This window comes from Caretta caretta, chromosome 2 (genome assembly GCF_965140235.1).
Source record: "Caretta caretta isolate rCarCar2 chromosome 2, rCarCar1.hap1, whole genome shotgun sequence".
Classification (NCBI taxonomy): domain Eukaryota; kingdom Metazoa; phylum Chordata; order Testudines; family Cheloniidae; genus Caretta; species Caretta caretta.
In genome coordinates, this window is record NC_134207.1 from 179,115,380 (window position 1) to 179,403,737 (window position 288,358).

General features: G+C 42.1%; 2 protein-coding genes, 2 long non-coding RNA genes and 2 gene segments (V, D, J or C); 3 read left to right on the forward strand and 3 right to left on the reverse strand.

The window, feature by feature from the left end:
• Positions 1-25,001: 25,001 nt before the first annotated feature.
• Positions 25,002-37,952, reverse strand: LOC142071144 (uncharacterized). Its single transcript, XR_012667146.1, has 4 exons — positions 37,709-37,952; positions 25,941-26,032; positions 25,281-25,447; positions 25,002-25,188 (listed from the first exon to the last, which is right to left on the reverse strand). It is a non-coding gene; the product is annotated as an uncharacterized LOC142071144 (long non-coding RNA).
• Positions 37,953-49,586: 11,634 nt separating this feature from the next.
• On the reverse strand, positions 49,587-60,947 carry LOC142071146 (uncharacterized). Its single transcript, XR_012667148.1, has 3 exons — positions 60,648-60,947; positions 49,963-50,305; positions 49,587-49,833 (listed from the first exon to the last, which is right to left on the reverse strand). It is a non-coding gene; the product is annotated as an uncharacterized LOC142071146 (long non-coding RNA).
• A 19,671-nt stretch (positions 60,948-80,618) lies between these two features.
• On the forward strand, positions 80,619-147,536 carry LOC142068397 (uncharacterized). The gene is made up of 10 exons (XM_075124743.1): positions 80,619-80,725; positions 80,844-81,316; positions 106,821-106,995; positions 123,866-124,171; positions 125,340-125,411; positions 126,624-126,765; positions 139,200-139,495; positions 142,832-143,137; positions 144,306-144,377; positions 145,591-147,536. The coding sequence occupies exons 1-10, from the start codon at positions 80,683-80,685 to the stop codon at positions 145,731-145,733; spliced, it is 2,028 nt and encodes a 675-aa protein (XP_074980844.1). The 5' UTR covers positions 80,619-80,682; the 3' UTR covers positions 145,734-147,536.
• A 5,005-nt stretch (positions 147,537-152,541) lies between these two features.
• Positions 152,542-167,219, forward strand: LOC125631032 (Ig lambda chain C region-like). The segment is given in 3 exon segments: positions 152,542-153,404; positions 164,722-165,027; positions 166,518-167,219. Coding segments are annotated over 3 exon segments (519 nt in total).
• A 17,163-nt stretch (positions 167,220-184,382) lies between these two features.
• LOC142071145 (Ig lambda chain C region-like) lies at positions 184,383-200,252 on the forward strand. The segment is given in 4 exon segments: positions 184,383-184,460; positions 196,846-197,151; positions 198,678-198,731; positions 199,566-200,252. Coding segments are annotated over 4 exon segments (519 nt in total).
• A 3,395-nt stretch (positions 200,253-203,647) lies between these two features.
• On the reverse strand, positions 203,648-243,027 carry STARD3NL (STARD3 N-terminal like). 7 transcript variants are annotated; one of them, XM_075125612.1, is made up of 10 exons: positions 242,905-243,023; positions 232,531-232,733; positions 224,567-224,864; positions 219,997-220,074; positions 217,245-217,322; positions 215,990-216,043; positions 215,788-215,905; positions 211,031-211,129; positions 205,322-205,393; positions 203,648-204,168 (listed from the first exon to the last, which is right to left on the reverse strand). In XM_075125612.1, the coding sequence occupies exons 3-9, from the start codon at positions 224,789-224,791 to the stop codon at positions 205,341-205,343; spliced, it is 705 nt and encodes a 234-aa protein (XP_074981713.1). In that variant the 5' UTR covers positions 224,792-224,864; positions 232,531-232,733; positions 242,905-243,023; the 3' UTR covers positions 203,648-204,168; positions 205,322-205,340. The 7 variants fall into 7 exon arrangements, with proteins under 7 accessions (XP_074981713.1, XP_074981714.1, XP_048695132.1 ...); XM_075125613.1 differs by lacking the exon at positions 242,905-243,023 and adding an exon at positions 242,402-242,783; XM_048839175.2 differs by lacking the exon at positions 232,531-232,733 and having other exon boundaries at positions 242,905-243,022.
• Positions 243,028-288,358: the final 45,331 nt, after the last annotated feature.

Genomic DNA, 288,358 nt, shown 5'->3' on the forward strand with positions numbered 1-288,358 from the left:
ATATGCAGCCAACAAAACGCATTGCATGTTAACTAAATGAGTCACTTCCTGTCCCCAAATGTACCTCTCCTTCCACCCTAGCACAACTGTCACATTTCTCATAGATGAAGATCCAAGCAAAACCTGTAAAATGTTGCTGCTCCACGTTGTTATTCTGGCTTTGGTTTTGTCTTGTAAGTTTCTTTGTTTACCCTTTTCTACACAGTTGTACATTACTGAGTCACAACTCACCATGCTCCAGATTCATGTTAATTTCTGGATTTGTTTTCTTGCCCTCCTTCTAGATGGATGTGCACAAATACGTCTGAGACAAGCTCGGTTGTCCGTTACCAGGGCAGAAAATAAAACTTCACATATAGACTGTGAGGCTTCTGGCATTCAGAACTTCGGGAGTGCTGTTATACACTGGTATCGACAGAGACCTGGTGAAGCTCCAGAGCGGATTCTGTACATCTCATCTGAAAAACCTGTCTTTGACAAAGACACCAATAAAAAGAAGTTTGATTGTGAAAACAAGCCTGACCAGCCCATCTCTACCCTAGTGGTAAATGCAATAACTCCTAATGACAGAGCTATTTATTATTGCGCTTATTGGGATGGCACAGTGTTAGGAAGCCATAGACAGCCTGTACAAAAACCTCACTCTGTATTCTGAGCCACAGACTTTCAAAAGTGTATAAAAATTACAGCTGCCTCCTGGCTTCAGCTCAGAGGCAAGATTAAGGAGTAGACACTCCTTCCTGTTTTCTCTCAGCTAGATATAAGACCAACACATATAGCTGATGTTTTTAAGTATGATAGGTATTGATTTAAAAGCGTGTAGTAAAAGCAAACTTTTATAGGTACAATGCAGCATGTGACTGACCACGTCCTGCAGATAATTATAGTACAAGTCAGATATCTAGTTCCTCCTCCTTTTCTGGTTAATAATCTGTGGAAAGTCATTCCTATCAAATCCATCCTTGAATGTAGTTTTATATGCTTGCTACCATTTGTTGGGCCTCTTACCAATGTTGGTTTCAACACGATTACTGGCAGGGACAACCTTTGGAGGATGTTAGTTTGCTGGAGTCCCCTGATTAGAAGAGAAAGAAAATTTTCCAGGCCTTTGGCGGAAGATCAGTTTATCAACAAGAAGACATTTTGTCCATGGCGGCCTGAACAGCACATCAGATGAACGGAGAGAGCTAAGCTACAGAGCTGGAAGATTTCCCTGCCAGTAATATCACTCACTGTCTTGATTTTCTCCTCTATGAAAAATTCTTTAGCATCACTAGCCAGAAGTGGGAAAAAATTCTAACAAACATTATCAGGATTCTGAACTAAGATGCAGAAACCTGATAACGATGAAACTGCCTCCATGTTCCCACCCCCCAGACTTTGTGCCATGCACGGACAACATAAGTATGCCATTGTCACTAAGGGACTTTCATGTGGTACAGCCACTGGGATTTATAATGCAGTCTTCATGCCACAGTGCTCTAATACTAGGATTGGAATAACTGTATTATAGTAACTATAGAAAGAGAAGAACATGTACTTAAGCTTCCTAAACCTGTAGTCTGAGATCTGATTCCCTCCCACCATCAGTGCAACAGTTGCTAGAATAAATCAAGAGTTGCACATTTAAATTTTTCTCCCTGCTTGGAATCCCTTGGATCACACATGGTGGGGAGGTTGGAGGAAGGGGAACCAGGGAACTGGCATGGCTTCCATCTGCAATAGAAGCTAAGGCCATCCTATAGCACATCAATATCCTCTATAACAATAGTTTCACTGCTTGTAATCCAGAAATCTCTCCCATTTATGCTGTAATTTCCCCCCATAGTGACAACAAAGGTGGAAGCAGTGGCCACTCCCCAGCTGCAGCTCTGGCTCCACTGGTGTTTCCTCTCCAGCGCATTCCCTGGGCCCAAACAGATCCTCAGAACATGGATGTAGGACATTCCCCAGCCCCGCTAGCCACAGAGACTGGTTCAGGGTCTAGTCCAGGTCCTGGCTCTGTTCCTGCTCCTCTGCCACCAGAGAATCCTGTGGTGCTGTCCTCATGCCCTCTGCACCAGTCTAGAACTCACATTGTTCCAGCTCAAAAAGCCTGTCATGCAAGAAGGGAGGGATCCATACTCAGGGTGGTGGCGAGCACTGTTAGTAGACAAATGAGCTTCTTGGAGGAAAGCTATTGTGCCTTTGGGGTTTTATAAGAGTGTGTAATGATTTGAGAGTGGGTTTGAGTTGGTTAGGATAATACTGAGAGATGAAAGTAATTCATTGTACATTAACCACCCTATCCAGGAGGGACAGATTCCCTTATCAGCGCTAAACCTACCTGCACAATCCCCTCCCTAGCAACCCTGGTCAATTCTTTACCCCGTCTCCAGAACTCCCCTCCAAACACCCCACAAAAAGTTTACATTGGTGCTTCAGCCCAGAGGCACGGGGAGTACAGTGACCCTTTAGATCAGAGGTTCCTGAAGGTGGCGCACAATACAGTCCAAGGTGGTCCACTGGCAGGAGTGGAGATTGGGGCGCAGGTACGGGTGTTGCCCCCCAAACTGCATCTTTCCGTTCCCCTTCCAACCCTGGCCCTTCAATGCAGCTCCAGGTCTCACAGCCCCGCCCATTTGTCCTACCTGCTAGAATCTGTGTGGAGAGTGTGTGTCGCGGGGAGGGTCTGGAAGAGAGGGATATTTTGGGGAGGAGGGTGCTGAGGTCAGGGGAGCAGCGGAGGCACAACTGGAAGGTTTCCTCCTCCTTTCCTCAACATCTGGTTGCAGACAGACAATGGGGGTGAGGGTGGCAACTTGCTAAGTTTGCAGTGGGGAGTATCCAGGACCTCCCCCTGTGCACTGTGCTGTCCCCTCCATCTTAGTGGCCAGGAGTGGGGTATGGGTGTGCTGTTTTTCGGGGGGGCGGGGGGTCAGAGGCCCCCTCCCCAGGGCACTGACCTGTCCTATTCTCCCCTCCCATCTCTGCTGTCCGTGATAGGAGCCACATTCCCCCCATTGCAGGCTGTGCACAGTGCCCTCCCCAGTCATCCATCCCTCACCAGGGTGGAGCATGAAGCTGCAAGGGGGAGCGTCCTCAGGCTGTCCCCAGCAGCTGGGCTTGCTCAGCCGTTTTGCCAACTTAGGCTCCCCTGCCAAACCCAGAGTTCCCCTGCCCCATTCCCCGCAAACCTGGGGTTCCTCACCACACACCCCAACTGCCCATCCACAAGGTGGCTGCCCCACCCCTTCCGTAACATCCTTAACTCTTCAAATGCCACAACCCAGCTTATCCCACCCACTCCATCTCACCATGAGCCATCTGTCAGTGCCTTCCCTCTTCGACCAAACTGGTCTCTGTGTCGCTCACCTCACCCCTCTACTCCAGGCCCAGGCTGGGGGTTCTCTGGGGTTGAACCCCTGCTCTGACTGGGGTAACAGGTTCAGTCTCCTTTCTCTGCCTCCCATCTCTTCACAGCTGGATCGAGCACTCTCCTGCCTGCTGCAGGAGAACTGTGCCCTGCGGGCTGAGGTGGTAGTCCCAGAGCCAAGGGGAATGTGCTGCGCCTGCCACCAATGATGGACAACACCAAGGAACCTCAGCAACCCCACCTCCCAGTCAGTTCTTTTGGCCTTGGCTCTTCAAGGGAAGGGATGCTGGGCATAAATGGGGTACACTGCCTTTTGGGAGGACGGGTGGCATCTGCCCTCAGGCTGCAGGGTGGATAGGCCAGGATTCATAGGGGAGAGGAAAGATGGCTCCCTGTGGGTACATAGAATTTATATACATGTAATAATTAAAGTTAATACTGTTCCTCAAGAAGTGTTAATAGTGGGCCACCCTGCCCATTGCTGCGGCACACATCAGACACAGGGAAAAAGGTTTGGGAAGCCCAATGTTAGAAGACCTGTCTGTACACTGCTTCTTGTGTGGTACTGATGGCTCAATACAGGCTCAGATGGAGCCTCAGCTGAACCTTTTGAGGGACATGAGGTCTCCTTAGAGTGGGATTTATTGGGCCATCTACCCCTCTTCTCTTTCTCCTTCCGGAGAGCCTAGGGTTTCCAAGCCTCTGAAGCTGCTGCTGCCATGGGGGCAGGCTGGGATGTTGAGGCTGGTGTCTGGGGCTGGGGGAAGCAGACTCCACTGGGGCTAGCAAACACTCCATTAGAAGGAGCATCAATCTAGCCGCTGCCTTTCTCCAACCTGCCTTTAAATCCCATACAGACCTTACACTTAGATAGGACATTGGTGTCTCCGAGGCAGCAAAGACAGCTTGAATGCCCATCACTACAGGGAGGAGAGCTCTGGTAGGGCTTAAAGCCTGTGCTGTTATAACCCAGTGAGTGTTAGTGGACATGAGGGGCACACACCCCACCCCTCTAAATACAACTGGTCAGCAGCATTTAAAATAAGCCAGTCTCTCCTGAGTTTGTCAAGAAGCCAACATTTTAAATCACTGAACGAGAAGAACAAGTGAGAAACACACACACACATACACACAGTGGAAGGTTTTCTGTGATTAAAGGGGATGCAGCTCCAATGAATGCAAATTCTACAAAGCTGAAGTCATTTTGGAAGACAATAATACTGTAGGTTTGGATTCTCACCATGAGAAATCCTGGTGAAACAAAGTTCCCAAGCAGTTCTAACAGCACCAATGAAAGGGTTAACAGGTAGAAGCGCACACAGTTTCAGTCCATCCACAAACACCAAGAACTAGCGATTCAGAGAACTACAGAGGGCTTTGGAGGCCATGGAAAGTGGAACCTTCAGAGGCTGGAGAGAGCCGAATTGCCCAGGTGGAAATTAATAATTCTGTCACAGAGGAGTGAGGCTCTGGGGGCTGATGAGGTAGTTAGAGCTGAGGCACCAGCTCTGCTCCTCACCACCCCGGAAATGCATTGAGTTTGCCTGAAAATAGTAATAATGCCAAAGACCTGCTGTTCCTTCAAAGCAGAGCTGTGAACCCCGAATAATACGACAGCCTTGCCTTGGCTTCACAGCTCACAGGAGCATTGACTGCAAAAGATGATGATCAGCAGCTCCACACACAGGAGGACCCACTCCATCACTTCGTACCATTCTGGTGGCATAGCTGGCTCTGAGGATTCCCCTTGTGTAAGAACTACCCCGGGTGGCAAAGCACCAGCATGGCAGGTCTGCGCTGCAACCACCACCTCCCCCTCCACTTTGGCTGATGGGGAAACTCCCGGGAGAAGGTAGGCATGGCAGGAGCACCCTGGGCCCAGCAATTCCCAGCAGCTGGAAGACCACTGGGGAGCCATGGAACAGTGGGCCAAATTCTGCTCAACATTACATCATGTTCTTGAACATGTGCTGTGATGAAGGGCAGAGTCTGGCCTAGAGAATATCAGCTACAGGAATATCACTTTTGGATGTATAGTAGAATCACCAGCTCATTAGAATTATGCCAAATTCTGACACCAGTTACAGACAGGCAATGCCAGAGCCAGCCATGGTCTCGCACTTCTGTAAATGCAATCAGCATATGGCTGATAGTGGTCTGTGCATATTTCACAATAGGATCTCCTCTATCCTGGTACAGCACTTTCCCAGCACTAGAATTACAAACTTCATTCTTCGTGTGCTTTCCTGGCATGAACTGGGAACTAAAAATCACCTCATCTATGTGTTGTTGTTTTTTAAAATCACTGAAGAAAGAGCGATTGATACAAAAAAACATCAAAGAAGATTGTCAGCTACAGTTTGAGAAACCACCATTCTTCATATTTCAGTACTAGCCTATTCAAACGGATTCCCTAGAGTTTTACTCCTTTCTCGCCACAAGGGGGTACCAGAAGCCTGAATTTGTATTTAGCTAACCTGAGCTGCTATTTTGTTCAGTCTTCAAGCAGGAATTGGGTGCAATATTTATTATCATGGAAGAAGGGGTCATCTATGCAGATAGACAGAGCAAATTAAGAGAAATGATAGAAGTGAAATCAGTGTTGCACTTACAGTAATTGGCTTTTGAGACCTGCCGGCAAAAATAAAGGAGATTATTCAATACACAGCATCACACGTAATAGCAAACCACCTTGGGAAACACATATGCATATTAAAACATATACCAGAAATCAAACCATACTCGCTCCCCTTATCTATACTGCAATGAATAGCTACCGGCATACAATAAAAATCTAATCCTTCCAAGCCTATCTATATTGTAATGCAGCTGTCTCAGGGGTGAAATGTAATGAGCCTACACAACAGCTTGGAGAGGAAGCGAGGATTACACCATCTCGAACTGAAACTCCAGGGGGAAGTTTAGGTGAGAGGAACGGAAGTACTCAAATTGGAAGTTGACAAGGATACTGGGGCCCACATCTTCCAGGTTTATGGGTGTCTAACACAAATTTAAATTAATGGGAGTTAGGCACAGAAATACTTTCAGCATTGGGCATAGGCTCCTACTCTTACAAAAGGGTCCATGGGATCTTTAATGATGGGAAGTTAATATGACCTTTGTCTTACATTTCATTAAAAAAAAAAAAGGAAGCATGTGAGCAGGCAGTGATCTTCCCAAGAAGGGATGAGTTTGTGTTTTATTTCCAATGACAGCACCTCCTGCCTGTTGCGATGGAGGGATCTGGTGTGGAGTTTTTGAGAGTCAGTCATGGTTTGGCCCTTCCCCAGTTTTACTGACTAAGAATTCTTTTAACATTAACTATTTACAGTGTGTATGCTTCAACTAATCAAGACGTGTGACTGTGTAGTTCTCTAGAACACAGTGAAGAGAAGGCAGTGAGGAGTTTGGTCTTGGTTAGTGGCTCACACACTGGGCTGACACGTGTCCCCTCTCACACTCTTAAATAAATTAGAAACTCTTGATACAGTGAGAACAACAGCACCTCATCTCTTCTGCTCAGGACTGGGAAGTCTGCTCCCACCTTTTTCTTTCAGTATTTGAGAATTTGTCACTGAAGACTGAGCAGCATTGACTTCTTGTGCTTTTATTTCTCCTCAGGAGCAGAGCAATTTCAGGAGACATGGTGGGGTGTCTGGAAATTCTCTTTGCTTGCCTCTTGCCACGTAAGTTCGTTTAACTCAGTTCTGTTTATCATTTATGGTTATTTATGCAGCATTGTGGGCTTGGATCCCCAGAGTTACAACAGTTTTATTCCAGGACAACTCTAGTGAGAGCAGTGGAGTAAGACTGGAGTCTCAGCACCCCTGAATGTGTATGAGCTTTACAGACAATCCACACTCCAGGGGGCCCAGTTATCAACTCCCCTACCCCTTGTGTAGTCACTGACATCTGTGCCTGGGAGAGAAAAAACCCTGAGATCAGAATTGTCCTCTCACTCACACCCATGTCAGAAATTACACACTTCACCCTCACCATGCACACTTCCAAATGAACATACAAGGTGAAAGGCAGCAGAGAAGCAACTCCCGCGTCCCTTCAGTCTAAGCAGCATGGGCTCTGCATAGGACAGGCATTACTGCTCCATGTAGAGGGATTATTTCTAGCAGCCATTTCCTCATTGCTCCTTATCCTCCTTTTGTCTTCCAGCTGTGCTGAGGGCCATTCACCTGGAGCAGGTACCAATCTCCATCACAAAGGAGCCTCATATGGGTAGCACTGCTGAATTCACCTGCAAATTGTCTGGCATATCGACCTCTACCTATATCCACTGGTACCGAGCCCCAACTGGAGGGGCTCCACAGAGGCTGCTCTACCTTTCTTACTCCAAGCCTGACCCTAGCTGGGACGCCGGCTTCTCCAGCAAGAAACTCACCGCTCATTTTCAAGACCGTAGCTTCTGCAAACTGTTGGTGCACAAGCTGGAAAAGGCAGACAACGGCCACTATTACTGTGCCGCATGGGATTATACACAGTGCCACAAACCTCCTGCAGCCCTGCACAAAAAACCCCCCAAACACCAAAACCACACATACCACAGCCTGGGGGGCTGGGCTCAACTCTCACGTTACTGCTGCAGGAGAGCTCATCGAGACCCACCTCAACCCACTCTATACATTGGTTTTGTGTGATTAGAAAGTTGGCAACCCTAACACCATTTTCCTGCCCCTTCTGAGGCCCGGCCCCCGCTCACTCCATCTCCTCTCCCTTCATGGTTCGCTGTCCCCCACCCTCACTCACTGGGGCAGGAGTACAGGCTCTGGGATACAGGCTTGGGGTACAGGCTCTGGGAGGGGGTCAGAGATGAGAAGTTTCAGGTGCAGGAGGGGGCTCAGGCCTGGGGCAGGGGTGCAGGAGAGGGTTCGGGGTTTAGGCTCCAGACGGGTGGCGCTTACCTCAGGCAGCTCCGGGTCAGCAGTGCAGTGGGGCTAAGGCAGGCTCCCTGCCTACCTTGATTCAGCATGGCGCTTGGAAGGGGCCGGCATGTCCAGCTCCTAGGTGGAGGGGAGATGCTGGTCAATGGGAGCTGAGGAGCTGGTGCTCAGGGCAGAGGCAGCGCATAGAGCCCCCGTGGCCGTCCCTGCACCTAGGGGCCTCAGGGAGATGCTGGCTGCTGCTGGGAGCCATGTGGGGACAGGGCAGGCAGGGACTCTGCCTTAGCCCTGCTGTGCTGCTGACTGGACTTTTAATGGCCCGGTCAGCAATGCTGACTGAAGCCACTGGGGTCCCTTTTCAATCGGTGTTCCAGTTGAAAAGCGGACACCAGGCAACCCTATCTATGGGGCAGACAGCCTCTCAAACTCATACCGTAGCCAATACAGCAGACTGACTCCTGCCCCAGCTCCACCCACCCATGCTGATGCCCAATCATCCCACTTTCTTCGTGAGTGGCACTGGGCCCAGTTCCCCCGCATCTGCCTAGCAATACCGGCTCCATCCCTAAAGGCAGAACAAGCAATTGTTCTGTGAGGAAATTTTAACAATGACTGGAGCACTAACCAGGGTGCAGGAGTTTTTGCTACCTCACTGTTTAACCCTATTCAACCCAGGTCTAAATCATGCAGTGTAAAAACACCTCATCCACTGTGCTCTCTCCCTCCTACCGCTGTCACCATTCCCGGATCTGCAACGTTGCTGGCCCAAGTGAACAATGGTAGACAAAGGTACAGAAAGATGCTGAATGAACCCCCTCAGTGTGATGCTCTTATCTCCCGCTAGTGATGGTTGGGCAACAGAAAGAGACTGAATAGCCTGCTACAGCCTTGGCTAACACTGCTGGCTCTTTGAGCTTATGCTTTCAATCTCTGCTTTGGACAACCCACTCAGGGACTAATACTAACACAGACAAGTTTCAGAGGGACAGCCGTGTTAGTCTGTATGAGCAAAAACAATGAGGAGTTTCTAAGGTGCCACAAGGACTAAGAGTTTTATTTGAGCATGGAGTGGAAACTACAGTAGACAGGTATATATACACAGTACATGAAAAGATGGGAGTTGCCCTACCCAGTGGGGGGGGGGGGCAGTGCTAATGCGACAATTCAATTAAAGAGGAAGTGGGCTATTCTCAACAGTGGAATACCAAGGGAGGAAAAATCACTTTTGTAGTGGTAATGAGGGCAATGTAATTAGGATGGCACATTTCAAACAGTTGATAAGAACCTGTGAGTAACAGTGGGGAAAATTAGTTTCTGTAGTGACCCATCCCTTCCAGTCTTTATCCAGGCCTAATTTTATGGTGTCCAGTTTGCAAATTAAATCCAGTTCTGCAGTTTCTCATTGGAGTCTGTTTTTTGAAGTTTTTTTGTTGAAGAATTGCCACTTTTAAGTCTGTTATTGAGTGTCCAGGGAGACTGAAGTGTTCTCCTACTGATTTTTGAATGTTATAATTCTTGACATCTGATTTGTGTCCATTTATTCTTTTGCGTAGAGATTGTCCGGTTTGGCCAATGTACATGGCAGAGGGGCATTGCTGGCACACAATGGCATATATCACATTGGTAGATGTGCAGGTGAATGAGCCCCTGATGGTGTGGCTGATGTGGTTAGGCCCTATGATGGTGTCCCTTGAATCGATATGCAGACAGAGTTGACAACGGGGTTTGTTGCAGGGATAGGGTTCTGGGTTAGTGTTTTTGTTGTGTGGTGTGTAGCTGCTGGTGAGTATTTGCTTCAGGTTGGGAGGCTACGGCCTTAGAAACAGTTTTGCCCCAGTTTCACACTCAGCAATGGTAGGAGCCCGAGTATACACAGGATGCAGGAATTCTGTGGCCATGGCTGCAGGGATCGGGGGTAGACAACAAAACGTAACAGAACTAACTTTACTGTACATTATACACACCCAGAGAAGCCCTCAATGCAAGAGAAGCAGTACAATTCCTGACAACTTTCAAGCTCTTCAAACCAAACAAGGAAAGGGCATTCATATTTCCAGGAAGTCATGGGGAGTTTCCTTGTCAGTTACCAAATGACTAATGAGCAGGTTGGCTGCACATCCATTTTATGTTACATTGGTAATTCACTGATCTTACTCTATTCTCGGTATCGTAGCTATTTTTGATCTAATCTATTTAAGCAGCTAACTGTTTGTCTGAGTAAGGCATTCCTAAAATGTCCATCACCATGGTATCTGAGCACTGACCACAGTCATGTGAACTTTGACAGCACTAAGAGGACATCAAAGTGGGCTCTGCTTTTTGCATCTCCCAGTTTCTATGAAGCTTTATTTGCTTTTCCTTCTCTGCATATGTATCTGTTGAACACCCAAGTGCTTGCAGTTGTTTCTTTTAATTGCAGCAGGACATTTTTTATCTAGTTACATTTTTTAAATGCAAATACAGTAATATTATTTCTATTGAGGTAGCACCCAAACTGATGGAGACCTCTTTGTGCTCAGAACTGTATAATCATGTGATGAAAATACTCCCTGCTCTAAGAGTTTTACAAATGATGTATTCAGGTTTATTTGATTCCATATGAAGGATGGAGGGAGAGGGATATAACTTTCTTATTCAATGGTAAATTGTTTGGGGGCAGGAACCACGCCTTTTTGCACATTTGAACAACACCTAGGACAGTGGGACCCTAATCCTAATTAGGACCTTTGGTTTCCACTATAATAGCAAAATTGTTATTTTCATGATTTAGGGCCTACGGGCCCCAAGTGAAAGAGAGGGGTCCCACTCTGCTATATGCTGTAGACCACAGAAAGAGCCTCAAAAAGGTTATAGTCTAAATAGATAAGACATTCAAAGAAAAGATAGTTCTCATTTTACAGATGGAGGACAGGAGATTATAGGCCAGATTTTAAAGAAGAGCTGAGCACTTCTCCCTCCAGCACAAATTGACAGAAGCAGTGGATACTCTGCACCTCTGAAATTCAGGCTCTTGGTAACTTGCCTATGGTCATGCATGGCATTTGTGGCATTGCTGTGAATTGAGTTCAGACCTCCCAAGTCCTAGTTCAGTGCCTTAACCACAAAGCATTAATGGTGGGAAAGTGCACTACAATTTGCTAAGTGTATGTTTCTGTCCATGGAAGGAGAATGCACTAAGGCCGAAATTGTCAGAGGTATTTAGTCTCCTAACTTCCATTGAAATCATCCTAACTCCTGAATTAGGATCTGGACCCAAGAACCTAAAATGCATCCGATGAAGTGAGCTGCAGCTCACGAAAGCTTACGCTCAAATAAATTTGTTAGTCTCTAAGGTGCCACAAGTACTCCTTTTCTTTTTGCGAATACAGACTAACACGGCTGCTACTCTGAAACCTAAAATGGTTAGTGGCTCTCTCACAAACTCTCCATCCTGCTCCCACCCCCACCCCAACAGGAAACCAGATGGTACAGTAAGAACAGCATCAATATCCTCATTTCTTGCTTTCTTCAGTCAGGACTGGGTAACAGTATTTTTCTTTTGACAAAATTGAGCACCATTAACTTTCCTTCCTGAAAAGGTACATCAAGTTAAGGAGACATGGTGGGATGTCTGCAAGCCCTTGTTGCTTGCTTCTTCCCTGGTAAGTTTACTGGACACATTAACTGTAGTGAGTGATTTTATTCTGTATTTATTGTTAACAAAAAAAACCCAACATGGGCCTGAATCTCAACTCCAGTGTAATAACTTGATGTTAGTACAGTACCAATAAAGCCAATGGCATTGCACTGAAATAAAACTGGTGTACTGAAATGGAGAAATCAGGATCCGTAATCCTGGATGGTTCCTCACAGATAAAGGGTCTGATTCTTCACTGCCCTGTACCTCGTGTAATTGTTCACACCATCTTTGCCCAGGTGTAAACAGAAATTGATCATTCACTCACACTAGAGATAGGCTTTACCCATTTTGCCGTCACATTTACAGAGACATAAATGGCTATACAAGGTGCAAGGCAATGGATAATTAAGCCCATGTACCTTCCTCAAGAACTTTCAGGTTGCAAGGCCATGTACGTGTTACTGCTCTCGGAAGAGGGAAATGTGTCTATTTGCTGTCTCCTCATGGTTGCTTTCTCTCTTTTTGACTTCTAGTTGTTCTGTGGGCCATTCACCTGGAGCAGGAACAGATCTCGGTCACAAAGCAGCCACTTCAAGGCAATTCTGCCAAATTCACTTGCAAGGTGTTTGGTGGATCGGACTCTACCTACATCCACTGGTACCGAGCCCCAGCTGGAGAGGCCCCACACAGGCTGCTGTACCTCACTCTCTCTGGGTCAGAGTTAAAGCGAGAGGCAGTCTTCTCCAGTAAGAAGTTCTCAGCCTATGGGAGACAAAGCATCTCTAACTTGTTGGTGCACAAGCTGGAAGAGACAGACAGCGGCCGCTATTACTGTGCCACATGGGGTTTTACACAGTGCCACAAGCTTCCTGCAACCCTGCCCAAAAACCACCACAGCTCTGTGTGTGGCGCTCAACTCTCGTGTTACTGTTGCAGCAGAGCAGGCTGAGCCCTGCCCCTGGCCCAGGCATACCAGCCTACACAACAGGCATAGCCTCAGTCCCACAAACCATGGCCAGTGTGAACTCCCATTCGGCCAGCCCAAGTTGTGTAGGGATTTTCCTGAGCCAGGGAAGTGGGAGTTTGCGCCTCCCACTATGTAAAGCTGACATCCAGTGACTGCCTGCCAGTGCTTGCTCCATCTCTAAAGGCAGAACAAGTGATTGAGCAGTCACTACCCATTTGACTTCACAAAGTAATGGGTGACCAGAGACACTGGGGAGGGGGAGAATGGGGGAGAATGGGGTGGGGACAATAAATAACTGGGGAGAGACTTGGGGGGGGGGACAGGGTAAAGTGAATAGGGAATGTGAGGGGAAGACATTTTCTTGGTTGGAACAAACAGCAGTTTGCATCTCCACTGGGAATTTTCAGCACATCTCCACGGCTGGAGCTGTAGTGTACACAGAATACAGGAGTTTTCTACTCAGTTTCAGTGGCCAAACATAAAATAACTAACTTGGCTCCTCTGAGTGCACATGTGTGCCATGATCAAGGAGTTATGACAAGAATAGCCAAAATTTATAGCCTACAAGCTCTTCATTGTAAATATGAGAAGGGCACAGGAAATCCTGGGGGGCTTCCTTCCCATAGAAAACGGCCCAATCCTCATATTCATCTGCACTGCACTCGGTGCAAGACTGAGCTTGGTGACAAAGGTGGCTGGATGCCATCTCTGTGCCCGCATAGTGCTGGGGTCAGCTAGTGGCTAGTTTTGCTCCCACTACACCTTAGCGCATTTAGTTGTGCCCTGCAAGGAATGGCCCTAAGGAGCCATTGTGGGAGTTAGGGATCACAGTAATGCAGTACCTCCCTCTAGCCTTGTCCATTACAGCAGAGTGGAAATGGAATACCTTATCCTAGGTTCCAGGAATTCCAGCCGCTCCTGAGAATGGATAGGTTTTTGGCTCACACTTATGTCCTCTGATAGCTCATTTCACCATCAATCACCTTTGACTGAGAACTTTTTATCATCATTACAAATGAGCAAATGAAACTGGTTATTGTAGTGTTGATCGATGTGTGGGGCTCCTGTTAATATCATTGAATTATGTATGGTACTCACTCACATATAATTTAGAGAGTCATACATGTGCCTGTCACTTATAGACACTGTTCAGGATTTCCAATATAGATTAATATCCATTCAAGTTCTTGGTATGTATGTTAAGTAAACCATTTGGTCCACAACAAATCATAAACATAGAACATTTACAGAAGTGTGGTACTTACATATTTATTTCCAAAAAATTCATTTGCATGTAGTTAAGGTTCATAAAATCATAGAGGTTTGAAATGGAAAAGACCTATTACAGCATCCAGTCCATCTTCCTGCCAATGCAGAGCTATTCCCTACCAAGTGTTTTCTAGTGTTTTGTCGAGTCTAGTTTTAAAGGTCTCCAGAATGGGGCTTCCATCATCTCCTTTGACAGATGATTCCATGCCTGATAGAATATCAAGAAACTTAATGACCCCGATTTCAAAGTTTTCCCTATTTTCTCTGTCCTCACGGGTGTCTCCAACTCAACCCAGTTTTGAATTGTATGCAAGTTTTGTAAGTGTATTATTCACACCATCCTCTGCATCAGTAAGGAAGATGTTTGACATTTCTTTTTTCTTGCATTAAAGATTGATTAAAGCACTTTGAAATCCCCAAAGGAAAGGTGCTCTATCCTGCAAGATACTGAGCTATTTCCAAAAGGTAGTGGGTGATCTCATCATCATCATCTGTAGACATTAATGAGAGTTGAGAGACCTCAGCACTTCCAGCATTACTTAGTGCTTTACAGGATAAGCTCTGTATGAGCCGAGTGTTCAGTTTATTTTTAATAGTTCTTAGACTTAGGTACAGAATTCAATCAAGTCATAATAAGATTTCATACTTGAGTTGGGTGACTGTTTTCCTTCTAGTCTCTTGATCACTGTACCAACAATTATATAATGTATATTTTCAAAAGTTATGACCCAGTCATCAATGCAAAGTTATCCCACTGTGTTCCTCAACAACAACAAAAAACAGAATTTTCAAAACGACTGTAGCAAGATCTGGAACACGGACCTAGGCATTAGGAGCTGAGATTTCTCAAGTCTATCTTTTTCAGAATGTGCTCCTTTCTGTAACATGGAGCAAATGGTGAAGGGAGAAAATGATACAGTGGCACAAAATTTTTAACTGAATTAATATTGAACCATTAACAGCTTATTTTGTGAAGCTACAAGATGTCTTGAGAATAAAAAGTTTATCCTGCAAATTCCACCCCCCTGCCTTCCCTCCCTCCCATACCACAAACATCCTTTTAACAAAACAGGATGTGTTGCTTTTCAGGGGCTTCATCATCAAGACAGGAAACCAACAAATTACTGTTTAGACATCTAGCAGGTTTGGATTTCAATTATTTCACCACTATTGTAATGTGCTTTTTTGTAAACACCACCACCACACAAAAACAAAAAAACCCCAAGTACACTCAGAAGAATCTTTCCCCACATTTTAGTATGAGGAATGGGATTTTCATTTTACTGTTGGGATTTAAAGCCATAAGGCCCTGGCCTTGTGAGTTCCTGTTGCCTGTAATGGGAGATGAAGGTGCTCAGCACCTTACAGGACAGGCCTTTTCAAGTTTCATCCAGAGCCCAGTGAAATCAGTGCAAGAACTCCCAGCCATTTCAATGAGCTTTGGAACATACTCAACACTCACCCTTTTGCTGTGGAACTACTGAACTAGACCTTCTGTACAGGGGCTCTCTTCAGATGCCAAGAAGAGGGATGATGTTGATTCTTTGGAGGCAAGGAGTGTTTGATCAGGAATATTGTATATTTACAGCAGTCATTACAGTGTTTCCAACCTAGAACTGCATGTTTCTATATAAGTGATAAAAATCTATAGGGTTCTCTGTTTTTTTTTTTTTTTTACCAAAAGGCCATTTAACAGGATATAAATGTGTTTGAAAGTAAGAATACAGCAAATGAATTACTCTAATTGAATGTTCTTGTTTCGATATAACTGAGCTAGAGGAAGATGGAGCATTATCGGACTAGCTGAGGAGTTGATTCTGAAAACCACCATCTATCCTGAATAAACCCACTTCAGTCAATGAGACTATTAATGTGAGTCAACTTACTCAAAACCTTCCTCTCCCTTGTACATCCCCATAAGAGTCAGAGGTAAGTTAACCCTTAATTAACAAGGCATGGCTCAGATAATTCTCATCATCAGCAAGAATTCTACCGGGAGGCTCTCAGTCTCATTTAAACGTCCGCACTCATCCACATCCAGTACAGCCCTCTTTGTGAGATCATTCCTGGTCTCATGATTAGAAAATCGCTGCCTGTGTACAAACTATGATTTTTAAATCCTTGGAATTCAGACCAAGTTTCTCTGGATGATCAAGTTCAGGCTCCTAAATTCCTTTAGGGATCTGGCCCTAACTCTCTTTCCCCAGCTAGGTCTGTTCAAAGAAAGGTTATAAGAAGTTTGTGTTGATGGAAAAAAGTATATTCCACTCCCCACCCACCCACACCAAAAACAGAGACAGAACCGGTAGCACTCCATCTATATACTTAATCACTATGCTTTTGAAATATGGTATATTTTTTGCTATGTTTCTTTGGATAGTGTTCAAAGTATATTTAAAATGTTCCAGATTTTAAGGAGTTCTCAGAACAGTTTATTGTAAAGTTTAATGGGTTAATTCAGCCCTTTGTAGAGGGGCAAGGACAAGGCTTATACAGCACTTACTTCTCACTATAACCCTCAAAATAGGACTTAAGTGGGGTTAAAATTGTGTAAGGACCTTGTTCTGGCTCTCTGCACAGAGATGAAGGTCACCCAATAAAAGTTACATACTCTTGTGAAGTGGGGTGGAATAGACACTAACAGATACCCAAACGGAAACTCGTAGACAGGGTGTATATAGCAACAGAATTCACAAACAGCGTATGAAACCCCTTATGAAACAACGGGAATCTACTGATGTAGGTGAAAACAAAGAGTTAATCATTGAAGCATCTCTGACTTTGGATGAGGCAAAAGTCAAATTAAAGTGCAAGGACAATGTGTTTATTTAAGTGATTACTGATTTGTTTTCCTTAACAACAATCCTATCAGATCTATAAACTTGAGGGGATTCCGAGTTAAGATAAGATGAAAAATTCCTGAGTAAATTCTCCCTAGGAATTGGGGCTTATTCCAAAGATCATTGAAATCAATTGAAGAACTTCCCATTGACTTCAATGGACTTGAACATCAGACTCTTGGTGATCTATTTTCATCACTGCTTGAAAAAGTTCTATTAGTTGCCTTTTTCATGCTGAAAGCATTATTCCTTGATCAAATCTGCTAATGTTTATGGTGTTTTTTAAGGGAGTGCAGAGAACCTCAATACCTGCAACTATTGTTATAATAATCTGATACTCTTGTTCAAAAGTTCTAAACAAGGCAGCAGTCAGAAGAGTTGCTAGATAGGAACATCTCCTAACCTTCCCTCATGCTATCACAAAACTTTTGAACTTTTATGTAAGGCAAATGCATATCTGTATTGCCTTGAAATGCAGGGGGGGGGGGCAGGGATAGCTCAGTGGTTTGAGCATTGGCCTGCTAAACCCAGGGTTATGAGTTCAATCCTTGAGGGGGCCATTTTGGGATCTGGGGCAAAAAAAAATTGGGGATTGTGCCTGCTTTGAGCAGGGGGTTGGACTAGATGAGCTGCTGAGGTCCCTTCCAACTCTGATAGTCTATGAGTATGAGCTCATCTGTCACTTCCTCTACTCAAGTGATCCCTCCCTTTTTCTGAGACCAGAATTCATATTCCTTTCTTTCTCAGTAGCAGGCTCATCATAACTTAGTGAGAATGTTACTACTGCAAGTTTATCTTGTTGCTTCAGTAGTTTGGTCTTGTAAGTTGCTTTTTACACTCTAGGCTTCTCCATGCAGGCACCTTACTGAGCAATAATCGGAGATCCTCCATGTTCCTTCAATTTCAGATTAAATGGCATTTGTCTCTTTTCTCTGCAGACGGAGAGGCCCAAGTACTGGTACAATCTCAACTATCCATCACCAGGGCAGAAAATAAAACTGCACGAATTGACTGCCATGTTTCTGGCATAACCTTTAATAGTGCTTTTATACACTGGTATCGGCAGAGACCTGATGCAGCTCTGGAACGGATTCTCTATCTTTCATCAGGAAAGCCCGTCTTTGACCAGGATTCTGAGAAGGGAAAGTTTGAGGCAGAGAAGCAGCTCTCCAAGTCGATCTGTGTCCTGACAGTAAAGAAAATAAGTAAGAGTGACGCGGCTACCTATTACTGTGCCGCTTGGGATCACACAGTATTACTAAACCATTCACATTCTGTACAAAAACCTACATTGTATTCTCAACAACAGCCTTTCGAATGCAAGAAACCACAGTTACCTCCTCATCCTGCTTCTCATGATGGAAGCAGATGCAGAAACACCTTACTGGGTTCTGCAACAAGAGATAAAAGCAACACAACTGTTGCTTGCACAAGTTTTGCAAACAGTAAGATCCCACCCGTCTCTGCCAAACAAGAAGACCAAGTAATTGCACAGGACAACTAAATAGTCAGGGCAGCAACATTTTCAGTTGCTCTCTTGGGGGGTGACTAAGGTTTGATACGGGTGCACAGTTACCAGTTTGCATAAGGGAGCTGACATGATAATTGAATTAGGTCAAGATTGGACATTGCTTGAAACAGGAAGGACAGGAGAGTCAGTCCAGATTGTTCAATCCAATATGCAGATCTAATGAAAAATCTCATGGTTACTGACAGTATATATACTCCTGGTCCATAAACTCATTTTAATACTGCCTATATATTCCAGTAATCTTGGTGCAGTTAGTTACTCCAGTGCACTGGAAACTAGACTGCTAAATGTAAAATTTGTTGCAATACTGCTAGAGGAAATAGCTTGAATCTTTTTCCTGTTTCTAATTAGCATAACCCTTCTGCTCGTCGGAGCTGGCAGCAACAAGGGCCGGTTGCTAGGGGTTCTGTTTCAATTACACAATGTAAAACCAGCTCGAGCCCCCACCCAGTGACCTGGGACAATTACATACCACCCCTCTGGGCGCCTCTAAGAGGCAATACTTCCCCTCCTGCAAGTACAGAGTCTGAGTGTACCAAAAAGAAAAACAAAAAAACCCACCATCTTTTAATAAAGGAGGGAAACAATGCGGCATTATGTTGGGGAAACACCACAACTAGGGTTCAAAAACACGAATCATGAACCAGAAGACCCACCCCCAAGCAGATTGAGCTGTGTCCTTTCCCTTTGGTTGTTGAGTCCAGCTACCCAAAAGTCACCCAAAAACCCAAAAGTACAGCGCAGCCCCAGAGTTCAAAAGTTCATCTGCAGAGTTTACCTCCCAGTCTGGGTGGAAAAGGGGGAGAAGTATGGGGGCACCTTACGTGCTCCGCTGCTTGTGTTGGCGGACGACTGCCCTGCCTTTCCGCAGGGGTCTGCTGCAGCCTTCACCGCAAGCCGCTCCACTCCGCTAGCCATCACGCGAGCCGCTCCGCTCTGCCAACCGTCCTGAGAGCCGCTCCACCAGACATCCCAAGAGCCTCTCATCTCCAGCAGACATCCCACTAGCTGCTCACCAATATATCTTCAGGCCCCCCCGCACACACTACTTAAGAGCACTCAGTGATTTCAGCTCTTAGTAATTTTAGCTCTTTAGTGATTTCAGCTCTTAGTAGGGGAGCCTCAGTGCTGGTGCAACATTAGCCCAAAGTGAATTCCGCTCAGCAGCCTGTAACCAGACTCCTAATAGAATGAAAATTAGCTCTGATACTACACAGTGGAGAGAGGAGGGGGTAAAATTGGCATTTAGGGCCCTCGGAAGGGGCCCACACCACCAGGTACACATACCTGTCCCCAGCCTCTCTCAGCTCACTTTGTTCTAGAACCTATGTCCCTTGCCTAGCGAGTGCTACTTAGTTGTGGGCAAGTCCCTCTGTCATAAAATGCCAGGTACAGTTCTACTGTCTTTGATTCACATAACCAGGATAACACCACTTCATTACTCCTGCCCCAATAACAAAGAGACTGGGGATCCCACAGCAGCCAAAGTGACCATTTTGGCAAGCAGTCCCATCATGCTCATGCAAACAAGATCAGCCCTTAAAGTCCTTTTCCACAATTCATCACCAGATGTCAGAGTAGAGCTCAACCTGACTGCTTCCATTAGCATATTACCTATGAAGAGCTTGCTAGTCCAGCAGATGCCAGTTCATAAAACCACAAAATTCGATTCTAAAGAACAGTTTTATATTTAGTCTGCGATATCAGTTTGTTAGATGCGATGTACTGTAAAAGTTACACTCTCCTGGAGCAGATATTTCTATCTAGCCATACATGTGAATGCACCTTACGAGAAAATAGATGATCAAAGTCCTGGCCCCACAGAGCTGATACCCTAAACTGAGAGGAGTTACTAGAGAAATGTGGATTAATGCTTGGATGGATAATGAAGGAAGGAAAACAAGGACTGCAGTGATGTGACATCCCTACAAAAAATAAAAAAGCACCAAGAGGAATTAGGTTTTGAAAGCCCATGAGAAGAGTGCATTTTGACAGAAATTTGAAGAAGGGGAAGATGGTGAAAACATGACAGACTGGATCAGGGTATAATGGTATAAATGTAAACTAATAGTGCCATAGTGTAGAACGTTAAAAGCAATTGTCATATGCTCTAATGAATTGGAGGCTCTGTGTGCGCGTGCGCACACCCACACTACCCTCCAGTGGATGGTTCCAGATTTGCTCAGTCATGTGACATAGGCCCTATACAGCTAAACAAATTCCTTTGTGGGGGATCATGCTGTTTTATTCTGTGTTTAATAGAGAAATGAATTGTCTGTTCACAAAAATGGCTTTTGAAATATACAGACCACCACTTTCTTGGTGGCCCTTTGATCACTAAATGAGAGCTGAACAGAGTTCTTCTCTACTTAAAGTAGAATTCTCTGCAGTGGATTAGTCCTCACTGCAAGACAATAAAAAGTTAATATTGAAAAAAGAAAGAGGTTCTTGTAAATTAATTGCACAAGACACCTTCAAATTAAATTGGCCCTTTTTCAGAGCTGGGATGAAACCAAGTGTCCGTGAACAAGGCCATCTATTTCAGTCAAGGGCATTCGCACACAGATGTATTAGCACTGTTACGAGTAGTGAGATGTAAAATGGCCAAGTTTCACAATTAAGTAGGAGAAAAACTAAAGCATTTAAGACTGAAAAATACACTACAGCTCAATTCTGCCAGATGCTCAGCGTCTCTGGAAACTTTGTGAACACCATCAACTTTCACTGGTATCCATAAAAAGAAAAGGAGTACTTGTGGCACCTTAGAGACTAACCAATTTATTTGAGCATGAGCTTTCGTGAGCCACAGCTCACTTCATCAGATGTGTACCGTGGAAACTGCAGCAGACTTTATATACACACAGAGAATATGAAACAATACCTCCTCCCACCCCACTGTCCTGCTAGTAATAGCTTCTCTAAAGTGATCAGCAGGTGGGCCATTTCCAGCACAAATCCAGGTTTTCTCACCCTCCACCCCCCCACACAAATTCACTCTCCTGCTGGTGCTAGCCCATCCAAAGTGACAACTCTTTACATAATCAAGTCGGGCTATTTCCTGCATAGATCCAGGTTTTCTCACTTCCCCCCCACCCCCAAACACACACAAACTCACTCTCCTGCTGGTAATAGCTCATCTAAACTGACCACTCTCCAAGTTTAAATCCAAGTTAAACCAGAATATCTGGGGGGGGGGTAGGAAAAAACAAGAGGAAACAGGCTACCTTGCATAATGACTTAGCCACTCCCAGTCTCTATTTAAGCCTAAATTAATAGTATCCAATTTGCAAATGAATTCCAATTCAGCAGTTTCTCGCTGGAGTCTGGATTTGAAGTTTTTTTGTTTTAAGATAGCGACCTTCATGTCTGTGATTGCGTGACCAGAGAGATTGAAGTGTTCTCCGACTGGTTTATGAATGTTATAATTCTTGACATCTGATTTGTGTCCATTTATTCTTTTACGTAGAGACTGTCCAGTTTGACCAATGTACATGGCAGAGGGGCATTGCTGGCACATGATGGCATATATCACATTGGTGGATGTGCAGGTGAACGAGCCTCTGATAGTGTGGCTGATGTTATTAGGCCCTGTGATGGTGTCCCCTGAATAGATATGTGGGCACAATTGGCAACGGGCTTTGTTGCAAGGATAAGTTCCTGGGTTAGTGGTTCTGTTGTGTGGTATGTGGTTGTTGGTGAGTATTTGCTTCAGGTTGCGGGGCTGTCTGTAGGCAAGGACTGGCCTGTCTCCCAAGACTTGTGAGAGTGTTGGGTCATCCTTTAGGATAGGTTGTAGATCCTTAATAATGCGTTGGAGGGGTTTTAGTTGGGGGCTGAAGGTGACCGCTAGTGGCGTTCTGTTATTTTCTTTGTTAGGCCTGTCCTGTAGTAGGTAACTTCTGGGAACTCTTCTGGCTCTATCAATCTGTTTCTTTACTTCTGCAGGTGGGTATTGTAGTTGTAAGAAAGCTTGACAGAGATCTTGTAGGTGTTTGTCTCTGTCTGAGGGGTTGGAGCAAATGCGGTTGTATCGCAGAGCTTGGCTGTAGACGATGGATCGTGTGGTGTGGTCAGGGTGAAAGCTGGAGGCATGCAGGTAGGAATAGCGGTCAGTAGGTTTCCGGTATAGGGTGGTGTTTATGTGGCCATTGTTTATTAGCACTGTAGTGTCCAGGAAGTGGATCTCTTGTGTGGACTGGACCAGGCTGAGGTTGGTGGTGGGATGGAAATTGTTGAAATCATGGTGAAATTCCTCAAGGGCTTCTTTTCCATGGGTCCAGATGATGAAGATGTCATCAATATAGCGCAAGTAGAGTAGGGGCTTTAGGGGACGAGAGCTGAGGAAGCGTTGTTCTAAATCAGCCATAAAAATGTTGGCATACTGTGGGGCCATGCGGGTACCCATAGCAGTGCCGCTGATCTGAAGGTATACATTGTCCCCAAATGTGAAATAGTTATGGGTAAGGACAAAGTCACAAAGTTCAGCCACCAGGTTAGCCGTGACATTATCGGGGATAGTTTTTATGGCTGATTTAGAACAACGCTTCCTCAGCTCTCGTCCCCTAAAGCCCCTACTCTACTTGCGCTATATTGATGACATCTTCATCATCTGGACCCATGGAAAAGAAGCCCTTGAGGAATTCCACCATGATTTCAACAATTTCCATCCCACCACCAACCTCAGCCTGGTCCAGTCCACACAAGAGATCCACTTCCTGGACACTACAGTGCTAATAAACAATGGCCACATAAACACCACCCTATACCGGAAACCTACTGACCGCTATTCCTACCTGCATGCCTCCAGCTTTCACCCTGACCACACCACACGATCCATCGTCTACAGCCAAGCTCTGCGATACAACCGCATTTGCTCCAACCCCTCAGACAGAGACAAACACCTACAAGATCTCTGTCAAGCTTTCTTACAACTACAATACCCACCTGCAGAAGTAAAGAAACAGATTGATAGAGCCAGAAGAGTTCCCAGAAGTTACCTACTACAGGACAGGCCTAACAAAGAAAATAACAGAACGCCACTAGCGGTCACCTTCAGCCCCCAACTAAAACCCCTCCAACGCATTATTAAGGATCTACAACCTATCCTAAAGGATGACCCAACACTCTCACAAGTCTTGGGAGACAGGCCAGTCCTTGCCTACAGACAGCCCCGCAACCTGAAGCAAATACTCACCAACAACCACATACCACACAACAGAACCACTAACCCAGGAACTTATCCTTGCAACAAAGTCCTTTGCCAATTGTGCCCACATATCTATTCAGGGGACACCATCACAGGGCCTAATAACATCAGCCACACTATCAGAGGCTCGTTCACCTGCACATCCACCAATGTGATATATGCCATCATGTGCCAGCAATGCCCCTCTGCCATGTACATTGGTCAAACTGGACAGTCTCTACGTAAAAGAATAAATGGACACAAATCAGATGTCAAGAATTATAACATTCATAAACCAGTCGGAGAACACTTCAATCTCTCTGGTCACGCAATCACAGACATGAAGGTCGCTATCTTAAAACAAAAAAACTTCAAATCCAGACTCCAGCGAGAAACTGCTGAATTGGAATTCATTTGCAAATTGGATACTATTAATTTAGGCTTAAATAGAGACTGGGAGTGGCTAAGTCATTATGCAAGGTAGCCTGTTTCCTCTTGTTTTTTCCTACCCCCCCCCCCAGATATTTTGGTTTAACTTGGATTTAAACTTGGAGAGTGGTCAGTTTAGATGAGCTATTACCAGCAGGAGAGTGAGTTTGTGTGTGTTTGGGGGTGGGGGGGAAGTGAGAAAACCTGGATCTATGCAGGAAATAGCCCGACTTGATTATGTAAAGAGTTGTCACTTTGGATGGGCTAGCACCAGCAGGAGAGTGAATTTGTGTGGGGGGGTGGAGGGTGAGAAAACCTGGATTTGTGCTGGAAATGGCCCACCTGCTGATCACTTTAGATAAGCTATTACCAGCAGGACAGTGGGGTGGGAGGAGGTATTGTTTCATATTCTCTGTGTGTATATAAAGTTTGCTGCAGTTTCCACGGTACACATCTGATGAAGTGAGCTGTGGCTCACGAAAGCTCATGCTCAAATAAATTGGTTAGTCTCTAAGGTGCCACAAGTACTCCTTTTCTTTTTGCGAATACAGACTAACACGGCTGTTCCTCTGAAACTGGTATCCATGCGATCTGAGGGCACTGACTCATTCTCTCTATCAGGAAAGGCTCAGCAGCTTCTCTGAGCAAGCGATAAGTGAATGACAGAAAGACAACTACAGTTTTAACTGCACGGTCAGCAGCACTTCTCTTCCCCCGTCTTGTCCACCACCTGCCTATTACATTTTCCAACAAATTCATTCGTGCTTTCTTCCATACTGTCATGTACTCATGGAACAGGCCCCTTGTCTCACATGGAATATCACTACCTTCTCCTCTGCAAGATTTCTATTCCACAGGATGTACAAGAAATCTGCTAACACATAATGACTGACTTTAGGGGTGAGCGAGGAGAAAACAAAAACCAGTGTATTTGTGCATAAACAATGACATGGTAAAAATAAAAATAAAGGTGTTTTGACGTTTCCCTTTCCCACAAGCTTGAGAGGTCACTCCTTCTTTTAGGCTGTCAGCAGCGTGAGGCAGGACTCTTTGTTTTCACCCCGGGGCCCAGGTCCGGTATAGTATCTCAGGATGCTACTGGAATATAAGTAATAAACAGTAATAATAATCAACACTGATCCTGAAACACACCCAAGGGATCTGAGGTTAGTGCTAGGGTTGACGCTCACCCAATGTCAAAGTTGTCATACTGAGCAGCAGTAACTAACTCAGCTTTCAATAAATCTTCTACAGCCAGTACCACTTAACTGGAGGTTACCTAAATGAGGCACTTCCTCTCCCCATCTACACGTCTCTCTCCATTCAAGACCGTCGTTTACATTCCTTGGCTGGAGTTCTAACAAGAGTAGCAAGAATGTTGCTGTTAGAGACTTTTGTTCTCGCTATGCTTTGTTCCTGTAAGTGTGTTGCTCACACTTAGGGTGACAAGATAGCAAGTGTGAAAAATTGGGACAGGGGATTGGGGATGTGCGACAAGTTTCAATTGGTCCACTGAGCCGCTGGGGGGCGGTGGGGAGCTACTGCCTCACTGGCAGGCCTTGGTCACACCTTTCTGTCACTGGGGAATTAGCGTAGGGAGGTGCACCAGCCAGAGTCACTGGCATGCCCCTCAGGCAGGGAGAGCGCCGGTAAGAGTCAGTGGTGTTGTCAGGATTCTGCTACCTGAGGCGGGTTGGCCAGGGTAGGGGAACGCAAGCCCACCCAACTCCACTGCGTTCCAGCCCAGGGCCCTAACAGTGACAGGAGGGGAGAGTCCCGTCATTGGGTCAGCGGGGAGCCATCCGCAACACGCTGACCAAATGGATACACTGCACTGTGCAACTTCCTACCCGTTCTCTCGAGCGGGTCCCTCAGGTCCCTCCAGCTACTCAGGGTATTTAGCTGTTGGCAGCTCCAGCTCCCGCTCCGTGTCAGGCTGAGTCTAGAGAAGCAGAACACTTGGGGTGAAAAATCTGGCTCTAGAGAAGGAAATGGGGCCAGGCTCTCACCCCATAACTGCCTGACACTACAGTCTCCCAATCCAGACGTCATTCATCTGCTGAAACAGGAAATAAGTGAAAGTAAAACAGGAGCATTGGACCCAGTGTGCAGGTGCAACAATGTACCTCCTTATATCTCCCCAGGAACTGGGGCTCATCCTGCATAGTGTCCTCCCCAGGTACGGAGCCTCACGTTACTGACCAGAGATTCCAGTTGCGGATCTCAATGGCCATTGCGTCAAGCCCTAAGTGTCTTTCCATTGACTTCAATGGGCTTTGGATCAGACCACAAGTCACCTAATGGCACTGCAAACCAGCCTGGCCACTTTACATTTTGATATTACTCCGATGAAAACAGGAGTAAGTTTATTTTGGTTGCTTTTCTGCTGTTTAATTAGCCCTGAACCACAAAGAGCTTATTGTTCACTTTATAAAAACCACAGAGTTCTGTTCTGAAGGACCAGCCTATCTTTAGTCTCTGAAGCCAGTTCAACAGAAAACACATGGTGTGACAGCAGGCCACACTCTGCTTGAACTGATATTATCCTGTGGAATTTCAATCTTAGCATGAATGTTCAGGGAACGTCACAGAATAAGAGTCCCTGCCCCAGGGATTTTATAGTCTAAGGAGGGTTACTAGAGCAATGTGGATAAAGGGAGTCAGGTTCTTCAGAACCTATGGGGAAAGCGTGTGATCGCAGATGATACTGGAAAGAAGGGCAGATGTGGAAGCATCACTTATTGAATGATTCTAGAAAGACAGGAACACTAATGGAGCTACAATATAGAAAAAAAGACATCATGGATTTGATTAGCTCTGATCACAAGGAAACAAAGAAGTGTTTAAGAAAACATGAGGTTACTCGTAAATTAATTCAACAGAAACATCAGTGTAGAGTTGGCCCTTTTTCAGAAGTAGGACAAAATTGACTGCAAATGTACAATTGCACATCCATCCTATATCAGCAGAGGGCATTAGCTCACAGACATAATAGCCACTGTCAGTACATCACTATTTATAGAACAGAGGGATAGTCTCACACTGAAGTAGGAAGTGATTTTCCACTACTTCACATCCGGGAAACTCAGTGAGAGAAGGATCCTGGGAAGTGCTTAATATCTTCAGAAGCGTTCCGAGTGGTGTACCAACGACAGCACCCCTCAGGGCAGCACCTCCCATCTTCAACAGGGAAAGAAAATAACCCTCAAGAAAATTAGTCTTCACTGTGACATCAACATGGCTCTGCCAGTCCCTTCATCTTTATATTAGTTACAGTCATAGTTAGGAACCCCAGTCACAGATCTGGTCCACACTGCACAAGGCACTGTACAAACAAGCAACAAAGTTTGCATCCCTGCCCACAAACATCTTGGTGCTTTTTTCCCCACCACTTATGTGTGGAATGCCCCCTCCCCCAAATCCCTAAACCACTAGCCTCATCTCCTTCGAATCCCTCTCAAGACCCACTCCTGCTGAGACTCCTACAAGAAATCTGCTGGCAAATAATAACTCTGGTTGGGGAGGGTGGGCGATATGGTATATTTAAACATGAAGTACCAAATATTCTCTGCTAGTGCAAATATCCTTTTAGACTGAAGATCTTTGGGACAGTCACTCCATATATTGCTATGTACAGTAACTCACACAATGTGGACACCAAATGGACAGAGGCCTCTTGGAACCACTGTAATATAATGAAAAGACCAATCCTTCATTACACAGACTTCTATGATGCAACCCACACTGGTCTAAAGACAGTGGAAGCGTTTGCTTCATGCCGGATACTTTTATCAAAGAGCATTAACTTGGGAGGAGTTTCAGCCATAACTCTACTAATCTTAAATTAGCATATGCAGCCAGCAAAACCTCATCCCCTGTTAACTAAATAAGTCACTTCCTGTCCTCAAATGCACCTCTCTGTCCATCCCAACACAACAGTCATATTTCTCATAGATGCAGATCAAAGCAAAACCTGTAAAATGTTGCTGCTCCACATCGTTATTCTGGCTTTGGTTTTGTCTTGTACGTTTCCTTTTCCACCCTTTTCTACACAATTGTACATTACTGAGTCACAACTCACCATGCTCCAGATTCATTCTATGTTAATTTCTGGTTTTCTTTTCTTGCTCTCTTTCTAGACGGATGTGCCCAAATACATCTGAGACAAGCTCAGTTGTCCATTATCAGGGCAGAAAATAAAACTGCACGTATCGTCTGTGAGGCTTCTGGCACTGAGAACTTCGGGAGTGCTGTTATACACTGGTATCGACACATACCTGGAGAAGCTCTGGAGCAGATACTCTACTTTAAGACACAAGCTGAGAAATCAAGTTTTGACAAGAACAAGTTTAGGGTTGACAAGACAACTGAAAAGTCCACCTGTATCTTAACAGTAGGCAAACTAACCTACAATGACATGGCTACCTATTACTGTGCCTACTGGCATTGCACAGTGTTAGAAAGCCATAGACAGCCTGTACAAAAACCTCACTCTGTATTCTGCGCCATGGACTTTCAAAAGTGTACACTCCCCCCCCCCCCCCCAACACACACACACACACAGTTGCCTTCTTAATCTTAAGCAGTGGATGTATTGTTTCTTGACTTTAGCAAAGCTTTTGACACGGTCTCCCACAGTATTCTTGTCAGCAAGTTAAGGAAGTATGGGCTGGATGAATGCACTACAAGGTGGGTAGAAAGCTGGCTAGATTGTCGGGCTCAACGGGTAGTGATCAATGGCTCCATATCTAGTTGGCAGCCGGTATCAAGTGGAGTACCCCAAGGGTCGGTCCTGGGGCCGGTTTTGTTCAATATCTTCATAAATGATCTGGAGGATGGTGTGGATTGCACTCTCAGCAAATTTGCGGATGATACTAAACTGGGAGGAGTGGTAGATACGCTGGAGGGGAGGGATAGGATACAGAAAGACCTAGACAAATTGGAGGATTGGGCCAAAAGAAATCTGATGAGGTTCAATAAGGATAAGTGCAGGGTCCTGCACTTAGGACGGAAGAACCCAATGCACAGCTACAGACTAGGGACCGAATGGCTAGGCAGCAGTTCTGCGGAAAAGGACCTAGGGGTGACAGTGGACGAGAAGCTGGATATGAGTCAGCAGTGTGCCCTTGTTGCCAAGAAGGCCAATGGCATTTTGGGATGTATAAGTAGGGGCATAGCGAGCAGATCGAGGGACGTGATCGTTCCCCTCTATTCGACATTGGTGAGGCCTCATCTGGAGTACTGTGTCCAGTTTTGGGCCCCACACTTCAAGAAGGATGTGGATAAATTGGAGAGAGTCCAGCGAAGGGCAACAAAAATGATTAGGGGACTGGAACACATGAGTTATGAGGAGAGGCTGAGGGAGCTGGGATTGTTTAGCCTGCAGAAGAGAAGAATGAGGGGGGATTTGATAGCTGCTTTCAACTACCTGAAAGGGGGTTCCAAAGAGGATGGCTCTAGACTGTTCTCAATGGTAGCAGATGACAGAACGAGGAGTAATGGTCTCAAGTTGCAGTGGGGGAGGTTTAGATTGGATATTAGGAAAAACTTTTTCACTAAGAGGGTGGTGAAACACTGGAATGCGTTACCTAGGGAGGTGGTAGAATCTCCTTCCTTAGAGGTTTTTAAGGTCAGGCTTGACAAAGCCCTGGCTGGGATGATTTAACTGGGAATTGGTCCTGCTTTGAGCAGGGGGTTGGACTAGATGACCTTCTGGGGTCCCTTCCAACCCTGATATTCTATGATTCTATGATCTTAATCATCTGAGAGCACGAGTAGATACCCATTTCCTCTGAGCTAGATACAAGACCATCACATACAACTGATGTTTTTAAGTATGGCAGGTATAGATTTAAAAAGGGGGTAATAAAAGCTAACTTTTATAGGTACAGCATAGCATGTCATTGACACACCCTCCAGATACTTATACTATAAGTCAGATATCCACTTCCTCCTTCATTTCTGGTTAATCATCTTTAGAAAGCCATTCCCATCAACTCCCTCCCTGAATGTTCTATACACTTGCTACCATTTTTTGCACTCGATACAGGGGTCGGCACACACAGACCCAGGGGCTGTTAGCAATATTGGTTTTAACACTATCACAGGCAGGGACAACCTTTGGAGGATGTTGGTTTGCTGAAGATCCCTGACTAGATGAGAAAACAACTTTTCCAGGCCTGTGATAGACAGCCATTTATCAAGACAATGACATTGCCCCTACTGACTGAACAGCAAGTCAATGAATGGAGAGGGCTAGTAAGCTAACGGAGTGGTCATAGGTGCTGGAACTAGGGATGCTGTTACACCTCCTGGCTTGAAGTGATTTCCATTATATGCAGGTTTTACAGTTTGGTTCAATGGCTCTCAGCACCCTGACTATATACAAATTATCAGACGGATAGCCGTCTTAGTTTGCATCCACAAAAACAACAAGGAGTCTGGTGGCACCTTAAAGACTAACAGGTTTATTTGGGCATAAGCTTTCATGGGTAAAAAATCCACTTTTCAGATGCATGGAGTGAAAATTACAGATACAGGCATAAATAAATATTGGCACACAAAGAGAAGGGAGTTACTTTACAAGGGGAGAATCAATGTAGAAGGCCAATTCAGTCAGGGTAGATGTGGTCCACTCCTAATAACTGATGAGGAGGTGTCAATATCAAGAGAGGGAAAATTGCTTTTGTAGTGAGCCAGCCACTCCTCGTCCCTATTCAAGCCCAAATTGATGGTGTTAAGTTGGCAAATAATTGTAGTTCTGCAGTTTCTCTTCGAAATCGTTTTTTTAAGTTTTTTTGTTGAAGAATGACTACTTTTAAATCTGTTATTGAGTGTCCAGGGAGATTGAAGTGTTCTCCTGCTGGCTTTTGTATATTACCATTCCTAATGTCTGATGTGTGTCCATTCATCCTTTTCTGTGGAGACTGTCTGGTTTGGACCATGTACATGGCAGAGGGGCATTGCTGGCACATGATGGCATATATCACATTAGTAGATGTGCAGGTGAATGAGCCTCTGATGGTGTGGCTGGGTCCTTTGAGGGTGTCACTAGAGTAGATACGAGGGCAGAGTAGGCAACGAGGTTTGCTACAGGGATTGGTTCCTGGGTTAGTGTTTCTTTGGTGTGGTGTGTAGTTGCTGGTGAGTATTTGCTTGAGGTTGGGGGGCTGTCTGTAAGAGAGGATTGGCCTTCCTCCCAAAGTCTGTGAGAGTGAGGGATCATTTTCCAGTATAGGTTGTAGATTGTTGATGATGCACTGGAGAGGTTTTAGCTGGGGGCTGTACTGTGATGGCCAGTGGTGTTCTGTTATTTTCCTTGTTGGGCCTGTCCTGTAGTAGGGGACTTCTGGGTACCCGTCTCGCTCAGCCAATCTGTTTCCTCAATTCCCCAGGTGGCTATTGTAGTTTTAAGAATGCCTGAAGGAGATCTTGTAGGTGTTTGTCTCTATCTGAGGGATTGGAGCAAATGCGGTTGTAACTTAGGGCTTGGCTGTAGACAATGGATCGTGCGATGTGTCCTGGATGGAAGTTGGAGGCATGTAGGTAAGTATAGCGGTCAGTAGGTTTCCCGTATAGGGTGGTTTTTATGTGACCATCACTTATTTGCACTGTAGTGTCCAGGAAGTGGATTTCTTGCGTGGACTGGTCCAGGCTGAAGTTGATGGTGGGGTGGAAATTGTTGAAATCCAGGTGGAATTTTTCAAGGGCCTCCTTCCCGTGGGTCCATATGATGAAGATCTTATCAATGTAGCATAAGTAGAGGAGGGGTGCTAGGGGACGAGAGCTGAGGAAGCGTTGTTCTAAGTCAGCCACAAAAATGTTGGCATACTGTGGGACCATGTGGGTACCCATAGCAGTGCCGCCGACTTGAAAGTATAAATTGTCCCCAAATCTGAAATGGTTGTGGGTGAGGACAAAGTCACAAAGCTCAGCCACCAGGTGTACCGTGGCCTCATCAGGGATACTGTTCCTGACAGCTTCTAGTCCATCCTCGTGTGGAATATTGGTGTAAAGAGCTTCTACATCCATGGTGGCCAGGATGGTGTTTTCAGGAAGATCACCAATGCATTGTAGGTTTCAGAGTAACAGCCGTGTTAGTCTGTATTCGCAAAAAGAAAAGGAGTACTTGTGGCACCTTAGAGACTAACCAATTTATTTGAGCATGAGCTTTCGTGAGCTACAGCTCACTTCATCGGATGCATACCGTGGAAACTGCAGCAGACTTTATATACACACAGAGAATATGAAACAATACCTCCTCCCACCCTACTGTCCTGCTGGTAATAGCTTATCTATTAATAGCTGGTAATAGCTTAATAGCAGGAGAGTGAATTTGTGTGTGGGGGGGTGGAGGGTGAGAAAACCTGGATTTGTGCTGGAAATGGCCCAACCTGATGATCACTTTAGATAAGCTATTACCAGCAGGACAGTGGGGTGGGAGGAGGTATTGTTTCATATTCTCTGTGTGTATATAAAGTCTGCTGCAGTTTCCACGGTATGCATCCGATGAAGTGAGCTGTAGTTCACGAAAGCTCATGCTCAAATAAATTGGTTAGTCTCTAAGGTGCCACAAGTACTCCTTTTCTTTTTGCGATGCATTGTAGTTTCCTCAGGAAGTCAGTGGTGACTCAAAGATACTAGGAGTGCTGGTAGCGTAGGGTCTGAGGAGAAAGTCCAAATAGCCAGATAATCCTGCTGTAAGAGTGCCAATGCCTGAGATGATGGGGCATCCAGGATTTCCAGGTTTATGGATCTTGGGTAGCAGATAGAATACCCCGGTCGGGGCTCCAGGGGTGTGTCTGTGTAGATTTGTTCCCATGCTGTAGCAGGGAGTTTCTTGCGCAGATGGTTAGTTTCTTTTGGTACTCCTCATTGGGATCAGAGGATAGTGGTCTGTAGAATGTGGTGTTGGAGAGTTGCCTGGCAGCCTCCTGTTCATAATCAGACCTGTTCATGATGACTACAGCACCTCCTTTGTCAGGCCCCTTGATTATAATGTCAGTTGTTTCTGAGGTTGTGGATGGCGTGGTGTTCTGTACAGCTGAGGTTATGGGGCAAGTGATGCTGTTTGTTCACAATTCTGCCTGTGTACTTCTGTGGAAGTACTCGATGAAGTCCAGTTGGTCATTTCAACCATCAGGAGGAGTCCATGCAGAATTCTTTTTCTTGTAGTGTTGGGAGGAGGGTTCCTGTAGGTCAGTGCTCTGTTCAGTGGTGTGTTGAAAATATTCCTTGAGTCGGAGACTGCGAAAGTTGGCTTCCAGATCACCGCAGAACTGTATCATGTGCATGGGGGTGGTGGGGCAGAAAGAGAGTCCCCGAGATAGGACAGACTCTGCCGCCGGGCTAAGTGTGTGGTTGGATAGATTAACAATATTGTTGGGTGAGTTAAGAGTACCACTGTTGTAGCCCCCTGTGGCATGCAGGAGTTTAGATAGTTTACTGTCCTTTTTCCTCTATAGAGAAGTAAAGTGGGCATTGTAAATGGCTTGTCTTGTTTTTGTAAAGTCCAGCCAAGTGGAAGTTTGTGTGGAAGGTTGGTTTTGTATGAGAGTCTCCAGTTTTGAGAGCTCATTCTTGATATTCTCCTGTTTGCTGTATACGATGCTGATCAGGTGCTTCCTCAGTTTCTTTATGGTGAGAGATTGTGCCACACACTCTCATTCAGTGTAGTATGTCCCTGACTGTCTTGATGCTTAAGAATTTTATTATAGAGGAGAAAAATCACTAACCAGGAGTGGGGAAAAATTCAGACAAATATTACCAGGCTTCTGAACTAGGGTGCAGAAACTTGCAGACAATGGAACTGCCTCTGCCCCGTCCCCAACCCTCGAAACATTTTGCCACACATGCACAACACCACCACGCCATTGTCACCAGGAGACGTTTTCACACGGTACAGCAACTGGGATTTATTATAATGCAGTCTTCCTGCCATAGTGCTGTATTACTAGTATTGGAATAACAGTGTGACAGCTATAGAAAGAAGAATATGTGGAAATATGTACTTAAGCTTGCTAAACCGGTATGGGATGCCCTCCCACCATCAATGCAACAGTTGCTTGACCAAATCAAGAGTTGCACATTTAAATTCCCTTCACCTCCCACTTGGATCACACAGGGTGGGGAGTTTGGAGAAAGGGGAACCAGGGAACTGGCATTCATTCCACCCGCAACTGAAGCTAAGGCCACCCAATAGCACATAAATATCCTCCATAACAATAGTTTTATTGGTTGTAATCCAGAAATCTCTCCCACTTCTCCTGCAATTCCCCCCCCTCCCCCCATAGTGACAACAAAGGTGGCAGCAATGGCCACTTTTCAGCTGCAGCTCTGGCTCCACTGGTGTTTCCTCTCCAGCGCATTCCCTGGGCCCAAACAGATCTTCAGAACATGGATGTAGGACTTTCCCCAGCCCAGCTGGCCACAGAGTCTCTTCCGGGTCTAGTCCAGGTCCTGGCTCTGTTCCTGCTCCTCTGCCACCAGAGAACCCTGTGGTGCTGTCCTCATCCCCTCTGCACCAGTCTAGAACTCACACTGTCCCAGCTCAAAAAGCCTGTCATGCAAGAAGGGAGGGATCCATACTCAGGGTGGTGGTGAACTCCCAGTTAATCTCCTCAGAGTAAGGGCAGGTAGATTAGGCCACTGCCGGACTTTTGCTTACATCCTTTGCCTTGTGATAGGCACCCTGAAGGTTTTTGATTCACTCCCAACATTGGAGAGCCATCTGCTGGATCCCCTCCTCTGCCAGCCTCTTGCAGATGCTCTCGCACAGATGCTGGTTTCAGGTGCACCTCCCAAAATCATGTTCTTTGCCGTGCTCACACCAGAGAGCAACAAGCCCTGATGCTTTGACCAGCGAGGACATGCCAGGACAGCATCTTCTCAAGCTGTTCGACTGAGCTGAGCAGGGCAGAGGTGGAGCAGGCTGGATGAAACAAGGGGTTAAATGATGACTGGGTATAAAAGCCAGTCAAGGTGAATGGGAAGTTAGTACTATAGGTAGAAGGCCAGAAAATACAGCCCCGGGGAATTGTGGGATGGCATTAGAGGACTATCAAACCTGAGCTCCACAACCTGGGATTCAGCTGCATCCCCACTGCAAAGTGGGCAGCTTTGGTCCTACCTTAGAGCAAAATCCAGGCTGTAAATCTACACTTCCAGCCAGGCAAGCAAGCCCAGATTCAAAAGACATAAAGCCTGGGAATAAGGGTTTTGTGTGAGGAGGAAAGAGGGGTTTTAGCTAAAACCAGGGTAAGAGCCAAGGTAAATCTAGAGTGACAACACACCCTGAAAGACATAAATCTGCTGGCAGCCACAGGAACCTTTCTATAGCAGCGTTCCCGTACTTGCTTCCACCAATAGAACTGACCCGGGGTAAAAACTGTGAGAAATTTGAGGGGAAAAGGTGTAATGTAGACAGCAGAGCCGAGTGGAAATTCCATTCCATCATTTAATGAAAAGAAAGAAATCCATGACCACTGAAATTGTCACGATGCTACTCACTGTGGCCTTGGCACTCCCTGGCAGCAGCAGGGATACATTTCAGATCCTTCTACTCCCAAAGCACAGCCCCCTCCACTTGGCTGAAAAAGAGTTTTCTTTAGCTGCGAGCAGGACTGGGTTTATGGAACGTAGCTGAGCATTTGGGGTACCATCCATGTTCTTTGCACATATACACTAATCAGGGTATCACAGTATCTATCAAGGGCTTTTAAGAACATTTGGAGGAATACAGAGAAGGAAAATCCTGACTCTCATACCACAGTCTGGTGGCCCAGTAGCACCAGTCAATAATTTGTGCAAGTGCAATCAAGCAGAATTAAAGGTCAAGTGGATCCAGAGATGACACTTTCCAAAACAGAAACTGCTACCCAGTCCCGTGCAGTTTTTTTGTAACTCATTAGCAGATAAAGGAGTTTCTTGGAGGAAAGCTATTGTGCATTTGGAGTTTTATAAGAGACGGTGTCAGGATTTGAGGGTTTGAGTTGATTAGAAGAATAATGAGAGATTAAAGTAATTCATTGTATATTAGCTACCCTACCCAGGAGGGACAGGTTCCCTTACCAGCTCCAACCTATCCCCACAGTCCCCTCCACTACCAACCCTGATCAGTTCTATAATCAGTCTCCAGAACCCCTTTCCCAACACCTCTTTGTGAGGTAGGGAAAGAAGTTCATGTTGGTTTTTCAGCTACAAAGGCTGAAAAGAGAACAGTGAGTCTTCAGATGATCTCTGGCCACTGTATTACAATAATTTACACATTCTCCAAAGTGCAATGTATACAGATGTCTTAACATTGATAAAAATTAAATATGCTGTCAAAGGCTAACTCACCATCAAAATGCCCCCATGTGGCTGGCAAAGTTGTCTCCTCTGGTCCCCCCGCCAACAGCCACCTCAGCCCTGCTGTGGTCTACTCCTTGTACCTCAGCCCTCCATCAGGTCACATTCAGTCCCACCCCTTCCAGAGTTACAGAGAGTCACACAAAACAGTCCAATGACCTTATGACAGATCTTCGGCCCAACTTGGGACTCAGTAACCCTTATACCCCTCATTTGAGGGGCCTTTTATGCCACCCTTCTTTGGCAGCCAGTAGGGGAACATAGGCAGGCCTGCCTTCAATCTGGGTTTCAATAGTGTACAAGAACCCTGTAGCAAGCAGCGAGAGACAGCCTACTCCTCCCAGCTAGCATTCATCCTTAATTCACCAACCCAGTCCTACCTAGCTGAGCATAATTCTAAGTTAGGCCTGGCCCACCCTCCAGATGCAACTGGATGCACTAATTGCTGTCTGGCAGGGGCCCAGGTTAACTCTTTCTTTGCCAGGGTGTGGTACACACTCCATCACATATGCTATTTAATATCTCAAAGGGATGTGCTTATATTATATCTTTAAAATGAAACCTTGTGGCAACATTTTACCTACACCAGCAAAAATACATACCAGTAATTAAGCGTACAAATGGCCTTTTTTGGAAGACAGGATAAGGTCAGTTATTAATGTACACGAGCACGTGTCATATCTCAGTAGTGGGCACCAATAGCACACAACTGAACTGACAATGGCCGGTGTGCAGCCCAGTGACTATGTGTACACCTGAGAGAAGATGCAGACTCAGATTTGTAATGGGAGGGAGCGTGCTCCTGCCCAGCCAGCATGGACATCGGTGCTGGCCCACGTGAGCCACTGAGCACAGATTCAGGCACTGCTAGGAGCAATGAAGCGTGCTCATAACCACATTACATGCTCTCCTCATATGCCTGTGCCCAGGGGCATGCACAAGTGGGGGCAAGCAGGGGCACAGCCCCCCCCCCCTCAGTAGTCATCTAAAAAAATGTGCATTGCTGCTTTAGCTCCAGCCCCAGCCGCTACTCCAGCCCTGGCAGCTGACCACTGTTCACTGCCCCAGCTCCAGGCCGTGACCTGGCCCCTGCTACTGTCCCCGACCCCCGGATACTGTTCCAACGTGCCCATCCAAAAGCGGTCAAATTTAAATTCCTGTGCATGCCCCTGCTTCCTCTGCCTGTAAAACAAACCAAAATCAAGCCCCTGACAGATGGAAATCAGATGGGATTCTATTCAAACAACTACACAAGTTTTACCATACTTACCTTCACTTCTGCTTTAGTATATGTGGCTGCATTATCGGGAGGACACAATCCTTGATTTGCAAACATTTTTACCCCTCCAGTTGGTTTATGAAAACAGATGAGACTTCAGCCCCCTCCCCCCTCCTGGGATTTTAGCTTCTGACCACCTGACTACATACATAGTTTGACTCTTCTGAAAACTTAGCCCCACATATCTGCAGCCAGGAGAGCTATCATTGGATACGGCTTAAACAACCCATTTCCTCTCCCCAGCTGCAACTCTCTCTGTCTCTCCATCTGAGGGGCTTTTTCATAGTCCTCCGTTTCAAGTTCAACCCAACCAGTGAGAATGTTACTGCTGCAGGTTCTTATTGTGACTTTGACATGGTCTTGTAAGTAATATTTCCATTCTGTTCTTTTCCACATGTACACATTCCTTCAGCTACCAGACACGTTCCAAATTCCTTTGACTTCAGGTTTATAATATCATTTCTCCTTTTTTCTTTTTAGGTGGATATTCACAAATAACTCTGATACAAACTCCATTGTCTGTCACCAGAGCAGAAACCAGAAGTGCATATATGTGGTGTAAAATTTCTGGCAAAGGTTTTAATTTTAACACTGCTTATATACACTGGTATCGACAGAGCCCAGGGGCAGCTCCAAAGAGGATTCTGTATATTAGATCAGGATCAGTTTCTATGGATGAAGGCTTTGATAGAGAAAAATTTAAAGCTGGTAATGATGTTTCTGGGTCCACCTCTAATCTCAGAGTAAACCAACTAACCCAAGAGGATGCTGCAACCTATTATTGTGCCACGTGGGATCACACAGTACTAGAAAGCCATAGACAACCCATACAAAAACCCACTCTACATTCTGAGCCACAGCCTTTCAAGTGTATGAAGCCTGACACATCCCTTATCCTTCCTCTCAACTTGGAACCAACAGCAGAAACTCCTGACTTGTTTCTGCAATATGACAGGAAGAACAACAGCACAGAACTGCAGTTTTGAACTATATTTTGTTACAAATCACTGCCACACTGGCCAACGTTGTTTTGAGATACAGTTTATTCCCCCCAAAAAAATGCAATTTCAGTTTGACCGAAACTATTTGCAAATTTGGGTTGAAAGTACAAATAGTTTCACTGAAAAAAAATGTTTTTAAAGTTGAAATTTCATTTCAACATTTTCAGAATGAAACATTTTGACTTTTCATTTTGAAACATTTTGTTTTGAAATTTAGTCAGATTTACTTTAAAAAAAAAAATCCCAAAACACAAAAAAAAAAATCACACCACCACCCCAAAAAGGTAAAACCCTCCCAAAAATAAAACATAATGAAACACAAACAAACAAAAAATGCTGTGGCAAGAACAAAATGTTTCATTCAATCAGAAATGAAAATATTTCAGTTTTTCATTTTGGGGAGAAAAATGAAAATAGGTTTTATTTTGGGTTGAACCAAAACAAATTTTGGAGGGGATTTTTCAGATACTTACACACTTGTTTAACTTTGAGCACCTGGATAGTCGACCATCCCTAGAGAGCAGACAGTCACCTATGGCAGCAAAATATTGCATATGTATAGCTGTTTGTGCAAATGAGTGTTGGCTGGTAGAACGGCATATTTCTTTATAAAAGCCCTAGACTGAGGCTAAGCTCTCTGATGGCTAGTCTATACCAGAAGCACTACATCAGTGCAGATGCTCCAAAGCACCTGCGCCGCCAGAGTGCATCTGGTGAAGACGCTCTGTGCCGATGGGAGAGAGCTCTTCTGTTGGCTTAAATTACTCCATTTCTGGGAGAGGTGAAAGAGATGTTGGCGGTAGAGCATCTCCTGCTGACATAGCGCTGGTGTGGACAATGGGGGTGAGGGTGGCATGTTGCTATTTTGCAGTGGAGAGTATCCAGGACCTTCCTCTGTGCACTGAGCTGTCACCTCCATCTCGGTGGCCAGCAGTGGGGTGTGGATGTGCTGTTTTGCGGGGGGGGGGCGGGAGTCAGAGGACCTCCCTTCCCAGGGCACTGATCTGTCCTATTCTCCCCTCCCATCTCTGTTGTCTGTGATAGGAGCCACATTCCCCCCATTGCAGGATGCACATGGTACCCTCCCCAGTCATCCATCCCTCACCAGGGTGGAGCATGAAGCTGCCAGTGGGAGCGTCCTCAGGCTGTCCCCAGCAGCTGGGCTTGCTCAGCCGTTTTGCCAACTTAGGCTCCCCTGCCAAACCCAGAGTTCTCCTGCCCCTTTCTGCCCAAACCTAGAGTTCCCCACCACACACCCCAACTGCCCATCCACAAGGTGGCTGCCCCACCCCTTCCGTAACATCCTTAACTCTTCACACGCCACAACCCAGCTTATCCCACCCACTCCATCTCACCATGAGCCGTCTGTCAGTGCCTTCCCTCTTCAACCAAACTGGTCTCTGTGTCGCTCACCTCACCCCTCTACTCCAGGCCCAGGCTGGGGGTTCTCTGGGGCTGAACTCCTGCTCTGACTGGGGTAACAGGTTCAGTCTCCTTTCTCTGCCTCCCATCTCTTCACAGCTGGATCGAGCACTCTCCTGCCTGCTGCAGGAGAACTGTGCCCTGCGGGCTGAGGTGGTAGTCCCAGAGCCAAGGGGAATGTGCTGCGCCTGCCACCAGTGATGGACAACACCAAGGGACCTCAGCCACCCCACCTCCCAACCAGTGCTTTTGGCCTTGGCTCTTCAAGGGATGGGACAGAAACCCCCTGTTAACTGTTCTTCCCTCTGGACTCTCTCGCTTGTTGACCTTGTAATCTTTAAATTGGCATCTGGCTTTGCATGCAACTAGGCTTGCATTGTGAGAAATACAATGCACAATACACACCTGACCAGACAAAGAGAGAGAAGTATCCCCTATCCCCTGACCGTACAGAATCTGGTGACCTGCTTTTAAACTTCAAGGCTTTAATTTCCAGTATAGATACAGGACTTCTTAACCATTACCCGCACATTCATTTCATGGTGATTAAGCTGACCAGGGCATTACTGGCTAGTAGAGCCCCCACATGCCACCCTTTGGTGCACTGTTATGTAGACATCACACCCAGGGGATTCCTATAACCCCCTGTGCCCTCTGCCAGTTGGCATCAAGAGGTTACTGGGTCACAGCAGGATGTCACCAAGAGTTGTTTAAAGTATCTGGCCTGATATTCAAAGCCCTGCATGGGATTTGCTCTGCCTACTTCAGAACTTGCCTCTCTTTGTGGAAAAGTGCCCTGTCAGGATAGCTACATTCCACCAGGACAAGAGGAGGCTTGTACGAGAGAGACAGAGAAAGACATTTCACAGGAGCTGGACCTAGACTACAGGACTCACTACTGCAAGAGTGAAGGATGACCAGAGGTCTTACTGTGTTTAGAACTAATTAAAAAAAAACCCTTTTAGCTTCCCTTTCCCACATTAAACACTCCCAACCTCTCTCACTTCCACACACCACACCCCAAAACCATCCACCAACACACCAGAGATCGGGGAGTCACAGGAGCAGTTCCACTCCTCCCCCATAGCTTCACTGCTTCCCCAGTGTCTGAGTAAGAAGAGGATTCCTTGACCCTCACACTGCCACAGCACAGAACCCAGCTATTTACACCATGCAGTTTGAGAAGGGTTTGGCTTTTCACTGGTTAAGTTTATCAAAAGCTCAAGAACCAAATCAATTATATTTAAAAAAACACCAGTATCTGTTTTGATTGCTCTAAGCAAGTATTGCTGGATAATCCAATCAATCAAGAATAACAATAAGTTGTTGCTTAATAAATAAAGCCACATTGTTGCATGGAATAGGAAAAAAACAACAACAAACAGACCCGTGTGATTAGGAGAACTGAATACAACTAAAGTTATGTTTGTCAGTCAGGCATTAACAAGATTATAACCAGCACCATTCACTGTGCAAGCTCTGCTATGCTCTCTGCTGGCCACATGGGCAACTAGTTTAGCTGCTTATGGGAGTCAAAGTGATTGGAATGGACTTGATGCAAATAAGCAAGCAGCAGTGTATTACACAAAACGAACACCCCTTAGTCTGTGTTCTTGCAAAATATAAAGTTTTGCTTTAGTTACATGGAACACTGAATTTTAAAAATCAAATTTCATTTGAAATGAAGCAGCAGAGACAGGAATTGTAGGCCGTAGCAAATTCTCAACCCAGGTTAAAATGAATACAGTAAAGCTCCTCTGGGTATTTGGACTCTGTCTTCCCAAATGTACTGATCTTGAATAATTACCCATATGCAGAGCCCATGGAAACACACCGTGGATTCTTGTTGTGTGCACCAGTTGGTCAGCAGCATTTAAAATAAGCCTGTTTCTTTTCAGTTTGCCAAGAAGCCAACATTTTAAATCACTGAAAGGGAAGAACGAGTGTGAAACACACACACACACAGGAAGGTTTTCTGTGATTAAAGGGGATGCAGTTCCAATGAATGCAAATTCTACAAAGCTGAAGTCATTTTGGAAGACAATAATACTGTAGGTTTGGATTCTCACCATGAGAAATCCTGGTGAAACAAAGTTCCCAAGCAGTTCTAACAGCACCAATGAAAGGGTTAACAGGTAGAAGTGCACACAGTTTCAGTCCATCCACAAACACCAAGAACTAGCGATTCAGAGAACTACAGAGGGCTTTGGAGGCCATGGAAAGTGGAACCTTCAGAGGCTGGAGAGAGCCGAATTGCCCAGGTGGAAATTAATAATTCTGTCACAGAGGAGTGAGGCTCTGGGGGCTGATGAGGTAGTTAGAGCTGAGGCACCAGCTCTGCTCATCACCACCCCGGAAATGCATTGAGTTTGCCTGAAAATAGTAATAATGCCAAAGACCTGCTGTTCCTTCAAAGCAGAGCTGTGAACCCCGAATAATACGACAGCCTTGCCTTGGCTTCACAGCTCACAGGAGCATTGACTGCAAAAGATGATGATCAGCAGCTCCACACACAGGAGGACCCACTCCATCACTTCGTACCATTCTGGTGGCATAGCTGGCTCTGAGGATTCCCCTTGTGTAAGAACTACCCCGGGTGGCAAAGCACCAGCATGGCAGGTCTGCGCTGCAACCACCACCTCCCCCTCCACTTTGGCTGATGGGGAAACTCCCGGGAGAAGGTAGGCATGGCAGGAGCACCCTGGGCCCAGCAATTCCCAGCAGCTGGAAGACCACTGGGGAGCCATGGAACAGTGGGCCAAATTCTGCTCAACATTACATCATGTTCTTGAACATGTGCTGTGATGAAGGGCAGAGTCTGGCCTAGAGAATATCAGCTACAGGAATATCACTTTTGGATGTATAGTAGAATCACCAGCTCATTAGAATTATGCCAAATTCTGACACCAGTCACAGACAGGCAATGCCAGAGCCAGCCATGGTCTCGCATTTCTATAAATACAATCAGCATTTGGCCTCTAGCGGTCTGTGCATATTTCAGAATAGGATCTCCTCTGTCCTGGTACAGCACTTTCCTACCACTGGAATTACAAACTTCATTCTTTGTGTGCTTTTCTGGCATCAACTGTTCACTAAAAATCGCCTCATCTATATGGGTTTAAAAAAAAAAATCATTGAAGAAAGAGTGATTGATACAATGTAACATCACAGAAAATTGTCAGCTACAGTTACCGAAACCACCTTTCTTCACATTTCAGTACTAGCCTATTAAAACTGATCCCTAGAGTTTTACTCCTTTATCACCACGAGGGGGTCCCAGAAGCTTGAATTTGTATCGAGCTAATCTGACCCGTTATTTTGCTCAGTATTCAAGCAGGAATTGCGTGCAATATTTATCATCTTGGAGGAAGGGGTAATCTGTGCAGATACACAAAGCAAATTAAGTGAAATGATAGAAGCAAACCCAGTGTTGCATGTACAGTAATTGGCTATTGAGACCTGCAGGCAAATATAAAGTAGATTACCAGGGGTGAAAGTAAGGCGGTACAGGCCAGTACTGCGTACCAGTAAAAAGTGGCCCCTTGTACCCGGCCCGTACCGCTGACTTTAAAGCGCTTTACAGGACCCTGCTGAAAGGGCTGCTCCTTTTGCACGTCCTCATCGGCGGTCCTGCAGTGCTTTTATGTCCCTGCCCCCCATGGGCCACCAGCACGGGTGGGGGCAAAAGGAGCAGCTACCCCGGGCCCTTTAAATCACAGCTGGAGCCTTGGGCGGCGTGGGCGGGCTGGCTGGCTGGGGGAGGCTGACTCCCCACAACCCCATCCCTTCTGCCTGAGGCCCTGCCCCTTTCGGAGCGGGGGGAAGGAAACGTGTCCCCTGCCCCCCTCCCCGTACTGGTAAGAGAGAAATTTTTCTTTCAACCCTGTATATTACTCAGTGCACAGTATCACACAATTATAGCAAACCACCTTAGGAAACATATACATATTAAAGCATACACCAAAAATCAAACCATACTTTCTCCCCTTAGCAATTCTGTAATGAATAGCTACCAGCATTCAGCTGATTTGGTTTAAAAGAGGAATAGTCAGGGTAAAAATAAAATAAAATAAAACCAACACACACACACAACCCCACCCTGCTATTTTTAACTGTTTCAAATAAATACCTCAAATCATCATTTTATAATAATGAAAGAAATTTTTAAATCCACTGCCTGATTCACTCTGATGCAACTACTTCTGCAATGCAAAGCAGCCATAATAAACCCACTTTATGCTCCCAGTCTTCTTAGATTTACCTTTTCCGTTTGTTTCCACTTGGACAAGGACTACAAATTATTCAGTTTCACTTTTTGGTTTTTACGTCCTGGCCCAAAGTTGCAATGTTTGAGTTGCAAGCGCTGCAAAAGAATATTCATTTTGGGGGATTAAAAACAATATGAAAGAAACTCAGTGAGGACATCTTCATCGGGACTTCCTCACACACAATATACACACGTGCAAGCACACACACCGTGAAATCAACATGAACCTCCATTACCAATAACAATCGAATCCTTCCAAACCTATAAATCTATATTGTAATGCAGCTGTCTCAGGGGTGAAATGTAATGAGCCTACAAAACAGCTTGGAGAGGAAGTGAGGATTACACCATCTTGAACTGAAACTCCAAGGGGAAGTTTAGGTGAGTGGAATGGAAGTACTCAAATTGGACTTTCACAAGGACACTAGAGCCAACATCTTCCAGGTTTATGGGTGTCTAACGTAAATTGAAATCAATAGGAGTTAGGCACAGAAATACTTTCAGCATTGGGCATAGGCTCATATTCTTACAAAAGATTCCAAGGGATCTTTAATGATGGGAAGTTAACATGACCTTTGTCTTACATTTCACTGAAACAAAAAAAGGAATAGGGGAAGCATGTGAGCAGGCAGTGACGTTCCCAAGAAGGGATGAGTTTGTGTTTTATTTCCAATGACAGCACCCCCTGCCTGTTGCAATGGAGGGATCTGGTGTGGAGTTTTTGAGAGTTAGTCATGGTTTGGCCCTTCCCCAGTTTAACTGACTAAGAATTATTTTAACATTAACTAGTTGAAGCATACAAACTTTAAAGAATCAAGACGTATGACTGCGTAGTTCTCCCGTACAGGGTGAAGAGAATGCAGTGAGCAGTGTGTTTTTGGTTCGTGGCTCACACACTGGGCTGACATGTGTCCCCTCTCATACTCTTAAATAAATTGAAAACTCTTTGACACAGTGAGAATGACAGCACCTCATCTCTTCTGCTCAGGACTGGGCAGCCTGCTCCCATCTTTTTCTTTCAGCATTTGAGTATTTGTCACTGAAGACTGAGCAGCGTTGACTTCTTGTGCTTTTATTTCTCCTCAGGAGCCAGAGCAATTTCAGGAGACATGGTGGGATTTCTGGAAATTCTCTTTGCTTGCCTCTTGTCATGTAAGTTCGTTGAACTCAGTTCTGTTTATTATTTATGGTTATTTATGCAGCATTGTGGGCTTGGATCCCCAGAGTTACAACAGTTTTATTCCAGGGCAACTCTAGTGAAAGCTATGGAGTAAGACTGGAGACTCAGCACCCCTGAGTGTGTATGGAGCTTTACAGATAATCCACACACCAGGGGTGCAGTTCTCCACTCCCCTGCACCTTGTGCAGTCATGGACACCTGTGCCTGAGAGAGAAAAAACCATGAGATCAGAATTGTCCTCTCACTCACATCCATGGCAGAAATGACACACTTCACCCTCACCATTCTAAATGAACATACAAGGTGAAAGGCAGCAGAGAAGCAACCTCCGCGTCCCTTCAGTCTAAGCAGCATTGACTCTGTATAGGACAGACATTGCTGCTACATGTAGAGGGATTATTTCTAGCAGCCATTTCCTCATTGCTCCTTATCCTCCTTTTGTCTTCCAGCTGTGCTGTGGGCCATTCACCTGGAGCAGGTACCAATCTCCATCACAAAGGAGCCTCATATGGGTAGCACTGCTGAATTCACCTGCAAATTATCTGGCATATCGACCTCTACCTATATCCACTGGTACCGAGCCCCAACTGGAGAGGCTCCACAGAGGCTGCTCTACCTTTCTTACTCCAAGCCTGACCCTAGCTAGGTGGTCGGCTTCTCCAGTGGGAAACTAGACGCCTATTTTCAAGGCCATAGCTTCTGCAAACTGCTGGTGCAGAAGCTGGAAAAGGCAGAGAGTGGCCACTATTACTGTGCCGCATGGGATTTAACACACAAACCTCCAGCAGCTCTGCATAAAAAACTCCCCCAAAACCACACACACCACAGCCTGGGGGGCTGGGCTCAACTCTCACGTTACTGCTGCAGCAGAGCTCACCGAGCCCCACCCTCAGCCCACTCTATAGATTGGTTTTGTGTGATTAGAAAAAGTTGGCAACCCTAACACCATTTTCCTGCCCCTTCTGAGGCCCCCCCCTGCTCACTCCATCTCCTTTCTCTTCATGGTTCGCTGTCCCCCACCCTCACTCACTTTCATCTCTCTGGGGGTGCAGGCTCTGGGTTGGGGCCAGGGATGAGGAGTTTGGGGTGCAGGAGGGGGCTCAGGCCTGGAGCCGGAGTACAGAAGAGGGTTCGGGATTTAGGCTCCAGCTGGGTGATCCTTACCTCAGGCGGCTCTGGATCAGCAGTGCAGCAGGGCTAAAGCAGGCTCCCTGCCTACCTTGGCTCAGCATGGCGCTTGGAAGAGGCCAGCATGTCCATCTCCTAGGCGGACGGGGACTCCTGGCCAATGGGAGCTACTGAGCTGGCGCCTACGGGCCACAGGGAGATGCTGGCCGCTGCTGGGAGCCACGTGGGGGCAAGGCAGGCAAGGAGCCTGCCTTAGCCCTGCTGTGCCTCTGACCAGACTTTTAGCAGCCCAGTCAGCAATGCTGGCCGAAGCCACTGGGTTCCCTTTTTGATTGGGTGTTCCAGTCGAAAACCGGACACCAGGCAAACCTATCTATAGGGCAGACAGCCTCTCAAACACATACCATAGCCAATACAGCAGACTGACTCCTGCCCCAGATCCATCCACCCATGCTGATACCCCTTTATCCCAGGAAGTGGGAGTAGGAGCTTTCCTAGTGAGTGGCACTGGGCCAACTTCCCCAGCGTCTACCTAGCAATAACGGCTCCATCTCTAAAGGCAGAACAAATAATTGTCTTGTGGTGTGACTATTTCACAAGTGACTTGAGAATGATGGGGTGGGGGGGAAGAGAGAATAAGGGACAACAGAGTGGGGAGTAGAAAAGATGGCAGAGGATTGGGGGTAGGTGAACGGGGAAGAGAATTTCTAGTTTGTTCACATGAGCAAGTCACTTAATTCACATCCACTGTGAATTTTTGCAATGACTGGAGCACTAACCAGGGTGCAGGAGTATTTGCTACCTCACTGTTTAACCCTATTCAAACCAGGTCTAAATCATGCAGTGTAAAAACACTGCATTGACTGTGCTCTCTCCCTCCTACTGCTGTCACCATCCCTGGATCTGCAACTTGCTGGCCAAGTGAACAATGGTAGACAAAGGTACGGAGATGTGCTGATTGAACCCCCTCAGTGTGATGCTCTTATCTCCCGCTAGCCATGGTTGGGCAACAGAAAGAGACTGAATAGCCTGCTACAGCCTTGGCTAACATTGCTGGCTCTTTGAGCTCATGCTTTCAGTCCCTGATTCTGACAACCCACTCAGGGACATGACATTAACACAGACAAGACTTTAGAACCAGTTTTGCCTCTGTTCCACACTCAGCAATGGTGGGAGCCCTAGAATACACAGGATGCAGGAATTCTGTCGCCATAGCAGTAGGGGTCGAGGGTAGACAAGGAAACATAACAGAACTAACTTTACTGCATATTATACACAAACAGAGAAGCACTCAGTGGATTAATGCAAGAGAAGTAGTACAGTTCCTGACAACTTTCAAGCTCTTCAAACCAAACAAGGAAAGGGCATTGACATTTCCAGGAAGACATGGGGAACTTCCTTGCCAGTTACCAAATCCCTAGTGAGCAGGCTGGCTGCACATCCATTTTATGTTACATTGGTAATTCAGTGATCTTACTCTATTCTCTATATTGTAGCTATTTTTGATCTAATCTATTTAAGTAGCTAACTGTTTGAGTAAGGCATTCCTAAAATGTCCATTACCATGGTATCTGAGCACTGAACACAGTAGTGCAGTCACTGACAGCACTAAGAGGACATCAAAGTGGGGTCTGCTTTTTGCATCTCCCAGATTCTATGAAGCTTTATTTGCTTCTCTTTCTTTGCATATGTATCTGTTGAACACCCAAGTGCTTGCAGTTGTTTCTTTTAATTGCAACAGGAAAATTTTTATCCAGTTACATTTTTCAAATGCAAATACAGTAATATTATTTCTATTGAGTTAGCACCCAAACTGATGGAGACCTCTTTTGTGCTAGGAACTGTATAATCATGTGATGAAAATATTCCCTGCTCTAAGAGTTTTACAAATGATGTATTCAGGTTTATTTGATTCTATATGAAGGATGGAGGGAGAGGGATATGACTTTCTTATTCGATGGTAAATTGTTTGGGGCAGGAGCCATGCCTTTTTGCACATCTGAACACCACCTAGGACAGTGGGACCCTAATCCTAATTAGGACCTTTGGTTTCCACTATAATAGTAAAATTGTTATTTTCATGATTTAGGGTCTATGGGCCCCAACTGAAAGAGAGGGGTCCCACTGTGCTAAATGCTCTAGACCACAGTGAAAGATGGTTCCTGCCTCAAAGAGGTTATAGTCTAAATAGACAAGACATAAAAAGAAACAATAGTTCTCATTTCACAGATGGAGAACAGGAGATTATGGGCCAAATTTTCAAGAAGAGCTGAGCACTTCTCCCTCCAGCAGAACTCGACAGAAGCAGTGGGTACTCTGCACCTCTGAAAATCAGGCTCTTAGTAACTTGCCTATGGTCATGCACAGCGTTTGTGGCATTGCTGTGAACAGAGTTCAGACCTCCCGAGTCCTAGTTTAGTGTCTTAACACAGGGCATTAATGGTGGGAGAGTGCACTACAATTCGCTACGTGGATCTCTCCTTCCATGGGAGCAGAATGCACTAAGGCCAAAATTCTCAGAAGTATTTAGTCTCCTAACTTCCACTGAAATCATCCTAATCACTGAATTAGGATCTGGACCTAAGAGCCTAAAATGGTTAGTGGCTCTCTCTCACATACTCTCCCTATTCCCCCCATTCCCAAACCAATAGGAAACCAGCCAGTACAGGAAGAACAGTAGCAATATCCTCATTTCTTGCTTTCTTCAGTCAGGACTGGGTAACAGTATTTTTCTTTTGACAAAATTGAGCACCATTAAACTTCAATAACTTTCCTTCCTGAAAAGGTACAGCAAGTTAAGGAGAGATGGTGGGATGTCTACAAGCCCTCGTTGCTTGCTTCTTCCCTGGTAAGTTTACTGGACACATTAACTGTAGTTAGTGATTTTATTCTGTATTTACTGTTCACAAAAAAAACCCCAACATGGGCCTGAATCTTGAGTCCAATGTAAGCGCTTGATGCTGGTGCATTCCAGTGAAGCCAATGGCATTGCACTGAAATAAAACTGGTGTACTGAAATGGGGAAATCAGGATCCATAATCCTGGATGGTTCCTCACAGATAAAGGGTCTGATTCTTCACTGCCCTGTACCTCGTGTAATTGTTCACGCCACCTTTGCCTAGGTGTAAACAGAAATTGATCGTTCACTCACATTAGAAATAGAGGCTTTACCCATTTCCCCCTCACATTTACAGAGACATAAATGGCTATACAAGCTGCAAGGCAATGGATAATCAAACCCATGTACCTTCCTCAAGAACTTGCAGGTTGCAAGACGATGTACACGTTACTGCTCTCTGAAGAGGGAAATGTGACTAGGTGCTGTCTCCTTATGGCTGCTTTCTCTCTTTCTGCCTTCCAGCTGTTTTGTGGGCCATTTATCTGGAGCAGGAGCTGATCTCTGTCACAAAGCAGCCACTTCAAGGCAGCTCTGCCAAATTCACTTGCAAGGTGTTTGGTGGATCAAACCCTACCTACATCCACTGGTACCGAGCCGCAGCTGGAGAGGCCTCACAGAGGCTGCTGTACCTCACTCTCTCTGGGTCGGCGTTAAAGCGAGAGGCAGTCTTCTCCAGTAAGAAGTTCTCAGCCTATGGGAGACAAAGCATCTATAATTTGTTGGTGCACAAGATGAGAGAAACAGATAGTGGCCATTACTGTGCCACATGGAATTTTACACAGTGCCACAAGCTTCCTGCAACCCTGCACAAAAACCACCACAGCTCTGTGTGTGGGACTCAACTCTCATATTACTCCTGCAGCAGAGCAGGCTGAGCCCTGCCCCCACCCTGGCACACCTGTCTACACAACAGGCATAGCCTCAGTCCCACAAACCATGGCCAGTGTGAACTCCCATTCGGCCAACCCAAGTTGTGTAGGGATTTTCCTGAGCCAGGGAAGTGGGAGTTTACCTAGTGGGTGGCACAAAACTGACATCCAGTGACTGCCTACCAGTGCTGGCTCCAGCTCTAAAGGCAGAACAAATTATTGAGCAGTCACTACCCGTTTGACTTCACAAAGCAATGGGTGACCAGAGTCACTGGGGAGTGAGCTAATGGGGGAGAATGGGGTGGGGATAATCAATAACTGGGGAAAGGTGAGGGGCGGGGGTGTAAAAGTGAATAGGGAAGGTGAGGGGAAGACATTTTCTAGGAGGGAACAAACAGCAGTTTGCATCTCCACTGGGAATTTTCAGCATATCTCCATGGCTGGAGCTGTAGTGTACACAGAATACAGGAGTTTGCTACTCAGTTTCAGTGGCCAAATATAAAATAAACTAACTTGGCACCTTTGAGTGCACATGTGCCACACTGAAGGAGCTAAGACAAGAACAGTAGCAAAATATATAGCTTACAAGCTCTTCATTTTAAATATGAGACGAGCACAGGAAATCCTGGGGGGCTTCCTTTCCATGGAAAACGGCCCAATCCTCATATTTGTCTGCACTCGATGCAAGACTGAGCTTGGTGACAAAAGTGGCTGGATGCCATCTCTGTGCTTTGACCGAGAACTTTTAATCATCATTACAAATGAGCAAAGGAAACTGGTTATTGTAGTGTTATTCGACACGTGGGGCTCCTGTTAATATCAATGGATTATATATGGTACTCACTCACATATAATTTAGAGAGTAATACATATGCATGTCACTTACAGACACCATTCAGGATATCCAATATAGATTAATATCCATCCAAGTTCTTGGCATCTATGTTAAGGAAACCATTTGGTCCACAACAAATCATGAACATGGGACATTTACAGAAGTGTGGTCCTTACATATATATTTCCAAAGAATTCATTTACATGTATTTAAGGTTCATAAAATCAGAGAGGTTTGAAATGGAAAAGACCTATTACAGCATCCAGTCCATCTTCTTGCAACGGCAGAACTATTCCCCACAAAAGTATTTTCTAGTATTTTGTCTAGTCTAGTTTTAAAGGTTTCCAAAATGGGACTTCCATCATCTCCTTTGACAGATGATTCTATGCCTGACTGAGATCAATGTCAGTAAGTTTTCTTGATATTCTAAGTTTTCCATATTTTCTCTGTCCTCACTGGTGTCTGCAACTCAACCCAGTTTTTAATCATATGCACGTTTTCTAAGTGTATTGTTCACGCCATCCTCTGCATCAATAAGGAAGATGTTTGGCATTTCTTTTTTCCTGCATTAAAGACTGATTAAAGTATTTTGAAATCTCCAAAGGAAAGGTGCTCTATCCTGCAAGATACTGAGCTATTTCCAAAAGGTAGTGGGTGCTCTCATCATTATCTGTAGGCACTAATGAGAGGTGAGACCTCAGCACTTCCATCATTATTTAATGCTTTATAGAATAAGCTCTGTATGAGCAAAGTGTGCAGTTTATTTTTAGTAGTTCTCAGACTTATGTACAGAATTCAATCAAGTCATAATAAGATTTCATACTGGAGTTGGGTGACTGTTTTCCTTCTAGTCTCTTAACCACTATACCAGCAATTATGTAATGTATATTTTAAAAAGTTATGACCCAGTCCTCAATGCAATGTTATCGCATTGTGTTCCTCAAAAAAAACAAAAAAAAACAAAAAAAAAAACCAGAATTTTCAAAGGGCTGTAGCAAGATCTTGAACATGGACCTGGGCATTAGCAGCTGAGATTTCTCAAGGGTACCATTTTCAGAAAGTGCTGCTTTCTGTAACATGGAGCAAATGGTGAAGGGAGAAAATGACACAAAATTTTTAACTGAATTAATATTGAACCATTAACAGCTTATTTTGTGAAGCTACAAGATGTCTTGAGAATAAAAAGTTCATACAGCAAATTTCCCCTGGTCCCTCCCTCCCCATACCACAAACATCCTTTTAACAAAACAGGATGTGTTGCTTTTCAGATGCTTCATCAAGACAAGAACCAACAAATTGCTGTTTAAACATCTAGCAGGTTTGGATTCCAATTGCTTCACCATTATTGCAATGAGGTTTTTTGTGGTTTTTGTTGTTGTTGTTTACAAACAAACCCAACTACACTCAGAAGAATCTTTTCCCACATTTTAGTATTAGGAATGGGATTTTCATTTTACTGTTGGTGGGATGTAAAGCCATAAGGCCCTGGATTTATGAGTTCCTGTAATGGGAGATGAAGGTCCTCAGCACCTTGCAAGATAGGCCTTTTCAAGTTTCATCTAGAGTCCAGTGAAGTCAGTGGAAGAACTCCCAGCCACTTCAATGAGCTATGGATCAGGCCCCCAGACATCCACAACACACTCCCTGGAGACTTTCACTCACCCTTTTGCAGTGGAACTACAAGTTCTGTAAAGGGGCTCTCTTCAGATGTCAAGAAGAGGGCTGATGTTGATTTTTCAGAGGCAAGATTGTTTGGTCGGAAATATTGTATATTTACAGCAGTCATTACAGCGTTTCCATCCTAGAACTGCATGTTTCTATAGAAACTAAATGGTAAAAATAAAATTGGAGAACCCTGTAGATTTCTATCACAAGGGCCATTTAACAGAGTATAAATGTGCATGAAAATAAGTGCACAGCAAATGAATTACTCTAATTGAATTTTCTTGTTTCAATATAACAGAGCCAGAGGAAGATGGGGCATTATCAAGACTACCTGAGGAGTCAATTTTGAAAACAACCATCTCTCCTGAATAAACCCACTTCAGTCAATGAGACTATTAATGTGAGTCAACTTACTCAAAACCTTCCTCTCCCTTGTGCATCCCCATAAGTCAGTGGGGAGTTAGCCCTTAATTAACAAGGCACGGCTCAGACAATTCTCATCACCCTCAAGAATTCCACAGGGAGGCTTTCAGTCTCATTTAAACGTCCACTCTCATCCTCATCCAGTACAGCCCTCTTTGTGAGATCATTCCTGGTCTCCTGATTAGGAAAATGGCTGCCTGGGTACAGACTATGATTTTTAAATCCTTGGAATTCAGGCCAAGTTTCTCCAGGTGACCAAGTTCAAGCTCCTAAATACCTTTAAGGATCTGACCCTAATTCCCTTTCCCCTGCTAGGTCTGGTCAAAGAAAGTTAAGAAGTTTGTGCTGATTGAAAAAAAAGCACCAGGGACAGTGCTGGTAGCACTCCATCAGTATACTTAATAACTATGTTTTTGAAATATGGTATATTTCTTGCTATGTTTCTTTGGATAGCATGTAAAGTATATTCACAATGTTATAGATTCAGTGCTTTGTAGAGGGGCAAGGACAAGGTTTATACTGCACTTACTTCTCACTTAAACCCTCAAAACAGGACTTTAGTGGGGTTAAAACTGTGTAAGGACCTTGTTCTGGCTCTCTGCACAGAGATAAAGGTCACCCAATAAAAGTTACATACTCTTGTGGAGTTGGGGGAATAGACACCAACAGATACCCAAACGGAAACTCGCAGACAGGGTGTATATAGCAACAGAATTCACAAACAGCATATGAAACCCCTTATGAAACAACGGGAATCTACTGATGTAGGTGAAAACAAAGAGTTAATCATTGAAGCATCTCTAATTTGACTTTTGCCTCATCCAAACTCAAAGTGCAAGAACAATGTGTTTATTTAAGAGATTACTGATTTCTTTTCCTTGACAACAATTCTATCAGATCTATAAACTTGAGGGGACTCCGAGTTAGATAAGGTGAAAAATTCCTGAGTAAATGCTCCCTAGGAATTGGGGCTTATTCCAAAGGTCATGGAAATCAACTGAAGAACTTCCCATTGACTTCAATGGACTTGGCATCAACACTTAGTGATCTATTTTCATCACTGCTTGAAAAAGCTAGATTAGTTGCCTTTTTCATGCTGAGAGCATTATTCCGTAATCAAATCTGCTGATGTTTAAGTTTAAAAAAGGGGACGGGGGGAGGGGCAGAGAACCTCAGTACCTGTAACCATTGCTACAAAAATCTGATACTCTTGTTCAAAAGTTCTAAACAAGGCAGCAGTCAGAAGAGTTGCTAGATAGCATGAGGGAAGGTTAGGAGATGTTCATATATGGAACTTTTATATAAGGCAAATGCAAATCTGTATTGCCTTGAAATAGCTCACCAGTCACTTCCTCTACTCAAGTGATCCCTCCCTTTTTCTGAGATCAGAATTCATATTCCTTTCTTTCTCAGTAGCAGGCTCATCATAACTTAGTGAGAATGTTACTACTGCAAGTTTATCTTGTTGCTTCAGTAGTTTGGTCTTGTAAGTTGCTTTTTACACTCTAGGCTTCTCCATGCAGGCACCTTACTGAGCAATGACTGGAGATCCTCCATGTTCCTTCAATTTCAGATTAAATGGCATTTGTCTCTTTTCTCTGCAGACGGAGAGGCCCAAGTCCTGGTACAATCTCAACTATCCATCACCAGGGCAGAAGATAGAACTGCACGAATTAACTGTCATGTTTCTGGCATAACCCTTAGTACTGCTTATATACACTGGTATCGACAGAGACCTGATGCAGCTCTGGAACGAATTCTCTATCTTTCATCAGGAAAACCCGTCTTTGACCAGGATTCTGGTAAGGGAAAGTTTGAGGCAGAGAAGCAGCTCTCCAAGTCGACCTGCACCCTGACAGTAAACAAAATAAGCAAGAGTGACATGGCTACTTATTACTGTGCAGCTTGGGATCACACAGCATCAAAAAAACATTCACATTCTGTACAAAAACCTACTTTGTATTCTCAACAACAGCCTTTCGAATGCAAGAAACCACAGTTACCTCCTCATCCTGCTTCTCATGATGGAAGCAGACGCAGAAACACCTTACTGGGTTCCGCAACAAGAGATAAAAGCAACACAACTGTTGCTTGCACAAGTTTTGCAAACAGTAAGATCCCACCTGTCTCTGCCAAATGACAGGACCAAGTAGTTGCACAGGGCAGCTAAATAGTCAGGGCAGCAACGTTTTCAGTTGCTCTCTTGGGGAGTGACTAAGGTTTGATACAGTTACCAGTTTGCATAAGGGAGCTGGCACGACAATTGAATTAGGTCGAGATTGGGCATTCCTTGAAACAGGAAGGACAGGAGAGTCAGTCTGGGTGTTCAATCCAATATGCAGATCTAATGAAAAATCTCCTGGTTACTGACATTATGGAGGGTTAGTTAGCCTATCACCTGGTCCATAAACTCATTTTGATACTGCCTATATATTCCAGTAATCTTTGTGCAGTTAGTTACTCAAGTGCACTGGAAACTAGACTGCTACTGTAAAATATGTTGCAACACTGCTAGAGGAAATAGCTTGAATCTTTTTCCTGTTTCTAATTAGCATTTTACCAGTGAAAAGCTTGTTAGTCCAGCAGATGCCTGCTCATAAAACCACAAAGGTCAGATCTAAAGACTGGTTTCATATTTAGTCTACGATACCAGTTTGTTCGATGAGATGTAATAGAAATATCTGCTTCAGGAGAGTGTATCTTTTATATCTAGCCATACACATGAATGTACCTTACGAGCAAATAAATGATCAAAGTCCCTGCCCCATGGAGCTGATTCCTCTAGTACTCCTCTCAGTTTAGGGTTTGTGGATAAATGCTTGGAGGGATAATGAAGGAAGGAAAACAAGGACTGCAGTGATGTGACATCCCCTTTAAAAAAAAAAACTGGTTACTTCTTTTCTACCTTCTGCCATACAGTCAAGCACACACACACACACACACACACCCCACAAAGAGGAATTATGTTTTGAAGGCCCACAGGATGAGTGCATTTTTGACAGAAATTTCACATAGGCCCTATACAGATAAACAAATTCCTTTGTGGGGAATCATTTCTCTATTAAACACAGAATAAAACAGCATGAATTGTCTGTTTACAAAAATGGCTCTTGAAATATCCAGAATATCAACTTCTTGGTGGCCCTTCGATCACTAAATGAGAGCTGAACAGAAACTAAGCGTCCATGAACAAGGCCATCTATTTCAGTCAAGGGCATTAGCACACAGATATATTAGCACTGTTATGAGTAGTGAGATGTAAAATGGCCAAGTATCACAATTAAGTAGGAGAAAACCTGAAGAATTAAAGACTGAAAAATATGCTACAGCTGAATTCTGCCAGATGCTCAGTGTCCCCAGAAACATTGTGAACACCATCAACTTCCACTGGTATCCATGCGATCCGAGGGCACTGACTCATTCTCTCCATCAGGAAAGGCTCAGCAGCTTCCCTGGGCAAGTGATAAGTGAATGACAGAAAGACAACTACAGTTTTAACTGCACTGTCAGCAGCTCTTCTCTTCCCCGTCTTGTCCACCACCTGCCTATTAAATTTTCCAACAAATTCATTTGTGCTTTCTTCCATACTATCACATACTCATGGAACAGGGCCCTCGTCTCATATGGAACATCTCTACCTTCTCCTCTGCAAGATTTCTATTCCACAGGATGTACAAGAAATCTGCTAACACACAGTGACTGAAGCTTTAGGGGTGAGAGAGGAGAAAACAAAAAACAGTGTATTTGTGCATAAACAATGACATGGTAAAAAAATATATATGTAGAAAAAATAAAGGGTTTTTGACGTTTCCCTTTCCTACAAGCTGGAGAGGTCATTCCTTTTTTCAGACTGTCAGCAGTGCGAGGCAGGACTTTGCCTCTTTGTTTTCCCCCTGGGGCCCAGTTCCAGTATCTCAGGTTGCTACAGTAATATAAGTAATAAACGACAGTAAAATATTCATGAACACTGATCCTGAAACACACCCAAGGAATCTATTTGACGCCCGTGCTTGGGTTGTCACTCACCCAGGGTGAAAGTTGTCATACTAAGCAGCAGTAACTATCTCAGCTTGCAATAAATCTTCTTCAGCCAGTACCACTTAACTGGAGATTACCTAAATGAGTCACTTCCTCTCCCCGTCTACATCTCTCTCTCCATTCAAGACCGTCATTTACATTCCCTGGCTGGAGTTCTAACAAGAGCAGGAAGAATGTTGCTGTTAGAGACTTTTGTTCTGGTTACGGTTTGCTCCTGTAAGTGTGTTGCTCGCACTTTGGGTGACAAGATAGCAAGTGTGAAAAATTGGGACGGGGGGTGGGGTTAAGGCACCTATATAAGACAAAGCCCTGAATATAAGGACTGTCCCTATAAAAATTAGGAAATCTGGTCACCCTACTCACACTGCTCTCCGCGTACATTGGTACATGACAGCAGCTGCTGGAGAGAGTCTTCACATTATTTCAGTTTTATTCTTATATTTTATCTGTGTTTCTCCATAGATGGCTCCTCGCAAGTGCGTCTGACCCAACCTCAGCTGTCCATCACTAGGGAAGGAAATAAAACCTTATGAATTGACTGTCATGTTTCTCTATCTGAGGATTTTGGCAAGGCTCCTATACACTGGTATAGACAGAGACCCGGTGCAGCTCCAGAACGGATTCTGTTCATCTCAACGCAGTCTGAATTTGACAGAGTCTCAGATAAAGGAAAGTTTAATGCTGAAAAGAAGATTGACCAGTCTACCTGTACCCTGACCATAAACAAAATAACCTCCAGTGACATTGCTACTTACTATTGTGCCTCTTGGGATCGCACAGTGTTAAAAAACATTAGACAGCCTGTACAAAAACCCACTCTGCATTCTGAGCCACAGCCTTTTGCATGTATGAGGCCACTGTCACCTCTCTTAAAATTCCTCTCAGCCTGGAGCCAGCTGCAGAAACTCTTCATTGGCTTCTGCAACTAGATATGAACAGCAACTGCTGATTTACTGCGTATTTTCCACATAAATCACTAAGAACAGGTCAGGTCTAGCAGAACACGAGGTCGCCTTGGGCACAAAGGGGAGTTAGGCACCCAATCTCGTTACAAGTCAATGGGAGTTGTGTGTTTAGCTGCCCCTTGCCCTGTTAAAAAAAAATGAGAAGGAAATGGGGCCAGGCTCTCACCCCATAACTGCCTGACACTGCAGTCTCCCAATCCAGACGTCATTCATCTGCTGAAACAGGAAGCAAGTGAAAGTAAAACAGGAGCGTTGGACCCAGTATGCAGGTGCAATAATGTACCTCCTCCTAACTCCCCAGTAACTGGGGCTCATCCTGCATAGTGTCCTCCCCAGGTACAGAGCCACTTTTTAGTGTCTAGAGATTCCAGCTGTGGATCTCAGTGGCCATTGGGTCAAGCCCTAAGTGTCTTTCCCTTGACCTCAATGGGCTTTGGATCAGACCACAAGTCACCTAATGGCACTGCAAACCAGCCTGGCCAATTTACATTTTGATATTACTCCGATGGAAACAGGAGTAAGTTTATTTTGGTTGCTTTTCTGCTGTTTAATTAGCCCTGAACCACAAAGAGCTTTTGGTTCACGTTATAAAAACCACAGAGTTCTGTTCTGAAGGACCAGCCTATCTTTACTCTCTGAAGTCAGTTCAGCAGAAAACACATGGTGTGACAGCAGGCCACACTCTGCTTGAACTGATATTATGCTGTAGAATTTCAATCTTCGCATGAACGTTCAGGGAACTTTACAGAATAAGAGTCCCTGTCCCAGGGATTTTATAGTCTAAGGAGGGTTACTAGAGCAATGGGGATAAATGGAGTCAGGTTCTCCAGAACCCCTGGGGAAAGAGTGTAATTGCAGATGATACTTGAAAGAAGGGCAGAAGTGGAAGCATCGCTTATTGAATGATGCTAGAAAGACACAAGAACACTAATGGAGCTACAATATAGAAAAGACATCATGGATCGGATTAGCTCTCATCACAAGGAAACAAAGAAGTGTTTAAGAAAACATGAGGTTACTCGTAAATTAATTTGACAAAAACATCATTGTAGAGTTGGCCCTTTTTCAGAAGTAGGACAAAATAGACTGCAAATGTACAATTGCACATCCATCCTATATCAGTAGAGGGCATTAGCACACTGATATAATATCCATTGTACACCACTCCATTTATCGAGCAGAGGGATAGTCTCAAACTGAAGTAGGAAGCGATATTCCACTACTTCACATCTGGGAAACTCAGCGAGAGCAGGATCCTGGGAAGTGCTTAATATCTTCAGAAGAGTTCTGAGTGCTGTACCGGCAACAGCACCCCTCAGGGCAGCACCTCCCATCTTCAACAGGGAAAGAAAATAACCCCCAAGAAAATTAGTCTTCACTGTGCCATCAACATGACTCTGCCAGTCCCGTCATCTTTGTATTAGTTACAGTCACAGCTAGGAACCCCAGTCACAGATCTGGTCCACACTGCACAGGGCACTGTAGAAACAAACAAGCAAAGTTTGCATCCCGGCCCACAAACATCTTGGTGTTTTCTTCCAGCACTTATGTGTGAAATGCCCCCTCCAACCACACAAATCCCTAAACCACTAGCCTCTTCTCCTTCAAATCCCCCTCAAAACCCACTCCTGCTGCACCTCCTACAAGAAATCTGCTGGCAAATAACTACTCTGGTTGGAGGGCAGGGGGATATGGTATATTTAAATATGAAGTACCAAAAATTCTCTGCTGGTGCAAATACACTTCTAGACTGAAGATCTTTGGGACCGTCACTCTATATATTGCTATGTTTAGTACCTCACACAATGGGGACACCACCCGGACAGAGGCCTCTGGAAAACACTGCAATATAAATAATTCAAAGACCAATCCTTCATTACCCAGACTTCCATGATGCAATCTACACTGGTCTAACGATAGCGGAAAAGTTTGCTTTATGCCAGATAATCCTCTTTGATAAAAGTAACTTTGGATGAGTTTCAGCCATAACTCTACCTTATCTTAAATTAGCATATGCAGCCAGCAAAACCTCATCCCGTTTTAACTAAATGAGTCACATCCTGTCCCCAAAGGCACCACTCTGTCCATCCCAACAGTCACATTTCTCATAGATGCAGGACCAAGCAAAACCTGTAAAATGTTACTACTTCAGGTTGTTATTCTGGCTTCGATTTTGTCTTGTAAGTTTCTTTTTTATCCTTTTTCTACATAGTTGTACTTTACTGAGTCACAACTCACCATGCTCCAGATTCATTCTATGTTAATTTCAGGTTTTCTTTTCTTGTCCTCTTTCTAGACGGATGTGCACAAATACATCTGAAACAAGCTCAGTTGTCCGTTACCAGGGGAAAAGGTAAAACTGCAAGTATAGACTGTGAGGCTTCCGGCATTCAGAACTTCGGGAATGCTATTATACACTGGTATCGACAAAGACCTGGAGAAGCTCCAGAGTGGATACTCTACTTTAAGACACAAGCTGAGAAATCAAGTTTTGACAAGAACAAGTTTAGGGTTGACAAGACAACTGAAAAGTGCACCCTAAGGGTAGACAGACTAACCGACAATGACATGGGTACCTATTACTGTGCCTACTGGGATATCACAGTGTTAGAAAGCCATAGACAGGCTGTGCAAAAACCTCACTCTGTATTGAGCCACAGACTTTCAAAAGTGTACACCCCCCGCTTCACACACAGTTGCCTTCTTAATCTTAATCATCTGAAAGCACGAGTAGATACTCATTTCCTCTGAGCTAGATACAAGACCATCACATACAACTGATGTTTTTAAGTATGGCAGGTATAGATTTAGAAAGGGTGTAATAAAAGCTAACTTTTATAGGTACAGCATAGCATCTCATTGACCACATGCTGGAGATACTTATAGTATAAGTCAGATATCCAATTCCTCCTTCATTTCTGGTTAATCATCTTTAGAAAGCCATTCCCATCAACTCCCTCCCTGAATGTTCTATATGCTTGCTACCATTTCTGGGGCTCGATACGGGGTCGGGACACGCAGACCATGGGGCTGTTAGCAATATTGATTTTAACACTATCACAGGCAGGGACAACCTTTGGAGGATTCAGAGGAACAGCCGTGTTAGTCTGTATTCGCAAAAAGAAAAGGAGTACTTGTGGCACCTTAGAGACTAACCAATTTATTTGAGCATGAGCTTTCGTGAGCTACAGCTCACTTCATCAGATGTTTTGGAGGATGTTGTTCTGCTGAAGATCCCTGGTTGGAAGAGAAAGCAACTTTTCCAGGCCTGTGATAGACAGCCATTTATCAAGACAACGACAACAACATTTTGCCCCCTACTGACTGAACAGCAAATCAATGAATGGAGAGGGCTAGTAAGCTACCGGAGTGGTCATAGGTGCTGGAACTAGGGATGCCGCTGCACCATCTGGCTTGAAGTGGTTTCCATTATATGCAGGCTTTACAGTTTGGTTCAATGGCTCTTAGCACCCTGACTATCTACAAATTATCAGAGGGGTAGCAGTGTTAGTCTGTATCCACAAAAACAACGAGGAGTCCGGTGGCACCTTAAAGACTAACAGGTTTATTTGGGCATAAGCTTTCATGGGTAAAAAACCCACTTCTTCAAATGCATGGAATGAAAATTACAGATACAGGCATAAATATACATTGGCATCTGAAGAGAAGGGAGTTACCTTTCAAGTGGAGAATCCGTGCAGAAGGCCAATTCAGTCAGGGTGGATGTGGTCCACTCCCAATAATGGATGAGGAGGCGACAATACCAAGAGAGGGAAAATTGCTTTTGTAGTGAGCCAGCCAGTCCCGGTCCCTATTCGAGCCCAAATTGATGGTGTTAAGTTTGCAAATGAATTGTAACTGAGCAGTTTCTCTTTGGAGTGTTTTTGAAGGTTTTTTTGTGGAAGAATGGCTACTTTTAAATCTGTTATTGAGTCCAGGGAGATGGAAGTGTTCTCCTGGCTTTTGTATGTTACCATTCCTAATGTGTGTCCATTTTTCCTTTTATGTAGAGGTTGTCCAGTTTGGAGCACGTACATAGCAGAGGGGCATTGCTGGCACATGATGGCATATATCACATTAGCAGATGTGCAGGTGAATGAGCCTCTGATGGTGTGGCTGGGTCCTATGAGGCTGTCGCTAGAGTAGATACGAGGACAGAGTAGGCAACGAGGTTTGTTGATTCTTGGGTTAGTATTTCTGTGGTGTGGTTTGTAGTTGCTGGTGAGTATTTGTTTCAGGTTGGGGGGCTGTCTGAAAGCAAGGATTGGCCTACCTCTCAAGGGTCTGAGAGAGACTGAGGGATAGTTTTCCAGGGGTCTGAGAGAGACTGAGGGATAGTTTTCCAGAATAGGTTGTAGAAACTTGCGGACAATGGAACTGCCTCCACCCCCTCCCCAAGCTCCTAGACATTGTGCCGTGCATGCACACCACCAAGATGCCATTGTCACCAGGAGACTTGGTCACATGGTACAGCCACTGGGATTTATTATAATGCAGTCTTCCTGCCATAGCGCTGTAATATTAGTATTGGAATAACTGTACTACAGTGTGACAGCTATAGAAAGAAGAATGTGGGAAGATGTATTTAAACTTGCTAAGCTGGTAGTCCCAGATCAGATTCCCTCCCACCATCAATGCAACAGTCCCTCGATCTGCTGGCATGCCCCTACTTATACAGTCCAAAATGTCACTGACCTTCTTGGCAACAAGGACAGACTGTTGACTTATATCCAGCTTCTCATCCACTGTACCCCTTAGGTCCTTTTCTGCAGAACCGCTGCCGAGTCATTCGGTCCCTAGTCTGTAGTGGTGCATGGGATTCTTCCGTCCTAAGTGCAGGACTCTGCACTTGTCCTTGTTGAACCTCATCGGATTTCTTTTGGCCCAATCCTCTCATTTGTCTTGGTCCCTCTGTATCCTATCCCTACCCTCCAGCGTATCTACCTCTCCTCCCAATTTAGTGTCATCTGCAAACTTGCTGAGGGTGCAATCCACACCATCCTCCAGATCTTGACAAAGCCCTGGCTGGGATGATTTAGTTGGGGACTGGTCCTGCTCTGGGCAGGGGACTGGACTAGATGACCTCCAGAGGTCCCTTCCAACTCTGATATTCTATGATTCTATGATCATTAATGAAGATATTGAACAAAACTGGCCCCAGGACCGACACTTGGGGCACTCCACTTGATACCGGCTGCCAACTAGACATGGAGTCATTGATCACTACCCATTGAGCCCAACAATCTAGCCAGCTTTCTACCCACCTTATCGTCCATTCATCCATCCCATACTACTTTAACTTGCTGGCAAGAATACTGTGGGAGACCGTATCAAAAGCTTTTCTAAAGTCAAGGATTAACACGCCCACTGCTTTCCCCTCATCCACAGAACCAGTTGTCTCGTCATAGAAGGCAATTAGATTAGTTAGGCATGACTTGCCCTTAGTGAATCCATGCTGACTGTTCCTCTCCTCTAAGTGCTTCAGAATTGATTCCTTGAGGACCTGCTCCATGATTTTTCCAGGGACTGAGGTGAGGCTGACTGGACTGTAGCTCCCCGGATCCTCTTTCTTCCCTTTTTTAAAGATAGACACTACATTAGCCTTTTTCCAGTCGTCCGGGACCTCCTCCAATCGCCATGAGTTTTCAAAGATAATAGCCATTGGCTGTAAATCTACACTCCCAGCCAGGCAAGAAAGCCCAGGTTCAAAACACACACAAGCCTGGGCATAAGGATTTTGTGAGAGGAGGAGAGATGGGTTTTGGCTAAAACCAGGGTAAGAGCCAACGTAAATCTAGAGTGACAACACACCCTGAAAGACATAAATCTGCTGGCAGCCACAGGCACCTTTCTACAGCAGCATTCCCGTACTTGCTTCCACCAGTACAACTGACCCAGGGGTAGAAACTGAGAGAAATTTTAGGGAAAAAAAGTCTAGTGTAGACAGATGAGGCTAATTGACATTTGGAAAATGTCCCAGGCAGAGCCATGTGGAAGTTCCATTCCATCATTTAATGAAAAGAAAGAAATCCATGACCACTGAAATTGTCGCGATGCTACTCACTGTGGCCTTGGCACTCCCTGGCAGCAGCAGGGATACATTTCAGATCCTTCTATCCCAAAGCACAGTCCCCTCCACTTGGGCTGAGGAAGAGTTTTCTTTAGCTGCTAGCAGGAGTGGGTTTATGCCACATAGCTGAGCATTTGGGGTACCATCCTTGTTTTTTGCACATATACACTAATCAGGGTATCACAGTATCTATCAAGGGCTTTTAAGAACATTTGGAGGAATACAGAGAAGGAAAATCCTGACTCTCATACCACAGCCTGGTGGCCCAGTAGCACCAGTCAATAATTTGTGCAAGTGCAATCAAGCAGAATTAAAGGTCAAGTGGATCCAGAGATGACACTTTCCAAAACAGAAACTGCTACCCAGTCCCATGCAGTTTTTTGTAACTCATTAGCAGATAAAAAGAGTTTCTTGGAGGAAAGCTATTGTGCATTTGGAGTTTTATAAGAGAGGGTGTCAGGATTTGAGGGTTTGAGTTGATTAGAAGAATAATGAGAGATAAAAGTAATTCATTGTATATTAGCTCCCTACTCAGGAGGGACAGGTTCCCTTACCAGCTCCAACCTATCCCCACAGTCCTCTCCACTACAAACCCTGATCAGTTCTATAATCAGTCTCCAGAACCCCTTTCCCAACACCTCTTTGTGGGGTAGGGAAAGAAGTTCATGTTGGCATTTCAGCTACAAAGGCTGAAAAGAGAACAGTGAATCTTCAGATGATCTCTGGCCACTATATTACAATAATTTATACATTCTCCAAAGTGCAATGTATACCTATGTCTGAATATTAATAATAATTAAATATGCTGTCAAAGGGTAACTCACCATCAAAATGCCCCCATGTGGCTGGCAAAGTCGTCTCCTCTGGTGCCCCCTCCAGCCCTGCTGGGGTCTACTCCTTGTGCCTCAGCCCTCCACCAGGTCACATTCAGTCCCACTCTCTCTCGCCCCAAGCAGCAAAAAAGGTGCAGAGGGGAAACCTGCCAAATACGCTGCCGCCGGAGAGAACAGGAACATTGGAGGGAGCTGCCGCTGAATTGCCGCCGGGGCTGCTGCTGGAGTGCTGCCCCAAGAACAGCCGGAGTGCAGCCCCTTCAGCAGCACTGCCCCAGGCACCAGCTTGCTTAGCTGGTGCCTAGAGCTGGCCCTGTTCTCTATAACCCAGGAAGGGGTAACACAAAACAGTCCAATGACCTTATGACAGATCTTCAGCCCAACTTGGGGGCTCAGTAACCCTTATACCCCTCATCTCAGGGGGCTTTTATGCCACCTTCCTTGGCAGCCAGTAGAGGACTATGGGCAAACAGGCCTTTTTTGGAAGACAGGAAAAGGTCAGTTATTAATGTACACGAGCACGTGTTATATCTCAGTAGAGGGCACCAATAGCACACAACTGAACTGACAATGGCCGGTGTGCAGCCCAGTGACTATATGTACAACTGAGAGAAGACGCAGACTCAGATTTGTAATGGAGGGAGCGTGCTCCTGCCCAGCCAGCATGGACATCAGTGCTGGCCCACGTGAGCAACTGATCACAGATTCAGGCACTGCTAGGAGCAATGAAGCGTGCTCATAACCACATTACATGGTCTCCTAATATGCCTGTGCCCAGGGGCATGCACAAGTTGGGGCAAGCAGGGGCACCTGCCCCCACCCCCAGTATTCCGATAAAAAATTTTGCATTTCTGCTTTAGCTCCAGCCTCAGCCCTGGCTACTACTCCAGCCCTGGTGACTGACCACTGTTCTCTGCCCCTGACCTGGCCTCTGCTTCAGTCCCCAGCCCCCGCGCAAATAGCTGATTCACGGGAAGCTGGGGGGTGTGGGGGAAGCAGAGCAGGGCGGCGCATTCAGGGGCGGAGGTGAGCTGGGGCCAGGCGGGGAGCTGCCGGAGCACTGCCGGAGTTGGTGCCTATGGCACCACTTTTGATGTGATCAGTGGGGCGGGGGGAAGCACGTGCTCCCCCCCAGCTACAATACCCCACTCCAAGGAGCCAGAGAGACCTGCCAGATGCTTCTTGGGAGCTGCCCCAGGTAAGCACCGCTGGGACTCCCCACCTCGCCCCTTGGCAGGTCCCGCTGGCTCTTAGGGACAGGGTGGGCACCCACTACGGTGGCCCACGAGACCCTCCTGCCCAGTCCGGGGGGGTATCAAGGAACGCGGGGGGTTGGATAGGGCAGGAGTCCCAGGGGGTGGGGGTGGGCCATGACCCCCTCATGAGGTGAGGGGGGAAACCGGTTGTTAAGATTTTGGAAGCTCATCACTGGATAAAGGGTCTGATTCTTCACTGCCCTGTACCTTGTGTAATTGTTCACACCATCTTTGCCCAGGTGTAAAGTGAACTTGATCGTCCACTCACACAAGAGATAGAGGCTTTATCCATTTCCCCCTCACATTTACAGAGACATAAATGGCTATACAAGGTGCAAGGCAATGGATAATTAAGCCCATGTACCTTCCAGGTTGCAAGGCCATGTACATGTTACTGCTCTCTGAAGAGGGAAATGTGTCTAGGTGCTGTCTCCTCATGGTTGCTTTCTCTTTTTGCCTTCCAGCTGTTCTGTGGGCCCTTCACCTGGAGAGCGAGCAGATCTCTCTCAGAAAGCAGCCACTTCAAGGCAGCTCTGCCAAATTCACTTGCAAGGTGTTTGGTGGATCGGACTCTACCTACATCCACTGGTACCGAGCCCCAGCTGGAGAGGCCCCACACAGGCTGCTGTACCTCACTCTCTCTGGGTCAGAGTTAAAGCGAGAGGCAGCCTTCCCCAAGGAGAAATTCTCAGCCTATGGGACAAAAAACATCTCTAACTTGTTGGTGCACAAGCTGGAAGAGACAGACAGCGGCCGCTATTACTGTGCCACATGGGGTTTTACACAGTGCCACAAGCTTCCTGCAACCCTGCCCAAAAACCACCACAGCTCTGTGTGTGGGGCTCAACTCTCATGTTACTGCTGCAGCAGAGCAGGCTGAGCCCTGCCCCTGGCCCAGGCACACCAGCCTACACAACAGGCCGAGCCTCAGTCCCATAAACCACGGCCAGCGTGAACTCCCGTTCGGCCAGCCCAAGTTGTGTAGGGATTTGCCTGAGCCAGGGAAGTGGGAGTTTACCTAGTGGGTGGCACAAAGCTGACATCCAGTGACTGCCTACCAGTGCTGGCTCCAGCTCTAAAGGCAGAGCAAGTGATTGAACAGTCATTACCCATTTGACTTCACAAAGCAATGGGTGACCAGAGACACTGTGAAGTGAGCGAATGAGGGAGAATGGGGTGGGGATAATCAATAACTGGGGACAGGTGAGGGGCGGGAGTGTAAAAGTGAATAGGGAATGTGAGGGGTAGACATTTTTTAGGAGGGAACAAACAGCAGTTTGCATCTCCACTGGGAATTTTCAGCACATCTCCACGGCTGGAGCTGTAGTGTACACAGAATACAGGAGTTTGCTACTCAGTTTCAGTGGCCCAACATAAAATAACTATTGGTTCCGAGTGCACATGTGCTACACTTGAGGAGCTAAGACAAGAACAGTAGCAAAATATATAGCTTACAAGCTCTTCATTCTAAATGTGAGAAGGGCACAGGAAATCCTGGGGGGCTTCGTCCCATGGAAAAGGGCCAGATCCTCACATTCATCTGCACTGCACTCGGTGCAAGACTGAGCTTGGTGACAAAGGTGGCTGGATGCCATCTCTGTGCTGCCATAGTGCTGGGGTCAGCTAGTGGCTAGTTTTGCTCCCACTACACCTTAGCGCATTTAGTTGTGCCCTGCAAGGAATGGCCATTGTGGGAGTTAGGGATCACAGTAATGCAGTACCTCCCTCTAGCCATGTCCATTACAGCAGAGTGGAAATGGAATACCTTATCCTAGGTTCCAGGAATTCCAGCTGCTCCTGAGAATGGATAGGTTTTTGGCTCACACTTATGTCCTCTGATAGCTCATTTCACCATCAATCACCTTTGACTGAGAACTTTTTATCATCATTACAAATGAGCAAATGAAACTGGTTATTGTAGTGTTGATCGATGTGTGGGGCTCCTGTTAATATCATTGAATTATGTATGGTACTCACTCACATATGTATTACTCTCTAAATTATATGTATGTCACTTACAGACACCGTTCAGGATATCCAATATAGATTAATATCCATTCAAGTTCTTGGCACGTATGTTACGGAAACCATTTGGTCCACAACAAATCATGAACATGGGACATTTACAGGAGTGTGGTACTTACATATTTATTTCTAAAGAATTCATTTACATGTATTTAAGGTTCATAAAATCAGAGAGGTTTGAAATGGAAGACCTATTACAGCATCCAGTCCATCTTCCTGCCAAGGCAGAACTATTCCCTACAAAGTATTTTCTAGTGTTTTGTCTAGTCTAGTTTTAAAGGTCTCCAAAATGGGGCTTCCATCTCCTCCTTTGAGAGATGATTCCATGCCTGATTGAGATCAATGTCAGTAAGTTTTCCTGATATTCTGAAAGCTTTTCATATTTTCTCGGTCCTCACTGGTGTCTGCAACTCAACCCAATTTTTAATCCTATGCAAGTTTTGTAAGTGTATTCTTCACGCCATCCTCTGCATCAGTAAGGAAGATGTTTGGCATTTCTTTTTTCCTGTATTAAAGATTGATTAAAGCACTTTCTAATCTCCAAATGAAAGGTGCTCTGTAGCATTCATGCAGAGTTCATGCACTTGGCAACATGCAGGGCACACCCGGAGTGTTGTGTAGGAGCAGTGCACACACGGCTCCTCTCAAGGGCATGAACCTTAGAATCTCGCCCAAATAACAAACCATGGGAAGCCTTCCAGGACTGGGCTCAAGGCCCAAGAGCAAAAAATGCGGTAAATAAAAATATTATACAAAGCCAGTGTATTCCTTTTATTTATTAAAATATGTAATGCGCAAAATAAATAAAGCTAACAGGCAGACCAGCCCGTCGGCAAACCAGCCTGCTTGCTTGCTTAAAGCTTGTCCTGTCTTGTATTTAAACCGTAACAGTGCTCTATCCTGCAAGATACTGAGCTATTTCCAAAAGGTAGTGGGTGCTCTCATCATCATCTGTAGGCACTAATGAGAGGTGAGACCTCACCACTTCCAGGGTCACTTGCACTTTAAGAGAATAAGCTCTGTATGAGCAAAGTGTTCAGTTTATTTTCAGTAGTTCTCAGACTTATGTATGGAATTCAATCAAGTCATAATAAGATTTTATACTTGAGTTGGGAGACTCTTTTCCTTCTAGTCCCTTGATCATTGTACCGGCAATTATTATGTATATTTTAAAAAGTTATGACCCAGTCCTCAATGCAAAGTTATCCCACTGTGTTCCCCCCAAAAATCCCAGAATTTTCAAAGGGCTGTAGCAAGGTCTGGAACATTGACCTAGGCATTAGCAGCTGAGATTTCTTAAGTCTACCTTTTTGAGAAAGTGCTCCTTTCTGTAACATGGAGCAAATGGTGAAGGGAGAAAATGATACAGTGACACAAAATTTTACTGAATTAATATGGAATTTCCTCCTGCGTCCCCATACCACAAACATCCTTTTAACAAAACAGGATGCGTCAGTTTTCAGCTACTTCATCATTAAGACAGGAAACCAACAAATTACTGTTTAAATATCTAGCAGGTTTGGATTCCAATTACTTCACCATTATTGTAATGAGATTTTTGGTAAACAAAAAACACCCCAAGTACACTCAGAAGAATCTTTCCCCACATTTTAGTACTAGGAATGGGATTTTCATTTGACTTTTGGTGGGATTTAAAGCCATAATGCCCTGGCCTTGTGAGTTCCTGTAATGGGAGATGCAGGTGCTCAGCACCTTACAGGACAGGCCTTTTCAAGTTTCATCCAGAGTCCAGTGAAGTCAGTAGAAGAACTCCCAGCCACTTCAATGACCTTTGGATCAGGCCCCCAGATATCAACAACATACCCCCTGGAGACCGTCACTCACCCTTCAGTGGAACTACTGAACTAGACCTTCTGTAAAGGGGCTCTCTTCAGATGTCAAGAAGAGGGATGATGTTGATTCTTCAGAGGCAAGATTGTTTGATCAGGAATATTGTATATTTACAGCAGTCATTACAGCGTTTCCATCCTAGAACTGTATGCTTCCATATAAACTAAACGGTAAAATTAAAACCAGAGAACCCTATAGATTTTTTTTTATCACAAACACCATTTAACAGGATATAAATGTGTATGAAAATAAGAACACAGCAAATGAATTACTCTAATTGAATTTTCTTGTTTCCATATAACTGAGCTAGTGGAAGATGGAGGATTATGAGACTACCTGAGGAGTCAATTTTGAAAACAACCATCTATCCTGAATAAACCGAGTTGAATCAATGAGACTATTAATGTGAGTCAACTTACTCAAAACCTTCCTCTCCCTTGTACATCCCCATAAGAGTCAGAGGTAAGTCAGCCCTTAATTAATGAGGCACGGCTCAGACAATTCTCATCATCAAGAATTCCAGTGGGAGGCTTTCAGTCTCATTTAAACGTCCGCACTCATCCACATCCAGTACAACCCTCTTTGTGAGATTATTCCTGGTCTCATGATTAGAAAATGGCTGCTTGTGTACAAACTGATTTTTAAATCCTTGGAATTCAGAACAAGTTTCTCTGGATGACCAAGTTCAGGCTCCTAAATTCCTTTAGCGATCTGGCCCTAACTCCCTTTCACCAGCTAGATCTGTTCAAAGAAAGGTTATAAGAGGTAGCACTCCATCTATATACTTTGTCACTCTGCTTTTGAAATACCGTATATTTGTTGCTACGTTTCTTTGGATAGGGTGGAAAGTATAGTCGTATAAATGTAAATTAGTAGTGCTATAGTGTAGAACGTTAAAAGCAATTGTCATATGCTCTAATGAATTGGAGGCTCTGTGTGTGTTGCACACACCCACACTACTCTCCAGTGGATGGTTCCAGATTTGCTCAGTCATGTGACATAGGCCCTATACAGCTAAACAAATTCCTTTGTGGGGGATCATGCTGTTTTATTCTGTGTTTAATAGAGAAATGAATTGTCTGTTCACAAAAATGGCTTTTGAAATATACAGATCACCACTTTCTTGGTGGCCCTTTGATCACTAAATGAGAGCTGAACAGAGTTCTTCTCTACTTAAAGTAGAATTCTCTGCAGTGGATTAGTCCTCACTGCAAGACAATAAAAATTAATATTGAATAAAAGAAAGAAGTTGCTTGTAAATCAATTGTGCGACACCTTCAGGTATAAATTGGCCCTTTTTCAGAGCTGGGATGAAATGAAGTCTCCATGGACAAGGCCATCTATTTCAGTCGAGGGCATTCGCACACAGATGTATTAGCACTGTTATGAGTAGTGAGATGTAAAATGGCCAAGTATCACAATTAAGTAGGAGAAAAACTGAAGAATTAAAGACTGAAAAATATGCTACAGCTGAATTCTGCCAGATGCTCAGTGTCTCCAGAAAAGTCGTGAACACCATCAAATTCCACTGGTATCCATGCGATCTGAGGGCACTGACTCAGTCTCTTCATCAGGAAAGGCTCAGCAGCTTCCCTGGGCAAGTGATAAGTGGATGACAGAAAGACAACTACAGTTTTAACTGCATGGTCAGCAGCTCTTCTCTTCCTCCCCCCCCCCCCCCCGCCTAGTACATTTTCCAACAAATTCATTTGTGCTTTCTTCCATACTGCCACATACTCATGGAAAAGGGCCCTCATCTCATCGAGAACATTGCTACCTTCTCCTCTGCAAGATTTCTATTCCACAGGATGTACAAGAAATCTGCTAACACACAATGACTGAGCTTTAGGGGTGAGCGAGGAGAAAACAAAAGCCAGTGTATTTGTGCATAAACAATGACATGGAAAAACTAAAAATAAAAGGTATTTTGACGTTTCCCTTTCCCACAAGCTTGAGAGGTCACTCGTATTTTTAGGCTGTCAGCAGTGTGAGGCAGGACTTTGCCTCTTTGTTTTCACCCGGGGGCCCAGATCCAGCACAGTATCTCAGGTTGCTAAAGTAATAAACGACAGTAATAATATTCATGAACACTGATCCTGAAACACACCCAAGGAATCTATTTGACGCCAGTGCTAGGGTTGACCCTCACTCAAGGTCAAAGTTGTCATACTGAGCAGCAGTAACTCTACCTCACCTTGCAATAAATCGTCTACAGCCAGTACCGCTTAACTGAGGTTACCTAAATGAGTCACTTCCTCTCCCCGTCTACATCTCTCTCTCCATTCAAGACCGTCATTTACATTCCCTGGCTGGAGTTCTAACAAGAGCAGGAAGAATGTTGCTGTTAGAGACGTTTGCTCCTGTAAGTGTGTTACTTGCACTTAGGGTGACAAGATAGCAAGTGTGAAAAATTGGGACGGGGGAGGGGTTAAGGCACCTATATAAGGCAAAGCCCTGAATATAAGGACTGTCCCTATAAAAATATCAGGAAATCTGGTCACCCTACTCACACTGCTCTCCGCGTACATTGGTACCTGACAGCAGCTGCTGGAGAGTCTTTACATTATTTCAGTTTTATTTTTATATATTATATTTGTTTCTCCATAGATGGCTCCTCGGAAGTGCGTCTGACCCAACCTCAGCTGTCCATCACTAGGAAAGGAAATAAAACCTTATGAATTGACTGTCATGTTTCTCTATCTGAGGATTTTGGCAAGGCTCCTATACACTGATGTAGGCAGAGACCTGATGCAGTTCCAGAGCTGATTCTTTTCATCTCAGTGCTATCTGTCTCAGATGGAGAAAGGAAAGTTTAATGCTGAAAAGAAGTTTGGTCAGTGTACACTTAGAGTGACCATAAACAAAATAACCTCCAGTGACATTGCAACTTACTACTGGGACCACACAGTGTTAGAAAACTGTAGACAGCCTGTACATAAACCCACTCTGCATTCTGAGCTATAGCCTTCATTGGCTTCTGCAGCTAGATATGAACAGCAACTGCTGATTTTGTGCATATTTTCCAAATACATCACTAAGAACAGGTCAGCTCTAGAAGAGCAGGAGGTCACCTAGGGCACAAAGGGGAGTTAGGCACCCAATCTCGTTACAAGTCAATGGGAGTTGTGTGTTTAGCTGCCCCTTGCCCTGTAAAAAAAAAAAAAATCTTCCCGCTGAATATTAGGTGAAGCTGACAGTCAGTAGTTGTCTGTGGGGGTTACCATGGGCTGACTGGGTGGAGACTTGTCATCAGTCTAGAGAAGCAGAACACTTGGGGAGAAAAATCTGGCTCTAGAGAAGGAAATGGGGCCAGGCTCTCACCCCATAACTGCCTGACACTACAGTCTCCCAATCCAGACATCATTCATCTGCTGAAACAGGAAGCAAGTGAAAGTAAAACAGGAGCGTTGAACCCAGTGTGCAGGTGCAATAATGTACTTCCTCATAACTCCCCAGTAACTGGGGCTCATCCTGCATAGTGTCCTCCCCAGGTACAGAGCCTCTTTTTAGTGTCTAGAGATTCCAGTTGTGAATCTCAGTGGCCATTGGGTCAAGCCCTAAGTGTCTTTCCCTTGACCTCAATGGGCTTTGGATCAGACCACAAGTCACCTAATGGCACTGCAAACCAGCCAGGCCACTTTACATTTTGATATTACTCCGATGGAAACAGGAGTCAGTTTATTTTGGTTGCTTTTCTCCTTTTAATTAGCCCTGAACCACAAAGACCTTATTGTTCACTTTATAAAAACCACAGAGTTCTGTTCTGAAGGACCAGCCTATCTTTAGTCTCTGAAGCCAGTTCAGCAGAAAACACGTGGTGTGACAGCAGGCCACACTCTGCTTGAACTGATATTATCCTGTGGAATTTCAATCTTCGCATGAACGTTCAGGGAACTTTACAGAATAAGAGTCCCTGCCCCAGGGATTTTATAGTCTAAGGAAGGTTACTAGAGCAATGGGGATAAATGGAGCAGGTTCTTCAGAACCCCTGGGGAAAGTGTGTGATTGCAGATGATACTTGAAAGAAGGGCAGAAGTGGAAGCATCGCTTATTGAATGATGCTAGAAAGACACAAGAACACTAATGGAGCTACAATATAGAAAGGACATCATGGATCGGATTAGCTCTCATCACAAGGACACAAAGAAGTGTTTAAGAAAACATGAGGTTACTCGTAAATTAATTTGACAAAAACATCAGTGTAGAGTTGGCCCTTTTTCAGAACTAGGACAAAATAGACTGCAAATGTACAATTGCACATCCATCCTATATCAATAGGGGGCATTAGCACACAGATATAATAGCCACTGTCTGTACATCACTCTATTTATAAAGCAGAGGGATAGTCTCACACTGAAGTAGGAAGTGATATTCCACATCTGGGAAACTCAGCGAGAGCAGGATCCTGGGAAGTGCTTAATATCTTCAGAAGGGTTCTGAGTGCTGTACCGGCAACAGCACAACCCTCAGGGCAGCACCTCCCATCTTCAACAGGGAAAGAAAATAACCCCCAAGAAAATTAGTCTTCACTGTGCCATCAACATGGCTCTCTGCCTGTCCCTTCATCTTTGTATTAGTTATAATCATAGCTAGGAATCCCAATCACAGATCTGGTCCACACTGCAGGGCACTGTACAAACAAGCAACAAAGTTTGCATCCCGGGCCACAAACATCTTGGTGCTTTTTTCCACCACTTTTGTGTGGAATGCCCCCGCCCCCAAATCCCTAAACCACTAGCCTCATCTCCTTTGAATCCCTCTCAAGACCCACTCCTGCTGCGACTCCTACAAGAAATCTGCTGGCAAATGACAACTCTGGTTGGGGAGGGCAGGGGGATATGGTATATTTAAATATGAAGTACCAAATATTCTCTGCTGGTGCAAATACACTTCTAGACTGAAGATCTTTGGGACCGTCACTCTATATATTGCTATGTTTAGTACCTCACACAATGGGGACACCATCCAGACAGAGGCCTCTGGAAAACACTGTAATATAAATAATTCAAAGACCAATCCTTTATTACCCAGATTTCCATGATGCAATTTACACTGGTCTAATGATCGCAGAAGAGTTTGCTTTATGCCAGATAATCCTCTTTGATAAAAGTAACTTTGGATGAGTTTCAGCCATAACTCTACTTATCTTAAATTAGCATATGCAGCCAGCAAAACCTCATCCCCTGTTAACTAAATGAGTCACTTCCTGTCCCCAAAGGCACCACTCTGTCCATCCCAACAGTCACATTTCTCATAGATGCAGGACCAAGCAAAACCTGTAAAATGTTACTACTTCAGGTTGTTATTCTGGCTTCAATTTTGTCTTGTAAGTTTCTTTTTTATCCTTTTTCTACACAGTTGTACATTGCTGAGTCACAACTCACCATGTTCCAGATTCATTCTATGTTAATTTCTGGTTTTCTTTTCTTGCCCTCTTTCTAGACGGATGCGCCCAAATACATCTGAGACAAGCTCAGTTGTCCGTTACCAGGGGAAAAGGTAAAACTGCACGTATAGACTGTGAGGCTTCTGGCATTCAGGAGTTTGGGAATGCTTATATACACTGGTATCGACAAAGACCTGGAGAAGCTCCAGAGCGGATTCTGTACATCTCATCTGGAAAACCTGTCTTTGACAAAGACTCCGATAAGAACAAGTTTAATTGTGAAAAGAAGTCTGACCAACCCATCTCTACCCTAACTGTAAATGAAATAGCTCCTAACGATGGAGCTACCTATTATTGTGCCTATTGGGATCGCACAGTGTTAGAAAGCCATAAACAGCCTGTACAAAAACCCACTCTGAGCCAAGTGTATGAAACTAGACACAGCCCTTATCCTATCTCTCAACTTGGACCCTGATTGGAAGAGAAAGCAGCTTTACCAAGCCTGTGATAGAAGGCCATTTATCAAGATGAGGACATTTTTCCCCCTGCTGACTGAACAGCAAATCAATGAGTGGAGAGGGCTAGTAAGCTACTGGAGTGGTCATAAGTGCTGGAACTAGGGATGCTGCTGCACCCCCTGACTTGAAGTGGTTTCCGTTATATGCAGGCTTTACAGTTTGGTTAAATGGCTCTCAGCACCCTGACTATATACAAATTGTTCCAGCACCCCCAGGGTGATTTCTGGATGTTCGCCCTGTCCAGGAATATCCCTGACTGTCTTTAAGCCTAAGAATTTTTTAATAGAGGAGAAAAATCATGAACTAGGAGTGGGGAAAAAATTCAGACAAACATTACCAGGCTTCTGAACTAGGGTGCAGAAACTTGCAGACAATGGAACTGCCTCCACACATCCCCCGACGCCCCAGACATTGTGCCACGCATGCACAACACCACAATGCCATTGTCACCAGGAGACGTTGTCACATGGTACAGCCACTGGGCTATATTCTAATGCAGTCTTCCTGCCATAGCGCTGTAATACTAGTATTGGAATAACTGCACTTCAGTGTGACAGCTTTTGAAAGAAGAATATGTGGAAACATGTACTTAAGCTTGCTAAGCCTGTCGTCCCAGATCAGATTCCCTCCCACCATCAATGCAACAGGTGCTAGAATAAATCAACAGTTGTACATTTAGATTCCACCCCCCAGTTGGATCACACATGGTGGGGAGGTTGAAGGAAGGGGGACGAGGGAACCGGCATGGCTTCCACCCGCAACTGAAGCTAAGGCCACCCTATAGCACATCAATATCCTCCATAACAATAGTTTTATTGGTTGTAATCCAGAAATCTCTCCCACTTCTGCTGGGATTTTCCCCCATAGTGACAACAAAGGTGGCAGCAATGGCCACTTCCCAGCAGCAGCTCTGGCTCCACTGGTGCTTCCTGTCCAGCGCATTCCCTGGGCCCACACACATCCTCAGAGCATAGACCTAGGACTTTCCCAGCCCCGATAGCCACAAAGTCTGTTCCAGGGTCTAGTCCAGGTTCTTTCCTGCTCCTCTGCCACCAGAGTACCCTGTGGTGCTGTCCTCATCCCCTCTGCACCAGTCTAGAACTCACACTCTCCCAGCTCAAAAAGCCTGTCATGCAAGAAGGGAGGGATCCATACTCAGGGTGGTGGTGAACACACAGTTAATCTCCTCAGAGTAAGGGCAGGTAGATGGGCCACGGATTCACTCCCAACATTGGAGAGCCATCTGCTGGATCCCCTCCTCTGCCAGCCTCTTGCAGATGCTCTCGCACAGATGCTGGTTTCAGGTGCACCTCCCAAAATCATGTTCTTTGCCGTGCTCACACCAGAGAGCAACGAGAACCCTGATGCTTTGACCACGTAGGACCTGCTGGGACAGGATCTTCTCAAGCTGTTCGACTGAGGTGAGCAGGGCAGAGGTAGAGCAGGCTGGATTAAACGAAGGGTTAAATGCTGACCGGGTATAAAAGCCAGTTGAGGTGAATGGGAAGTTAGTACCGTAGGTAGAAGGCCAGAAAATACAGCCCCAGGGAATTGTGGGATGGCATTAAAGGACTATCAAAACCTGAGCTCCACAACCTAGGATTCAGCTGCACCTCCACTGCAAAGTGGGCAGCTTTGGTCTTACCTTAGAGCAAAACCCAGGCTGTAAATATACACTCCCAGCCAGACAAGCAAGCCCAGGTTCAAAACACACACAAGCCTGGGCATAAGGGTTTTGTGTGAGGAGGAGAGAGGGGTTTTGGCTAAAACCAGTGTAAGAGCCAAGGTGAATCTAGAGTGACAACACACCCTGAAAGACATAAATCTGCTGGCAGCCACAGGCACCTTTCTACAGCAGCATTCCCATACTTGCTTCTACCAGTGGAACGGACCCAGGGTAGAAACTGAGAGAAATTTTAGGGAAAAAAAGTCTAGTGTAGACAGATGAGGCTAATTGACATTTGGAAAATGTCCCGGTCAGAGCCGAGTGGAAGTTCCATTCCATCATTTAATGAAAAGAAAGAAATCCATGACCACTGAAATTGTCACTATGCTACTCACTGTGGCCTTGGCACTCCCTGGCAGCAGCAGGGATACATTTCAGATCTTTCTATCCCAAAGCACAGCCCCCTCCACTTGGGCTGAGGAAGAGTTTTCTTTAGCTGCTAGCAGGACTGGGTTTATGCCACATAGATGAGCATTTGGGGTATCATCCTTGTTCTTTGCACATATACACTAATCAGGGTATCACAGTATCTATCAAGGGCTTTTAAGAACATTTGGAGGAACACAGAGAAGGAAAATCCTGACTTTCATACCACAGTCTTGTGGCCCAGTAGCACCAGTCAATAATTTGTGCAAGTGCAATCAAGCAGAATTAAAGGTCAAGCGGATCCAGAGAGGACACTTTCCAAAACAGGCTGTTTAAATAGACAAACTGCTACCCAGTCCCTGTACAGTTTTTTTTTGTAACTCATTAGCAGATAAAGGAGTTTCTTGGAGGAAAGCTATTGTGCATTTAGAGTTTTATAAGAGAGGGTGTAAGGATTTGAGGGGGGGGTTGAGTTGGTTAGGAGAATACTAAGAGATGAAAGTAATTCATTGTACATTAGCCATCCTGCCCAGGAAGGACAGGTTCCCTTACCAGCTCCAAACCTATCCCCACAGTCCCCTCAACTACCAACTCTGATCAGTTCTCTGCTCAGTCTCCAGAACCCCCTTCCCAACACCTCTTTGTAGGCTAGGGTACCTCCTGCCAACAGCCACTCGAGCCCTGCTATGGTCTACTCCTTGTGCTTCAGCCCTCCACCAGGTCACATTCACTTCCACCTCTTCCAGAGTTACAGAGAGTCACACAAAACAGTCCAATGACCTTATGACAGATCTTCAGCCCAACTTGGGGCTCAGTAACCCTTATCTCACCTTCCTTGGCAGCCAGTAGGGGAACATGGGCAATCAGGCAGGCCTTCCCTCTACTCTGGGTTTCAATACAAGAACCCTGTAGCAAGCAGCTATAGACAGCCTACTCCTCCCAGCTAGCATTCATCCTTAATTCACCAACCCAGTCCTACCTAGCTGAGCATAATTCTAAGTTAGGCCTGGCCCACCCTCCAGATGCAACTGGGTGCACTAATTGCTGTCTGGTAGGGGCCCAGGTTAACTCTTTCTTTGCCAGTGTGCGGTACACACTCCATCACATATGCTATTTAATATCTCATAGGGATGTGCTTATATTATATCTTTAAAATGAAACCTTGTGGCAACATTTTACCTACACATTTGAAGCAAAATTACATACTAGTAATTAAGTGTACAAATGGCCTTTTTTGGAAGACAGGATAAGGTCAGTTATTAATGTACACGAGCACGTGTCATATCTCAGTAGTGGGCACCAATAGCACACAACTGAACTGACAATGGCCGGTGTGCAGCCCAGTGACTATGTGTACACCTGAGAGAAGACGCAGACTCAGATTTGTAATGGGAGGGAGCGTGCTCCTGCCCAGCCACCATGGACATCGGTGCTGGCCCACGTGAGCCACTGAGCACAGATTCAGGCACTGCTAGGAGCAATGAAGCGTGCTCATAACCACATTACATGCTCTCCTCATATGCCTGTGCCCAGGGGCATGCACAAGTGGGGGCAAGCAGGGGCACAGCCTCCCCCCTCCCTCCACCAGTAGTCATCTAAAACAATACGTATTTCTGTTCTAGCTCCAGCCCCAGCCCTGGCCGCTTCTCCAGCCCTGGCGGCCGACCACTGTTCACTGCCCCAGTCCTGGCCATGCACTGCTCCAGCCCCAGCCCTGGACACTGACCCAGCCCCTGCTACTGTCCCCAACCCCCGGATACTGTTCCAACGTGCCCATCCAAAAGGTCAAATTTAAATTCCTGTGCATGCCCCTGCTTCCTCTGCCTGTAAAACAAACAAAAAAAAACCCCCCTGACAGATGGAAATCAGATGGGATTCTATGCAAACAACTGCACAAGTTTTACCATACTTGCCTTCACTTCTGCTTTAGAATGTGTGGCTGCATTATCTGGAGGACACAATCCTTGATTTGCAAACATTTTTACCCCTCCAGCTGGTTTATGAAAACAGATGAGACTTCAGCCCCCTCCCCCATCCTGGGATTTTAGCTTCTGACCACCTGACTACATACATAGTTTGACTCTTCTGAAAACTTAGCCCCATACATTTGCAGCCAGGAGAGCTATCATTGGATATGGCTTAAACAACCCATTTCCTCTCCCCAGCTGCACCTCTCTCCCTGCCTCTCCATCTGAAGGGTTATTTCATAGTCTCTGTTTCAAGTTCAACCCAGCCAGTGAGAATGTTACTGCTGCAGGTTCTTATTGTGACTTTGACATGGTCTTGTAAGTCATTTTTCCATTCTGTTCTTTCCCACATGTACACATTCCTTCAGCTACCAGACACGTTCCAAATTCCTTCGGCTTCAGGTTTATAGTATCATTTCTCCTTTTTTCTTTCTAGATGGATATTCGCAAATAACTCTGCTACAAACTCCATTGTCTTTCACCAGAACGGTATCTAAAAGTGCACGTATGAGCTGTAAAACTTCTGGTTTTAATTTTAACAGTGCTTATATACACTGGTATCGTCAGAACCCTGGGGCAGCTCCAAAGAGGATTCTGTATATTGGATCAGGATCAGTTAGTATGGATGAAGGCTTTGATAGCAAAAAGTTTGAAGCTAGAAATGATGTGTCTGGGTCCACCTCTAATCTCAGAGTACACCAACTAACCGAAGAGGATGCTGCTACCTATTATTGTGCAGTCTGGGATCACACAGTACTAGAAAGCCATAGACAACCCATACAAAAACCCACTCTGCATTCTGAGCCACAGCCTTTCAAGAGTATGAAGCCAGACACATTTAATAAAAATGACTTTATTGAGGTGGATGAAGTGATAAGAGAGACACACTGGCAGGGCTTGGATTTCAAGGTGTGTGGTATAGACAAATATTTTAATTAAAGGTGGCACACTTTAATTATAGATGTCTGCAAGTTAAGCTTGCCTGAATCTTCGCATTAAAAGACACTCTTTTCAGTTGCTTTTATCTTTACCAAACTTAAACTGTTCTGACTCAAACTTTCCATGCCAGTTTTCTGCTTAAGGCTGATTTAAAAAAAAAAAACTTTTAGCAACTGTGATCCAGCCTATGTGAATGTATAACTATGGTTGCACATTTAAAATAGAAATAGTCAGCAAGAGGAGAAGGAAAGAAGATCATCCTTCTATTCACTGTTCCTGGGGCCTAGAAGTGGGGAGACTTTGGCCAGTCCTTACAACCTAACCCAGATTCCGCAGGTAGTCTGTAGCCTTTCATGGCTATTTTATATTGTTATTTATCACTCATCCTTGCAGTGTCTGAGTGGTGACACATTAAGGCGATCCCAGTTGCTATGAGCCAGGATTACCCAAGTTGCTACAAAAGAATGACATTAAACAGCTTCCCTTCCTCATGGTTCTTGAGTGACAAATCCTTCTTAGCCACTGACTAGAAGAGTAGCCTGTGGATGCCTCTCGACAGCATATGCCCATATATAGGAATAAGTTTCCAATCCTATTTCCTTAGGGTAAAGATGAGGAAGGGTCATTCCAGTTGCTCAAATGCTTTTCAGCATCTAGTCAGAGCAGTTTGAAATGGTGCTTTTGTGAATGAGGCAAACTGGATCACATTAAAGTTCCTGCAGATATCAGGTTAAATTTTCAAAAGTACTTAAAATGAATCAGGAGTCCAACAATCATGAAATTTAATGGGATTGGATTCCTAATTTGTTTAGGTGCTTTTGAATTTTTTACCTATTATTTGCTCTCTTTTTGTTGATGATAAACTAGCTCACCCATACTAGCTCTACACAGATAAATGTCAGGAGCTAGAACGCTAGATGTCATTGCCAAAGATTTCTATATCTCAGTTCAAAAGGGAGACCAGGCTGCATGAAACACAGTCCACTCTGACTTTACCTTTTCTTTTGTCACTTATTGAGATCAGCAACATAGCCTACAGAGTCTTCATAGGATTTGGGGAACTTACTTCTTCCTAGAGAATAAATTCTTCTTGAGAGACTGCATCATCCATTCTTTCTGACCTCTGTTGCTCTTTCAGTCTTAGGAAGGTGTGTGTCTGCATTGTGGGAGAAGAAGGATGGTCTTATGGTTAAAGTACAAGATAAGGCCTCAGGAGATCTGGATTTGATGCCTGGCTCTTTCACACACTTCTTGTGTGACCAAGTCACTTAACCTCCCTGGGTTTCAGTTTCCCCTGCTGTGAATAATACCTACCTCACATAGGCATTGAAGCTTAATGCATTAAAGCTCATTGAAATTCTTGGATGGAAAGTGCTACAAGAGTGCAAGCTATTATGTGTGATGACTACAATATGGCTAAACTCTGTTTTGCTTTCTCCCTATCGGCAAGACCAATCATATTATAACAACTAGAACGTACGATTGTGAGTTGGTAGATTTGCCTGGTAGAGGGGCAACAATGGACTTATGTTGTGAAACCTGCCGCTGTTGTGCTAATATCAGTACAACCCGGCCAATGACAGCACAGCAGCAGTGCTAGTGCCGGCATTTTTATGCTGGTGTCACTTAACCCTGCTCAGAGCACGTCTGAAGACCTGGTGACAAAATGGCGGTGAACACCATCGTTCTCACTACACCAGTTCTCCCAGTGCTGACCTGTGAAGATTCACCAGCACTACTGCAATGCTGGGAGCGATCCCAAAACAGTCTTGGGTAGACAACCCCTTTGACACAACCACCTGTACATTTTTGAGGGCCCTCTCTATGTGTGTTCCTTTTCAATTTTTCATACACAGTCAGTAATTTCCCAGAATTATTCTTCAGGGGAATGGGGGGTGCCTGTGAGACACAGAAAGAGAGAGAGAGAGAGAACAAATATTCTCATTCATTTCCTTACACTTGCTAAATCATCTTCCAAGTGGGTTTCCTCAGATCTCTGTTCTGTTTTAAAGTGTCTGTGTATGCAGAGGAAAATATTTTTTTCCCTCCCCAGCAGCCATGTAAAAAGATACCAGTAAATGGGTAATACAGAATCCAGTAGACGGCACCAATAGCACACAACTGAACTGACAATGACGGGTGTGCAGCCCAGTGACTATGTGTACACCTGAGAGAAGACGCAGACTCAGATTTATAATGGGAGGGAGCGTGCACCTGCCCAGCCAGCATGGACATCAGTGCTGGCCCATGTGAGCAACTGAGCACAGATTTAGGCACCTCTAGCAGCAATGAAGCGTGCTAATAACCACTTTACATGCTCTCCTAATATGCCTGTGCCCAGAAGCATGCACAAGTGGGGGCAAGCAGGGGCACAGCCCCCCCCCCCCAGTATTCATCTAAAAAAATACATTTCTGCTCTAGCTCCAGCCCCAGCCCTGGCCGCTACTCCAGCCCTGGCGGCCGACCACTGTTCATTGCCCCAGTCCTGGCCATGCACTGCTCCAGCCCCAGCCCTGGACACTGACCCAGCCCCTGCTCCTGTCCCCGACCCCCGGACACTGTTCCAACGTGCCCATCCAAAAGGTCAAATTTAAATTCCTGTGCATGCCCCTGCTTCCTCTGCCTGTAAAACAAACCAAAAAAAAAACCCCTGACAGATGGAAATCAGATGGGATTCTATGCAAACAACTACACAAGTTTTACCATACTTGCCTTCACTTCTGCTTTAGAATGTGTGGCTGCATTATCTGGAGGACACAATCCTTGATTTGCAAACATTTTTACCCCTCCAGCTGGTTTATGAAAACAGATGAGACTTCAGCCCCCTCCCCGATCCTGGGATTTTAGCTTCTGACCACCTGACTACATACATAGTTTGACTCTTCTGAAAACTTAGCCCCACACATTTGCAGCCAGGAGAGCTATCATTGGATATGGCTTAAACAACCCATTTCCTCTCCCCAGCTGCACCTCTCTCCAACTGAGGGGTTATTTCATAGTCGTCTGTTTCAAGTTCAACCCAGCCAGTGAGAATGTTACTGCTGCAGGTTCTTATTGTGACTTCGACATGGTCTTGTAAGTCATTTTTCCATTCTGTTCTTTCCCACATGTACACATTCCTTCAGCTACCAAACACTTTCCAAATTCCTTCGGCTTCAGGTTTATAGTATCATTTCTCCTTTTTTCTTTCTAGATGGATATTCGCAAATAACTCTGCTACAAACTCCATTGTCTTTCACCAGAACGGTATCTAAAAGTGCACGTATGAGCTGTAAAATTTCTAGTTTTGATTTTAACAGTAATTATATACACTGGTATCGACAGAACCCTGGGGCAGCTCCAAAGAGGATTCTGTATATTGGATCAGGATCAGCTTTTATGGAAGAAGGCTTTGATAGCAAAAAGTTTGAAGCTAGAAATGATGTTTCTGGGTCCACCTCTAATCTCAGAGTACACCAACTAACCCCAGATGATGCTGCAACCTATTATTGTGCCGCCTGGGATCGCACAGTACTAGAAAGCCATAGACAACCCATACAAAAACCCACTCTGCATTCTGGGCCACAACCTTTCAAGAGTATGAAGCCAGACACATTTAATAAAAATGACTTTATTGAGGTGGATGAAGTGATAAGAGAGACACACTGGCAGGGCTTGGATTTCAAGGTGTGTGGTATGGACAAACATTTTAATTAAAGGTGGCACACTTTAATTATAGATGTCTGCAAGTTAAGCTTGCCTGAATCTTCGCATTAAAAGACACTCTTTTCAGTTGCTTTTATCTTTACCAAACTTAAACTGTTCTGACTCAAACTTTCCATGCCAGTTTTCTGCTTAAGGCTGATTTAAAAAAAAAAAACTTTTAGCAACTGTGATCCAGCCTATGTGAATGTATAACTATGGTTGCACATTTAAAATAGAAATAGTCAGCAAGAGGAGAAGGAAAGAAGATCATCCTTCTATTCACTGTTCTTGGGGCCTAGAAGTGGGGAGACTTTGGCCAGTCCTTACAACCTAACCCAGATTCCGCAGGTAGTCTGTAGCCTTTTATGGCTATTTTATATTGTTATTTATCACTCATCCCTGCAGTGTCTGAGTGGTGACACATTAAGGCGATCCCAGTTGCTATGAGCCAGGATTACCCAAGTTGCTACAAAAGAATGACATTAAACAGCTTCCCTTCCTCATGGTTCTTGAGTGACAAATCCTTCTTAGCCACTGACTAGAAGAGTAGCCTGTGGATGCCTCTCGACAGCATATGCCCATATATAGGAATAAGTTTCCAATCCTATTTCCTTAGGGTAAAGATGAGGAAGGGTCATTCCAGTTGCTCAAATGCTTTTCAGCATCTAGTCAGAGCAGTTTGAAATGGTGCTTTTGTGAATGAGGCAAACTGGATCACATTAAAGTTCCTGCAGATATCAGGTTAAATTTTCAAAAGTACTTAAAATGAATCAGGAGTCCAACAATCATGAAATTTAATGGGATTGGATTCCTAATTTGTTTAGGTGCTTTTGAATTTTTTACCTATTATTTGCTCTCTTTTTGTTGATGATAAACTAGCTCACCCATACTAGCTCTACACAGATAAATGTCAGGAGCTAGAACGCTAGATGTCATTGCCAAAGATTTCTATATCTCAGTTCAAAAGGGAGACCAGGCTGCATGAAACACAGTCCACTCTGACTTTACCTTTTCTTTTGTCACTTATTGAGATCAGCAACATAGCCTACAGAGTCTTCATAGGATTTGGGGAACTTACTTCTTCCTAGAGAATAAATTCTTCTTGAGAGACTGCATCATCCATTCTTTCTGACCTCTGTTGCTCTTTCAGTCTTAGGAAGGTGTGTGTCTGCATTGTGGGAGAAGAAGGATGGTCTTATGGTTAAAGTACAAGATAAGGCCTCAGGAGATCTGGATTTGATGCCTGGCTCTTTCACACACTTCTTGTGTGACCAAGTCACTTAACCTCCCTGGGTTTCAGTTTCCCCTGCTGTGAATAATACCTACCTCACATAGGCATTGAAGCTTAATGCATTAAAGCTCATTGAAATTCTTGGATGGAAAGTGCTACAAGAGTGCAAGCTATTATGTGTGATGACTACAATATGGCTAAACTCTGTTTTGCTTTCTCCCTATCGGCAAGACCAATCATATTATAACAACTAGAACGTACGATTGTGAGTTGGTAGATTTGCCTGGTAGAGGGGCAACAATGGACTTATGTTGTGAAACCTGCCGCTGTTGTGCTAATATCAGTACAACCCGGCCAATGACAGCACAGCAGCAGTGCTAGTGCCGGCATTTTTATGCTGGTGTCACTTAACCCTGCTCAGAGCACGTCTGAAGACCTGGTGACAAAATGGCGGTGAACACCATCGTTCTCACTACACCAGTTCTCCCAGTGCTGACCTGTGAAGATTCACCAGCACTACTGTGAAGGGTTCATGTTTAGCTATTCCACCTGGAAGCAGGCAGGGCACACCCTGACTGTTTTGTAGAAGCAATGCACACATTGCTCTATCCAAGGACAAGGGCTAGATATGAACCATGAGAACTTGATTGTTGGGACAGCGACTGTGGGAAGCTTTCTTAGCCTGGGCTCAAGGCCTGAGAACCAGGATTGTAGTAGATAAAGGATGGTAAATAAGTATATTAATCAACGTCATACATTCCTTTGTGTATCTTTTTGCGGTAGCAGTGTGTAATGCTTAGGGGGGAGAAATATAAGAAAAGGAGAAGGTGGAAGGCGGGGGGCAGAACAGCCCATCTCAGCTGACCAGCCTGCTTGCTTGCATAAAGCTGTGTTCTGTCTCATCATTGAACTGCCACACTACTGCAATGCTGGGAGAGATCCCAAAAAAGTCTTGGGTAGACAACCCCTTTGACACAACCACCTGTACATTTTTGAGGGCCCTCTCTATATGTGTTCCTTTTCAATTTTTCATACACAGTCAGTGATTTCCCAGAATTATTCTTCAGGGGAATGGGGGAGGGTGCCTGTGAGACACAGAAAGAGAGAGAGAGAGAGAACAAATATTCTCGTTCGTTGCCTTACACTTGCTAAATCATCTTCCAGGTGGGTTTCCTCAGATCTCTGTTCTGTTTTAAAGTGTCTGTGTATGCAGAGGAAAATATTTTTTCCCTCCCCAGCAGCCATGTAAAAAGATACCAGTAAATAGGTAATACAGAATTCAGAATAACATACAGTTGGGTAGCAAAATATATATCTAGGATATAGGTTCCCAGCAGCAGTTCATGGAACACTTTGTGCTGGTCTGTAGAGGGCTGGCAGATCACATAATGCTGGTTCCTCCTCATTACCATCTATCAAATTTCAGTAATACACCTAAGAATGAAATTCTCTCCAGGTATCATTTTTCCATGTAAGCAGTTGCTACAGAGATGTGATGTGATTGCAATGGGAGAAGTAGGAGGTGGTCAATGCTATTGGGAAAGGGAGAGGAGTTGTAATCCAAGAGACAATCTCTCTTTTCATCTGTGGACCACACAATGAAAATGTTTGAGAACCGCCTGATCCAAGGGTTATTTAAACCATTATCAAACAGAAGCTGTCATCTAGTTTCCATTTTAAGGAATGAGGATTCATTTAAGGAATGAGGATTCATTTGCAAGAACATGCAAATAGAATCACTGTGGAGAGAATTTATGTATCAGCTTTATGATGTCACAAAAATGTGAAATTATTAAAACTCTCCAAGCAGTCAAGAAACCAGGAATAGTTCATTAGAATTATTTTCCCAGATGCCTGGTTATTTGAGCAAGGACACAGCAGCATAAGTAAAGAACCACAGCTTCTTGTAAAACAAAAAGTCAACATGATACTTCAAGTGGGATCAAGTACTTTGGCACAGGAACCAAACTAGTTGTTTCTGGTAAGAATTTTTATTCTTGATTGTTTTTCTTTTGGTAAATAGAATCAAAGGACAAAAAAAATTGTACCGAATAAATTAATATAAGACAAGGAATTTGCACCTAAGCCATGTCTTGCTCTTGATCAGAATGTGGAACTCCCAAGGACACCAATGGATTGACTGAGGGGAGTATTTGATCATAATGAGTAAATTGAATACAAGAGTAAATGTCTGGAATATTTACTTAATAGCCGTTAAGAATTGGGAAGGAGGGAAATGGAGAGCTTTAAATTTAAAATATTGGGCAAGTTCATCTCTCGTGCAACTCCATTGAAAGAGTCCAAATGCCAGCAAGTGTATAATTCACAGTACAGGTTTCAGTTTAGCAGCTGTGAGATTATTAAAAAGTTTGTTATTGTTAGGACAATATCAGTGTTTGATGACTAAAGAAGGAAAATTGTCTGAGATGAAACAGTGTTCAGGCTCTCAGTAAGTGGTTTTATGCAAGTAATTTTCCCTTTTATGTATAAAAAGTAAAGTGAAGCACAGAGGTAGTGATTTTCCGCAGGTCACACAGGGAGAGCCAGAAACAAAGACAAATCTCCTCAGTTCCATTCTGTTGCTTTAACCACAAGACCATCCTTCCTATCCAGGCACATTGGAGATCATAGGACTAAATCCTGCTCATCCACTGAAATGAATGGAATTGCATGGTGACCACAAATTCACCCCAATCAATTTGCCATGGAGTGATGTATGTCAAGGAGCAGAAAACATTTTTGGTAGAAAAAACAACAGGAATTCACAAAGTGCAAAAACTCAGTTTAATACTCACATAACATCCTGGCCTATAGCAAGTCTTGTTAAGATTGTGCACTTTGTATTTAAAATATGAACTTCAGAACTCGAATTCAGTGAAATTCATACCTTCATGATTCATTAGTTTTTGTAAAAAATTTCAGTGATGTGAGTATGGAATAAAGAACTTTGGCTCTGGCATCAAACTGTTTGTTTCAAGTAAGTTTCTCAAGATGTTTTCAAAGCATACATTTACTCTGGGCATTTACTATGCTTGTTATCCAGGACAAAATCAAGCTATTCATAAATATACTGAAGTCAAAGGCAAAAATTCCAATTGACTTCACTGGGGTCAGGATTTCACCCATACTAGTCTCTCTAAATCAGAAAGAACCAAAGACTGTGAGATGATTATGCAAAACTATTCATAGAATCATAGAATCATAGAATATCAGGGTTGGAAGGGACCCCAGAAGGTCATCTAGTCCAACCCCCTGCTCAAAGCAGGACCAATTCCCAGTTAAATCATCCCAGCCAGGGCTTTGTCAAGCCTGACCTTAAAAACCTCTAAGGAAGGAGATTCTACCACCTCCCTAGGTAACGCATTCCAGTGTTTCACCACCCTCTTAGTGAAAAAGTTTTTCCTAATATCCAATCTAAACCTCCCCCACTGCAACTTGAGACCATTATTCCTCGTTCTGTCATCTGCTACCATTGAGAACAGTCTAGAGCCATCCTCTTTGGAACCCCCTTTCAGGTAGTTGAAAGCAGCTATCAAATCCCCCCTCATTCTTCTCTTCTGCAGGCTAAACAATCCCAGCTCCCTCATCCTCTCCTCATAAGTCATGTGTTCCAGACCCCTAATCATTTTTGTTGCCCTTCGCTGGACTCTCTCCAATTTATCCACATCCTTCTTGAAGTGTGGGGCCCAAAACTGGACACAGTACTCCAAATGAGGCCTCACCAATGTCGAATAGAGGGGAACGATCATGTCCCTCGATCTGCTCGCTATGCCCCTACTTATACATCCCAAAATGCCATTGGCCTTCTTGGCAACAAGGGCACACTGCTGACTCATATCCAGCTTCTCGTCCACTGTCACCCCTAGGTCCTTTTCCGCAGAACTGCTGCCTAGCCATTCGGTCCCTAGTCTGTAGCTGTGCATTGGGTTCTTCCGTCCTAAGTGCAGGACCCTGCACTTATCCTTATTGAACCTCATCAGATTTCTTTTGGCCCAATCCTCCAATTTGTCTAGGTCCTTCTGTATCCTATCCCTCCCCTCCAGCGTATCTACCACTCCTCCCAGTTTAGTATCATCCGCAAATTTGCTGAGAGTGCAATCCACACCATCCTCCAGATCATTTATGAAGATATTGAACAACACCGGCCCCAGGACCGACCCTTGGGGCACTCCACTTGATACCGGCTGCCAACTAGACATGGAGCCATTGATCACTACCCGTTGAGCCTGACAATCTAGCCAGCTTTCTACCCACCTTATAGTGCATTCATCCAGCCCATACTTCCTTAACTTGCTGACAAGAATACTGTGGGAGACCGTGTCAAAAGCTTTGCTAAAGTCAAGAAACAATACATCCACTGCTTTCCCTTCATCCACAGAACCAGTAATCTCATCATAAAAGGCGATTAGATTAGTCAGGCATGACCTTCCCTTGGTGAATCCATGCTGACTGTTCCTGATCACTTTCCTCTCATGCAAGTGCTTCAGGATTGATTCTTTGAGGACCTGCTCCATGATTTTTCCAGGGACTGAGGTGAGGCTGACTGGCCTGTAGTTCCCAGGATCCTCCTTCTTCCCTTTTTTAAAGATTGGCACTACATTAGCCTTTTTCCAGTCATCCGGGACTTCCCCCGTTCGCCACAAGTTTTCAAAGATAATGGCCAATGGCTCTGCAATCACAGCCGCCAATTCCTTCAGCACTCTCGGATGCAACTCGTCCGGCCCCATGGACTTGTGCACGTCCAGCTTTTCTAAATAGTCCCTAACCACCTCTATCTCCACAGAGGGCTGGCCATCTCTTCCCCATTTTGCGATGCCCAGCGCAGCAGTCTGGGAGCTGACCTTGTTAGTGAAAACAGAGGCAAAAAAAGCATTGAGTACATTAGCTTTTTCCACATCCTCTGTCACTAGGTTGCCTCCCTCATTCAGTAAGGGGCCCACACTTTCCTTGGCTTTCTTCTTGTTGCCAACATACCTGAAGAAACCCTTCTTGTTACTCTTGACATCTCTGGCTAGCTGCAGCTCCAGGTGCGATTTGGCCCTCCTGATATCATTCCTACATGCCCGAGCAATATTTTTATACTCTTCCCTGGTCATATGTCCAACCTTCCACTTCTTGTAAGCTTCTTTTTTATGTTTAAGATCCGCTAGGATTTCACTATTAAGCCAAGCTGGTCGCCTGCCATATTTACTATTCTTTCGACTCATCGGGATGGTTTGTCCCTGTAACCTCAACAGGGATTCCTTGAAATACAGCCAGCTCTCCTGGACTCCTTTCCCCTTCAAGTTAGTCCCCCAGGGGATCCTGGCCATCCGTTCCCTGAGGGAGTCGAAGTCTGCTTTCCTGAAGTCCAGGGTCCGTATCCTGCTGCTTACCTTTCTTCCCTGCATCAGGATCCTGAACTCAACCAACTCATGGTCACTGCCTCCCAGATTCCCATCCACTTTTGCTTCCCCCACTAATTCTACCCGGTTTGTGAGCAGCAGGTCAAGAAAAGCGCCCCCCCTAGTTGGCTCCTCTAGCACTTGCGCCAGGAAATTGTCCCCTACGCTTTCCAAAAACTTCCTGGATTGTCTATGCACCGCTGTATTGCTCTCCCAGCAGATATCAGGAAAATTAAAGTCACCCATGAGAATCAGGGCATGCGATCTAGTAGCTTCCGTGAGCTGCCGGAAGAAAGCCTCATCTACCTCATCCCCCTGGTCCGGTGGTCTATAGCAGACTCCCACCACTACATCACTCCTGTTGCTCACACTTCTAAACTTAATCCAGAGACACTCAGGTTTTTCTGCAGTTTCGTACCAGAGCTCTGAGCAGTCATACTGCTCCCTTACATACAGTGCTACTCCCCCACCTTTTCTGCCCTGCCTGTCCTTCCTGAACAGTTTATAACCATCCATGACAGTACTCCAGTTATGTGAGTTATCCCACCAAGTCTCTGTTATTCCGATCACGTCATAGTTCCTTGACATCACCAGGACCTCCAGTTCTCCCTGCTTGTTTCCAAGGCTTTGTGCATTTGTATATAAGCACTTGAGATAACCTGTTGATCGCCCCTCATTCCCAGTATGAGGCAGGAGCCCTCCCCTCACAGACATTCCTGCCTGTGCTTCCTCCCGGTATCCCGCTGTCCCACTTACCTCAGGGCTTTGGTCTCCTTCCCCCGGTGAACCTAGTTTAAAGCCCTCCTCACTAGGTTCAGAAGTAGAACTAAGCCTATTGTTAGCAGTAAATGTGAAATGTAGAATTTATGTTCTTTATATAATATAGTATATTTAGCACCCAGTCCTATGAGGTTTTGAGGTACTTCAAAGTTCATTAATTCAAATGGGAGTTGAGGACATTCAGCACTTGCAGAATGTGGCCCTTAGATAGCATTAAGGAGTACATTTATAGTAACAATACATTTATGCAATTGTGTTTTCTTTCCTAATAAAGACTCCAGTTCAGTAAGGCCTTAAGCATGTTTCTATTCCTATTCAGCAAAGAATTTGAGTATGTGTTTAACTTTATGGCCAAAATGCAGTAAAATCTTCTTGATTCCATACAGTAATGGGGAATAAAGAGCTTTGCTTATTTTTTACATAAAGACCAGGTACGTGATAGAGGGAGACAGATATTTTAAAAGATATTTTCAATTGTTCAAATATTTTAGTCATGTTTGGATTTAAGGAGGTTCAGAGTATTCTGTGTCTTCAAGCATATTCTTCTCTCTCGATCCTGCTAAATCATCCTTGCTGAGTGCCTAATCCCGGTGTTGTACAAATATTGCTGAACAGAAAAAGGTTTCTGTTGATAATATTCCTGATTACACCACATGGCAGGAATTAGCCAGAAATTTCCCCATGAATATACCCATTTTAAAGGCTATATTCTACCCTCAATCTATTGTTATCATTGGGAGATGCGGAATGATGGTAGTGTACAGGCTTAATTTTATAAACTCAGCCAGTGAACCACAAACTAAAATGTAATTTGTTCCTTTCCACAAAATATTCAACACCCTTAATCTAAGCCATTTTATCAATGGCATTTATGTGCCCAATGCCCATTGAAATTCAATGATAGTTCGACACCAAAATGCCTTTTGTGCCTTTGTCAGTCTCCCCCACAGTTTTCACATTATTTTACGGGTACTCTCCTTATTTACTATTTTATTGTAATGTCTGAAAGTAATTTATATAGCAAATCAGATTTATTTTAAAGCAACACCTACTTGTTCATCAACAAAAAGATACCCGCTCTGTATAGATTTTTGCAAAGGATTTGCTCACTGTGATACTTAGTACTACCAGTGGTATTCTCATCAAAGTATTTGGCTCCGGTACCAAGCTCATTGTAACAGGTAAGTTATGTGGTAATTACGGTAATGCAAAAATAAAGAGGCTTATTGTGATCATAGAAAAGCTTTTTATCACAATTAAGGTCAACAATTGTAAGCTAGATCTTGTGAAGTACAGAGCACTTACAGTGAGGTGCTGAACACCATCCATTCCTGTAGACTTCAGTGCAAGTTAGGGTTGTTAGCGCCTCATAGGATCTGATCCCAAATACATCAACTTTTCAACCCAGAGCAAACCTGCAATTTTTACTGATAGATGTAAAGTAGATTTTTTTCAAGTTAATGAATATTTCTAAAGATCAACTGTTTAATGACATTTTTCAGAGGATGTGCCACCATAAGCATGCAGGTCCTTGGCACAGTTGCAAAAATTTGTCTTAGCTTTGATATTACTCTAATTCTTTAACTAAAATTCATAAAGATGCATAAAATTAAACAACTGTGAAATAAGTAACAATGTCATACTTCTCAATTAAAACAAAAGAAGCAATCTCTGAAGTAGTCAGTATCTTCATAGCTGAATTCTTTCAGCTATATCAGTTTTCATAGTAACAGCCGTGTTATTCTGTATTCGCAAAAAGAAAAGGATTACTTGTGGCACCTTAGAGACTAACCAATTTATTTGAGCATAAGCTTTCGTGAGCTACAGCTCACTTCATCGGATGCATACTGTGGAAAGTATAGAAGATCTTTTTATACACACAAAGCATGAAAAAATAGGTGTTTACCACTACAAAAGGTTTTCTCTCCCCCCACCCCACTCTCCTGCTGGTAATAGCTTATCTAAAGTGATCACTCTCCTTACAATGTGTATGATAATCAAGTTGGGCCATTTCCAGCACAAATCCAGGTTTTCTCCCCCCCCCCCCCCCAAACACACAAACCCAATCTCCTGTTGGTAATAGCTTATCTAAAGTGACCACTCTCCTTACAATGTGTATGATAATCAAGGTGGGCCATTTCCAGCACAAATCCAGGGTTTAACAAGAACATCTGGGGGGGGGCGGGTTAGGAAAAAACAAGGGGAAATAGGTTACCTTGCATAATGACTTAGCCACTCCCAGTCTCTATTCAAGCCTAAGTTAATTGTATCCAATTTGCAAATGAATTCCAATTCAATAGTCTCTCGCTGGAGTCTGGTTTTGAAGTTTTTTTGTTGTAATATCGCAACTTTCATGTCTGTAATCGCGTGACCAGAGAGATTGAAGTGTTCTCCGACTGGTTTATGAATGTTATAATTCTTGACATCTGATTTGTGTCCATTTAATCTTTTACGTAGAGACTGTCCAGTTTGACCAATGTACATGGCAGAGGGGCATTGCTGGCACATGATGGCATATATCACATTGGTGGATGTGCAGGTGAACGAGCCTCTGATAGTGTGGCTGATGTTATTAGGCCCTGTGATGGTGTCCCTTGAATAGATATGTGGGCACACTTGGCAATGGGCTTTGTTGCAAGGATAGGTTCCTGGGTTAGTGGTTCTGTTGTGTGGTATGTGGTTGCTGGTGAGTATTTGCTTCAGGTTGGGGGGCTGTCTGTAGGAAAGGACTGGCCTGTCTCCCAAGATTTGTGAGAGCATTGGGTCATCCTTCAGGATAGGTTGTAGATCCTTAATAATGCGTTGGAGGGGTTTTAGTTGGGGGCTGAAGGTGACGGCTAGTGGCGTTCTGTTATTTTCTTTGTTAGGCCTGTCCTGTAGTAGGTGACTTCTGGGAACTCTTCTGGCTCTATCAATCTGTTTCTTCACTTCCGCAGGTGGGAATTGTAGTTGTAAGAATGCTTGATAGAGATCTTGTAGGTGTTTGTCTCTGTCTGAGGGGCTGGAGAAAATGCGGTTGTATCGCAGAGCTTGGCTGTAGACAATGGATCGTGTGGTGTGGTCAGGGTGAAAGCTGGAGGCATGTAGGTTAGGAATAGCAGTCAGTAGGTTTCCGGTATAGGGTGATGTTTATGTGACCATCATTTATTAGCACTGTAGTGTCCAGGAAGTGGATCTCTTGTGTGGACTGGACCAGGCTGATGTTGATGGTGGGATGGAAATCGTTGAAATCATGGTGGAATTCCTCAAGAGCTTCTTTTCCATGGGTCCAGATGATGAAGATGTCATCAATATAGCGCAAGTAGAGTAGGGGCGTTAGGGGACAAGAGCTGAGGAAGCATTGTTCTAAGTCAGCCATAAAAATGTTGGCATGCTGTGGGGCCATGCGGGTACCCATAGCAGTGCCGCTGATTTGAAAGTATACATTGTCCCCACAGCAAGAGAGTGGGGTGGGGGGAGAGAAAACCTTTTGTAGTGGTAAACACCCATTTTTTCATGCTTTGTGTGTATAAAAAGATCTTCTATACTTTCCACAGTATGCATCCGATGAAGTGAGCTGTAGCTCACGAAAGCTTACGCTCAAATAAATTGGTTAGTCTCTAAGGTGCCACAAGTACTCCTTTTCTTTTAGCTATATCAGTGTAAGTGAAATAATTCGGCCCGAGAGATTGTCGTCTTGTGTGAAGTACCTTGGCATTGGAGGCAAACAAGTGGTTGCATGTATTCCTAATAGTGTTTAACAATATATACTTAGGGCCTGAGTCTTCTTTGCCCTGCTCTTGTTATCATAATTAATTCTAAACATATCAGATCAGGATCAGTGTGTTGCTGTAAGTGAATATTCTGTGGTATTAACAACAGTTACAATTTACTCAGCATTACAGTTTACAATTGACAAGTTTCCTGTACTCTTTGCATATGCAAGACTCCCATAGATTTACCAGATATTTTGACTGTGTAAAGAATGGAGAAGCAAGTCTATGATATGTGTAGGCTATTTATTACAGCATGAAGACCCTGAGATTGCTCACTTGATTTATTAAGTATTAAAACTAAAGGATACAATAAAATGTTTTAGTAATAAAATATCTTCTCAAAGAGAAATATCAAATATTGGATAAGTAAGTTTCTCCTAAAAAAAACAACAACACACCTAAGATCATGGAGAAATTCAGATCTTGTAAGAAGTACTTCCATGCTGGAAACCATTAGAAATTAAGATCTGATCTTCCCAGAAATCTGTCTTATCCTGAGCCCATTGAAGCCAAGAGAAAGAATCCCATAGACCTGAATGGGTTTTAGTTCTGGACTAAAGTGAAGCCACATGTTTAAAACTGATTTTGCTCATGTATCAACATATCCATTTCTGCACACACACTTGCTGATTATTTATGTACACAATTCAGAATTTATTTTGGATAGACACTCATTCCATCTTGCATTCCATGTACATATACAATAATCCCCAATCTGGACATGTGCTTGCAAAAGTCAGCATGTAAATGTGACTCCAATTTTTAAAAAAACAGGCTCTTAACAGCTAAGAGAAATGCCAGATATAATCATTATTTTTTGCAAATCACAACATCACTGGGCAGGAAGCTCTGCAAAAGTCTCTTAAATACATACGAGACTTGAGTGAGTAAATCATTTGGTAAACCTACTGTAATGTAAACATACTGTTCAGCCCAATCCTGCATTCCTGGCTGTTTTCAGTGCATATGGAATGCAAGATTGAGCCCCAAATGTTGAACCAATTAGTGCTGGAGCATGAGGATCTGAATTTTAAAGAACAGAAAAATCAATCCTCTTTATTTGGTGACAATCTCCAAAATGAGGGAAAGTTCTTTAATGAAGGGATTTTTCTTGGTTAGGATTTCTTCCATCTCAGCTGTCTTTATTTGCTTCGAAACTCAAAATATTTTAAATACATTTTGACACAACCCCAGTTACAGGGTTATTGTTTGGTTCCGTTCCAAATAGTTTCAGAAAAATCTAGACTAGCCAGACAGTACAAAAATAAGATGGAACCATTTTAGCAGAAGACCCTTCACAAGCTTTGACATCAGTGGGACTACTCACAATGCATAAAGTTAAGCATATGTGTAAGACTTGGAGGGATCAGGGCCTTAGTATTTATTAATCTATTTTCGTCTCAGTTGACTAAAGACAATGGCTGACATTATCAAAGGAGCCTGAATTTGAAAGGGATTTGGGCACCTAAATCCCTTCTTGCTCCTTTAAAAATTCCAACTAATATATTTTGTGGAGTATAGGCTAACTAAATGGCCTCTAATTTTTCACCTCTAATTAAGTGTTGGAACAAATGGAGAATGCACAAGATACATGGTGCCCATTTGGGGACCTTCGACACAACTGAAATATCGACAACCTTCCGTTTCTTCTTTGTGATGCACATTTGTAATATGAGAACATTGTCTCTTTCTGCAGAGAATACTTCTTTGGCAGTTAGCTGGGTTGGGAACCTTATTCTCTGGGTTGTATCCCACAATAAGAAACAGGAGACAGAGATTAGCTGCGGTAAAAGTGTTTTAACCTGCTCATTTCTTGCAATAACACATACATTCAATATACTGTTAAAAAAATGTATCACTTGCAGTCAGCCGTGTGAAACGAGTGGATGGATAATGATTTTGGTGTAGAATTCTTTTTCAACCCGATTTAGAATTTATTATTTCATGCACGTACAGAAACTCAGTAATAAAATGAGGATATTTTCATCCTTTCTAATTCAAACTTTTAATAAAAAAGAGCGTGGTTGTGTTTTATCCAACTCTATAGCATGTGATAATTTTTAAAAATTGCATAAAGTGAAAAAAAATATGTTTAGATCAGCTCTTTTTCTAGAGTGACAACATTAATACTGTGGCAGAATTATTTAAAAATAATTCAGCAGATTCAGCAGAAGTTCACTAATTGGCACTTTGCTCATCAGTTTCGGGATTTGGACACAACAGGCAACATTCCCTCTATTCCTCAGCAAAGATTTGATCGCTGAGTTCTGTTGAGAGCTCCATTGTTAATAATGCTTCAGAATCAAGATTTTCAGAAGTGGTTGACTATAGTGAGGCTCCTAAATACTTAATTGGGTATTTAAGTGGCGTGATTATCAGAAGTGCTGAGTGATACATGTTAATATATTTTCTGTAATTTCTCAAAATGGCTTTCAGAAAATTTCCCCCTGAAGGTATATTAACTGCGTTCTCCGAGCCCACGCTCCAGCTCAAGCCCAAATGTCTACACTGCAATTTTAGCCCTTCAGCCCCAGCCCTGCAAGTCTGAGTCAGGAGACCTGGACCAGCCGGGGTCTTTGATTGCAGTGTAGACATACCCTTCCTCACATTATCATTGTGTTTTTTAATCTCAAAGTTTTGGTTAACTAAAGGAGAGATTTTCAAAGTAGGTCTTTACCTACCATATGTGCCTTTAAAAAACTCCCCTAGTTTATTAAATGCTCACTGGTTAGGTAAGAGAATTGAGAGTGGATTGGATGGTAAGGTTACCTTCACTTTGATTTCCTTGATATTTATTGATTACACTGCCAGGAAATGCACCTTTATTTACATTAGTGAAGTGCTTTTCTATGGGATAGCATCAGAGTTTAAACTGATTATTCTCAAGACTGAGACAGCATCTGTGTAACCCAGCAATTAAAGATAAACAATTTTGGAAAATTTGAGCCAAATCCATTTGGCTGATTTTGAATTTTGAGAGTGTGCCAAAACAAAACACCGTATCTTAGCTCTCTTAAAAAAGTTAAAATATTGTGTCCATACTCCATTTCTGAGTATTCCTGGAATTGTTTTGAAATGAACCAGAATGTAAACCTGTACTTAGGATCGATTCAAAAAGTACAAGACTCTGCCCCCTGCATCCCCGCACCTCTGGGGCACACCACCCAGGGTGAGGCAGAGGGTCCAGGGCTCCCCAGAGCCGCCTGGGCTCCCTGGTGGCTCTTATTACTGCCCAGCTCCTGGTTAAAGTACAGGATTGGGCCTCAGGAGATCTGGATTCAATGCCTGGCTCTCTTTTACACGCTTCCTGCATGACCAAGTCACTTGTGCTCTCTGGGTTTCAGTTTCTCCTGCTGTGAATAATACCTGCCTCACATAGACATTGAAGCTTAATGCATTAAAGTCCATCGACATTCTTGGATGGAAAGTACACCAGTGCAAGTTATTATGCATGATGATTAGACCATGGCTAAAATTCAGTTTTCCTCTCTCCATACCAGCAGGACCAAATCATGTTACAACTACCATGTTATATAATGCGTGACCATGACTTGGTATATTTGCTAGGTGGAGGGGCAACAATGGATGTATTTTGTGAAACCTCCCGCTGTTGCACTAACGTCAGTAGAGCCCCACCAAGGACACCAAGTGCAGCAGTGTTCGTGCTGGTGTTTTTATGATGGTGTCACTTAACCCTGCTCAGAGCAGGTCTATAAGACATGGTGGTATCAGGCCAGTGAAGGCTATTGCCCTCACTACACCAGTTCTCCCACGGATCACCAGGGAAGATTCACCAGCACGATTGCAATGCTGGGAGATATTCCCAATAAACTCTTGGCTAGTAGACAAGCCCTTTGACACAACCACTTGTACATTTGAGAGGAACCTCTCACTGTATGTTCCTTTTCTATTTTTCATACCCACTGTCAGTTATTTCCCAGAATTATTCTGCAAGTGAGTGAGGTGGGGGTGGCCGTGTCTGTGTCTGTGAGAGAGATCAAATACTCTGGTTAGTTCCCTTCCAATTGCTAGATTGTCATCCACACCTTTTGTCTGAAATGAGGTGGGCTCTCTCAGATGTTATCTCTGTTCTGTTTTAAAATGTCTGTGTATGCAGAGGAAAAAATTTTTCCCCTCCCCAGCAGCCATGTGAAAAGATACCAGTAAAGTGGTAACACAGAAACTACAATAATCCCAACATACAGAAAAATAGGTATCTAGGGTTCAGGCTCCCAGCTGCAGTCTATGGAGCTCTTTGTGCTGGTCTGTAGAGAGCGGACTGATCACAAAATGCTGGTTCCTCCTCATAACCATCTATTAAATTTCAGTAATACAGCTAGGAATGAAATTCTTTCCAGGTATCATTTTTCCATGTAAGCAATTGCTACAGAGATGTGATGTGATTGCGACAGGAGAAGGAAGAAGTGGTCAGTGCTATTGGGAACGGGAAAGGGGTTGTAGTCCATGAGACAATTTCTCCTTTAAGATGTGGACCACACAATGAAAATGTTTGAGAACCACCTGATCCAACAGTCTATTTACAACATTAAAATGAAATAGGAGCCATCATCTAGTTGCCAAAGAGTGAGGATTCGTTAACGGAAAAGTTGCAAGGACATGCAAATAGAATCACTAGGAAGAGAATTTATGTATCAGCTTTACGGTGGCACAGAAATGTGAAATTAGTTAAATTCTCCAAGCAGTCAAGAAACCAGGAATACTTCATCAGAAGTATTTTCCCAGCTACTGGTCAGAGTGCTGGTTATTTGAGCAAGGACACAGCAGCATAAGTAAAGTACCACAGCTTCTTGTAAAAAGAAAAGTCAACGTGATACTTCAGCCTGGATCAAGTACTTTGGCACGGGAACCAAGCTAGTTGTTTCCAGTAAGTATTTTTATTCTTGATTGATTCTATTTACCAAAAGAAAAACAAAGGACAGAAAAATTGTACTGAATAATTGCATATAAGCCAAGGAATTTGAACATAAAACATGTATTATTCTTGATCTGAAGGTGGAATTGCCAAGGACTCCAATGGATTGAATGAGGGGAGTTTGGGTTCTAATGAGTAAAGTGAGTACAAGGGTAAAAGGCTGGAATATTTACTGAATAGCTGTTAAGAATCAGGAAGGAGGGAAATGGAGAGCCTTAAATTTAAAATATTGGGCCAAATTAATCTCTCGTGTACTCCATTGAAAGAGTCCAAATGCCAGCAAGTGTAAAATTCACAGCACAGGTTTCAATTCAGCAGGTATGAGTGAGTTATTGTTTGTGCTATATCAGTGTACCTTGATTAATGAAGGAAAATTGCAGTAGTCTTCAGGTTCTCAGTAAGTGGTTTTACAGAAAGTATCTTTTCCCTTTTGTGTATAATGTTCTTTATCGGATTAAAGCTACCGAAACAGTCCAATCAATACTATAAGTGCTAGTTAATCTTGAGTATGTAACAGTATTTATAATACATTGTCTAGAAAATGTCATTTTCTAAACTATATATTAAGATCATGTTAAAACGTAAAGTGAAGCACAGAGGTTGTGATTTGCCCATTGTCACATAGGGAGAGCAGGAAACAAAGGCAAATCTCCTGAGTCCCACTTCAGTGCTTTAACCCCAAGACCATCCTTCCCATCCACATTTGAGATTGGAGGACTAAATCCTGCTCATCCACTAAAATTAATGGAACTGCTTGCTTACCAGCAATTCACTCCACTCAATTTGCCATGCACTGATGTATGTGAAGGAGCAAAAAACATTTTTGGTAGCAAAAAGGAACAGGAATTCTCAAAGTGTATAAACTCAGTTGAATACTCTCACAATTAAGTGGCCAATAGCAAGTCTTCTACAGACTGTGAACTTGTATTTAAAATATGAACTGTAGCATGAATAGTAAAGTACTTTGGCTTGGGCACCAAACTGGTGGTTTCAAGTAAGTTTCTCAAGACATTTTCAAAGCATACATTTACTCTGGGCATTTACTATCCTTGTTATCCAGGACAAAAAGCAAGCTAATGATAAATATATAAGGTAAAATCTTGATTCCAATGCAGCCAAAGGCAAAACTCCAATTGACTTCAATGGGGTCAGAATTTCACCCATGATAGTCTCTCTAATTGAGAAAGAACCAGTTACACTTGTGTAATCAATGAGAATAATGTAAATTATTTGGAGATCTTGTTTAGCATTGTAACACTGAGATGATTATGTAAAATATTCAGAAGTGGAACCACTTATTGTTAGCAGTAAATGTGAAATGTAGAACTTATGTTTTTTTATACAATGCCGTATATTTAGCACCCCGTCACATGAGTTGTTGAGCTTCTTCAATGCTCATTCATTTAAATAAGAATTGAGGATGATCAGCACTTGGAGGATCTGGCTCTTAGCTAGCATGAAAGGGTATATTTATAGTAACAATCATGCAAACGTCTTTTCTTTTCTAAAAAAGGCTCCACTTCAGGAAGGCACTTAAGCACGTGTCCATTCCTATTCAGCAAGGCATTTAAGCATGTGCTTAACTTTAAGGCCAAATCAAGGGCAAAATGCAGTAAGTCTTCTTGTCTCCATAAAGTAATGAGAAATAAAGATTTGCTTATTTTTTACATAAACGTAAGGTGTATCTATAATAGACGTAATCCTTTTAATAAACTACGATAATTGATCCAATAACATGATTCTCAAATTTGTTTTTAAAGATGATTTCCAATTATTAAAATGGATTAGCCATGTTTGGATTTAAGGGGATTGAGAGAATTCTATGTCTTTAATTAAGCTTATTCTTCCCTCTAGATACTGCTAAATGGTCCTTGCTGGGTGCTTAGTCCCTGAGACAAACAAATATTTCTGTAAAGCAAATGTTTTCTGTTGGGCAATATTTCTAATTACACCAAATGGCAGAAATTAACCAAAATTATTCTTCTGAATATACACAATTTAAGAGTTATATTCTTCCCTCAATCTATCATTATCATTAAGAACACTATCATGGAACGATGGCAGCATGCAGGCTTAATTTTATAATCTCAGCTTGTGGACCCTAATTTAAAAAGTCATTTGTTCCTTTACAAAAAATTATTAGAAAGAGCTAATCTAAACTATATTGAATCAGATTAATTTTAGGGACAGAATTTCAATGGCATGCAGGTGCCCAGGAATGATAGTTAGATGTCTAAGTGTCTCTTGCCCCTTTGAAAATCTTCCCCACCATTTTCACATTATTTTACATGTGCTCTCCTTATTTATATTTTATTGCAAAACCAGAAAGCAATGTAAATAGCAAATCAGATTTTTTTTAAAGCAACAACTACTAGTCCATCAATATAATGATACTAGATCTGTACAGTATTTTGTAAAGGATTTGCTCACTGTGATACTTCTAGTGGCTATAGCTTCAAAGTATTTGGCTCTGGTACCAAGGTCATTGTAACAGGTAAGTTATGTGGTAATTACAGTAATGCAAAGATAAAGATTCTTATTGTGATCATAGAAAAGCTTTTTATCACAGGTAAGGTCAACGATTGTAAGATCGATCTTGTGAAGTACTGAGCATTGAATGTGAGGTGCTGAACACCATCCATTCCTGTAGACTTCAGTGCAAGTTAGGGTTGTTAGCACCTCGTAGGATCTGATCCCAAATACATCAACTTTTCAACCCCAGAGCAAACCTGCAATATTTACTGATAGATTTAAATTAGATTTTTTCAAGTTAATTAATATTTCTAAAGATCAGCTGTTTAATGACACTTTTCAGAGGATGTGCCACCATAAGCATGCTGGTCCTTGGTCCAGAGGCAAAAATTCGTGTTAGCTTTGATATTACTCAAATTCTTTCACTAAAATTCATAAACATGCATAAAACTAAACTGTAAAATATGTAACATCATGCTTCTCAATTAAAAGAAAAGAAGCAATCTTGTCAGCAACTTCATAGCTGAATTCCTGTAGCAATATCAATGTAAATGAAAGAATTTGGCCCGAGAGATTGTCATCTTGTATGAAGTACCTTGGCATTGCAGGCCAACTGGCGGTGGCAAGTATTCTTAATACTGTTTAACAATATATACTTGGAGCTTGAGTCTTCTTTGCCTTGCTCTTGGAAGTCATTTACACTCATGAAAAGTCAATGAGGAAATGCTACCATTCTGATTAAGTTGCATGTTTCACCCAGTTTGCATTGGTATAACTGACTGCACAAACACAGGACAAAGGAAAATCACATCCTTACTCTTCAGAATTATGCTCTGCACATTTATATAAATCAACGAGAACGGTCAGTCTATTTTAAACCTTAATTCACAATCAAGTTTACCTCAATACCCCTATAGCTCCCAACAAATGGTAAATTTTTGTAATACTGCCAATTAAAATAAATACACGGTCATAATTAATTCTAAAAATATTAGATCAGGATCAGCATGTTGCTTTAAGTGAATATTTTATGGTATTAAGAATGTAGATACAATTTATTTGGACAGTTTTCCTGAATCCTCTTACCTTTATAAGAGCTTGCACTATTTGACAGGCAAAACTCCCACAGCTTTACCAGCTGTTTTGACTGTGTAAGGAATGGAGAAGCATGTCTGTGATATGTGTAGATTATTTATTACAGCATGAAGACCTAAGATTGCACACTTGATTTATTAGTGTATTAAAACTGTAGGATACAATAAAATGTTTTAGTAACCAAATATCTTCTCAAAGAGAAATATCAAATATTGGGTAAGTAAATTCCTCTGAAGAAAAAAATAACCCTAAGATCATGAAAAAATTCAGACCTTGGCACAATTCTAAGTAAAATCAGTAGGAATTGTAGTTGTTTGTGCCAGCTATGAATTTGATTACAGAATTATGAGAGTCGGAGCTTTTCTGTTCTAAGAAGATGAGGTGAAATCCTGACTCCACAGAACTCAATGGCAACGACTTTTCGACCAGGATTTTACCCATGTTATGTAAACGTACTCCTTAGCAGGGACAACATTATTCACAAGTGTACTGAAGAAGCAGAAATTGCTTTTAAAGTCCTATATAGTGAGCAGTCCTGATTTTGCTCTCACACTAGTCATTCCTCTTTTTAAACTGACTTCCCTCCATTCATTTAAAATGGAGCTACTCTAGATTTACACCAGTGCAAGTGAAAGCAGGGTCGGGACCTACCAGGATTCTTCAGAATTTTTGCTTAGTGGAATAGATGAGTAAAAAGATTTGGAAACAGAACCAAGCTTACTGCTTTCAACGAGCATGACATAGGAATAATGGTGCTTCTCTTATTGTATCCATTAAAGTGCATCGAGTCATCATTAAAGAAGCTTACATTAAAATGGTATAACTAGATTCTTCCAAACACAATATTCTAGAAAAAACCTGGCAGGCTCAGTGTAGAAGCCAAAGATTGAACTGAATGTGGAGACTGAACTATCCCCTCTCATCTCTAAAGGTTGTCCTTTCAGGACAAAATTGACATGGCTTGGTGGGATGGTGTGAAGCAGCTTCCTCTGTCCCTGCATGTGTTGTATCTCTCCTGTGTAGAAAGGGATTCAGTCTACAATGCTATCTCTTTGGCAAGTTTCAGAAGCACTTGGTCATTTTATTTTAAAATAAGAAAATTAAGTCACCAAAACTTTACATGAAGTTTCATAGCAGAAATAAATGTAAAAGTATTTGGCATGCTTATTAAAAGATAGACCCAAAGATCATATGTCACATTATAAGATGGAAGTTACTTGTTTTTTTTATAAAACAGAGTGCATTAAGAACAGAGTGATCAGTGTAGATCTTTAGTTATAAAGTACAAAGGAGCTACTATTACTGATAATTATTTTGATGATAAGACTCTCAAGTAGTCTAGGGTTGGTTTAAATTGGTTTGCTGCCTTTTGAAACAGTTCTAGGTATTGATTTTTGACATTACCGACTGAATATAACAAACTCTTTATAGAAAAAATATATAAGTATCTGATCTAAATCCCATTGGCCCTAAAAGACCAAATCCAAATTTATGGCAGAAAGTGATGTGCAGTTGTGAGCAAAGAATCTTCAGAGGACAGGTGTCCACCTGAAAAAAACTTCATCACGATAGGCACTGTTGCTGGCACTTTTAGCAGAAATACCAAGAATTTAAGGGATATTAAGAAGAATTTACCATCTCATCCTTTAAAGGTGACCTTTGCAAATAGGTTTCAAATACACTGTTAGGGCCAGGTGAGAAATCCAGCATGAAATAAAAGAGATTCTCCAATGGTCCAAAATCACCCATCACAATTGACAATGGCATTACTAAGCACTGGGCCACTGTTGTAGAATGCTGAAGTATTTTCAGTACAGGCAGTTTCCAGTGCTGTCAATTTGGCACCTTTCACAAACTGTAAATTCACATTAAAAGAAAAATAGAAATTTAAAGTGATGCTGAGGGATTCCAGCCTGAAGAAATTCTAAGTCTTTGGTACGTCGAACGCATTTGAAGTTTTTGACTTATTTTGCATGTCCACTCCTGAAGTACTCCAAATAGCCAATGCAATCTATTGGAGTTTCGGGTGTCAGAGGAATACAGGATCAAACATTTGCCATTTTGTAAGGAAAAGCCATTTAAATCACAAGTATAGTATATTAAAATGATTCTATCAACTTCTGTTCACAATTGCACATAGAATATTATGAAGCTATATTGGACCATATGGAAGCTATATGGGCCAGATCCTCAATGGAGCACCTTTGATTTCCAGCAGCTGAAGATCTGGCCCATGAGTTTTTGCAAAGCACATGAACACAGTGAGAACACTGACATCAAAGTCTTCGGCTCTGGCACAAAGCTCGTTGTTTCAAGTAAGTTCTATGGTAGCATAGAGAAAAAGTTACATGCAATAATATAATATTAGAGACTGCAGAGCACAATTTATTCAAAAAGGATAACAGACAATGGAAATGTGATATTCAATCTACAGTCGAAGAATGAATGTGAGGTTAATGTACAGAATTCAAAGTAACACGGATTGGTGATCATATTGACAATTAATTATTGACATAGAATTTTTTTTGCTCACTCTGAGTCAAAGCTGTGTTGTTCTCTTGTGTAGGGGTCAATGCCCCAGAGCAGGAGAACATACACAGTTCCATCCAGTGCGGGATGCAAGCCAAAAAGGCAATTCTAGGGGACCTCTGTGCACCAAAGAATAGAGGAAACGGGGGTAGGTGAGTGGCGATGGCATGGAATGGCCAGTGGCTCTGTGACTACGGAGATCAACTGGCCAAAATCCCTGCTCAGTGGGGAGGCAACTGCATGGACATTATTAAAGCTCTCAGTCCTATGATGCTCAAGCTAGTTTGGGGGAAAGATTTCATCTTCCCATCCATCATGTAGCTCTCCTAGAGAAACCCCCTTTATTCTCTTTAGTGTGGTAACCAGGATTTAGCCCCTCGTATCACAAGTATGCATTAGTCAGGAGATGTAAGACATTAGGGGTGAAATTCTGGCCCTGTTGATGTCAATGGGAGCTTTGACATTCACTTGGATGGAGCCTGGATTTCATTCTAATTTTTTCTCTCTGCATAGGACCAGGTTAAAGGTCTAGGAGAAAGGATGTGCACTGGAACCAAGAGAGCCAATATTTGTGAATATTGTATATGTGATTACTGACATGAGCATTTTAGATTAGTATTGTAATTTTCTATTGCACAAAATCGATTCAAATTCAAACTAAAACATAAATGCCATCACAAAAGAGTGGAGGGGTGCAGGAATAAAAAGGGTCTGATCCAGCATTAAAATTACCCATATTTTAATAACTATAGGATTGAGCCTGTAACATGCATTGTGAGCCCAGTCCTGAGAGGTTCTGATCTGCCACTGACTTTGATGGGAGTTGAGGCAATTCAGTACCTCAGGATCAGAGTCCCTGTCAGTTCTTGACTAATTTAGGCACACTGCATGGTCCAGCGGGTTTCTTCCCCAACATATTGAAATACTGTTGTCATAAGACACGGAATTTTCCAAATTTTGCAACAATTAAATCAGTGATTGTTCTCAACAACAAACACAAGCAATATGAAGGAAGATATTCTATAGTCTGAATCAAATTCTCCTCTAGTTATATCAGTACAACTCTACCGCTGCTCTGTCGAGAATTTGGCCCAACATATTTTGTAGCCTGTCTATATCAGCGAGACTCTATGCAACGCGTGCTATAGAAAGTCGAACTAGGATTTGGCCCTTGTTGCATAATGTTCCATAGGGCCAGCTACATTTAGGTTGCTAAAATATGCATCTCAAAGTATCTCTCTTCTTTGTCATTGAGACTTCAATAGGAATATAATCAATCCCCAAGCCTACTGGCCTTTTACAATTCCTTTTAATTATACTGCACAGGAAAGCAAAATTGTATTAGACAGTTTTACATTTGAACCCATTCAGGAAATCTGTAGCTCACGAAAGCTCATGCTCAAATAAATTGGTTAGTCTCTAAGGTGCCACAAGTACTCCTTTTCTTTTTGCGAAGACAGACTAACACGGCTGTTACTCTGAAACCATTCAAAATAGTGTTTGGTGGGTGAAAAGATGTCATGAAACATCTTGAGAAAAGAGGATAGGTCACAGTGTACTGTAAATTTTTTTTCTAATTATATGTTTATTTATATTGATATTTTTAAAATGCACCCATTCAACCACTCTGACAGTAGAGGGACAAAACCACTAAGCATCCAGCAGAATTTAACTGAAATATCCTTTTTCCATCAATCCACTAGGCAAGAGAAAATACAAGTCTAACAATAGGTCTCAAATGTCAATGAGATCCTCTCTGTCAATGAAGTGAATGATTTTCTGTTAAACAGAATTTAATAGCTACCAAATTAATATTAATATACAGTATTTGAAAATACCAATGTAAGCTCACCCTGAAAAATACATTGAAATTTCCACCATTTCTTTGCTTGAGTTTACTGGCTCACAGTTGTGAGTATTTAGCAATATTTGTTCAGATCTGATCCCTCTGAATAGAAATGTCTTGGGCAGTTTTTGCAGTAAGTTGCAACACTGTGGGAGCTGCGAAAATCTTTGGAACTGGCACAAAACTTGTCACAACAAGTAAGTTTTCAGACAAACTATTTTAAATGTTTCATAATGGCAAAAATCTATCAAATTAAGCTCAATCATTTATCTCAATGCAAGAATATAAAGAGTCTAAAATGTTATTACGAGTGTAATAATTTATTAACAACAATAATGGTAATGAAATCATAAGTCACTGGCTCGCAATAGAGAAATGTCGTAACAACCCGTTTCTCTTCTGGGTATGAATGATGCCAAGTGCTGAGCACGCTCAATATCCATTGGTTTCAGTGGGAAATGAGAAGCTGGACCAAGCACATAATGCAAAATTAAAATTACAAGCATACCATTTCCTTTTTTAAAAATAAATTCTGACTGCATAACGGACTTTGTTCTCAAATAGTACATCAACATTATTTACGTATGATAGTTTACCTATAAGTGGCATGCAGATTGCAAACACACACAAAAATAGTTAGCAGTGAGTCAATTACAACATAACGCTGCAATCCTCACTTTAGAAAACCTCCCATTAAAACTAATAGGAATTTCTTTTGAGCAAGGAGTGAAACCAAAAGGCCCAAAGTCAATTGCCATCTTAAAAAAGAGAAGTGATACTTAAAATAATAATATATCACATTCTATCATTTTACAACGTGCCTTCCTTGTTAAAAGTTCCAGTTAAATAAATTAGACAAGCAAGGTGTTTTGAAAAGTTAAGTCGGACCAAAACAACAAGTAGCTCCACACTGGAAACTACAATTGACTTGGAAATTAAGGATCTGATCTTCTTAAAGTGTCTTATGCAAAGCCCATTGAAGCCAAAGGAGAAAATCCCATTGGCCTCAAGGGGTTTTAGATCAGACCTAAAGTGAGGCCCGAAATTTAAAACTGATTTTGCTCATGCATCTGCACAGCCACTTATGCAAACACACATTCTGCTTATATATGTACAAAATTCAGATTTTATATTGGATAGACACCCATCTAACCATGTGCAAATACAAAAAACGATATGTGTTTGCAAAAGTGTCAGCATATAAATGTGACTCCAATTTTTAAAAGCATCTAATGAGAAATGCCAGAAATCATCATTAGTTTTTGCAAAGCACAACATCACTGGGCAGGAAGCTATGTAAAGGTTATTTGAATACAAACAAGACTTGAGTGAGTAAATCATTTGGTAAACCTACTGGTCAAGCCCAATCCTGTATTCCTGGGTGGTTTTGGTGCGTATGGAATGTAAGATTGAGCTCCAAATGTTGAACTAATTAGTGCCAGAGCATGAGGATCAAAATTGAAAAGAACAGAAAAATCAATTCCCTCAATTGGTGACAATTTTCAAAATGAGGGAAAGTTCTTTAATGAAGGAATTTTTCTTGGTTAGGTAGTCTAACGTCTCAGCTGTCTTCATTGGCTTCTAAATTTTTAGATATTTTAAATACTTTTTGACACAACCCTAGTTACAGGGTTACAGTTTGGTTCAGTTCCAAATAGTTTCAGAAAACTCTAGACTAGCCAGACAGCACAAAAATAAGCCGGAATCATTTTAGAAAAGGAACCTTCACAAGCTTTGACATCAGTGGGACTACTCACAATGCATAAAATTAAGCACATGTGTAAGACTTTGTGGGAGCAGGGCTTTAGTATTTATTAATATTTGTGTCTCAGATGACTAAAGACAATGGCTGACATTATTAAAGGAGCCTGAATTTGAAAGGGATTTGGGCACCTAAATCCCTTCTTGCTGCCTTTAAAAATTCCAACTAATATATTTTGTGGAGTATAGGCCAACTATTTTGTTAAATGGGCTCTAATTTTTCACCTCTAATTAAGTGTTGGAACAAATGGAGAATGCAGAAGATACATGGTGCCCATTTGGGGACCTTCGACAAGACTGAAATATCAACAACCTTCCCTTTCTTCTTTGTGATGGACATTAATAACATGAGAATCTTGCCTCGTTCTGCAGAGAACACTTCTTTGGCAGTTAGCTGGGTTGGGAACCTTATTCTCTTGGTTGTATCCCACAGTGAGATCAGGCGAGAGAGATTAGAGGCAGTAAAAGTGTTTTGAACCTGCTTACTTCTTCTGATAACTGGTAAATAGACTGTTTAAAAAAAATGTATTGTTTACTGTCACCCATATGAAACGAGCAGACAGATAGCGATTTTAGTATGGAAGTCTTTTTTGGTCTAGTTCAGAATTTATTTTTTCATGTACTTACAGAAATTCAGGGATCAAATAATATTTTTATCCTTTCTAGTTCAGAATTTTCATAAAAATATTTTTGGTTCTGTTTTATCCAATTTATAGCAGGCAGCAATTTTTAAAAATTTTATGAAGTGACAAAAAATTGATTTTTTTGCAATTTTTTTTGATCAGCTCTATTCCAAGAGTGACTAAATTAATACTGTGGCAGAATTATTTAAAAATAATTCAGCAGATACAGCGGAAGTTCACTAATTGGCACTTTGCTAATCCACTCCAAGATTTGGACACAAACAGCAACCTTCCCTCTATTCCTCAGCAAAGATTTGATCGCTGAGTTCTGTTGGGAGCTCTATTATTAGTCATGCTTCAGAATCAAGATTTTCAGAAGTGGTTGACTAAAGTTAGGCTCCTAAATACTTAATTGGGTATTTAAGTGTCGTCATTTTCAGAAGTGCTGAGCATTATGCATAACACTCTATTACATTTACCAAATACCTGAACAATGCATTTCAGGATGCATCATCCTTGCTAATTTCAGAATTGAAATTTCTCATTTAGGGAAACATGTTCATGTATTTACTGTAATTTCCCAAAATGGCTTTCAGCAAAAGTTTCCCCTGAAGTGGGGGTCCTCAATAGAACATAGGTCATTCCCTATATCATTTTAAGGTGAATCATTGAAGAAAAATATTGTCAGCAATGGTTAAGTTTTTCAGTGTGGACAAGGCTTAAAGATTGCTTTTCTAACTCTCTTTTTAAAGGTGCTAACCAAAGTTCTTAAGTAGTATATGCAGTTAGTTCAGGGCAAATATATCTCCTGACCAAATATGCTAGTGATTTTTGAAAAGAAGACTCATTAAAAGGTATCTGGAACCTTTATTTCCCTTCCCCTTGGGTACGGCGACACTGCATTAAAAATCCCATGGCACCTCGTCTCAGACCCTGGGTCAATTGGCTCGGGCTTGTGGGGCTTGGGTTGCGCAGCTAAAAACTGCAGTGTAGGCATTCAGGCTCGGGCTGGAGCTTGGGCTCTGACACCCACCGCCTCACTGGGTTTCAGAGCCCGCGCTCCAGCTCAAGCCCAAATGTCTACACTGCAATTTTAGCCCTTCAGCCCCAGCCCTGCAAGTCTGAGTCAGGAGACCTGGACCAGCCGGGGTCTTTGATTGCAGTATACTTAGGATCGATTCAAAAAGTACAAGGCTCTGCCCCCTGCATCCCCGCACCTCTGGGGCACACCACCCAGGGTGAGGCAGAGGGTCTGGGGCTTCCCAGAGCTGCCTGTGCTCCCTGGTGACTCTTATTACTGCCCAGCTCCTGGTTAAAGAACAGGATTGGGCCTCAGGAGATCTGGATTCAATGCCTGGCTCTCTTTTACACGCTTCCTGCATGACCAAGTCACTTGTGCTCTCTGGGTTTCAGTTTCTCCTGCTGTGAACAATACCTGCCTCACATAGACATTGAAGCTTAATGCATTAAAGTCCATCGACATTCTTGGATGGAAAGTGCAACACCAGTTAAAGTTATTATGCATGATGATTAGACTATGGCTAAAATTCATTTTTGCTCTCTCCATACTTGCAAGACCAAATCATGTTACAACTACCGTGCTATATAATGTGTGACCATGACTTGGTATATTTGCTAGGTGGAGGGGCAACAATGGGTGTATTTTGTGAAACCTCCCGCTGTGGCACTAACGTCAGTCGAGCCCCACCAAGGACACCAAGTGCAGCAGTGTTAGTGCTGGTGTTTTTATGCTGGTGTCACTTAACCCTGCTCAGAGCAGGTTTACAAGACATGGTGGTAACAGGCCAGTGAAAGCTTTTGCCCTCACTACACCAGTTCTCCCAGGGATCACCAGGGAAGATTCACCAGCACGATTGCAATGCTGGGAGATATTCCCAATAAACTCTTGGGTAGTAGACAAGCCCTTTGACACAACCACCTGTACATTTGAGAGGAACCTCTCACTGTATGTTCCTTTTCTATTTTTCATACCCACTGTCAGTTATTTCCCAGAATTATTCTGCAGTGAGGTAGAGGTGGCGGTCTCTGTGTCTGTGAGAGAGATCAAATACTCTGGTTATTTCCCTTACAACTGCTAGATTCTCATCCACACCTTTTGTCTGAAATGAGGTGGGCTTTCTCAGATGTTATCTCTGTTCTATTTTAAAATGTCTGTGTATGCAGAGGACAATATCCCCTCATCTTCCCCTCCCCCCCACCAGCAGCCATGTAAATTGGTAACACACCAACTACAATAATCCCAACATACAGCAAAATATATATTTAGGGTTCAGGCTCCCAGCTGCAGCCTATGGAGCTCTTTGTGCTGGTCTGTAGAGAGCTGGCTGATCACGTAATGCTGGTTCCTCCTCATTGTCATCTATTCAATTTCAGTAACACACCTAAGAATGAAATTCTTTCCAGGTATCATTTTTCCATGTAAGCAATTGCTACAGAGATGTGATGTGATTGCGACGGGAGAAGGAGGAGGTTGTCAATGCTATTGGGAAGGTAGTCCAAGAGACAATCTCTCTTTTCATATGTGGACCACACAATAAAAATGTTTGAGAACCGCCTGATCCAACAGTCTATTTACAACATTAAAATCAATAGAAACTGTCATCTAGTTTCCGTTTTAAGGAGTGAGGATTTGTTAATGGAAAGTTGCAAGGACATGCAATTAAAATCTGGGAAGAAAATTTATGTACCAGTTTTATGGTGGCACAGAAATGTGAAATTTGTTAAATTCTCCAAGCAGTCAAGAAACCAGGAATACTTCATTAGAAGTATTTTCCCAGCTACTGGTCAGAGTGCTGGTTATTTGAGAAAGGACACAGCAGCATAAGTAAAATACCACAGCTTCTTGTAAAACGAAAAGTCAGCATGATACTTCAGGCTGGATCAAGTACTTTGGCACAGGAACCAAGCTAGTTGTTTCTGGTAAGTATTTTTATTCTTGATTGATTCTATTTACCAAAAGAAAAACAAAGGACAGAAAAATTGTACTGAATAATTTAATATAAAAAAAGGAATTTGCACATAAGCCATGTATTGCTCTTGATCAGAATGTGGAACTGCCAAGGACACGAATGGATTGACTGAGGGGAGTTTTGGTCCTAATGAGTAAACTGTGTAAAAGGCTGGAATATTTACTGAATAGCTGTTAAGAATCACGAAGGAGGGAAATGGAGAGTTTTAAATTTAAAATATTGGGCCAAATTAGTCTCTCATGCCACTCCATTGAAAGAGTCCAAATGCCAGCAAGTGTAAAATTCACAGCACAGGTTTCAATTTAGCACGCGTGAGTTTGTTATTTTTAGCGCTATATCAGTGTATGTTGATAAATGAAGGAAAATTGTTTGAGGTGCAACAGTCTTCAGGTTCTCAGTAAGTGGTTTTACTGAAAGTATCTTTTCCCTTTTGCGTGTAATGTTCTTTATCAGATTAAAGCTACCGAAACAGTCCAATCAATACTATAAGTGCTAGTTAATGTTGAGTACAGTATTTATAATACTGCACATTGTCTAGGAAATGTCATTTTCTAAACAATACATTAAGAGCATGTTAAAATATAAAGTGAAGCACAGAGGTTGTGATTTGCCCAAGGTCACACAGGGAGAGCCAGAAACGAAGACAAATCTCACTCCGGTGATTTAACCACAAGACCATCCTTCCCATCCACATTTGAGATTGGAGGACTAAATCCTGCTCATCCACTAAAATTAATTGAAGTGCTTGTTTACCAGCAATTCACTCCACTCAATTTGCCATGCACTGATGTATGTGAAGGAGCAAAAAACATTTTAGGTAACAAAAAGGAACAGGAATTCACGAAGTGCATAAACTCAGTATAATACTCACACAATTAACTGGCCAATAGCAAGTCTTCTTCAGACTGTGGACTTTGTATTTAAAATATTAACTTCAGAATTTTAGTCTGATAAAATTCATAACTTGATAATTCATAAGTTTTTGTAGAGGATTTCAATGATGTGAGTATGGAATAGTAAAGTACTTTGGCTCAGGCACCAAATTGGTGGTTTCAAGTAAGTTTCTCAAGATGTTTTCAAAGCATACAGTTACTCTGGGCATTTCCTATCCTTGTTATCCAGGACAAAAAGCAAGCTAATCATAAATCTATAAGGTAAAATCCTGATTCCACTGAAGTCAAAGGCAAAACTCCAATTGACTTCAATGGGGTCAGAATTTCACCCATGATAGTCTCTCTAATTGAGAAAGAACCAGTTACACTTGTGTAATCAATGAGAATAATGTAAATTATTTGGAGATTTTGTTTAGCATTGTAACACTGAGATGATTATGTAAAAATATTCAGAAGTGGAACCACTTATTGTTAGCAGTAAATGTGAAATGTAGAACTTATGTTTTTTTATACAATGCCGTATATTTAGCACCCCGTCACATGAGTTGTTGAGCTTCTTCAATGCTCATTCCTTAAATAAGAATTGGGGATGATCAGCACTTGGAGGATCTGGCTCTTAGCTAGCATGAAAGGGTATATTTATAGTAACAATCATGCAAATGTCTTTTCTTTTCTAAAAAAGGCTCCACTTCAGGAAGGCACTTAAGCATGTGTCCATTCCTATTCAGCAAGGCATTTAAGCATGTGCTTAACTTTAAGGCCAAATCAAGGGCAAAATGCAGTAAGTCTTCTTGTTTCCATACAGTAATGAGAAATAAAGATTTGCTTATTTTTTACATAAACGTAAGGTGTATCTATAATAGACGTAATCCTTTTAATAAACTACGATAATTGATCCAATAACATGATTCTCAAATTTGTTTTTAAAGATGATTTCCAATTATTAAAATGGTTTAGCTATGTTTGGATTTAAGGGGATCGAGAGAATTCTGTGTCTTTAATTAAGCTTATTCTTCCCTCTAGATACCGCTAAATGGTCCTTGCTGGGTGCCTAGTCCCTGAGACAAACAAATATTTCTGTAAAGCAAATGTTTTCTGTTGGGCAATATTTCTAATTACACCAAATGGCAGAAATTAACCAAAATTATTCTTCTGAATATACACAATTTAAGAGTTATATTCTTCCCTCAATCTATCATTATCATTAAGAGCACTATCATGTAACGATGGCAGCATGCAGGCTTAATTTTATAATCTCAGCCTGTGGACCCTAATTTAAAAAGTAATTTGTTCTTTCCACAAATTATTAGAAAGAGCTAATCTAAACCATATTGAATCAGATTAATTTTAGGGACAGAATTTCAATGGCATGCAGGTGCCCAGGAATGATAGCTAGATGTCTAAGTGCCTTTTGCCCCTTTGAAAATATTCCCCACCATTTTCACATTATTTTACATGCGCTCTCCTTATTTACTATTTTATTGCAAAACCAGAAAGCAATGTAAATAGCAAATCAGATTTTTTTTAAAGCAACAACTACTAGTCCATCAATATAATGATACTAGATCTGTACAGTATTTTGTAAAGGATTTGCTCACTGTGATACTTCTAGTGGCTATATTTTCAAAGTATTTGGCTCTGGTACCAAGGTCATTGTAACAGGTAAGTTATGTGGTAATTACAGTAATGCAAAGATAAAGATGCTTATTATGATCATAGAAAAGCTTTTTATCACAGCTAAGGTCAACAATTGTAAGATCAATCCTGTGAAGTACTGAGCACTTAATGTGAGGCGCTGAACACCATCCATTCCTGTAGACTTCAGTGCAAGTTAAGGCTGTTAGCTCCTTGTAGGATCTGATCCCAAATACATCACCTTTTCAATCCCAACCTGCAGTATTTACTAATAGATTTAAAGTAGATTTTTTTCAAGTTAATTAATATTTCTAAGCTGTTTAATGACATTTTTCAGAGGATGTGCCGCCATAAGCATGCTGGTCCTTGGTCCAGACGCAAAAACTTATGTTAGCTTTGCGAAAAGCTTATGCCCAAATAAGTCTTAGTTTTTAAGGTGCCACTGGACTCCTTGTTGTTTTTATGTTAGCTTTGATATTACTCAAATTCTTTAACTAAAATTCATAAACATGCATAAAATTAAACTGTAAAATATGTAACGTTGTGCTTCTCAATTAAAACAAAAGAAGCAATCTCTGAAGTAGTCAGTATAAGTGAAAGAATTTGGCCCTAGAGATTGTCATCTTGTGTGAGGTACCTTGGCATTGCAGGCAAACTGGCGGTCCAGTTTGGCCAATGTACATGTACATTCTTAATAGTGTTTAACAATATATACTTGGGGCCGGAGTCTTCTTTGCCTTGCTCTTGGAAGTCATTTATGCTCCTGAAAAGTCAGTGGGAAATGCTACTATTCTGATTAACTTGCATGTTACACCTGAGTTCCACTGGTATAACGGACTGCACAAACACAGGACAAAGGAAAATCAGGTCCTTACTGTTTCAGAATCATGCTCTGCCCATTAATTTAAATCAGCTAGAACAGTCAGTCTATTTTAAACCTTAATTCACAATCAAGTTACCTCAGTAGCCCTATAGCTCTCAACTAAAGATAAATTGTTGTAATGCTGCCTACTAAAATGAATACGCTATCATAATTAATTCTAAGCATATCAGATCAGGGTCAGCAGGTTGCTTTAAGTGAACATTCTATGGACAAAACTCCCATAGATTTACCAGGTGTTTTGACTGCGTAAGGAATGGAGAAGCAAGTCTGTGATATGTGTAGATTGTCTATTACAGCATGAAGACCTAAGATTGCACACTTGATTTATTAGTGTATATAAACTGTATACAATAACATGTTTTAGTAAAAAAAATCTTCTCAAAGAGAAATATCAAATATTGGGTAAGTAAATTCCTCTGAAGAAAAAAATAACCCTAAGATCATGGAGATATTCAGACCTTGGCACAATTCTAAGTAAAATCAGTAGGAATTGTGGCTGTTTGTGCCAGCTATGAATTTGATTACAGCTTTATGAGAGTTGGGGCATTTCTGTTCTAAGAACATGAGGTAAAATCCTGACTCCACAGAACTCAATGACAATGACTTTTCGGCCAGGATTTTACCCATGTTGTGTAAACGTACTTCTTAGCAGGGACAACATTATTCACAAGTATACTGAAGAAGCAGAAATTACTTTTAAAGTCCTAGATAGTGAGCAGTCCTGATTTTGCTCTCACACTAGTCATTCCTCTTTTTAAACTGACTTCCCTCCATTCATTTAAAATGGAGCTACTCTAGATTTACACCAGTGCAAGTGAAAGCCGGGTCGGGACCTACCAGGATTCTTCAGAATTTTTGCTTAGTGGAATAGATGAGTAAAAAGATTTGGAAACAGAACCAAGCTTACTGCTTTCAACGAGCATGACATAGGAATAATGGTGCTTCTCTTATTGTATCCATTAAAGTGCATCGAGTCATCATTAAAGAAGCTTACATTAAAATGGTATAACTAGATTCTGCTGAACACAATATTCTAGAAAAAAACTGGCAGGCTCAGTGTAGAAGCCAAAGATTGAACTGAATGTGGAGAATGAACTATCCCCTCTCCTCTCTAAAGGTTGTCCTTTCAGAACAAAATTGACATGGCTTGGTGGGATGGTGTGAAGCAGCTTCCTCTGTCCCTGCATGTGTTGTATCTCTCCTGTGTAGAAAGGGATTCAGTCTACAATGCTATCTCTTTGGCAAGCTTCAGAAGCATTTGGTCATTTTATTTTAAAATAAGAAAATTAAGTCACCAAAACTTTACATGAAGTTTCATAAAAGAAATAAATGTAAAAGTATTTGGCATGCTTATTAAAAGACAGACCCAAAGATCATATGTCACATTATAAGATGGAAGTTACTTGTTTTTTAATAAAACAGAGTGCATTAAGAACAGAGTGATCAGTGTAGATCTTTAGTTATAAAGTACAAAGGAGCTACTATTACTGATAATTATTTTGATGATAAGATTCTCAAGTAGTCTAGGGTTGGTTTAAATTGGTTTGCTGCCTTTTGAAACAGTTCTAGGTATTGATTTTTGACATTACCGACTGAATATAACAAACTCTTTATAGAAAAAATATATAAGTATCTGATCTAAATCCCATTGGATCTAAAAGACCAAATCCAAATTTATGGCAGAAAGGGATGTGCAGCTGTGAGCAAAAAATCTTCAGAGGACAGGTGTCCACCTGAAAAAACTTCATCACGATAGGCACTGTTGCTGGCACTTTTAGCAGAAATACCAAGAATTTAAGGGATATTAAGAATAATTTACCATCTCATCCTTTAAAGGTGACCTTTGCAAACAGATTTCAAATGCACTGTTAGGACCAGGTGAGAAATCCAGCATGAAATAAAAGAGATTCTCCAGCAATGGTCTAAAATCACCCATCACAATTTACAATGGCATTACTAAGCACTGGACCACTGTTGTAGAATGCTGAAGTATTTTCAATATAGGCAGTTTCCAGTGCTGTCAATTCGGCACTTTTCACAAACTCTAAATTCACATTAAAAGAAAAATAGAAATTTCAAGTGATGCTAAGGGATCCCAGTCTGAGGAAATTCTAGGCCTTAGGTATGTCGAATGCATTTGAAGTTTTTGACTTATTTTGCATGTCTGCTCCTAAAGTACTCCAAACATCCAGTGCAATCTATTGGAGTTTGGGGTGTCAGAGGAATACAGGATCAAGCATTTGCCATATTGTAAGGAAAAGCCATTTAAATCACAAGTCTCGTATATTAAAGTGATTCTATCAACTTCTGTTCACAATTGCACATTAGATAATATGAAGCTATATTGGGCCATATGGAAGCTATATGGGCCAGATCCTCAATGAAGCGCCTTTGATTTCCAGCAGCTGGAGATCTGGCCCACAAGTTTTTTACAAAGCACATGAACACAGTGAGAACAATGATATCAAAGTCTTCAGCTCTGGCACAAAGCTCATTGTTTCAAGTAAATTCTCTGGTAGCATAGAGAAAAGTTACGTGTGAGAAGAAAAAATTAGAGACTACAGAGCACAATTTATTCAAAAAGGATAACAGACAATGGAAGCGTGATATGCAATCTACAGTAGAAGAATGAATGTCTTTACTATCCGTGAGGTTAATGTATAGATTTCAAAGTCCAACATTAGGTCTCAAATGTCAAACAGATCCTCTGTCAGTTAAATGAATTATTTTCTTTTAAACAGAATTTAAAAGCTACCAAATTAATATTAATATAGAGTATTTGAAAATACCAATGTAAGCTCACCCTGAAAAATACATTGAAATTTCCACCATTTCTTTGCTTGAATTAACTGGCTCTCAGTTGTAACTATTTAGCTATATTTGTTCAGATCTGATCCCTCTGAATAGAAATGTCTTGGGCAGATTTTGTAGTAAGTGTTCTCCAACTGGTTTTTGAATGTTCAATTCTTGACATCTGATTTGTGTCCATTTATTCTTTTACGTAGAGACTGTCCAGTTTGGCCAATGTACATGGCAGAGGGGCATTTCTGGCACATGATGGCATATATCACATTGGTAGATGCGCAGGTGAACGAGCCTCTGATAGTGTGGCTGATGTGATTAGGCCCTATGATGGTGTAACATCAAATTGTAACATTCCAAAACCAGTTGGAGAACACTTCAATCTCTTTGGTCACTCAATTACAGATCTAAAAGTGGCAATTCTTCAACAAAAAAACTTCAAAAACAGACTCCAAGGAGAGACTGCTGAGTTGGAATTAATTTGCAAACTGGATACAATTAACTTAGGCTTGAATAAAGACTGGGAGTGGATGTGTCATTACACAAAGTAAAACTATTTCTCCTTGTTTATTTCCTCTCCTACTGTTCTTGTAAAGTGCTGGAAAGGACCCACCTTGATTATCACTACAAAAGGCTTCTCCTCCCGCCCCTCCACTCCACCCCACCGCTCTCCTGCTGGTCATAGCTCACCTTTCCTGGTCACTCTTGTTGCAGTCTGTATGGTAACACCTATTGTTTCATGTTCTCTGTGTATATAAAATCTCCCCACTATATTTTCCACTGTGTGCATCCAATGAAGTGAGCTATAGCTCACAAAAGTTTATGCTCTAATAAATTTGTTCGTCTCTAAGGTGCCACAAGTACTCCTTTTCTTTTAGATAAGCAACGTATTTTGAAAAGTTAAGTTGGACCAAAACAACAAGTAGCTCCACACTGGAAACTATAATTGACTTGGAAATTAAGGATCTGATCTTCTTACAGTGTCTTATGCAAAGCCCATTGAAGCCAAAGGAGAAAATCCCATTGGCCTCAAGGGATTTTAGATCAGACCTAAAGTGAGGCCCGAAATTTAAAACTGATTTTGCTCATGCATCTGCACAGCCACTTATGCAAACACACATTCTGCTTATATATGTACAAAATTCAGATTTTATATTAGATAGACACCCATCTAACCATGTACAAATGCAAAAAATGATATGTGTTTGCAAAAGTGTCAGCATATAAATGTGACTCCAATTTTTAAAAGCATCTAATGAGAAATGCCAGAAATCATCATTAGTTTTTGCAAAGCACAACATCACTGGGCAGGAAGCTATGTAAAGGTTATTTGAATACAAACAAGACTTGAGTGAGTAAATCATTTGGTAAACCTACTGGTCAAGCCCAATCCTGTATTCCTGGGTGGTTTTGGTGCGTATGGAATGTAAGATTGAGCTCCAAATGTTGAACTAATTAGTGCCAGAGCATGAGGATCAAAACTGAAAAGAACAGAAAAATCAATTCCCTCAATTGGTGACAATTTCCAAAATGAGGGAAAGTTCTTTAATGAAAGAATTTTTCTTGGTTAGGTAGTCTAACGTCTCAGCTGTCTTCATTGGCTTCTAAATTTTTAGATATTTTAAATACTTTTTGACACAACCCTAGTTACAGGGTTACAGTTTGGTTCAGTTCCAAATAGTTTCAGAAAACTCTAGACTAGCCAGACAGCACAAAAATAAGCCGGAATCATTTTAGAAAAGGAACCTTCACAAGCTTTGACATCAGTGGGACTACTCACAATGCATAAAATTAAGCACATGTGTAAGACTTTGTGGGAGCAGGGCTTTAGTATTTATTAATATTTGTGTCTCAGTTGACTAAAGACAATGGCTGACATTATTAAAGGAGCCTGAATTTGAAAGGGATTTGGGCACCTAAATCCCTTCTTGCTGCCTTTAAAATTTCCAATCAAAATGTTTTGTGGCAAATAGGCCAATTATTTTATTAAATGGGCTCTAATTGTTTATCTCTTATTAAGTGTTGGAACAAATGGAGAATGCACAAGATACATGGTGCCCATTTGGGGACCTTTGACAAGACTGAAATATCGACAGCCTTCCCTTTCTTCTTTGTGATGGACATTTATAACATGAGAATCTTGCCTCGTTCTGCAGAGAACACTTCTTTAGCTGTTAGCTGGGTTGGGAACCTTATTCTCTTGGTTGTATCCCACAGTGACAAACAGGAGACAGAAATTAGAGGCAGTAAAAGTGTTTTGAACCTGCTCACTTCTTGTGATAACTAGTACATTGAATATATTGTTTAAAAAAAAGTATTATTTACTGTCACCCATATGAAACGAGCAGACAGATTTTAGTAGGGAAGTATTTTTTGGCCTGGTTCAGTATTTATTATTTCATGCACACAAACTCAGGGATCAAAAAATATTTTTATCTTTTCTCGTTCGGACTTTTAATAAAATATTTTTGGTTCTGTTTTATCCAATTTATAGCAGGCAGCAATTTTAAAAAATTGTATGAAGTGACAAAAATTGATGATTTTTGCAATTTTTTTTTATCAGCTCTATTCCAAGAGTGACTAAATTAATACTGTGGCAGAAAATTCTGCCACAGTATTAATTTAGTCACTCTTGGAATAGAGCTGATAAAAAAAATTGAAAAAATCATCAATTTTTGTCACTTCATACAAATAAGTATTTATTTGGGTAAATAAAGGGGAGATTTTCAAAGTCACAAATGTTTTGAAATGAACCAGAACATAAAGATCTACTCAGCATTCATTCAACAAGTGTTTAATATATTTTGTGTTTGGAAGCTAAGTTAGTAGGCATTCTCACAGATTCTAGTGTTCCACAAAAACCTGCATTCAATTCAAGCATGTAAACTTCTGCAATTCTAACTCCCTAAAGCTCTAACTCATAAGTGGACAATTTACTCCTATCTTCAGAATTTAATAGGCAGTAACAATATATTATAGACATAAAGTAGTTAAAATACATTTGGCAATGAGGTATAGTTCTCATGCTGAACTCAGAGTTAAGATTGTGTGCTTGAGTGCAATTTGGAGGAATTGGATGCAAGAAATGAAATTGCCTCTCTTCCGCTTTCAAATCTGTGAATTCTTTCTTTATTGTTTCAAAAGCAAAGTATGCAATGTATAATGCAATTCTGAATTTACTTAATTCCTAACAAATTCATTTCTCTCTCCAAAATGAATCCAGACATACAAGCAAGACTTAATGTCAGCATGATTCAGGTCCTGCCTCCTTCTTCTGAACAAGATGGGAAAGTATCATACATGTGCCTCATTCAGGATTTTTACCCAAATGTTATTAAGGTGACTTGGGAAGACGACAAGAAGAATGCAGAAGAAAATGCAGTGCATGAGGAAATTTGGGACCCTGATGCCAATCAAAAATCATACTCAATGAGCAGCTGGCTGACCGTAGATAAAAATAACAACAAGAATTATAGTTGCAAATATCAACATGAAAGCAAAGAAGGTTCTCACCCAATTGAATCTCCAGGTATATACTATATTATTAAAACTAGTTCTAGACATATTTAGAGAGTTCACTGTTTCTTTACAATAAAAGAATAAAATCTATTACTGTTCCTAAAAGCATTTGCGCTCTCCATAAGCTGAAGCTTCTCCATCAAAAGCTCAGTTTTGGCTCCTCTCCCCCAGTTTAAAATCTTTCTATAATGAATGAAAATGTTGGCTGAGATCCTCAGCTAGTGCAAAACAGCAAAACTCCACTGAAGTGAATGAAGCTCTGTAGATTTACACCAGCCACGGACCTGGCCTACAGTGTTTGGTTTTGAACAAGGGATACATATTGCAACAAAAGTAATAACACACACAGCACCTAGCTTATTAAAACAGACCAGAAGAATTACACAAAACAAAATCAAAAACATAATCCCTTTTCTCTTGAATTAAGAGAAGTAATTTCTGTTTGGTTCTTATCTGAGATACAATAAATTAATTGCAGCAGATAAAAATGTCTCTCTTTCAAACGTAATGGAAAAGAGGGGTTTATTGACCATCCCCCTCTTGCACATCAAAAATACCTAAGAGATGGGCCTTAGACTGTATCCTCATCAGGATTATTTTCTTCTGTCTCTTGTACAGCTAATAGGCAATATTACCACTACCCAGAATGCCAACAATCTCAGGCTGCCTCAAGCTCGAGACAAAATCAGGCGGCCAGGTTTTTATCCCCCTAGTATACATACACATTGCAAAGGGGCAAACTCAACTGAGTAATTTGGCGGGACAAAATGCATCTGGCTCGACATAAACAAAAACTTGCATACACAGAAAAGCCAATGTGTAGACCCTACAATCAGATCTGCTAGTCCAGACTCTGGCTCCCATGCAAATGCCAAAGATTTCAAGCGGGCTCCTAACAGGCACAGGGCTCTGCACTGCCTGAGCATATGCATTTTTCCCTGTTTTAGCTCTAGTTGGCTTTCAAATCAGTTATGTGCTACTGAGCATTTATTCTGTGGATAGAATCTCGGTGCTCATTTTTTAAAATATAAACTTTCCATATTTGAGTCACTGTAGTTATAATACTTTCACCATCTTTCTCTTTGAACTTCTATCAAGAAAAGTATGCCTTCATTTTCAACAAGAATCCCATTTGACAATTAAAGTCCTCTTTACATGTTATGCTTTTATCCTTTCAGACACCCCCGTAGTGTCTCAAACCACAGAAGGCTGTATCAACAAACCTGAAAACGGCACCACGCTTTCCACAGGTAATTCTGTCCCAATTCTCATTTTCTATACAATACAGTTAAGAATTAAGCACCATTTGACATGGTTAAGACAAAAATGAAAATATTCTCTCTTTTTAAAATGTCCAAACATAATTACTCTAGATGTGGAACACTGCTGTAAGCATAGGCCCCGACTCTGCGGGTGCTCCGGGGCTGGAGCACCCATGGACAAAAAATAGTGGGTGCTGAGTGCCCACCAGCCACCTGCCGATCAGCTGTTTGGTGGGCCCAGCCGATCAGCTGCTTGGCAGCAGGTGGGAGGCATTGGGGGGAGGGGCCAGAGAGGGGGGGAGGTAGAGGTGGGGTGAGGGCAGGGTGCGCTCAGGGGAGGGGGCAGATCATGGGGGGAAGAGGTAGGGTAGATGCTGGGCCATGGGGAAGGGGGAAGAGCAGGGAGGAGAAGAGGCGGAGCCAGGGTAGGACCTTAGGGGAAGCAGTGAAGTGGGGTGGAGCACCCACCAGGAAAGGAGAAAGTCGGCACCTGTTGCTGTAAGTTAACATCTGCTGTGGGTTACCAAAAGGGTCCAAAACCTAATCCCCACGGCAGCTCAGGTTACATGCTGTAGAAGTCCTGCTGAAATATATGTTTTGGTGGGATTTGTTATTCTTTGTTAACATGCCTCATGGGTCATTGTTCTTTAAACTACATGTGCCACTGGTCCTTAATCTAATATTTAACATGTTAAATTACAAAAAGTATTCAAAGCCAAACTTTTCAAATGGGGCGTAAAGGTGCTGAAAGCTTGAAGACCCAACTGATTTCAGTGTAATTTCAGTACTTCTGAAAATCAGACCACTTGATTAATCAGCTGCTTAGATGCAGACTCAGAACAAACGGAGGCACCCAGGTCTGAAAATTTTGGCATAAAATCGTGGCAACAGCCTATTTATAAGAAGCACTAGCATTCTGCTTACTCCTTAGCAGACACCAACGATGCCAGCCCTGAGAGTGCCTCTTTGTTTGTCTCAGTTCTGCTGGATGGGAAGGTTTGATCAGAACGTAGACCTCTTTAGAGGACACAATCAGATACTGATTTATGCATAGTCTGATTAGGTGGTATAATTACGGCAATCAAATACCATGTATACCTTACGCTATCACACATGGTTTTATAGTTATTTTTCTTTGTGGCTATAGAATATGCAACATTAACCACTTGTTGTTCTTCTTGTTGTTGTATTTTGTTGTAGATATTACAGACAGTTTCATGCACAGGACGGCGTATTTAATATACATTGTCCTACTCCTGAAAAGCACTATGTACTACGTCATCGTACTCTTCTTCATATACAGAATGCAAAGTCCAATCAAGCACCGGGGAAAGAAACCTTAAACTTCTCCTTACAACTTCCAACGTCAGCATTTGTGTCTGAAATTTACTTTCCTTTGCCATAAGCCTGTCATAAGAAACACCTTCTCCAAATATTAAGACATGCATTTCAATTTGATTTGGTTGGCTATTTCTCTAATTAGCACAGATGGCTTCATAGAATCATAGAATCATAGAATATCAGGGTTGGAAGGGACCCCAGAAGGTCATCTAGTCCAACCCCCTGCTCGAAGCAGGACCAATTCCCAGTTAAATCATCCCAGCCAGGGCTTTGTCAAGCCTGACCTTAAAAACCTCTAAGGAAGGAGATTCTACCACCTCCCTAGGTAACGCATTCCAGTGTTTCACCACCCTCTTAGTGAAAAAGCTTTTCCTAATATCCAATCTAAACCTCCCCCACTGCAACTTGAGACCATTACTCCTCGTTCTGTCATCTGCTACCATTGAGAACAGTCTAGAGCCATCCTCTTTGGAACCCCCTTTCAGGTAGTTGAAAGCAGCTATCAAATCCCCCCTCATTCTTCTCTTCTGCAGGCTAAACAATCCCAGCTCCCTCAGCCTCTCCTCATAAGTCATGTGTTCCAGACCCCTAATCATTTTTGTTGCCCTTCGCTGGACTCTTTCCAATTTATCCACATCCTTCTTGTAGTGTGGGGCCCAAAACTGGACACAGTACTCCAGATGAAGCCTCACCAATGTCGAATAGAGGGGGACGATCACGTCCCTCGATCTGCTCGCTATGCCCCTACTTATACATCCCAAAATGCCATTGGCCTTCTTGGCAACAAGGGCACACTGCTGACTCATATCCAGCTTCTCATCCACTGTCACCCCTAGGTCCTTTTCTGCAGAACTGCTGCCTAGCCATTCAGTCCCTAGTCTGTAGCGGTGCATTGGATTCTTCCATCCTAAGTGCAGGACCCTGCACTTATCCTTATTGAACCTCATCAGATTTCTTTTGGCCCAATCCTCCAATTTGTCTAGGTCCTTCTGTATCCTATCCCTCCCCTCCAGCGTATCTACCACTCCTCCCAGTTTAGTATCATCCGCAAATTTGCTGAGAGTGCAATCCACACCATCCTCCAGATCATTTATGAAGATATTGAACAAAACCGGCCCCAGGACTGACCCTTCGGGCACTCCACTTGATACCGGCTGCCAACTAGACATGGAGCCATTGATCACTACCCGTTGAGCCCGACAATCTAGCCAGCTTTCTACCCACCTTATAGTGCATTCCTCCAGCCCATACTTCCTTAACTTGCTGACAAGAATACTGTGGGAGACTGTGTCAAAAGCTTTGCTAAAGTCAAGAAACAATACATCCACTGCTTTCCCTTCATCCACAGAACCAGTAATCTCATCATAAAAGGCGATTAGATTAGTCAGGCATGACCTTCCCTTGGTGAATCTGCTTGAGAGCGAACAGTTTTATATGTGACCATATTTCCTATTTTATTATTTTAATTTTGTAACTGTGGAACTTCAAGGGCTGAGGCTACACTCCTTGATTTCAATAGGAATTTTGTATCACAAAGTAGTGCAGAACCAGTCTCTTAGGCCCTTATCCTGGAAAGAACTTTTTGGTTGTGGAAAGGCCAACTGCATTCAGTAAAGTCAATGGGAAAACTCGTCCCATAAATATTTGCACGTGTGGAGTATTAATCTAGAACTTAAATTTATTTGTTATTTCTTTCTACTAAGTACACTTATTTGCTTTATAAAACAAAAACAGGCTTCTGAAATATGACTAATATTTTTAACTGAAACATTAATCGATTTTAAATAAAATTCAGCATTGCAGAATTCTGTCCAGTATTTATTTCTTTCAAGGAAATCAATTCTAGGAACTGCAAGGGAGGATTCCATAGTGGTCAGAGACCCATTTCTTTCATCCCCTGCACCCAACCATGTAACATACTTATCTAGCTTTTACCACAGTAGTATCTGAATGCCTCACAATCTCTAATGCATTTATCCACACAACACTGCTGTGAGATAAGGAAGCAATATTATGCCGATATTACAGATGGAGAACTGAAATCTGTAGAGACTAAGTGACTTGCCCAAAGCCACATGGAAAGCCTGTGGCAGAAGACAGAATTAAACCCGTGTCTCCCAGGTCCCAGGCTAGCACTAAGCACTAGACCATGCCTCCTCCCTTCAGCCCCAAACCTGTCTCTGTCCCCCTCTCATATCCAGGTCTCTCATATCCACTCCTCCCCTTCAGCTCCTATCCTCCCCCACATCCATGCCTATACACACCAATATGCCTCCCTCTGCCGCTCCCTCTAGTCTGATCCACCACCCGTTAACTCCAGTCCAATTCCTCCTCTGCTGGCCCTAGTGTCCCCTCCTCACCGCACTGTTTCCTGTACCCCACTGCTTCCCCCCACTTCTGCCAACCATTCCCCCCTCCCACTCTGCTTCTTCTCACACTCTGGCTCCTGCACCTGTCTCTCCCTGTGTTACCCCCCCTAACCCCCCCCCGACACACACACACACACACACACTCCTCACCCCTCCGCATTCTCAGTCAGGCTGCTTCCTCCTCCTCATCCCCTGGGTGCTAGCGGCGGGGGTGGGGAGGCACTGATCACACAGAAGAGAGCGGGTCCTTGCTCTCACATCTGGTGCTAAAGTGGCCTGCAGCAGCAACAGTGTTGTCAGCCTCAAAACTTGAGGTTTTGGCAAACACGTGTGAAAAGTAGCCCCCAAAATCACTGAGGCTGGTGACACTGCTCCTTCCACACTCCCCCTCCCCCAGCAGTAACACTCTTCCCCTCCTCCCCACAGCACTCCAGGACATAAGTCCCAACCTTTCCAGTGGCTAAACTGGGCGATGGAGATGGAGGGGCCGATGAGCCAAACCTAAGTAGTGCCATGACCCCATGCGCTAGGTCACGATGCCACTTGGTGGGGGGCCTGTGGCAAACAGGGGACTGTGGGGGTCAAAGGGCAGTCACGCAAACGCCAAGATTTGGGGAGTTCTGGGAATATCGTCGCATCCCCGCCCCCGCAGTAACCCCCAAGGGATGTACACACACAGGCTGCTGTTCTCCCTGGCTCCTCCCCGTACCTGTGGCTGCAGCATCCCCTTCTCACACTGCTCGCTCCACTGCCTGCCTGGCTCTCTGTTGCCTGGTCACCCCACCTCCCACCTCCTCCTCTTCTGCACACGTATTGAAAGCAAACAAACGTGGTGGCTAAGGATACAGCTGTGTCACGCTTGTCACCACTGTCATGGACGCGAGAACTTTTGCTGTTATATGACCCTGCCCTGCTGCCATGCATACATTTACTGGGATAAAATTGTACCTAAAATCATGGCAGTGGCTATGGGCAGGCGGCCGTTCCCCTGGCTCTGCCCGCTGAGACTCCACGCCACCCACCATTGCCCGTGCAAAACGGACCTCACAATGAGGCCTCAACTCACGGCTCCTGTGCCGGCTCAGGCCCGGCTGCTTTCCGTGAGCCAGCTGCAAACACCAGGCCTGGCCCCGCCCTGGGCTCTACCTGCAGCCATTCCCCCCATACCACAGAGAGGGGCACCGTTGGGACTGGGGGCTGCAGCTACTCAGCCTCTCCCCTCGCTCGCTGGTGCTGTGCTGCATGGGGGGAGGGGCACAAAGCAGCAGAGGAAATAGCTCCAGATGGGAGGAGGGAAAAGGTGCCACCACCCGCTGGATGAAACAGGCGCTGGGAGCTGCTGCCCCTGTGCGCGCCGTGGGGCGTCATGGCAGCAGCCGCGGCTCACTCGCACGTGGGACAATTCGGGGTTTAGACCCCTCCCCCACATCCCCACCCAGCTGTGCACGCGCCGTGGTGGCTGCTCATGCACAAAGGCCACCCGTGGCAGGAGGGACAGGGCCCATCTGAATCACCCAGAGATCACCCAAAGGGTCATCTGTCGCCAGCTATAGGGTTATTCGGTTGTGGGGGGAGGTTTGCTGCCGAAGCCTTTCAGAAGTCGCCAAGTCTGTAAAAAATTGCCGAGGTTGGCAACACTGAGCAGCAATTACAAGGAAAGTCCAGCTCAGCCCCCAAAGCACCAAGGTTGAAGCATGCTCAGAAGCTTTGTGGGGATACCACATGGGCAGACTGACCACACGTCTGAACTGGGAGGGCGCTAGCTAGAGCGTGCTTATTGCAGATGGAGTCTTCAGGTACTGGAGCTGCCGAACTTGAAAGTCAGCAACAGGAGGAGGAGAGAGGATGATTCTTCTATTTCTCTTTTAGTCACTGCTCCTGGGTCCTAGAAGTGAGGAGATTTTGACCAGTCCTTACAACCTATCACAGAAACCACTGGTAGTCTATAGCCTTCCATATCCTATTTTATACTGTTATTTATCGCTCATCACTGAAGTGTCGGAGTGGTGATGCATTAGGGTGATCCCAGTTGGTATGAGCAAGGGTTATCTAGGGTACTACAAAAGGAATGGTGTTAAACAGCTTCCCTTCCTGCTGTTGCAAGTGCTTTGGAGGATAGGATTAAAATTCAAAATGATCTGGACAAACTGGAGAAATGGTCTGAAGTAAATAGGATGAAATTCAATAAGGACAAATGCAAAGTACTCCACTGAGGAAGGAACAATCAATTGCACACACACAAAATGGGAAACAACTGCCTAGGAAGGAGTACTGTGGAAAGTGATTTGGGCTCGTAGTGAATCTCAAGTTAAATACGAGTCAACAGTGTAACACTGTTACAAGAAAAGTGAACGTTATTCTTGTGTGTGTTAGCAGGAGTGTGGTAAGCAAACATGAGATGTAATTCTTCTGCTCTACTCAGTAGTGGATTAATGCATGGGCCCATGGGCCCCATGCCCAAGGCCCTGTCCAATTTGGGGGCCCCACAGGGGTGCTGGAACCTCTGCAGAAGTGGGGGGCGACTGGCACCGGGACTGTGACCCTGCCCCATCTCCTCCTCTTTCTCCCGAGTTTTTACCCCCTGCACCTCCGTACCCTTTCTTGCACGACCAAGTCACTTATCCACTCTGGCTTTCAGTTTCTCCCACTGTGAACAATACCTGCCTCACATAGACATTGAAGCTTAATGCATTAAAGTACATTGAAATTCTTGGATGGAAAGTGCAATACCAGTGCAAGTGATTATGCATGATGATTAGACTATGGCACAATCCAAGGAGCAGTTTATATGGCACAGGCTGCACGTGAACAGCCCAGGAGTAGGGGTTCTCTCAGCAGAGCAAGGATTGGCGTGACCTAGCAGATCACTGGTCCAGATCACATCAGAGGGGAACGTCACAACCTCCCGCTGTGGCACTAACGTCAGTCGAGCCCCACCAAGGACACCAAGTGCAGCAGTGTTCGTGCTGGCGTTTTTATGCTGGTGTCACTTAACCCTGCTCAGAGCAGGTCTACAAGACATGGTGGTAACAGGCCAGTGAAGGCTTTTGCCCTCACTACACCAGTTCTCCCAGGGATCACCAGGGAAGATTCACCAGCACGACTGTAATGCTGGGAGATATTCCCAATAAACTCTTGGGTAGTAGACAAGCCCTTTGACACAACCACCTGTACATTTGGGAGGAACCTCTCACTGTATGTTCCTTTTCTATTTTTCATACCCACTGTCAGTTACTTCCCAGAATCATTCTGCACGTTAGTGCGGTGGGGGTGGCCGTGTCTGCATCTGTGAGAGAGATCAAAAACTCTGGGTAGATCCCTTCCAATTGCTAGAGTGTCATCCACCCCTTTTGTCTGAAATGAGGTGGGCTCTCTCAGATGTTAGCTCTGTTCCGCTTTAAAACGTCTGTGTGCAGAGGAAAATATTTTCCCCGCCCCAGCAGCCATTTAAAATGATACCAGTAAATTGGTAACCCACAAACTACAACAATCCCAACGTACAGAAAAATATGTATCTGGGGTACAGGCTCCCAGCTGCAGTCTATGGAGCTCTTTGTGCTGGTCTGTAGAGAGCTGGCTGATCACATACTGCTGGTTCCTCCTCATTACCATCCATTAAATTTCAGTAATACAGCTAAGAATGAAATTCTCTCAAGGTATTATTTTTCCACGTAAGCAATTGCTACAGAGATGTGATGTGATTGCGGATGAGAGAGGGAGGAGGTGGTCAATACTATTAGGAATGGGAGAGGGGTTGTAGGCCATGAGACAGTCTCTTTTTTAATATGTGGACCACATAGTGAAAATGTTTGAGAAGGGCCTGATCCAACAGTCTATTTAGAACATTAAAATCAAATGGAAGCTGTCATCTAGTTGCCATTTTAAGGAGTGAGGATTCATTAACAGAAAGCTGCAAGGAAATGCAAATAGAGTCATTGGGAAGAGAATTTATGTATCAGCTTTATGAGGACACAAAAATGTGAATTCATTAAATTCTCCAAGCAGTCAAGGAACCAGGAATAATTCATTAGAAGTATTTTCCCAGCAACTGGTCAGAATGACTGGTTACTTGAGCAAGGACACAACAGCATAAGTAAAGAACCACAACTTCTTGTAAAATGAAAAGTCAATGTGATACTTCAAGCTGGATCAAGTACTTTGGCACAGGAACCAAACTAGTTGTTTCGCGTAAGTATTTTTATTCTTGGTTGTTTTTCTTTTGGTAAATAGAATCAAGGGACAAAAAAATTGGACTGAATAAATTAATATTAAACAAGGAATTTGCACATAATCCATGTATTGCTCTTGACCTGAGTATGGAACTCCCACGTAAAGCAATGGGTTCGCTGAGGGCAGTATATGATCCTAATGAGTAAAGTGAATACAAGAGTAAAAGGCTGGAATATTTACTGAATAGCTGTTAAGAATCGGGAAGGAGGGAAATGTAGAGTTTTACATTTAAAATATTGGGCTACGTTCGTTTCTCATGCAACTCCATTGAAAGAGTCCAAATGCCAGCAAGTGTAAAATTCACAGCACAGGTTTCAATTTAGCAGGTGTGGGATTCTTAAAAAGTTTGTTATTGTTAGGACTATATCAGTGTACAATGATTAACGGAGGAAAATTGCCTGAGGTGCAACAGTCTTCAGGTTCTCAGTAAGTGGTTTTACTGAAAGTATCTTTTCCCTTTTGTGTATAATATTCTTTATCAGATTAAAGCTACAGAAACAGTCCAATCAATAATATAAGCACTAGTTTATGTTCAGTACACAACAGTATTTATAATGACATTGTCTAGGAGATGTCATTTTCTTAACTATATGTTAAGAGCATGTTGAAATGTAAAGTGAAGTACAGAGATTGTGATTTGACAAAGGGCAGAGAGGGAGAGCCAGAAAAAAAGGCAAATCTCCTGAGTCCCACTCTGGTGCTTTAATCACAAGATCACCCTTCCTATCCAGGCACATTGGAGATCACAGGACTAAATCCTGCTCATCCACTGAAATTAATGAAAGTGTGTGGTAACCAGGAATTCACCCCACTCCATTTGCCCTGCTGTGATATATGTCAAGGAGAAAAACATTTTTGGTAGAAGAAGGCACAGGAATTTAACACTCACACAATTAAGTGGCCGACAGCAAGCCTTGTTTAGATTGTGGGCACTCAATTAAAAATATGAACTTCAGAATTTTAGTATGATAAAATTCATAACTTGATAATTCATTTGTTTTTGTATAGGATTTCAAAGATTTGAATATAGAATAAAGTTCTTTGGCTCGGGCACCAAGTCGGTGATTTCAAGTAAGTTTCTCAAGATGTTTTCCATGCTTGTTATCCAGGACAAAATCAAGTTATTCATAAATATACTGGGTGAAATCCTGCTTCCACTAAAGGCAAGGGCAAAACTCCAATTGATTTCACTGGGGTCAGAATATCACCCATAGTAGTCTCTCTAATTCAGAACGAACCAGTTACACTTGCGTAATCAATGAGAATGATGTAAACTGCTTGGAGAACTTGTTTAGTATTGTCACACTGTGAGATGATTATGCAAAAATATTCTGAAGTGGAACCACCCAATGTTAGCAGTAAATGTGAAATGTAGAACTTATGGTTTTTATACAATACCGTATATTTAGCACCCCATCATATGAGTTGTTGAGCTTCTTTAATGATCATTCATTTAAATAGGAGTTGAGGATGGTCAGCACTTGGAGGATCTGGCCATTAGGTAGCATTAAAAGGTACCTTTATATTCGTAATAACTTAATGCAATTGTGTTTTCTTTCCTAAAAAAAGCTCCAGTTCAGGAAGGCACTTAAGCATGTTTCCATTCATATTCAGCAATGTATTTAAGCAGGCACTTAATTAAAGGCCAAATCAAGGCCAAAATGCAGTAAATCTTGTTTATTTTTTACATAAACACAAGGCATACATGATAGAGTAATCCTTTTAATGAAATACGATAATTGATCCATAATATGATTCTCAATTTTTTAAAGATGATTTCCAATTATTAAAATGTTTTATCCGTGTTTGGATTTAATGGGATTGAAAGAATTCTGGGTCTTTAATTAAGCTTATTCTTCCCTCTAGATACTGCTAAATCGACCTTGCTGGGTGCCTAGTCCCTGAGACAAACAAATATTTCTGACGAGCAAATGTTTTCTGTTGGGGAATATTTCTGTTTACACCAAATGGCAGAAGTTAGCCAAAATAATTGTCATGAATATACCTAATTTAAGAGCTATATTCTACCCTCAATCTATCTTTATCATTAGGAGCACAATGGTGGAATGGTGGCAATATGCAGGTGAGCATGTGGACCCTAATGTAAAAAGTAATTTGTTCCTTTCCACAACTTATTTGACATGCCCAATCTTAACCATGTTTTATCAGATTTATTTTAGGGGCAGATTTTCAATGGCACGCGGGTGCCCAGGAACAATAGTTAGATGTCTAAGTGTCTTTTACCCATTTGAAAATTGCCTCCACAGTTTTCACATTATTTTACATGCACTCTCCTTATTTACAAAAAGAAAAGGAGTACTTGTGGCACCTTAGAGACTAACAAATTTATCTGATCATAAGCTCTCGTGAGCTACAGCTCACTTCATTGGATGAAGTTGCATCCGATGAAGTGAGCTGTAGCTCACGAAAGCTTATGATCAAATAAATTTGTTAGTCTCTAAGGTACCACAAGAACTCCTTTTCTTTTTGCGAATACAGACTAACATGGGTGCTACTCTGAAACCTCTCCTTATTTACTATTTTATTGCAAGGCCAGAAAGCAATTTAAATAGTAAATCAGATTTTTTTTTAAAGCTACAACTACTGGTTCGTCAATATAAAGATACTAGATCTGTACAGTATTTTGCAAAGGATTTGCTCACTGTGATACTTCTAGTGGCTATATTTTCAAAGTGTTTGGCTCTGGTACCAAGGTCATTGTAACAGGTAAGTTATGTGGTAATTACAGTAATGCAAAGATAAAGAGGCTTATTGTGATCATTAAAAATATTTTTATCATAGGTAAGGTCAACAATTGTACGCTTGATCTTGTGAAGTAGTGAGCACTTAATATGAGGTGCTAAATACCATCAGTTCCTGTAGACTTCAGTGCAAGTTAGGGTTGTTAGCACTTCATAGGATCTGATCCCAAATACATCAACTTTTCAATCCCAGAGCAAACCTGCAATTTTTACTGATAAATTTAAAGTAGATTTTTTCAAGTTAATTAATATTTCTAAAGATCAGCTGTTAAATGTCATTTTTCAGAGTATGTGCCGCCATAAGGATGCTGGTCCTTGGTCCAATTGCAAAAATGTATCTTAGCTTTGATATTACTCAAATTCTTTAACATGCATAAAATTAAACAACTCTGAAAGAAGCAACATCATGCTTCTCAATTAAAACAAAAGAAGCAATCTCTGAAGTAGTCAGTATCTTCATAGCTGAATTCTTGCAGTTACACCAGTATAAGCAAAATAATTCGGCCCAAGAGATTATGGTCTTGCGTGAAGTACCTTGGCATTACAGGCAAACTGACGCTTCTAAGTATTCTTAATAGTGTTTCATAATATATACTTGGGGTCTGAGTCTTCTTTGCCTTTCTCTTGTAAGCCATTTATGCTCATGAAAAGTCAATGGGAAATGCTACCATTCTGATTAAGTTGCATGTTACACCCAGTTTGCATTGGAATAACTGACTGCACAAACACAGGACAAAGGAAAATCAGGTCCTTACTCTCTCAGAATCATGCTCTGCACATTTATATAAATCAACTAGAACGATCAGTCTATTTTAAAGCTCAATTCACAATCAAGTTTACCTTAGTACCCCCTAGTTATCCTGGTGATGTGGGACAGGGTCATTTAAGTTGAACATATTCTAGCATCTGTGCTCAAAGCACATAGTTCACTAGTCATGGTGTATCAACTTAAATTATATAAAAAAAACAAAACCTTACAATTATATTGTCTACGATGGAGCCTGGATTTCATCCTAATTTTTTTCTCTCTTGTTAAGCTTGTAGGGGCAGGTGAAAGGTTTGGGAGAAAGAATGTGCACTGAAATCAAGAGAGCCAATATTTGTGATTATTGTGTATGTGATTACCCAATTAAAATAAATACATCGTCATAATTAATTCTAAAAATATCAGTTCAGGATCAGCATGTTGCTTTAAGTGAATATTGTATGGTATTAAGAATGTAGATACAATTTGGTTAGCATTATAGTTTACAATGGACAGTTTTCCTAAATCCTCTTACCTGTATAAGATCCTGCACTCTTTGACAGGCAAAACTTCCATAGCTTTACCAGCTGTTTTGACTGTGTAAGGAATGGAGAACCATGTCTGTGATATGTGTAGATTATTTATTACAGCATGAAGAGCTAAGATTGCTCACTTGATTTATCAGTGTATTAAACTTGTAGGATACAATAAAATATTTTAGTAACAAAATATCTTCTCAAAGAGAAATATCAAATATTGTCTAAGTAAGTTCTTGAAAAAAAAAAAAACACCTAAGATTCAGACCCTTGCACAATTCTAAGTAATGTTCAAATGAAATTGTGACCATTTGTGCCCAGGGCTGAATTTGACTCCACAGAACTCAATGGCAATGACTTTGGGGCCAGGATTTTACCCATGTTGTATAACCGTACTTCTTAGCAGGGACAAAATTATTCACAAGTATACTGAAGAAGCAGAAATTGCTTTTAAAGTCATATGTAGTTAGCAGACCTGATTTTGCTCTCACACTAGTTATTCCTCTTTTTAAACTGACTTCCTCCATTTATTCATTCAAAATGGAGCTACTCCAGATTTACACCAGTGTAAGTGAAAACAGGGTCAGGACCTACCAGAATTCTTCAGAATTCTTGCTTCGTGGAATAGATGAGTAAAAAGATTTGGAAACAGAACCAAGCTTGGCGCTGTCAACAAGCATGACATAGGAATAATGGTGCTTCTCTTATTGTATCCATTGAAGTGCATCTAGTCATCACTGAAGACGTTAACATTAAAATGATATAACTGGATTCTTCTGAACGTAATATTCTAGAAAAAACCTGGTACTAATGGCAGGCTCAGTGCAGAAGCCAAAGACTGAATTGAATGTGGAGACTAAACTGTCCCCTCTCATCTCTAGAGGTTGTCCTTCCAGGACAAAACTGACATGGCTCGGTGGGATGGTGTGAAGAAGTTTCCCCTGTCCCTGCCTGTGTTGTATCTATTCCATGAAGAAGGGATTCAGTCTACAATGCTATCTGACAACTTTCACAAGTACTTAGTCATTTTATTTAAAATAAGAAAAAAAAAATCACCAAAACTTTACATTAAGTTTTGTGAAAGAAATAAATGCAAAAATATTATTGATGGATTATTATTGATCCATTATATGATGGAACTTACTTGGGATTTGGCAAAACAGAGTGCATTAAGAACAGAGTGATCAGTGCAGATTAGTTATAAAGTACAAAGGAGCTACTATTACTGATATTTTTTTGATAAGATTCTCAAGTAGTCTAAGGTTGGTTTAAAGTGGTTTGCTGCCTTTTGAAACAGTTCTAGGAATTGATTTTTGACATTACCGACTGAATATAACAAACTCTTTATAGAAAAATATATAAAAGTATCTGATCCAAACCCCACTGGCCCTAAAAGACCAAATCCAAACTTATGGCAGAAAGTGATGTGCAGTTGTGAGCAAAGAATATTCAGAGGACAGGTGTCCACCTGAAAAAACTTTATCACGATAGGCACTGTTGCTGGCACTTTTAGCAGAAATACCAAGAATTTAAGGGATATTAAGAATAATTTACCATCTCATCCTTTAAAGGTGACCTTTGCAAACAGATTTCAAATGCATTGTTAGGACCAGGTGAGAAATCCAGCATGAAATAAAAGATTCTCCAGTAATGGTCAAAAATCACCCATCACAATTTACAACAACATTATTAAGAACGGGACAGCACACTGTAGAATGCTGAAGTATTTTCAATATAGGTAGTTTCCAGTGCTGTCAATATGGCACCTTTCACAAGCACTAAATTCACTTTAGTTTGGGGGTGTCAGAGGAATACAGGATCAAGCATTTGCCATTTTGTAAGGAAAAGCCATTTAAATCACAAGTCTCGTATATTAAAGTGATTCTATCAACTTCTTTTCACAATTACACATCAAATTATATGAAGCTATATTGGGCCATATGGAAGCTCTGTGGGCCAGATCCTCAATGGAGCGCCTTTGATTTCCAGCAGCTGAAGATCTGGCCCACGAGTTTTTGCAAAGCACATGAACACAGTGACAACAGTTATTTCAAAGTCTTCGGATCTGGCACAAAGCTCATTGTTTCAAGTAAGTTCTATGGTAGCGTAGAGAAAATGTTACTTGTGATAATATAAAATTAGAGACTGCAGAGCACAATTTATTCAAAAAGGATAACAGACAATGGAAACGTGATATGCAATCTACAGTAGAAGAATGAATGTCTTTACTATCTAAATGTGAGGTTAATGTACAGAATTCAGAGTAAAACAGATGAATGATCACATTGACAATTATTGATATAGAGGGTTTTTTTACTAATCCTGAGTCAAAGCTGGGCTGTTCTCTTGTGTAGGGGTCAATACCCCAGACCAGGAGAACATCCATAGTTCCATCCTCTGTGGGGGGGGCAAGGCAAAGAGACTATACTAGGGTACCCCTGTGCACCAAAGAACTGTGGGGATCAGGGATAGGTGAGTGGTGAGGGCATGGAATGGCTAGTGGGTCTGTGACTAGTGAGATCAACTGGCCAAAATGCCTGCTCAGTGGGTGGGCAACTGCATGGACATTACTTAAGCTCCTGGGCTATGATGCTCTAGCTAGGATGGGGGAAAGATTTAATCTTCCTGTCCAACATGTAGCTTTCTTAGAGAAACCCCCTTTCCTCTGCTTAGTGTGGTGACCAGGATTTAGCCTCCCATATCACAAGTATGTATTAGTCAGGAGATGTAAGATGTTAGGAGTGAAATCCCAGCACCGTTGATGTCAATGGGAGTTTTGCAATTGACTAGGATTGAGCCCGGATTTCATCCTAATTTTTTTCCTCTCTTGTTCAGGGCGTAGGGGAAGGTGAAAGGTTAGGGAGAAAGGATGAGCACTGGAATCAAGAGAGCCAATATTTGTGAATACTGTATATGTGATTACTGACATGAGCATTTTAGATTAGTATTGTAATTTTCTATTGCACAAAATCAATTCAAATTCATACTAAAACATAAATGCCATCCCAAAAGAGTGCAGGGGTGCAGGAATAAAAAGGGTCTGATCCAGCATCAAAATTCCCTATATTTTAATAAGTATAGAATTGAGCCTGTAACATGCATTGTGAGCCCAGTCCTGAGAGGTTCTGATCTGCCACTGACTTCGATGGGAGTTGAGGCAACTCAGTACCTCAGGATCAGAGTCCCTGTCAGTTCTGGACTAATTTAGGCACACTGCATGGTCCAGCGGGTTTCTTCCCCAACATATTGAAATACTGTTGTCATAAGACACGGAATTTTCCAAATTTTGCAACAATTAAATCAGTGATTGTTCTCAACAACAAACACAAGCAATATGAAGGAAGATATTCTATAGTCTGAATCAAATTCTCCTCTCATTACATCAGTACAACTCAATCTCTGCTCTCTCGAGAATTTGGCCCAACATATTTTGTAGCCTGTCTATATCAGCGAGACTCTACGCAACACGTGCTTTAGAAAGTCGAACTAGGATTTGGCCCTTGTTGCATAATGATCCATAGGGCCAGCTACATTTAGGTTGCTAAAATATGCATCTCAAAGTATCTCTCTTCTTTGTCATTGAGACTTCAATAGGAATATAACCAATCCCCAAGCCTACTGGCCTTTTACGATTCCTTTTCATTATACTGTCTTTTTTGGTCTACTTCAGTATTTATGATTTCAGGCGCTTGCACAAATTCGGGGATCAAATAATATTTTTATCCTTTCTAGTTCAGACTTTTAATAAAAATATTTTGGTTCTGTTTTATCCATTTATAGCAGGCAGCAATTTTATAAATTTCATGAAGTGATTTTTTTGCAATTTTTTTTGATCAGCTCTATTCCAAGAGTGACAAATTTAATACTGTGGCAGAATTATTTAAAAATAATTCAGGAGATACAGCAGAAGTTCACTTATTGGCACTTTGCTCATCAGTTTCGGGATTTGGACACGAGCAGCAACATTCTCTCTATTCCTCAGATTTGATCGCTGAGTTCTGTTGAGAGTTTCATTGTTAATAATTCTTCAGAGTCAAGATTTTCAGAAGTGGTTGACTAAAGTTAGGCTCCTAAATACTTATTGGGGCATTTAAGTGGCGTGACTTTCAGAGGTGTTGAGCCTTAAGCATAATGCTCCAATACATTGGCCAAATACACGAACAAAGACATTTCAGGATGCATCATCCTTGCTAATTTTGGAATTGATATTTGTCATTGAGGGATACATGTTAAGATATTTACTGTAATTTCCCAAAACAGCATTCAGCAACATTTCCCCCGAAGTTGTATCGGCCGGGTCTACAATAGAATACATCTTGTATGTTCTTATATCATTTTAAGGTGAATAATTGATAAAAAAAATTTCAAAATGGTTCCGTTTCTTAGTGTGGAAAAGGCTTAAAGATTACTTTTCTAACTCTCATTTTAAAGGTGCTAACCCAGGTGCTTAAATAGTATACACAGTTAGTTCAGGGCAAATTAATCTCCTGATAGTATATTCTAGTGATTTTTAAAAAGAGGCCTTATTAAAAGGTTTGTGGAATCTTTAATATCCTCCGCTTCAGATACATCTACACTGTAATAAAAATCCCATAACACCAAGTCTCTGAGCCTGGGTCAATTGACTTGGGCTCGTGGGGCTCAGGCTTTGGTGCTAAAAACTGCAGCGCAGACATTCAGGCTCTGACTGGAGTCTGGGCTCTTAGGCCACCTCCGTTGCTGGGTTTCAGAGCTTGCGCTCCAGCTCAAGCCTAAATATCTACACTGCAATTTTTAGCAGCACAACCCCAGCCCTGAAAGTCAAAATCAGGAGACTTGGGCCAGTTGTGGTCGTGCCGCAGGTCTTTTATTGCAGTGTAGCTGTACCCTTCCTCTCATTATCACGGTGTCTTTTATACACAAATTTTGGGTAAATAAAGGGGAGATTTTCAAAGTCACAAATATTTTGAAATGAACCAGAACATAAAGATCTACTCAGCATTCATTCAACAAGTGTTTAATATATTTTGTGTTTGGAAGCTAAGTTAGTAGGCACTCTCACAGATTCTAGTGTTCCACAAAAACTTGCATTCAATTCAAGCATGTAAACTTCTGCAATTCTAACTCCCTAAAGCTCTAACTCATAAGTGGACAATTTACTCCTATCTTCAGAATTTAATAGGCAGTAACAATATATTATAGAAATAAAGTAGTTAAAATACATTTGGCAACGAGATATAGTTCTCATGCTGAACTCACAGTTAAGATTGTGCGCTTGAGTGCAATTTGGAGGAATTGGATGCAAGAAATGAAATTGCTTCTCTTCCACTTTCAAATCTGTGAATTCTTTCTTTATTGTTTCAAAAGCAAAGTATGCAAAGTATAATGCAATTCTGAATTTACTTAATTCCTAACAAATTCATTTCTCTCTCCAAAATGAATCCAGACATACAAGCAAAATTCAATTCCAGAAAGATACAGGTCCTGCCTCCTTCTTCTGAACAAGATGGGAAAGTATCATACATGTGCCTCATTCAGGATTTTTACCCAAATGTTATTAAGGTGACTTGGGAAGACGACAAGAAGAATGCAGAAGAAAATGCAGTGCATGAGGAAATTTGGGACCCTGATGCCAATCAACAATCATACTCAATGAGCAGCTGGCTGACCGTAGATAAAAATAGCAACAAGAATTATCGTTGCAAATATCAACATGAAAGCAAAGAAGGTTCTCGCCCAATTGAATCTCCAGGTATATACTATATTATTAAAACTAGTTCTAGACATATTTAGAGAGTTCACTGTTTCTTTACAATAAAAGAATAAAATCTATTACTGTTCCTAAAAGCATTTGCGCTCTCCATAAGCTGAAGCTTCTCCATCAAAAGCTCAGTTTTGGCTCCTCTCCCCCAGTTTAAAATCTTTCTATAATGAATGAAAATGTTGGCTGAGATCCTCAGCTAGTGCAAAACAGCAAAACTCCACTGAAGTGAATGAAGCTCTGTAGATTTACACCAGCCACGGACCTGGCCTACAGTGTTTGGTTTTGAACAAGGGATACATATTGCAACAAAAGTAATAACACACACAGCACCTAGCTTATTAAAACAGACCAGAAGAATTACACAAAACAAAATCAAAAACATAATCCCTTTTCTCTTGAATTAAGAGAAGTAATTTCTGTTTGGTTCTTATCTGAGACACAATAAATTAATTGCAGCAGATAAAAATGTCTCTCTTTCAAACGTAATGGAAAAGAGGGGTTTATTGACCATCCCCCTCTTGCACATCAAAAATACCTAAGAGATGGGCCTTAGACTGTATCCTCATCAGGATTATTTTCTTCTGTCTCTTGTACAGCTAATAGGCAACATTACCACTACCCAGAATGCCAACAATCTCAGACTGCCTCAAGCTCGAGACAAAATCAGGCGGCCAGGTTTTTATCCCCCTAGTATACATACACATTGCAAAGGGGCAAACTCAACTGAGTAATTTGGCGGGACAAAATGCATCTGGCTCGACATAAACAAAAACTTGCATACACAGAAAAGCCAATGTGTAGACCCTACAATCAGATCTGCTAGTCCAGACTCTGGCTCCCATGCAAATGCCAAAGATTTCAAGCGGGCTCCTAACAGGCACAGGGCTCTGCACTGCCTGAGCATATGCATTTTTCCCTGTTTTAGCTCTAGTTGGCTTTCAAATCAGTTATGTGCTACTGAGCATTTATTCTGTGGATAGAATCTCGGTGCTCATTTTTTAAAATATAAACTTTCCATATTTGAGTCACTGTAGTTATAATACTTTCACCATCTTTCTCTTTGAACTTCTATCAAGAAAAGTATGCCTTCATTTTCAACAAGAATCCCATTTGACAATTAAAGTCCTCTTTACATGTTATGCTTTTATCCTTTCAGACACCCCCGTAGTGTCTCAAACCACAGAAGGCTGTATCAACAAACCTGAAAACGGCACCACGCTTTCCACAGGTAATTCTGTCCCAATTCTCATTTTCTATACAATACAGTTAAGAATTAAGCACCATTTGACATGGTTAAGACAAAAATGAAAATATTCTCTCTTTTTAAAATGTCCAAACATAATTACTCTAGATGTGGAACACTGCTGTAAGCATAGGCCCCGACTCTGCGGGTGCTCCGGGGCTGGAGCACCCATGGACAAAAAATAGTGGGTGCTGAGTGCCCACCAGCCACCTGCCGATCAGCTGTTTGGTGGGCCCAGCCGATCAGCTGCTTGGCAGCAGGTGGGAGGCATTGGGGGGAGGGGCCGGAGAGGGGGGGAGGTAGAGGTGGGGTGAGGGCAGGGTGCGCTCAGGGGAGGGGGCAGATCATGGGGGGAAGAGGTAGGGTAGATGCTGGGCCATGGGGAAGGGGGAAGAGCAGGGAGGAGAAGAGGCGGAGCCAGGGTAGGACCTTAGGGGAAGCAGTGAAGTGGGGTGGAGCACCCATCGGGAAAGGAGAAAGTCGGCACCTGTTGCTGTAAGTTAACATCTGCTGTGGGTTACCAAAAAGGTCCAAAACCTAATCCCCACGGCAGCTCAGGTTACATGCTGTAGAAGTCCTGCTGAAATATATGTTTTGGTGGGATTTGTTATTCTTTGTTAACATGCCTCATGGGTCATTGTTCTTTAAACTACATGTGCCACTGGTCCTTAATCTAATATTTAACATGTTAAATTACAAAAAGTATTCAAAGCCAAACTTTTCAAATGGGGCGTAAAGGTGCTGAAAGCTTGAAGACCCAACTGATTTCAGTGTAATTTCAGTACTTCTGAAAATCAGACCACTTGATTAATCAGCTGCTTAGATGCAGACTCAGAACAAACGGAGGCACCCAGGTCTGAAAATTTTGGTATAAAATCATGGCAACAGCCTATTTATAAGAAGCACTAGCATTCTGCTTACTCCTTAGCAGACACCAACGATGCCAGCCCTGAGAGTGCCTCTTTGTTTGTCTCAGTTCTGCTGGATGGGGAAGGTCTGATCAGAACGTAGACCTCTTTAGAGGACACAATCAGATACTGATTTATGCATAGTCTGATTAGGTGGTATAATTACGGCAATCAAATACCATGTATACCTTACGCTATCACACATGGTTTTATAGTTATTTTTCTTTGTGGCTATAGAATATGCAACATTAACCACTTGTTGTTCTTCTTGTTGTTGTATTTTGTTGTAGATATTACAGACAGTTTCATGCACAGGACGGCATATTTAATATACATTGTCCTACTCCTGAAAAGCACTATGTACTACGTCATCGTACTCTTCTTCATATACAGAATGCAAAGTCCAATCAAGCACCGGGGAAAGAAACCTTAAACTTCTCCTTACAACTTCCAACGTCAGCATTTGTGTCTGAAATTTACTTTCCTTTGCCATAAGCCTGTCATAAGAAACACCTTCTCCAAATATTAAGACATGCATTTCAATTTGATTTGGTTGGCTATTTCTCTAATTAGCACAGATGGCTTCATAGAATCATAGAATCATAGAATATCAGGGTTGGAAGGGACCCCAGAAGGTCATCTAGTCCAACCCCCTGCTCGAAGCAGGACCAATTCCCAGTTAAATCATCCCAGCCAGGGCTTTGTCAAGCCTGACCTTAAAAACCTCTAAGGAAGGAGATTCTACCACCTCCCTAGGTAACGCATTCCAGTGTTTCACCACCCTCTTAGTGAAAAAGCTTTTCCTAATATCCAATCTAAACCTCCCCCACTGCAACTTGAGACCATTACTCCTCGTTCTGTCATCTGCTACCATTGAGAACAGTCTAGAGCCATCCTCTTTGGAACCCCCTTTCAGGTAGTTGAAAGCAGCTATCAAATCCCCCCTCATTCTTCTCTTCTGCAGGCTAAACAATCCCAGCTCCCTCAGCCTCTCCTCATAAGTCATGTGTTCCAGACCCCTAATCATTTTTGTTGCCCTTCGCTGGACTCTTTCCAATTTATCCACATCCTTCTTGTAGTGTGGGGCCCAAAACTGGACACAGTACTCCAGATGAAGCCTCACCAATGTCGAATAGAGGGGGACGATCACGTCCCTCGATCTGCTCGCTATGCCCCTACTTATACATCCCAAAATGCCATTGGCCTTCTTGGCAACAAGGGCACACTGCTGACTCATATCCAGCTTCTCATCCACTGTCACCCCTAGGTCCTTTTCTGCAGAACTGCTGCCTAGCCATTCAGTCCCTAGTCTGTAGCGGTGCATTGGATTCTTCCATCCTAAGTGCAGGACCCTGCACTTATCCTTATTGAACCTCATCAGATTTCTTTTGGCCCAATCCTCCAATTTGTCTAGGTCCTTCTGTATCCTATCCCTCCCCTCCAGCGTATCTACCACTCCTCCCAGTTTAGTATCATCCGCAAATTTGCTGAGAGTGCAATCCACACCATCCTCCAGATCATTTATGAAGATATTGAACAAAACCGGCCCCAGGACTGACCCTTCGGGCACTCCACTTGATACCGGCTGCCAACTAGACATGGAGCCATTGATCACTACCCGTTGAGCCCGACAATCTAGCCAGCTTTCTACCCACCTTATAGTGCATTCCTCCAGCCCATACTTCCTTAACTTGCTGACAAGAATACTGTGGGAGACTGTGTCAAAAGCTTTGCTAAAGTCAAGAAACAATACATCCACTGCTTTCCCTTCATCCACAGAACCAGTAATCTCATCATAAAAGGCGATTAGATTAGTCAGGCATGACCTTCCCTTGGTGAATCTGCTTGAGAGCGAACAGTTTTATATGTGACCATATTTCCTATTTTATTATTTTAATTTTGTAACTGTGGAACTTCAAGGGCTGAGGCTACACTCCTTGATTTCAATAGGAATTTTGTATCACAAAGTAGTGCAGAACCAGTCTCTTAGGCCCTTATCCTGGAAAGAACTTTTTGGTTGTGGAAAGGCCAACTGCATTCAGTAAAGTCAATGGGAAAACTCGTCCCATAAATATTTGCACGTGTGGAGTATTAATCTAGAACTTAAATTTATTTGTTATTTCTTTCTACTAAGTACACTTATTTGCTTTATAAAACAAAAACAGGCTTCTGAAATATGACTAATATTTTTAACTGAAACATTAATCGATTTTAAATAAAATTCAGCATTGCAGAATTCTGTCCAGTATTTATTTCTTTCAAGGAAATCAATTCTAGGAACTGCAAGGGAGGATTCCATAGTGGTCAGAGACCCATTTCTTTCATCCCCTGCACCCAACCATGTAACATATTTATCTAGCTTTTACCACAGTAGTATCTGAATGCCTCACAATCTCTAATGCATTTATCCACACAACACTGCTGTGAGATAAGGAAGCAATATTATGCCGATATTACAGATGGAGAACTGAAATCTGTAGAGACTAAGTGACTTGCCCAAAGCCACATGGAAAGCCTGTGGCAGAAGACAGAATTAAACCCGTGTCTCCCAGGTCCCAGGCTAGCACTAAGCACTAGACCATGCCTCCTCCCTTCAGCCCCAAACCTGTCTCTGTCCCCCTCTCATATCCAGGTCTCTCATATCCACTCCTCCCCTTCAGCTCCTATCCTCCCCCACATCCATGCCTATACACACCAATATGCCTCCCTCTGCCGCTCCCTCTAGTCTGATCCACCACCCGTTAACTCCAGTCCAATTCCTCCTCTGCTGGCCCTAGTGTCCCCTCCTCACCGCACTGTTTCCTGTACCCCACTGCTTCCCCCCACTTCTGCCAACCATTCCCCCCTCCCACTCTGCTTCTTCTCACACTCTGGCTCCTGCACCTGTCTCTCCCTGTGTTACCCCCCCTAACCCCCCCCCGACACACACACACACACACACACTCCTCACCCCTCCGCATTCTCAGTCAGGCTGCTTCCTCCTCCTCATCCCCTGGGTGCTAGCGGCGGGGGTGGGGAGGCACTGATCACACAGAAGAGAGCGGGTCCTTGCTCTCACATCTGGTGCTAAAGTGGCCTGCAGCAGCAACAGTGTTGTCAGCCTCAAAACTTGAGGTTTTGGCAAACACGTGTGAAAAGTAGCCCCCAAAATCACTGAGGCTGGTGACACTGCTCCTTCCACACTCCCCCTCCCCCAGCAGTAACACTCTTCCCCTCCTCCCCACAGCACTCCAGGACATAAGTCCCAACCTTTCCAGTGGCTAAACTGGGCGATGGAGATGGAGGGGCCGATGAGCCAAACCTAAGTAGTGCCATGACCCCATGCGCTAGGTCACGATGCCACTTGGTGGGGGGGCCTGTGGCAAACAGGGGACTGTGGGGGTCAAAGGGCAGTCACGCAAACGCCAAGATTTGGGGAGTTCTGGGAATATCGTCGCATCCCCGCCCCCGCAGTAACCCCCAAGGGATGTACACACACAGGCTGCTGTTCTCCCTGGCTCCTCCCCGTACCTGTGGCTGCAGCATCCCCTTCTCACACTGCTCGCTCCACTGCCTGCCTGGCTCTCTGTTGCCTGGTCACCCCACCTCCCACCTCCTCCTCTTCTGCACACGTATTGAAAGCAAACAAACGTGGTGGCTAAGGATACAGCTGTGTCACGCTTGTCACCACTGTCATGGACGCGAGAACTTTTGCTGTTATATGACCCTGCCCTGCTGCCACGCATACATTTACTGGGATAAAATTGTACCTAAAATCATGGCAGTGGCTATGGGCAGGCGGCCGTTCCCCTGGCTCTGCCCACTGAGACTCCACGCCACCCACCATTGCCCGTGCAAAACGGACCTCACAATGAGGCCTCAACTCACGGCTCCTGTGCCGGCTCAGGCCCGGCTGCTTTCCGTGAGCCAGCTGCAAACACCAGGCCTGGCCCCGCCCTGGGCTCTACCTGCAGCCATTCCCCCCATACCACAGAGAGGGGCACCGTTGGGACTGGGGGCTGCAGCTACTCAGCCTCTCCCCTCGCTCGCTGGTGCTGTGCTGCATGGGGGGAGGGGCACAAAGCAGCAGAGGAAATAGCTCCAGGTGGGAGGAGGGAAAAGGTGCCACCACCCGCTGGATGAAACAGGCGCTGGGAGCTGCTGCCCCTGTGCGCGCCGTGGGGGCGTCATGGCAGCAGCCGCGGCTCACTCGCACGTGGGACAATTCGGGGTTTAGACCCCTCCCCCACATCCCCACCCAGCTGTGCACGCGCCGTGGTGGCTGCTCATGCACAAAGGCCACCCGTGGCAGGAGGGACAGGGCCCTTCTGAATCACCCAGAGATCACCCAAAGGGTCATCTGTCGCCAGCTTTAGGGTTATTCGGTTGTGGGGGGAGGTTTACTGCCGAAGCCTTTCAAAAGTCGCCAAGTCTGTAAAAAATTGCCGAGGTTGGCAACACTGAGCAGCGATTACAAGGAAAGTCCTGCTCAGCCCCCGAAGCACCAGCTCAGAAGTTTTGTGGGGATGCCACATGGTCAGACTGACCACATGTCTGAACTGGGAGGGCGCTAGCTAGAGCGTGCTTATTGCAGATGGAGTCTTCAGGGACTGGAGCTGCCCAACTTCAAAGTGTCTCCTGACATGTGCAAACTGAAATTTTTTCAAAGGCTGATAACTTTGGCCAAACCTGGGCATTTTTCCCACCGGCATTGTAAACAACACAGGTGTAAGAATTATTTTGATGTGGGCAAAAAATGGATTTTCCTGAAATCTACTTCTACAAATGACTGCACCGTTTTGCCAAAACTAATTTTTTTAACATCAGCCTAAAGCAGAAAGCTGGCATGGAAAGGTTCAGCCAGAACAGTTTAAGTTTGGCAAAGGTATAAGCAACTGAAAACAGAGTCTTGTAATGGGAAGTTTCAGCCAATGTTAACTTACAGTCATCTATCTGTAGCAAGGCAACGACTCACCAGGGTGACACCTCCTGCTGGTCATCTGGGAATTAGTTCTTTCCAGAGTATGGAGCGCCCTCTGCAGACTCCATGTCCCTCCCAGACCCCAGTGCGCTTTACCTTGGGGTGCTGCCCCAGCAGTACCCCACCACACTCTGGGTCTCCCATCCCAGGGGAACCCCCAACCCGCTAAACCCATCTTGCCTCAGTAGCTACTGCCAGTCATCATCTAGCCCCCACTCAGTAGGGAAGACTGCAGTCTGTAATGACCACTCATCACAGGCAAGGGGGTAGGGCCAACTACCTCTGCAACCCCAGTACCTGTGCAGGCCTTCACCAAGGCCTGCAGCCTGGGGGTTTACCAGGAAGGAGAAGGAGCTCCTGCTCCTGCATCTTCAGCTCCCAGGCAGACAGCCCTTCTCCCTCCAGGGCTAGAGTGAGCCTCCTCTTCAGTTCCTGGCCCACAGCCCTCTTCTCAGGACCAGCTGGGCCCTAATTGAGCTGGCTACAGCTGTGGCTGTTTCCCCAAACAGCCTAGGTTTGCTGCTTTCACTCCTTTTCCCCAGTCACAGCCCTCTCCAGGGATGCTTTTATTCCCTGTTCTGCAGGAGTGGGGTAGCCACCCAACTACACTATCACGAAAGTGTGCCATCTATAATTAAAATGTTTGTCTATATCACGCACCTTGAAATCCAGGCCCTGCCAGTATCTGTCTCTTACCACTTCATCCACCTACAAAAAACCCATTTTTATTAAATGTAAACATCTATGTTAATGTATAATTTTGGTCACACATTTAAAATAGAAAAAGTCAGCAACAGGAGGAGGAAAGAGGATGATTCTTCTATTCCTCCTTTATTCACTGCTCCTGGGTCCCAGAAGTGAGGAGATTTTGACCAGTCCTTACAACCTATCAAAGAAACCATTGGTAGTCTATAGCCTTCAATGTCTTATTTTATATTGTTATTTATCGCTCATCACTGAAGTGGCGGAGTGGTGATGCATTTGGGTGATCCCAGTTGGTATGAGCAAGGGTTGTCTAAGCTGCTTCAAAAGGAATGGTGTTAAACAGCTTCCCTTCCTACAGTTGCAAGTGTTTTGGAGGATAGGATTAAAATTCAAAAAGATCTTGAGAAACTGGAGAAATGGTCTGAAGGAAATAGGATGAAATTCAGTAAGAACAAATGCAAAGTACTCCACTGAAGAAGGAACAATCAATTGCACACATACAAAATGGGAAATAACTGCCTAGGAAGGAGTACTGTGGAAAGGGATCTGGGCTTATAGTGACTCTCAAGTTAAATACGAGTCAACAATGTAACACTGTTGCAAGAAAAGTGAATGTCATTCTTCCGTGTATTAGCAGGCGTGTGATAAGCAATTCTTCGGCTCTACTCAGTAGTGGTTTAACGCATGGCCCCATGGAGCCCATGCCCAGGGCTGGGGCCAATTTGGGAGCCCCTACAGGGGTGCTGGAACCTGTGTGGAACTGGGGGGCGACTGGCACCAGGATTGTGACCCCAACCTCTTCTCCTCCTCCTCTTTCTCCCAAGTCTCTGCCCCTTGCACCTCCGCACCCTTTCTTGCATGACCAAGTCACTTATCCTCTCTGGGTTTCAGTTTCTCCTGCTGTGAACAATACCTGCCTCACATAGACATTGAAGCTTAATGCACTGAAGTACATTGAAATTCTAGGATAGAAAATGCAACACCAGTGCAAGTTATTATGCATGATGATTAGACTATGGCTAAAATTCAGTTTTGGTCTCTCCAGACTTGCAAGACCAAATCATACGACAACTACCGTGCTATCTATTGTGTTACCATGACTTGGTATATTTGCTAGGTGGAGGGGCAACAATGGGTGTATTTTGTGAAACCTCCCGCTGTGGCACTAACGTCAGTCGAGCCCCACCAAGGACACCAAGTGCAACAGTGTTTGTGCTGGCGTTTTTATGCTGGTGTCACTTAACCCTGCTCAGAGCAGGTCTACAAGACATGGTGGTAACAGGCCAGTGAAGGCTTTTGCCCTCACTACACCAGTTCTCCCAGGGATCACCAGGGAAGATTCACCAGCACGATTGCAATGCTGGGAGATATTCCCAATAAACTCCTGGCTAGTAGACAAGCCCTTTGACACAACCACCTGTACATTTGGGAGGAACCTCTCACTCTATGTTCCTTTTCTATTTTTCATACCCACTGTCAGTTATTTCCCAGAATTATTCTGCAAGTGAGTGAGGTGGGGGTGGCCGTGTCTGTGTCTGTGAGAGAGATCAAATACTCTGGTTAGTTCCCTTTCAATTGCCAGAGTGTCATCCACCCCTTTTTTCTGAAATGAGGTGGGCTTTCTCAGACGTTATCTCTGTTCTGTTCTAAAATGTCTGTCTATGCAGAGGAAAATATTTTTCCCCTCCCCAGCAGCCATGTGAAAAGATACCAGTAAATTGGTAATACAAACTGCAACAATTCCAACATACAGCAAAATATATAACCAGCGTACAGGCTCCCAGCTGCAGTCCATAGACCTGTTTGTGTTCGTCTCTAGAGAGCTGTATGATCACATAATGCTGGTTCCTCCTCATTACCATCTATTAAATTTCACTAATACAGCTAAATATGAAATTCTCTCTCAGGTATTCTTTTTCCATGTAAGCAATTGCTACAGAGATGTGATGTGATTGCGGATGCGAGGAGGAGGAGATGGTCAATGCTATTGGGAACGGGAGAGGGGTTGTAGTCCATGAGACATACTCTCTTTTAGTATGTGGACCACACAATGAAAATGTTTGAGAACCGCCTGATCCAACAGTCTATTTACAACATTAAAATCAAATAGAAGCCACCATCTAGTTTCCATTTTAAGGAGTGAGGATTCATTGACAGAAAAGCTGCAAGGACATGCATAAACTCTCTTTCCAGTGATTCTATTTGTATCAGCTTTATGAGGGCACAACAATGTGAATTCATTAAATTCTCCAAGCAGTCAAGCAACCAGGAATGCTCATTAGAAGTATTTTCCCAGCTACTGGTTAGGGTGCCTGGATATTTGAGCAAGGACACAGCTGCATAAGTAAAGTACCACAGCTTCTTGTAAAATGAAAAGTCAACGTGACACTTCAAGCTGGATCAAGTACTTTGGCACAGGAACCAAACTAGTTGTTTCGGGTAAGTATTTTTATTCTTGATTGTTTTTCTTTTGGTAAATAGAATCAAGGGAACGGACAAAAAAATTGGACCTAATAAATGAATATTAAAAAAGGAATTTGCACATAATCCATGTATTGCTCTTGACCTGGGTATGGAACTCCCACGTCCACCAATGGGTTCGCTGAGGGCAGTTTATGATCCTAATGAGTAAACTGAGTACAAGGGTAAAAGGCTGGAATATTTACTGAATAGCTGTTAAGAATCAGGAAGGAGGGAAATGGAGAGATTTAAATTTAAAATAATGTCCAAATGCCAGCAAGTGTAAAATTCACAGCACAGGTTTCAATTTAGCAGGTGTGGGATTATTAAAAAGTTTGTTATTGTTAGGACTAAATCAGTGTACGATGATTAACGAAGGAAAATTGCCGGAGGTGCAACAGTCTGCAGGTTCTCAGAAAGTTGTTTTACTGAAAGTATCTTTTCCCTTTTGCGTACAATAATTTTTATCTGATTAAAGCTACAGAAACAGTCCAATCAATAATGCAAGTGCTAGTTAATGTTGAGTACATAACAGTATTTATAATCCATTGTTTAGCAAATGTCATTTTCTAAACTATACACTAAGAGCATGTTAAAATGTAAAGTGAAACACAGAGATTGTGATTTGACAAAGGGCAGATAGGGAGAGCCAGAAAAAAAGGCAAATCTCCTGAGTCTCACTCTGGTGCTTTAACCACAAGACCATCCCTCCTATCCAGGCACATTGGAGATCATAGGACTAAATCCTGCTCATCCACTGAAATTAATGAAAGTGTGTGGTGACCAGTAATTCACCCCACTCAATCTTCCATGCCGAGATGTATTTCAAGGAACAAAAAACATTTTTGGTAGAAGATGGCACAGGAATTCACAAAGTGCACAAACTCAATTTAATACTCCCACAATTAAGTCGCCGATAGCAAGCCTTGCTTAGACTGTGGACTTTGTATTTAAAATATGAACATCAGAATTTGAATTCAGTGAAATTCATACCTTCCTGATTCATTAGTTTTTGTAGAGGATTTCAATGATGTGAGTATGGAGTAAAGTACTTTGGCTCCGGCACCAAACTGTTGATTTCAAGTAAGTTTCTCAAGATGTTTTCAAAGCATACATTTACTCTGGGTATTTACCATGCTTGTTATCCAGGACAAAATCAAGCTATTCATAAATATACTGGGTGAAATCCTGATCCCACTAAAATCAAGGGCAAAACTGCAATTGATTTCATTGGGGTCAGGATTTCACCCATTCTAGTCTCTCTAATTCAGAACGAACCAGTTACGCTTGCGTAATCAATGAGAATGATGTAAACTGTTTGGAGATCTTGTTTGGTATTATCACACTGGGAGATGATTATGCAAAAATATTCTGAAGTGGAACCACTCATTTTTAGCAGTAAATGTGAAATGTAGAACCTATGGTTTTTGTACAATACCATGTATTTAGTACCCCGTCATATCAGTTGTTGAGCTTCTTTAATGCTCACTCATTTAAATAGGAGTTGAGGATGATCAGCACTTGGAGGATCTGGCCATTACGTAGCATTAAAAGGTACATTTATAGTAGGAATATCTTAATGCAATTGTGTTTTCTTTCCTAAAAAAACCTCCAGTTCAGGAGGGCACTTAAGCATGTTTCCATTCGTATTCAGCAACGTATTTAAGCTTGCGCTTAATTAAAGGCCAAAACAAAGGCCAAAATGCAGTAAATCTTGTTGATTCCATATGATAATGGGGAATAAAAAGGTGTGCATTTTTTTACATAAATACAAGGTATATGTGACAGAGTAATCATTTGAATAAAATACAATAATTGATCTAATAATATAATTCTCACTTTTATTTTTAAAGATGATTTCCAATTGTTAATGTTTTAGCTATGTTTGGATTTAATGGGATTGAGCGAATTGTGTGTCTTTAATTAAGTTTATTCTTCCCTCCAGATACTGTTCATTATTCTTCCCTCCAGATACTGTTCACTATTTTATTTCAAGGCCACAAAGCAATTTTTTTTTAAAGCAACAACTACTGGTTCATCAATACAATGATACTCCAATGATACTCCTCCAGATACTGCTAAATCGTCTTTGCTGGGTGCCTGGTACCTGAGACAAACAAATATTTCTGAAGAGCAAATGTTTTCTGTTGGGGAATATTTCTGGTTACACCAAATGACAGAAGTTAGCCAAAATTAGTCTCATGAATACGCCCAATTTAAGAGCTATATTCTACCCTCAATCTATCGTTATCATTCGGAGCACCATGATGGAATGATGGCAGCATGCAGGTTTAATTTTTTTATATCAGCCTGTGGAGTCTAATTTAAAAAGTAATTTCTTCATGCTTAATCATAACCATGTTTTATCAGATTTATTTTAGGGGCAGATTTTCAATGGCACGCAGGTACCAGGAATGATAGTTAGATTGCATAGACAATCCAGGAAGTTTTTGGAAAGCGTAGGGGACAATTTCCTGGTGCAAGTGCTAGAGGAGCCAACTAGGGGGAGAGCTTTTCTTGACCTGCTGCTCACAAACCAGGAAGAATTAGTAGGGGAAGCAAAAGTGGATGGGAATCTGGGAGGCAGTGACCATGAGTTGGTTGAGTTCAGGATCCTGACACAGGGAAGAAAGGTAAGCAGCAGGATACGGACCCTGGACTTCAGGAAAGCAGACTTCGACTCCCTCAGGGAACGGATGGGTAGGATCCCCTGGGGGACTAACATGAAGGGGAAAGGAGTCCAGGAGAGCTGGCTGCATTTCAAGGAATTCCTGTTGAGGTTACAGGGGCAAACCGGGGAAGTCCCGGATGACTGGAAAAAGGCTAATGTAGTGCCAATCTTTAAAAAAGGGAAGAAGGAGGATCCTGGGAACTACAGGCCAGTCAGCTTCACCTCAGTCCCTGGAAAAATCATGGAGCAGGTCCTCAAAGAATCAATCCTGATGCACTTGCATGAGAGGAAAGTGATCAGGAACAGCCAGCATGGATTCACCAAGGGAAGGTCATACCTGACTAATCTAATCGCTTTTTATGATGAGATTACTGGGAAAGCAGTGGATGTATTGTTTCTTGACTTTAGCAAAGCTTTTGACATGGTCTCCCACAGTATTCTTGTCAGCAAGTTAAGGAAGTATGGGCTGGATGAATGCACTATAAGGTGGGTAGAAAGCTGGCTAGATTCTCGGGCTCAACGGGTAGTGATCAATGGCTCCATGTCTAGTTGGCAGCCGGTGTCAAGTGGAGTGCCCCAAGGGTCGGTCCTGGGGCCAGTTTTGTTCAATATCTTCATAAATGATCTGGAGGATGGTGTGGATTGCACTCTCAGCAAATTTGCGGATGATACTAAACTGGGAGGAGTGGTAGATACGCTGGAGGGGAGGGATAGGATACAGAGGGACCTAGACAAATCGGAGGATTGGGCCAAAAGAAATCTGATGAGGTTCAATAAGGATAAGTGCAGTGTCCTGCACTTAGGACGGAAGAATCCAATGCACCGCTACAGACTAGGGACCGAATGGCTAGGCAGCAGTTCTGCGGAAAAGGACCTAGGGGTGACAGTGGATGAGAAGCTGGATATGAGTCAGCAGTGTGCCCTTGTTGCCAAGAAGGCCAATGGCATTTTGGGATGTATAAGTAGGGGCATAGCGAGCAGATCGAGGGACGTGATCGTTCCCCTCTATTCGACATTGGTGAGGCCTCATCTGGAGTACTGTGTCCAGTTCTGGGCCCCACACTACAAGAAGGATGTGGATAAATTGGAGAGAGTCCAGCGAAGGGCAACAAAAATGATTAGGGGTCTGGAACACATGACTTATGAGGAGAGGCTGAGGGAGCTGGGATTGTTTAGCCTGCAGAAGAGAAGAATGAGGGGGGATTTGATAAGCTGCTTTCAACTACCTGAAAGGGGGTTCCAAAGAGGATGGCTCTAGACTGTTCTCAATGGTAGCAGATGACAGAATGAGGAGTAATGGTCTCAAGTTGCAGTGGGGGAGGTTTAGGTTGGATATTAGGAAAAGCTTTTTCACTAAGAGGGTGGTGAAACACTGGAATGCGTTACCTAGGGAGGTGGTAGAATCTCCTTCCTTAGAGGTTTTTAAGGTCAGGCTTGACAAAGCCCTGGCTGGGATGATTTAACTGGGAATTGGTCCTGCTTCGAGCAGGGGGTTGGACTAGATGACCTTCAGGGGTCCCTTCCAACCCTGATATTCTATGATTCTATGAAACCATCCCGATGTGTCGAAAGAATAGTAAATATGGCAGGCGACCAGCTTGGCTTAACAGTGAAATCCTAGCGGATCTTAAACATAAAAAAGAAGCTTACAAGAAGTGGAAGGTTGGACATATGACCAGGGAAGAGTATAAAAATATTGCTCGGGCATGTAGGAATGAAATCAGGAGGGCCAAATCACACCTGGAGCTGCAGCTAGCGAGAGATGTTAAGAGTAACAAGAAGGGTTTCTTCAGGTATGTTGGCAACAAGAAGAAAGCCAAGGAAAGTGTGGGCCCCTTACTGAATGAGGGAGGCAACCTAGTGACAGAGGATGTGGAAAAAGCTAATGTACTCAATGCTTTTTTTGCCTCTGTCTTCACTAACAAGGTCAGCTCCCAGACTGCTGTGCTGGGCATCACAACATGGGAAATAGATGGCCAGCCCTCTGTGGAGAAAGAGGTGGTTAGGGACTATTTAGAAAAGCTGGACGTGCACAAGTCCATGGGGCCGGATGAGTTGCGTCCGAGAGTGCTAAAGGAATTGGCGGCTGTGATTGCAGAGCCATTGGCCATTATCTTTGAAAACTCGTGGCGAACGGGGGAAGTCCCGGATGATTGGAAAAAGGCTAATGTAGTGCCAATCTTTAAAAAAGGGAAGAAGGAGGATCCTGGGAACTACAGGCCAGTCAGCCTCACCTCAGTCCCCAGAAAAATCATGGAGCAGGTCCTCAAAGAATCAATCCTGAAGCACTTACATGAGAGGAAAGTGATCAGGAACAGTCAGCATGGATTCACCAAGGGAAGGTCATGCCTGACCAATCTAATCGCCTTCTATGATGAGATTACTGCTTCTGTGGATGAAGGGAAAGCAGTGGATGTATTGTTTCTTGACTTTAGCAAAGCTTTTGACACAGTCTCCCACAGTATTCTTGTCAGCAAGTTAAAGAAGTATGGGCTGGATGAATGCACTATAAGGTGGGTAGAAAGTTGGCTAGATTGTCGGGCTCAACGGGTAGTGATCAATGGCTCCATGTCTAGTTGGCAGCCGGTGTCAAGTGGAGTGCCCCAGGGGTCGGTCCTGGGGCCGGTTTTGTTCAATATCTTCATAAATGATCTGGAGGATGGTGTGGATTGCACTCTCAGCAAATTTGCGGATGATACTAAACTGGGAGGAGTGGTAGATACGCTGGAGGGGAGGGATAGGATACAGAGGGACCTAGACAAATTGGAGGATTGGGCCAAAAGAAATCTGATGAGGTTCAATAAGGATAAGTGCAGGGTCTTGCACTTAGGACGGAAGAACCCAATGCACAGCTACAGACTAGGGACCGAATGGCTAGGCAGCAGTTCTGCGGAAAAGGACCTAGGGGTGACAGTGGATGAGAAGCTGGATATGAGTCAGCAGTGTGCCCTTGTTGCCAAGAAGGCCAATGGCATTTTGGGATGTATAAGTAGGGGCATAGCGAGCAGATCGAGGGACGTGATCGTTCCCCTCTATTCGACATTGGTGAGGCCTCATCTGGAGTACTGTGTCCAGTTCTGGGCCCCACACTACAAGAAGGATGTGGATAAATTGGAGAGAGTCCAGCGAAGGGCAACAAAAATGATTAGGGGTCTGGAACACATGACTTATGAGGAGAGGCTGAGGGAGCTGGGATTGTTTAGCCTGCAGAAGAGAAGAATGAGGGGGGATTTGATAAGCTGCTTTCAACTACCTGAGAGGTGGTTCCAGAGAGGATGGTTCTAGACTATTCTCAGTGGTAGAAGAGGACAGGACAAGGAGTAATGGTCTCAAGTTGCAGTGGGGGAGGTTTAGGTTGGATATTAGGAAAAACTTTTTCACTAGGAGGGTGGTGAAACACTGGAATGCGTTACCTAGGGAGGTGGTAGAATCTCCTTCCTTAGAGGTTTTTAAGGTCAGGCTTGACAAAGCCCTGGCTGGGATGATTTAATTGGGGATTGGTCCTGCTTTGAGCAGGGGGTTGAACTAGATGACCTCCTGAGGTCCCTTCCATCCCTGATATTCTATAATTCTATGTGTAAGTATGTTTTACCCATTTGAAAATCGCCTCCACGGTCTTCACATTATTTTACATGCACTCTACTTATTTACTATTTTATTACTAGGCCAGAAAGCAATTTAAATAGCAAATCTGATTTTAAAGCAACAACTACTGGTCCATCAATATAAAGATACTAGATCTGTACACTATTTTGCAACGGATTTGCTCACTGTGATACTTCTAGGGGCTATATCGTCAAAGTATTTGGTACCAAGCTCATTGTAACAGGTAAGTTATGTGGTAATTACAGTAACGCAAATTATTGTGATCATTGAAAATATTTTTATCACAGGTAACGTCAACAATTGTAAGCTCGACCTTGTGAAGTAGTGAGCACTTAATGTGAGGTGCTAAACACCATCAGTTCCTGTAGACTTCAGTGCAAGTTAGCACCTACTGGGATCTGATCCCAAATACATCAACTTTTCAATCTCAGAGCAAACCTGCAATTTTTACTGATGAACTCAAAAAAATCTACTTTAAATTTAGGAATATTTCTAAAGATCAGCTGTTAAATGTCATTTTTCAGAGGAATTTCCGGCCTGAGAATTCGGGTCCTTGGTCCAATTGCAAAAATTTATTTAGCTTTGTTATTCCTCAAATTTCTTTAACTAAAATTTGTACACATGCATACAATTAAACAACTCTGAAAGAAGTAACAACATCATGCTTCTCAATTAAAACAAAGGAAGCAACCTCTGAAGTAGTCAGTATCTTCACAGCTGAATACTTGTAGTTACAGCAGTGTAAGTGAAAGTATTTGGCCCTAGAGATTGTCCTCTTGTGTGAAGTACGTTGGCATTGCAGGCAAACTGACACTTGCAATTATTCTTAATAGTGTTTCACAATATATACTTGGGGCCTGAGTCTTCTTTGCCCTGCTCTAGGAAGCCATTTACGCTCATGAAAAGTCGATGGGAAGTGCTACCATTCTGATTAAGTTGCATGTTACACCCAGTTTGCATTGGTATAACTGACTGCACAAACACAGGTCAAAGGAAAGTCAGGTCCTTACTCTCACAGAATCACTCTCTGCACATTTATATAAATCAACTAGAATGGTACCCCATAGCTCTCAACTAAAGGTAAATTGCTGTAATGCTGCCAATTAAAATACATACACTACCATAATTAATTTTAAAAATATCAGATCAGGATCAGCATGTTGCTTTCAGTGAATATTCTGTGGTATTAAGAATGTAGATACAATTTAGTTAGCATTACAGTTTACAATGGACAGTTTTCCTAAATCTTCTTACCTATATAAGGTCCAGCAGTCTGACAGGTGAAACTCCCATAGCTTTACCAGCTGTTTTGACTGTGTAAGGAATGGAGAAGCAGGTCTGTGGTAGGTGTCGATTATTTATTACAGCATGAAGACCTAAGATTGCTCACTTGATTTATTTGTGTATTAAACCTGTAGGATACAATCAAACCTTTTAGTAATAAAATATCTTTTCAAAGAGAAATATCAAATATTGGCTAAGTAAGTTCCTCCTGAGAAAGGAAAACACCTAAAATCATGGAGAAATTCAGATCCTGGCACAATTCTAAGTAAAATCAAAAGAAATTGTGGCTGTTTGTGCCAGGGCTGAATTTGACTCCAGAATTACAGAAATCGGGGCTTTTCCATTCTAAGAACATGAGGTGAAATCCCGACTCCACAGAACTCAATGGCAATGACTTTGGGGCCAGGAAATTACCCATGTTGTATAAGTGTACCTCTTAGCAGGGACAACATTATTTACAAGGTTACTGAAGAAGCAGTAATTGCTTTTAAAGTCCTATATAGTTAGCAGTCCTGATTTGGCCCTCACACTAGTCATTCCTCTTTTTAAACTGACTTCCCTCCATTCATTTAAAATGGAGCTGCTCCAGATTTACACCAGTGTAAATGAGAGCAGGGTCAATACCTACCAGAATTCTTCAGAATTCTTGCTTAGTGGAATAGATGAGTAAAAAGATTTGGAAACAGAACCAAGCTTCGTGAGGACTACAAGCATGACATTGGAAGAATGGTGCTTCTCTTATTGTATCTATTAAGGGAGTTCACCTAGCCATCACAAAAGAAGTTTACATTAAAATGGTATAACTGGATTCTTCTGAACGTAATATTCTAGAAAAAACCTGGGACTAATGGCAGGCTCAGTGCAGAAACCAAAGTTTGAATTGAATATGGAGACTGAACTGTCCCCTCTCATCTCTAGAGGTTGTCCTTCCAGGACAAAACTGACATGGCTTGGTGGGACGGTGTGAAGAAGTTTCCCCTGTCCCTGCATGTGTTGTATCTATCCCATGAAGAAGGGATTCAGTCTACAATGCTATCTGACAACTTTCACAATTACTTAGTCATTTTATTTAAAATAAGAAAAAAAAATTCACCAAAACTTTACATTAAGTTTCGTAGTAGAAATAAATGCAAAAATATTTTGAATGCTTATTAAAAGGTTGTCCATTATATGATGGAACTTACTTGGGATCTGGTAAAACAGAGTGCATTAAGAACAGAGTGATCAGTGCAGATTAGTTATGAAGTACAAAGGAGCTACTATTACTGATATTTGTTTTGATAAGATTCTCAAGTAGTCTAGGGTTGGTTTAAACTGGTTTGCTGCCTTTTGAAACAGTTCTAGGAATTGATTTTTGACATTACCGACTGAATATAACAAACTCTTTATAGAAAAAATATAAACGTATCTGATCTAAATCTCACCTGGCCCTAAAAGACCAAATCCAAATTTATGGCAGAAAGTGATGTGCAGCTGTGAGCAAGGAATCTTCAGAGGACAGGTGTCCACCTGAAAAAATTTCATCACGATAGGCACTGTTGCTGGCTCTTTTAGCAGAAATACCAAGAATTTAAGGGATATTAAGAATAATTTACCATCTCATCCTTTAAAGGTGACCTTTGCAAATAGGTTTCAAATACACTTTTAGGGCCAGGTGAGAAATCCAGCATTAAAGAAAAGATTCTCCAGCAATGGTCCAAAATCACCCATCACATTTTACAATGGCATTACTAAGCACTGGGCCACTGTTGTAGAATGCTGAAGTATTTTCAATGTAGGTAGTTTCTAGTGCTGTCAGTCTGGCACCTTTCACAAGCACTAAATTCACTTTAGAAGAAAAATCGAAATTTCAAGTGATGCTGAGGGATCCCAGCCTGAGGAAATTCTAATGCATTTGAAGTTTTTGTCGTATTTTGCATGTCCACTCCTGAAGTACTCCAAACATCCAGTGCAATCTATTGGAGTTTGGGCTGTCAGAGGAATACAGGATCAAGCATTTGCCATTTTGTAAGGAAAAGCCATTTAAATCACAAGTCTAGTATATTAATGTGATTCTATCAACTTCAGTTCACAATTGCACAGCAAATAGTATGAAGCTATATGGGCCAGATCTTCAGTGGAACTCCTTTGATTTCCAGCAGCTGAAGATCTGGCCCGTGAGATTTTGCAAAGCACATGAACACAGTGAGAACAGTGATATCAAAGTCTTTGGCTCTGGCACAAGCTCGTTGTTTCAAGTAAGTTCTACAGTAGCAAAGAGAAAAAGTTACTTGTGATAATATAAAATTAGAGACTGCAGAGCACAATTTATTCAAAAAAGATAACAGACTGATAACGTGATATGCAATCTACAGTAGAAGAATGAATGTATCTAAATGTAAGGTTAATGTACAGAATTCAAAGTAAAACGGATTAGTGATCACATTGACAATTAATTATTGACATAGAATTTTTTTGCTCACCTTTTGTCAAAGCTGGGTTGTTCTTTTCTGTAGGGGTCAATACTCCAGACCAGGAGAACATCCACAGTTCCATCCAGTGCGGGGTGCACTCCTAGGGGACCCCTGTGCACCAAAGAACAGTGGGGATTGGGGGTAGGGGAGTGGTGAGGGCATGGAATGGCCAGTGGCTCTGTGACTAGGGAGATCAACTGGCCAAAATCCCTGCGCAGTCGTTGGGGCAACTGCATGGACATTATTAAAATTCCCAGCCTATGATGCACAAGGTAGGTTGGGGGAAAGATTTCATCTTCCCATCCATCATGTAGCTCTCCGAGAGAAACCCTCTTTATTCTCTTTAGTGCGGTAACCAAGATTTAGCCTCTCAAATCACAAGTACGTATTAGTCAGGAGACTTAAGACGTTAGGGGTGAAATCCTGGCCCTGTTGATGTCAATGAGAGTTTTGACATTGACTTGGATGGAGCCCTGAATTCATCCTATTTTTTCCTCTCTTGTTAAGAGTGTAGGAGCAGGCGAAAGGTCTGGGAGAAAAGATGTGCACTGGAAACAAGAGATACAATATTTGTGAATACTGTATAGGTCATTACTGACATGAGCATTTTAGATTAGTATTGTAATTTTCTATTCATACTAAAACATAAATGCCATCACATAAGAGTGGAGGGGTGCAGGAATAAAAGGGCCTGATTCAGCATCAAAATTCCCCATATTTTTAATAAGTGCAGGATTGAGCCTGTAACATGCATTGAGAGCCCAGTCCTGAAAGGTTCTGATCTGCCATTGAGGCTCCTCGGGATCAGAGCCCCTGTCAGTTCTTGACTTATTTAGTCACACTGCATAGTGGAACAGGTTTCTTCCTTGACATATTGAAATACTGTTGTCATAAAACAAGGAATTTTCCAAATTCAAAAACCTGCATTCAATTTAAGCACGTAAATTTCTGCAATTCCAACTCCTAAAGCTGTAACCCTTAAGTGGACAGTTTACTCCCATCTTCAGAATTTAATAGGCAGTAACAATATATTATAGACACAAAGTAGTTAAAATACGTTCGGCAACGAGGTATTGTTCTCATGCTAAACTCAAAGTTAAGATTATGTGCTTGAGTGCAAGTTGGAGGAATTGGATGCAAGAAATGAAATTGCCTCTCGCTTCACTTTCAAATCTGTGTATTCTTTCTTTATGGTTTCAAAAGCAAAGCATGCAATGTATAATGCAATTCTGAATTTACTTAATTCCTAACAAATAAATTTCTCTCTCCAAAATTAATCCAGACATACAAGCAAAACTTGATCCCAGCAAGATGCAGGTCCTGCCTCCTTCTACTGAACAAGATGGGAAAGTAACACACATATGCCTCATTGAGGATTTTTACCCAAATGTTATTAAGGTGACTTGGGAAGACGGCACGAAGAGCGCAGAGGAAAATGCAGTGCAGGAGGAAATTTGGCCCCCTGGTGACAATCAACCTTCATACTCAATAAGCAGCTGGCTGGCCGTAGATAAAAATAGCAACAAGAATTATCGCTGCAAATATCAACATGAAAGCAAAGAAGGTTTTGTCCCTATCGAATCTTCAGGTATATACTATATTATTAAAACTAGTTCTATATATATTTAGAGCGTTCACTGTTTCTTTACAATAAAAGAATAAAATCTATTACTGTTCCTAAAAGGGTTTGCGCTCTCCAGTCCAATATTAGCTTCCATCTCTCCATAAGCTGAAGCGTCTCCATCAAAAGCTCAGTTTTGGCTCCACTCCTCTCCCCCAATTTAAAATCTTTCTATAATGACTGAAAATGTTGGCTGAGCTCCTCAGTTAGTGTAAAGCAGCAAAACTCCACTGAAGTCAATGGAGCTCTGTAAATTTACACCAGCCACGGACCCAGCCTACAGTGTTTGGTTTTGAACAAGTGATACATATTTCAACAAAAGTAATAACACACACAGCATCTAACTTGTTACAGCAGACCAGAATAATTACACAAACCAAAATGAAAAAGATAATGCAAGAGAAAAAAGATTAAGAGATTAAGAGCACCCATGGACAAAAAATAGTGGGTGCTGAGTACCCACCAGCCACCTGCCGATCAGCTGTTTGGTGGGCCCAGCCAATCAGCTGCTTGGTGGCAGGTGGGAGGCATTTAGGGGAGAGGCCGGAGCTAGGTGGAGGCAGAGGTGGGGTGAGGGCAGGGCGCGCTCAGGGGAGGGGGCAGAGCATGGTGGGAAGAGGTGGGGCAGATACTGGGCCATGGGGAAGGGGGCAGAGCAGGGAGGAGAAGAGGTGGAGCCAGGGTGGGACCTTAGGGGAAGCAGTGAAGTGGGGTGGATCACCCACCAGGAAAGGAGAAAGTCGGCACCTGTCGCTATAAATTAACATCTGCTGTGGGTTACCAAAAGGGTCCAAAACCTAATCCCCACGGGCAGCTCAGGTTACACGTTGTAGCAGTCCTGCTGAAATATGTATTTTGGTGGGATTTTTTGTGCTTTGTTAACATGCCACACGGGTCATTGTTCCTTAACCTACACGTGCCACTGGTCCTTCATCGAACATTTAACATGTTAAATTACAAAAAGTATTCAAAGCCAAACTTTTCAAATGGGGCGTAAAGGTGCTGAAAGCTTGAAGACCCAACTGATTTCAGTGTAATTTCAGTACTTCTGAAAATCAGACCACTTGATTGATCAGCTGCTTAGATACAGACTCAGAACAAATGGAGACACCCAGGTCTGAAAATTTTGGCCTAAAATTGTGGCAACAGACTATTAAAAGAAGCACTAGCATTCTGCTTACTCCTTAGCAGACACCAACGATGCCAGCCCTGAGAGTGCCTCTTTGTTTGTCTCAGTTCTGCTGGATGGGAAGGTCTGATCAGAACGTAGACCTTGTGTGAGGACACAATCAGATACTGATTTATGCATAGTCTGATTAGGTGGTATAATTACGGCAATCATATACCATATATATCTTACGCTATCACACATGATTTTATAGTTATTTTTCTTTGTGGCTATAGAATATGCAACATTAACCACTTGTTGTTCTTGTTGTTGTTGTATTTTGTTGTAGATGTTACAGACAGTTTCATGCACAGGACAGCATATTTAATATACATTGTCCTACTCCTGAAAAGCACCATGTACTACGTCATCGTACTCTTCTTCATCTACAGGATGCAAAGTCCAATCAAGCACCGGGGAAAGAAACCTTAAACTTCTCCTTACAACTTCCAATGTCAGCATTTGTGTCTGAAATTTACTTTCCTTTGCCATAAGTCTGTCATAAGAAACACCTTGCTCTAAATATTAAGACATGCATTTCAATTTGATTTGGTTGGCCATTTCTCTAATTAGCACAGATGGCTTCTTCTGCTTGAGAGAGAACAGTTTTATATGTGACCATATTTCCTATTTTATTATTTTAATTATGTAACTGTGGAACTTCCAGGGCTGAGGCTACACTCCTTGATTTCAATAGGAATTTTGCATCACAAAGTAGTGCGGAACCAGTCTCTTAGGCCCTTATCCTTCAAAAACACAAAGAACTTTTTGGTTGTGGATAGGCCAACTGCATTCAGTGAAGTCAATGTGAAAACTCGTCCCATAAATATTTGCAGGTGTGGAGTCCTATTCTAAGATTTAAAAATATTTGTCATTTCTTTCTACTAAGAACACTTATTTGCTTTATAAAACAAAAACAGGCTTCTGAAATATGACTAATTTTTTTTAACTGAAAGATTAATGGATTTTAAATAAAATTCAACATTGCAGAGTTCTGTCCATTATATATTTCTTTAAAGGAAATCAATTCTAGGAACTGCAAGGGAGGATTCCCTAGTGGTCAGAGACCCATTTCTTTCATCCCCTGCACCCAACCATGTAACATACTTATCTAGCTTTTACCACGGTAGTATCTGAATGCCTCACAATCTCTAATGCATTTAGCCACACAACACCACTGTGAGATAAGGAAGTACTATTATGCCCATATTACAGAGGGGAAACTGAAGTCTGTGGAGACTAAGTGACTTGCCCAAAGCCACATGGAAAGCCTGTGGCAGAACAGAGAATTAAACCCGTATCTCCCAGGTCCCAGGCTAGCACTAAGCACTAGACCATGCCTCGTCCCTTCAGCCCCAAACCTGTCTCTGTCCCCCTCTCTCATATCCACCCCTCCCCTTCAGCTCCTATCCTCCCCCACATCCATGCCTATACACACCGAAATGCCTCCCTCTGCCGCTCCCTCTAGTCTGATCCACCACCCGTTAACTCCAGTCCATTTCCTCCTCTGCTGTCCCACCTGTCCCGTCCTCCCCGCACTGTTTCCTGTACCCCACTGCTTCCCCCCACTTCTGCCAACCATTCCCCCCTCCCACTCTCCTTCTTCTCACACTCTGGCTCCTGTACCTGTCTCTCCCTGTGTTACCCCCCGGCACACACACACACACACACACTCCTCACCCCTCTGCATTCTCAGTCAGGCTGCTTCCTCCTCCTCTTCCTCCTGATCCCCTGGGTGCTAGCAGCGGGGGTGGGGAGGCACTGATCACACAGAAGAGAGCGGGTCCTTGCTCTCACATCTGGTGCTAAAGTGGCCTGCAGCAGCAACAGTGTTGTCAGCCTCAAAACTTGAGGTTTTGGCAAACACGTGTGAAAAGTAGCCCCCAAAATCACTGAGGCTGGTGACACTGCTCCTTCCACACTCCCCCTCCCCCAGCAGTAACACTCTTCCCCTCCTCCCCACAGCACTCCAGTACATCAGTCCCAATCTTTCCAGTGGCTAAACTGGGCGATGGAGATGGAGGGGCCGATGAGCCAAACCTAAGTAGTGCCATGACCCCATGCGCTAGGTCACGATGCCACTTGGTGGGGGGGCCTGTGGCAAACAGGGGACTGTGGGGGTCAAAGGGCAGTCACGCAAACGCCAAGATTTGGGGAGTTCTGGGAATATCGTCGCATCCCCGCCCCCGCAGTAACCCCCAAGGGATGTACACACACAGGCTGCTGTTCTCCCTGGCTCCTCCCCGTACCTGTGGCTGCAGCATCCCCTTCTCACACTGCTCGCTGCACTGCCTGCCTGGCTCTCTGTTGCCTGGTCACCCCACCTCCCACCTCCTCCTCTTCTGCACACGTATTGAAAGCAAACAAACGTGGTGGCTAAGGATACAGCTGTGTCACGCTTGTCACCACTGTCATGGACGCGAGAACTTTTGCTGTTATATGACCCTGCCCTGGTGCCACGCATAAATTTGCCGGGATAAAATCGTGCCTAGAATCATGGCAGTGGCTATGGGCAGGCGGCCGTTCCCCTGGCTCTGCCCACTGAGACTCCACACCACCCACCATTGCCCGTGCAAAACGGACCTCACAATGAGGCCTCAACTCACGGCTCCTGTGCCGGCTCAGGCCCGGCTGCTTTCCGTGAGCCAGCTGCAAACACCAGGCCTGGCCCCGCCCTGGGCTCTACCTGCAGCCATTCCCCCCATACCACAGAGAGGGGCACCGTTGGGACTGGGGGCTGCAGCTACTCAGCCTCTCCCCTCGCTCGCTGGTGCTGTGCTGCATGGGGGGAGGGGCACAAAGCAGCAGAGGAAATAGCTCCAGGTGGGAGGAGGGAAAAGGTGCCACCATCCGCTGGATGAAACAGGCGCTGGGAGCTGCTGCCCCTGTGCGCGCCGTGGGGGCGTCATGGCAGCAGCCGCGGCTCACTCGCACATGGGACAATTCGGGGTTTAGACCCCTCCCCCACATCCCCACCCAGCTGTGCACGCGCCGTGGTGGCTGCTCATGCACAAAGGCCACCCGTGGCAGCAGGGACAGGGCCCATCTGAATCACCCAGAGATCACCCAAAGGGTCATCTGTCGCCAGCTTTAGGGTTATTCGGTTGTGGGGGGAGGTTTACTGCCGAGGCCTTTCAAAAGTCACCAAGTCAGTGAAAAATTGCCAAGGTTGGCAACACTGAGCAGCGATTACAAGGAAAGTCCTGCTCAGCCCCCGAAGCACCAGCTCAGAAGTTTTGTGGGGATGCCACATGGTCAGACTGACCACACGTCTGAACTGGGAGGGCGCTAGCTAGAGCGTGCTTATTGCAGATGGAGTCTTCAGGGACTGGAGCTGCCCAACTTCAAAGTGTCTCCTGACATGTGCAAACTGAGATTTTTTCAAAGGCTGATAACTTTGGCCAAACCTGGGCATTTTTCCCACCGGCATTGTAAACAACACAGGTGTAAGAATTATTTTGATGTGGGCAAAAAATGGATTTTCCTGAAATCTACTTCTACAAATGACTGCACCGTTTTGCCAAAACTAATTTTTTTAACATCAGCCTAAAGCAGAAAGCTGGCATGGAAAGTTTCAGCCAGAACAGTTTAAGATTGACAAAGGTATAAGCAACTGAAAACAGAGTCTTGTAATGGGAAATTTCAGGCAACGTTAACTTATAGGTATCTGTCATGAAAGTGTGCCACCAATAATTAAATGTTTGTCTATATCACGCACCTTGATATCAAGGCCCTACCTGTATCTGTCTCTTACCACTTCATCCACCTACAACAAACCCATTTTTATTAAATGTAAACACCTGTGTGAATGTATAATTATGGTTGCACATTTAAAATAGAAAAAGTCAGGAAGAGGAGAAGGAGAGAGGATGATTCTTGTATTTCTCTTTTATTCACTGCTCCTGGGTCCTAGAAGTGAGGAGATTTTGACCAGTCCTTACAACCTATCACAGAAATCATTGTGTAGTCTATAGCCTTCCATATCCTATTTTATGCTGTCATTTATCGCTCATCACTGAAGTGGCGGAGTGGTGATGCATTGGGGTGATCCCAGTTGGTATGAGCCAGGGTTATCTACGCTGCTACAAAAGGAATGGTGTTAAACAGCTTCCCTTCCTGCTGTTGCAAGTGTTTTGGTGGACAGGATTAAAATTCAAAATGATCTAGACAAACTGGAGAAATGGTCTGAAGGAAATAGGATGAAATTCAGTAATTTGGGTGTATTTTGTGAAACCTCCCGCTGTGGCACTAACGTCAGTCGAGCCCCACCAAGGACACCAAGTGCAGCAGTGTTCGTGCTGGCGTTTTTATGCTGGTATCACTTAACACTGCTCAGAGCAGGTCTACAAGACATGGTGGTAACAGGCCAGTGAAGGCTTTTGCCCTCACTACACCAGTTCTCCCAGGGATCACCAGGGAAGATTCACCAGCACGATTGCAATGCTGGGAGATATTCCCAATAAACTCTTGGGCAGTAGACAAGCCCTTTGACACAACCACCTGTACATTTGGGAGGAACCTCTCACTGTATGTTCCTTTTCTATTTTTCTTACCCACTGTCAGTTATTTCCCAGAATTATTCTGCAGGTGAGTGAGCTGGGGGTGGCCGTGTCTGTGTCTGTGAGAGAGATCAAATACTCTGGTTAGTTCCCTTCCAATTGCTAGAGAGTGTCATCCACCCCTTTTGTCTGAAATGAGGTGGGCTCTCTCAGATGTTAGCTCTGTTCTGTTTTAAAATGCCTGTGTATGCAGAGGAGGACCATATCCCCCCACCTCCCCGGTGCCCCCCCCCAGCAGTCATGTAAAAAGACACCAGTAAATTGGTAACACACCAACTACAACAATCCGAACATAAAGCAAAATATATAACCAGGGTACAGGCTCCCAGCTGCAGTCTATGGAGCTCCTTGTGCTAGGCTGTAGAGAGCTGGCTGATCACATAATGCTGGTTCCTCCTCATTGTCATCTATTCAATTTCAGTAATACACGTAAGAATGAAATTCTTTCCAGGTATCATTTTTACATGTAAGCAATTGATACAGAGATGTGATGTGATTGCGGATGAGAGAAGGAGGAGGTGGTCAATGCTATTGGGAATGGGAGAGGGGTTGTAGTCCATGAAACAGTCTCTCTTTTAATATGTGGAAGACACAATGAAAATGTTTGAGAACCACCTGATCCAACAGTCTATTTACAACATTAAAATCAAATGGAAGCTGTAATATAGTTGCCATTTTAAAGGAGTGAGGATTAATTAGCAGAAAAGCTGGAAGGACAAGTAAATAGAGTGACTGGGAAGAGAATTTATGTATCAGCTTTATGGGGGCACAAAAATGTGAAATCATTAAATTCTCCAAACAGTCAAGAAAGCAGGAATGCTTCATTAGAAGTATTTTCCCCATTTTGGTCAGAGTACCACAGCTTCTTGTAATATGAAAAGTCAACGTGACACTTCAAGCTGGATCAAGTACTTTGGCACAGGAACCGAACTAGTTGTTTCGAGTAAGTATTTTTATTCTTGGTTGTTTTTCTTTTGGTAAATAGAATCAAGGGACAAAAAAATTGGACCGAATAAATAAATATTAAACAAGGAATTTGCACATAATCCGTGTTTTGCTCTTGACCTGTGTCTAGAACTCCCAAGGACACCACTGGGTTCACTGAGGACAGTATATGATCCTAACGAGTCAAGTGAATACAAGAGTAAAAGGCTGGAATATTTACTGAATAGCTGTTAAGAATCGGGAAGGAGGGAAATGGAGAGCTTTACATTTAAAACATTGGGCCAAGTTCATCACTCTTGCAACTCCATTGAAAGAGAGTACAAATGCCAGCAAGTGTAAAATTCACAGCACCGGTTTCAATTTAGCAGGTGTGGGATTATTAAAAAGTTTGTTATTGTTAGGACTATATCAGTGTACGATGATTAACGGAGGAAAATTGCCGAAGGTGCAACAGTCTGCAGGTTCTCGGAAAGTTGTTTTACCAAAAGTATCTTTTCCCTTTTGCGTATAATATTATTTATCTGATTAAAGCTACAGAAACAGTCCAATCAATAATGCAAGTGCTAGTTAATGTTGAGTACGTAACAAATGTCATTTTCTAAACTATACATTAAGAGCATGTTAAAATGTAAAGTGAAACACAGAGACTGTGCTTTGACAAAGGGCAGAGAGGGAGAGCCAGAAAAAAAGGCAAATCTCCTGAGTCTCACTCTGGTGCTTTAACCACAAGACCATCCCTCCTATCCAGGCACATTGGAGATCATAGGACTAAATCCTGCTCATCCACTGAAATTAATGAAAGTGTGCGGTGACCAGGAATTCACCCCACTCAATCTTCCATGCCGAGATGTATTTCAAGGAACAAAAACCATTTTTGGTGGAAGGTGGCACAGGAATTCACAAAGCGCATAAACTCAATTTAATACTCCCACAATTAAGTAGCCGATAGCAAGCCTTGTTTAGATTGTGGAATTTGTATTTAAAATATGAACGTCAGAATTTGAATTCAGTGAAATTCATACCTTCATGATTCATTAGTTTTTGTAGAGGATTTCAATGATGTGAGTATGGAGTAAAGTACTTTGGCTCTGGCACCAAACTGTTGGTTTCAAGTAAGTTTCTCAAGATGTTTTCAAAGCATACATTTACTCTGGGTATTTACCATGCTTGTTATCCACGACAAAAGCAAGCTATTCATAAATATACTGGGTGAAATCCTGATCCCACTAAAGTCAAGGTCAAAACTGCAATTGATTTCATTGGGATCAGGATTTCACCCATTCTAGTCTCTCTAATTCAGAACAAACCAGTTACGCTTGCGTAATCAATGAGAATGATGTAAACTGTTTGGAGATCTTGTTTGGTATTATCACACTGGGAGATGATTATGCAAAGATATTCTGAAGTGGAACCACCCATTGTTAGCAGTAAATGTGAAATGTAGAACTTATGGTTTTTGTACAATACCATGTATTTAGCACCCCGTCATATCAGTTGTTGAGCTTCTTTAATGCTCACTCATTTAAATAGGAGTTGAGGATGATCAGCACTTGGAGGATCTGGCCATTACGTAGCATTAAAAGGTACATTTATAGTAGGAATATCTTAATGCAACTGTGTTTTCTTTCCTAAAAAAAACTCCAGTTCAGGAAGGCACTTAAGCATGTTTCCATTCATATTCAGCAACGTATTTAAGCTTGTGCTTAATTAAAGGCCAAAACAAAGGCCAAAATGCAATAAATCTTGTTGATTCCATATAATAATGGGGAATAAAAAGGTGTGCTTTTTTTTTTACATAAACACAAGGTACATGTGACAGAGTAATCATCTGAATAATCATCTCTTGTGTAGGGGTCTATACCCCAGACCAGGAGAACATCCATAGTTCCATTCTCTGTGGGGGGGCAAGCCAAAGAGACTATACTGGGGTACCCCTGTGCACCAAAGAACTGTGGGGATCAGGGATAGGTGAGTGGTGAGGGCATGGAATGGCTAGTGAGTCTGTGACTAGTGAGATCAACTGGCCAAAATGCCTGCTCAGTGGGTGGCATAGGGGCAGGTGAAAGGTTTGGGAGAAAGGATGAGCACTGGAACCAAGAGAGCCAATATTTGTGAATACTGTATATGTGATTACTGACATGAGCATTTTAGATTAGTATTGTAATTTTCTATTGCACAAAATCAGTTCAAATTCATACTAAAACATAAATGCCATCACAAAAGAGTGGAGGGGTGCAGGAATAAAAGGGTCTGATCCAGCATTAAAATTCCCCATATTTTAATAAGTATAGGATTGAGCTTGTAACATGCATTGTGAGCCCAGTCCTGAGAGGTTCTGATCTGCCACTGACTTTGAAGGGAGTTGAGGCAACTCAGTACCTCAGGATCAGAGTCCCTGTCAGTTCTGGACTAATTTAGGCACACTGCATGGTACAGCGGGTTTCTTCCCCAACATATTGAAATACTGTTGTCATAAGACACGGAATTTTCCAAATTTTGCAACAATTAAATCAGTGATTGTTCTCAACAACAAACACAAGCAATATGAAGGAAGATATTCTATAGTCTGAATCAAATTCTCCTCTCATTATATCAGTACAACTCTACCGCTGCTCTGTCGAGAATTTGGCCCAACATATTTTGTAGCCTGTCTATATCAGCGAGACTCTACGCAACATGTGCTTTAGAAAGTCGAACTAGGATTTGGCCCTTGTTGCATAATGATCCATAGGGCCAGCTACATTTAGGTTGCTAAAATATGCATCTCAAAGTATCTCTCTTCTTTGTCATTGAGACTTCAATAGGAATATAACCAATCCCCAAGCCTACTGGCGTTTTACGATTCCTTTTAATTATACTGCACAGGAAAGCAAAATTGGATTAGACAGTTTTACATTTGAAACCATTCAGGAAATCATTCAAAATAGTGTTTGATGGGTGGAAAGATGTCATGAAACATCTTGAGAAAAGGGGATAGGTCACAGTGTACTGTAAATTTTTTTTCTAATTGTATGTTTATTTATATTGAAATTTTTAAAATGCACCCATTCGACCACTCTGACAGTAGAGGGACAAAACCACTAAGCATCCAGCAGAATTTAACTGAAATATCCTTTTCCATCAATCCACAAGGCAAGAGAAAATACAAGTCTAACAACAGGTCTCAAATGTCAACGAGATCCTCTCTAGTCAATGAAGTGAATGATTTTCTGTTAAACAGAATTTAAAAGCTACCAAATTAATATTAATATACAGTATTTGAAAATACCAATGTATGGTATTACATAAATATATTGAAATTTTCACCATTGGCTCTCAGTTGTGCCTATTTAGCAATATTTGTTCAGATCTGATCCCTCTGAATAGAAATGTCTTGGGCAGATTTTGTAGTAAGTTGCAACACTGTGGGAGCTGCAAAAATATTTGAAACTGGCACAAAACTTATCATAACGAGTGAGTTTTTAGACAAACTATTTTAAATGTTTCATAATGGCAAAATCTATCATATTAAGCTCAATCATTTATCTCAATGCAAGAATGTAAAGAGTCAAAAATGTTATTACGAGTGTAATAATTTATTAACACTAATGTTAATGAAATTGTAAGTCACTGGCTCGCAATAGAGAAATGTCATAACAATCCTTTGCTCTTTTGGGTGTAAATAATACCAGGTGCTGAGCGTCCTCAATATTCATTGGTTTCAGTGGGAAATGAGAAGCGTTCAGAACTTCAAAGGCACATTCGGCACTTTGGTGGACCAAGCACATCATGCAAAATTAAAATTACAAGCATGCCATTAACTTATTTTTTAAAAATTTCTGACGGCATAAAGGCCTTTGTTCTCAAATCGTACATCAGCGTTATTTAAGTGTGATAGTTTACCTATAAGTGGCATGCAGATTGCAAACACACACAAAAATTGTTAGCAGTGGGTCACTCACAACTTAACCCTGCAATTCTCCCTTTAGAAAACCTCCCATTGAAACTAATAGGAATTTCTTTTGAGCAAGGAGTGAAACCAAAGGACCCCAAGTCAATTGCCATCTTACAAAAAAAGAGAAGTGATACTTAAAATAATAATATATCACATTCTATCCTTTTACAACGTGCCTTCCTTGTTAAAAGTTCCACTTAAATTAGACAAGCAAGGTGTTTTGAAAAGTTAAGTTGGACCAAAACAACAATAGCTCCACACTGGAAACTTTATTTGACTTGGAAATTAAGGGTCTGATCTTCTTCAAATGTCTTATGCAAAGCCCATTGAAGCCAAAGGAGAAAAATCTCATTGGCCTCAAGGGATTTTAGAGCAGTGAAGCCAGAAATCTAAACTGAGGCCAGAAATTTAAAACTGATTTTGCTAATGCATCTGCACAGCCACTTATGCAAACAGGCAAGCTGCTTATATATGTACAAAATTCAGATTTTATATTGGATAGACATCCATCTAACCATGTACAAATACAAAAAAAAAAATGCAAGTGTTTGCAAAACTGTCAACATGTAAATGTGACTCCAATTTCTAAAAACATCTAATGAGAAATGCCAGAAATAATCATTAGTTTTTGCAAAGCACATCACTGGACAGGAAGCTATGTAAAGGTTTTTTGAATACAAACAAGACTTGAGTGAGTAAATCATTTGGTAAACCTACTGGTCAAGCCCAATCCTGTATTCCTGGGTGTTTTTGGTGCACATGGAATGTAAGATTGAGCTCCAAATGTTGAACTAATTTGTACCAGAGCATGAGGATCGAAATTGAAAAGAACTGAAAAATCAATTCCCTTAATTGGTGACAATTTCCAAAATGAGGGAAAGTTCTTTAATGAAGGTATTTTTTTTGGTTAGGTAGTCTAACATCTCAGCTGTCTTCATTTGCTTCTAAATTTTTAGATATTTTAAATACTTTTTGACACAACCCTAGTTACAGGGTTATTGTTTGGTTCCATTCAAGATAGATTCAGAAAACTCTAGAAAAGCCAGACAGCACAAAAATAAGCTGGAATCATTTTAGAAAAGGAACCTTCACAAGCTTTGACATCAGTGGGACTACTCACAAAGCATAAAATTAAGCACATGTGTAAGACTTTGTGGGAGCAGGGCTTTAGTATTTATTAATCTATTTGTGTCTTAGTTGACTAAAGACAACAGCTGACATTATTAAAGGAGCTTGAATCTGAAAGGGATTTGGGCACCTAAATCCCTTCTTGCTGCCTTTAAAAATTCCAAATAAATGTTTTGTGGCAAATAGGTCAACTATTTTGTTAAATGGGCTCTAATTGTTCACCTCTAATTAAGTGTTGGAACAAATGGAGAATGCAAAAGATACATGATGCCCATTTGGGGACCTCTGACACTACTGAAATATCGACAACCTTCTGTTTCTTCTTTGTGATGGACATTTATAACATGAGAATCTTGCCTCGTTCTGCAGAGAACACTTCTTTAGCTGTTAGCTGGGTTGGGAACCTTATTCTCTTGGTTCTATCCCACAGTGACAAACAGGAAACAGAGATTAGTGGCAGTAGATGTGTTTTCAACCTGCTCACTTCTTCTGATAACTAGTACATTCAATATACTGTTTAAAAAAAATGTATTGTTTACTGTCACCCATATGAAACGAGCAGACAGATAGCGATTTTAGTATGGAAGTCTTTTTTGGTCTAGTTCAGAATTTATTTTTTCATGTACTTACAGAAATTCAGGGATCAAATAATATTTTTATCCTTTCTAGTTCAGACTTTTAATAAAAATATTTTGGTTCTGTTTTATCCATTTATAGCAGGCAGCAATTTTTATAAATTTCATGAAGTGATTTTTTTGCAAATTTTTTTGATCAGCTCTATTCCAAGAGTGACAAATTTAATACTGTGGCAGAATTATTTAAAAATAATTCAGGAGATACAGCAGAAGTTCACTAATTGGCACTTTGCTCATCAGTTTCGGGATTTGGACACGAGCAGCAACATTCTCTCTATTCCTCAGCAAGATTTGATCGCTGAGTTCTGTTGAGAGCTCCATTATTAATAATGCTTCAGAATCAAGATTTTCAGAAGTGGTTGACTAAAGTTAGGCTCCTAAATACTTATTGGGGTATTTAAGTGGTGTGATTTTCAGAGGTGTTGAGCCTTAAGCATAACGTTCCAATACATTGGCCAAATACATGAACAAAGTCATTTCAGGATGCATCATCCTTGCTAATTTCGGAATTGATATTTTTCATTGAGGGATACATGTTAAGATATTTACTGTAATTTCCCAAAACAGCGTTCAGCAACATTTCCCCTGAAGTTGTATCGGCCGGGTCTACAATAGAATATATCTTGTATGTTCTTATATCATTTTAAGGTGAATAATTGATAAAAAAAATTCAAAATGGTTCCTGTCATAAATATAAAGGGAAGGGTAAACTTCTTTAAAATCCCTCCTGGCCAGAGAAAAAAAATCCTCTCACCTGTAAAGGGTTAAGAAGCTAAAGGTAACCTCACTGGCACCTGACCAAAATGACCAATGAGGAGGCAAGATACTTTCAAAAGCTGGGAGGAGGGAGAGAAACAAAGGGTCTGTGTGTCTGTCTATATGCTGTTTCTGCCGGGGATAGACCAGGAATGGACTTTTAGAACTTTTAGTAAGTAATCTAGCTAGGTATGTGTTAGATTATGATTTCTTTAAATGGCTGAGAAAAGAATTGTGCTGAATAGAATAACTATTTCTGTCTGTGTATCTTTTTTGTAACTTAAGGTTTTGCCTAGAGGGGTTCTCTATGTTCTGAATCTAATTACCCTGTAAGGTATCTACCATCCTGATTTTACAGGGGGGATTTCTTTATTTCTATTTACTTCTATTTCTATTAAAAGTCTTCTTGTAAGAAAACTGAATACTTTTTCATTGTTCTCAGATCCAAAGGTTTGGGTCTGTGGTCACCTATGCAAATTGGTGAAGCTTTTTATCCAACATTTCCCTGGAAAGGGGGGTGCAAGTGTTGGGAGGATTGTTCATTGTTCTTAAGATCCAAGAGTCTGGGTCTGTAGTCACCTAGGCAAATTGGTGAGGCTTTTTACCAAACCTTGTCCAGAAAGTGGGGTGCAAGGTTTTGGGAAGTATTTTGGGGGGAAAGACGTGTCCAAACAGCTCTTCCCCAGTAACCAGTATTTGTTTGGTGGTGGTAGCAGCCAATCCAAGGACAAAGGGTTGAATATTTTGTACCTTGGGGAAGTTTTGACCTAAGCTGGTAAAGAGAAGCTTAGGAGGTTTTTCATGCAGGTCCCCACATCTGTACCCTAGCATTCAGAGTGGGGAAGGAACCTTGACAGTTCCGTTTCTTAGTGTGGAAAAGACTTAAAGAATACTTTTCTAACTCTCATTTTAAAGGTGCTAACCCAGGTGCTTAAATAGTATACACAGTTAGTTCAGGGCAAATTAATCTCCTGATAGAATATTCTAGTGTTTTTTAAAAAGAGGCCATATTAAAAGGTTTGTGGAATCTTTAATATCCTCTGCTTCAGATACATCTACACTGTAATAAAAATCCTGTTACACCAAGTCTCTGAGCCTGGATCAATTGACTTGGGCTTGTGGGGCTCAGGCTTTGGCGCTAAAAACTGCGGTGCAGACATTCAGGCTCTGACTGGAGCCTGGGCTCTTAGGCCACCTCTGTTGTTGGGTTTCAGAGCTTGCGCTCCAGCTCACGCCTAAACATCTACACTGCAATTTTTAGCAGCACAACCCCAGCCCTGCAAGTCAGAATCAGGAGACTTGGGCCAGTTGTGGTCGTGCTGCGGGTCTTTTACTGTGGTGTAGCTGTACCCTTCCTCTCCTTATCATGGTGTCTTTTACATACACATTTTGGGTAAATAAAGGGGAGATTTTCAAAGTCACAAATGTTTTGAAATGAATCAGAATATAAAGCTGTACTCAGCATTCATTCAACAAGTGTTTAATATATTTTGAGTTTGAAAGCTATGTTAGTAAGCACTCTCACAGATCTACTGTTCCACAAAAACCTGCATTCGATTCAAGCATATAAACTTCAGCAATTCTAATTCCCTAAAGCTGTAACTCATAAGTGGACAGTTTACTCCCATCTTCAGAATTTAATAGGCAGTAACAAAAAATTATCAACTTAAAGTAGGTAAAATACATTTGGCAACGAGGTATGGTTCCCATGCTGAACTCAGAGTTGAGATTGTGTGCTTGAGTGCAAGTTGGAGGAATTGGATGCAAGAAATCTCTTCCGCTTTCAAATCTGTGAATTCCATCTTTATTGTTTCAAAAGCAAAGTATGCAATGTATAATGCAATTCTGAATTTACTTAATTCCTAACAAATTTATTTCTCTCTCTAAAATGAATCCAGACAAACAAGCAAAACTCAATTCCAGAAAGATTCAGGTCCTGCCTCCTTCTACTGAACAAGATGGGAAAGTATCATACATGTGCCTCATTGAGGACTTTTACCCAAATGTTATTAAGGTGACTTGGGAAGGCCACAAGAAGAATGCAGAGGATAATGCAATACATGAGGAAATTTGGCCCCTTGGTGACAATCAACCTTCATACTCAATGAGCAGCTGGCTGACCGTAGATAAAAATAGCAACAAGAATTATCGCTGCAAATATCAACATGAAAGCAAAGAAGATTCTCTCCCAGTTGAATCTCCAGGTATATACTATATTATTAAAACTAGTTCTATATATATTCAGAGAGTTCACTGTTTCTTTACAATAAAACAGTAAAATGTATTACTGTTCCTGAAAGGGTTTGCGCTCTCCAGGCCACTATTAGTTTCCATCTCTCCATAAGCTGGCTGTCACTGAAGCTTCTCCGTCAAAAGCTCAGTTTTGGCTCCTCTCCCCCAATTTAAAATATTTCTATAATGAATGAAAATGTTGGCTGAGATCCTCAGCTAGTGCAAAACAGCAAAACTCCACTGAAGACAATGGAGCTCTGTAGATTTACACCAGCCACGGACCCGGCCTACAGTGTTTGGTTTTGAACAAGGGATACATATTGCAACAAAAGTAATAACACACACAGCACCTAGCTTATTAAAACAAACCAGAAGAATTACAGAAACCAAAATGAAAAAGATAATCCCTTTTCTCTTGCATTAAGAGAAGTAATTTCTGTTTGGTTCTTATCTGAGATACAATAAATTAATTACAGCAGATAAAAATCAAAAATACCTAAGAGATGGGCCTTAGACTGTATCCTCATCAGGATTATTTTCTTCTGTCTCTTGTACAGCTATTAGATAACATTACCACTACCCTGAATGCCAACAATCTCAGGCTGCCTCAGGCTCAAGACAAAACCAGGTGGCCAGGTTTTTATCTAACGAGTATACGTACACATTGCAAAGGGGCAAACACAACTGAGTAATTTGGTGGGACAAAATGCATCTGGCTCGACATGAACAGAAACTTGCATACACAGAAGGGCCAACGTCCAGAACCTGCAATCAGATCGGCTAGTCCAGACCTCTGCACCCATGCAAATGCCAAAGACTTCAAGTGAGCTCCTAACAGGCACAGAGGTTTGCACTGACTGATCTGATTGCAACATCAGTACCTAAATCTCAATATAAGGCATACAAGTACTCACTTGCAGGAGCATATGCATTTTTTCCAGTTTTATCTCTAGTTGGTTTTGCACATCAGTTACGTGCTACTGAGCATTTACTCTGTGGATGGAATCTCAGTGCTCATTTTTTTAAAATATAAACTTTCCATATTTGAGTCACTGTAGTTATAATATTTTCACCATCTTTCTCTTTGAACTTCTATCAAGAAAAGTATGCCTTCATTTTCAACAAGAATCCCATTTGACAATTAAAGCCCTCTTACATGTTATGCTTTTATCAGACACCTTTTCAGACACCATTGTAGTGCCTCAAACCACGGGAGGTTGTATCAAGAATGCTGAAAACAGCACCACGATTTCCACAGGTAATTCTCATTTTTATACAATACAGTTAAGAATTAAGCACTATTTGATATGCTTAAGACAAAAGTGAAAATATTCTCTCTTTCTAAAAGCTCTAAACATCATTACTTTAGATATGGATAGACTCCCACTCTGGGGGTGCTCTGGGGCTGGAGTACCAATGGACAAAAAATAGTGGGTGCTAAGTACCCACCAGCCACCTGCCGATCAGCTGTTTAGTGGGAGGCATTGGGGGGGGGCGGAGCCGGTGGGGAGGAAGAAGTGGGGTGAGGGCAGGGCACGCTCAGGGGAGGGGGCAGAGCATGGTGGGAAGAGGTGGGGCGGGATGCGGGGCCACGGGGAAGGGGGCAGAGCGGGGAGGAGAAGAAGCGGAGCCAGGGTGGGACCATAGGGGAAGCAATGGAGTGGGGTGGATCACCCACCTGGAAAGGAGAAAGTCAGCACCTGTCGCTATAAGTTAACATCTGCTGTGGGTTACCAAAAGGGTCCAAAACCTAATCCCCACGGGCAGCTCAGGTTTCACGTTGTAACAGTCCTGCTGAAATACATGTTTTGGTGGGATTTGTTGTGCTTTGTTAACATGCTTCATGAGTCATTGTTCTTTAACCTACACATGCCACTGGTCCTTAATCTAACATTTAACATATTAAATGTCAAAAAGTATTCAAAGCCAAACTTTTCAAATGGGGCGTAAAGGTGCTGAAAGCTTGAAGACACAACTGATTTCAGTGTCATTTCAGTACTTCTGAAAATCAGACCACTTGATTGATCAGCTGCTTGGATACAGATTCAGAACAAACGTAGGTTTCAGAGTAGCACCAGTGTTAGTCTGTATTCCCAAAAAGAAAAGGAGGACTTGTGACACCTTAGAGACTATCAAATGTATTTGAGCATAAGTTTTCGTGAGCTACTGCTCACTTCATTGGATGCATTCCGTGCATTTCCAATCATATACCACGTATACCTATGCCATATTGCATAATTACTGCAATCATATACCATGTATACCTTACACTATCACACGTGGTTTTATAGTTATTTATCTTTGTGGTTATAGAGTATGCAACATTAACCACTTGTTGTTCTTGTTGTTGTTGTATTTTGTTGTAGATATTACAGACAGTTTCATGCACAGGACGGCGTATTTAATATACATTGTCCTACTCCTGAAAAGCACCATGTACTACGTCATCGTACTCTTCTTCATCTACAGGATGCAAAGTCCAATCAAGCACCGGGGAAAGAAACCTTAAACTTCTCCTTACAACTTCCAGTGTCAGCATTTGTGTCTGAAATTTATTTTGCTTTGCCATAAGCCTGTTCATAAGAAACACCTTGCTCTAAATATTAAGACATGCATTTCAATTTGATTTGGTTGGCTATTTCTCTAATTAGCACAGATGGCTTCTTCTGCTTGAGAGCAAACAGTTTTATGTGAGACCATATTTCCTATTTTATTATTTTAATTTTATAACTGTGGAACTTCAAGGGCTGAGGCTACACTCCTTGATTTCAATAGGAATTTTGCATCACAAAGTAGTGCAGAACCAGTCTCTTAGGCCCTTATCCTGCAAAAACACAAAGAACTTTTTGGTTGTGGATAGGCCAACTGCATTCAGTGAAGTCAATGGGAAAACTCGTCCCATAAATATTTGCAGGTGTAGAGTTGTAATCTAGAATTTAAAAATATTTGTCATTTCTTTCTGCGAATTACACTTATTTGCTTTATAAACAAAAACAGGCTTCTGAAATATGACTAATTTTTTTAACTGAAACATTAATGGATTTTAAATAAAATTCAGCATTGCAGAGTCCTGTCCATTATTTATATCTTTCAAGGAAATCAATTCTAGGAACTGCAAGGGAGGATTCCCCAGGGGTCAGAGACCCATTTCTTTCATCCCCTGCACCCAACCATGTAACATATTTATCAAGCTTTTACCACGGTAGTATCTGAATGCCTCACAATCTCTAATGCATTTATCCACACAACACCGCCTGTGAGATAAGGAAGTACTATTATGCCCATGTTACAGATGGAGAACTGAAGTCTGTAGAGACTAAGTGACTTGCACAAAGCCACATGGAAAGCCTGTGGCAGAAGACAGAATTAAACCCGTGTCTCCCAGGTCCCGGGCTAGCACTAAGCACTAGACCATGCCTCCTCCCTTCAGCCCCAAAACTGTCTCTGTCCCCCTCTCTCATATTCACCCCTCCCCTTCAGCTCCTATCCTCCCCCACATCCATGCCTATATATACCAATATGCCTCCCTCTGCCGCTCCCTCTAGTCTGATCCGCCATCCGTTAACTCCAGTCCATTTCCTCCTGTGCTGTCCCACCTGTCCCTTCCTCTCCGCACTGTTTCCTGTACCCCACTGCTTCTCCCCCACTTCTGACAACCATTTCCCCCTCCCACTCTGCTTCTTCTCACACTCTGGTTCCTGCACCTGTCTCTCGCTCTGTTCCCCCCCACACACACACACACACTCCTCACCCCTCTGCATTCTCAGTCAGGCTGCTTCCTCCTCCTCATCCCCTGGGTGCTAGCGGCGGGGGTGGGGAGGCACTGATCACACAGAAGAGAGCGGGTCCTTGCTCTCACATCTGGTGCTAAAGTGGCCTGCAGCAGCAACAGTGTTGTCAGCCTCAAAAAGATCTGGAGAAACTGGAGAAATGGTCTGAAGGAAATAGGATGAAATTCAGTAAGAACAAATGCAAAGTACTCCACTGAGGAAGGAACAATCAATTGCACACATACAAAATGCCTAGGAAGAAGGAGTACTGTGGTAAGGCATCTGGGGTCATAGTGACTCTCAAGTTAAATACGAGTCAACAATGTAACACTGTTGCAAGAAAAGTGAATGTCATTCTTCGGTGTATTAGCAGGCGTGTGATAAGCAATTCTTCGGCTCTACTCAGTAGTGGTTTAACGCATGGCCCCATGGAGCCCATACCCAGGGCCGGGGCCAATTTGGGAGCCCCTACAGGGGTGCTGGAATCTGTGTGGAACTGGGAGGCGACTGGCACCAGGACTGTGACCCCAACCTCTTCTCCTCCTCCTCTTTCTCCCAAGTCTATGCCCCTTGCACCTCCGCACCCTTTCTTGCATGACCAAGTCACTTGTCCTCTCTGGGTTTCAGTTTCTCCTGCTGTGAACAATACCTGCCTCACATAGACATTGAAGCTTAATGAAATTCTAGGATAGAAAAAGGAACACAAGTGCAAGTTATTATGCATGATGACTAGACTATGGCTAAAATTCAGTTTTGCTCTCTCCAGACTTGCAAGACCAAATCATACGACAACTACCGTGCTATATAATGCGTGACCATGACTTGGTAGATTTGCTAGGTAGAGGGGCAACAATGGGTGTATTTTGTGAAACCTCCCGCTGTGGCACTAACGTCAGTCGAGCCCCACCAAGGACACCAAGTGCAGCAGTGTTCGTGCTGGCGTTTTTATGCTGGTGTCACTTAACCCTGCTCAGAGCAGGTCTACAAGACATGGTGGTAACAGGCCAGTGAAGGCTTTTGCCCTCACTACACCAGTTCTCCCAGGGATCACCAGGGAAGATTCACCAGCACGATTGCAATGCTGGGAGATATTCCCAATAAACTCTTGGCTAGTAGACAAGCCCTTTGACACAACCACCTGTACATTTGGGAGGAACCTCTCACTGTATGTTCCTTTTCTATTTTTCTTACCCACTGTCAGTTATTTCCCAGAATTATTCTGCAGGTGAGTGAGCTGGGGGTGGCCGTGTCTGTGTCTGTGAGAGAGATCAAATACTCTGGTTAGTTCCCTTCCAATTGCTAGAGAGTGTCATCCACCCCTTTTGTCTGAAATGAGGTGGGCTCTCTCAGATGTTAGCTCTGTTCTGTTCTAAAATGTCTGTGTTTGCAGAGAAAAATATTTTTCCCCTCCCCAGCAGCCATGTGAAAAGATACCAGTAAATTGGTAACACAAACTGCAACAATTCCAACATACAGCAAAATATATAACCAGGGTACAGGCTCCCAGCTGCAGTCCATAGACCTCTTTGTGTTCGTCTCTAGAGAGCTGTATGATCACATAATGCTGGTTCCTCCTCATTACCATCTATTAAATTTCAGTAATACAGCTAAAAATGAAATTCTCTCTCAGGTATTATTTTTCCATGTAAGCAATTACTACACAGATGTGATGTGATTGCGGATGCAAGGAGGAGGAGATGGTCAATGCTATTGGGAACGGGAGAGGGGTTGTAGTCGATGAGACATACTCTCTTTTAGTATGTGGACCACACAGTGAAAATGTTTGAGAACCGCCTGATCCAACAGTCTAATTACAACATTAAAATCAAATAGAAGCCACCATCTAGTTTCCATTTTAAGGAGTGAGGATTCCTTAATAGAAAAGCTGCAAGGACATGCATAAACTCTCTTTCCAGTGATTCTATTTGTATCAGCTTTATGAGGGCACAACAATGTGAATTCATTAAATTCTCCAAGCACTCAAGAAACCAGGAATGCTTCATTACAAGTATTTTCCCAGCTACTGGTTAGAGTGCCTGGATATTTGAGCAAGGACACAGCAGCAGAAGTAAAGTACCACAGCTTCTTGTAAAATGAAAAGTCAACGTGACACTTCAAGCTGGATCAAGTACTTTGGCACAGGAACCAAACTAGTTGTTTCGGGTAAGTATTTTTATTCTTGATTGTTTTTCTTTTAGTAAATAGAATCAAGGGAACAGACAAAATAAATTGGACCTAATAAATGAATATTAAAAAAGGAATTTGCACATAATCCATGTATTGCTCTTGACCTGGGTATGGAACTCCCACGTCCACCAATGGGTTCGCTGAGGGCAGTTTATGATCCTAATGAGTAAAGTGAGTACAAGGGTAAAAGGCTGGAATATTTACTGAATAGCTGTTAAGAATCAGGAAGGAGGGAAATGGAGAGATTTAAATTTAAAATAACGTCCAAATGCCAGCTAGTGTAAAATTCATAGCACAAGTTTCAATTTAGCAGGTGTGAGATTATTAAAAAGTTTGCTATTGTTAGGACTATATCAGTGTACGATGATTAACGGAGGAAAATTGCCAGAGGTGCAACAGTCTGCAGGTTCTCAGAAAGTTGTTTTACTGAAAGTATCTTTTCCCTTTTGTGTACAATAATCTTTATCGGATTAAAGCTACAGAAACAGTCCAATCAATAATGTAAGTGCTAGTTAATGTTGAGTACAGAACAGTATTTACAATCCATTGTTTAGCAAATGTCATTTTCTAAACTATACACTAAGAGCATGTTAAAATGTAAAGTGAAACACAGAGATTGTGACTTGACAAAGGGCAGAGAGGGAGAGCCAGAAAAAAAGGCAAATCTCCTGAGTCTCACTCTGGCGCTTTAACCACAAGACCATCCCTCCTATCCAGGCACATTGGAGATCATAGGACTAAATCCTGCTCATCCACTGAAATTAATGAAAGTGTGCGGTGACCAGGAATTCACCCCACTCAATTTTCCATGCCGAGATGTATTTCAAGGAACAAAAAACATTTTTGGTAGAAGGTGGCACAGGAATTCACAAAGTGTATAAACTCAATTTAATACTCCCACAATTAAGTCGCCAATAGCAAGCCTTCGTTTAGACTGTGGACTTTGTATTTAAAATATGAACGTCAGAATTTGAATTCAGTGAAATTCATACCTTCATGATTCATTAGTTTTTGCAGAGGATTTCAGTGATGTGAGTATGGAGTAAAGTACTTTGGCTCCGGCACCAAACTGTTGGTTTCAAGTAAGTTTCTCAAGATGTTTTCAAAGCATACATTTACTCTGGGTGTTTACTATGCTTGTTATCCCCGACAAAAGCAAGTATATTCATAAATATACTGGGTGAAATCCTGATTCCTCTGAAATTAAAGGCAAAACTCCAATTGATTTCATTGGAGTCAGGATTTCACCCATTCTAGTCTCTCTAATTCAGAACGAACCAGTTACGCTTGCGTAATCAATGAGAATGATGTAAATTGTTTGGAGATCGTGTTTGGTATTGTCACACCGTGAGATGATTGTGCAAAAATATTCTGAAGTAGAACCACTCATTGTTAGCAGTGAATGTGAAATGTAGAACTTATGGGTTTTGTACAATACTGTATATTTAGCACCCCCTCATATCAGTTGCTGAGCTTCTTTAATGCTCATTCATTTAAATAGGAGTTGAGGATGATCAGCACTTGGAGGATCTGGGCATTAGGTAGCATTAAAAGGTACATTTCTAGTAGAAAACTCAATTGCATTAAGATATTCCTTTCCTAAAAAAAGCTGCAGTTCAGAAAGGCACTTAAACATGTTTTCGTTCGTATTCAGCAACGTATTTAAGCTTGCGCTTAATTAAAGGCCAAAACAAGGCCAAAATGCAGTAAATCATGTTCCAGATAATGATGGTGAATAAAGAGGTGTGCTTATTTTTTACATAAACAGAAGGTAAACATGATAGAGTAATCCTTTAAATAAAATACGATAATTGATCCAATAATACAATTCTCAATTTTATTTTTTAAAGATAATTTCCAATTGTTAAAATGTTTCAGCCATGTTTGGATTTCATGGGATTGAGAGAATTCTGTGTCTTTAATTAGGTTTATTCTTCCCTCCAGATACTGATAAATGGTCCTTGCTGGGTGCCTAGTCCTTGAGACAAACAAATATTTCTGAAGAGCAAATGTTTTCTGTTGGGTAAATATTTCTGATTACACCAAATGGCAGAAGTTAGCCAAAATAATTGTTATGAATATACCCAATTTAAGAGCTATATTCTACCCTCAATCTATCGTTATCATTAGGAGCACCATCATGGAACGATGGCAGCGTGCAGGCTTAATTTTATTACCTCAGCCTGTGGACCCTAATTTTAAAAGTAATTTGTTCCTTTCCACAAATTATTAGTAACAGCTAATCTAAACCATATTGAATCAGATTAATTTTAGGGACAGATTTTCAGTGGCACATCTAACTTCACCATGATCCATCAATATAATGATACTAGATCTGTACAGTATTTTGCAAAGGATTTGCTCACTGTGATACTTCTAGTGGATATATCAAAGTATTTGGCTCTGGTACCAAGCTCATTGTAACAGGTAAGTTATGTGGTAATTACAGTAATGCAAAGCTAAAGAGACTTAATGTGATCATTGAAAATCTTTTTATTACAGGTAAGGTCAACAATTGTAAGTTCGATCTTGTGAAGTACTGAGCACTTAATGTTAGGTGCTGAACACTATCAATTCCTGTAGACTTCAGTGCAAGTCAGGGTTGTTGGCACCTGGTATGATTTGATTCCAAATACATCAACTTTTCAATCCCAGAGCAAACCTGCAATATTTATTGAGGGATTTAAAGTAGATTTTTTTCAAGGAAATAAATATTTCTAATATTTCAGCTACTAAACGTCGTTTTTCAGAGGATGTGCCACCATAAGCATGCTGGTTCTTGGTCCAGTTGCAAAAATTTGTCTTAGCTTTGATATTACTCTATTTCATTTATTAAAAATTCATTTATACAAAAAACATGCATAAAATTAAACAACTCTGAAAGAAGCAACATCATGCTGAAATGTTGTAGTTACACCAGTGTAAGTGAAAGAATTTGGCCCTAGAGATTGTCCTCTTGTGTGACGTACCTTGGCATTGCAGGCAAACTGACACTTGCAATTATATAATATTTATACTTGGGGATTGAGTCTTCTTTGCCCTGCTCTTGGAAGCCATTTATGCTCATGAAAAGTCGATGGGAAGTGCTACCATTCTGATTAAGTTGCATGTTACACCCAGTTTGCATTGGTATAACTGACTGCACAAACACAGGACAAAGGAAAATCAGCTCCTTACTCTCTTAGAATCACTCTCTGCACATTTATATAAATCAACTAGAACGGTCAGTCTATTTTAAACCTGAATTCACAATCAAGTTTACCTTAGTACCCCTATAGCTCTCAACTAAAGGTAAATTGCTGTAATGCTGCCAATTAAAATACATACACTACCATAATTAATTCTAAAAATATCAGATCAGGATCAGCATGTTGCTTTCAGTGAATATTCTGTGGTATTAAGAATGTAGATACAATTTAGTTAGCATTATAGTTTAAAATGGACTGTTTTCCTCTTACCACAGTCAAAACAGCTGGTAAAGTTATGGGAGTTTTACCTGTCAAAGAGTGCAGGATCTTATACAGGTAAATCCTCTTACCTGTATAAGATCCTGCACTCTTTGACAGGTAAAACTCCCACAGCTTTACCAGCTGTTTTGACTGTGTAAGGAATGGAGAACCATGTCTGTGATATGTGTAGATTATTTATTACAGCATGAAGAGCTAAGATTGCTCACTTGCTTTATTAATGTATGAAACCTGTAGGATACAATCAAATGTTTCAGTAATAAAATATCTTTTCAAAGAGAAATATCAAATATTGGCTAAGTAAGTTCCTCCTGAGAAAAGAAAAAAATCTAAGATCATGGAGAAATTCAGATCCTGGCACAATTCTAAGTAAAATCAAAAGAAATTGTGGCTGTTTGTGCCAGGGCTGAATTTGACTCCAGAATTACAGGAATCGGGGCAGTGTAAGTGAGAGCAGGGTCTATACCTACCAGAATTCTTCAGAATTCTTGCTTAGTGGAATAGATAGTAAAAAGACTTGGAAACAGAACCAAGCTTGGTGCTGTCAACAAGCCTGACATAGGAATAATGGTGCTTCTCATATTATATCCATTAAAGTGCATCTAGTCATCATGAAAGAAGTTTACATTAAAATGTTATAACTGGATTCTTCTGAATGTAATATTCTAGAAAAAAACCTGGTACTAATGGCAGGCTCAGTGCAGAAGCCAAAGACTGAATTGAATGTGGAGACTGAACTGTCCCCTCTCAGCCCTAGAGGTTGTCCTTCCAGGACAAAATTGACATGGCTTGGTGGGATGGTGTGAAGAAGCTTCCCTTGTACCTGCCTGTGTTGTATCTCTCCTGTGTAGAAAGGGATTCAGTCTATAATGCTATGTATATGGCAACTTTCAGAAGCACTCGGTCATTTTATTTGAAAATAAGAAAAATAATTCACCAAAACTATACATTAAGTTTCATAGAAGAAATAAATGCAAAAATATTTGGAATGCTTATTAAAAGGTTGTCCATTATATGATGGAACTTACTTGGGATCTGGTAAAACAGAGTGCATTAAGAACAGAGTGATCAGTGCAGATTAGTCATAAAGTACAAAGGAGCTACTATTACTGATATTTATTTTGATAAGATTCTCAAGTAGTCTAGGGTTGGTTTTAATTGGTTTGCTGCCTTTTGAAACAGATCTAGGTATTGATTTTTGACATTACGACTGAATATAACAAACTCTGTATAGAAAAAATACATAAGTATCTGATCTAAATCCCATTGGCCCTAAAAGACCAAATCCAAATTTATGGCAGAAAGGGATGTGCAGTTGTGAGCAAAGAATCTTCAGAGGACAGGTGTCCACCTGAAAAAACTTCATCACGATAGGCACTGTTGCTGGCACTTTTAGCAGAAATACCAAGAATTTAAGGGATATTAAGAAGAATTTACCATCTCATCCTTTAAAGGTGACCTTTGCAAACAGGTTTCAAATACACTGTTAGGGCCAGGTGAGAAATCCAGCATGAAATAAAACAGATTCTCCAGCAATGGTCCAAAATCACCCATCACATTTTACAATGGCATTACTAAGCACTGGGCCACTGTTGTAGAATGCTAAAGTATTTTCAGTGTAGGTAGTTTCCAGTGCCATCAGTTTGGCACCTTTCACAAGCACTAAATTCACTTTAGAAGAAAAATTGAAATTTCAAGTGATGCTGAGGGATCCCAGCCTGAGGAAATTCTAATGCATTTGAAGTTTTTGTCGTATTTTGCATGTCCACTCCTGAAGTACTCCAAACATCCAGTGCAATCTATTGGAGTTTGGGGTGTCAGAGGAATACAGGATCAAGCATCTGCCATTTTGTAAGGAAAAGCCATTTAAATCACAAGCATAGTATATTAAAATGATTCTATCAACTTCTGTTCACAATTGCACATCAAACAATATGAAGCTATATTGGACCATATGGAAGCTATATGGGCCAGATCCTCAGTGGAGCAACTTTGATTTCCAGCAGCTGACGATCTGGCCCATGAGTTTTTGCAAAGCACATGAACACAGTGACAACAATTATATCAAAGTCTTCGGCTCTGGCACAAAGCTCGTTGTTTCAAGTAAGTTCTCTGGTAGCATAGAAAAAAAATTATATGTGATAATATAAAATTAGAGACTGCAGAGCACAATTTATTCAAAAAGGATAACGGACAATGGAAACGTGATATGCAATCTACAGTAGAAGAATGAATGTCTTTACTATCTAAATATGAGGTTAATGTACAGAGTTGAGAGTAAAACAGATGAGTGATCACATTGACAATTATTGATATAGAGGGGTATTTTACTCATCCTGAGTCAAAGCTGGGTTGTTCTCTTGCGTAGGGGTCAATGCCTCAGACCACGAGAACATCCAGTGCAGGGTGCAAGCCAAAGAGGCAATACTAGGGTACCCCTGTAAACCAAAGAACAGTGGGGATCGGGGGTAGGGGAGTGGTGAGGGCATGGAATGGCTAGGGGGTCTGACACTAGTGAAATCAACTGGCCAAAACACCTGCTCAGTGGGTGGCCAACTGCATGGACTTTACTGAAGCTCCTGGGCTATGATGCTCTAGCTAGGTTGGGGGAAAGATTTCATCTTCCCATCCATCATGTAGCTCTCCTAGAGAAACCCCCTTTACTCAGCTTAGTGCGGTGACCAGGATTTAGCATCTCATATCACAAGTACATATTAGTCAGCAGATGTAAGAAGTTAGTGGGTGGAAAGATGTCATGACAACGTCTTGAGAAAAGAAGATAGGTCACCGTCTACTGTAAAATGAGTATTTTTGCTAATTATATGCTTATTTATATTGGCATTTTAAAAATGCACCCATTTGACCACTCTGGCAGTACAGGGACAAAAACACTGAGCATCCAGCAGAACTTAACTGAAATACCCTTTTCCATCAATCCACTAGGCAAGAGAAAATAGGTACAAGTCCAACATTAGGTCTCAAATGTCAAACAGATCCTCTCTGTCAGTGAAATGAATGATTTTTGTTTAAACAGAATTTAAAAGCTACCAAATTAATATTAATATACAGTATTTGAAAACACCAATGTAAGCTCACCCGGTATTGATTAATATTAATATATAGTATTTGAAAATACCAGTGTAAGCTCAGTGTATTGAAATTTCCACCATTTCCTTGCTTGAATTAACTGGCTCTCAGTTGTGCCTATTTAGCAATATCTGTTCAGATCTGATCCCTCGGAATGGACATGCCTTGGGCAGTTTTTGTTGTAAGTTGTAACACTGTGGGAGCTGCGAAAATCTTTGGAACTGGCACAAAACTTGTCGTAACTAGTAAGTTTTCAGACAAACTATTTTAAACGTTTCATAATGGCAAAATCCATCAAATTAAGCTCAATCATTTATCTCGATGCAAGAATGTACCCTGGCTAAAATTTTATTATGAGTGTAATAATTTATTAACAACACTAAGGTTAATGAAACCATAAGTCACTGGCTAGCAACAGAGAAATGTCGTAACAATCCTTTTCTCGTTTGGGTGTAAATAATACCAGGTGCTGAGCACCCTCAATGTCCGTTGGCTTCAGTGGGAAATGAGAAGCGTTCAGAACTTCATAGGAGCATTCAGCACTTTGCTGGACCAAGCACATAATGCAAAATTAGAATTACAAGCATACCATTTACTTATTTTTTAATAAATTCTGACGGCATAATGGCCTTTGTTCTCAAATAGTACATCAGCATTATTTACATATGATAGTTTACCTATAAGTGGCATGCAGATTGCAAACACACACAAAAAGAGGTAGCACTGAGTCACTCACAACTTAACCCTGCAATCCTCACTTTAGAGAGACTCCCATTGAAACTAATAGGAATTACCTTTGAGCAAGGAGGGAAGCCAAAGGGCCCAAAGTAAATTGCCGTCTTAAAAAAGAGAAGTGATACTTAAAGTAGTAAGAATATATCATGTATATTCTTTTACAGCATGCCTTCCTTGTTAAAAATTCCACTTAAATAAATTAGACAAGCGAGGTGTTTTGAAAAGTTAAATTGGACAAAACAACAAGTAGCTCCACACTGGAAACTATAATTGACTTGGAAATTAAGTCTCTTATCCAAAGGCCATTGAAGCCAAAGGAAAAAAGCCCATTGGCCTTAAGGGGTTTTATATCTTGCCTAAAATGAGGCGAGATAGTTAAAACAGATTTTGCCCACTTATGCGCACACACATGCTGCTTATATATGTACAAAATTCAGATTTTATATTGGATAGACACCCATCTAACCATGTACAAATACAAAAAACTACGTGCTTGCAGAAGTATCAACATGTAAACGTGACTCCAATTTCTAAAAACATCTAATGAGAAATGCCAGAAATAATCATTCGTTTTTGCAAAGCACAACATCACTGGGCACGAAGCTATGTAAAGGTTTTTTGAATACATACAAGACTTGAGTGAGTAAATCATTTGGTAAACCTACTGGTCAAGCCCAATTCTGTATTCCTGGGTGCTAATGGTTTTTATGGAATGTAAGATTGAGCTCCAAATGTTGAACTAATTAGTGCTGGAGCATGAGGATCGAAATTGAAAAGAACAGAAAAATCAATTCCCTAAATTGGTGACAATTTCCAAAGTGAGGGAGTTCTTTAATGAAGAGATTTTTCTTGGTTAGGCAGTCTTACATTTCAGCTATCTATTTCCTTCTAATTTCAAGATATTTTAAATCCTTTTTGACACAACCCTAATTACAAGGTTATAATCTGGTTCAGTTCCAAGTAGTTTCAGAAAACTCTAGAATAGCCAGACAGCACAAAAATAAGCTGAAACCATTTTAGAAAAGGAACCTTCACAAGCTTTGACATCAGGGGGACTACTCACAAAGCATAAAATTAAGCACATGTGTAAGACTTTGTGGGAGCAGGGCCTAATCTATTTGTGTCTCAGTTGACTAAAGACAATGGCTGACATTATCAAAGGAGCCTGAATTTGAAAGGGATTTGGGCACCTAAATCCCTTCTTACTGCCTTTAAAAATTCCAACTCAATGTTTTGTGGAGTATAGGCCAACTATTTTGTTAAATGGCCTCTAATTTTTCACCTGCAATTAAGTGTTGGAGCAAATAGAAAACACACAGAATACATGGTGCCCATTTGGGGACCTTTGACACTACTGAAATATCAACAACCTTCCGTTTCTTCTTTGTGGTGCACATTTATAACATGAGAACGTTGCCTTGTTCTGCAGAGAATACTTCTTTGGCAGTTAGCTGGGTTGGGAACCTTATTCTCTTGGTTGTATCCCACAATGACAAATAGGGATTTGAAATGAGCAGCAGTAGATGTGTTTTCAACCTGCTCACTTCTTGTGATTACTAGTAAATTCAATATACTGTTTAAAAAAATGTATCGTTTACTGTCAGCCATATAACAGGAGCAGACAGATCATGATTTTGGTAGGGAAGTCTTTTCTGACCTGGTTCAGTCTTATTTCATGCACTTACACAAACTTGGGGATGAAATAAAATTCAACATTCCCTCTATTCCAGGGGTTCTCAAACTGGGGGTCGGGACCCCTCAGGGGGTGACGAGGTTATTACATGGGTGTGGGGGTCGCAAGCTGTCAACTTCCACCCCAAACCCTGCTTTACCTCCAGTATTTATAATGATGTTAAATATATAAAAAGTGTTTTTAATTGATAAGGGGGGGTTTTCATTCAGAGGCTTGCTATGTGAAAGGGGTCACCAGTTTGAGAGCCACAGCTCTATTCCTCAGCAAAGATTTGATCGCTGAGCTCTGTTGAGAGCTCCATTGTTAATAATGCTTCATAATCAAGATTTTCAAAAGTGGTTGACTAAAGTTAGGCTCCTAAATACTTATTTGGGCATTTATGTTTCTTGATTTTCAGAGGTGTTGAGCATTATGCATAACACTCCATGACACTGGCCAAATACATGAACAAAGTCATTTCAGGATGTATCATCCTTGCTAATTTTGTAATTGATATTTGTCATTGAGGGATACAGGTTACTGTATTTACTGTAATTTCCCAAAATGGCGTTCAGCAACAGTTTCCCTGAAGTTGTATCGGCTGGGTCTGCACTAGAATATATCTTGTGTGTTCTTATATCGTTTTAAGGTGAAAAATTGATAAAAAATGTTTTCACAAAGGTTCAGTTTCTTAGTGTGGAAAAGGCTTAAAGATTACTTTTTTCTCTTTTTAAAGGTGCTAACTCAGGTTCTTAAATAGTAAATGCAGATAGTTCAGGGCAAATTTATCTCCTGATAGAATATTCTAGTGATTCTTAAAGAGAGAGGCCTTATTAAAAGGTTTGTGGAATCCTTAATACTCTTCCCTTCTGGTACATCTACATTGTAATAAAAATCCTGTAACACCAAGTCTCTGAGCCTGGGTCAAATTACTTGGGCTTGTGGTCTCAGGCTTTGGTGCTAAAAACTGCAGTGCAGACATTCAGGCTCTGACTGGAGCCTGGGCTCTTAGGCCACCTCCGTTGTTGGGTTTCAGAGCTTGTGCTCCAGCTCAAGCCTAAACATCAGCTGTACTCAGCATTCATTCAAAAAGTGTTTAATATATTTTGAGTTTGGAAGCCATGTTAGTAGGCAGTTTTCTGTTCCACAAAAACCTGCATTCAATTCAAGCACGTAAACTTCTGCAATTCCAACTCCCTAAAGCTGTAACCCGTAAGTGGATAATTTACTCCTACCTTCACAATTTAATATGCAGTAACAATATATTATAGACTTAAATAGTTCAAATACATTTGGCAACAGAATATCGTTCCCATGCTGAACTCAGAGTTAAGATTGTGGGCTTGAGTGCAATTTGGAGGGATTGGATGCAAGAAATGAAATTGCCTCTCTTCCGCTTTCAAATCTGTGAATTCTTTATTGTTTCAAAAGCACAGCATACCATGTATACTGCAATTCTTAATTTACTTAATTTCTAACACATTCATTTCTCTCTCTAAAATGAATCCAGAGACAGAAGCAAAACTCGATCCCAGGAAGATCCAGATTCTGCCTCCTTCTACTGAACAAGATGGGAAAGTAACACACATATGCCTCATTGAGGATTTTTACCCAAATGTCATTAAGGTGACTTGGGAAGACGACGGGAAGAATGCAAAGGATAATGCAGTGCATGGGGAAATTTGGCCCCCTGATGACAATCAACCTTCATACTCAATAAGCAGCTGGCTGACCGTAGATAAAAATAGCGGCAAGAATTATCGTTGTAAATATCAACATGAAAGCAGAGAAGGTTTTGTCCCTATCGAATCTCCAGGTATATACTATATTATTAAAACTAGTGCTATATATATTCAGAGAGTTCACTGTTTCTTTACAATAAAATAGTAAAATGTATGACTGTTCCTGAAAGGGTTTGCGCTCTCCAGGCCACTATTAGTTTCCATCTCTCCATAAGCTGGCTGTCACTGAAGCTTCTCCATCAGAAGCTCAGTTTTGGCTCCTCTCCCCCAATTTAAAATCTTTCTATAATGACTGAAAATGTTGGCTGAGCTCCTCAGCTAGTGTAAAGCAGCAAAACGCCACTGACGTCAATGGAGCTCTGTAGATTTACACCAGCCACGGACCCGGCCTACAGTGTTTGGTTTTGAACAAGTGATAGATATTGCAACAAAAGTAATAACACACAGCATCTAACTTGTTGCAGCAGACCAGAAGAATTACACAAACCAAAATGAAAAAGATAATGCAAGAGAAAGAGAAAATAAATTAAGAGATTTGTTTAGTTCTTATCTCTACCAGATCTCAGATCTTTAAGAACAAAATCTTTCTCCATTCTTTTGACTGGATAGGTATTTTTCCAACTTCTGTTCACAGATAGCTAGATTCTCAGATGGTGTAAACTGGCATAGCTCTAGTCAAGTTAATAGAACCAGGCCAATTGACATTAGCTCAGAATCTAGCCCATTATCCTTACATTTCAGTTCTCAAAGTGCCATCTGATAAAAATATATTTTAAGGTTATTTATTGACTTGCAATATGTATCTTACTGCCAGGTCTCAGTCAGCATGGAGGCAATTAATAAGAGCATATACAAATTTATCTATTTCAAATACAATGGAAAAATAGGCTTATTGACCACCACCACCCACCACCCCTTTGCACATCCAAAATGCCTAAAACATGGGCCTTAGAAGAAAATAATCCTGATCAGCATACAGTCTATCTCTTGTACAGCTATTAAACAACATCACCCCTACCCAGAATGCCAACAATCTCAGGCTGCCTCAGGCGGCCAGGTTTTTATCTAACGAGTATACGTACACATTGCAAAGGGGCAAACACAACTGAGTAATTTGGTGGGACAAAATGCATCTGGCTCGACATGAACAGAAACTTGCATACACAGAAGGGCCAACGTCCAGAACCTGCAATCAGATCGGCTAGTCCAGACCTCTGCACCCATGCAAATGCCAAAGACTTCAAGTGAGCTCCTAACAGGCACAGAGGTTTGCACTGACTGATCTCATTGCAACATCAGTTCCTAAATCTCGATATAAGGCATACAAGTACTCACTTGCAGGAGCATATGCATTTTTCCAGTTTTATCTCTAGTTGGTTTTGTACATCAGCTACGTGCTACAGAGCATTTACTCTGGATGGAATCTCAGTGCTCATTTTTTATAATATTAACTTTCCATATTTGAGTCACTGTAGTTATAATACTTTTACCATCTTTTTTTTCTTTGAACTTCTGTCAAGAAATGGGTGTGTTAATTTTCAACAAGAATCCCATTTGACAATTAAAGCCCTCTTTACATGTTATGCTTCTATCCTTGCAGACACCTCCGTAGTGACTCAAACCACAGCAGGCTGTACCAACAGACTTTTCACAGGTAATTGTGTCCAATTCTCATTCTCTCTACAATATAGTTAAGAATTAAGCACTATTTCATATGGTTCAGACAAAAATGAAAATATTCTCTTGTAAATAGTCCACACATAATTATTCTCGATGTGGAACACTGCCGAAAGTTAACATTTGCAGTGTGTCCAGTAACTAATGCCCATGGGCAGCTCAGGTTAAACACTGTAGAGGTTCTGCCGAAATACATGTTTCGGTGGGATTTGTTGTGCTCTGTTAACATGCCACTTGTGTCATTCTTCTTTAGCCAACACATGCAACTGTTCTTTAATCTAATACGTAACATGTTAAATTATAAAAAGTATCCAAGGCCAAAATTTTCAAATGGTGTGTAAAGGTGCTGAATGCTTGATGACCCAACTGATTTCAGTATAATTTGTGAGTGATCAAGAAGTCTTAAAATCAAACCACTTTTATTTAGCTGCTTGAATATGGACTTAGAAGAAACTTAAGCATCCAGGTTTGAAAATTTTGGCCTAAAATCATGGCAACACCCTTCTGTAAACTGTCAGTGCCAGAAGCACTAGCATCATGCCTACTCCTTAGCAGACAGTAGCGATACCAGCATTGAGAGTGCCTCTTTTCTACCAGCTCTGCTGAATGAGCAGGTATATTCGGAATGTAGACCTGGTTAGCAGACACACTCATTTATGCATAGTCTGTTTAGCCAATATAGTTACTGCAATTGATTACTGTATAGACCTTCCACTATCAGACACATGGTTTTATACTTTTTTTTCCTTTGAGGCTGTAGAATATGCACCATTAACTGGGTTTTTTTTTAAATCTTGTGTTGCTATTACAGTGAGTTTCATGCACAGGACGGCGTATTTAATATACATTGTCTTACTCCTGAAAAGCACCATGTACTACGTCATCGTACTCTTCTTCATGTACGGAACGCAAAGTCCAATCAAGCGCCAGGGAAAGAAACCTTAAACTTCTTACACCTTCCAATGTCAGCATTTGTGTCTGAAATTTACTTTGCTTTGCCATAAGCCTGTTCATATGAAACACCTTGCTCTAAATATTAAGACATGCATTTCAATTTGATTTTGTTGGTTATTTCTCTGCACAGATGGCTTCTTCTGCTTAAGAGCGCACAGTTTTACGTGTTCATTTTTTCTATTTTATTATTTGAATTTTGAAACTGTGGAACTTAAAAGGCTCCTTGATTTCAATGGGAATTTTGCATCACAAAGCAGTGCAGGATCAGTTTCTTAGGCTCTTATCCTGCAAAAACACTTGTGCACACAAAGAACTTTTTGAATGTGGATAGGCCACATCCAAAACAGCAAAGTCAATGGGAAGACTCGTCCCATAAATATTTGCAGGGCTAGAGTCCCAATCTGTAATTTAAAATGATTTGTCATTTCATTTCTATTAATTTCATTTATTTCCTTTATAAAACAAAATAAGGCTTTGAAATATGAGTAATTGTTTTAAAAATGGAAAGATTAATGTATTTTAAATAAAATTCAGCATTACAAAATATTCTGTCCAGTTTATTTATTTAAAGGAAATCTAAACACTTTTTAAACAGTTTTTTCAAGGCAGACATACACAAGTCTGGAAGAGAATGGTAAAGCTAAACACGCACACCTGCCTTATACATGGCAAACTTCCATATTATATCTTTTAACAACATACAAGTTACAATGAATGAAATACAATCTTAACTGGATATACCCTCTTCAGTACATGCCTAAAGAATTTCAAGAAGTGAAATACTCTCTTTAATGCATACTTTAAGCTCAAACGGTTCATTTTAAACCAATAAATAAAGGCAAGAGTTCTCGGATATCACTCTGAACTTTTCCGCGTCTCCAAACTCTGCAAGTCCTTATTTTCATTAATATTAATCTGTTCTAAAATTTTTGTCCAAGTCTGGGCAAATTATTGGCATAAGTACAACCACATTGGGCCCTGAATGCTTGCAGTATCCATATAGGAAAAATCATATTAGCTGTATTTTACATATATACACAATTAGCAGTATATCTTTAATAGCCCGTGCAGCTATGTTCTTAGTATTCCCACATCCTGTATGAAGATTACACAGGTTCTGCATACTTGTATTTACTTCTGAAGAGGTTAAAATTCTTTAAAGAAAACAATTGTGTTATTTCCCGAATCATACATAGGATGTGTTTTCCATTGCTTAACCAACAAAACAATTTAATAAAAAAGTTTCCTACGGAACAGGGAAGTGGGAAAAACATACTGTAACTAAAATACTTCTGTTTTCAAAGGATGACAACATTTGCAGGAAAACTAAGTACTTTGTACCAAAGTCTGCCATTCCCACTTATTTTAGAGTAATTTGCCCAATGAAATCAACAGGATTAGTTATAGATTAGGATACTATGTACTGTTCAATATAAGGGTGGAGCGCCTGGCCCTTTTTCAGTAGGTAATGTCTTAGCCTTGAAACTTTTCAAACATACTGGTATTTAAATTGGCTAGCTTGGCCTGCTTAAGTGAAAATAAATACCTACAAAGCTATCTTTGGACCAAATACTTTATATACAATTACGATGGACTCTAGTACACATTTATATTTTGGAGAAAAACAAAACGAAACACACCCCTATTGCTGCTGTTGCAGTCCAGAACACAAGACGACACAGCACAATCCACTAACATTAATAAGCCAAGTTTGCTCTGACCAGAGCAGATCCTCAGCTGATGTAAATTATCATAGCTCTTCAGCTCAGAATCAGGCCTGAGTTTTAAAGAAAAATATTTACCAAAAATACTTACCATTGAGACTTATTTTGTACTATGATTTCATTTTGTTTGCACAACACCCTGAACATGATAGCAGGAAGAGGGGAAACTTTTAAAAATTAATTAGATTGCAATAATTAGATTTGTAGTGCCGATTCTGCCCTCTCTGTTTGTTTTTATGGGAGCTATGTTCATAGCCACAAGCAGAACATATTTTTATGTTTTTAAGCTTCTTGTGGAAAGGCCTTTGCTTACCCCCAGCCCTGAGTGAAGTTACCTTGTAGCAATTACTGAGGTTTATCAAGTTTGCGGTAGCAAATTTCACAGCTGCAATGGCTCATGAGCACCGAACATGACCTCCTGCTGCACTTTTACATGCTGAACATGGGAGCCGGGGGTTGTTTTAAGGCTTGTTTATTTTTGAGGCTTGAGTTATTTTGTTTGCTGGAAGATGTGGTTATTTAGTGGAAAATTCTATAAACTAAGCTAGTCACTGCTGTTTCAGAAAAGGTAGCTTGTGATTGGTGTGTGAGATAACATGAGGACAGTTAAACCACAGCCAGTCCTGCGCCCCACCACATACGTATTTACAAGCCACAGCTAATGGAAATACAAAGTAATCCAAAGACATGCCTGAGTTACATGCAGAGAGGACAGTAACACTTCATAGTCTATTACCATGGTATCTGTAGAAATAGTGCAGTTTAATCTACAGTGTGTTGGAGGCACATTAATGCACATAGACTACCATTGCAAGACTAGGAGGATTGCAGGAAAGCTACATGCACTGATGTTCCTCCTTCCTACTATGAAGTCATTACATGAAGTTAGATTTTGTCTAGTGAGGTTAATACCATTCAGGAGATAACCATCTTGTCAACTATGAGGGCAAGCGTCCTACCATACTGTATCCACACACACGGTTGAATATCTATTTTCTACTGGTTATGATTTCATAGGTCACAGTGCCAGAATGACAATCCACATTCAATTAGGGCAACAGTTACTAAGAAATATGAATAATGTACAAATTCCACCCACTGCACATTGATTATAAAACAGCAATTGTTGATAAAAATGCTAGAAAAATGACAAGGGATTCACAGTCTGAAGGAAGCATGCGGTACTTCTAGAGATAAACACCATACAGTGACGTCTGCCAGTAGAGCATAAGTAAGATTCTTACACAGAAAACCTGAATAATGTAACGTTCACTACCAAAACACCGATACATGTTATGGCAACTACCCATGGATTATTCTCCCCCTCAAGTAAATGCTTCATGCAACTCTGGATGAAATATGATCTGCTAATGGCTGTTATAGAGCTGTGAAAAAAGCTACGGTTTCACTGTTTTTCTACTTGGTAATGTATGGCTAGGTTTTGAAACTACTGCTATCATATCACAGGGCACCTGCTACTCATTAAACCCTGAGTAAAGCATGGACACCCACATAAGAAGGTATAGGAGCATGGCTGTTATGCACCTGGGTGTTAAAATTAACAAACAAATGGCACAAGATTCTGAAGTAACTAGTAATTTGGGGTTATCCAATTTGTGACACCTTAAGTGCAGGTGCTCAGCACTTTCTGAAAATCAGGGCCCCTTTGAGGTGTCCCAAGTTGAGCACCCAAAAACTGAGACTCCCAAAAATCACACCCATAGGTTTAAAGTTTCCTGTTTTCTCTGGCTAATGCTACTTAAAAAGGAGACTATCAATAAAAACTGAATAGATTTGCTCTCTGTGAATAGTTTTCATATCCTAGGCCTTAATTTCATTTTAAAGTAGGTTACAGTTTCCACCCTCCCACAATCCACATAATTATTGTAGAAGCTCATTTCCTGAAACCCATTTCACCAAAACAGAGTTGTTTACTCTTTGCATTGAAAACTTTGTCCAAAACATTTATTAGAATAAATTCCACATTTGCCTCCTGCTTGAATAAACAGGATTCTACTGTTGCACAGGCTATATTTAGAGATTACACTCCACCACACGAGTCTGTCACAATAGGCAGGAATAAATTAACTTTACAGTGCTGTCCCATAAAATCTATACAAAAATGAAAGTCAACATAGACCATTTGTTTCCCAGTGAGAGACAAGGAGTTTGGAAAGGCAGGTCTTCATACTATGTGAAGGGACAGACAAACATGTCGCAATATGTCACATTGTTTTTATTAACATTTTTCTTTATTTTACAAAGAGTGCATAAGTCCATTAAAAAAAAGCATGGAGTTTAAAAAAAAAGAAAATGTAAAAATTAACAAGACAAATATTTAACAATGTAAAATAAATTTTATCTGGTGAATTCAAACAATCATTAAATATACTTCCATCATACAGAAGTGTTACTTCAATATATTACCAGGTCTACTGATTAGTTACACAAGCACAACACTTTCTAGTAGCTACCTAGTCGTTAGAAGATCAACTTCAAGAATCACTGAATACAATATGGATGAGTAATTTTTCATAACAGCCATGAGGCAGTCTAATATATATATGTGAACAGAACAACTTTGTGAGGTATTACAGTACACGGGAATCACTCCTCTTTCCTCGCTAATAAATAAATTCTTTTGTTAGCAGTTCCACCAATAAGTCAACTGCAGACATTGTCATTACAGTTTCAAAATAGGCAATTCCCTAATGGCCTTTGATTCAGATTTTCACTCTGTAAGAGATAAAACAAGTCAAGATGAATAGAGTTTGATCCAAGACAATGGACATTAAGAGAGAGAGAGGCTCAAAAAGAGAGAGCAATATCTCATTACTACTCACAAAAAAAAATCAGAAATAAGCTATGAAAAAAAGACAGGTAGGAACTTAAGCCTCTTAAGAGGATTAATTCCCCATCAATTAGAAACAACATCAGTTTTAGTACAGTGAGCACATTTGAGGGAAAGACTACTGTGAAATATTATAGAAAGACTTCTGTTTCTTCAATAGTTAATAAAATTGATAGGTAAGAAAATAATTTGTACTAAGAATTAAGAGAGGGTAACACATAAAACGTAAGGCATACACCAAGTAGCCAAACCCTTTCCTGACCCTGATATGGTCTCCTGTCCCTCTTCTTTCTGTTGTTTAAAACACTTTAACACACAGAATCCCCCAACATTCTACACTTAGGTCATGTCTACACTACAGATACAGCACCATAGCTATACCACTGTAGCACCGCAGCATGGATACTACAGCAATGGAAGGGGTTTTTCCCCTGGCTGTAGGAACTTGACCTCCCCAGGGGACAGCAGCATTCTTTTATTAACCTAGCTGTGTCTACGTTGGGGGAGGGGAGCGGAGGTGCTACAGCACTCTAATGTGTGGATTTTTTCACAGCAACTATGTTGACCTAACTTTTCAGTGTAGGCCCGACCTAAGAGAAAGGACTCAAAGTAACTTCTGCTCCTTTCTCTCTTCTACTCAAGATCCTCTAACTTCTTGTTCTTCCCCATCTTCCAACGTGAGAAACGGGAGGAATGTCAGGGGGCCAACAGATGCACACACATGGCTAGCCCACTTCCTTTTATGTGCTCCATGACAGTTCATCTCAGACCCTACCAGAGTACCCAGTGTGCCTTGACCTCACCTGTTGCTGTCTCCAGGAAGAGGAAAAACGGGGATACTCAGAACTCATTGTAGGTGGGTCCTAATTCACCCTTTCAGCAATCAGATATATCTGCTTCTGCTCCCTAACAGCCATCTCAGACATTAGAAACAGGCCAGTTCCAACAGCATTAACCATTTGGATTGTGGCTAATTCCTAGGTGATTAATAAAAGAGACTTTTTATGCAAGAGACATTTTCCCTAAAGAAGGACTTGCCTGTTATCTCTCATAGTTGCTATACAATTGGTTTTTCACTATCCTGTTTTTCTTCAGATTCTTCATCAGATCCTAAACAGGAAAAGAATAACATTATTAGTTTGGTAAGAGAAACTCAGAGTCTTTATTAAAAAAACAGTTCAAATTGTGAAGATAAGGTTTTTCTAATGTAACCCACACACTGGGGTGGGTGTGGTGTTCTGTCCCAGCTAGTAGCACCGAGACCACTTGAGAGAGAAAGATTAATGAGTCTGCTCTGCAGCCTTAGCTAAGAGGCATACGGCTTTTAGCTCACGCAGTAGAGGCTCATGCACTAAGCTCCAGAGGTCCCGGGTTCGATGCCACCCACCGACGACCGGGGTCTGTTGATGTTTAATCTAAAATAAGAGATTTTTGTGTAAAATGGAAATGCTAGTAAAGGCCTAAGTAAAGTATTTTATAAGCATCAGGTCATTAGTAATCCAAACACCATTACTGAAATAATGGTATCCATTTATATGACGTGAAGACTGAACTAATCAGGATTATCACAGCACAGTTGTGACCACCATTGGTTAATTATTAACCCCATTTTAGAGACAGGAATACGTACTCGAGATCACAGAATGCATTAGTATCAGAGATGGGGTTAGAATTCTGGAGAACTTCACTCCCAGTCTTAAGCTCGAACCACTGTACTACACACATCTATAATCAGTAAACCCTTTAGAGTGGAGGTGGACCCTTTCTATACCCCTGCCTAGAACCTCAACCTACTGTGCCACATTGGAGGGAGTGTCCCTTCAGAATCTAGTGCCAACTCAACAGGGATACTAAACTGGTCAGATGCGGACCAGCAAACAGAAGTTCTGTAGCTATGTTTTGAGTTATAGATTCCTTTGTTCCCACCACACCTGGCACTGAACACTGCTTGCGGTCAGTGAGAAATTTCTCAGCCTCTGAACCATTCCAGCTTTGAGTATGTGTCTTGGACAGTTATTTTTCCTGTGAGAATCTCATTTGATTGTAACTGTTTATGACGAAAAATGCCTGGGAAACTTACTCTGGAGATCTGTGCCACTATCTTTAAGCCAGATTGTGGACCACAAAAGTAATGCTATATTTTTCACATGAAATCTGTGGTAAAAAAGTCACAGAGCATGAAGGGATTTTTTTTTTAAACTAAACTACTTCAAATCATTAAAATTCTTTGTCGTGGCTTAACTGCCTCTATTATTTTGAAGTTGAATTTTAAAAGAAACTGTAAAAATCTAACTGCTGCCTGGCTCAGTTAGCACCTGCTCTCACCACAATGGTTACTCAGCAACCATTAGCTGCTTATTGAAGATAAAGGGGCTGTAAGTACAGTAAACTGAAACTGAGCTATTCCTCTTAAAGGGACACAGCTTTACATTTTTGAAAGGACTAACTTAAAACTATTCCATGTTCCACTAAGGCTTGTCTACACAGTACACCAGAAGGGTGTAAACTGTAAAGTGCTCCTATGTGTTGTACTCTAACTGCCCTGTTGACTTGCTCTAAAAGGTCCCTACTGTGTGTTAATATCGTCCCATATGACACAGTACTGTATTAACATGCATTAAGAGTGCATTAAGGGGCAGAGTGCAATATTTTAGAGCACTCTAGAGTTTACACCCCTCTGGTGCATGTGGCCATGCCATGTAGACAAGCCCTAAAAATTTAAAACAAAAAAGTGTAAAGGGTTTTTCTGCTCTCCTATTGGTCTTTTTACCATAGGAGAAGCCGATTAGCAAGGGGAGTGTTGAAAGTAACTCTACGTAAAGCTATCAGACACACAAAGCAAATGAACTGATAGAGAAATTTTTTTTACCATCTTTTAGTTACAATAATCACTGGTTTTACTTTTAGCAATAGTAGGTACAGAATTTTCAAACGTATGATTTTCAAGTTAAGAGTGTCCCTTAAATTTCTATCAGATGTTTATTTGCCAGCTTTCCCAATGGACTGCAAACTATTTTGTGACATTCTAGACCACCACCTAGATATATACTGAAACATTCTGATTTATTATCTCTTAAATTAATTATATCCCAATGTTGCTCATTCTCTTTTTAGTCTCTCCTCATTGACAATGAAAAATATGGTCATCAATTTATATCTCCAGTGATATTGTCTATACTATTTCTGACTTTAAATTTATTGGCTGAGCTTGCAAAGGTCTTACACTCAACTTGATGGCATTTCTCTGTTCATAATTCAATATCTTTCAATTCTAAAATTCCAAGAAATATTCTAGGCCAGACCCCTATTTATTTTGAGGAAAACTGGAAAACCAGAATGGGGAAAACAAGGAATAACACTTTAAGCACCTTTATAATAGTCCACAGATCAAACAACTGGTTGCTGGCACCGAATAACACCTTCCAGCACGACAACACCCTATCCAACCTCTGCTTGTCTTTCCAATACAGTAACATATTGACACCCTGAATGATACACCTCCCACAAAAATAATAATGGTATGGGAGGAATGGAGGGCATGCAGGTGGGGCATGCACACAGCCCCTGGTGTGGAGGGGACAATGGAGGTTCACAGAAAGCCCCTGGGGGAACTTGCATAAGGGGAGGGAAGAATGGCGGGCACATCATTTTTGGAAGAGGGAAATTGGAGGGACTTTGGTATGGGATGCACACAGAGCTGTTGCTATGGAGAGAATGGTGGACACTGGCATGGAGGGATAGAGGAATGGGACACAGAGAATCCCTGTCAGGAAGAGGTTGGGGGGAGTCCCTAAAACAGAGAGGGATGGGAAGATGATAGACAGGGATGGAATGGATGGATGCGGGATGGAATGGAAGAATGCAAGGATCTCCTGGTGTGTGCAATAAACTTGGCCCACACAATCTAAGGAAGCTTTAATCCATGACAGCAGTAAGGATCATTTCTAGAATGAGTATACTCTTCAGCAGACCTTTAAAAATCCCAGTCTCAAAGGCTGCTATCAAACCCCAATTCTCTTGTCTGTAGCAGTAGACTGGACAGCATATCCCTAATTTTTTGTTTAAAACTCTGCTTTTGTGCCACTAGATTGGATTAGATCTGGCTGCTTACTTCTGCCATTATTCCTCAAAATCTACTGAAAACCAGATTAAACCAGTGGACATTATAATTTTCTAAAATATTTTCTGATTTAAAGTTACCTGTATGACTTATTTTTACTCTATGCATCTTCACATGATTCTACAGGCAAGAAATAATGCAGCATTGTGGATTTCAAAATAAGGTTACAAGGGTAACGATGCAATACTTCCGATACTCAGCCTGTATTCTTAATGTCTCAGAATTACAACCTACTAGATAGATATCATCATCTCTCAGATACAACAGGTGACTAAGCATATGGGTACAGGAGCAATTAGCTGTTTTATTCTGTGCTCTAAATTGTCCTAATGCCTCTTACCACCACTAGATGGAACTATACGACAGCTATCTTTATTATACTATGATGCTAAACAGTTTAACCTTATACTAAATTCAGCAGTTAATATCCCTTCTTCAGTAATAAATCATCATAACAAGATCATCCTTGATTATATTGCACTCTTGCTCCTGAGTGATACTTCTACATTAACCTCCACATAACATGCAAAATAACTGTCAATAGTAGCCTTATGGACATAAAATACTGAATTTATCACCAGTACAAAGTTATTAAAAAATGGATATGTGATCTTCCCATGTAAGTTTCTCCTTTGTACAGAGATTGCCAGTGTGACCTCTACGTTGTTGCTCCTTATTACGGGTACCTCCACCCCACAGCTGGTTATTGAAGCTTTTGTTACCATGTCTAAATCCTGTACAAGCCTCTCTCTCAGCCCAGTGAAAGATTTCCTAACCTGTAACACTTCCTCAAAGCACCTGAGAACTGAAGCATTCTATGTAGATTTCCTTACTGCAGGAATACAGCTATGAATAACTGCAAAGACTCTCCTCTTTGTTGCACTTTCAGTAACAAAAAACAAAGTTTGATTTCCAAAAATTCAGGGTTTAATTTTAATGGCTTGGGATACATCCAAGGAACACCGTAGGTGCCCTGGGGCAAGCATGGAAAAGGCCTGCCACCGGAAGGACCAGGCTCACTCCAGTCACTGGGGTGACCACTGCATTGCTCTGATCATGCTGCAGCAGCAAGATAGCAGCAGAAGGACTGAGATGGGATCGCTTCCAGGAACTGTTTTGCTTGGTGCCAAAAGCCATTCAGCCAGCTATCTACAACACTGTAACAAGACCAGAAGTCCAGATTCCTGACAGATAAGCTCCTCACAGAAATCTGACACAATTGTTTTTGTTCCACCCCCCACATCTGACAGATCAGAGAGCTGTGAAGAGTCCCTAATGGAACTGTAAGGGTAGCAACTCAATTAACCTGTGAAAAATAATGCCAAAGTAGACATTTATAAAGCACACCTTGCAAGATTACAGGAAGATATTTATAATATTTTGCAGATGACAATATTTGATTTGATTTCATATTTTAAAAGGTATGAACAGACAGCATGACTGCATGAAAGTGCAATCCTATTCTGAAAAATGACTAGCGTGGTATTGTGGGGTTCCATATTTGTTTCTTAAAGAATTCAGGTGTAGTTCATTCTACAAGTAAACAGATGACAGTATCTGCACTCCCTGCAAACTCATCCTTGAATCAGATAGTAAAGCTGTTTCTTTCTGGCTTGTGTCTAGTCACCTCTTACACTGACCCAATTGAGGTGCACCATAAGTGTAGTTAAGATGCAAGTGAAGTTTGCCTCAACAGAACTCAGCATGCTTACACTTTATCTATAACACTTAGGGCTAGTCTACACTACAATGCTACATCGACGCAGCTGTGCCGCTGTAGCACGTCTGGTGAAGATGCACTATGCCAACAGGAGAGCACTCTCCCATTGGAATAATTACTCCACCTCAATGAGAGGCGGAAGCTATGTTGGTGGGAAAGTGTCTCCTGCCGACATAGCGTGGTATAGACACTGCTTTAAGTGAAACTAACTTACGTTGCCCCTGAACGACGTAAATTACATCAACTTAAGCAGTAGTGTAGACAAGCCCTTATTTCTGTTCAGATTTTCTGATGACATGAGAGCAGGAAACCCCTTGATCTCAAGTTCTGATCTGTTTTAAATTTGTTGGCCTTTCAGTTTAATTGACTGTGATCTTGCTTTTGTATTATGTATGATAGGACTCAGACCTCCCTACTCCATTCATTAGGTTATATATCAGTATCATGTCTCCTCTCTGAACAGTAAACTTACTTAACTAAACAGATCTAAAAATCAGATATCTAAAGAACAGGTTTTATATTTCTTGACACTACTAGAAAAGGATTTGAGAGATTATTTTAGTGTCAAACTGACCAGCTGACAGATTTCAAAATAAATGTAACTTCATATTGTAAAGCTTTATAGCAATGGATAAGTCTTATTTCTGCAGTGTTAAAATGCTACATGGAATTTTACTTGCAACAAGTGTCTTATATATTGTAGCAAAAATTACAACTGGGAAGCGTAAATTGCAAATTGATCAAATCAGATCAAACTCTGATAAATTCAAATCACATTTTCTGGACCCAAACTATAAAATTACTGTGTCACTGCCCTTTAGATTAGATATACGCTCTGTGGGAATCTGCAGGAAACCTAACAGCAACAGAAAATTATTCTCTGCATACACACTCTGAACAAAATTACCTGCTGCAGATTCAGGAGGAGAATAAAACTGCCCATCAGAGAGATGTCCTGGCTGAAGAAGAGCTGCTCGCTCAGACGCATCTTGCACCAGCAAGAGCCCTAAAAAAAAGCAGTAATTAGAAATGTGCATCATTGTTACCACTATCAGTCAGAATGTAAGGTACTATATTATAAAAAGTTTGTTTACATTGTGGTCTGTGTAAGTTGTGTTACTGCAAGACATTATTTCAATACAAAAGAACTCACAAAAAGTTAGGACTTACTCTTTGATGGGTGGGATTTGGGGAGGAGGGACTAAGCATCGCAAGAAAAGGGCTAATATAGTGCCCATCTTTAAAAAAAGAAAGGAGGAGGATCCTGGGAACTACAGGCCAGTCAGCCTCACCTCAGTCCCTGGAAAAATCATGGAGCAGGTCCTCAAGGAATCCATTCTGAAACACTTAGAGGAGAAGACAGTGATCAGGAACAGTCAGCATGGATTCACCAAGGGCAAGTCATGCCTGACTAATCTAATTGCCTTCTATGATGAGATAACTGGTTCTGTGGATGAGGGGAAAGCAATGGACGTGTTGTTCCTTGACTTTAGCAAAGCTTTTGACACGGTCTCCCACAGTATTCTTGCCAGCAAGTTACAGAAGTATGGGCTGGATGAATAGACGATAAGGTGGACAGAAAGCTGGCTAGAGTGTTGGGCTCAACGGGTAGTGAGCAATGGCTCCATGTCTAGCTGGCAGCCGCTATCAAGTGGAGTGCCCCAAAGGTCGGTCCTCGAGCCGATTTTGTTCAATATCTTCATTAATGAGCTGGAGGATGGTGTGGATTGCACCCTCAGCAAGTCTGCAGATGACACTAAATTGGGAGGAGAGGTAGATATGCTGGAGGGTAGGGATAGGATACAGAGGGACCTAGACAAATTGGAGGATTGGGCCAAAAGAAATCTGATGAGGTTCAACAAGGACAAGTGCAGAGTCCTCCACTTAGGACGAAAGAATCCCATGCACCGCTACAGACTAGGGACCGAATAGCTAGGCAGCAGTTCTGCAGAAAAGGACCTAGGGGTTACAGTGGACGAGAAGCTGGATAGGAGTCAACAGTGTGCCCTTGTTGCCAAGAAGGCCAATGGCATTTTGGGATGTATAAGTAGGGGCATTGCCAGCAGATCGAGGGACATGATTGTTCCCCTCTATTCGACATTGGTAAGGCCTCATCTGGAGTACTGTGTCCAGTTTTCGGCCCCACACTACAAGAAGGATGTGGAAAAATTGGAAAACGTCCAGCGGAGGGCAACAAAAATGATTAGGGGACTGGAACACATGACTTCTGAAGAGAGGCTGAGGGAACTGGGATTGTTTAGCCTGCGGGAAGAGAAGAATGAGGGGGGATTTGATAGCTGCTTTCAACTACCTGAAAGGGGGTTCCAAAGAGGATGGATCTAGACTGCTCTCAGTGGTAGCAGATGACAGAACGAGGAGTAAACGTCTCAAATTGCAGTGGGGGAGGTTTAGGTTGGATATTAGGAAAAACTTTTTCACTAGGAGGGTGGTGAAACACTGGAACGCGTTACCTAGGGAGGTGGTGGAATCTCCTTCCTTAGAAGTTTTTAAGGTCAGGCTTGACAAAGCCCTGGCTGGGATGATTTAGTTGGGGATTGGTCCTGCTTTGAGCAGGGGGTTGGACTAGATGACCTCCTGAGGTCCCTTCCAACCCTGGTATTCTATGATTCTAAGAAGCAAAGAGTGCTGTGGAAAAGAAGTCTGAATCTCAGACAGTCCTATTTGTTTTGATGATGAGGATAGGTAATTCTGAGTAAAGCTGAAGGAAGGCTATGAATACCACCCAGTAAATAGGGAACACCTTCTAGTTATTAATTTGTGCCAATCATACCACTTTACGTTGGACAGGTTTTTTTTTCCCCTCAAGTGTGAACTGTTCACTCCAGGCAATACAATATATCCTTCCTAACTAAGTTCTACTTATGGAAATGAATTCAAGCCCTGGGGTAGCAAAGAAAGGAAAATCATGCATAATGAGCCTGCGTGGATTAGTAATGCTACTTGTTCCATTTACATTCAGCCAGTCTCAGAATCGCAGGTGTTGGACATGGAAGACGTACTAGGGCTTTTAATGCATTTCCATGCCAATGCAGGAATGCTCCCTACTTTTTTTTGGTACTTGAACAAATTCAAATTCCCCATCTTTTATTTACTGTGCCATAGGGACTGCCCTGTTTTCTTAAAATGTTACTGTTACTGAATCTGTACTAAACACTGAAATAACTAATGGCAAATATAGTGTGATAATAGGTTATTTTCTAATCAGAGCTGAACCTTGTTTTCCATCTCAGCCACTTATTTGCAGATAGCAATTTATCCTGCCAACCAGTTCCTTGAGAGGCAACAATCTAAGAAACCAAATATTAGTGGCAAGTGGGAAAACGGAGACCAAAATGGCTATCACAAGTGATGAGTCAATAGGAGAATAAAAACAAAGGAGGAATTAAAAATGGCTCTACAATTTAAAACCTCACCTCATGGGTAAACCTCAAAATTAGGCAGCTCAGTGCAGGGAAGCACCAAACACCTGGATGTTTACCGGCACTTCTCAGCTTACAAGATTGTTCTGAAAGTCTTACAAGAAGCAGCTCCCATGAGGTTTCCAGTGCTTTTACTTCTAGCATGTCTGGAAATTCTCTCCATATTTTAGCAGGAACCACAAAATACAGACATATGTGAGAATCAAATACAATACATAGAGTTAATCTCTTTTTTCAAATCTCAAAATAAATGTGGGTTCTGTTCAAATGGCTCAAGGTAGTTTTATCCAGGTGGTTAGCCCACGTCTAGTTATAATAAATACATGCATATGCATGTTCCTATTTATGAAAATATTTAACTAGAATCATAGTATCCTACAGTCCATCTTTTTCTAAAATACAGAAAAAGAAGAAAACTATTGTACTTTCCATAATTCTTGCTTTAATTTGGAACACATGACTATTTTTCTTCACAGCAAAGGAGTTCTTAAAAATATCATTTTTCTTCCCCCAAGTGGTGTAATTATAGAGATTTTTTCAGCTGTCCAGATCAGAATTCCTATTGTAGCAAGATTTCATACGGTGTATTATACATAAAAACACAGAACATATACAACCACAAACTTGGGGAGAAATCCCAAGACATACTGAGCACTTGGAATTCTCAAATAGAAGGAAAGAGCTCTGTGGAGTGTCTGAAGTAACTGCACAACAATGCTCTACACCAGGGAACACAACATTTTCTTTAAAAATCTTAGTAACTCAAACAAGAGCACACTGTACTTCAAAACAATAGACTTCTATAGAACAAAACTATAACTATCTCCTTTAACCCACCAAAAATGGAAAACACATTTAGGTTTTCAACAATTTCTATGAACTGAACCTCAAAAAGATGCAGGTTGCACATGTGAAATCTTTTCTTCGCTTATGAGTATTCATTGTAAAAGACATACTTAAAAATCCAGGCTGCTAATTTTAAAACAACGCTTGACTTTGAATTCACCAGGCTGCTTAGCTGCTGGGATCCTGTGTGATGTAAGTGACAGAATAAAAATAACTGGCTAATTAGCAAGGCAAAAAATGATGTGTTACATTTTCCTATTTAGTGTTTTGGGTTTTTTTAAATAAACAAACCCCTCTAATTTAATTATCTTCTTTTTGATGGTAAGGGAGATTGAGAGGGTGAAAAAATTTGGTGCTCCAATGTGCTGGATTAACTGTAACGTGCTTTGGTGAGAAGACACTGAGCTCCACTGTTGATACCACGATCAAGATTTATTGACCTTAGAGGCAAACATTCACTTACGGTCACTTGTTTCAGACCAGATTTAAATTGTTTATGTAAATACAAAAGGTTCACTGTACTATTACCCAGTCTGAATCTTCCAGTGGTTGAAACTAGAGGATGTTTCTTGTAGAAATACGTGCACTTTTTCAAGATCCTGCCCAATTAATGTTATCCCTTACTAAAAACATATAAAAATAAAATAAAGTCGATTAATGTGAATCCCTCTACCTTTGCTCCATAAGTCTGTAGGAGGTCTTCATCCTCCAAGCTCCTCCTCTGCCCCTCACTTGCCTCTTCTTGAAGGAGCAGCAGTTTATAGGATGCCCTGGTCCCATACTCTGACAGATACAATAGCTCCAGGAGCACTATTCTCTCCTTTCTCCATCCTTTTTCAAAAACAACTAGAGGCACCTGGTCTATTCTGAACTCTTTCGCTCCCTTCAAGAGAAGGAGCCAGCAGCTCAGCTCCGCACTCCACTCACCCAAAAATTTTACTTGCCCCAGCTACATACAATGTTTTTTATTAAAAGATGTAAAGATATATGAAAATAAGACACACTATTGGGTTTATCGCAAGTTGCCAATGTGGCCCTCCCATGATGTGAATTTTGGCATTCCTGAACTAGATAAAACACACTTCCTTCTGTATAGAAATTCCTCCTCCTTTTGAAGATGGGAGAAAAGATAAGGATAAGACATTCAGTGTTATCGCAGCTGTGTTGGCCCCAGGATATTAGAGAGACAAGGTGGTTGAGGTAACATCTTTTATTGGACTAATAAAAGATATTAGCTCCCCCACTTTGTCTCAAGGATCAGATCCACTCAAAATCTGCTAGTGTGACGGGGCGGGGAGAATACTCTTTTATTGTAAAAGGTAGAAAAAAGTATGAGGTGGACTGCAAAAACTGAGGTGACTATAACAAGTAAACTTACTGTTTTCTTCTTCTGCTTCTTGTGGTAACACTTTAAAATCCAGGAACCAGGTTTCTATCCAGGCAAGTATGAAGGATATAATGGGCAGCACATAGCCAAAAGCACCTTGGGAAAACAACTTGAAAAAACAAAACACCACATTTTTCCTCATAGCAAACCATGATATTAAATAAATAAATCAGAATTTGATCTGAATACGTACCTTTGAGAGAATTACTTTTGCTAATAAAAAGGCACTGGTCACTGCTGTTGTGAACTGAAAAAGACAGTGTTAAAAATAGTTAAAACTGCACTAATAACTGTGGATTTACTTTCTCAGCACAATACAGTAATTTATTAATCGCTAAGGCATGAAATCCAATATCACAGCAATATCATTAAAAGTTACCCAACAATTAAAAAGGTCACAGATTAATAAGATTGAGGTGACAGGATGTTGAAACTTCAACTCAAATTTGAGGGTCCACGGGCGTAGCCATTTTAATTTGGATGCCTCAAAACACCTATTTTGATACAGCAGAGATGGTAACTTAGAAACTGTGCAGATACTGAGTTATTATAAATTGTAATTTAACTCCATATTGATGATACCTTATTTTGTAAATCATCACCCATTTAAAGATATACCTAATTCAGAAAAAAATAAACACAGCTATTACTCCAAATACCAACCCACGTACCCTGCTATTCATTTTGCGAGCCATTTTACAGAATCAAACACTCAGATAGCTACTATATTTGGGTAAACAACTTAGAAAAATACTTCAAGTGAAGTCTTTTGGGGGAAGTTGGGGTGGGGGGTTGCTAAGTGCAATAGGAGAGAATAAAAATAAATTTGTGAATGAAATTTGTGATCATGAAAGCAAGGGGCTAATGGTATTCACTTGCCCTATACATACTGTGAACAGATACTATGCATCCTTCACTACATGGCTCTATTAATGCACAATGGTCCAACGTGTCTCTTGCAATTTACAGCAAATCATGTGGTTCTCTTCTGATGAGAACACAAGAGATTTAAAATGAGATTCACTTCTTCCAGAAAAACTCCTAATCTGTTTTTGCATCTCCTCTAATGCTTACCACTTGTGATGGTCTGGCTTGCTATCTCCCAGCCCCTTGTGTAAAGATGGAAGATGCAATCTACAAGTCAAAACTATAGGCAAGGTGATTTTGACCCTCCCATTTTCATTTCAAAAAGGAATTCATAGCTGGAATTCTTCAAAGAACGGAAATGGGTCTTCAGGAGTCACTACCTTGTACTATTTGTATACCAAATAATGATCATAAAAATTTTCGAGACCAGGACTCATTTGTTTGGCATGCTACCTGTTGCACATTCTTACATTTATTTTAATATATATAGACGCTTCTCAATATACTGTTTGGAGGCATCTAAAATTTGCCAAAGTTTGACCCATTTCTCGTTAACTCTGTTGTGCTTGGCTACTACTCACAGCTATTGCCCACCAATGGCGCAGTCTGCACATTGCATATGCAAGTATTAACACGTTAAATCGAAAGACTGCCAGTAGCTGTAGAGAAAAGAAAAAAATTGTTGGTTAATTCCAAATGTATAAAAAACAGCAAGATATTTAGCTATCTGAAAATACCAACTGCTTGTAATGTAAATGAACAGGACACCACAAAGAAAGGAATTTGGTTATTAGGAAAAAGTTTTGAAAGTGGATTTGCTTATTAAGATATAAGCTCAACATTTTAGCTTCTCAGTTATAAAACACTGCTGTCAATGAGACTAAAATTAAGCATATGCCTAAATGTTTGCAAGATGAGGGCCTCCAAGCACGCACCAGTATGACACCCAGCTGAAGTACATTAAATCTGCATAGGTACATGGTACATTTGTGTATAGTTCAGGACCTGAACATTTAAGCTTTTCAGATAGTTAATCTGCCAAATACCTAATGGGTTACTGTGTAAGTATATTTTAAATATTCTACCTTACAAATGATGGGATGGGAATGAACATATTTATACAATGATTTCTGTAACTGAAGAATTTAAAAGGTTTACTGAAATAAAGGTTTTACAACTATTCATATAGTCATCCTTATTTGTTTCCCTTTAGAGAATGCCTGCAATTTTTCATTTGTGTTTTACTCTTATTTTCTGTGTCCAAAAAATTAGTCTTGCGCATTGGACATTTTCAAAGATCTATGTGAATAATTCTTCCAGACACAGAGTTACCCACATTTTACAATGGAAGAATTTGACGCAGAGAGCTTATGGAACCTGCCCAAGGCCAAAGAATAAGTCAGTGGCATAGGTGTGATTAGAATTCTGAATTAGAGTTCCCAATCTTCCATTCCCTATCAAATCCACAATCCATTTTGATCAATTTCATGGCCAGAGGGTTTTTAATTGGCCAATTTCACATTTTCAGATGTTTACACCTGAAATTTCAGTGTTGAAACTGTGGGGGTCCCAACCCAAAAGGTACCCGGACATGGGTCAGATCTCATTCTCGCCTCCCCGCAAGAGCCGCCATGCAGGTGAGGAGGAAGTCCTGTCCATTTCCAGCCCAGCTGAGACTAGCAGCTAGGAGCCCCTGGCTGGGGCGTTCCCAGCACCAAGGGGGAGTTCAGACCCACCTCCACAAGCCGCCTCCGGCTGCAAGAACCTCCTGGGCTGTTGTCCAGCCCCGGAGCTTCCTGTAGCAGGGGAAGGCACCCAGAGGTGGCTCTGATCTCCCCCTGAGAGTGGCTGTGCAGGGGAAGGGCAAGTCCTGTCCCTCCTCAGCCCAGCCAGGACACGCAGCTATGAGCCCCAGGCTGGGGTGCTCCCAGCAGCATGGCAGAGATCAGATTTCACAGAAAAGGGCTTATTTCACAGTCTGTGCCATGTTTTTCATGGCTGTGAAATTGGTAGGGCCCTACTTGAGACCATGCTACCTGTAAAGCATCATCTGTTCAAACGAGTTTACAAAAAAAATTTCACAAAACTTGAAACAGGCAAACACTTCAATTTAAGAGAATTGTCTTTCCCTTAGCAATTAAAATATCAAAGCTGAGAATAGCTTCGGAAGTACAACCAAGTCTAAGTATAAAGTTGAATAAGATTAATTACATTTGTGCTAGAGACAGAAGTAGTTTTACTTGTAAGTTCTAAATCATTTATGGATTTCAATGTCTCCTATCAAGAGTTTTCCATTCCAAGTTATATGTTTTTCTACATAAGCAGCTTTAACTATAGGCTGGATTTATTTGCAGGATTATCATAATGATCAGATAGCTATTTAGCTTTATGAGATGGGAGATACTGCAGGGGCACTGCTGAAGGTGACATGGTGGGAGGCACCAGAGGGGACAACTCTTGGCTGCTGGAGCAGTTGAACATAACAGCCATGTCATCCAAAGTGGTATAAGGCAGCACCAGTGTGGAAATGCGAGCAACATTTTACACTAATTCCAGATAAGTAGTCTCGATGCACCCATCAGTGGTGGAACAACTGGTATATAACAAATGCAATGTCAACAGTTGTTCTCTCTAGGATAGACAAGGCCTAATATTACCTAAGAGGAATGAGGGTTATGAAAAAGAAAGGGGGCACAGCCTACAAATCCTGCTGATTGAAAGACAAAAAAAAGCATTTATTTGCATGTGAATATCTGCATGGTTCATGCTGTGGAGAATACTGCTTCCTGACTTTCACACTGCCACAAAGCTGCAGTCTCAAAAAAAAAGAGAGAGTGGAGGGCTTCTGTCCACCCATATGGAGAGTGAATGAGCAATGGCGGTGCTGCTCCCCCCCTCCTCCTTGTTCCTAGTGCCTGTGTGTAGAGGGAAGCAGCTGGGTCATTATGTCTATAGTCATCCATATTTAAAATAGAATCTAAACATAGATTTTAATAAAAATTTAAAATAATAATTTACTTTGGTTGAAATACAGAAATCTGCAACAAACCTGACATATACAGATGTCAGCTATTGTCCTGGGATCAATTCTTCCCTCACTACTGCTGGATCTATTTCTGGAATATTGCCCAAACATAAGATTATATATCCTAATTTAAAGAGAGATGTGATTTAGAGTACATTTTCCCTCTCTTTTAAGTTACAAGAAAATCTAACCCTGGCACAGGACTCAGACTATGGGATAATAAAAGATAAGGCCTCTCTGGATAAAAAAAACAATCCCAATTCTTGCATTAAGCATGTTTTAAAGAAATTCTAAAACAAAATACTTACAAATATATCAAAATATGAAGAATGGTAGTCATACTGCAGGACTTCCTTTTCTAAGGTAGTCTCAATGCCCCCATTTACCTATAAAAGAACAAATTAGTCTTAGCATTTACAGCTTCAGAAACTGGGAAATTACTGAAGTCAAAACACTTGCCATTTGTAACTGTACAAGTAACTGTTTCAAAGCATTTCTCTGCCTGACTCCAAGACAAGAAACATATAGGCCAGAAAAGTTACTATTCTAGAAACATCATTAGAGGAGTGGCATTGTTACAAATGTACTTTTTTCCATCAAAATGCATTTAGTATTTTCAAAAAGTCTAATGGATCTAAGATTATCACTATTTTTAATTACTCTATGACCTACTGAGGCTGCCTTCCCGATTCTCACCCTGAGATAACAGTGAAGAAACTGTTAGTGGAAGACTTAGTCAGGCCTAAGTATTTTGCCACATTTCGTGATCAAGAAACCAAAATTCCTTGCATGTCTAATAAGCTGAATAAGTTATTTCAAGCTATCAACGTAAAACAAGAAACCAATAAAAAATTACCTCCTATATCTGTGTTGGGACAACAAGTTCTCTTTCCATCTTCCTGCTCTCGAGATGTATCCCTTTTTTTGTTAAAGACCTTGTGTTCAGATTATTTTCTCTACTACTCTTTAATGGCCTGCTGCTATTTCACTGTCCCTTTTTTCCTTCCCTTTCTTAAGGCTCCTTTTATCATCACCTCATTCAACATTCCCCTGCCAATCATAAGTTGGCTAGTCCAAAGAACTTTCTCATGTAAAAAACCATTATTTTAAATTCTCTCACAAAGAGCATCAGGACAGAGTAACTTGAAAAAAAAATTGTCTTCCTCTTTCTTTTTTAGTGGAGTGTTATCTGTTGTCTACTACCAGGACACAACAGTGCTCCCTCACAGCAGTGCAGTGACAGCAAATCCTCATCAATTTGCACTACTTCCTTACTCCACACAGGGAAGCACTCACTATCTGTGTTCACGAACACCAGTTCTAAATGACTGTTTCAGCAGATAGCGACTTGCAAGTTTCTCAAAAGCAGGGGTCAGCTCCCCGACTTCCCCCATTTTATGATGATCATGATGGAGCTACAGAAAGCAGCTCTAAGCCATCTCCATTTCTGGCCCCATTAAAAGTCAATTCATTTCTAAAAATTTACCTCATTTTTTTTTAAATCTTAGGAGTTTATCTGTTAAAATGAGATCAAGTATTAATATTAACTTCTTGGGCAAGTCACTTGAGCTCTACCTGTTTCCCTATCTTCTTACCTAACAGGGGTGTTGAAAGACTAAACGCTCTAGTGTTATTAAATGGCTTGGTTTTTCAGTTTAAAATATGGTATCAATATTTTAGTATACTTACTTAGTATTTAGCTTTTCTGTTGACAGCACCTCTTTTTAGATTTGCAACAAAACAAACACCTTTTTTTGAAAGTTGGGGATGAAAAAGATTAAGAACCCAAATTCAATACAATACAACCTCGTGAAAATAGATCACTATTACTTATAGAATACAAATACTGAATTTAATGAGACTTGCACAGTAACAGCTAACTCATGTATCGGAGATGAGCAAGTTACATGGCTACCATTATTACACTGTTCATAGTGTAAAAAAATTGGTATGGATAAACATGAACAATTCAGAGTGGGTTCTAAATCCAAGATTTGGAAAACCTAAAGTCTGTGTTCCAGAGAGTTATATGTTTTAAGGCCAAAACGGCCCAGTATGATCATCTGGTCTGACCTCCTTGTGGGTTTGGAGAACAAGGCTCTTTTTGCCGGGAAGGACAACATGCCTGCCAATCCAGACGCATGAGACTTTAGATGTTTGACAGCTGGAACAGGATGCTTCAATTCTCACCTGAACCATTCAAGTGCAACAGTAGGTTGTTGCAAAGCCAAAGAAAAGTCCACACAAAAGACAATTATGTTAACTGCTTAATTTCTAAAGTAGCACAACCTGAAATCACAGAGGTGGTGCTTGACTGACAGGAAGAGTGCATTGTTACACTCCTCACATAGCCACAGGACCAAAACTAAAGTAGGGAGAGTGCACAGATATTACAGACAAAGGAGGCTAAAGGGCATGGAACCGAGGGAGATTGGATGCTTCCCAATACTACGTCATTGACACCCATCCCCCCTCTATCCCTCACAGGGGCCAATGCAACCCTAAACACTTCCATCTCCTCTCAATTTGAGCTCCAAAATACTCTTCCAATTCTCAGAGACAACTTGCCAAAAATCCTTCCTTCTGCACGCTGTCCTCTTGCATCTATTTGCCTTTATGATAATTAATAAAGATGCCATGTTTATAACACAAAAAAACTTGGGGAATGCTACCCAGCCTGAACAAAAGCCTTTGGAAAACAGAACTGTGTAAAAGAAAAAAACCAGTAAGAAAAACAAGAGACAACAAATATGCCATTTTAATCACTTGACATAACCACAGCACCGAAAGTTTAAAAATATCCTGATGTGTAAGCACTTCAGCCTCAGGAAACGAACATGTTAATAAGGTCAGGAGAAAAACAATTTTAGTGTGTCATACAGAAGTAAGCAAAAAAACAAAAAAAACACTTCCTCTTCCTCCTCCCTCCTAGCACTCCTACAAAGCAATCCGCTCTGAGATTTATATTAAACTACCAAGTGTTCAACAACTTGTGATGCTAACCAGTTCGGGTCCAAAAGTGGCAGAGAAACATTTTCTGGTTTATGAAAAAACTGGTGTTTTCTCCAAACCACACTAGTTGTTCACCAGTGAGGAAGCCAGAACACAGCAGATTCTGTATCAATTGCACCAACACCCAGTGTTTAAAAATCAAGAGTTGGACACACACACACGAGTCATGAGACTAGTTTAAAAATCATGATATTTTAAAACTTTTTAAAAAATCATGTTCTTTTTATCTTGTGATGTTGGAGTGTTCGTGGGTTCTTTACATTTTTACTAGAGGAAGAATTACAACAAAACATTACCATACTACATCATATATCACTTATTCAGGATCAGGTTAATATTCAAAGAACCTGGCTAAAGATTCGGGTCTTGCTGGCTAGGGAGCCCTCCTCCACTGAATACACTAGAAAGGGCTACAAAATTTCTAAATATCTATCCTCCTTTTGGTGCTTCTCTTGCATATGCACTTGGTGCGCAGGCTTATCCATTACAAGGATAGTCCACATTTTACTATACCACAATTCCATAGGAGGAGGGCTCACATGTTTCCAGTTATGTGCAGTACAAAGATTAGCTGCCAACAATTAAAAAAAATAATTTGACACTCTATTTAAAATGTAGATCCTTTACTGGAGCATTAAGTAAACAGGACAGGGGATCTCTAGAAAGCCAGCATTTTGTCATAAGATTAATCTCTTTAATAATTTTCTCCCAAAACCATCTAATTTGGGACACAACCATCACATATGCAAGTATGTTCTCCTTTCCCTAAAACACATCCAGCAGAGCACCTCCTTAGTTGCAAAAATATGATGATCTTAACTGGGTAAATCTATACAGTAATTTATTAAAAAAAGATTCATAAGCTATACAAATTGAAGATTGTATATCCTCTTTCCCACAAAGAGCCACTCATCTAGATCTATCTTTTCATGTGAGTTGTTTTCTTATTGACATATTTTAAAATCAAAATTGTATATCTCTAAGAAATTAAATCTTTTGTTTCAGCTTGCTCTTGGGTCAAACTCCTCAAAAATGTGGTTAAAGGTCTAGATAGAGACACCTCATATCCAAATTTCACAATAAAATGTTTCACTTGTAAATACTAAAAATATGGGACTTTACATTATTACATACCTTTTGGTATGATTTCAAATCCAGGACCTAGGAACAGCTGTTTGAATTGAGTAATCTCAGTGCTTACCCACAACAAACAGCCACTTTGATATTTCTGGGGATACATTCCAGATTATTAATCAAAGTAGTTAAGGGAGAAGACCTCAGCAACAGCAAAACTAATATATTTTAAAAATCAATCATAGAGTAAACTTGGCACAAGGCAAATATTTTATTTGAAAAACCAAAACAAACTTTGGCCGAGAGCACCCCTGAGGGGAATATCTCTCACAAGTGATGAGCAATGCAGGAAAATATTGTTTTCAATGTGTCACGTGGTAACAAGCCTAAACCCTTGTTAGACTGAAATTCATACTTAATATCCAAATTCATGGAAGCTTGAATCTTTTTGATTCTTTGTTAAGTACACTGCACTTTCCTTGTTCTAGTTTGACATAGTTAATAATTACAATTAAGATTGAAGTGTTGTCAGAAAAGATCTAACAATACAAATGGATAATAATGAAGTGTAAACCCCAGCAATTAAAAACAGAGTTGCCACTGCTGAGCTAAATGGGTATCTGTTTTCACTGATGTTAGATGGCAAGACATTTGTTATAATGTAACATGTCAAACCCGGGTGACAGTACACACTTTGAGTTGGAGGGAATGGTGGCAATTAGCCATTTCTGAGCCCACCAACCCCTGATGGAAAACAACAAATCTAAAAAAAGTTTGAAAAACAAGACTCACATTTAGCTCTATTATCCACAGCAAGGTTACGAATAAAAGGTCAAAAGTAACAAACAAACAGAAAGTCCTTCTGACATCTGATATGCCTTTCTTCTCTCTTCCTTCATATGATTCAATCCTTGCCATCAGCTGCGCTGGGTTGATGGAATGGACATCCTGCAAGGAAGGACAGGAGCCCCGACTGCTGCTCTGAGCATTTTCTGCATCATCTGGCAGCCGATTCATCCTGGCTGTGGTTAGAGTAGCCTTTTCCCAGCTTCACCATCACTAGCAGGTTGATCCATATAGGAGGAGAGGTCTTTAGAAAGAACAAATCCAAAATGTTAATCATAGCAAACTGACTGCTACTAAGCAAACTTAATCTAATCAGACCTGAACTGTTTTCTGTAATCCAACAGTTGAGTTTCTTTGGCAACTGTGTGCTGAAAAATGCTTTTAGCACATTTTCTAAGTTCACTTATAAATCCCTTTTTGAGACAGGATATTAATATTTAAATATATAGCAATGTGAGCCTTATCTCAGGAAACATAGTCTAGAGTTGTAAATTTTCAAACTCTAATCTCAGGTTTGCTACTGATTGATTGGGTGGTATTGCACAAGTTACTTCAGCTTGTCTTGCTGTCTCCAACTGCAAAACTGTGGTTAATACCTCACATGGATGTTGTGCAGACTGATTAGTTAATGCTTGCATGGTACTTCAAATTTAGAAAGAACTCTATAAATGATTAGTAAAAGTAGATTCTCTAGCCGGGCCTACTCTTTCCATCACTTTCATCACTGCTTCATGGAATGATTACTTGACTTTCAAACACCAGCATACTGTATCTAAAACTTTTATGCAGTAAGTCAAAGTACTCAGGACCAGGTCAAGCTTCAGATAATTTGAAGAAAGGGAATGAGGGACTTGCTGTCTGCAAAGTGAGGTCTGGTCCACACAGAGAGTTGTACTGATATAACCAAAGATGTAATGTTAGATTGATTTAGCTAAACCGGTCTAAATGTACACAAAGATCCACTGGTTTAACTAAACTGAAGCAACATTACATCTTTAGTTAAACCAGTGTGACTTCTGTGTTTAGACAAGTTGTAAGAGAACAGAGGTCTATTTGGTACAACTTCTTAAACGTAGGGTGTCTGCCATCCACACTTATCACTGGTCAGGGTATGACTGACTTGGCTGGGAAAGAAACAAGAACAAGTCAAAGGGTCATTACAACTATTGACATCACTACTACTGGGTATCCTGTTCTATTGAACCGATATCTTAAATCTTGCCCCATAGTTTACACCATGTTACATTACCAGTGTGTATCTCTGTGAAGCTATAATACATAGAACTTAATGGTAACATATAAAGGTCAACAGATGCCTAAGTCTGTTCACTACGCTGCATTTGTATATTAAGTGCTCTCGGGTGTCTCAAACTGATACATTTATTCATATACCAAGCAGCTGCAGGGTTTTTTTTCTACCACTTGCCGTTGCACTTTTTTCCGGAAATGTCCTCAAAGACAGCTGACTAAGGTGGTCATATGTTTCAACAGATATAAAAAACAGATTAGTTTTCTCCAACAGTATTAATAAAAAATGTGTTATATTTATTCCAAAACAATTTCTGCAACTGAAGATTATGCATCTTCTGATACAAAACAGTTGTAGCCGACTTAGGAAGTAAAGTATGTTCCCAATTATCTGAATAGCATGGGGGAGACCGATTTTACTCAAATAATCGGGCAGCTCAGATAATCGAGAGGGCAGGAGCCATTCAGCAGCAGGGTTGCCTCCCCTGTTGCTGGGGGCTTCTCCTCCTCCTCACAGTCCTGGCCAGGGGTCTCTGCTCTGCCCCGTTCCTGTGACATAAGGCTATAGAGGACTCCCTGTGCTGTTGCAGTGCCAGTGACACCACCCTCACAACCTTGTGCCTGCAGGAATCAGGTGTCACCAGCCCTTTGGCAACACAGGGAGCCCTCAGCAATTCCACTATCATGGCCCTGCTCACTCCTGTGACAGCCCAGCCACAGAGGGCTCCCTGTGGTCCCCGTTCTGCTACAGGAGCCAGTCAACAACAGGGTAGCCTCCCCTGCGGCCAGGGGCTTCTCCTAGCCTTGGGTGTGGGTGTAAATCTCTGCTCTGTTATCCAAACCCCTTCCTTGTCTCCTCTGCAGAGGGCATGTATCTCCTGCTGGTGGACAACTAAGGGATTTGAACAATATGGAGGTTTGGATAATAGGTTTTGGATAAACGGGAGTATACTGTACTCAGTATATTCTTTTACAAATCAAAGACTGGGTTTTTTTTGTACAGGTTGTTCTCTATTAAGTCACACACAGGGTGAAGTAGTGAAACTCACCCCCTCCCCTCCCCCAATTCCAAGAAAACTGCAACACTTCAACCCCAAGAAAGTTAAACTGTAGAAGTCAACAGGGTTAAAATATATATATATGTATCTGACACTGAAAAAATATTGCAACCCCGACTCAACTAACTTAATTAGTTCCATTATTTTTCATTTGACTGGGATTCTTGAATACAACATATATATAAAAAATAGGAAGTAACAGAATCCATAACTTTTGAAAGCCCAATGACAAACCATTTCTTAAAAGCCACCCAAGAAGAAATAAAACTAGTGCAAGTGAAAATTCCCAAGAGGAAATCAAATACTCTTGAGATCCTCAAATGTTGTATTCAAGAATCCCAGTCAAATGAGAAATAATGGAACTAATTAAGTTAGTTGAGTCAGGGTTGCAATATTTTTTCAGTGTCAGATACATAGTTGTTAAATGGTCTGTTATACGAACTCTAACTTGGAACTTCATAAACCCTCCTAAAACCCACTTAAAATAAAGAAAAATGTTCTCATCAACTGCTGCCTAGTGACTACAAATTAACTTTTGCTTATGCTCAAAAAAATGACATCTGGTAAAATCCACCAACAACTAGTACTGAAGAAAAGAATCACAAAAACAAAAGCCAATTAATAGATAAACCATGCTTAGAAAAAAACCCAGGTCATATTTTTATATACTTGTTCCCCTACCAATACACCTCTCCCCCCAGTTTTTTGTCCTATTCACTGTACATGCATGATGTCTCAAGTTGGGACCTATAGTACAACTTCTTATAATACTAAGACTCTAATCTTCTACCATTCTGTCTCTTACACAAAGTAAAGGACACAATATTAAAGTAAATTAAAAACAGCCAGGAAAATATGTTCAAGCGTTTTTCATCAAATAATAAAACTATTACTATTTTTAGAGAAAGAAGAGGTCAAAGGACATATCAGCAGTTCAGTCAAGTGAAAGTAAAATTAAGTAACTATTCTAGGAGAGAAAGGAAGTGGTATTTAAGCATTTAGATTTATGCTAAAAATACAAAAGTAACAACACTGCACAGAAAGGGTGTATATATACAGTAAGATATCCAGCACTCATACAACTATGCATGTGAGAGTTTTTCTACTGTACTCCATGTCAGAGCTGCAGAGTACTACCAGAAAACAGTATCTGGGACAGAATTAGCAGGAGGAACAATGTGCTTGAGAAGGCTCTCAGGGACTCTTTGTTAAAGTTCCACTAACCAAAATGAAGGAAGAATTACAGTAACTTCTATGACTCTATTTGGAGAGACGGGTGAGCTCTCATTACAGTGTTTCTTCTCTGTCAGAGATGTTTGTCTATTGAGGCTCAAAAAATTCTAGAGGACCAATTTTGTCTTTTCAATGCCCAAAATTGCACTAGATGTCCAGTACCTTAAAAAATATGGAATGAGGAAAATATCACACCTGCCTACAAGATTTTCAAAACCAACCCCTTCCTCTTTTCAAACAAGAAAAGTTTAATGTTGTGGTATAGTAGCAATAGACTGTCTCATTGTCTCTCTCTCTCTCTCACCCTCCACCCCACATTTGCAAATCAAACTTATTGTAATATAAGTTTGATTGCCAAGATATTCTCTTTAGTTAAGGGAACACTTTTGTTTAAATTGGGGGGGGAGGAAAAAAAAAGAAAAGACTCTTACAATCCTTCAACCCTTCTCTAAGGACACAGATTCTAGTGTTTCTCAAATGTGGCCACCAGTGGCTTTTTGTGCAGCCACAACAGTCTCCTGAGTGGTGATGAAGGGAGTGGGTCAAAGCATTGGCCCCTCTCCCTTCCTCCCTGTTGCTCCTGGCTGTGCCTCCCTGCATAGCCTCTGGAGACAGGCGAGGCACAACGCTGCAGGAGCAAGGTGAGTTCTCAACCCACTGGGGTCGGTGGGGGCATGACAGGGCTCAGGCTTCAGCCCTAGGGTGGTTGGGCGGCGAGCTCCAGCGGCTGGACTTCAAGATATTGGCCTTGGGGCTTTGGGCACCGACCCCTGACTCCGGTTCCTGTGTCCAACCATGTGGCCCCAGCCTCCAGCTGTGGGGCTTTGGACTCCGGCCCCCAGTTTTGGCCATGCAGCAGCAGGCACTGGTCCCCAGCTCCAGTCCCAGGCTCCAAGGTGCTGACCCCTGGCCACGCAGTGGCAGGTGCTGACCCTTGGCTCCAGCCATACTGCCCCAGCCCCGTGGCAGCGGGTGCCAACCCCTGGTGGCAGGAGCTGACCCCAGGTGCCGACCTTTGAGATGCAGCAGCAAATGCCAGCTCCAGCCACGTGGCAGCAGGCACTGACCCCCCACTCTGGCAATGCGGCCCTGGACTCTGTCCCCTAGCTCCGGACCCTGGCCACGCAGCAGTGAGCTCTAGCCGGGTGCAGGCCCCCAGCTCCAGCCATGCAGTGGCGGGCACCGGCCCAGCCCTCCAACTCCAGCTGTGCGGTGGCAGACGCCAGCCCCCAGCTCTAGCCACATGCTCTGGCTCCCGGACGCACAATGTCAGGGCTCACCCCCCTGCCGATCACCCCAAGCCCTGCTACCTCCTCCATGCTCCTCCATCATCCCACATCCATCCCCTCATCGTCTCCTGACCCCACATCCAGGGCTTAATTTGTCCTGGGGCTTTCTGAGGAAACTGATATTAACAAACATACACATATCACTTTTCACAGCCTCCCAGCTAGCTACTAAGTGTGCTATAAGAAGTGATATTAACAAACATACAAATATCATTTTTCATGTGTTTATTACTGAGTCTCCAAAAAACCTACATAAATAAATTACAATGATTTGGATATGTATATGTGCATATTAATTTGTTTTTTCTAAAGTTAATTAAGTATTTTAGGAAAATCCCTAGCTAAGTTTTATGGCAGAAAAAGGGGGAAAGTGCATGGGCAAGTTTCTTATTAAACACTGGGACCACATCATATGTGACAGCCAATATAAAAACAAAGTAGATACAAAAATTGAAATGAGTTAGTAGGCTATATTTAGACAGATTTACAGTTGGTTTTGGTGCTAAAAATGAAAAGGTGAATAACTTGAACGTACCATCCACTGATGATAGTCAGCTAGTACTTTGGCCTCCTGAACTTAAAAAAGAATATAATAAATAACAGGAAGCACTATGGTTTTCAAATGTAAAACATCATTCACATCTGCATAACAAAAGATGACCTAGTTCAGTGGTTCTCAACCAGGGGTACATGTACCTCTGGGGGGCACGCAGAGATCTTCCAGGGGGCACATCAACTCATCTAGATATTTGCCTAGTTGTACAAAAGTCTACATAAAAAGCACTAGCGAAGTTAGTACAAACTAAAATTTCATAAAATGACTTGTTTATCCTGCTCTATATACACTATACCCTGAAATGTAAGTACCATATTTATATTCCAATTGACTTATTTTATAAATTATATGATAAAAATGAGAAAGCAAGCAATTTTTCAAAAATAGGGTGATGACACACATTTTTATGTCCGATTTTGTAAACAAGTAGTTTTTAAGTGAAGTGAAACTTGAGGTATGTGAGACAAATCACACTCCTGAAAGGGGTACACTAGTCTGGAAAGGTTGAGAGTCACTGACCTAGTTAATGTAAAGAGAATTACATACTACACTGAAGTCTTAAACAATCAGCTATTATCTTTATTGAGGAAAATAACAACAGTAAAAAAAAAAAAAAGTATATGCACCTTGATAAACTGGCAGAAAGCTACCCAAAATTCACTGAGTATACAAAATGTGGACACCAGAATCCTTAGATCGTAGTAGTCATATACGTGAAATTATACAGGATGCACTGTAACTAGACATAGAACTTGCTGGATCATTTATACAAAATGTCATCTGTTATATAGATGTTGCTATCTTCTCTTTCTCCCAAAGCCACTTACCTGTTTGGGAAGGCTGGGTAATACTTGGGAGGGTGGAAGTGTTGAGCTGCGGAGGAATGCACATTTGGGGCAGCTGGACCATCTACTCTTGCAGCCAAGAAACAGACTATCAGCTCATTTAATAGGAAATGATGGTGTGCTAGATAGATGATTTTGTTTTGTATTAAAGACAAGGAGAAGATGGAGCTTCTCCCCTGAGGGTAAAAAATACTACCCACATAGAACATGACCCAAAAGACAAAAGAACCTCGCGACTTTAAATGAAGGGTCTTCTATCTGACTGAGGCAGAACAAATCCAGGTGAACCTCTGAACTGGTAAGTAATTAACAACATTGATTTCTCAATGGGAAATTTCATAACTAGGGCCTTACCAAATTCACAGTCCATTTTGATCAATTTAACAGCCAGAGGGTTTTTTAATTGGTCAATTTCACATTTTCAGATGTTTACATCTCAAATTTCACAGTGTTGTAACCATGGGGGCCCAAACCAAAAGGTAGCCGGAAGTGGGTCTGAGCTCTCCTCCCTTCCCTCCCCCACCCCCTGCCCCGAGCTGCCATGCAAGGGAAGGACAAGTCCTGTCTCTCCCCAGCCCAGCATGGACTCACAGCTAGGAGTCCCCTGGCTGGGGAGCTTCCAGGAGCAGGGGGAGATCAGACCCAATTCCACGAGTCTCCTCCAGCTGCAGAAACCTCCGGTGCTGGGCAGGGAGCTTCCTACAGCAGGAGAAGGCACTCCCAGGTGGGCCATTTCCCCACACACAGACCGGAGACCGGGAGTGGCCATGCAGGAGAAGGACAAGTCCTGTCCCTCCCCAGCCCAATGGGGACTTGCAGCTAGAAGCAGGAGCAAGGGGGAGATTAGATTTCATGGGGAGGGGTTTATTTCATGGTCCATAACAGATATTTCATGGCCCTATTCATAACTAAATAAGTTTGCATTTTGTTTCAAATTGAAGTTTTCATTGTGTTTATTTTTAAAAACACTTTCAAAATTAATATCATTGTTTTTGCTCCCTCTGCTTTTTTTGCCACTGAATTTAACAGACTAAAAATCTCCCCTCCCCATTCAACTTTTTAAAATTTCCCCAACTTTCAAAAAGACAGAGTGGTAAAAGGAAAAGTTAAACATTATAACGAAGGCTATGAGTCAGTCACAGATTCCATGATTTTACATGATCTCCACAACTTCAGCCCCGCGTGGTGAGGCTTCAGCTCCTGCCCCATGCTGCAAGGCTCAAGTTTCCATGATTTATTGTTTATTGCCCACGTCTTGTCCATGACTTTTACTAAAAATACATATGACAAAAATCTTAGCTTTAATAATAACTTCACCTTTCTCATTTTTTCAAAAGTTGAGGAAATTGTTCCATGCCAAACAATATTTTAAACATATCTATAGATTTTTTTTTGCAGAAGTTGTTTTCATTCTTCCCCATCACCTCTACTTTAATATTTTGTCCCTCAATTCTACTTACTAATACTTTGTCCAACTGGATCATCTTACAACAGGATATGCATCATCTAAGAAATTAAGAGCTGGAAAAGACTTGGTTGTGTCTTGCGTGTCTCCTGCTGTGCAGACATTTCTTGCAGGTAATTCTACAGTGTTTTGTTTAGTTTATGTTCAGGTGTCCAAAATAATGTGAGTTTCACCATTTCCCTTGAATGTTTCATGGACTAACAATGTAGGTCTCACCATCAACAAAATCTTCTTGATTTTGCTTCTGATTTTTTTTCTGATGTCATCCCATTACTTGATTTCTCCATCCTTGATATTGTTAACCTTCAGCTACACTACTGCAATACACAGCTCTTAGGTATTCCTCAGAAATCAAACCCTAATCATTTCTGATCCTCTTCTCAAATAATTTCTGAGTAGTCATTGTGGAACTGAAGTGCCTAAAAATGATAATATTATGAGTTATTACATCTTGTTATTACAATGTCTATATTTACCTGCTTATGCCTTTAGACTAAGTGCTTCAGGACAGGAATTTTGGGATGGGTGCAGTGGGGAACACTGTAAAATGATGTACAGTCATAGCAAAGTAAAAATGCAGTCTCACTAATCATATAAAAAAGGACTACTACTTCCCTTCCCCATGACATGCTTGTAACAATACTACCTAAAGTCACACTGGCCAGTTTTACTGTTATACGGCATTAAATAATTCCACTAGGACCCCATTTTATGGGCTAACTGGGGATTGTTTCCATAAGATCAAAAAGTTGCATCAAAGTTATGAATGTGTTCATAAGATCAAAATTGAAAATCTCATAATTACAGTATATACAGTGAACAATTTAACTTCTTAATCATTCAATGATAGTGTATATAAAGAACAGTAACAAATTTATAGCGTGCCTGATTTCTTTCTTTGAGAGAACTACCTCTCTTCTTTGCCACCAAATCTGTCTTTTCAAACCTGTACAGCTGCTTCAACGTTGGCTGAAGGACCGAAGGCACATTCAGCAGAAAAATAGTTTATAACTGTTCATTCAAATGATCTATGTTAATAAAATTGGGATTCTACTCTAAATTATTGTCTATTATCACATCGAGGTCTCTAAGCATTACTACTTTTCAGCTTGCCAGTGAATCTGTACTCCAGCTATACTATTAGTTTGTTGCTTTAATTTGAATTTCATTTTGGTTGTTTCATGCCCACATTTCTCACCTCTAATTTGTTCTGTGTCGTTTATCTTCACTGGTATGGAGAGCACCTCCAAAAGTAGTATCTGTAGTAACACCTGTAATATTAATTTTGTGCTTTTTACCCCCTTCCAAATTTTAATGAAGTTGTTGGGACTGAGCCTGTCACCAAGCTTTGCTGAATCCCACTGTACAAATTCCTCTACAGTTCTATTCACTATTATCTATCAATAAGCCATTCTATGTTGACAATATTTTTAGGATGAGTGAAGAACTCATTTTTAGAGAAATCAGCTTATAGTGAATGGTAGCTACTAGTACCATTACAATAGTCACTTCTGCCCACCCCAAACGACATCTAAATCACAAATATCCTCTTCAAGACTCTCACCCCTTCCCCACTCAATACATACCACTTTCCTAGGCTAGTCTTAATCTTTATGGAAGGTTTTGACACAGCACTAGTTATGTGCTAAGTATTGTTTTCTCTTCCCCAATAACTGTTACTTCCTCCAAATACTTGATTTGCTTGCAAAACAATTTTTAGAAACAGGCTTCCTAAACTTAGATTCAATTTCAGTTGGTTGGTATTATAGCTTGACCATCAAAACAGAGAATCTAGTGATAGGGATGACCAAATAATATAGCCTACTCTGCAAATTCAGGTTTTAGCCTACATATGGAGAATATAACTATTCAAGTAGGAACAGATACTACACAGCACTCATACTGATCCACCTGGAAAGCTCCATGAAAGAGCAATAGAAAAACCACTAGAAGTATATAAAATGAAGACAATTACTGATAACAGCCTAAACAGAAGAGGGAATGAAAGCTCAAGCCATGCAAACTCTTAACAGCACAAAGAAGTAAACAGGTAACAATTACAGAAAATGGAGATAATCACCACTTGATCTTTTGTCCAGCCATTGATTAAAAAAAACCAAACAACAAAAACAGCTCTGTTGCAGGCATTCTAACACCTCCCTGATGTTTTTAGCAAAATAAAACTCTACAGGATTATACTTTCCAACATGTATGTTAACTTTGAGTTCATCAGTATGCCGTTTCCAAAGTAGTCTTAAATGCATTGGTTAAAACTACATTCTTCTCTAGGCTCTTCCTTGTTTCTTCCTAGACCTCTGTCCACAGTACCAAAATTACCGCAACCCTGAAGTAGTTTAAGATTGGCCTTTGTCTCACATTACAGTTTTGCTAGCAGAGGGAGGCAAAACTTACAAAAGTGTTGAGAACCATGATTACAATAACCACTATTTTAATATATTTTGCCCTGTCCACCTAGGCCAGTACCTAATCAAGACTTGAAAAACATTTTAGGCTACCATATACAAGTCAAGGAAGACCTCAAAACAACCAACATATGAGCAGCATGCACTTAGTCAATATTTTTAAAGGAGTAAGAACTGGACAAAATGTTAATTCCAATCAGATTTTTGTACTTGATCAGACAATACTCTATCATCAAACCATGACTAGAAACATGCAAATAATTTACATACAGTTAAATACAACAATAGTTTTGAATCAGAATCCACTGGGATGGGCTAGTGGTGGAAGACAGATGTGTAAGAATCACCATCAAGGTTCAGAAGATGAATCTAGTACTAGAGATTTTTATACAGTAGACGCCACTCCTGACAAACACTTCAGTCTAATGAGATTTTTTTCCCTCTGAACAAAAAGGAAAGATTTTCTGTATTTTATGTAGTCACTCAGTACAGACAAAGTTGGATTGCCCAGATTTTTCTGCACATTTCCTCTCCTGTTGTGACATCCCTTCTGTCAGATGCCCTCCAACAGATTACTAGAGTTTCCCTTCATGCTGACTACTTTAAGGGACAAATCTGAGGTTTTACACCATTCCAAGAACACTACTGTAGCAACTTCCACAGTCTCCATTGCCATGGCGCTTCTGACCAATGAAAAGGCATTGTGAGGGACATTCCCCAGCCTCACCCATGCCTTTATCTTCCTTTATTCCTCAGTTAGCTGTTTATCAGTGAAAATCTTTTAGGTGCTGATGCCCATGGGCCTGTGCATGCTACTTACACAAATACCCACACCTACCTTACCCAAATGAATCCAAAAACAGGAGCAGAAAGAACAGGTTAATGGAATACAGCAGTGGTTCTTAAACTTCCTTGCACCATGACCCTCTTCTGACAACAAAAATTACTACACAACCCCAGGAGGGGGGACCGAAGCCCAAGCCTGCCCAAGCCCCACCACCCTGGGTGCAGGGCCAAACCTGAAGCTCAAAGGCTTCTGCCCTGGATGGGGGGCATGTAATCTTACCCCTGGGCGGCAGGGCTTGGGCTTCAAACTTGCTTGGGCCCCGGGCCAACACCAGCCTTGGCGACCCCATTAAAATGGGATCCCGACCCACAGTTTAAGAATCCCAGAATACAGCACAGCAGGACATTACATGTGTTTTACAGTGTAAAACACTACCTCTCCTCAATCTTTTACAACCGTTCAATAAAGGGGAAAGCGTGGGGATTATTGATTACATATATGAAAAATTTAAGGAGGGTTTTTAAAAAAAGAAGGTGCTTGGCAGATGATAACAGGGAGACTTTTCCAGGAATAGAGCACAGTATGAGATGTAGTAGACTTCAGAAGAGTCTAAGAACAATGGTGGAAGTCCTATCACTTGTAACTTATTTTGGTTCACTGTTAAGTGTTCCAAGAGTTCCATATGGAATAATCCTGCTTTGGCAGGAAATATGACATGTCTTTTTTATCTGTAACATCCTATGATTTAAGAACATTCCTTATCCAACACACAAAGTTTAAGTACACCCCACTATGAGAATACCTTGTAAGGGTATACAGACCTTATAAAATATTTGAAATTTTATCTTTCAAATGGATTTCATCTTGATGAGATTTAAAGAAATTTTTCTTTATCAACATGTAGCTTTCAGAAGATAAGCTGTCTGACCTATAGCCCAGTTCCAAAATAGAAAAGTTATTTTAATTGCCTTGATTGTCAGAAGAAAAAGATAATTTGTTTTTAGATCATATACAGTGGTTTTTGTAGCTGTGCTGGTCCAGGATATTGGAGAATCAAGGTAGGTGAGGTAATATCTTGTATAGGATGAACTTTTGTTGGTGAGAGAGAAGCTTTTGAGTGTTCACAGAGCTCTTCTTCAGGTCTGGAAAATGTACTCAGAGTGTAACAACTAAATTCAAGGTGCAACAGATTGTTTAGCATAAGTAGTTAATACATTCCAAGGGATCATCAAGGTCAAGTGGGTTAGCAAAGAAGAAACTGGAGCAAAGAAATTTGTCTTAAGACTCAATTTATTTTATTTTGCTGATGACTGAATGCTGAGAACCTGATTTTGCCGTGCTAGGGTTTTTCCTATTCATTATTTTCATAGGGTTTCATGTTGAATACTTTTGTAAACTTGTAACTTAATGTCTTAAGACCACATCAGCTTCCAGAATGTGATCTTATGCGTCTAGGTTTTTGACATTTTGGGGGTGATTGCAGATGCATTGTCTCTGATGTGGACCACAGTATTTTTTAAAATTGCTGCTTTAAGTAGGATTTTCCAACTTGATAAACGAATGATGACCTATTTTAAGCTGAACTAAACAGTTGAATGTCTCCATGGTAAACTTCACACTTGATTGGTCTGAAGACCTTGGAGGAAAGAGTTGCACGGTGAAGCAAGCAAAATTTGTAAACCATAAGCATCAGTGGTAAGACTGAGAAACCTTGACTTTCAAATTAATAAGGCATCTAAGGGAAGATTGATATTCCAGAATCAACAAGGCTGAACATCTTGGGGAGAGAAAGTCACAACATCAACAAACAGCCTATACCAGCCTTTGACTAACCTTCCCTGCATCCAAAGGAAGCCCACGAGTGATAAGCTCTGTGCCAGGAGATCACTGTCTGGCTCCTCGTCTGCAGTTCCAGCTCCTATTCTACAAGAATCTAGAAGAATGTGGGAGGTAAAGAGCTCACAAACCCGTTATCTTAATTATTTTTTTTCCTATTGTCAGCTTGTTTTTTATTCACTGGGAGTCATCCCAGCCTTTCTATTTTTGAGGCGTGAGCATGGCTGTGCGTATGCATCTGTGAGAGTGCACCCATAAAGTCCATATGGGGAAAGAAGTTCCCCAGGTTAAACAGACCTCAATGCCATCACACAGATATGCATTAAAGCATGTTCCATGTTTACAAGTCCTCGGAGACTAAACTGTCATATGTAATTTCTGGTAAATAAGAGTTGTTAAACTTCTGTTTATCGGGAATGTTCTGTTGAAGTCTGTATTATAATATTTCTGTTAGGATGGGGGGAAGGAAAGATTAGCCACCACAATAAAACTTAAGTCTAAGAAGGCAGCTTTATCATTGGCATTGAGGTTCAGACAATTTATTTTCACTATTACAATATTTAACTCTTTTCAAAGTATAGATCTGATGGACTTTGATAAAATTCTTTAGCTGGGGCTTATTACCAAGAAGACAGCCACCTTCATCAACTCCTGAGAATTTACAAGGACTGGTTATTCTTGGTATTTATTTGATCCCAATCTAATACTGAGACTAACATGCTTGATTTTATCATGATTTGATTCTAATCTGATAGTGTTTTATTTTTTTAGGTTTGGTGATATGTTTGCTCAATTTTATTTTAGTTTGACTTTAAATAAAATTTATAAAATAGATACTGAGCACGGGTCAATATCTATTTTATAAATATTTTTATAAGCAGCATGGGCCAAGAACCATTGAAGGCTTGAGGTGGTTACCTGGCTAGCTCCCCCTTATAAGCCTATGGTTCTCAAAATATACAGACAATATAAGGCAATAACTACTCATGAAGCTCATAACAAGCACCGAACAAATCAGTCTATGCAGAAAAATGTCACAGACTTCATTCTAGTGAATAAGAAGGAATTCCAGAATCCTGTGTTTCCCGCAGTACCTCTCTCTCCTGTTCTTTCCCAAACCTTCCTTTTTGACTGACTATGATCAGTTTCAATCCATCCAATCACAGTCGAAACAGTTGGTCCTTTTAAGGAAAATGGTCCATTAAGGCTTTAAATGTTAAATATTAATTAGTAAAATCTTGACGTGCACACAATGAATTAGCAAAAATTAAAGTAGTAGTAGCTTTCCTCTCTATAACTAAAGCTATTTTTCTTTGCTATCACTACGCCCTGGTCTAAACTAGGGGTGGGGGGAGGGAAGCGATCTAAGTTACACAACTTCAGCTACGTGAATAACGTAGCTGAAGTCGACATACTTAGATCGACTTACTGTGGTATCTTTACCGTGGTGAGTCGACTGCTGCCGCTCACCCGTCGACTCCGCCTGTGCCTCTCGTGGAGCTGGAGTTTAGGAGTCGACGGGAGAACACTCAGGGGTCAATTTATCATGTCTAGTCTAGACATGATAAATCGATCCCCACTGGATCATACCCTACCACATGCTGACCTGACAGGCTATATTCCTCAGAATGTAGATAAGCCACCAGTATTTTTCCCCTAGTGAGCCAAGTTAGTTGTATTCCTACTTTCAGATATTCATGAGACTGTACTCATGAACTACTTCAAATTTAGGAGCCCCAGGCTATCATCCAAACACTGTGTGGGCATAAGAGGCTTTTATTGTATTTTCCTGAGTAGGATTAAGGGAGTCTTCAATACAGCAACTTTTACATTCACTAGGAATTACATTTTAGGGGCATAAGGAATCTCTCAGGCTCTGTCAGATGCATTTTCCAGGAAACCAAAGAATACCTGTGGATTCTTTAGAACCTTTAAAGAAATATTTGATTTTAGAAATTCTGAGTCATTTTAAAATGCGATATGCTTTTGCAAGCATTTTCACACTTAAAGTCATATTTTATAGCTATGAAAGAGAACCCTAACAATAACATAGTTGTAAGATAGCCCCTTTTATTTTCTGGCAACTTTAGCTTTACAACAGACTATTTGCCATGCCGGATAAGACTTATGGTACAAATTGAGTACACTGTGCCTGGCAGAGGATTATGCCTGATCTTTAGAGTAAGATATTACCACCATCACCACATCCCAAATAATAATGTACCTGGCTATTTTTGCAATGCTGCCATAGGGAAAAATCCTTCCTGACCTTGCAGTGATCAGCTGATGCACAGAAGCATGATGTTTGATTATGCAGTTTTACAACAAATTTATTGCTCAGATGATTTTTAAAACCTGCTAGAGTATCTCTTACATATTTAATTCAATTTTCAAAAATAATTTTAATTGTTCTTATTCCTAATTGTGAATTTAACATACTGCCACAGTAAAAGTCATGTCTAGGTCAGTGGTTCCCAAACTGGGATTCGTGAACCCCCGTGACAGGGGGTTCTCAGGAAAAAATTCCCTAATGGCGGACAGAGCCCGGGGCCCGCAGCCCGGGGCCCCTGGACTTCCAAGAGCTAAGCAGATCAAAGCAAGCATATCTATCACACTGTGGAGATTTAAACTTCAAGACTCCTTATAAGAAATGGAAAGGGAGGTGGATATATTTTGCTGTTTTTAAAATTAAATAGGCATCTAGTATTGTTTTTAAAATTATCATGAAGAACAAGTTTAAGCTTTGTTGTAACGTGCGTTGTTTGCCTGGACTGATCAAGAGCTGAATGCTTGTGTAGGAGGAACTCTTTGAGTTGGCTTCTTAAATACCTTCATGCTGTTTCACATTTGATACTCCTTGATGAAACATAGGAGCCTTGTCTTATAACAGGCTTATTCAAAGTGTACAAGCTACAAAAGTGAGATCTTGGAAGAGTGTTGCCGTTTTCATAATGTAATAAAAATACTGTAATGCTAAATAATAATTCACAATAAATAGTGTGTAATAAACATGTCATAAAAACAAATTTTATAGTTCCAAGATCACTGCTTTTATAATTTATACTCAGGTAAAGGAGAAAATCCACGGAAATATTAATTTTTAGGAGGGGGTTCGCGAAACTTGACATTTTAGTGAAAGGGGTTCACAGGTTGTTAAAGTTTGGGAACCAATGGTCTAGGTTCTCTCACTCACTAGAAACCAAATCTGATTATATAGAACGTTTCAACAAATAAAGTTGTTAAATCACACATCAAACTTCCAGGCAGACCACTAGAATTCACCTGGGAAAGTCAAGTCTAAAAAGTGATTAGTTTCCAAATTAGCTTATGGCCCTAGATAATGATAGAGAATGGACTTCAGAAAGTTGGGACAAGACCTTCCATGAGATTTAATCTAGTTAGAATACATCACCAAGTTAAGGAGACGACAACATTTAATTCCAATGCACTGATAAATGAATTCCAAGTCCATGTAAGACTAGTTCAAAGCTACAGAAGTTACACAGTTCAGCTATCTTGACTTACTCCTAAAGAAGTCAAGAGGCTTATTTTTCAAACACTAACCTATCAGCAAGCTAAGGAACAGTAATACCAGGACAGACCACTCGTCCATCTAGTCAAGCATTCTACCTCCAGCACTACCAATACATATGTTTCAGTGTTCCAGTAAGAGTAAAAAAAGATTGCTTTTAATATTGATTAAATCTTGGCATTATGTCTGCTCCCCACCTCCAAAGTGAAAAAGTTAAATACAAAGAGACATTTATGATGGAAAATGAAAGCAAAGATATAATATATAAATACTAAAATGGATGGCAACTCAAATGCTTAACCACCATTCAATGCACAGACAGTGCATTAATCTATGCTTCTAGCTCAGTAATATAAATACTTTATTTTAAATTTTCTTCAAGGATAAAGGTTACCAACCATCCACACTCAATTCAATCAGTGTATTCACTTGAACATGGCTGTCAGAAAGTAGACAGTTGACAAATGTTGCTGGTAAAAAAAAAAAACCCAAACATACAGACCTCCTCTTTTTTCGATTCACTGGTATAAGTTAATTGAAATTTATGTTCAGCTCTGTATAGCTCAACTGACAACCTACTTCTGAATCAATTTTGAACTTTCCTGATGTTGAGATGAGAAAGCATCTCTCAGCAATTCACGTAACTATTAAATGGGTGTAGTTTGACATTAGAATTATTCACTTTATATGATCACACTGTATGGAAAATCGAAGAGTTGCCCACATTAATTTGTTTTCGCTGTTTTCAGAGACAATACACTGAGATACAGAATTCCTGTGGCGTTGTATATGTCAGGCCATTTGTTAAACCCGTGGTTCTCAACCGATTTACCATTGTGGGCCACAAATGCAGCTCTCTATCGCATCCACACAATAAATATACTACCTATATGAGCCTGAGGATGTCACATGGTCTGCAGCTGCGTGCTGATTGGGCTGCAAGTGGCCAGCGGGTTGAGAACCACCTGACACCGGCCCCTCGCTAGAACGCACATCTATATAGCGCAAATTCGCATATAATGCAGTCATGGCCATGGATCCCAAATTTAATTACTTTAATTGCAATTCATTTTAACACGGTACTGCACATGGATCCCAAATCCCACGTTCTAGTGAGGCTTGGGTGGTGTTAAATTGACATCCAGGGGCGCCGGAACATGGGGGGTGGGTGGGGTGCAAGGGCCCTCCCACTTTTTACTGTCTGTGAGGGTGACCGGGGCCACAGGGGGGAAGGGGCAGCACAGAAGTGGGGCCTTGGAGGGGAAGGGGCAGTTCAGGCACTGGTGGCCCCACCAATTTTAGGAAGTTTCCACCGCCCCTGCTGACATCCCCTGGAAAAAAAAGCCCCGTAAGCTTTAGTTGTACAGCACGAAAACCAGCTATGACTGATCTGCACATATTACAGATGTTTCAGCGAATGCAGGGCACAGCGCTGGAGGTTTCTAGAGGAACCTCTACTTTGATGAGCGGACTGGCCCCTCCTTTATTCAACGCTGATTCAAAGCCTACCTGCTCTCCCACAGAAACGCCCCGAGGCAAAAGCAGGGGATGGGTCACTGGCACTTCAATGACACTTTCTTAACGCTGCTGCTGCTGCTGCTGCACCCCCCGCCGCCAGCCTGACTTTGAACGGACACAAAAATGAAACAGCCCCAACCAAGCTACCCAACCACCCAGGCCCCAGAAGTGGCGGACCCCCGCCCCCGCCTGTCACAGCTTCCCTTGCAGGCAGCCGGGCGGAGTGGGCCAAGGCCCGGGGCGGCCGGGGGCTAGGACCCGATCCAGCCCCAACGCACAGCCGGGCCCGGGCCTGCCCGGCCCTCACAGCCTAAGGATAGGCGGCGGCGCGTCCCCGGGGCCTGGAGGGGGCGGGTAAGACAGGCCGAGGCCCCCAGGGGGCGGAGCGGGGGCAGATCAGTGAGGGGCGCGGAAGGATCTAGTCACCCGGGGGGGGAGCGCGGGAGCAGGACAGCGGTGGGGGGAGGGGGGCGGAAGAGCGGGGGGGGCCTTACCTCAGCCGGGCGGGGGCGGGGCCGCTGTGGCAAGGAGCGGCCCCGGCTAAGGGGGGGGGGCGGTGGCTGTACGGGGCCGCGCACTCACAGACGCCGCCGCGGGGCCTGGCAACTGCCACACACACAGTGACGAGAGCGGCAGGGGGCGGAGCCCGCGTCGGCAGCGAATGGGGAGGGGGAGAGCCCCCGAGCGGAGCATGGGCGGGGCTTCCGCCTCCCCTGGCCGCGTTGGGCCGGGTGGGCGGTTGGGGGCAGGTCACTGAGGAGGCGTTACTGGCTCAGAGCGACCGGGGCGGGGCGGGGCGTGTGGGTCATCGCGTCCCGGCTGTCGCCGGCAACCCAGCCACAAGAGCCGCCCTCCCCCAGGGACCAAGCTCCATTTTAGAAGGAGATGGGTTATCAGCGCCCCATCGACGGCTGAAACTGAACATACCCAACCCAGCATCTAATTGTCACCATTTAGGCCCCTTGATCTGCTGCGCGAGTGCGGTCGCTTACACAACCCTTAAGTGTGGATGTCTGCCCATTTCCTTGCCCCCCCCCCCCCCAATTACCAGTTTTTTGAAAAACCAAGTCATCAGATTTTAACCTGAATTTGGCAAGTGCAGGAACACCCCAGACCTAGGGTTGCCAATCCTCCAGTATTTGCTCTGGAGTCTCCAGGAATTAAAAATGAATCTTTAATTAAAGATTACGTCATTTGCTGAAACCTCCAAGGATGCGTCCCAACCAAAATTGGCAAACCAGCCCAGACCTCCATCAGCCTCACAAAGGCCCTGCCCGACAGCACCGTACGCCTGAGCAGAGGAGGGTCACTGCCAGTGGATGGCTGTGGGGGAATGAGACGAGCAGAGAGGCAGGTGATTGCCACCATCTGCTTTCCCTGCCTGACAGATGCCTCTCCTGACCCCAGCCCTTCAGCACAGCTGTTTCAGCTTTCCCCAGTGCAGTGAGGGGAGGGAGATGAGTCCCAGTAGCCAAGATCACCCGGCCACTGCAGCAATAGGCTTGTAGGCAATGGAAGGCTCCCTCATGCCACCTCCCATGAGTAGCAGACATCCCTAACGCACCCCAAACACTGGCCCTTCATTTTCAGTTTTTACTGATTTTTCACCTCTTTCTTAAAAACTGACATTCCCAGGACACAAAATAAAAACCAAAAATGAAGGGCCTTAAATTATGTATAATCCAAGACACAAAGGTGCCCCACAAGTTGCTGATACACCATCCCAATTCTACTCCTCCTGCTGCCAAAGTGGCCCCTCCCTATGCCACATACAGTGCCATAGCATCACCTTCCAGATCTGCTGTAACCAATGAGAAGACCATCCCATGCCCCTCCACTACCTCGCACTGTACAAATTCCTGATTTGATTTGAATAGGGAACTAAGAATTGAGTATGTATAAATAAAGTAGTTCTCAGGTGTCTCCAAGTCTAGTGGCCACTCATCCTATATCTATAGCTGTATATTAGTTAACATCTCTTATTAGTGTCTAATAGTCCGCGACTTGTCTAATAAAAAGCATTTGCTCAGATAATTTTGTTTTCAGGAACTGGTCAGGCAAAGTGATACACATAGTTGTTCAAATGTATGATTTTTGTAACATAAATAAAAGATTGTAAAGTGGAATTCCATTTAAAAAAAGTCAGGCTGGTCTATTTTTTTCATGTAATTACATTTCAGTCTTTGAAATATATAAGAGGTGTTCGCTCGAATCTTAAGAAACGTGTCTACAAATTTTTAAGTTAGCCTAATTGTCTAAGAATCAGCTAAGAAATGACACTCCTGCCAATGCTATTTTTCTGTACAAAATACTGTTCTTTAACAGCCCCATCCTTCTTTATGCAATTGCTTTGTTATTTGAACAACTGGGATTTGAAAATCAATATATATCTAAATGTCTCTTGGGTCGCCTCAGTAATTCATCTTCTGAAATCCTTAAAGGGTTCCTGTCCTGACCTATATTGCGTTCTCTCACTCCACATTCGATTACTGTGCAGCATATACCTCCACAGTTCAAAGGCTTACTGAATAAGTAACTGGGGTTTGAATATATCAGTGCCAAAATCACTCCTGCACCACTGCAACTAGTACATGTAAAATAGGGATAATGATACTGACATTCGTAGTAAAGCACTTTGAGATCTACCGATAAGCACGATATAGGTATTATTATATCTATGCAATCCTTAGACAGCTAAGTCCTCGCATAAAATGATGTGTCTGTAAGCAAAAGCCTAATTGGAAAAAAACTGTCTCAAGTAAAATTGTACTCCGTTTTGCTTATTTTGCTTTATACTCCATTTTGCTAGCTTTGAATTAGTAAGAAGAAATTGTAAGAAGAAGTGGAAGAATTCTACCGAGAGCTCAAAAGAGCCCTCGTTCAAAAGTCCATTTACACTGTCACGATGGGAGATTTCAATGCCAAGGTAGGGCGAGGGAAAGCTGGCGAAAAGTTCGTAGGGAGATATGGCAGGGGTGAAAGGAATGAAAGAGGAGTAAGGCTGGTAGCGATGGTAGAAACGAAAGAACTTTACGTGGCAAACACCTGGTACGAAAAGAAGACCGCAAGAAGGTGGACATGGATCGCGCCAAACGCGAAGAGCAAGAATGAAATCACTATATTTTAGTCAATAAAAGGCGCATAGTTCAAGACGTCTCTGTGGTGCAGCCTTTCAACACTACCAGTGACCATCACCTACTTAGAGCAAAGTTGATTTTCAACTAAGCGGTGGAAAAGAAGGCGTTACAGATGGCAAACAGGAAACAGCGGCAGAAGATATACAATGAAGCAAAGCTGAAGAAAGCGATTTCTGGGTTTGACTGGAGCCAGATGGAAAAGTGTGACGAGGACTATAGAATCTTTGCTGACAAGCTGAGAAGTTGCATAAAAGCAGCTGAAATTGAAAAGCTGAAGAAGGTGAAAGGAAGAATCTTGAAGAAACAAAAAACTTCTTGGAGAAGCGGAGAAACAAGAAAAGGAGCTCGGATAACAACCTTGAGTACTCCATTCTGTGCACGCTTATATGGTGAAAACTGAAGGACAACTTAGAGAACTTCCAGAAAGAAAAGCTCCTCAAAACAGCTGAATCACGCAAGAGCCTCAGGATATGCAAGCGGGAATTGACACAGTATAGATTGAGCATAACAGCATTGAAGAACAAGGACGGAGAGACAGTAATCGACAGAGCGGGGATAGAGGAGGTCTGCAAGGACTTCTATATAGAACTGTTCAAATCAAGAATCAACGTCCCTTTCCCAACGCTCCAAGAGTCAGAAGAACACGTCCCCCTGTCAAGGTTCCTCCCCCACTCTGAACTCTAGGGTACAGATGTGGGGACCTGCATGAAAACCTCCTAAGCTTATCTTTACCAGCTTAGGTCAAAACTTCCCCAAGGTACAAAATATTCCACCCGTTGTCCTTGGACTGGCCGCTACCACCACCAAACTAATACTGGTTACTGGGGAAGAGCTGTTTGGACGCGTCCTTCCCCCCAAAATACTTCCCAAAACCTTGCACCCCACTTCCTGGACAAGGTTTGGTAAAAAGCCTCACCAATTTGCCTCGGTGACTACAGACCCAGACCCTTGGATCTTAAGAACAATGAACAATCCTCCCAACACTTGCACCCCCCCTTTCCTGGGAAATGTTGGATAAAAAGCCTCACCAATTTGCATAGGTGACCACAGACCCAAACCCTTGGATCTGAGAACAATGAAAAAGCATTCAGTTTTTTACAAGAAGACTTTTAATAAAAAATAGAAGTAAATAGAAATAAAGAAATCCCCCCTGTAAAATCAGGATGGTAGATATCTTACAGGGTAATTAGATTCAAAAACATAGAGAACCCCTCTAGGCAAAACCTTAAGTTACAAAAAAGATACACAGACAGAAATAGTTATTCTATTCAGCACAATTCTTTTCTCAGCCATTTAAAGAAATCATAATCTAACACATACCTAGCCAGATTACTTACTAAAAGTTCTAAGACTCCATTCCTGTTCTGTCCCTGGCAAAAGCAGCATACAGACAGACACAGACCCTTTTTTTTCTCTCCCTCCTCCCAGCTTTTGAAAGTATCTTGTCTCCTCATTGGTCATTTTGGTCAGGTGCCAGCGAGGTTACCTTTAGCTTCTTAACCCTTTACAGGTGAGAGGAGCTTTCCCCTGGCCAGGAGGGATTTCAAAGGGGTTTACCCTTCCCTTTATATTTATGACACCCCCAAATAATCATCAGCGAAATCTGAAGTGCACTACATCAGATGAAGAAGGGAAAAGCTCCAGGCAAAGATGGAATAACGTCAGAAATTATTTCTGCAGGAGGCGAAAAACTTTGGAAGGCCCTTGCTTTAAGATTTAGTAGATATCTTGAAGAAGGAAAAATACCATCAAGCTGGAAGGAGTTGAATCCCATCTTGCTGCACAAGAAGGGTGATCGAGAAAATCTTAAGATCTACCGCCCTATATGCCTGCTCTCTCACATCTACAAGCTCTTTACAAAGGTGATAACGAACGACTCTCACAGATTCTGGATGAACAACAGCCGAGAGAGCAGGCAGGGTTTTGAAGAAATTTCAGCATAATCGCCCATATATTTACCCTTAGCCAGCTACTAGAAAGAGCGATGGAATACAAACTCCCACTGTGCGTTTCTTTCATTGACTATGAAAAGGCCTTTGATAGCGTCGAGTTTAACGCAATATTAAAGGCGCTCGCAGAGCAGGGCATTAACATGCAGTACATCAGTTTGTTGAAGGAAGCGAATACTGGATGTACAACAGACATTACTCTCCTCATAACTCCCCTCCGCATCCCAAATCAAGAAAGGTGTAAAGCAAGGAGATACAATTTCACCAAAACTATTCACCGCCTGCCTCAAAATGGTTATGAACAAGATCAGCTGGATTTGCAGATGACATCGTACTAATTGCCGAAAGCACCAACCAACTGCAAAGCATGCCACGAAGACTCGACAAGAAAAGCAGTCAGTTCGGCCTGAAAATGAACTGCTGCAAAACGAAATACATGCAATCAGACATCTTACAAAAAGCCCAAATAATGGTAACAGGAGAAGAAATCAAAGAAGTGGAACAGTACATATATTTGGGCCAAGAAGTTAATATGCGCCAAGACCTGAATGGAGAACTCTCGCAAAGGATTCGGGCAGGATGGTTTGCATTTAATTCCATCAAGGTTGTCCTTAAAGGAAAAATCGACAAGACCACACGTACAAATATCTTCAATTCAACAGTGCTGCCAGCCATGCTGTATGGCAGTGAAACATGGCCACTGACGAAGAAAGAACAGCAGCTGTCGGTAGCTGAAAGGGCAATGGACCGAGGTATGTTGGGAATTTCCCTTCTGGATCACTTCCCAAATGAAATGATCAGAGAACACAGTGGTGTGAAAGATATTGTTATGGAAAGCAGACATAACAAGATGCGATGCGCGGGCCACACAGCACAGCTTACGGACAATAGGTGGATCGCAATCATTGCTGAGTGGTACCCATGAGAACAGAAAAGACCACCCGGTCGGCCTCCAAGAAGATGGGAAGATGACATCGTTAAGTGTTTCGGACGAATGTGGAGAAGAAAGGCAAGAGTGTGAGAAGAACGGTGGACTTTTTGTGATCAGCGCAGTCTTAACAACAGCTGAAGACCGTTCGATCCAGGTGATCCAGGTGAAGAAGAAATTGTAGCCTTGAATTAGTAAGAAGAAATTGTTCTGAGTTTATTCTTTACTGATTGTGTTAATGATTGTTTTTAGAAGGATACAAGTTTTATGGCTGTCATTGCCTTATTTACTGTTTGGTGTGAGTGAAGAATGTATGGTAATTAACTGAGAAAGGACAGCTAGGCCAGATGGTCAAGAAGGGAGTGGAAGAGTGGAGAGGCGCCAACTTTCACCCGGATGGCAGACTGATGACCCTAAAGCAAAGGCATACACCCCAAGGACAAGATAAAGAGTGGAGCCAGAGGGATGAGATAAGAAACAGCTGCGGATAACTCCCAGTAACAACCCAAATAACGCTGATTGGAGCAACCTTGAACAGCTCCGGTGTAACACAGCAAGCTCCAGAGACTTGTATGGGAATTTATCACTATAAAAGAAAGGTGTAATGCCCTGGGACTTTGGGTTAGTTCTGCATCAACATCGGAGCTTCAAATGTGTTCAACAGAGGCCCAGCTCCCCTTTCTCGTGTTCAGTTTCAGCTGGCCACTGAAACTGACCGAACACCACTAAGGACTGTTAACTATAAAATCCAGCTGCAGAACCTTTTGGGGTGTGTGTGTGTGTGAATAGAAGCATGCTTAAATTTTACAGATGCTTCCAGGGTTACGCAAACCAGACTTAGGCAAATCCAAGTTTACAGAAAAACTTTGGTAAGCTAGAAATAGGAGGGAGGTTTATTTAATTTATTTATTTATTTGCGTAATGGCCGGAGATATTTTTCCGACTTACGCAAATTTTGACTTACGCAAGGCATTCTGGACAGTACGCTTGCATAAGTCGGGGGCGTCTGTACTCTCAATAAAAGTGGTGTATTGCCTTATCCCCTTTAAAAGATTGTGTGCTTTTTATAAGAATAACATGTCAACTCTATCAATAAACTGCAGTATATACACATGATAAAGCATATTAACTCTACCTTTGTCCGACAGACATATGTTTGTACAACCCAACCCAGTCCAGTGAACTCTAATCCCAACTGGGGACTTTAGCTGCTACCATATGTGATGCTGGCAAACCAGGTGCCAGGTCATGCCAAAGCTCCAGGCCTCACTGAACACTTACAAATGCATAGTGGGAAGCCAGGCTGTTTGACTTGTGTATTAGTATAGATCAAAATGATTGTTAAATGTCTAAAAATATATTTGGTTTTAAAACTTCATGAAAAGTAACGGGATGTTACATGAATTGTTTTCACTTATCTGTATTCTGTTAGAATGTAATAGCAAACATTTACATTGTGTAGTCCTCTGTAACTAAATAACCCATCAAACAAGAAAGAGGCCTTGTGTAACACAAATGAAGAACTTTAACAGGAAAGTACTAATTCTTGTGCATTTGAAGGCAAGTGATCATCGTGTGTGATGATCTATTCCTCTCTCTGCCAATCAAAGAAAGAGCCCATGTAGATGGTCACCCCGTCAGCTTGTTTTCTGTGAGAAGAAACTGTAAGTATGGACTCAGCGAAATACCCTTCATCTCTGGACTTTTTGGATTCTAATAGGCCAGAATAACTGAACAAGAAGATGGAGCTCCCCAGCCCTGAGAGACTTTTGGGAAACTGGCAGATTACTACATCTCTGCTACCATTTGGAATTACAGACTGTGACTCACCTGTACATATATTTTCACCTGCTTTAACCTCTCAATAACTCTCATTCCCTTTTCTTAGCTAATACACTTTTACTTAGTTTAGTACAAAATTGGCTACCAGCATTGTCTTTGGTGCAAGATATAGCACGCAAATCGACCTGGGTGAGTGACTGGTCTCTTGGGAGAGGGCGTAACCTGGAATACTTGTGATTTTTTGTGTAAATGACCATTTATTACATAGTCCAGCTTGCCTGAGTGACAAGATGTCTAAGGGGACTGTCTGTGACTCCATTATAAGACTATCATAATATTTCAGGAGTTCACATTTGTTACTGGTTTGTTGAAATCGAATGATAGAACATACCACCAGTTTGAGGTATCTGCCCTGCTTTTGACAGTCTCCCTAAGGTAGAAATTCTCAGTCACGAGCCACTCCAGACAGTATGATACCATAATATAAATATTTACTACTACTATCAATCCAGTTACACTAAACATTGTTCTGTTTGTAGTGTAGACAGGACCTTTTTCACAGCTCTTCTTTTTATTTGTATATACTGTACATATGTCCATAACCTGAGCCATACACATGTAGTTTCAAAAGTATCAATAGGAGAACATTAAACTCTGCCAGGCCTTTACTTGTCTGTTATCAGTACTATCACAAAAGCTAACAATTTACTAAAAACAATGACGTTTATTAAGCACATCTAAACATATTTACCCCCTCCAATAAAACAAATGGTTTTCTGCACATTTTCATTAGAAAACAACAAATCCAATCAACAATAATGTAGCATTAGCAAAATGGTAACATAAAACAAAATCTTAAATATTGTTTTTAATCTTTTACCAGTAAAAGTGCATTCTAATAGAGAAAAATAGTTCCAAGAACATTTGCCAATTATGATTATTTGATTGTTGGTTGGAGAATAACTGATTTCTTGGCAGGTTTCAGAGGAACAGCCATGTTAGTCTGTATTCGCAAAAAGAAAAGGAGTACTTGTGGCACCTTAGAGACTAACCAATTTATTTGAGCATGAGCTTTCGTGAGCTACAGCTCACTTCATCAGATGTTTACCGTGGAAACTGCAGCAGACTTTATATACACACAGAAATCATGAAACAATACCTCCTCCCACCCCACTGTCCTGCTGGTAATAGCTTATCTAAAGTGATCAACAGGTGGGCCATTTCCAGCACAAATCCAGGTTTTCTCACCCTCCACCCCCCCACACAAATTCACTCTCCTGCTGGTGCTAGCCCATCCAAAGTGACAACTCTTTACATAATCAAGTCGGGCTATTTCCTGCATAGATCAAGGTTTTCTCACATCCCCCCCACCCCCATACACACACAAACTCACTCTCCTGCTGGTAATAGCTCATCTAAACTGACCACTCTCCAGGTTTAAATCCAAGTTAAACCAGAACATCTGGGGGGGGGAGGGTAGGAAAAAACAAGAGGAAACAGGCTACCTTGCATAATGACTTAGCCACTCCCAGTCTCTATTTAAGCCTAAATTAATAGTATCCAATTTGCAAATGAATTCCAATTCAGCAGTTTCTCGCTGGAGTCTGGATTTGAAGTTTTTTTGTTTTAAGATAGCGACCTTCATGTCTGTGATTGCGTGACCAGAGAGATTGAAGTGTTCTCCGACTGGTTTATGAATGTTATAATTCTTGACATCTGATTTGTGTCCATTTATTCTTTTACGTAGAGACTGTCCAGTTTGACCAATGTACATGGCAGAGGGGCATTGCTGGCACATGATGGCATATATCACATTGGTGGATGTGCAGGTGAACGAGCCTCTGATAGTGTGGCTGATGTTATTAGGCCCTGTGATGGTGTCCCCTGAATAGATATGTGGGCACAATTGGCAACGGGCTTTGTTGCAAGGATAAGTTCCTGGGTTAGTGGTTCTGTTGTGTGGTATGTGGTTGTTGGTGAGTATTTGCTTCAGGTTGCGGGGCTGTCTGTAGGCAAGGACTGGCCTGTCTCCCAAGACTTGTGAGAGTGTTGGGTCATCCTTTAGGATAGGTTGTAGATCCTTAATAATGCGTTGGAGGGGTTTTAGTTGGGGGCTGAAGGTGACCGCTAGTGGCGTTCTGTTATTTTCTTTGTTAGGCCTGTCCTGTAGTAGGTAACTTCTGGGAACTCTTCTGGCTCTATCAATCTGTTTCTTTACTTCTGCAGGTGGGTATTGTAGTTGTAAGAAAGCTTGACAGAGATCTTGTAGGTGTTTGTCTCTGTCTGAGGGGTTGGAGCAAATGCGGTTGTATCGCAGAGCTTGGCTGTAGACGATGGATCGTGTGGTGTGGTCAGGGTGAAAGCTGGAGGCATGCAGGTAGGAATAGCGGTCAGTAGGTTTCCGGTATAGGGTGGTGTTTATGTGGCCATTGTTTATTAGCACTGTAGTGTCCAGGAAGTGGATCTCTTGTGTGGACTGGACCAGGCTGAGGTTGGTGGTGGGATGGAAATTGTTGAAATCATGGTGGAATTCCTCAAGGGCTTCTTTTCCATGGGTCCAGATGATGAAGATGTCATCAATATAGCGCAAGTAGAGTAGGGGCTTTAGGGGACGAGAGCTGAGGAAGCGTTGTTCTAAATCAGCCATAAAAATGTTGGCATACTGTGGGGCCATGCGGGTACCCATAGCAGTGCCGCTGATCTGAAGGTATACATTGTCCCCAAATGTGAAATAGTTATGGGTAAGGACAAAGTCACAAAGTTCAGCCACCAGGTTAGCCGTGACATTATCGGGGATAGTGTTCTTGACGGCTTGTAGTCCATCTTTGTGTGGAATGTTGGTGTAGAGGGCTTCTACATCCATAGTAGCCAGGATGGTGTTATCAGGAAGATCACCGATGGATTGAAGTTTCCTCAGGAAGTCAGTGGTGTCTCGAAGGTAGCTGGGAGTGCTGGTAGCGTAGGGCCTGAGGAGGGAGTCTACATAGCCAGACAATCCTGCTGTCAGGGTGCCAATGCCTGAGATGATGGGGCGCCCAGGATTTCCAGGTTTATGGATCTTGGGTAGTAGATAGAATATCCCAGGTCGGGGTTCCAGGGGTGTGTCTGTGTGGATTTGATCTTGTGCTTTTTCAGGAAGTTTCTTGAGCAAATGCTGTAGTTGCTTTTGGTAACTCTCAGTGGGATCATAGGGTAATGGCTTGTAGAAACTCGTGTTGGAGAGCTGCCGAGCAGCCTCTTGTTCATATTCCGACCTATTCATGATGACAACAGCACCTCCTTTGTCAGCCTTTTTGATTATGATGTCAGAGTTGTTTCTGAGGCTGTGGATGGCATTGCGTTCCGCATGGCTGAGGTTATGGGGCAAGTGATGCTGCTTTTCCACAATTTCAGCCCGTGCACGTCGGCGGAAGCACTCTATGTAGAAGTCCAGTCTGCTGTTTCGACCTTCAGGAGGAGTCCATCTAGAATCCCTCTTTCTGTAGTGTTGGCAGGGAGTCCTCTGTGGATTAGTCTTCTCAATGCAATAAGTGAAGAAACAAGTTCTCACTATTCAGAGTTGAATACAATTGTTAATGTTTATATGCCTGCAAATGTATGAGTAACAAAGTGAGCTGGTACTCTTGCTCTATGAGTAAATTCCAAGACAATCTCTTGTATTATTAGGCTAACTCCACCATCCTCTCCTTTTGCATCCTAAGATGTCATGTCAGAAAATAAGCCCACGTTCATTGTAATCATGCCTATAGAAACAGGCAAAACTATTTCCAGCAATGCAGATGAATCCAACAACTTCATGCCTGTATAGGATCTTTAAAAAGGTAAAACAATATACAAATATGTTAATATCCTCCAGTGAACAACTCAGTATTAGCACAGAGATTATTTGGGGAGGAAGCAAAACTCTAAATTAATGGGGCACCATCAATTTATAATTTTTCAGATTAATTTATTTCAAATTATGAATTATTCTATCAGAAAACCCTTGCAATTATATGGCCTGATTTTTCCAGTATTGTTTAAAGGGTATTTGGGTAGGACCAAGAGCAAACATGTTTGGGTCCACTCCTCCAGCCCTCTCCCTTTCAATCTAGGCACTCACCTGCCTGCTGACCCTTCTGTTTCCTGTTTGCTACTACTATTACTGGTAAGCATTTTCTTGCAGGGCCCAGGCTAAAAGGTTCATGAGAACTTTACCCTGGCCCAGCACAATGCACAAAACAGGAATTACAATGGACCATCAACAAAACAGTGAAAATGACTAAACACAAAGTGTAAAATCCAGGCCCTACTGAAGACAACGAGAGCTTTGCCAATAACATCAAGTAGGGCCAAGATTTCCCCCAAAGTGCTGTCAAGTGTACAATGTAAGCAAACTGGAAAAACAGAGACTATATGTAACAATATTATGTACAAAATTTTGAAATGGAAATACAATTTTCAAAGTGCTGGTTTGCAACTAATAGGAACAGTTGAAAGGTTTTTTGAGGAGTTGGGATAGAAGGTGGGGAAAGAATTCACTTCTCTGTCCAGGGGCTACGTTATCTGAAAGGAAATTTTTCCTGAAAATTAAGCATTTTGAAATAGAAAGTACATTTTAGTTATTTACTTGTTATTTATGCAAACCTATGATAAAATTGCCACTAGGTGAACTATCCCATGGCCAGACTTAATTGCAAATGTAATTAGTCTGATCCATGGTTGCTGCCACCAATGCAATATACTCATCAACAAACTCCATTGTACTTATTCCTTTTGACTCTGGAACTGCAAAACAAACACAAAAGGCCAAATTCAGAGGTGAACGTAAATTACTTCAAAAGGAATCTGTCAATGTTTATTATGTTACAACTTCTAGCCCCTTTATGTGTATTTTATATTGACTTACACTCCCTCGTACTTGCAACTGCCAAAGCACACCTTCTGAAAAGTCAGTGTTGGACTGCACCATGGTTAACTGAGAAGATGTTTGAGCTAACAGAAGAAACTATGCAGGGTGAAACAGAATGGCCTGGAGACGGAAGAACGTAGAATAGAATATAATGAAATTAGCAGACAGATTCATAGACAGACTAGATGAGACAAGAGCAAATATATGAGGGCCAAAGTATATGGAACTTGAGAATTATAAAGAGAGTAAAAATACAAAAGATATATTCACAGTGGTCAGACTTCTTACCAAAAGGTTTTCCCCACAATCAAACATAATAAAAGATCACAAGGGCAGAGTTCCCACAGAGGGCGATGATATTAAACACACAGAGAGATTATTGTGCCATTCTGTGTGCCTCGCCAAAGCCACTCATAATGACAAAAGCATATAGAATCTGAGCCATCAATCCTGTGAGAAGTAGGGCACACTATTATGAAAATGAAGGGTGTAAAAGCACCAGAAGTAGATAATATACCTTCAGAATTGTTAAAAGCAATTGATGAACACGGTACTGCTCTTATGTGGAAAATTTGTAATGATATATGGCTGACTAGAAATTGGCTGGAGGACTGGATAAAGGGATTTTTCTGCCCTTATTAAAGAAGGGAGACAGAGTAAGTAATTACTGTACTATCTCCCTGATATTGCATGCCAGCAAATTTCTGCTCTACATAATCCAGGATTGCATGAAATAAAGTTTAAAAGCAGAACTACCACCACAGCAAGCTGGTTTTAGGGAGGGCCAATCACATATGACCAAATCACAACTGTTACAGCATTGAAAAATACATTGATCATGTGCTTCATTGACAACTCAAAAGCATTCAACATCATCTGACATGACCATCTTGGAGGATTCTAGAAAATATGGGGATTGCAAAGCATCTCATTGAATCCATTGCAAGCCTGCTACCACCAGACCATGATGTGGGCAAACAATGAGTGGTTTTCCACTGGGCAGGGTGAGACACAAGGATGTATTTTGTCCTCCAGACCTCTTTAATATATACAGAGAAATTATTCTGAGACAAGCCTTGGAAGGCTTTGACAAAGTGGAAGGAGCTGGGATCTCCATTGGTGGAGACCTCTTAACTGACCACAGATATGCTGATGACACAACACTCTTGCTACAACTGCCAAGGAAATGTAACAAACGTTGGAGTCTGTAAAAACAGTTAGTGAGAAATATGAACTGTTCTTGCATGCAACGAAAAAAATGCATGTACATTTATAAGAAAAACAGAATGTTAGTGGACATTATGATTATTGGACAAGCTGTAGAAGTAGCAGATGAATTTAATTATCTGAGATCCTATATATACAACCAAGGAGGCTGTTCCAAAGAAATCGTAAGAACACTAGAGTTGGCTAACTTAGCTATGGCCTCTCAAAATGTACAAAAGTGTGACTGGTGAAAAGCCTAATTTTTTCTATAGTGATTTATGGATGGGAGTCATGGGACATTAATGCTGCCAACAAGAATAAAATTGAAGTTTTTGAAAGGTGGTGCTGGTGAAGATTCTTGCATATTTCCTGGATTGAAAAAAAAAAAGACAAATGCCTACATTAGAAATAGTATTGAAGAGAAGCAAACCTTGATGTTGGAGAAAAACAGATACAAATTTATGTACTTTGGCCACATTAGGCATAGAGATGGAAATAACCTTGAGAAAGTTATTGTGCAGGAATGGTGGATGTTCATCGTAGTAGAAGACAACCAGAGAGGAGATGGATGTATGGTGGTGGCAGATCACTGGAAGGTCAGCTGCAGCATGCTCAAAGTGAGCGATGGATCATGAAAGCTTCTAAAATTTCTGCTATGCTATCACCGATATTCAGTCATGAATACATGGATTTATTTACTTAAGGCTCACTCAGACACTTACTAACACACAGTTTATACCTGCTGTGATAAACTCAGGACAGACAGCTGTAAGGGTGGGGTAGAAAACAGTCCCAGAAGGGTAAAAGGCCCTTCTCCCTATCAACTGAGGAGGGGTGACTATAGGTCAAGCAGGTTCATCTGAGAAGGGGTTACCAGAGATCAGTTAGGATCAGATGAGAGGGAGTTACCTGAGGGCAATTAGGATCAGCTGATTTCAACTAAGGGCTGCATGAGAGCTTTTTAAACCCTGCGCAGTGGGGGAGTCAAGCTGCCAGTAGGCGAGGAACAGCAAGATAGCAAGCCTCACCAGAAAGGGAGGCTGCATTCCCTCCTATAAGGGAGAAAAACCAACCTAAAAGACTGGCTGAGAGAAGGAGCGGACTGCCCCGTGCAGCCAAGAGGGACTGTTTTACCCCAAGCCCGTCTCACTAAGGCTAAAAACAGCTGAGGCTGGTGAGACTGAGAAGGTGCCTTGCCACACTGCTTTTACACAACAACTTAGTATTTGGACTGCAAAAAAGTTTAACTGAAAACAATAGTCTAATCCGATGTAACCCAAATACAGAGGCAACACAAAGGAACATGGAAAAAAAGAAGCTAACAGAAGGGTGTAACAATGTGTAAGTTAATGGAGGTCAGTCTCCACTTTGACTTCTTACACTTTCTTGTTAACACCAATATACTTTCTTCTGTATAAATTACACCCCAGCTTAGACTCTTACACATGAGTAAGTAAGTTGTAACACACACCACCCTACATGCCTTTGAATGGGCCTTAGTTTCTGCCTATCAAATATTGAAACGATCAGTCTGGAGAGTGTGTTTTAACATACTAAAAACAAACACAGACACAGTATGCTTGGCCTAAACAAAATTCATGATAGAATCACACGGTCTAACATGAATATGCAACCTCTTCAGCTGTATTCTTACATCAATTTGCAAATATATTAACTGTCTTTTCAATTCTCATCCTATCATAGAAAAATGGATACAAGTACGCAAGCAATATGATTAGCTAGAGGGCTAATACAGTTTGGCACACAGGTTATTAATTGCATCCCCTAGCAAGCAGTATGACATTACTGCATTGACATTTTTATTAGTTCACAGCCCAGATTCAATGTCAATGTGGATGTCAACTGAGCCTTATCCACATCAAAGAACTTCCCTCTACACACAGAAGTTCAGAAGTCATACAGACTTCAGAATCCAGTAGTAGTTAAAAACATTAATTTATGACAACCTTTCTAAATTTAGCAACAAGCTCCCCAAAATGATACGATGGCCAAAGAACAAACTATTCACTACTTGGGAATAAAATCTGTTCAAGCTGTTAATATATTGGTCTTCAGCCTCGTGTCTTCTTAACACTCACTCAGTTGTAATATTCTCCACTAATGCAGCATCATGTCTTTTTACTCAATTACCAGTTTATGTATTCTGTCTGTATAAGATGTCTAGTGATTTGTCCAGCTCACATTATGAGATCACAAAGGAGCAGGCAGCCTGACAAAGCTGAGGCACTCCAGCACTCAGGAAGCCCACTGCTCTGAGTATGCTGCCAACACCACCCATGATCACACTTACTCTCCCATGCTCCCCTCTCATACACATATACCTTGGAGAAAGTGAGTGGGTCAGGCAGGCCCTCCAATACCGGCCCCAGCGGCCTGTTCTGAGTACTGTGTGCTGGATCTCCCTGGAAGCATTCCAGCGATGTTTCCCTCCTGCTCTTCCCCGTCTCTGAGCAAAACACATTAGAAGACTTTACAAATTTTAAAACAGTTCATAGAATGAGGGCTGTCTTAAGAGAACTTCTTAATCAAATGAGCAGATATTTGCACCTCATACCCTGCCTGGGCTCCTAACTGGCATACCAGTATTCAAGGTGCTCCAACCTTATATATTGATTTTACACAGGTTTGAAGATTCAGCTTTAAACAGGAACTGTGTTGTAACCTTAACGATGGGGCTGCAAGTACATTCTTCTCATAAAATGGGCAGGGTAGTGTTGTACAGTGGAGAGACTCCAGGACTTGGAATCAGGGGACTTGGGTTATATTCTAAAAACTCCGGCACTGACCTGCTGAGTGACTTGCACTTCTGTCTGTTTCCCCAGCTGTAAAACGGGGGGCACTGATCCTTTTTCTCCTTTGCGAAGTGCTTTGATATTGATGGATGAACAATGCTATCGAAGAGCTAAAAAATGTGTATAACATAAGTATTCGCACACCAAGTGATAAGAGAGTGACAAAGTGGAACTGCAATGCAACACTCTAATAATCCATTGAGGAGTTAGATAGAAATAAGACTGTCATCTTGAAGAAACATTCACAAGGATCACAGCAATGATAGCTACTTAATATTCAATGCTGTATCTGCGTAGCACTGCTCAGCATGTTTTATAGTAGTGCAATGTTTAAACAGTTAACTAACATGCTATTTTTGCCATTTAATAGGATTCACCTGGATGCCATGAAATCAGAGACTTCTACATAAAGTAACAGAGATAATGAAATTTAGAGGCTATCATCTGGCCCCTGCACCATCTAGTGGCTGGTGTTATTTGAACAACAGAAAATGAAGGTAGTAATTGTTACACTTCTAACAATGAATGAGAGAAACAGGATTAATACAGAATTTTTGAAGAACTGGTTATCGTTACATCTTAGAATGTTTGCATATGTCCATTCCACTGTAAGTGCCTACACACCTTGTACACAGTTGGAGAAATTTTTCCCTCAGCAGTGTCCTTGGACCTGTTTGCAGCAAAGACCAACAGAAAATGCCCTCAGTTTTGTTCCTGGAGAGGTCTCAGCCCAGGCACACTGACAAATGTTTTTTTCTTATCCTGAAAGAAGCTCCTCCTGTTGACCTTCCCGCCGATTCCTTTCCTAATTACAGTCTTGTTCAAAGCAAACAAGACCATGCTCGCCTCATCCTTCTAGTACCAATGTGGCCTCATCATCACTGGTACTCAACCCTACTAGCCTTCTCAATCAAGCCTCTGCTATCTCTCTTGTTGGATCCAGATGTCATTTCCCAGGACCACAGTCGCCTGCTCCTCAGAGCCCTCCATCTGACAGCGTGGATGCTTCATGGTTAACACCATTTGAGAGATCCTGTACAAAGGACATTCAGAAAGTGCTTCTGAATGACAGAAAACCCTCAATGAGGAGCACTTACCTGACTAAGTGGAAGCGTTTCTCCATTTGGTCCCATCAGAAAGGCATATTTCCGGAGTGCATCCCTGGAGCTCATACTGGCTATTTTCTATATTAAAAAAAAAAAAAAGACTTTGGCTTTTAGCACTTTGAGAGTGAATCTGGCAGCTATTTTGGTCTTCCACATCTTGGTGGATAGTAGATCATCATCAGATTCCTAAAGGGTTTGGTCAGATTGTATTCACACATGCAAGATCCCATCCCTCCTGGGATTCTGAACTTGGTCCTGGCAAAACTGATGGGACCACCTTTTGAACCCCTTGCAACTTGCCCTCTGCTGCAGCTCTCTTCGAAGGTAGCCTATCTAGTGGCCACTACTTCAGCCAGAAGGGTGGGAGAGTTAAAAGCCCTAGTATCTGACCCTCCCTATACAGTTTTCCATAAGGATAAGGTTTATCTTTTCCCTCACCCAAAATTTCTTACTAAGATAGTCTCTAATTTTCATGTTAATGAGGCACTCTATTTGCCAACTTTTTTTCTGAAACCTCATGCTCATAGAGATGAGGAGAGACCGCATTTGCAAGATGTGAGAAGAGCTCTAGCTTTCCATCAAGTTTATGCTAAGTCACTTAGGCCCTCTACTCCACTGTTTATTGCAATTGCAGATCAGTGTTTACCCAAAGGATTTAATCCTAGCTCTCTTTGTGCATTTGTTTATGCAGCCAGTTGGCTAATACAACCCCACCAACTAGGGCATTGTTGCATTCTACTAGAGTGCTTTCTTGGTGCAAGTACCTATTATAGACATTTGTAAAGCAGCATCTGTCCACGCTTTTGCTTCACATTATGCCATTTCCTATCAGTCCAGGGATGATGCCAGTTTTGGATGGGTTGTCTTACAATCACCACTGTTCATGCAGACTCTGAGTCTATCTCCATATTTGTCTGCTTCTGAATCACCTACAGTGGAATGGACATGTTAAGCACTCAGAGAAGAAAAACAGTTACCTACCTTCCTGTTACTGTCATTCTTTGAGATGTGTTGCTCATGTCAACTCCACAACCCACTCACGTTCCCTTCTCTATTGAAGTCTATCCAGAACAAAGGAACTAAGAGGGGTCAGGGATGGCTCCACCCTCTTCTACCAGCACACAGTGGCACATGGCAACAGAGAGCACTCAGACCACCCCGATGGGCACTGCACGAGGCACGCACACACCTACAGTGGAATGGACCATGGGGAACTCATCTTGAAAAACAATACTTACAGAAAGGGAGGTAACCAATTTTTGTTGTTGTTGTTGTTGTTCTCACTTTGAAACAGTGAATATTGCACAGTTTGGATGACAGTTAATGTCTAGAAGTCTCAGGGAACATGAGAAACCTTCAGAAAAGCAGAGTGGTTGAGAAATTGCAGGGAGCTCACTTAAGTTTAACTTAAGAATGGCCATACTGGGTCAGACCAATGGTCCATCAAGCCCAGTAACATATCTTCCAGCAGTGGCCAATACCAGATGCTTCACAGGGAATGAACAGAACAGGCAATCATCAAGTGATCCATCCCCTGTCACCCATTCCCAGCATCTGGCAGTCAGAGGTGCAGGGTCACCCAGAGCATGAGATTGCATCCCTGACTATCTTGGCTAGTGGTCATAGAATCATAGAATATCAGGGTTGGAAGGGACCTCAGGAGGTCATCTAGTCCAACCCCCTGCTCAAAGCAGGACCAATCCCCAATTAAATCATCCCAGCCAGGGCTTTGTCAAGCCTGACCTTAAAAACTTCTAAGGAAGGAGATTCTACCACCTCCCTAGGTAACGCATTCCAGTGTTTCACCACCCTCCTAGTGAAAAAGTTTTTCCTAATATCCAACCTAAACCTTCCCCACTGCAACTTGAGACCATTACTCCTTGTCCTGTCCTCTTCTACCACTGAGAATAGTCTAGAACCATCCTCTCTGGAACCACCTCTCAGGTAGTTGAAAGCAGCTATCAAATCCCCCCTCATTCTTCTCTTCTGCAGGCTAAACAATCCCAGTTCCCTCAGCCTCTCCTCATAAGTCATGTGTTCCAGACCCCTAATCATTTTTGTTGCCCTTCGCTGGACTCTTTCCAATTTATCCACATCCTTCTTGTAGTGTGGGGCCCAAAACTGGACACAGTACTCCAGATGAGGCCTCACCAATGTCGAATAGAGGGGGACGATCACGTCCCTCGATCTGCTCGCTATGCCCCTACTTATACATCCCAAAATGCCATTGGCCTTCTTGGCAACAAGGGCACACTGCTGACTCATATCCAGCTTCTCGTCCACTGTCACCCCTAGGTCCTTTTCCGCAGAACTGCTGCCTAGCCATTCGGTCCCTAGTCTGTAGCTGTGCATTGGGTTCTTCCGTCCTAAGTGCAGGACCCTGCACTTATCCTTATTGAACCTCATCAGATTTCTTTTGGCCCAATCCTCCAATTTGTCTAGGTCCCTCTGTATCCTATCCCTGCCCTCCAGCGTATCTACCACTCCTCCCCGTTTAGTATCATCCGCAGATTTGCTGAGAGTGCAATCCACACCATCCTCCAGATCATTTATGAAGATATTGAACAAAACCGGCCCCAGGACCGACCCCTGGGGCACTCCACTTGACACCGGCTGCCAACTAGACATGGAGCCATTGATCACTACCCGTTGAGCCCGACAATCTAGCCAACTTTCTACCCACCTTATAGTGCATTCATCCAGCCCATACTTCTTTAACTTGCTGACAAGAATACTGTGGGAGACCGTGTCAAAAGCTTTGCTAAAGTCAAGAAACAATACATCCACTGCTTTCCCTTCATCCACAGAAGCAGTAATCTCATCATAGAAGGCGATTAGATTGGTCAGGCATGACCTTCCCTTGGTGAATCCATGCTGACTGTTCCTGATCACTTTCCTCTCATGTAAGTGCTTCAGGATTGATTCTTTGAGGACCTGCTCCATGATTTTTCCGGGGACTGAGGTGAGGCTGACTGTCCTGTAGTTCCCAGGATCCTCCTTCTTCCCTTTTTTAAAGATTGGACTTACTAATTGGACCTATCTTCCATGAAACTTACCTAATTCTTTTTTGAATCTAGTTAATAGTTTTGGCCTTCATAACATCCTCTGGCAAAGAGTTCCACAGGTTGACAGTGCGTTATGTGAGGAAATACTTCCTTTTGTTTGTTTTAAACCTGTTCCCTATTAATTTCATTTGGTGACCTCTAGTTCTTGTGTTATGAGAAGGAGTAAATAACACTTCCTGATTTACTTTCTCTGCCTCAGTCATGATTTTATAGACCTCTATCATCTCCCCCCTTAGTCGTCTCTTTTCCAAGCTGAAAAGTCACAGTCTTTTTAATCTCTCCTCCTATGGAAGCTGTTCCATACCCTTAATCGTTTTTGTTACCCTTCTCTGTACCTTTTCCATTTCTAATACATCTTTTTTTGAAATGGGGTGCCCAGAAATGCACAAAGTATTCAAGGGGTGGACGTGCCATGGATTTATACAGCGGCATTAAGATATTTACTCTCTTATTATTTATCCTTTTCCTAACGGCTCCTTACTTTCTGTTAGCTTTTTTGACTAAAAACAATGGCCAACCAGCAATAGCATCACTCCAGGCCATGGAGTGGGCTGAGCCCACAGGTATAATAAGGAAGGAAAACAAATCTCAACAGCGGTGGGACAAAACCCCTGGTCCCCTGGATGAGACCCTGCACCTGCAGGTTGTGGAGAGGTAAGTTCACATACCCATTGTCCCCACCCCACTCACTTGCAGCACTGTGTTGTAGCTTTATCTGCACATTAGGGTAGAGACAGGACAGGAAGCGGCTGTCGTGCCAGAACGGTGGTGGATAAAAGGACATCAGGGAGTCTAGTTCACGACTGTAGATGCCAACCTGACCTGCATCCAGAGCTGGAGATGGCAGACTGATGCACAGGAAGGGAACACAGCCCCCTCCCTACCCCAAGCTGGGACATCACCATAAAAGAGAATCCGGAAGATAAGCAATGGGGCAAATGCACAAGTGAGTGAGTGCTGACTAGGGGGGAGCCACTACATATACGCAGACCCACCACTTCCCCAGCCACATCCCTTCAAATTGACCTTCACCCATAAAAATCCCTCCTGTAATAAGTGAGGTAACCCCAGTGCATAGGCACACCAAAGATAAGATGGGGTCAGGTGAAGTAACTAAGTCACATGCTGTTAGTTCCCTGCCCTGCTGATTCATGTCCCTAACCTGGCCATTCTCTCCAGCCACAGGCTCCTAGACAAGGCCCTCCTTCTCCCAAGACAGGTCCCAAAGGTGAGCCATATTGTGGAGATCACATATGTTGCTGTCACACCAACAGGCACACCTTCCCCAGCTGCATCCAAAGACACCCTCCAGCCTGACAGAAGCTGTGGAATCACATTTTAAAAATGCTATTCTTAACATCAACTACCTGGCTCTCCTGTGAGCCAAGCTGCACACATGTTCACTTGCCAGCACCAGCCTCCTAAAGGGGAAGAAAGCAAACAGATGACACATATTGCTGTCGAGGCACCTTCAGTGTCACAGATCATCTGTCAGTGGAAGACAGACATAATGGGGAAGTGCTCAGTGTTCCAGTGGGGATGAGTTTAGCAGACTCCATCCATCCTTCTGCAAATGCATCACCTGTGACCACTGTCATGATATCTGTAAGGTGGTTGTTGACCATGAGTTAACCTAAGTAGGGCAGGGTACCCGTTTGAGGCCAAGCTATTGGACCTACTCCTGCTGTGCCCTTTTTTGGTGATATTACAGCATGGTTGGAAAAGGAGGATCACCACCCCTTGGGAATGCTCCTGGGTTAGGAGACATAGGGGAAAAGCATCAAAGCTTGCCAAATTGTTGTTCTGCCTGAGCTAGCAAATCTCCCAAACAATGGAAGAGTGATTTCCAAGGGTGATGGACATCCAGGGGACTCTAACAATGTTATCAAACAGAGGGCAATCAATTGGTCTGGAGCTGAGACCAAAACACTGGTGAACATGATTATGAGAACATAAAGATTGTCCTCAAATATGGTGGGAGCAGACAGGAAATATTCAGACACTGGCTGATGTGGCAATATCACCCTCAGTGTGTCCATCTTTGAGTGGGGATGTCTGCAATGTTAAACAACAAAGTGGTAGGATTTGGCAGTGCAGTCTTGGTTAAATTCCAGGTAGCACACAGACACCAGCAGGACCAGCAGTGGCCTTCAAAACCCTTTCCAACTGTTGACTGTGCTGGAGATCCCTAGGCTGAGCAGGTAGAAGATGGCATATGGTGAGTTCTTTACAGGGGTTTTGTGAAGCCCATGCTGTGGTCTCCATGGGACACAATGTGGGGCTCCATCAGGCCATGCAGTGAAGGAGGTGCATGGAAGCATGACCAAGATAGTGATTGCAGCCAGCAGATGCAAAGTCACAGTCCAAGAAGCTTAGCAGCAAGACTGGGTGTATACAGACCACTTCTGTAGGTATGTGTGTCCTCTTCCATACTGGGCACAACTGGGGATTTGCATTGGTGGGGGGTCTTCTATATTCTTGCATTATCCCTTGTGTGCCTGGCAGGATCAAAACATTAAAGAGATTATTCATCAGTTAGTGCAGCCCCTCTTAGGCTGGTTGGTCAACAAAAGATGGCTCCACTGGCTAGCCCGCTCATCACTGCGCTTGGGGAACTGTGTGTTGCCTCCCCAATACTCTCTGGTACCCTCTTCACTGCACTCTGGATTTGGGAATGTGGAAAACAACACAGCCCCAAGAAACAACAGTTTTAGCTAAAGGCAACTGAGATTGGTGGAATGTTTCAGTGGAAACATACAAATGCCTGTGTGCAGTCTGAACAAGGCGTGTCCTCAAGAGATTAAAAATTACATGCCTGATCCAAAACCTGGTCAAGTCAGAGGGAGTCTTTTCACTTACTTCAGTGGTTTTTGGATCAGGCCCTATTACCGGAAATTGAAAAAAGTTTACATAAGCAGCTGCCTTACATACTTCCTCAGCCTGGGATTCCATAGATTCATAGATATTTAGGTCAGAAGGGACCATTATGATCATCTAGTCTGACCTCCTGCACAACGCAGGCCACAGAATTTCACCCACCACTCCTACAAAAAACCTCACACCTATATCTCTGCTATGAAGTCCTCAAATCGTAGTTTAAAGACTTCAAGGAGCAGAGAATCCTCCAGCAAGTGACCCGTGCCCCATGCTACAGAGGAAGGCGAAAAACCTCCAGGGCCTCTTCCAATCTGCCCTGGAGGAAAATTCCTTCCCGACCCCAAATATGGCGATCAGCTAAACCCTGAGCATATGAGCAAGATTCATCAGCCAGATACTACAGAAAATTCTTGCCTGGGTAACTCGGATCCCACCTCATCTAATATCCCATCACAGGCCATTGGGCCTATTTACCATGAATATTTAATTACCAAAACCATGTTATCCCATCATACCATCTCCTCCATAAACTTATCGAGTTTAATCTTAAAGCCAGATAGATCTTTTGCCCCCACTGCTTCCCTTGGAAGGCTATTCCAAAACTTCACTCCTCTGATGGTTAGAAACCTTCGTCTAATTTCAAGTCTAAACTTCCCAATGACCAGTTTATATCCATTTGTTCTTGTGTCCACATTGGTACTGAGCTTAAATAATTCCTCTCCCTCTCCAGTATTTATCCCTCTGATATATTTATAGAGAGCAATCAGATCTCCCCTCAACCTTCTTTTAGTTAGGCTAAACAAGCCAAGCTCCTTGGGTCTCCTTTCATAAGACAAGTTTTCCATTTCTCGGATCATCCTAGTAGCCCTTCTCTGTACCTGTTCCAGTTTGAATTCATCCTTCTTAAACATGGGAGACAAGAACTGCACACAGTATTCCAGGTGAGGTCTCACCAGTGCCTTGTATAACGGTACTAAAACCTCCTTATCCCTACTGGAAATACCTCTCCTGATGCATCCCAAGACCGCATTAACTTTTTTCACGGCCATATCACATTGGCAGCTCATAGTCATCCTATGATCAACCAATACTCCAAGGTCCTTTTCCTCCTCCGTTACTTCTAATTGATGTGTCCCTAGCTTATAACTAAAATTCTTGTTGTTAATCCCTAAATGCATGACCTTACACTTCTCACTATTAAATTTCATACTATTACTATTACTCCAGTTTACAAGGTCATCCAGATCCTCCTGTAGGATATCCCTGTCCTTCTCTAAATTGGCAATACCTCCCAGCTTTGTACCATCCACAGACTTTATTAGCACACTCCCACTTTTTGTGCTGAGGTCAGTAATAAAAAGATTAAATAAGATTGGTCCCAAAACCGATCCTTGAGGAACTCCACTGGTAACCTCCCTCCAGCCTGGCAGTTCACCTTTCAGTAGGACCCGTTGTAGTCTCCCCTTTAACCAATTCCTTATCCACCTTTCAATTTTCCTATTGATCCCCATCTTATCCAATTTAACTAATAATTCCCCATGTGGCACGGTATCAAACGCCTTACTAAAATCTAGGTAAATTAGATCCACTGCGTTTCCTTTGTCTAAAAAATCTGTTACTTTCTCAAAGAAGGAGATCAGGTTGGTTTGGCACAATCTACTTTTTGTAAAACCATGTTGTATCTTGTCCCATTTACCATTGACTTCAATGTCCTTAACTACCTTCTCCTTCAAAATTTTTTCCAAGACCTTGCATATTACAGATGTCAAACTAACAGGCCTATAGATACCTGGATCACTTTTTTTCCCTTTCTTAAAAATAGGAACTATGTTAGCAATTCTCCAATCATACGGTACACCCCTGAGTTTACAGATTCATTAAAAATTCTTGCTAAGGGGCTTGCAATTTCATGAGCCAATTCCTTTAATATTCTTGGATGAAGATTATCTGGGCCCCCCAATTTAGTCCCATTAAGCTGTTTGAGTTTCGCTTCTACCTCAAATATGGTAATGTCTACCTCCATATCTTCATTCCCATTTGTCATGCTACCATTATCCCTAAGATCCTCTTTAGTCTTATTAAAGACTGAGGCAAAGTATTTGTTTAGATATTGGGCCATGCCTAGATTATCCTTGACGTCCACTCCATCCTCAGTGTTTAGCTGTCTACCCTAACTTTTGACCCAGGGTAGGGTTTGGTGGAATGCTGCCTTTCCATATGTTTCTCTTGCCCCTCACCCCCAATCTCTCTCCACTGTTACACTCTTACACTGTTGTAAGACCAATTCAGGAACTTCTGTTTCAAGTTATAAATTCAACTCCATCTTTTTCTATAATCTGCTAACATTTACTTAAAATGTTAACTCAGAATAACATGGCATTTGTGTTAAAAGCTTCTACATTTTTTGCAATTTAACGTGGACCTAGACAGGGTGGGTTAAAGACTCATCTTTAATAGAGATAATTTAAGATCATTTATATCACTGAAATTAAGACCTCTCAGTATATCTGGTGGCATTTTCAACAACAAGTACATCATCTACTTGGTCTATAATTCCCTCCTTTGCTTTCTATGTAACAGTGGAGGTTGCCAGTTCGCTCCACCCACATATCCAGTCACAAAAACTTCTTCTGGGAACTCAGTTATTTCAATCAATGGACCTTTTCTGGGAACTCAGTTGCAATGTAAAGGTCACTGCCTTGGATCCTTTTGATTTCACTTGGAACAAATATCACCCACTTTATGTTAAAAGCTGATGACAAATTTACTGTATCAGAACAGAGAGGGAAATGCGAAATGTATTCGTCATGAAGAATTAAAAAAATCACAGATTCATGTTTTTTCCTTTGCAGGACACCTTTCAGTTCTCCCCCCTGTCCCCCCCTCCGCCCCCCCCCCCCGAGTTGCCAAACTAATGAACTGTACAATTGTTTGCTGTACTTGTGAGTGGATGAGTGCTTGAAGAAGTGACAAGTTCCAGAGTAGTAGATTGTTACTACTAAATAATGTTCATATTCTTGTCCCTTTGCTGAACTGTAGCAGATTTTTGTTGCCTTGTGGATCAGCTTCACATTTGGAGCAGAAGTTAGTGATGCAGAGTCGGGTATTTTTAGTACCATTTGTTCATTTAGAATGTGTATGCAATCCTCTAAGCCAGAACAGAGGTGGTAACAGACTACACACAGCCAACTCCCTCTTGAAGAAACCTCAGGTCAAGCACCCCTGCCTTGTGTTTGTCTCTGTCCAGGATTTCATGCCAATCTCACTGCCTAACACCTGTTCCAACTCCAGCTCCTGGGAAATTTTAAGTCCAGGGCTCTCCTCTGGCCATTAAATGTCCTTTTGTGCAGCTGCTTTACAAAACAACAGAAGCTCAGAAACAGTCTTTTGGCCCAGACAAAGAATACTTTAACCCACATTGTATTCTTCACAACTCTGGATAGGATTCCTGCATGACATCTTTAACTCTTTCTATGGAGAGTTTTATCCTGGGTGTTTATACATCTCTCTCCCCATTATCACCTTTTGGCATATCACCTCTAAAAAAATAAGTTTTATGGACACTGCTAAGTGGGAAGTATATCAGATGGCAGAAGTGAAATACTTCCAGCTGGGACAATGCCCATCATGGCAAATGTGGTGTAGATTCCATAAATTACATCAGTAAATATACCTGATGATGGTTTTGTGAATTTAGAGTTCATTACAATATAGAAAAGGAATAAAAGCACCAGTCTGATACTTTTTGGGCCACAGCAATGAAAAACAAACTAATCTAAGGGACAAGAGAATTAGTAGTACATTTTGTGAAATTACTGCCATTGCCATAATCAATGTACCGACCATAGAAGTCATTCAACCTTCAGATGCAAACAGCAAGAGGGAGCTCTAGCTAAAGCATCTCCATTTGCTGGAAATAGACACAGTCCTTTACTTTATGTCCCTGTTGCAGATCTTTAGCTGCCTGAAGATGAGACCCTTACACACTTTTAACTTTAAACAAACTACCCCATTCAAAGCACACAAAGAGACATTCCAGCATGGTGTGTAGGTATATTATTATTTGTATTACCATAGAATCTAAGAGCTCCACTCCTGGACCAGGTCCCCACTGTGATAGGCACTGTATGTAGCATTCTAGCATGAACGTACTGACGCAGGCTAGATTCAGTGGCAGTGGACTATCAAAACACCTGTTAGGCATTATATAAATCCACCCCTCATTAGATTTCAAGCTAAGGATTTTCAGATAGATCAAGCATTAAAGCTGATGAAATGAAACCCCCATTAATTTATATGATATAAAATAATATTAGTTCTTACAAAATAAATACTGCTTATGTTCCATCTTCAGGGTTCCCTACTGGAGGGTCTGATCATTACAACCTCTGAAGCACTTGGGCAGGTACAGTCTCTGGGGTAAAAATCATGGAGCAAGTCTTGATTCTTAGATGCCTAATACTGTCAATAGGCTATTGTTTTCTTTAACATCTGGTTATGTGTTCAAAATATCTTTCTGGTGTAGGATACCCCTAAAACTAAAAGGTATCCCTATTTTAGTAGTCATGACTACAACCCCTGAATTCCTACTCCACAAAATGGGCCAAATTCTGCAGTCCATTGTTGAACAAAACTCCCTTCCAAGTCAACAGGAGATTTGCCTAACTGAAGTCCACATAATTCGACCTTATATAAACAGCTCAGTAACAGAAGTTTAACCCCCTGAATCCACTTGCTCCTCACCAACACGAGGTAAATAAAGAGTTTTATCAATGGGGCGAAGGAGAGGAATACCTTTTATATTTAAACAATAGACCAGTGTGAATTGCTGTTGACTTTTTGTTACTCCACCAATGCATTAGAGTTAGCTTGGTGCAGATTTATCTTTACAGGATGACTTCACAGCCCATTTTTAATTTTCTGCCACTTTCTCCCTGGTTCTGCTTCTGTACAAACTCTGTTCCCTTCTTCATCTCCCTTATCTTGTTCTTCTCATGCATGACATGCAGCTTCCTACTAACTTTCCCTCACTGACTGTTGTCGCTGAATCCTTCTTCAAAGTGGTCCTGTTGCTGTCACTATATTTTCTTCAGATCTGTGCTTCTCCAACTGGACAATTCCAATCCTTATGGAACTTTATGGTTTCAACATTCCTCCCCTGGTGCTATTAAAACAAACATCTCCCAAAGTTAGAGCTGGTTGGAAAACTTTGTCCAAAACAAATTTTCAATCACATTATGAAATTTTTACTATTTTTGACCTAAGAAATAGAATCAGAAATCTGACAAAAAAATACAAACAAATTTCATTTTTCCTTATTTTCTTACCATCTTTACCCAAAAACTTCCACCTGTAGTCTGAAAAGATTTCATATGTGCACTGGTTACACTTACAATATGCAATTTTTAGCTAGATTCACATCTCTAAACCAATTCGTATTTGTTTGAATGGTTGGCTATATTCTATTTTGGGTATAGAATTTTTTTCTGGTGTTAATATGTGAATTAACTGCTTGTAAGTATGTGACTGACAAACCAGCACTCTGGGTGGCTGGGCATGGCATCACATGCCTGGTCTACACTACAAGTTTAGGTCGAATTCAGCAGTGTTATCTCAATTTAACCCTGCACCCGTCCACACTACGAAGCCCTTTTTTTCGACTTAAAGGGCTTTTAAAATCAATTTCTTTACTCCACCGCCGACAAGGGGATTAGCGCTGAAATCGGTCTTGCCGGGTCAAATTTGGGGTACTGTGGATGCAATTCGATGGTATTGGCCTCCGGGAACTATCTCAGAGTGCTAAGTTGTGACCGCTCGGGACAGCGCTCTCAACTCAGATGCACTGGCCAGGTATATAGGAAACGGCCTGCGAACTTTTGAATCTCATTTCCTGTTTGGCCAGCGTGGCGAGCTCACCTGCACAGGTCACCGTGCAGAGCTCATCATCACAGGAAACCATGCAGTCCCAGAATTGCCGAAGAGCTCCAGCATGGACCGAACGGGAGGTACGGGATCTTATCACAGTATGGGGAGATGAATCCGTGCTGGTAGAACTCTGTTCGAAAAGATGAAATGCCAAAATATTTCAAAAAATCTCCAATAGCATGAAGGACAGAGGCCCTAACAGGGACCTGCAGCAATGCCACGTGAAAATTAAGGAGCTCGGGAAAGCCTACCAAAAAAACAGAGAGGCAAACGGCCACTCCGGTTCAGAGCCCCAGACATGCTGCTTCTATGATGAGCTGCATGCCATTTAGGGGGTGTAGCCACCACTACCCCAACCCTGTGCTTTGACTCTGTCCAAGGAGTGGGACGCAACACGGAAGCGGGTTTTGGGGGCGAGGAAGATGATGATGAGGAGGAGATTGTAGACAGCTCACAGCAAGCAAGCGGAGAAACCAGTTTCCCCAACAGCCAGGATCTGTTTATCACCCTGGACCTGGACCCAGTACCCCCCCGAACCCACCCATGGCGGGCTCCCGGACCCTGAAGGTGGAGACGAGACCTCTGGTGAGTGTACCTTTGTAAATATTATACATGGTTTAAAAGCAAGCGTGTTTCATGATTAATTTGCCCTGGCATTCGCGGCCAGTACAGCTACTGGAAAAGTCTGTTAAAGTGTCTGGGGATGGAGCGGAAATCCTCCTAGGGACATCTCCATAAAGCTCTCCTGGATGTAGAGGTCCATGGTAGGACACTTTACCACGCCAGGCCAGTAGCACGTAGTTGGGAATCATTGCAGAGTATGGTCCCGGTGTTTGCTGGCATTCAAACAACATCTGTTCTTTATCTCTCTGTGTTACCCTCAGGAGGGTGATATCATTAATGGTCACCCTGGTTGAAATAGGGTGGTTTTAGTAAGCGGACATTCAGAGGAGCCCGTTTCTGCTGGGCTTTTTGCCTGTGGCTGAACAGAAATCTTCCCCGCTGTTAGCCACGCGGTGGGGGGAGAGGTAAAGCCATCACCCCAGAGAATTGGGTGTGTGTGTGTGTGTGGGGGGGGTTAGTTGGGTTTCTGCTGCACGTGAACCCAGAAACCGCAGCTCCTCCTTTTAAATGGCCAACCCATTTTTAATGGCCAACCCAAAGGCTACTTCGCATAGGAAATGAGGGTGCTGCTGTTTGAAACCATTCCCACATGTTAGGAAGGTTAAAGAAGCCAAAAGACTGTGGCTTACCATGGCTGCCTGCAAGCCGAATTCTGCTGCCAGGCTCTGCGTGAGTGATCTCTCACACCAAACCAGCAGACCCTCAATAAGAGGCAAAATGCGACCTTGTAATGAAAGCACATGTGCTATGTAATGTTAATAGCAAGGTTTACCATGAAAGAGTGTACCCATTGTTCTATAAAATGTGTCTTTTTAACTACCACTCTCCCTTTTTTTTCCTCCACCAGCTGGATATGTTTCTCCTTCCCAGAGGCTAGCGAAGATTAGAAGGCGAAAAAAATGCACTCGTGACGAAATGTTCTCTGACCTCATGCTGTCCTCCCACACTGACAGCACAGCAAAGTACGTGGAGACAGACAATCTCAGAGTGCAGGAAAACACAATATGACCACGAGGAGAGGTGGCGGGCTGAAGATGGTAGGTGGCGTCAGCTTGCTGAAAGAAGGCAGGAGTCAATGCTCAGGCTGCTGGAGGATCAAACTCATATGCTCCAGCATATGGCTGAGCTGCAGGAAAGGCAGCAGGCGCACAGACCTTTGCTACAGCCCCTGTGTAGCCAACTGCCCTCCTTCCCAAATTCCATAGCCTCCTCACCCAGATGCCCAAGAACGCGGTGGGTGGGCCTCTGGCCACCTAGCCACTCCACCCCAGAGGATTGCCCAAGCAACAGAAGGCTGGCATTCAATACGTTTTAAAGTGCTGTGTGGCCTTGTCCTTCCTTCCTCCACCACCACACCTGGAGCTTCCCTCTTCCACCACCCTTCCCGGGCTTCCTTGGCAGTTATCCCCCATTTGTGTGATGAATAAATAAAGAATGCATGAATGTGAAGCAACAATGAGTTTATTGCTTCTGCAAGCGGTGATCGAAGCGGGGAGGGAGGGTGCTTAGCTTACAGGAAAGTAGAGTGAAACCGGGGCGGAGGGCGAGAGGGGCGGTTTCCATCAAGGAAAAACAAACAGAACTTTCACACCATAGCCTGGCCATTCCTGAAACTGGTTTTCAAAGCTTCTCTGATACGCACCGCACCCTCCTGTGCTCTTCTAACCGCCTGGTGTCTGGCTGCACGTAATCAGCGGCCAGGCGATTTGCCTCAACCTTCCACCCCGCCATAAACGTCTCCCCCTTACTCTCACAGATATTGTGGAGCGCACAGCAAGCAGTAATAACAGTGATAATATTGGTTTCGCTGAGGTCTAAGCGAGTCAGTAAACTGTGCCGGCACGCTTTTAAACGCCCAAATGCACATTCTACCACCATTCTGCACTTGCTCAGCCTATAGTTGAACAGCTCCTTACCACTGGCCAGGGTGCCTGCGTACGGCTTCATGAGCCATGGCATTAAGGGGTAGGCTGGGTCCCCAAGGATAACTATCGGCATTTCAACATCCCCAACGGTTATTTTCTGGTCTGGAAAGTAAGTCCCTTGCTGCAGCTGTTGAAACAGACCAGAGTCCCTGAAGATGCGAGTGTCATGTACCTTTCCCAGCCATCCCACGTTGATGTTGGTGAAACATCCCTTGTGATCCACCAGTGCTTGCAGCACCATTGAGAAGTACCCCTTTCAGTTTATGTACTCACTGGCTTTTGGTGCTCCGGTGCCAAGATAGGAATATACGTTCCGTCTATGGCCCCACCACAGTTAGGGAATCCCATTGCAGCAAAGCCATCCACTATGACCTGCACATTTCTCAGGGTCACTACCCTTGATAGCAGCAGCTCAGTGATAGCGTTGGCTACTTGCATCACAGCAGCCCCCACAGTAGATCTGCCCACTCCAAATTGATTCCCGACTGACCGGTATCTGTCTGGCGTTGCAAGCTTCCACAGGGCTATCGCCACTCGCTTCTCAACTGTGAGGGCTGCTCTCATCTTGGTATTCTTGCTCTCCAGGGCAGGGGAAAGCAAGTCACAGAATTCCATGAAAGTGCCTTTAGGCATGCAAAAGTTTCGCAGCCACTGGGAATCGTCCCAGACCTGCAATGCTATGCGGTCCCACCACTCTGTGCTTGTCTCCCGGGCCCAGAATCGGCGTTCCACAGCATGAACCTGCCCAATTGATACCATGATGTGCACATTGCGGGGCCCATACTTTCTGAGAAGTCTATGTCCATGTCCTCATCACTCTTGTCACTGCGCTGCAGTCGCCTTCTCCTCGCCTGGTTTCACTTTTCTTGCAGGTTCTGGTTCTGCATATCCTGCTGGATAACGCGCACAGTGTTTATAGTGCTCATAATTGCTGCGGTGAGCTAAGCGGGCTCCATGTTCCCAGTGCTATGGCGTCTGCGCTGAAAAAAGGCGCAAAACGATTGTCTGCCGTTGCTCTGATGGAGGGAGGGGCAACTGACAACATGGCTTAGAGGGTTGGCTTACAGGGAATTAAAATCAACAAAGGGGGTAGCTTTGTATCAAGGAGAAACAGAATGGCCCCCTCAAGGATAGAACTCAAAACCCTGGGTTTAGCAGGCCGTTGATTTCACGGGGGGAGGGAGGAAGGGAGGAGAAAATGAATACAAAACAAATCTGGTCTATTTCTTGTTTTGATCCACTTCATCTATCTTTATACATCTTGCTGGCAGCAGACGGTGCAGTATGACTGCTGGCCATCGTCGTCTCCTGGCTGCTCATTAGAAGACGGTGCAGTAGGACTGCCGGCAGGACTGAATCGCCATGAGACAAAACTTAAAAGGGAAATGACCTGGCTGAGTCACTCCCATGTTTGCCCAGGCACCCCTGACCGACCTCACCGAGGTCGGCTAAAAGAGCACCCTGGAGTACGGCGACGATGGCTACCAGTCATACTGCACTGTCTGCTGCCAAAAGGCCATGAACTGCTGCTGTGTAGCAATGCAGTACCGTGTCTGCCAGCATCCAGGAGACATATGGTAACGGTAAGCTGAGTGGGCTCCATGCTTGCCGTGGTATGGCATCTGCACAGGTAACCCAGGAAAAAAGGCACGAAATGATTGTCTGCTGTTCCTTTCACGGAGGGAGGGAGGGAGGGAAGGGGGTGCCTGATATGTACCCAGAATCACCCGCGACAATGTTTTTGCCCCATCAGGCATTGGGATTTGTACCCATAATTCAAATGAGCAGTGGAGACTGCGGGAACTGTGGGATAGCTACCCACAGTGCAACGCTCCGGAAGTCGACAGTTGCCTCGGTACTGTGGACACACTCTGCCGACTAAATGCTAACTAAATGCACTTAGAGCATTTGTGTGGGGACACACACAATCAACTGTATAAAAACACTTTCTACAAAACCAACTTCTATAAATTTGACCTAATTTCGTAGTGTAGATATAGCCACAGACTCTCCTTTAGCACCCCTTGCTGATAACCATTCCTTCCTGCAGTGGTTTTTCTATCTTGGCCTGTCTTAGGCCTTTCCCACAGCCTCTTCCCAGGCTCCCAGTATATCAGCTCCACTCCCCCTAAGCCTCTTCCATCGTTTCACTGCAGGGGTACTTAGCACTTTCTGCCATACAACCGGTTCTGCTGGAGAGGAGGTTTTTCTGCTCGCCTGACAGGGCAGTCTCTGATTAAGCTGTAGTCATCCTGCTCCCTGCAGCACCCTCCTCCGGCAAAGAAAATCCTGGATGACTTACTTTCCGCTGCTCCTTCCCAACTACTTTGTGCTCCCTATTGCATGCATGCTTTCCTTCAGGGAGGCTCTGTCTGCCAATCAGTTCCCTGACTCCAAACAGGCCTTTGTCCTGAGTGAGAAGCACAGATCTGCTCTCTTTCCTGGTCAGGGCCTCACTTTTCTTTATTCTTTTTAAATGGCAAAGTCAGACTTAACTGAATAATCTATAGCTGCCATCAACTATAATTCCTAAATACTTAGTGGTTTATATTCTCTCCTGCTGCCCCGTGTCCTATTTTTCATCCACCATTGTCTCCATAATTTTACCCAAACAGAATGTAAGGGCAATAAGTCTATAAGCATCCGCTTGTGTGGATAGTTCTTGACTATGTGCTATCAAATTGTGCACATCCAACAAAAGATTGCGATCCCCATGCTAGCCATATTTCACCATTAAAAGCTCATTCAAAAATCGCATGAATATGGCCATTGACAGATTGTTAATATACAAGTATTTTTCCACTGCCCTTTCTATAATTTTCTTTGCACATCACAATCAGGGGGAAAAAATCAGAAACAATTTATCATCTTACAGAAGTTTTTAAGGTCAGGCTTGATAAAGCCCTGGCTGGGATGATTTAATTTGGCTCAGTCCTGCTTTGAGCAGAGGATTGGACTAGATGACCTCCTGAGGTCCCTTCCAACCCTGATATTCTATGATCTCTATCATAATTGAAATAAACCTTTATTTCACTACTTTACTACTAGTATATCATTGCCTCTTCTTTCTGCAGTGTTTATCATATTTTTTAGAGAGTGAGGCTTTGTCTGCAGTTTCCCTTTTCCCGTGCTGATTTTCTCTTCTTTCACCACCTGGTGTTTTGAGAGTCTCCTTTCAGCTTCTGCTTAAGATATGTTATTAACAATTTTTGTCTTTTGTATCTCCTTAGCTTGTCTTGGTGCAATACAAACTCTTTTATGCCAGACTCTGATTACCATCCCAGTCACTACACTTGACCTCTGCCCCTTCTGTGCAATTGTCACAGGAATGTTCTCCTGTACATTTACCACATCTCATTTTCATTTACTACATGGCCATAATGTTAGCACTGTAACACATTAGGGGAAGGAGGATGTAGGTTCTAAACCCTAGTATTAATTTCTCAGGCAGCGTCCCTCCCTTAAATGTAATCAGCCCTCCTGTTGATGGTTTGCTTTCTCCTCCTCCTTTACTGATTAGTCACTTACTTACTAACACTTCATATTCTCCTATGCTTTTTTGTTATCTCATCATTGGTCAGTTCTAATGGCACTTCATATATAACCCCCTTTGTTTCATTCAAATATTTTGATCCCTGCAACTTATTTTAACTTTCCCTGCGCCATTTTAGTTTTTAGCTGTTTATCAACCTTGCTCTTTGATTTTACATTCAACTAGAAGATCCTCATCTCACTACCTCCTGGCTCTTACTATATCCCCTATGCTTGTTATTAATCCAGTCATCTACTTTCACAGGGTGAACATCACCTCATCTTATTTCTTTGGCTAGAGATCTCACAATTATAACGTTTGAGTTGTCCTTCCTCCACTTTGCTTTTTTGCTGATATCATCATCTGATTCTGCATCTACTCTTTTCTTTCCCCCCTCCTTACTTTGTATCCATTCTCCTTCTCTAATAGACTCTTCTTCAGTTTCTAGAGTGATTTCATTTGGGGTCAGAAAATTTTCCCTCTCAGCTCTCCAGGCAGACCCAGCCAGCTCAGTCCAGGGCCTAACTGAGCCAGGTTCAGCCTTTCTAACTTCTCCCTCCAGGCTTTACACCTAATGCAGGTGTACTAGTGGGTCAAAGCTGACTGCACTAACAGGTTCTCATTAACTCCATCATACTGCTGTAAAAAGGAGCATATTCTCTCTCCCCAAAAGCCCCAAATCTTATTCTATTAGTGGTAATGGTAGTCATGCACACCCACACACTTAAGGACTAATAAAAATCTTAATTTGTAGTTGCAGGAAGCTTCAAATGACATTACTTCATTTTATCCATTCTTGTGATCTGATTTACTGAAACTCAGACATTTACTGAAACTCAGACATTTTCCAGCAAATAGGAACTAGCTTAAAATTAGAAAGGAGGAGGAAAAAACAAGGTCTGAAGTTTTAAAGATGTTTTTTTTCCCTGACAGCTTAGTCTAATATTTTATTTTGCTGAAAGATGAACGAATCACATACTATTGTACAGAAACCACCCTGTAAGCAACACTGAGGGATTTTTTCACCAGACTGGATGTTACCCAAGAAGCATCTATCATATTCATTCTGCAAAGCCTCAGACAGCAGAACAACAGGGTTCATCAAAAATACAGCTGCAGCTTCAAATAAACAACTTCACTGACGTGGAATACTCAGAAAAGGCCAGATCTCCTAAGCGTGCTGACCACCCTCCACTTCAATGTAAGCAGAGAGTACTCAGCACCTCAGAAGAGGCGTTCAGCACTGCATATGATTGGGCCTTACAACACTACCAATAAGCTATACACAGTAATTATTTCTTAGCTAATCTGGACTTATTCAGTACACAGGAGTGTTTTCTGGCCTCATGTAGGCTGTTACTTCCATCTTAAAAGCATTTCTTAAATTTAAGTACTTACGTTTATTAGAGGAAATTTTGATGAGATTTTTTTTTTTTTTAATTTTATTTACAGGAGCATTCTTCAAAGATCAAAGTTACATCCATATTATTATCCTTACCAAACAAATATTTTTCTTTATGTACTGTTAAGGTTGCTTTCTCAAAGGTTGTTGAAAAACAAAAACATTTTCATGAAAATTGTTAGTTTTTGTTTTGAGCATTCAAAGCCCATTTGAGGTTTTAAAGCATTTGTTCATGAATTTTTTCATTTAATAAAATTATCCAACATAGCAAAATGTTATGGAAATGGTTTCTGAAGTCTTTCATTTAACAAAACAAAGGATTTTGGTAAACAGAAGATCCATTTCAACCACACTTTGAAATATTTTTAAAAGCACAACAACATTTTATAAGAGTTTTGAACAATGTTGACAACTTTTTTTCAAAAAAACCCTATTCTTCAAAAAAGGCCATTTTGATCAAAACATTTCAAAGAAATACTGAACTAAGTTATCCATCACTACTCTATACACGGCATCTCAGATATCCATCATTTGCACAGCAAGTTGTTCTCAACTTCTTTTAACCCTCCCTTCTTGTGTCCACTCTCCCTCCCTCCCAGAATGTACTCATGGGACTGGAAATTATGCTTGTATTACCATTAGAATTAACTGAACAATTTCTAATAACTAAGTTGGCATATTTTGTCTTTTCCCCTCCTGTGCATTTACTAGTCACAGGTGTTTACAGGATATTTTATGCAAATGTATTTCTTCCTATGGATTTCTTATGTGCCACTCTTGGGGAGATTTTTTTTAAGTGAATTTGATATTCACTGTGTGATTGTTCCATAAATCCTTTAGTATTCTTTTGTTCCCTGGCTGGATTCTTTTGTTCCCACAGGTGTTTTATTCTCTCATAAAAAGGGTAGAGAAGTACTATAGCATGCAAATGAGATAGCACAAGCACTCTTGCATGGGTGGTAAGCAGGTCTAGGGATTTCAGGACACTTTCATAAACTTTTCCTTTTTCCCCTCATGATAGAGCATTTTGTTACGAGTGCACCTCAGATATAAAGATAATTGGGCTTCTTCCTGATTGAGCTATAGGGAAAGATGGCAATATTTATTGGCTATTTAGCAGACTTTATATTTAATGTTTCTCTCTTCAAATTAACAATATCTGTGTAACTGTATGTGGTTCTATTTGTGAAGTATGCAGTCACCACCCTTTGTCACACTCACTGGTGAAGGGAGTGGTCCTGTACTGTTGTGTATCTCATTTATGGTTCCCAAAACCTGTGTTTCTCGTGAAATGCTGTGCAGGATTTTTTATTTTTTTAAATAATATACGTGGGCCTTGGGATGCATAATCAGGTGCATTTTCGAAATACCCAATGGCCTCATTTACAAGGTGAAACTCCATTTTTTGCAGAAACTATTTTGCACCTGTAATGAGTTGAATCCACATTCAATTAATACTTTCTTGGGCAGTTTGCCAGCAAAGATCCACCAGCTGGACACAGATCTGCACATTAGAGCCATGTAAGATGTGCACTGCAAGGATCATTCCTGATGGGCAAAGAGGTTATGGTCAGTGACCATGGCCTGAAACAGTGCAAGAACATCAAGCTGCAATGACAAGACACCAGAGCCGTTCAACCACCAAACAAGCGTGGGAGAGTCATCCTTCCACTGATCCTTTCCTGTCAAGTGCTGGATCAAGTACACACACAAGAAGAGTTATTGAACCACAGAGATGGGACTTGGCCAGCATCCTGGGTTTCAACTACCAGCATTCCTGACACCAGTTTAACGGGATCCAGCAACCGTCCCACAGTGTAACATGCTGGGTCTACAAACAGAGAAACCAGAACCACAAACATGGTCTTTTGAGACACTGCATCTCCTAGATGCAATTCAGAGTAAATAGTTCATCAGCTCACGTCGTCTCATTCTTCCTGAAACTTTACTCTCCCGCCTCATTTCAATAAACAGTGCCATGAGAAAAGAAGAAAGAAAAGCACATCCAGCCTGCTTCCAGCAGATCTGTAATGGTGAACCAAGATTAGCAAGTGAGAAGCACTGTGGATTTAACAGAGGTATTTATTGTAGCTCACTGAACATTTCCAGAAACAACTGCCTGTGGAAGGGAGACAGCTCCCTCTTCTGGACATTTGATGCCCTGCACAGTCTTTTTTCAAGTAAACTGATCCAAGATAATAATATATTGTAGGTGACTCAAAGAATAGGCTATCAGTATTTGAAAAAAAAAAAAAAGATCAAATTAGGTGTCATTAAAGACTTGTAACTTCACTACAGAAGAGTATTGTGACTATTGTCGCTTTCCCCTAGTAATTATAAGGGGACCACTGGAGGAGTTTTTGGCCTAGACTGATAAACAGCCTTCATCCTCAAGGAAATCTAACTTCTCCCTAAACTATTCAGAAAAGAAGCACCCTGAAAAGCACATGACCCCGGCAGCTCATAGATACAGAATATCAGTGGCTGAATACTCTGAACTGCATGAAAATACTACAAGATCTGAATGGACTGTTAAAAGGCCTTCAGATTAAAGTGGGTTCTTATTCTTTGTATACCTATGACAGTGAAGCTAGCATATTACAGCTGTATTTTTCTTTCATATTCTTCACAGAAAGGAGAGGGAGTTAAATTTAACACATGCAACGCACCACACACAAAGTGGAGAGGGAAAAAGGGCAAAAGAAAGCTACAAACAGAAAGGTAAGACATTGTATCTCCATTACAGATATATTCAAATTACTTTCTTCAGCAGCTTTACAAAAACAAGTCTCCTTGCCAGATACAAGAGAAGGACATTGTGGTGGGACATCTGTTTCAAGTCAGTGTTCACTGCAGTGTGATACAGGAGGGCCAAGGAACAGTGGTAGAGTGTAGAAGGGAAATATATAAACCCTAGGCTAATTAAGGCATGATTCCCTGTAGACTAGGGAGGGTTGCTACAGGTTAATTGGAGCACCTGTAGTCAATTAAGGCCCTGTCAGGAACCTAATAAAACCCCCTGCTTCAGGCAGTCAGGGGAAGAGGAGGAAGGAGAGAGGACTGGAGCTTGGAGGTGTGTTGTGAGAGCTGAAAGACCAGAGAATTGAAGTAAGTGAGACCCTGCCCTGGCAGGGCAGAGGGACTCCCTCCCTCCCCCAGCATCTAAAGACCGAAGGTTCCCCACCCAAGGGGGAAGAAGGTAAGAAACCTGCAGGGGTTGAGAGGTACTGGGACTCAGAGCGAGGAGCAAACCCAGACCCCTCCCCCGCTTCCCTCCTCTACCACCTTCCCGGGCCACTAGCAGGGCCTTTGGCGCCCAAGAGCAGGGGCAAAGGGTGGTGTCTTGCCTCCTCCCCCCCAAGAAAAGAGCAGGACCCACCATATGAACATTGGCCATCTCGTCACAGTAGATATAAAGGCTATGTCTTCCTTGGTGCTATATGCATGTGAAATGTTATATTCCTTTATAATCTGATCCACCCATTATTCCCTCGTCTAATGGACACTGAATGCAGTCTCTCCCCCTGCCCTCCCATGAATTAAAGGAGGACAAAGCTGGTTCCGCTCCAGAAAGATACAGAGCCTAATTCTCCTCCTTACACTGATGTCACAAGCAGCAGTAACTCCACTGAAGTCAGTAGAGTACCCCTCTATGAACAGGGTATAGGTGAAAGAGAGCTTTAATGGGAGCAGATTTAGACAAATGTTGAGCACGTTTGAAAAATCTACCTTTTAGTCTCAGAACATAAAGTATTTGTAAACCTCATAGGAAGAGAAGATTCTGAAGCTGAAGCAACTTTGAGATTAATACTTCATATAAACATGTTGAAGTGATTAAGAGTTCTTATAACTAATAGCTGGAAGTTCCCAAAGAACCACCTAATGTTTGAAACAATTACCTCTATAAAATGAAGTTTTACATTCTGACATGAGTTCAGTTGCACAATTGTTAGCCAGGTGCAGAAGCTCGGATAAAATAAAGTGTTGCCCATGCACAGCACCATCCTTCACTACTAAACTGCAGAAGAAAATGTATTTCAGGCTTCTGTTTTGTTATTGTTGGAAATGCCTTCTGTTGTGTGCAGAGGGTGTCACAGCATGGCAGTCCTGTAGTCAAGTCCTGCCAATCCACCAGGGCTTCTAGGAGATCTGACCTTGATTTTTAAGACCTTTTCTGAAGAACAGTTTGGTTAGCTCAGGAAACATATTCAGTTGCCCACCCCACACAGGAAGGATTGTAGCATAGTCACTCCATGGCACTGAGTCTACAATACATGGTGTCCCTGTGGGGTCTGGGTTTGATTGTGAAAACATTTCTTTACATGCCATTGCCATGCTTCTGACTTGATTTTCACAGGCGGTGTTCTTCAGGAAAACCTGGTACAACCTTTCACTGAAAATTTCCTGACTTGTGCAATGTTATGCCTCACTGCACACCAGGAGGCAGACAGAGAACTGATCAATGGACTGTTCCAATAACATAATCGGATGAAAGGGATCTCCCCAGCCTACTTCTCACCTATTGTTTACTGCACTATTGTTTACAACAGGACTGTGCTGTAATTGTAAATGTTTCCCAGGTGCTTCAGCAATTACACTATGTTGTCACTTCCCTCACTGGGAAACTCTCCTTTTCCCTGACATATACTGAAATTACTGAAACGCTGAATTAATGTAATCATACCTCTGCTAGAAACTGGCATCTGCTGGTGCACAACCATGTTTTCAGCTCAAGCCTTTCCCAGGTTGCCAAAACCTGACATCTGGTCTGTACTAGTAGGGAAAGCTCCTGGGACCCGATACAAGAATGTATGACTCTGAGTAGTCACTCCGTATTAGGTTGCTAGATCCTTGCATCAAGCAGCAGAGTAAATTACTGGTAATTGAAGATGGCAGCTGGATTCAAGAGGGGTTAGTGAGCCTCTAGAGCAGAGAGAATCAGGGGCTGGACAGAGGCGGTTCTGCAGGGTAATGCTAAGGCAGCCCAGCATGCACAGAAAACTTAGGCAGAGGTTTACAACTTGTTTGTCCAACCTGTTCTTAAAAACTTCCAATGCTGGTGATTCCACAGCCTCCACTGGAAGCCTATTCCAATACTTGACTCATGGTGGAGGCATGGTCAAACTATGGCTGTGGCCCTTCTCTTTCTTGTCGCTGTCCTTCTACTCCAATATGTTCATCCTCTCAGGGAAAGGTATTCCATGTTGCATCATGCTATGGAGTAATATGCAGCATGAAGGAACAGCCTATTGACTCCACATGAACCAAGAAGGGGTTAATGAGAGCCTATGGGTTCAAACATCTCTAGCCCATGAGTCTTGAAAGAGGCATAAATCGTGATGGGAGGAATAAAAAGGGGAAATTCCAGATCAGTATTGGCTGTCTGTGAAAGGGAGATAACCTCCCATGCTAGCTCCTTGAGAGAAGGCTTGGCTGGGGCCTGGATCTATTCAAAAACTGCTAGATGCCAGATCCTCTGAGGGTAGGTAGAGCTGACACTATCGTTACCACCTGGCTGGTATTTGACTGGATTTTTCATGGATTTTCCAGTTGCCAAAAAAATTTAACCTGCCGGGATTTTTTTTACGTGGGTTTAAAGATTTGCATTATTGCCAGAATACACTGGGATATCTGATGTTAAAAGTTTCTGTGTCCAGCTAAAGATGCTGCAGTTTAAGCGATAACAGATCAAAAGTGTTGAAAATTCAGAAGCTGTCTGCCCACCAACATGCAAGCGCACTGTGCATGTGTGTGAGAGAGGGTTTCAGTCACTCAGAGCAAGGAGACGTGAGAGGCATAGTAAATAATGGAAGATCAGGGGATGACGTGAGTGATCCTACTACACCCCTGAAAATAAAATGCTCACATCAGAAACTGCACATTCAATAACAACTGCCTAAACAAAACAGATTCCAAAGACTGGCTGATCAAATGCTCATTGCACAATTTGTCAGAGTGTCTTTACGGTAACATATGATGGGGTCGATGCAGTTCGGAAACATTCAACCGGAAAATAACACCAAACAATGGTTCAGAGTTCAAAGCAGAATGCAGGCATATCAACGGCTTCCTCACAGGGAGACAGAGGTAAAGACAGTGCTGTGGGAATTGGCCTACATCTTTCATGGAGTGAAGTACAACTACAATTTTTTGTCTATGGACTGTGGCACCAAATTAGTGACATGGCTACATGCTGATTCTGCTGTGGCAAATAAAACAAAGCAGGGAAGAACAAAAATTGAAAGACTAGTTGAGAATGTCCTCAATCTGCCTTTCGGTGGCAACAGCAGTCAAAAAGCTAAAAGAAAGGGATTCTCCCTCCGCAGTTGCTGCTGAGGCTTCAAATAAAGGATGCCGGACGTTTTTTCCTTTGGCAGCTCATTTTTTCGACATCGAAAGAGAAAAACAATGGCCTTTTGAAAAAGAACCAGATGAGACATGGGAGTTGATTTCAGGAGGTATAATTAATGCCATAAAGGAGTTTGGGTTGGACCTGAGAAATGTCAGTGCTTTTGGTGCCGATAATGCATCTGTGAATTACGGTAAGGATTGTTCTGTGTTTGCTAAACTGGAAGCTGTTCAACCACTGATGATGTAAGCTAACTGCAACTAGCATGTTTTACACAATGCAGGAAAAACTGCATGGAAGCCCTCCGCTTTGATGTGGAAGATTTGGTTTAGAAGATTTTCAATGAGTTTTCATGCAGGGCAAAAAAAGCAGAGCATCTGAAATCCTGCTTTAAATTTGTGGAGCACAAGTATCAGACAGTGCTTTTGCATGTGCCCACTCCCTGGTTAAGCTTCTTTACTGCAGTCAAAAGGCTTCTGTAGAACTGGTAAGTTATCAAGGTGGATTTCTTGGAGGTTGGGGATTTGGACTGTGACGGGCTGATTTGGAGATTCATCGGAAATCAGGAGCATGTGTTAAGTGACAAATTGACACTTCCCAAGTGCTACATTTATTTTGTGTATTCTGTCATGTCCATCTTTTAGAAGTCATTCTCCATTCTTGAAAAGGATTCTATGAATGCCACAGAACTTTTCAATCTGATGTCAGATGTCAGAAGCCAGCTAATTGACAAAGCAAAGGACGAATTTTTCGGTTACCAGATGAACAGAGCTTTGCCACACTTGCCAAGAGAAGCCCAGGAAAAATTCAGAAATGAAGCAAAAACTATGTACAATCGAGCAGTAGCTTATCTGGAGAAATGGTTTTCTTTTGAAGACTCTCCAGTTAAGTCACTTTCATACCTAAATATTAAGAAATTGCCAGCAGTTGATGACTTAATGAAGCTGCAAGACCTTTTGAAATTGAGTGCTGCTATTGTCATGGATGGGGATGATTTGTACAGGGAATTCTGTCTCTTACGTACCGCTGCCCTACAGTCTTGCCAGACCTACTGATAAGTGGCGTGCATTTTTCAGGGCAGTGGAAGCCCCAAATGTCTTGAAAATTGTCAGGCATATGTTTTCTGTGTCTCGAGTAATGCATTCATGGAGCGAGTTTTCAGTTTGTTGGAAAACCTTAGGGCTGATGAGAAGAATCACTTAGGTATTGATGTGGTCAAAAGTGAGCTTTGTATTAGATGCAACCTCAGCTATTCCTGACTGGAATTCTATGATGTTGCCATTAAAAATAAGAAATTGCTGGAAATGGCAAAATCAAACAGCAAATACAAATTCAAGAAATAGACTCAGTGGATTTTCTTTATGTATAAAGTTCCAAAATGTTCACATTCAAATATATAGTTAAAATATAGAATCAATGCAGTTTGAGAAAAAATAATCTCAGTGAAGATGGACACAAATAAAACAGCTTGGAGAAACACGACCAACGTAAGAAAATGATGTTATCAATCTTATCTATGTGTGTTATCTCTCTAGACACTGTAAGTGGCTGTTGAAGAGGGGGTTGCCTTGTGGTTGGGGTTGCAGTGGGCTTGCGCTGTGTGGAGCGGGATGCCAGTTTTTTTTTTATTTTCCAAGGTGGTAACCCTAGCTGGCATGGGACTTTTAATTTGCTTTGTTTCCTGTGGTTAACATGTTTTCCATTTGGACAAGGAGATTTGAGTTTGTGGCCCTCTCTGAACCCTGCTTAAGGTTGGAGTACGACCACAGTAACCAGTGGCCGCCTGCAATACATCCATGTTGATTTGACCCTACCAGAGCCCTCATAGTAATTTGTCATGAGACTTGAAGCAACATGGTCAGATGGAGGTGTTAAAACAACTGGATCATGGGCCAGATTCATCCTGCTTGATGCATTTATGTTATCTAACCCTAACCAAATTCTGCAAACTTTAAGTTTTAAAACAGCTTTTTAGCCCTCAATTACAAAGATGTTCCTTTCACATTCAAAAGTTTAAACAAATATAATGTTTCCTTCTTGAGTCTAAATGCATTCAGAAACAGATGTGCGAACTACCTTCCCCCAACCACTGGTCTCACTGGACGTTAACTCTGAAGTCCATTGATAATGCTTCAACATCATTATTTCATGGATGATCATTTTGGTGAACTGACTGGAGAAAGGGGTCAGAATGAAGCTCATTAAATGGGCATGGGGATTTTGTGGAGGGAAAAGTGTAGAGGGAAGAAGAAATCATGGTGATCCTAAAGGTGAATGTGCTTTCCCACTGAATGATGCCAATTGTGACAATAACTACAAATTAAGTTACTACATGAGTGTCATAGTCTACCTTTAATCTTAATCCAAAACTCTCTATATCATTGGGAGATTTACTGTGGATCAAGGGGCAGCGTGTTGTCTTAAGTTTATAGCTCAA

Coding starts and splice junctions, on each gene's coding strand:
- LOC142068397 (XM_075124743.1), top strand. CDS start 80,683: ATGTTACTGCTGCAGGTTCTTATTGTGACTTTGACATGGTCTT. Junction 80,726..80,843: donor TGTGACTTTGACATGGTCTT/GTAAGTCATTTT, acceptor TTTTCTTTCTAG/ATGGATATTCGCAAATAACT. Junction 124,172..125,339: donor TCACCCAATTGAATCTCCAG/GTATATACTATA, acceptor TTATCCTTTCAG/ACACCCCCGTAGTGTCTCAA.
- STARD3NL (XM_075125612.1), bottom strand. CDS start 224,791: ATGAATCGGCTGCCAGATGATGCAGAAAATGCTCAGAGCAGCAGTCGG. Junction 217,323..219,996: donor CTTCATATTTTGATATATTT/GTAAGTATTTTG, acceptor TTTTCTCTACAG/CTACTGGCAGTCTTTCGATT. Junction 216,044..217,244: donor GCCATTGGTGGGCAATAGCT/GTGAGTAGTAGC, acceptor TGTCTTTTTCAG/TTCACAACAGCAGTGACCAG.